Source organism: Dromaius novaehollandiae, chromosome 14 (assembly GCF_036370855.1).
Source record: "Dromaius novaehollandiae isolate bDroNov1 chromosome 14, bDroNov1.hap1, whole genome shotgun sequence".
Classification (NCBI taxonomy): domain Eukaryota; kingdom Metazoa; phylum Chordata; class Aves; order Casuariiformes; family Dromaiidae; genus Dromaius; species Dromaius novaehollandiae.
In genome coordinates this window covers 8686089-8911763 of record NC_088111.1, presented here as the reverse complement: position 1 = coordinate 8911763, position 225675 = coordinate 8686089, and the positions used below count along the sequence as shown (strand labels likewise).

The window sequence follows — 225675 nt, the reverse complement described above, 5'->3', positions numbered from 1 at the left end:
GTCATTCTCCAGAATAATTTCTAAACAGGACCTCATTTAACATGAGCATACTGGAACTCTACAGGCTTCACTGCTATTGGAAAAACACGTATGCACTGCTGAGCATACTAAATTAGAGAATAATATGCTAGACTTGCAGGTTATTAGTTTCCCATTTTTAATTTACTTTTAATGTTCTCAAGCAAAAAATAAATGTGAGTCAAGCTCCTTAAGTGTTAAGGTTATAGTAAGTAGCCTCTAAATAGAAAACTAAAATTACAAGATAAAGCATGTCTGGGATAATATAATCTAATTTTTAATTTCAGTATGTCTTGCTCAGCATTTTATTAAACACTTTTCCATCACTGATTGTCCTTTTAAGACAATTACAGAGAAGAGAAGTAAAAATGTAACCCTGAAAAGTACAGCCTTGCATTAGGTTGCCAAAGTTGGCTTGTTTGAAAGCAATGTGTAAATGCAAGCAAATGTGTAGCTTGAGCCAGTGTAACCTAATTGTATTCCTAAGCTAACAAAATACTCTCAATGAGCATATATAACATAATACAGCTGCATGCCATCAGGTCACTTTTAGTGCCAAACTAAGCTGTGCGTTTACATAATTTTAAAGCCAGCTACTCATGTGATTTGTTCTTCATATTGTTGTGCTCATATATCACACTAGTTACAATATTCTGCTATTACCAGTACCCTGCAATAGCAGATGGTGATCTTCTTTTAATGATTATCAATGGGGTTTTGTGCAGTGAGAACAGAGCATCTGGCCTCAACCAGGCCTGTGTAACTAGTCTGTCGGGTCTGCCCTCCTCCCCGGCCTTGCTGGAAAGCAGCTGGGACAGCATCCCTCCCCGGCGCTGCTCCGCATGCATCCGTGCCCTGCTCAGCTCCGGTGTGCTCAGGGCACGCTGGACTGACTGCCCAAAAAATGAGGATATACACAGTGGTGGGGTGAAAAAGCTGTTATTGATAACTGTTAAAATTTACAGCGCTGATCGGTAGCTGGAAGATGAATAGGACCTCGTAAGTTTTCTTCACAATCCATAAATGTTGTAAATGTGTTTAATTTAAGCTTAACCTCTGCAGGGATTTATGAGGCTGCCCACAAGTGAGCCTGTCGGAGGGAGCATTAAGCAATGGCTCAATCTAGTCTCTGCGTTACGTTCCCGAATGAAACCTGCACCCTCAGATTGCAGCCAGCAAGTGTTGTCAAAACTACCGGTATCCTGGAGTCACGGGCTGCACTCCAGCACGTTCACGTACATCCGTACGCACACACGCTTTTCCCCCGTCCCCAAGTTAAGCTTCAATTTAACTTACTAAGTAAGTAATCTTGGACGGGGGGGGGTTGGCAGACAGAGTGTGTGCTCTGCATGTTTTTAATTAAATATTAGCAATCTTCCCCCTGAAGATTATCTCAGCACTGACATTGCAACATCACTTCTATTTCGGTTACTCCTTTTTTGGCTGCTAGGCTTGGGGTTGCGCGCTTCTTCCATTCTGCCTGCGATGCCGCAGGAGACTGCCAGTCTGCACGAAGTATATATTAACGTTTTCAGTCTTGGTTTTGTAACCCCTGCTCGTGGCAAATGACACAAATGAGGATTACGTACGTAAGAGTCAGTGAAAGTGGCAGACTTAGCAGGCTGCCAAGGCATACAATTAGGCCAGAACCTGTTTATACCAATTTCCATGTAACCCATAAAAAGTTAAGGTGTTTTATTTAAATTTTCCACAAATGTTGGCTTGAGGAAAAGCTTAAACCTGGACACTTTCAGTAAGCAAATGTTTTTGGGGAAAAAAAGCAAGCATGAGTGCTTTGAGGAGTACTTCTTTGAAATCTTTGCTGCATATTTCTACCATTTCCCCTGGGGAAATTAAGCGTTATAGGGTTTAATTCAGCAGAAGAGCCGACCCAAAGGAAACAGATGTGAGAGAAAATCAGGAAGCTGCTTCGCGTTATCAGCAGGGCACGTGAAAACCGATTTTCTCTGGTTTTCCATCGCAGCCTCTCCCCCTCCTGGTGCCCTCCGGCCCCGTGGCCTCTCCGTGTCTCACACCTCACCTAACGGGGCCAGCTCGAGGCTTTCTCCTCAACGGGTTTCCATTTTTCTCACAGAAAAAGCAAATATCTGTGGGACCGTCGTCCCCCCCCCGCGGCAGGCGCCGGCTGCCACCGAGGCGGAGGGGGGAGGCGCCGTGGCGCCCCCTGCAGCAGCGCGGCGGCGCAGGGCGCTGCGGGCGGGGGAGGCAGCGCTTCCCGCCTCGCGTCGCCTCGGCAGGGCGGCTGCGCGCTCGCCCGCGGGAGGCCGGGCGGCGGCGGCGCGCTGGCGGCGGCGGCGGCAGCGCCCTGCACCGGCCGCGGAGGCGGGTCGCGGCGGCAGCCCGGTAGGTGCCTCGGCGGGGAGCGGGCCGGGGCCGCGCTGCGCGTCGCCGCCCGGGGGGAGGCGGTAGCCGGTGCCCTCCGCCGGGGCCGGTGGCTGCTGCGCGGTGGAGGCGCGGCGGTGCGCGCCCGAGGGGCCTCACCCGCCGCCTCCGCGGCCCCGGGCCTGGCGCTGCCGGCGGCCCCTCAGCGGGCGAGGGCGCAGAGGCGGCGGGGGGAGCGCCGGAGCTCTGGGGAAGCCGAGTGACGTGCTGCCAGCGGGGCAGAAGCGGCGTCCCTGGTGCTGCGAGCTGCAGGCTGCCTGCAGAGGTGCTTTAATACACAGCGACAAGCTGTAAAAAATCCTCTAGTACTGTTGATATTTGGATTATTTTTCCAGTGTCTTAATGCAAATAAAACAGTACCGAGTTGGCAGTTTGAAGCAGTGAGCGAATGATTACACAAAAGCCAGTTGCAGTTAATTGCTCAGTGCATTTAAAGCCAACTGAAGTATGAAGGCTATTAATGGTAATAGAAGGCTGCTGTACAGTTAACTGGAACGTCACTTTTCCGTGCTTTTGTATCTGAGTGTTTTGGCTAATGCTAACGCAGTATTCATGTAATGTTATATCCTGCTTGGCAGAACAGATTTAAATCAGTGAGGTCGTTTCTGCGCTTTGCCGCGTGCAGTTGTGATAACCGGTTGTTCGGAGCTGCAGCGTGTTTCCTCGCACAGGATTTTGGGCCTCAGGCAGTTCGTGCTCTGAGCTGCCCCAGGTGAACTGTCCCACTCGGCTCCTGCGTCCGCATCGCTGTTCTCGCTGCTCTCTGGCTAACGCGGTGCCTTATCCCAGCCGCGCTGGCGGACGGGCTGGATGTGATTTGTACCACGGTGTTTGCGGCAGTGATGCAGCAACACACAGGAAGGTGCTGGAAATAATTAGGGGTTCAAGTTAAAAGATCTTTAGTTGGTAAGACCGGATTCGTAAGAGGTAGCTAGTGAGTTCAGATATTGCACTCTCTTCTTTTTTCTTTTTTTCTTTTTTTTAACCTCATGCGTTATCAGACCTACTAACTTGACTCACGATACCTGTTTCCTCACCGGTGTGTGGTGAAGCTGTTTGCTTCGCGTGGCTCGGTTGGGTGTTTTGGAAGAGCAGCAGTCCTGTAACATGCTGTAGAGCGTTAACATAGTGGTGGGGTTGTTCTGGAATACGTTACATGGCTTTGTGTTTGTAGCTTGTAAAGACGATAATGACAGCAACGCTTTGTAAGGGGAGCCTGTGTAGTTACTGGAGTGAAGTTTTACATCTGTGTTTTAAAAGGATGTTAGTCAAAAAATCCAGTTTTACGTCTGTGTTTTAAAAGGATGTTAGTCAAAAAATCCAGTTTCTCTCTTAAAACAAAGTGTTTGTTACTTCTGCAAGCATACTAGATGGCTTCAGCCAATGTGGCATTAAACCGAAAGGAATTCAGTATTTTAGCTGAGAGAAGGATTCATCCTTGCTTTGTAACTGACCCTACAAGAGAAGCTTGAACTTCTTTCCCAGGCTGGCGCCTGCTCTAGGCTTTAGCAGTGCAGAGGACAGTGTCTGAGCCCAAACAGCCGCTGCAATAGCTGGGGATGCTCCTGTCGTTCCTCTTCTGCTGGCTGGAGCAGTCCCGTCTCGTAGCTTAGGTGTTGATGCTGGGGCTGCCGTGGGGTCTTGCTGCAGGGTCCTGTCAGACCAGCAGCACTTCTGTAACAGCAGGCACCCTGTAAAAATGAGTCATGCTTTACCAGTGCTGTGGTGTGAATTTTTCCCTCTGTTTATCTGTGTTTCCGTTTGCAGTGTGTGTGACAACACTGTTTTTTCCTCACAGCTAGCCTCCCCGCGTTGGCAGTGTGGCTTTTGGACAGAATGGCAGGAGAAAGAGAAACGCTTCAGGCAGGCATCTCAAAAGCTGAAAAACTGATAGACGCTCAAGCAGATTTAACAACCGTGTTTTAAATTCTCTTCATTTTGAATCACATAGTACTAGGTTGATAAAAATGGAATAAATCTTCAAGATTGATTGGAGTAAGTAGTTAAAATTACAGGTTGTGTATGATAATCCAGGTTTGCAGGCTAGATTCAGTGGCAGTGTGATTCTCTTTGCTACTTAGCCCTAGGAAAACTTCTCTAATGGATATTAAAGTGATCAAAACAGCAGCACAGAGTAGCAGAGATTCCTAGATAGCCTGGCTTTATGCCATAATGTGAAAGCACAGAATATAAACCTTGGGATGAAGCTCGGGCTTTTTCTAGGACTTTTGGTCAAAACTTCTAAGGTTTAGAGCAGTGCTTGTGTACTTAAGTTCGGTTACTGTCCTCACATAATACGCTCCTTAAAATAGAGTTCACTTCTTAGTAAATACATTTGCAAGGACCACAAGTCCTTTTAAAGAAATATTGTTCCAAGAACAACTGAGAGGGTTTTATAAACACAGTTAACTTTAATTACTGACCGATTTGTGTGAAATAGTGACTGATTTGTGTGATGATGTACACTGCAAATCACTGATATCATGAATGTTTGCAATCATTGCTGCATAAAACCGTTTCTGTTGCTGCTTCTCCTCAGAGCTTCAGATCCTGGTCGATCTGCTGATGTGTGTTTAACTATAGCTGTAGAAATGAGTGCAGGGTAGGGCAGCTGTGGGTAGTGATACTGACCCAGTGTGGCAGTATGTCCTGGAGTTACAGTTAGTCCAGTAACTCGGAGCTTTTTACAGCTGCTGTTTGTGTGTGCCAACCCGGTAGAGGTTAACGTTGCTCTTGAATGCCAGTTAGACTCTCGTGAGGTCCTCGCAGTAAAATGACAGCGGCAACTGAGGATACGGTTCCCCTTCCAGTGATACGTTACTGCCTCTTCCCAGAAGTTGCTGCTCTCCGTGGTCTTGGCTAGAAGAGCTGGTTATGTGAATGCTCCTGAGCTGCTTCAGTGCAGAGTCAGCTGAGTTAGTTCATACCTCCTTCAGCAGTGGTTTAGTGTAGCCCAGCTGGCTCTGCTGTGTTTCTAAGCCGTGGGGGTGGTACCTCCATCAGAGAAGCAGTAACCAACACCAGAGTGTTGCTGATGAGCGCTGCCGTACATTACTGCACTGTTTCTGCAGTGACCATCTGTCAGCAGCTGTAAGTCCTGACGTAGAATTGCATTTAACTGATGCTATTTTGTGGAGAAGGATGGTTGGATATACAGAGAGCTTAAGAATAGCTTGCAGTGAAACAAAGCTGAAAACCTTGTGTCACAGTTATCTTTTTAGGCTAGCTGTATGAAAATCTCTGATTTAGCTGGTTGGGTGAGGTTACCTTAGAATTAATCAATTTACTGGACTCTTAGAAATGTCTGTTTAAAGTTGTAGGATATTGTACACCAAGTATCAGGGCCAAATTTTGAAAATGCTAACTAATCCTTTATTTTGTGGATGCATGTATTTTCAAAGCATCGAGGTAGACATCCACCTCCTCCACAGGGCTTTGATCATTCCTATGTCTCATTTTTCCAGTTTGTAAAACGGATGATACTTCTCTGGGATGTTAGAAAGAAGGTTGGTGCTTATATAACGTTGAGAACAAATTAAGTGCAATATGCTACAAGCTCAAATTGGTTTGATTTTCAGTACTACAGGACCAAAAGGATTTTGAGCTACATATCATGTGAAACAAGTCAAGATATGCAGCTTTGTGTAATTTCTGTCTTCTAATCAAAAGCAAAACAGCTGTACCTGCCTCCAATATACTCATAGCATTCAGCTAAAGAGCCAGCAAAATGCAGTATGGAAGGCTTGTCAGCAAAATTTTGTTTGAACTCAGCCAAGCCTGTGTGAAGATTTGGATGATTATTTTGCGTTGCTCTAGTCCCTCCCTGGTTTTCATGCAGCAGAGCAGTATGAATAATTAAAGCTAAAATGAGGAGAAAATTCTGGCAGCATTGAAGGGGTAATAAAAATACAACAGGAAAATGTGGAGTGACCTGGAAACTCCAAGCAGGGTACAGTCATTAAAGAATTAATTATGTGCTGTTGTACTCTCAACAGAAGAAACAACAACAGTGTATTGCAAAATGATAGTTCCACTTCAGTCCGCTTATTCTCTTTAGAGGTGGTCTAAGCTGTTTTGATGCAATTGAGTATTAAAGTTGCTGCAGAAGGTCATGAAATTTGGCAAAGGCAGGTATTATCCATGGGAGACTTCAGGAAATAACTCTAAAACCTAGAGTTATTAAAGTTAATGAGAACAAAGTGTTTCAGAAAATATGAGAAACTTCCGTGTGTAAAACCCTCCCTGTCAGCAATTAGAAAAACACGTAAATAGAGGCAGATTATTTGCGCGGGTTTCTTTGCTTCTTCCTTTGACACAGCTGGTATCAGATGAATCATGAGCCTGCTCTAGTCTGGCTGTTCCTGTCTTCCTCGGTAGCTAGAAACCAATGTAGAAGTGAACACGACAGTGAAAGTGAGCTCAGCAGGAAAAGAGCTAGGAGCTCTAAGGAAAAAGCTAACTTTAAGAAGGGTAAGTGTATCAGGAGGACAGGCTTGTCGTGTGGATAGGGAGCCTGAGGTGCAGAAGCAGCGGGAGGTGAAGGCACCACGCTGGTGAGCAGCACGGGCCCCAGCAGGTAACATCAGTTCCCCCACGCGGGCACGCGTTCCTGGCTTTCGGCTAGGCAGGGTGGGGAGCGCCAAAATGAGCCCCTGCACGGAGGGTGCAACGTTATTACTCCAGGGACAGTAACTGGGGGAGCGAGGCAGGGGCCTGCGGCACAGGGACCGGGAAAAGTGCCGAAATTAAAACCTGTCTGTGTCTGTACAGCTGGTCACGTGTGAAAGGATGAGCTGGTGCCCATCGTTTTTAGCTTGGGATTGTAGGAGTTTATTTCTGTTTGAGTTCTGCTGAGCCGTCGCGAACTGTTTCTTGGGAGGAGACTGCTGAGCACATTGCCATTATGAGCTCCCTGTGGGTGGGACTTGAGCTCTGCGAAAAATGCTTCCATGACTCACCTGGCTTTTTATATAATACGTGTCTGCTGCATCCATCAGGCTGTGTAATCAGGCTGCGCTCTGTCTGCCGTTTCCCTGGAAGTGGTATTGCTAATTTTGATGGGAGCCTTTGCAGAGCTGCTGTTCTGCTATCCATGGGGAACTCCCAGTAATATTTACTCTATCAGTAATTATATGTCAGAAGGCCTCAGTGAAGTATTTACCCGGAGTTTCACTTCCCGAGTTCAGACGTAGTTGCACAGATTTTAATAGAAACCCATGATCTGTCTGGATCAGGCTGCTGCATTTTTGCTTTCTGCCTAGGTCACTTTGGAGCTAGGACCCAGGAGAAACCAACCTATTTTGTTCTCTTAAGATTCAGGAAGCTACTAAAAAGTTGAAATTACCAATGGCAAAATCAAGCTTTCTAATCTCTTTTTTACTAAGTGCAGAAACAGAACCGTTAAGCAGAGTGGAATATTTTTTTACTTAAGCTATATGCGATGGAAATAAACCAGTTGTAATTTTAGCTAGTGTCTGACCCATGTGAAGTGGATGATGAAACGTTAGACCACGAGGATTTACTGCAAGCTGATTCTCAGCCCCAGCAATGATTGCTTGTGCTCTCCCTGCAGGATTTTATAGCTTCAAAATTCAGTATATTTCATGCTGTCTTCTGTCCCCCGACTAGTGATCTGTATTGCTGAAATCGTGCAACACATAAGAAAAAATTACCATGATTTGGCTATAGTCTTTCTGGGAGGAAATGTTCTTCTATCGTCGTAGGGAGCTGCAGAAGTTTTGGAATTGTCGTAGGGAGCTGCAGAAGTTTTGGAATTGTCGTAGGGAGCTGCAGAAGTTTTGGAAGCCAAGGGAAGATAATCACGTCACAACGGCAAACTTAAATCAATGGGAAGACATTTTAAGCCTTAAAAATGCGCTTTATTTTTTACCACATGCTGTTTGCTTTTGATTCTGTGAGCACCTGGTACTTTTCAAGTAGTTTAAAATATAACATGATCTGTTCTTGTAGGCTTCCCCAAATCAATTACTCTTTTTCCTTATCCTTCTTTCTCCACATAGTCATTTGGGAGCCCTCATTTTGGCTAAGATTGTTGCAAATGGAGAAAAAAAAATATAAAATATATTTATCCCCTTTCTTCTGTCTTTGCTCTTCATGTTTCGTGTTTTTACGCCACTTTTAAATTTTATTCCCCCTCCCCCAAACGGGGGTCTCCTCCTCTCCTGATACTGCTTATCTTGTTGTCTCCTGTCTTGCCAGCTTGTGTATTCAGGAGGTTGTCCTGCCTGTTTGCAGGCCCTTGTGCTTATCTTGACATCTGTCTGGCAAATCTTTGTTACTTTGATGCCTCATAGGTGCCACCACACCTGCCTTTCTTTGCCCCTTAGAAGTCACATTGATCACATACTTGCATAGCGTGTCTGGTGATGCCACCACAGTGTTGTAAAATACTCGACTACTACTCTTGGTTACCCTGTCTTAGTAGGCTTATACAGTCTTCAGGTTCAAGACAAGCTAATAGTTATATCCTGGTCAGTACATTTATAATCTGAGTGTCCCAGGCCTCTGTTTCGGCAACGTGATTGTCACTAGCCCACCTAGCCTGTGATTTTGCGCATACCTTAATAACCCAGGTGCTGAGGTACTTTCTGAGATAACTGAAGTGGTAAAGCTGAAGCAAAAAGTGGAGCTGTTTCACCCTGGGGTGAGCGTGCTGGGGTAGGTAGTTCCTACTTTTGTGAACAGGTAAGAGATAGTACTGTTGTTTTATCTTGGAGGGTTTGGCTTGCTGGGTTTTGTATTGCTTCGATCTTGGAAATGACTTGCCTCCCCATTTTGCTGCCAAAGCCTGCAGGTAAAAGGCCAGGAACGAGACAGTACAGTGTGTGTGTGAATCCACTTACGGTATCTCGAGCTCCGAAAAAGGTGACCCAGTGAGGGAGCACTGGGGAACGGACTGCATTAGAGCGATATGTTATTTATGACTGAAGTGCCTTTTAATGTCCAAGCACTGTGGTAAAAGGTGCAAACAAGCTAAGGGAAAGGATATCTTCCTACCAAGAGCTGAGAACAAGAATGGGAGAAATAGAGTGATCAGCCTTTCAGTTCTGGGCTGGGAAGGCACCTCATGTGATGGACTCAAGACAGTATGAGCGGTTTTGCTTTCATTACAGGGCTAATGTCTGAGATGAATGAACCACTGTCCTTTCAATGCTTAGCTTAAACTGTGACAGGACAGGGAGTTATGGGATGCTTTCTACAGATGTCTTTGGCTTTGGAGTGAGAGCTGTATTCTTCTGGAACTGAGTAATGATGCAGGTGATGGAAAATCCTTAAGAAGAGTTGTCCTGGAAAATAGAAAACCTAACCATGTAGTCCTCTCGTGAGGCAAAACTCCCTGGAGGTACTAAGACCAGTGTCACAAAACTTGCATTTCAGACCAGGAAGAAAAAACATGTGGGGGAGGAGAGAGGAGTGCTAATAAGTGTCAGCCATAGGCAGCAGGTGGTGTTTGCTGTCCCTCGGATTTTATAGTATTATTCTGTTCTGGGTTATCTTCTTTTCTGTGTCCTGTAGCAATTGTAAAGTTGGGTGCCCTCTGGAAACCCAGATCCTGCACTGAGGCATTCAAAACCACATGTACTCAGACATCCATTTTATGCAGCCATGTGCAAATGCTTGAATTTTTTTTCTTTTTTTTTTTTTTGGTGCTGGTGTGCTATAAACATTAGTTTCATGCATGCTTTTGTTATTTTAATAACAGCCCATTCTTTTTATTCTCTCTCCCACCCAGCTTCTTCTCTCCATTTGCATGCGCATTGGAATAGTGGCTGCTTTAATCATTGCAAGAGTTAAACCAACCTCCCACAAACATGGCAGATGAGGACCTTATTTTTCGTATGGAAGGGATTGATAATGCTAGATCAACTAAAGTGAACTCTGGAAGTTATCCTGATGCTGATAGTGATGATGAAGATAATTATTACATCTGTCCGATAACTGATGATCCCGTTTCTAACAAGTCTGCCAGTATCAAAGTTGACAATTACTATAGCAACTTAGCAAAAACTGACCAGTACAGTTCAAGCTCTTCGCCTAGCAACTCATTCCACTTTAAGGTAAGCATTGACTCCAGCCTTAAATAAGGTTCTGATTTTACTTAGTTGGCATGAGAGATAAGGATAAAGATTTTCTAACTGCTTCATTTCTTGTGACTAATACGTTTATTGAGAACATCCAGCTGTTATTTTTCTAGACCCGCAGTTAATTCCATTAAGCCAATAGTTCGACCCTGACACTGAATTACTTAGGGTCACTTTTAGTTCAGCAGAATTCAGGATGATAAGTAATGCATTGATTGGGAATTTTTAGAGATGGTACTTGCTGTAAGCTAATTTGGTGCCCAGCAGAAAATATTTTCCCATAGATTGTGCCAGGCAAAGTAACAGTCCAGTTTTCTTTTTTTATTTGAACACAGCTAATGTTATTTTTGTAAAATAACCTAAAAACCCATCGTTAAGAGATTGGATATGCTTCCTAAGGAGCTTTTAACATACTGACTGTAGCGCTTGGGCATGAAGTGTCACACTAGCAGAAGCTTCTGACAGGGTATTCAAGCTGCCCAGCATTTTTAAAATGAAGGGCAATCACAGCATCGCAGAGAGATCAGAGGAGTGCGGTTGGTGCTTCCTTGGCAGTATGTTCTGTCCCACTCTGCTCCCTTTGCACAGATCGGGCCAGGCAAAGGGAAGAGAACCCACAGGAGCTGGTGCCTCAAGAACACAAGTGACCTCCTCTCTGTAGGTTAGATATTCCAAATGCGCACCGTTCATGCTAATGTGGCATGTCTCTTGGATTTTGTCTACACTAGGATTTGATGTGTTTTATTAACATACCTTTAATAGATGCTCTAAAATCTTAGTTATGCCTAATACATGCTTTATTCCTGGAGATTTACCTTAGGGTTTTTTTAGTCAGTTAACATATAAATATAATAACACATTCCAAGTAAAACCATCTTGTCTGTAATAAGATTTTTACATAGGATAGTTAATAAAAATATTAAAAGATACATATTCCTAAGGAAGGTGAGGAGTATAAGTTTAGTATAGGTATGAGGACAGATTTTAATGTATGCTATGCTAAGCGAGTCAAGACCTAATAGAGAGCTTAGTATGTGCTAAAATGTATACACCAAATTAAAGACTGAACATCTGCCTGTAGGTTTGCAGGATATATGGGAGTTTGAGTCATGTGGCCTGAGATAAATCTGACAAGGACTTAAGAAACTGTGGTTATTTCCTCCTTCCTTAGCTATCTTGCTGCTTTGGGTGGAAGTTTGAAGTCCTGCAGGGGTAGTAGAATATAATCTGTGCCTATGCTTTCGCCATCACGATCTCTAGTCTGGCATCTTAGCTCATATCACAGGCAAAATGTATTGGGTTTGGATGTGGAGCAGAGAGGTCTCCATCTGTATTTCAAGCTGCAGAAATAGTGACTTCCAACACTGGGTGAAGCAGACAGCTGGGACTGGTAACAGCTTAAACCACCACAACCTGGTCAAATGAGAGTCTGCTTATCAGACCTCAAAGCTAATGGCAGTCTAGGCCACTGATAGTGACATGCAAAGACAGAAGAATTGGTATTGACTCTCTGCCTTTAAACAGATCTCAGCAATGTTTGATTAGCTAATTAATAGGCAAGACCCTTTTAACTAATATTTGCCAATATAAAAAATTGCCAACTTACCTGAATAGGTTTGTTCACAGATATTCTAAGAATGAACTTAAATTAGCAATATAAATTGAAAAATGGCTTTTAAGTGGGGAAGACACTTTTTTATTATTAACGAAGAGAAAGAAAGCTTTTTCAGTCATTTGTCTTATCGTGTATTTTCCTACTTTTGTGTTTCTCATGTATCCTTCAGAATGACACACAGGATTGCTCTAAGCATGGCTCTGTGGTTGACCATAGTCGGGTAGGTTAAAACAAAATATGAACGTCGTATATGATAGAGATTTAAAGATTCCCCCCCCCCCCCCTTTTTTTGATTTTCCCTTTTATGGTGGTTTTGTTCATTATTTCCCTGTCTGGGAGAACTGCTTGCCTCAGCCCATATAAGTCATCAAATCAGAATTTTAAAAGATGACTGTTAAAAGAAATGAAATACTACCTATTTTTTGTTGTCTGCCTTGAAATGTCATTTCGTTTTAGAGCACATATCTGTAGTTATTTCTTCACATTATTTGCTACTGTGGGCAAGAACAGAAGGGATGCAGGACATCTCCTTGGTTATATGGCATCCGTATGCCTACAGCAGGAGAAACAGCATTAGTGCAATTTTCGTGAAGTCCAACTTTCTGTTGTTCTGAGAATCAGAGTACAGCTTTTGTACAAAGCACCTCACAGGATCGAGCACAAGGAACTAATTCATTTAAATCGTTAGCTCTCATGGACCCCGATCACCTTTTGGAGGGGGACCATACTCAAGGGTGACTTGACATAGATAACTGACCTAATTCCTGCAAACTGCCATTGTGCTTGTTTCTGTCCCTCCATATTCCTTTCATGTATATTCAAGTACGGAGGTTCCCATGTTCATATGAAATGTGAATGTGATCAGGGGCAACTTCATCTTGATACGAAACATGCACCGAACTTTTCTCATTATGTGTTTTTATACTTGTTTTATTTATTTATTGTTTCTTTTCGTTTCATGGTTTTATTGTCAGAAACATTTAAGTTGTTTGCCAGGTGTACTGATTCACTGTTGAAATTCAAAGAAATATGACAGATATAAAAGATCATCATCTTCCAAAGCTTCCTTGATATCATGACTAACAATTTATACTGTACTTTTTTTTTTTTAGTTTTGACTGAGATTTAAATTCTAAAAAAAAATGTAATATTTTAAAAGCTACTGTTTCTGTGTCCTGTCACAGAGGCAGTAACAAAGTCTCAGAGAGATCAGTATTTTCCTTCAGGGCAGCAGTGCTGGGTGCCTCAGGGTGCAAAGTGGTCTTTTCTCCTGTTCACCTTGCAGAAGGCATTTGGCACATCATAGGATCGTATTTCAAATTCCTTTGGAGCAGCACAATGTAAAAAGAGGGGCATTGAAATGTTAAAAGAAGAGCATCTGTGTTGGCTTGTAGAGACAGGCTATTCAAATTCCAGCAAACTCATTTTTGTTTTTGCTGTTAACTTGATGAAGATTGAAATAGCTACACGTCTGGAATTGTTACAGTAATTCATTTTCAGAGCATGGTGATTTCTTCTTTCTTATCTTATGCTGAATGCAATTTGGGGGCATGGGGTATTGCAAAATTTTTTCCTCCTTCATATTGCTCTATCACTAATTGTTTTTTCTCCGCACTTACAACACCAGCATATGCTAGGTTAGTTACAACAACCTAAAAATCAAAATGGTAAAAGCTAATTATTTTAAAATGTCATCTAGGCATGACTGATTACTATGTGCAGCATGTATTAGAGATATTTGCAAATTATAGCTTTTTTTTGCAAATTGTGCTTACCTCCTATGTATGTGCTAGATCAGATTCTGTTCTCAGTAACTTTATGGTGGTGCATATTAGATCAAACCTAATGCTTTGTATTTCTGAATTGTGTTTCATTATACTTGAAACTACCAAATGTCAGAGTGGTATTCTGTGCCAGATACAGAAAGGAGGAAAGAACATTTTGGAGGAAGATCGCCCGGTCCTGCTCCTCGCTTGGTCCCTGCTCTGAACAGTATTTTGGGGACTTGCATAGTTGCACATCTTTGTAACCTAGGGATTCAGGTGTACTCTAGAAAATGCCGTTTCTGTGGATTGCTGCTGATTGTAAATAACCTTTTGTACTTTCTTCAGGAAGCCTGGAAACATGCTATTCAGAAAGCTAAACACATGCCCGATCCCTGGGCAGAGTTTCATCTCGAGGACATTGAGACAGAATACGCCACTCGTTACAGGTCTGTAAGTCTTACTTTTAATGCTGACGTTAAAGGGGTTCTGCTGGCTTATGTTGAAGGGCTGTGTTCATGTGGTACAAATTACCTGTCTGAAGAACTGTCCAACATGCCCAAAAATGAGTGTGCCTTAACTGAATTTCCCAGGAATACACAAATGCTGCACATGGTCAAAAAATAAACATTCCAGCCAACCAGTGTCCCATTCTTCCCATCTCTCCCACTTAAGTAGTATGTAAAAGTTTTATCATCCAGAGACACAGACAGGAAATAAGTCTGAAAAGTATTTTCTGGTTGATTTATTAATTCTCTAAACTTAATCTAATAAGGAAATGAATCCCAATAAATAGGCAATGTTTACAGTTTAAAGGTTTAAAAAAAGAAAAAGAAAAGCAACATAGCACTCTGTGCTTTTCCCAAAATAGCAATTTTATTGTTGCCTGTGCATGCAGTGTTGCTGCGTGTGGCTGGAATTTAAGTCCTTAAAAAGCCCAGAATAGCTCAGCACAGTGTACGTGCTGAAACTGAGTCTGACCCTTAAAGTATTCTCAGTGCTTTGAGCACTGGCTTTGCCAGAAAGGTTACCCTAGTGACACAGGTTTGTTGGTGGAAGGAGTAGGAGTTAGGGGCTAGTTAGTTACCCCTTAGCATCAGTATTTGGGGAGACCTCCCTTCCCCTCGCATGGCACCATCGCACAGCATTCTTCCTTCCCACAGACTGCGTCTGCCCTGGTCAGCTGCACAATCCTGCAATAGTTTGCATATTTTGAAGTATAAGAAAGCGATAATACTGCTTTAGGACTACTCAAATACGTCATTGAGAGATGGATCTGATTCCCCCCCCACACACACACCTCTTTTTTTGCCTGCTGCAAACTGGGGAAATGAAAAATATCTAAGGGGGTATCCATGATATTTGCAAGGATGAAGTACCCAGAGCAAGCTGGGCGGATCAGGCTGGAAACAGTCATGTATTGCTGGCTCAGCCACTGCGCTTCTCACTTTGGTGGTGAGTTAAGGGAGTGGGAAGAAACCGCAGCCGTACTCTTCGTGTTACCGTAGGGACATGCAGAGACTTGTTCTTCTCTTGATGCAATGTGGGCAGTTCTTGGCCCCCTTGCTTCTCACAGCCGCAGCCGGTGTTGCATTCTGCTCACATCCCAGCCTGTGGCAGCTCCCAAGCCAGACCTAGGATTATATGAGATAAAGAAGTATAGGCATTGGGGATGGGAGGATTTGGGTTCCCTCTGCGTTTTTTGTAAGAGGCACAAATCCCAATTTTGCAGATACAACGCAGTTACTGGGGACTGGGTTGAAGATGAAGTCCTCATCAAGATGGCTGCACAAGTAAGATCACGTTGTCTTTCATGTGTATTAGCAGTCAAATCTATTAGATTCTTCCTGTTACTGAATAGTTCCTGCAAGATGCCTTCATCTTTTAAGAGCTTTGAAGTGTCAGCATCTTTTTTTTTCCCTACCTCTTGTCTTATCTTTCTCTGCTCATCCATTACGTTCTGGTGTCCCAGCAGCGTTTTCTCCCCAGAATAAAGTAGAACATGGAGTCAGCCCTCCCCCATCAGTGACATAAGGTACTCTTTCCTTTCCCAGAGCAGCCCTCCCATTTCAGCCCTTCCGTCTGCTGCTGGCAGTGCTCTGAGCCTCCTCTCCCTGCCTGGCAGTGGGCCTACTCTGTTCTCTCTGATAACAATTTCTGCTCCTAGGATGAAAACAGACTGCATTTTCTGCATGTGAGAGTGGAAACTATTGCCACTTCCCAGTTGCATCTTGGGGTTGGTGGTGTGTTGGAATCATCTTGTTCTGTGCTACCGTGTATCTGACGTCTAGGGAGGTGTTGCTCTGTATGGCACATCTTGTGTGGAAGCCTAAATGAGGGCTTGAGGTCTGTGAAGCCAGCTCTTCTAGGCAGTCTCAAAAGACCTGACTGCAAACTGGAGACAGATTTTAAATGGCATCTTTTACAGATGTATCACATCTGCTCCGTGGGATATTGAGGAAGAAGGTTTGTTCCAAATGTCTTTTTGCCAAATTCCGATGTTACGCTGCCTGTGGGCTGTCGCTTTCCTTTGAGGAGACAGATACTGTACAAACGCTTGTTTGAAAAGTGCTTTCTCCAAGCTAGAAAGGGGGAGGGCATGATCGTGTCTCTTACTGGTTAGAAATTAACTTCATGGAAGTGACAATGCTGTTTTTTTTTTCTTTCCCTAGCCCTTTGGCCGTGGAGCGATGCGGGAATGTTTTAGAACGTAAGTATATGCTGGCTGTTGGCCTCCATGCAGGATTTTGTTCTGCGTGATGAGTGCAATTTCTCTTAAATGTGAGAACTGTGTAAAGTACAGGTCCCCATTTAGCGCTCTGCTGTGCATTTCTACAAGGCATAGCTGAGGGCTTTATTCCTTTTTGTGTAACTCCAGCCACAACACTGGGAACAAGGTTCAGAAGGCAGAACATTGTGCCTCCTCTTAGAGGGAACACAAGTAGGTGTGATGAGAGAGGGAGGTGAGTTCTGCACTCAGCCACATTCAGGAAAGAAAGCTGTTCTCCTAGAGTTTATTTTGAGTCACATGTACCACAGTAACCATATTCTAAGTAAAGTGGAGCTTGAAGATTAACAACTATTCTTTCCAGAAGGGTAAAGTATAGAGGAAGGGAAAGGAGGAACTTTCCTTTGCACAGAGTGTTAGTGAGTATGATTGTGGGCATTAGCATCTAGCTATAGATGAGTTCCTGCTAGAAGACTGCCCCACCCTTTGCAGGCTCTGGAAATGAATGCTTCCTGGAAAAAGTACGTGTGCGTGTTTAAGGCACTCCCACTTCTTTCCAGCTGCAGGATCTAGAGGAATTACATGTCACATCTGGTTTCATTTGTGGGAAGAGAAACTCCTGAATGACAGAAACATGGTGTTTTGAGCTTCTAGAAAAAAAGGGGCAAAGTAACCCCTCATTCTTCCAGTTCTGCAGTTTCAATATCACTTCATGCTGATGGCTCTGTTCTTGCAAAGCCAGGTACAGCAGTGAGCGAAGCCTGGGAAGTAATAAGCCCCATTTTGGGGACATTGCTTTCAGTTCTTGTTTCTGAGTGACCGAATTCCTCCTTACAGAATATCTTGAGTAGTGACACAAACAGAAATTTCTTTGCAGCTTTACCTTAACCTCCTGTTTGTGAGAAAGTGCAGCTTGTGCGTAAGCTTCCCTCCTCCTTGATTTTTCCATAGCTCACAGTGGTGCACTGCTACCTCTCATCTAGAGCCCTCTGTATTTTTACAGCTCTGCAAGTCTCTGTCATTACAGTGACAGCATTGGCTGCACTTCACTTGATGAGCCATGGAGAGTGTTGGCTTTAGAAATGCATATGAGCTGGCTTATTTTGTGCAGAAAATTTTGTTTCTTCAGAGAATTGGACAGGTCTCAAATTTCAGCAAAAAACAAACAAACAAAACAAAAATGCAACACTTTCTTCCTCTCCTCTGTGTCGTATGTAAATGGATGCAACTCCTCTAGGAAAGAAGACTGATTGCTTTGAAATTTGTGGTAAAAATGTGGGTTTTTTCCCCATTTGATTTGAACATTGGCATCTTCTGCAGCTGCTGGGTGCTTGCTTAATTCATTTGTTGGCACCCAGCAGATCCTCTGTAGCTAAATCTTTTTCTTCACTCTTGAGGCATCTGTGGTTTAAAAATTTGCCCATCAACAAAAGGTAAAAAATAAAAATTAAAAATCAAAAACTACATCAAAGAAATAATTCTAGGCTGCAGTTTTCCTTCTGGGAACATTGGGGATACTGAGTAGCCACCCGTGTGTGTTGAGAAAGCAGCAGTTTGCTCTCATCGTAGGAGAAGGCTACGACTGTCTCCTCTCAGTTTGTGTTTGAAAGGCCGCTCGCTCCCTGTGGTTTTCTGCCAACAATAATTGTTGACTTTAGAATAAGGGGCTGAGACAGCACCAGCCTTTCGTGCTCTGGGTTGGAGGGGCAGGGAGTGAGGAAAGGAGAAGGTCAGAGTGCAGATAGGAAGTCACACAGGCATTTTGGCAAGCCCCAGCCATTCGTATGGGACGTTCCTCCTGCCCCTCCCCACCCACCCCAGCTGTGCTTTGTTTCTCAGCTGGAATATCTGTCTGCATAAATGGCATAGGATCAGCTCCTCACTGGGGATAATGCTGATCTCATGGCCTGGCTCTTTCCATGGAGGCAAAGAAATGGGGAAGATTGAATTTAAATGCTCAGTTTTCCTTTCATCAACAATTTTATTTGTCTTTCAGGAAAAAGCTGTCCAACTTCTTACACACGCAGAACTGGAAAGGTGCCTATAACTATGTTGCCAAGCAATACATAGAGAGTGTAGGCAGGGAGGTGTATTTTGAGGATGTCCGACTTCAGATGGAAGCAAAACTGTGGGGAGAAGAGTACAACCGGCACAAGCCACCAAAACAGGTACTTTCAAATGTCTTGCTAAGCAAAAAATCAGTCTTGCTCTTCTAATAGATAAGCTTTCAGATGAATTTAGAGGGGATTAGCTGTTCAAATTCCATTAAAGTTAATTGCTCAGATAAATTCTGCCCTACTGTGTTTTCAATTAAACGGCAGTTGATTTTTAATGAAGTAAATGCAGAAATTGCTTTTCTCATCCAAAGTCACGGGCTGCGTGTTTGTGAATGTTTGACTGTTCTCAGCTGTTGACTCGAGACCAGAACAAAACAGTGTTTGCTCTTTCAGACATTTGCCCAGCTGCTTTTCAGATAACCAGTAGTGTCACAGAATTTATTGCCAGCAGCAGTCTGAGCAATCACTTAACTCTTAGTGCTCCTGGAAAGTTAGATGCCCAAGTCTTGTAAAGGTATCTAGGCTGGCACTGATTTCAAGGAGAGCTGAGAACCTGCATGACTTTATAAAGCTGTCCTATGCTGTCTGAATGCAGATTTCTGAAGAGTGGCCAAGAACTTTGCAAAAAATGAAGATGGTATGGCTTTGTTTCTTTTAGATGTCTCAGTGGAAATACTAGTGCACTGTTTAAAGTACAAAGCATTCAGGAAGATATATGAAAACTCGCAGGCTCAGGGTAGCAAGAGAAGTTCCTGCTCTCTGTGCAGGAGGTATGCATAAGCAGACAGGACTGAGGAAGAAATGGTTCCACTGCTTTTCTAACTGCATTTTTGGGGCCCATGCTAAGCGTTCTGTATAATCTAGTGAATGTGGCTAGCATAGCTCTGCACTTCTTCATGATTATGAGTTGGATAACTGTTGGTCAAAGCAGATCATTGTGTCCTGGACAAAAGCACCTCCAGCAGCAATCAGCTTGTCAAAGGATAAGAATTAAAATGCAGGGATGAAGGACTGCAGCTGTCACTCATTCTCACCAAATAGCTGTTCCTCTTCATTTACCGTGTCCACAATATGTATTAATGTAGCCATCAGAGCTCTTTAATCTGCTGCTTGTACTGACTGCCTGATATAATTGTGGCTTCAAATGAGTGGAAGAGCAGGCAGGTAGGAAAGGTAACGCATTTGCACTGTGGGGACTAGGGTTCTGCTTTTGGCTCTGCCACAGACTGTGTCTCGTGTGACAAGATGCTTGGGTCAAAAAGTATGTCCTGATGTGGGGGCCTTAAAAACTTAATAGCCAAAACTAGTGAATGTTTTTGAATATGTGGACTATGTGCATTGTCTTACTTCTGAGGGTAACCCTCAGGTGTAGTAGTTAATAACTACCTGCCTCACAGCAACAAGGTGAGGTATAGGGTGAAATGCGCACAGAGGAATGTAGAGAAGTTTTATATGCCATGGGAAAGACGTAAACAAAGTGAGGGTTGTGATTCTCTTTAGGATTATGTCCAGGGCAGAGGGAGGAGATGAGGCAGGATGCAAAATACCTGAATGGTAGAAGATCTTCACTCCTCTGAAGAGCTGTTTCTACAAGTTGTACAGTAATTACTGCATGTTCTGCTCTCTGGGTATAGGCTATTTGCCTATATGCCTTATATGCCTCTTAAAGTACCCACAAAAATGAAATAGAAAACCAGCATTTACGAAGAATTTTGCAGACGCATGTGTCACAGAAGTGAGTTTCTGTGACTGCTTTTGAAGTTACTCTCTTGAATTTATGGAATTCCCCCAATAACCTGGGAAGCAGATGATTTCTCCCATCCCTTTGTTAAACAGATCTCTGCAATTGTTCAACTCCTTTTGTTAGCAAAGTTTTCACAGCTGGAGATTTCACACATGCTTCGATGTGCAGTATTTTGTTAGTCACTGTTTACCTTCTTTCCTTTCCCAGGTAGATATAGTACAGATCTGCATTATCGAAATGAAGAACAGACCTGGAAAGCCTCTGTTTCATCTGGAACATTACATAGAGGGCAAATACATCAAATACAACTCAAATTCTGGATTTGTGCGAGATGACAACATTCGTCTTACTCCGCAAGTGAGGCTTTGTTTGATGTTTTCCATAGTGTCTGCTGCAGGGAATTTCTTGGCTGTGCCCAGAGGTCTTGTGTTGCTGCCAAGAAAGGAAACTGCAGGCTTTCCAGTACAACACCAGATTAATTTCTCTTTTTGTAGTATGTGCCCTCCTTATTTGAGGCCTGCTCTTTCAAGCACTACTTTATTGCATTTTAGTGTCTGTTGATTTTAGTTAAGTTGAATGTGCTTAATGCTCTTTAGAAACCGTTAGCCCTTTCACACTAGTTATAATTGCAGACATCAAAACTTTTCAACATCACTTCAAATTAAAGGGAGGGAGAGAGTTCTTACGTATTAAGTACTAAGTAGTCTTCTCTTACCTCAGTGTAATATGGAAGAGGAGGGGAGCAGATCTGCACCTTGTGTAAATAGGTGTGTACCTCATTTGCATCTAAGGATCTAGTTCTTCAGATAGAGTGTTTGAATAGGTGAATCTGAGACTGATTATAGAAATAACACTGCAGACTTCAAGTGACTGGGAATTCTTGAATCTCACAGAAGAACTTTTAAAATACTGGACAAAAATGCGAAGCAGTCAGCATACCAAAGGAACTGGTTTTGCTGGGGGTTTTTTGTTTGTTTTAATTTTTTTTCTATTTTTAAAGTATTTGTCATGCTGCTTAATATAAGCAGAAGATTCATGTTCTGGGCTGTCTTTTGTAGGCTGAATCAGTGCTATGCTTTCACAGGTTGGGAACAAAATGTTCTGTGAGATTTGCTGCAGTTACAATGTTTGTCTATCACCACCAGTCACCTCCCCCAGGCCTGGCAGTGCTTTTCTGGAGGCCTTCCCAGAAGATTCCTAATGTCTCAGCTTTATGCCAAAGAAGTGTTCTTTTTTTTCTTTTAAATATACCCGACGTTCTTGAAATGCGGCATTTAAAGAATACAAACGAACTTTTCAGTATCCCATGCATGAATGTAAAGCCAGATCAGCCGCGCAGGGAGACCTCCCCGAGGGCATACTAAGGGAAGGAGAATTCTGGGGGATGCTCACATTTTCCTTTTGCAAAATCTGGCAGAGCTTTACCCATCCGCGGGAGGAGACAGCGTGCCAGAGCTACTGAGCTTGGAGACCCGCAGGCACAGCCGGGACATTCATGCAGAAGTGATTCTGCGCTGGCTCCTGAGCCTGCTGCTGTTCTCCCTCCAGTTATGCTCTGCCCAGAAGCTCCCCACTTGTTAAGGTGAAGGCTGCAGAGGAAAAAGAATCCCCAGCAGAGGAAGGAGGAATGAATGAAGTAATCTCCTCTGCACAGCATGTCCCTATTGCTGCTCTTCCGCCAACCTCTCCCAGTCCCGCTCTGAGTTGGGGGCAGGCTGGAGGAGCAGTGCCATAGAGGCAAGATATTCCTTTCCATTTGGGAGATCTGTGTTCAAAGTTTCCTTCCCCATTTGGAGCTGGGGAGCAATTACTCCTCCATCAGCAAATACTTAGCATTGAATTTAGTCACTTCAGGGGACACTAGACCTTCTGATGCAGTGTACAGGGCAATATTCAGTGAAACAATTTGTCAGGAACTCTGCACTTCTGTTATGCCCTGAAGGTTAAAATTAAGGGTCAGGTCCTACCTGTTTGACTCACGTGAGCCAATCAACCAGAATTTATTCCAAAGCATGATTTCTGTGTGATTCTGGCTGTACATCATCTAGTCTAGGGCTAAAAATCTACTACGTCCTTTTGGCCTCTCATTGCTTTCATCATGCTGTTTGTACTGGTTCTGTTTCACCAGTAGAGTTATCCAATTTCTCTGCCCGTTTATAAGTGGTGAGTAAGTGTCACTGTTTTCAGGACATAGAGTTTTCTTAGACATCTATGGTTCCTTGCAGGCCTTTAGTCACTTCACCTTTGAGCGCTCAGGACACCAACTGATTGTTGTTGACATCCAGGGAGTCGGAGATTTATATACAGACCCTCAGATCCATACGGAGAGTGGTGTGGACTTTGGAGATGGCAACCTAGGTAAAATCAATTATTCTGCTTCACATTCTAATGGATGCTCATTTTCTCATTCCAGCTGTCTGTTAAGTAGCAGTTACATGGCAGCTCTCCTGCGCTGGCATATTTAAAATGGGAGATGGCCTTGGCTCTTGTCTGTGGGCCTCCTCTTAGACCAGCCAAGTAATGAAATTAGGTAGCTTCCTACAGTGTGAGAGCAGTAATCTTGGCCTTTAAATTCCTTGGCAAGTCACAGGAATGGATCCAGCTGAGTGTAGAGAGATAAGCCTTGCATGCTTTTAAAGCTCCAAGTGTCCATACATGAAGTCGTTCATAAGGGACTGCAAGTTTTGTAAGTGGGATGGAAGTCAGGCATGTGTTTCTCAATGCTGAAGCCAGTTTCATGAATTATTATATGCTGTGCACACAGTTTTTGAGATTTTTGCAGACTTTGAGGAAATGAGAGTGTGAAGAGCAGGTCCTAAAACAGCTGTGTTGAGCTGTGCGCACTAGGAAGCACTTTCTGTTCTTTCATTCTCTTTGGCTTCTTAGAATTATAATGGTTAATCTTGTCTTTAAATTCACAAAGCATTTTAAAATACCTCAATTTCTTTTAAGAAAATGTGTTGGGACTTTTAGCTTCTCATAAGTAAACCATCATATAAACTTTGAGTAAAACCTTTCTTCATTGTTGTTTTCGTTTGTTTGTTTTTTCCCCAATGCCATAGGTGTTCGAGGTATGGCCTTGTTCTTTCATTCTCATTCCTGCAACAAGATTTGCAAAAGTATGGGACTTGCACCATTTGATCTTTCCTCCAAAGAGAGAGATGCCTTGGATTATAATAACAAATTGCTTGTAAGTGCTTGATTGAAAAAGTATAATTAAGCAATAAAGTTGGTTTACTCTAACTTTAAAAGCTCTGTAAATAAACTCAAATATGGTATTTACATGGCAGATAAAACCACCTTAATAACAAATGTTGCCGTTTAGAATAAAGCAATCTAAAACTGAATTATCCATTCTTGGCTCTGAATTCATGATGTTGCTTTAATGAATGCGAACCTTGTAGCATGTATGTATATTTAGGATCAAGTAGATCTTTGAATGCTGAAATCATTAGTTTGAAGGTCACAAAATAAGTAATTTGGGGAGGAAAAAGAATCAAACTGCTTATCTTCAACTGATCTCCACTTCAACTGATATTGGTGGGACTATGACTGCAGAATTCAGTGTAGTCTTTGAAAGAAACTTAGTCCCTCTAAACAGAAATCCCACTGACTGTATTAATGCCAAGATTTCATATTTTTTGCAGGTGTATGCTTTTTTTAAAAGCAAATAAATACGCATACATGCATGTACTTATATCCCCCCTCCCTTTGTAGAAGACCCCTCATAAACATACATGTTGGCCTATGCGCCATATTTAGAGTAAAGAGAAGGGAAGCATTATTGATGTGACTTTCTTTTAATTTGCCAAGAAATCTGCTCAGACAATTGTGCGTGGCACAGAGGAAAAATGTGGAAGCAGCCGGGTGAGAACAATCTCTGGTAGTCGGCCTCCTCTGCTTTTCCGCCTGTCTGAAAACTCTGGAGATGAAAGCATGAGCGATGTGGCATTTGACTCTTTACCCTGCTCACCTTCCTCAGCAACGCCTCACAGCCAGAAGATGGACATGCTTAGTGAGTGAACCTCATATGTAACTTCCTAATTCCTGAGCATTTGGCAATGACTCGTTTTATTTTTTTCAGTTTTAAACACCCAGCATGTTGAATTGAGTCCCGAATACTTGTCTTCCAAAGGATACTTGCCATTCATGTTTAAGCAGTAATAAAACTCATCTCTTTGAGATACTGCTGTGAAAAACTATGGTAAAAATAAGATTATGATATGTAGAGCTTTCTTCTCAAGCATGTTATTCTTAGAATACGAAGCAAATATTTTTCTTCCTAGATTGGCCTGTGTTCAATGAAGTAGATAACTTGGTTCACAAAGACTACGATCAGCTTGATAATCAAAGGGTGAGTGTCTTTCTGACAAAATGAGATCGCAGTTTCTTAATGAATGTAAAGGACTGCCAGTAGGCTTTGTTCAGTGAAGGTACATAAGGCTCTTTGTCTGCTTTCAGTGCTATAGGTCACATTACCTGCATGCATCTGTTGTTTTTCCTTTATTAGAAACATTTTGTTTTAAAACAGTCCTTTTTTTTTTCTCCTTATTTTTCCTTCAGAAATGTATTTGCATCTGGTGTATTTTAACAGATAACACAGTGTGTATCTGTTTACCTGCTTGCATGTTTTCTCTTTGGAGCTTGTGTCAACTTTTGTGGTGTGAAAGCTAAACAGAATCCCCATTGATTAGGGCTCTCTGAATACTGGTACTGTGGGCTGTCAGGGAACCTCCCCTGAGGAGACTACCAGAAGTATTCTAAGGACATTTTCCTACCCAAGGACCCTAGTTCCAGGGGCTACCAGTTATTGTTTTATCTTTTAACTGGCTACTGCTGAAGACTGAAAACTATATTAAGTGGACTCTTGGTCTGATCTTGTATGTGAGTCTTTGAATTCTAAGTATTTAAGAGGGAGCATGAGCTTGGACTGGGCCTTCTGGGTCATTAAGTCCCGTTCTGTCACAGGTTGCACAACTTAAAATCCTTTTCATCTTGTAAACGTATATATCTCATTGAAGCTAGCAGAAGATTTGTCCTGGGGGAAATACCCAGCTGAGATCTTTAGGAAGGACAGTGCTGATACTGTGTTGCGTTGTTCTTCGACAGGATTTTGAAAATGGTGGAGACAGCGGATATCCCAGTGAAAAGAGAAGCGAGCTAGAAGATCTGGATCATAGAGAGAGGGTAAGAACTTAATTCGGGGTTAGCAGTAGGTTGGACCTCTTGTTCATACTTGAAACAAATCCATAGAAAAATCTCATTTTTTATCCCTCTTGATCTAGACTGTGAATGGAGGAAATAGTTGGAAAGAAATTCCCACATGCTGCAAAATTACTTACTCATTTTGAAAATGTTAATGACACTTTTACAGGAAAAATACTATTTGTAATGGGGAATTTAATTTCAAATGTTAAATTTGATTGCATGCTGTTGGGTTTTTTGAAATGTTTTGTATTGCATTTGAGAACCATGCGTTATAACCAGCTTTTGTCGTACAGAATCCATGAATATGACTTACTTTCAGACTCTTTTACCGTCCCTACCTTCTGTGACTTTATATAACTTGAGATATCACAGAGCTCAATGTTATAGTCAGTTAATAATATGCAACTTTGGAATTCCTGTGGGTCAATTGGTTACTCCTTTAACATGCAAACTTTTAAGAAATGCTTCTTGACCTGAAGACCGTAACTGCATATTTGATTAGTAGATAGGAAAGAGAATACTACTTCCAAGGATGCTACTCCTTTTGTATTGAGAAATCACCTTTGAGGGGGGCAGTGTGTTTGTTGTAGAATATCTAGTTTACAGGATTAAAGCCTGGCTGTGCAATATTTTTTACCACGTCAGCACATGTTTTTAATATCAAAACATCACTGAGAGAAGAGAATCCAGTGGAAACTATTTTCATTATTGTTGCTATTAATTTTGCTGGATAGGAATAGTCCAGAGGGGTGACTGGCACGCATCAGTTGCTGTAAATTAAGTCATGCAAATCTTTACATTAACATAGGGCCATTCAAACAACAACCGAAGACACGAATCTGATGAAGACAGTTTGGGAAGCTCTGCAAGGGTAAATAAAGCAGCAATGTTCATAGACAATGAGTTTACCACTCTGCTCGTACTTTGTTCCACTCCTCTGCCATCTAACTTCACATCACAACATCAGATGTCAGTTTCCTTTCCTCTTCAACTGCAGAATAATATTTCTATTAATAATAACTTACCCCTTTATGTTCTTTTCTTTTTTGTTTTATCTTTATTTTTCAATTAAACAAACGTTATTATAAATAAATTGTCACCTCCATAAATGATCCCTAGTGTATATTAACAATTCTGCATGGGTTTCTCACTGCTTTATATTTGCAGGGAGAGGGGGTCTGCTTAGCTAGATGATAATTTCCTTATTGTGCTTTATTTATGGAATTGGGTCCTATACATGGTTGGATGACTTCTTTTTAAAACTTGCAGTGTTTGAAATGCATGATGATAGCTGTTTGCACTATGTATATTACTTGGGCTGGGGAAAAACAGACCTGCTTGTATGTGTTTAAAAAATACAGCTTCTGTGGTGATTAATTTCTGTGGCTAAAAACAATGCTCTTCTACAAGAAAAGAAAAAAAAAGTTTTGACAACAATGAGTAATTTCATTAAATGTGCTTCTCAGAATTTCCTTATAGTGATTACGTATTGACATTTCTGGAAATTGAAAGAGCTTTAACAGACTGAAGAGCCATACTGTGTTTCCTTTGTGTACCTCCAATGGCTTTCATTCTGATAGTGGTATTTTCAGCTAGTGTTTCCCATCTACCCATGATTTTTAAAAGTAGTTTATTATCATCTATATTGGACAGCTTGAGAAACACCAATATATGTATCTGTCCATCATCTTCTGAATTGTTACTGAGATGCTTTTCATTTTTCTAGAATTGCTGAATGTAAGCAGCATTAAAATTTTTATTTATTTATTTTTTAATTTGAAACACTGACCAGAAAAGTGTGGGTTTAATTTTATGTTTCTAGGTGGCCTCAGTGCTTGCAGTGTGACTCTTCAGGTGCTTACTTTCATATGTGCCAATCTTTTGGTTCAGGACTTAAAGGTGATGTTGGATACTTGATGTAGGGCATAGAAATGGAGAGCTTTACTCTTTTTTTTTTTTTTTTTTTTAAGTGAAGAATAGTAACCATTTATTCTGCTACGGATATGACTTTTGAAAGCAATATCTTAATTTACCATATTTACTAATAAGTAGTAGTAGTGATAGATTTTTTGATTTCTGAATGGCACTCTGTATAAATAGTTTGAGAACTTTTAATTTCAGATACAAATGGTAGTATATTCCCTATTTTAGGTCAGTGTGGAAAAATGGAATCTCTACAACTCTTCCAGAGTCCACATCCACAGACCCTCCTGTGTTGCTCAAGAAATTCAGAGGCTTAATGCATTAGAACTTGAAAAGAAAATTGGGAAGTCAATCCTTGGGAAGGTAGGATGAGTTTAATAATTCTGTTCTTTCTAGCTGGAAAGAAACATCTTGTATTGGTTACTTATATAGTGGTGTCTGTCTGCACTAGTTACTTGCACAGGCAAAAAGAAATATTATGCCTATAGCTTCGTGTCACTTGGTCATATTTTATAGAGGAAGTCTGAGCTCACTAACCCATGACTTCCCTGTGCTTTTGGACTTGCAACATCTGAGCTCTTTTGGGAAGGACTCTGCCGTTGATTAATCTGCCTTCCCAGAGGCATCAGGCAAAGAAGATAAAGTGCAGTAGATGCGATGTGCCTGACGCATATACTTTGCGTGTAGGCCTGGCTTTGCTCCTGATGAATGGTGGCATGGACCAGCTCTTTTTACCTCAAACTGCCCCCGACAATTCAAATGTGAATTAAGTTTCGGCTTATGCATGGGCTGGAGTCCACACTCAAAACACTGTGTAGGCCTTCCCAAACATCCTGAGAGCCTCAGATGATTTCCCTTGCTGTTTGAAAAGAAACTTGCCTTCCTTTGTGAGGAGGGGATCAAAATTCCAGTGCAAGTTTGGAATGAAACCCTGCTCCCCTTGAGGGTTCAGTGGTACCAGGATTTCACCTTGAATAAGAAAGAGACCTTCTTTGCTTTCTACGTTTCAGGTTAATTCCCTTCCTGTGTGAGCCCTTGCCCTACAGAAGGGTCTGTGAGCTAGAGTCACTGCGGTTTGTCTTCCTGGCTGGTGCCTTAGGAGACTGCAGACTGTGGTGCCACCTAGCCACGGTGCCTTTAGCTGCAGCTCTCTCCTGAAAGTCTCCACGGCCCCAGCAGATACGCCGGGACAGGCACACGCCTCCTAAGACCTGGTGCTCTGGTGTGGCAGCCTGCTGGGCACAGTTCAGGCCACACTGGTGTTGGGCAGCTCCTGTCTTGCTGAATTAGGTCTTTCTCGAGTAACCAAGTTTATAAAGCTGAACGTGCCTAAGCTTACAGAACTGGAGAGCCAGATGTTTATAAGCGTAAGCACTGTTTTTTGCCTGTTGGGTCTGTTAAGGCACAAGTCAGGCTCCAGGTCCCTGTGTTGTCAAGCTCGCCCTCTGCTCAGACTCAGTTTGCTCTGATGTGCATCTGTTGCCTTGCTTTGCCCTGTATAGTTCTCTGCAAAGCAGTGAGTTAGCTTTATGCCAGTAGTCACCTCAAAGAGCTATTTTTGTGTCTAAGAAAAATGTGGGCACACAGCTTTTGAGGAATTGGAGCTACACTTCATATGGGTGTATCTTTCCTGTACGATTGTGTTCTAGGTTCATTTGGCCATGGTTCGCTACCACGAAGCTGGGCGTTTCTGTGAGAAAGACAAGGAGTGGGATCAAGAGTCAGCTCTGTTTCACCTGGAGCACGCTGCAGACTGTGGGGAGCTGGAAGCCATCGCTGGGCTAGGACTCATGTGCTGCCAGCTGCCCCATCACATTCTTTCTGAGGTCACTCTAGAGGTAAATAGAAAGATCATAGAAAATCCAAAATCCAGAATTGTATTCCCTGAGAAGAAATAGCATAAGTATTGCAGGAAATAAGACAAAACGATAACCGTAGTTACGTGTTCTTCTGTAGCCACAGTATTAAACATTCCTCTTTGGGGAAAATAGGTGGCTTTGTAATTAAGGACTTGGACTAAGCACCAAAGAAGCTGCCTGTTCCTGGTTTTGCCAGAAAATCATTGCATAGCTTTAGGAAGTTTTTTAAAGTGATCTTTACTGTTTAGCCCCTCGGCTTCTTGTGGCTGGGCCTGCTTCTCAGATGTATTAAACACTTGCAACAGTTACTGATATGGAGAAACTGTGTTTACTGATAGAGGAAGGAAGGGATGGTTTTACTTAGAAACGACCATTTTAAAGGATTTATTTGTTTTACTAGGACACAAAGGAGAATAGAAGAAAAGGATTTGATTACTTACTGAGAGCAGCAGAAGCTGGAGATCGGCCTTCCATGATTCTAGTAGCAAGGGCATATGATACAGGTGTAAATCTTGGTTCAGACAGGTACTGTGCATGACTGGGTAACCTAACTTGGTGGTACTCCCACACAGAAAATAATACTCACTGCATGCTTTTCATTCATGTAAAGATCTGTTAATAATGCTGAGAAATGTTTTAGAGCTGTTTCAAATGTAGCCAGGTGTGAATGAGAGCAGAGTTTAGGTCATGATATATCAACACAGTTCTGCTGCTGAATATCTGCATGTGTATCTTATCCATCTGCATGTTTGAGTTTAGCCCTGATACCGAGACCGAGGTTGCACTGTGGTATACAGGTTTTTAGCTCTGAGGTGGATGATAAAACTTCCCTTGACTTCAATGGGAGTTACATCCTTTAAAATCCTGGGATGAGTGGAAAAAATGAACCCAAGAGGTTCTGTCTGAGATGTAGTATCCTAAAAATAATTGCAACGTATTCACAACTGCTATGCCTCCTCCTAAGTGATTTTTTGAAAGTACAGTTTTAAAAAAAAGTGAGGTTTTTTTTCCTAAATAAGTTGTGAAAGAACCTAAAGAACAGGACAAATAGATGAAGTTGTGAACTGATTATAGGCAAGACACAGTCAGATGGATGATGTATTTGTCACAGTTGTAGTCTTTCACTGCTTCTCCTAATAAAAATAGGAATGGAAATTTCACAGAAGCATGGTCTTAAAGTCAAGGATGTTACTTTTAACTAAGCATGATTTTAAGTTTTAAGACTCTGTGACTTAATTTCTGACTGACAAATAGATTGTAATTTGCTGGAAGGCTATGCAGTAAATTAGCTTGATTATTTTTACCATTTTAGGTGAGTTTTTAAAACAGGACAAATACTAATTTCTTAAAGTAACAAATATAACAGGTGATGATAGCGATTTTTCTTCTTTTGTATTGTGGCATGGCTTTGTTATTTACTTTTATTTTTTAGGTTTTGCCCATAAGAGTAAAGCCCTTGGCAATGGTGAAATTTAAAAATAACATTAGACTTCTACTTGCAATACATTGAGCATTCTCGAGATGAAAGTAGTTATTTTCAAAATATTAATGAAACAAGACTCTCTGCAACCTCAGATTGTGTCTGAATAAGTTATCTTCTCAAACAAATGCCAGACCAAAACCGTACAGTAACTAACAATGAAAGCTCAGGCTCTGGAGCTCAGCAGGACAGTTCAGTCTGACACGTTCTCATCTGTGATCGCTGTATAAAGTGATGCCAGCCTCATTTGGTGTAATGACCTGAGGCTACGGTGCAATTAGTGAGCCTCCATGAGAACACAAGGTTTTTTGGAGAGCTCCAGGGCTCTGAGGAGCTGGTGCAGAATTGAATCCTGAAGCTCCAATGCAAAGTATATTTGTTTCCCAAAGTAACTGTCTTCAAAAATTATTTTTAACTGCAGAGTGCAGGACTGGAAGGAGGCACTGCACTGGTACAATGCTGCACTGAACATGACTGACTATGATGAGGGAGGCGAATATGATGGCACTCAGGATGAGCCCCGGTATCTGCTCCTGGCCAGGGAAGCAGAGATGTTAATGACAGGAGGATTTCACTTGGACAAGGATCCACAGAAATCGGGTGAGTCCTTATTTTTGTTCCTGCAATCAGTAATCCTGCTTTTCGTCTCTTCTCCCCAACCTGTACCCCAAAAATACATTTCCTGGTTCAGCTGTTATAAAATATGTAGAGAGGGGTCAGTGTCCTGAGTTTGTAGACGAAGCTGCAGTGACCCCAGGTGATACATAATGCTGAAGACAGCGAAGAGGTTTTGCTGATGCCAGAGATAGTGGGTGGTGCCAGCTCCAATCCTGTGACGTGCTGAGTCCCTAGCAAGCAACCTTCACCCCCTGTGAGGCCACGGAACTGCAGGTTGCTGCTTGTATTTTGAGTTACAGCTGTAACTCTCAGGCCCTACACAACACTGTCTTAGCCATTATGTAATCTGCATGTCAGGAGCTAAAGTCTTACAGTCTTCTTGGGGGCTGTTACTGGCCAGTCATATTTATGATCCTTGTAAATATATTAAAGAGCCACACTATTGTCAGTCATATAACTTTGAGTTGGAGAGCAAAAGCCAGGTTCCCAGCTGAGGTAGCTCTGCTGATACTAGTAAAATACACAGTTCCACCCATTGATCCAGCCCTGTAATTTGACCTCAGTTTCTCTTTTCATGCTTTAATTGCTTCGGGTTAAAGAGATGGGTTTTTCTTTGCCAATGTGACTCTGATACTATTTCCTCCTGTAGGTGAGCTGTACACAGAAGCCGCAGAAGCAGCAACAGAAGCCATGAAAGGCAGACTGGCAAATCAGTACTACCAAAAAGCTGAAGAGGCTTGGGCAATGATGGAAGAATGACATTGCAGTTGTGCAGTTGCACTTGTATAAAAAATTTTTGTAGGCTTACTATGTTTGCCGCTAAAAAGATGTATTTTTATGTGCTGTTACCAGTTTGTTTTTCATATTTTAGTTTTCTAACTTTGAGGGAAGAAATCCAAATATAGGTAGTATGTAGGGAGCCATAGTGTACTTTTACCTATGTATTAAAATTGTAATACCAGCACAGTTGAGCTTTTATATTTTTTAACAGTTATGATTTGTTTGAGAAATATGAAGCTAATGTCTTTTTACATGGCACATGTCCAGCTTTTTACATAGCAAATGATCAGTGTGTTTACATTTCTCTTCTCCTCCCTAAATCCACATCATGTCTTCATTTTTGGTGTATCTCAAGTTTAGTTGTTATCCTTTGCATGTAAAACATGTATTTTCAATTTAAGCATGTAAAGCATGCAGCTACTCTTAATAAGTGGTCCCATTCTATCAAACTGGTGTCATTTGGCTCTGTTGATATTCTTCTCAAATCAATTCCAGCTTCTAATTTGGCACCCTGAATATTCAGGGTGGGATATGTGTTTTATTCATTACCAGCAGTGCATATCTTACGATCAGAACGTCACTAATGTTCCTGATGAGGTGAGGCATCTAGCTACCTCTCTCATTTCAGCATTTTGTACTATATAATAACCTAGCTGTATAAAATCATACTGATCTCATATTTGTCCCATGATGTACAGTAACAAGATCTGTAACATATTGGTAGTATGTAGTTATTTTTACAGTGACATCTCAATTTGCAGTGAAGCTGGATCCTCTCACTTAAATGAAAATTCCCTTTCACCATTTCTAGAGGAACATTTGAAAAGTCTAGAGAATGTTTATTCACGTATTTCTGTGTATAGAAAATAATTTATCTAGTCTAAATAACTTCATGTGTCTGATCTGCTGTCTCATGGTTCATGAAGTAACTTTGCATGATACTGTTTGATAGATTTGAGCTGATCAGTGAAGAACATACATAATAGTTTTATAAATTTCCAGATTATACCAGATAATTTATTAAATACTACCCTATGGTAGAAAGCTTATTTTCTGTGATATTAGACATTCATGTTCTGGAGTTTTGCACCTATATTTTAGCATCTTCTCTTACAGTTTACAGCTAAATTTCCTAAAAGACCTCTCCTCTTCACAAGAGACAGAGAATTGTTGTAAATGTCAGTTAAAGAAAAATATACTTTTGCTGGTTACAGGGAAAAAGCATTATTATCCCCAAACACTTGAATTTCCGTATCCTGTTTACATGCTCCTAAGCCAGTAATGGGAGGATAAATACACCATGGTGGTTGAATTATCATTGCACAGAGGTAAGTTTCTTCCAAATCCAGTATTATATTCCAAAGCCCCAGTGCCATCTATACAGTTGTTATAGAAGCTGGTCCTATTTCTTGGTCTTGGTTAACAGTAGTTTTCATTTCCTAATGAAGACAGAGTGTTTCTGCCTTCTTGGCCGTACAGTCCCTGAGGATGCAGATTGGCATGAGTAAAGGGGCAACCACTGTGGAGTGCTGAATGATTCAAAATGCTCGCCAGCCTCACTCTAGCAAAGCTGTTAGGTAATAAGCTAGGTACTAAAACGCTCAAATACTTTGGACCTAATATGCTGAAATTGAACCAGAATTTGCATGACCACAATTTAGGTGAATGCTTTAAGTGCCTATGCACAGTTCTGCTTTAGGTGCCTACAGCCCCTTTTGGATGTGGCCTTTTGCTCTTTCAATTCATACTCCTAAAATAACAGCTCTCGATGAAGGGTAAACGCACTCTTCATCTCCGAAGTCAACTCAGCAATCGCAGTGTTTTGTGCAGAACTGATACAGTGTAGGCACCGTAACATATACATGCAAAGGATTTATTTTCCCTGTATGGTGTTAATGCCAAGTCTTTGAGATTTTTCTGTGAGAAAGAAGCACGTGTAACAACCTCACCAGCCTTGTAGGGAGGAGAGGAGATTGAATGTGTCCATCCAAAATGTAAGTAAAGGACTTAAGAGTATAATTACTGAAACTCTTTGACATAGTTTAATTTGCTAATTTCTGTAGTTGCTAGAGTTGCTGACAGTTCTCTGTAGACCTGGTGTGTAAATGGGCTTACAGCTCTGAAAATATAATGATTCATACTTTTTTGTAAATGTTACTTTTTTAATGATGGAGACTGCCTTCTGTCATAAGGTGGTATCATATTATTTAGCTATACAATAAGTAGGAGTTTGAATGATTTAAAAATGAAACTGGTTTACAGAAATATGCATAACTTTATGATGCTCTTTTGAAGAGAGTATGTGTTTGTCAGACTTTTGGAATGATATTGCTATATGCTGTATTTTTAATGTATTCACAATGAACAAATAAAAATTATATTTTTAAAAAATGTGAAAATAAATCCGAGGCTCAGCCCTGCAGACCTCACCCAGGTGCAGCGTTCCTGGAGGCCAGTGGGAGCACTGCTTGGGTAAGGACAGCAAGGTGGAAGCTTGGCAGTGTGTCAGACATGCGAGCACTGATGGCTTGCACCACTTAGTCATGTCAGTCACTTCATCTGGTTTCATTCTGGCTGGCCAATAAAGCTTTTCTTTTTGACACTTTTTTCAATAGCGTTTTGGTCATTGCCTTTGGGGGTTTCTTTTTCGTCTGGCTTTTTCTATTTGACAAAGTTGAATCCTGCTATTGCAAGCTCCCAGAAATCCTCTGTGGTGGTGGTGTTATTCATCCCTGATCTCACGTACTTTCAACAGTCAGAACTAAATAACTGGGAGGAAATAGCTAGATGTGTACCGAGAAAATGTTTTCCTCAAGAAAACTAATGGTTGGTGTGATCTTTTATTTGCATTCAGTTGCAGCTGCAGTGCCTGTGACTGATACGGGATACAACCTAAGGACTGAAGTGCTCACTTGCAGGGCTGTTAGAGGCATCTTTATGCCTCCAATCTTTGCCTTGCCCTCAGGAAAACAAATAGCAAATATTTGACTTGGATGATTAGAGGTGGGAGAGTTCTTGTAATAGGTACAATATCTAATGATACACTGTCATTTTCAGTATGTTTATTCCTCCTTCTGTACAAGAACAAACTGTTCTGACACTAGCCCTTTTAAACTATTATAACTGGAGCCCTTACTGTTGCTTTTTTATTGCTTTAAGACAGATATAATTTATTTTATCTGTATAGTTTAAACAGTATGAAATCGTTCTATAGCGAAGACACTTTGCAATAATGGAACCTCCTAACACAAAAGCCCCAGTGGGGTCTCTTAAGCCAAATTCACTCCAGTGTCACTAAGATGAAAAGCAGTGATGTTTGGCCCTGCAAGGCTTTCCTTTAGCTATAGCTGGTGTCACCGAGAGTTGGAGCCTTTGGCAAGAGGACCAAAGGAAGCAGGGGATACCATCCTTAGACATCACGGGCATGGTGGACACACACGTATAATTGAAGAGTGTAAAGGAGAGTATCACCCCTTTCTTAATTATGGCTCTGTGGGTCTGATAGGTATCTTGCTCTTTTTTTTCCCTCTCCCACAGGTGTAATTCCACTTCTGTGAGTAGAGTAACTCCTGACAGACACAGGTATTGTGTAGGTGAGCCAAATCAGAACTTCTCATGTGAATTTTAGAAGGGAGGGTTGCACTCGGATCTCTGATTGGACTCTAAGCCCACGCTTCTGGGAGTGCGTCAGCCTGTTTTCTGGTTGAAGTTCAGGTGTGTCTCATGTGCCTCCCACTGCCGGGGACCTGAGCAGCTCGTGGGACGGGCTCACGGGGGTTCCCACCCGTCAGACTTCCCCTGCTCCTTGGTCTGAACGTGACCAGAGTATAGGTGACTCTTCTCTGCTTCACTCCTGTATCAGGAAAGCAGTATAAGTATGCAAGTAGCTTGCATTATATTTGAATTTTCCCATAAGATCACTTTTTTTAATTTGGAAAAAGGCCCTTAATGATCATCTTGCCTCACACAGGCTAAATGAGCAAGCTGGTGACCTGGCTGCCAGCCTGGAGGTGGGATCTGTGCCCTTACCGCCTTGGAGCATCGCAAATGGCTGATGTGAATATTCTTGGGCACGTGGATTTCCTCCATGGTTCAAGAGGACTGAGGGTGTGAAAATGCAGCAAGGAGGATCCCATTCACGCTGTGTGTGTGCTGTTGTTCCTGAACAAAGTTTCTCACCAGCCCACAAACCTGCAGCCTCTCTGAGCAGAGGCGTCTCCGGCTGCCCGGGGAGGAGAGCAGGCGCCGCACGGGCCGGGGACGGCCCAGCGGCTCGAGGGGTCGGGTGGACGTATCAGGGAGACAAGCGGGCTGAGGCTCTCGGGAGCACTCCAGCGGGTTTACTCTCTGTATCCCATTTAAATGGATTGCCATAATTACAGAATTAAATCAGGCTGCAGTAAGACTTTGTGGCCCTGCTCCAGAAAGGCTGGAATTCTTTCCCAGACGCGGTCCTTCACCTCTAATAAAGGGGCAAGAATAACATTATTTTCCAAGAAATCTCACCAGACCTTCAGGCAGAATGCATACAGAGGCTCCCAAAGGCACTGTCACGCGATACTGGGCCAACTTGGATGTGTTCCTACCCCTTTTCTGCAGAGGAGCGTGTTGGTGTAACACTACAGGCTCTGCCGTTCTCATCCCTGTGTTGCAGCGTAGCAGGTGAAAAGAAAAATCATAGAAGTCTGAGTTTCCACTTTTCAAACGAAGAAAGCTTGGGCTTTGCAGCAGAGAAGAAATTGTGTACAATTTTTAGATGCAGTGTGCAGGCGGAGCCTTGCCCCCGGCAGGCCCGCTGCCACGAGTAGCAGAGGCTGCGTGGCTCGGGCGCGCTGCGCCGCGGCCTCTCGGGGCCCTGCGCCGCGGCATCCACGTGGCAGCGCAGCGCTGCCCGGGAAGGCTGCGCCGGGGAGCGGCGAGGGGCCCCGCCACGCGGCGTGGCCAGGTCCGGTGCTGCGCCGGCCCGCAGAGCCTCCCGCCCCGCCCGCGGCCGGGCCGCAGCTGCGTGCTGCTGCCGCTCGCTGCCTGCGCTTCTGTGACAGCCACGGCTTCGGTACAGGAATGCAAAAAAAAGGTCTCCTGCTTTTAACGTGTAACTGATGTAAACATAACGTGTCAATAGATGCGAATGGTTGCTAGGACCAGCCCGTGGAAATACGGGGGCTGCGCGAAGAAAAAAGCCAAAAAAGAAAGGATGCATCTGTAGTAAATTCCCTGCAGAAGAAGCTGTTTGCACGGCGGTAGCGTGGCCGAGCGGTCTAAGGCGCTGGATTAAGGCTCCAGTCTCTTCGGGGGCGTGGGTTCGAATCCCACCGCTGCCAGTAGCTTTTTTTTTTTTCTGCTCGGCTCCGCCGCGGCCGCAGCGGCCCCTGGCGGCCCCGCCGCCCGCCAGAGCATTGTGGGTAGGAGGAGGACCGCGGCCCCCACGTGCCGGCGCAGCGACACCAACATGGCCGCCGCCTAGAGCGCCGCCCGCCGCGCAGCGCACCGCCACCGGGAGCCGGCGGCTCTGCTGCCCGCGCCGGCCCTCCGCCAGGTAGGCGGCCGCGGCGGCCCTCTTGCTGCCTCCCGGCGCGCCGCGGGGGGCCCTGGCGGGGACGCGCGGCCTGGGCCGAGGTGGGCTTTGCCTCCCGGGAACGAGCCTCTCCGGGGGCTCTACCCGCGCCGCACGTTCCGGGGCGGGGGGAGCCGCGGCCGCCCCGGCCCTTCCCCGCGCGGGGTCGGGGCGGGAGGCTCCCGCGTGGGCGAGGAGGGCAGCGCTGGCGGCTCCCGGCCCGGCGGGCCGCGGCGCCGGGAAGGAGGCGGCCGTGCTGCAGCGGCGCGGTGCCGCGGTGCGCTGCCCGCGGCCGTGGGGCGAGGCTCCCCGCGGGCGGGCGGGCGGGCGGGCGGCAGGGCGCGGTGGCAGCGCAGCGGGTAACTGGGTCAAAGCCGGGGCTGTCGGGAGCGTCTGGAGGGCGCGGCGGCGCCCCGGCACCTTCCATCGTGCCGGGCCGCGGCGGGTGGCTGCTAGGCCGCGCCGGGACCCCCGCGGCGAGCGCAGGTGCCGCAGGAAGCCGGTGGCCCCGCGGTGGCCCCTCTGCTGCCTCCCCGGCGCTGCCGTGAGGCGCTGGCGGGGCGGCAGCTCCCGCGCCGCATCCTTCGCCGTGTTGCATAAGAGCAGGTCAGGTGTCTGTGCGGCCGCTTCGGGGGATCCGTTAATACCACCAGACCTGGGTGTTAATGCAGTGCTGGCGCGTTCCTTGCCCGTCTGGCGAAGGTCTGCTCATGGCGCGCAGAGCTGCGGTCTTTTCGTTCACGGTTGTCTGAAAGTTTCCCATGATGAAAAGGGTAGACCTAGTGCCCAAGTACCCTTCCAGGCTCAGACTTGGAGGCGGCGTTCAGTTGCTTCATCATTGGCTTTTTTACAGCGCTTTGGATACAACAATATTTCTCTTCGTTGGTTCTAGATCGCTGACGTTATGGGCAGCTAATGAGCGCTTTCATTCTGCCCTAGAGTTCATCATCTCCCATAAAAAGTGACATCTACCACTTGCCTTCCTCCAAGATGTTCCTAAGTTTAATGATGTGTATTAATAATTTGTATTAATATTGATTTACACCTGGAAACTCCCTTTAAAAAGAAAAAAAAATCTGCATAAAAGGATAATTTTAAGCAAATACTCAGGTGACCATGCCTGATGCCTGGTAGTGTTTAATTCCCCGCTGTTGTTCTTCTGGTGTTCATTTCTACGTTCCTCATATGTAAGAGGAAAAGGCTCTGCGTAGGCTGTGGACGTGGATTGTGTCTGCATGCCTTCAATGGCAGCTTCAGTCTGATTCAGTGTAGCATCCTCCAAATGGCAGGGGTATTATAAACTGTTCAGGGACACATGGCTTCCTATTTATATACCTGTCATTCGGATGTTCTAATAAAAGGGTCAGTAGTTATTTTTTATCCTTAAATGAATAAGAAAAATTGTAGTCTTTGTAATCAGACGTTTTATTTAACCATTGACAGCTGGATTCAGGAGGAGATTTCATGTAAAATTACATAAGCAGCCTTAGATGAGGGACCAGAAACCAGGTCCTTCAGGTTAGTTTTCTCTCTTTCTCTCCCTCCCCAGACCTGGGAATCCTAATTTCTCTTCCAGAAAGTGGAATAACTTCCTCAGGAGAGGCAGACCAGAATCATGCACGCTTGGCGCTCAGAAAAGGCAGGGAAAAGGGGTTTTCAGTGCCCCTGCGAGGCCGGGGGTTGAACCCAAGCCTCCCACCCTTGGAGCGTTACGGCGCGTCTCGGGCACCCTCCCAGCTTGGCCCCCGCTCTGGGCGGGAACGGCGGTGGTTGCGTTTTTTGCAGAGCCCCGTGCTGTGCACAAGGCTGGCTTTAAGTGAACCTGCTGCATCAGGCCGCCCGGGAGACGTGAGTGAGGGGGGAGCAAAACTGGAACTGACAAATCTCATTTCTTTAAAATAACGTGTTCATGCTTGAATTTCTGGGAAGAGCTGAGTGTCCGGTAGCGGGAGACTCGTAGTCACTCGCTCTGGTGTCGCGTGCTCCCAGTTGTGCTAAAACAGCCCCAGCCCTGTAGTTAGCTGAAGACACAGGCTTTTCTCTGTGAAGATTTTGCGTTTCTATGACATGATTCCAAATGTGAACATCAGATATTAACTGGTAAAATTTCAGACATGGCTGAGTGGTGGAAGAGTCGGGGATACGCTGGTGCACGAGGAGGTGGGAAGTTCCAGCTCTGTACTGGGAGGAGCGCTTTTTTGATACTGAAGAACCTGCACGTGAAAAATACGGAGTCGTATTTCTAGCCAGGATGGCACAGACAGTGTAAATAAGCCAGAGCTGGTGTCTGCGTGGAGATTTGCTCCTGTAGCAATGTTAACAACACTTGTATCCAGAATGCCTGTCCAGCTTCTCTGAAAGGTTTCTTGGACAACTGTGTGCCTGTTAATGTGATGTTTTGAGAAGCCTGAGTGTCTGTTGAAGTATGTTGAGCTGGTTAAATTGGGCAATGGACTGTGTATTTGAAAAAAATACTGATAGAAGCTTCTCTTGCTTCTCTCTTCATCTCTGTATTGCCAGCTGATCTTGGGCCCTGCCTTTTTCTCTTTTCCTTCCTCCGTAGGAGGTCCAGCAAAGACATGAGCTGGCACCGGGGAGCAGAAGACAGCGAGGAGGAGTTCCTGAAATAGATCTTATTCTTTGCCCGATCTTCGGTGTTAAAAACTTTCCTCGGTCAGTTTGTGAGAGGCCTTATTTTTTATGCTTATCGTGACCAGCAGTGGCTGGTTAGCAGTGTTTTAAATGGTCTGGACTAATTAACGTTGTTGCAGTCTCATCCCAAATAATTTGTAAATCCTTCTTCACTTGATTTCAGCAGGAAAAACTATTGTTGCTTTAGCTGAGGGAGCATCTTTTATCTAAAGGTCTGAATCGGGCATGATACTGCCTCCTGCACCGCGGTTGAACAGTTGATTCTTTGTTACAGAGCACCTAGTCCTCAGTTAATAGCGGAGTCTATTTTCTTTAGTCGGTGTAGAATAAACACTTTGCTAGTCTTTACGGTTGAAGCTTGCAAGATTGCCAAAAGGAAGAAGTTTTGCAGAGAGCAAACTGAGGCGACCGGGCTGCTCTGCCAGGGCGCTGCCCGAGGGTGGCCGGGAGTCCGGCCCGGGGCGTTGCTTCTCGGCGCTGTTGAGGGGCACCAGGGCTTGGCCAGAGCTGCGGAGACATCTCTGGGCTGAGGCTGCGGCCCACGTTGCCACAGCCCTAACGGGGCAGCCGGTAAACCTTCATGTTGATAAGAGGTTGGATCCTCCTCCAATATGTAGTTCTTTCTCAGCCTTTCCTCGCTTAAATGGAAGCAGAAGTACTTTGTTGTCTTGCAGGATAAGGATTTAGATGAAATTGTTTGCAGATTATTTTGTTTCTGCCTCCGCTTTCAGCAGGCCAGGAGTTTTTATTTTAGCTCTTGTTTTGCTTTGCTTCTGCGGGTGCTTGGATTACTTCCATGCACCTGGGTGCAGCATGGAGGTCAGAGTTACGCAGTAAGATCTGCTGTTGTGTTGACTGCGAAGGCCTCCAAGAGCGGCCGAGAAGCGCGTTCTGGAGCTCTCATTTAGAAATACAGTCCGAAGAGCGGTAGGTCCATTCTCAGCCAGCAGACAAGACTGCAACGCATCATGTGGGTGAAATCAAGGACAGCGCGTTCACAGATGGAAATATTGACTGGTCCCAAAGAACGGGCTTTTTCCTTCTCTCGGCTCTTTAGCTGGAAGCTCTTTCCGTTGTCTGCTTTCAAGGAAATTTTTCTGAGAAGTGAAACCCGTGAACTGTGTGGGACTGTCCGTGGTGACAGTGAGGGGTGCTGTGGCTTTTTCAGAGCTCGCGCTGCCCAGCCAGTGCACTGTAGATAAGCTGTCTGGAAAACCAGCTGCTACCAATATGTAATAATTATGCAGTATATAAAATATATTCTTTATGCAAGTACAAAAGGACTGTCTTTCCCTCTGCAGAGCACTGATTTAGTGCTCTCTTTCTTATACAGCTGCTGACTTTGACAAAAAATTACAAGGACATAATTATCTTTGAGATACCTACTTGTCTTTTAATTTTGGTTGCAGCTGGCCGAGAGGTTGTGGGGTATTGGGAATCTGATCATGCAAACCCATACATTCCTTCAAAAAGCAGACTAAACAAATTAGCACCAGAAGGAACCAAGTTAACTTGAGCAAATACTACATGTGGTACACAACACAGATGTAGTGAGTCATAAGATATTTTTGTTGTCCTTCAGGTTGTGCCAAGGAAGAAGCCAAGGAAAAGCTTTTTCTATCCTAGCATGGCAAATGAAGAAGATGATCCAATTATACAAGAGGTAGGAGTGCATTGTGGCAGCAGAGATAGTACATGAGTTTTTTTTTCATTATCCTAGTTTTCCTGTGTGTTTACATTGCTGAAACCGTCATTGAGACCAGTGGTTGCCTGATGACCAGTGCCTTGTTGTACACAAAGGAAGTATGTTGTGTGGACCAAGCCTATAGCTCATGGTATCTTATCTTGCTGGAAAAATAGCATCCGTGTTGGCAGACTCAGCAGGGGGACGTGCTCAGGTTTTGCACCCTTTGTAATCTGTCCACATCGGAAGAGGAACACGAGTGGGGAACTTGCTCTTACCACTGTGCCCTTCCAGTGGCTCCACTGCTCATCTCTTACAGCTGAGAAAAATTAGAATGACTTTGATGAATTAATATCTGTTAAATTTAAGTTACGAATTTTATGTAATATGAAGTTGCTGAATATCTTTTTCGTTGATCCATTAAATTAAATGAAGATAAAATGTTTTTGTGCCTTCTGAAACAAGCAGTTGTGATCTCATTCTGGGCGTCTTTAAAGGACTGTTATGTCCCAGAAAGTAGCCACAGGGTCTTACTCACTTCATGTATGAATTCACACGCAAGAGGCAGAAGGAGGGGCAAGCTCACAAGAAGGAGAAAAGCCATGAGGAGTGGGAATTGACAGGAGTGTTTCCAAAGGTAGCTAAAATGGCAGCTCGCATCTGTGATACTCATGAAACATCTGTGGATTTCAGGTGCCAGTGGCAAAATACTAACACTAAGTCAGATTTTGAATGTGTTTGTCTTGTCTAATCAAGAAAAATTTTATGACAAAATACTCGGTAATGAATTTACCTTTCAGTCACACTGCCAAAGACTCCTTGTTCTGCCTAAAATTTTGATGACTTCAGTCCCTCAGACAGACTGTTTCCTGTTTCATTGTTGTTTTTGCTGGATTTCCTTAGAGAGAAAAAACTCAGCTAGAGCCACTGTCTCCTGCCTCATTATAGTAAAAAAAAAAAAAAAAAAAAATGCTGAATTTCATGTCAAAATCAGCAGAGGGGAACCCTTTGTCAAGGGAGTCGTGAACCCGCACCTTATTATTAGAGTTTGTAATGAAGTGCTAAAATTGACACTGTTGAGCCCTAGAGATTTTGCTTTTATCTGAGGCTCCATCGGTCATGGCTGTTTATCTGATGAAAGTTGTTTGCTTTGCTTTTCAGATTGACGTGTTCCTGGCCAGAAGTTTGCTGGAGAAGCTGTACCTGTTTCAGGTATTCAAGTTAACCTTTTGAAGTGATGTATATATAAAATTTTTATTTTTATTTTAATAAATTCAGAGAGCAGTAACTTTTCTTGTGGCTTCAGCCTGCCAGGGTCTTGGGTACAGGCAAGCCTCTTTGGGTTGCAATCAGTTGAAACATTTAGTATTAAATTGTTGCCAAAAGAGAGGAGTGGCCATTTAGGGCACAGAGTTGTAATTAAATAACTCCCTTTTCCCTTTAAACACCCTAGAGCAGTGCTTTTGGTAGGTCATGTCTTTTTGTCATGGTTTGGGTAAATCTGCAGTCTCTTGGCCATCTTCTCTCATCACTGATTTCTGCCACCTTTACTAAAAAAAACCATTCTTCTAGGACCAGCCCTATTCAAGGCCAGGCAGTCAGTAGGCACAAGGATACCAATGAAGGGAGATTAAAGAGAGAAACACATAGATTTATTCATATTGCGATCTTTTCCAGTGCTGAAGGGAGTACTGAAAAGACCTCTGGATTTTTAGGTGAACGTCACACAAATGTGCCCGTGTGCCCAGCTGTTCAGTCCTGCAGGACTGCTCCGAGGAGCAGGGTTCAGAGTTCAGACCAGTGCACTTCATCAGAGGAGCCCCCTTATGTTGTGGGGGTAAAACTAAGGAGTGATTAGAGGTAGAAGCACGTTAGGAAGCCAGAGGTCTAGTTTCCATTCTGCCACTGAATCTCTCTAACAATCTTATGCTCGTGTCTCACTTTCCCCGTTGATGAAATGGGAAGTCTTTTGAGACGTTTGGATGAAATGTTCGTTATAAAGCAGTGGTGCTCGCCGGCGGGCCCGCTGCCTCCGGTACCGCGCGCGTCGGCAGAGCCTGGCTGGAGGCAGCCAGGCGCGCTGGGGCGGGCCGTGCCGCCTTGCCCGGGGGACCTGCGGTCGCTCTGTGTCAGGGACGCGCGCTGCCTAGTGATGGGGGGCCGTGGGTCTTCTGGGAGAAATGGCAGCTCCCAGCAGGCTGCTGCTGCCATAGCTGGAAGATTTCATTTTGCCCCCACCCTGTCCCCTCAGCATTCCCAAACTGTCCAGAAAAGAGCACCCTGGGACTAAAACTGGGTCTAGCGTCCTGGCTGGCTACATGTGGAACATGTCCTGTGGGCTAACGCTGCTGACGTAAACCTACGCATATTTTACTTTTGGGTAGTAAATCCCCAGAGGATTAATACTGAGGGATGGGATTTTTTAATGGCTTCCGAAACAACATGGTGCCCTGTCTGCTGGACTGATGTGTGGTACTTTTCCCTGTTTTATAGGTTATTGTGGCTTATTTTGGGCCGGAAGTGGGGAGGAGGTTGTAGTGACAAGAGCAGAGGACTACAGGGAAAGCAGCGGACTTTCTAGGCCATATTCCCAAATCCATTAACGGCTCACAAGATCTGTCAAGTCATTTATTTTCTTGATACTTTTATCCATCTGGAAAGTGGGCCTACATGTGAGGGGACAGGGAAGGTTGAGTTAATTTCTGTGAAGTGCTTGGTCTTTAAATTAAAAGGTTTTATGAAATTTATTTGTTTTCCAGTATCCAATTCGTCCAGCTTCCATGACGTACGATGATGTGACACATTTATCAGCAAAAATAAAGCCAAAGCAGCAAAAGGTTGGTTGTCATTTAAGTCCAGTCTGTAAAAGTTGGTTTGTGCTGTGCAGAATGTACTTCGGAAAAACACTTTGTGCTATTTAGCTGTTACAACTGTGTAACTGCTTATGGGAGATCATCTCTGTGCTTGGAGGAATGAGGGAGTCTTTCCTTGTGTTTGTAAAGTAGAACTGACAAGAAAGTTTCCTCCAGAGAGGAGCCTGATTTATAAAGAAAGGTATTAGAGCCATGATGGAAAAGCCACTCTCTTGATGTGGTATAAAATCACTCGGAGAACCGTAGTTACCGATGCTAATTCAGTCTGCAGATGCTTGTGCTGATAATCTTGATATACGAGGCCTTTATAATAGGGGCTGAGGGGGCTGAGCTTTGGAGGTATGCTCTTTCAGTGGCAGTGTACGTCATGATTCTTCTCCTTTGCCTGGCTGTGGATTAAACAGTCCTTTTAAAATCAGTAGGGAATAGGTAGTGGAAGTATAACCAAAACCAGAATTATTGTACTTGCTTCCAAAGGTATTCCAAAACCATGGGTATGATTTAAAAATGCCTTATCATGTAAAAGTCCTAGAAATCTATGTTTGTGATGCCAGGATTTTGCTGTGGGAGGTTGGTAAGGAGAGCACATGTGTGAACTTGGGAATTAGGATGCATATTGTGTTAGGGAAATCTTCTATTAAAATTAGGAAGCATTCACATTCTAAACCCTGTGCAAACCTGGCATCTGCCATCTCAGACAGGGACTTGTAATCTCTAGTTCAGTTTCCAAGTAATATAATGGAAAAAAAGTAAGGTGATAGCTGTGATATATGAATTTTTTAAGTGCTTTGGTACACCCTGAGGAAAAATAATTATATTGTTACAGTATATGAAGAGAAAGACTATGCAAGAAAACAGATTTTTGAATGTCTGAACTTAAAAATTGTGTCAGGGAGAAAAAAAGTTCTGCTTGCAACTAAAAGTTAGGGGCTTGGTTCTGTGCTAGGATCAGTACAAATCAGGAATAACTACTGAAGTCAATGGGAAGTTCTGTAGTCTTGCACTTACTGGAACTGAGCCCTTTGCCTCTGAGCAGAAGATAGTTACTTTATACCATGGGGTACCCAAATTTGGAGGAAACTTGCCTTAAGCTTGAGAGGTTCAGAATGGACCCTCAATGTTGGGGAAGCTTGAAGAGTATTACTTATGCATTTGACCTCTTGAAGAGTAAACTGGACTGATAATTTAGTGGAAGATACCCTAACAAAGTGAAGGGCTTTTTTCAGGGCTGCTTAAAGGAATCTTGTTTCTCTGCTCCCGCTCATTTACACAGGAGATTATTTATCCCTATCCTGTTGTTAAAATGCCCTCCTCCTACAAAAACCCCCAGACATGCTTGACTTTATGCATGACATTTGACCTGTGGATTTGAATGATGCTGCTTATTTATTTAAATTTACTGTAAACCTGTGGAAATGTTAACAAGTGTGGGATTGAAGTTTAACTGATACATGTTTGGGGTTCTACCATTATAATTATCTGTATTTTTTTCTTATTATTTAGGTTGAACTTGAAATGGCCATTGATACTTTGAATCCTAACTACTGTCGCAGCAAAGGAGAACAGATTGCTCTCAATGTAGATGGCACCTGTACAGATGAAACAAGTACTTATTCCTCGTAGGTGTCCTCTTAGCCTTCGTTTTCTTTTTGTGGTAGACACTGATGTATGTATACATATGTATGTACATGTATGTATGTCCACAAGGGCTTCAGGGTAGGATGAGAACAAGTGGATATACAATCTCGGGGGAGCTTTGAACCCCAAGGTACATAGCAAGGCTTTTGAAAAGTAACCTATGGTTTTTGCTGTGTTTCGTAAGTTATGTATTGCAGACAGAAAGATGAGCGTATATTTGCTGCATGCAGTATTGATAGTCCATTTTGGAAATCAGTGATTTTGGGCCTTTAACATCTGTATGCCATATTGTCTATAGAATACAATCTCACAGACATTATTTGTTTTCAGGAAACTGATGGACAAGCAAACTTTCTGCTCATCACAAGCTGCAAGTAATGTTTCCCGCTATGCAGCTGCTGTTTATAAAAAAGGTGATTTTCTTTTGCTTACCCTTCACATGAGTGAAATATATCCATCTGGCTTAAAATAAGACCAGTTTGTTTTTTTTGTTTTTAGCACCTAGGTTCATATTTAATTGACTGATGCTTCTTTAAATAAAGGAAAAGTTTTTCTTATCAATATCCCAGAGTCATTGAGAAGGTCTGTCAGGGTTGTAAATAATATAGCAAAGCACTGTTGGTTTGTAGATGCCTCCAGGACCCTAACACTGCATGGCAGCCTGAAATAATATATATTAGGAGCATAAATTTATTATTGTTATTTACATTATATTATTATCTCCATCTTTTGTGGCTGTTTTATTTTCCTGTCAGTGCTTCTGCGCATCTTGTGTTTCCTAACACCATCGCAGAGTTTTGGTCTGAGGATCATTTGAGATGAAAATAGGTAGATTATCTTCAGTGATGGCTGTTTTACTAGGAGCCTCCTGAAGGATAGGTCAAGTCTGAGCCAAAGTGGCTCTCTTCAAGATCTGGCTTCAAAACAAAAGGATAGTGATGGGGGTAGGTCTTGATCTTTCATACTGCTTTAAAATGCTGAGTACTGGATGAATTTTTCATTTCAATCCCTTTTTATATTTTAATATATTAAATATTTATGTTCAGTTGAAGCTTTGCCATTACAGAGATAATGAGATATTGAAAAATGCCATCCTTGCGCACTGGAAAATAATAGTTTTGACCAACATCAATTCCCTTTTTCAGGTGAACTTCACCTGACTCCACTACATGGAATTCTTCAGCTGAGGCCAAGTTTCACTTACTTGGACAAAGCCGATGCGAAGCACCGAGAAAGAGAAGCTGCTAATGAAGGTAAATTCTCCATGAATTGTGTTTGCTTTGGGGAGACAGGATGCAAGTTTTCTCTATGATTTTACTGGTAAGAGCCATTGTCTTCTGAAGATATTTAGTATAATAACATACTGATTATATGGCCATTTTCAGACAGATTGTTCCCTGATCTTATTTTCAGTGTAGCTGCATAAACACTTGTATAGGTACAGCTTGGAGGATCAGCAGAGGGCCAGGAGGCAGTGGGTAGTGCTAAAGGGCAGCAGTGGTGACTGTCACCACTGCCACTGAGAGCTGCACAGCCAACTACTCCCTTGGTTGCTCGTGGGAGCAGTATCCCCTATCATAGGAGGGTGTGGTGCTGTCGTACACTGCATATCTTGGCAGGGCTGGCGTTGAACCTGTGGGTATGTAACTCCTAGTTCTGCCTTCCTGAATAGGCCTCCGAACAGTTACAGGTTGGCTTTGACACTTTCACTGTCATGGTGTTTCTATCCTGTTGTGTTTTTCGGCAGGTGGTGATTCATCCCAGGATGAAGCCGAAGATGACATTAAGCAAATCACTGTATGTCCAGTGTTCCTTGTTACAAGAGTTCAGGCAACAGTTCACAAGAAAGCATGACAATTCATGCTCAAATGAAAGGGCAGAAAACCTCAGCTGGTCCTGACGATCCTGGGTTAGGGAGGGGAAGCAAGATGGATGTGCAGTTGTTGCACCAGTACAAAGATGGCACTAATAGCAAGGGATGATTCATTTGAGCTGTGCCCCATTGCTGCCATGGGCATTTTCATGCATTCTGTTGTTTATGTGACAGATAATGCGGGTGTGTTTTGCTTTAAGGGTTTTGGGGCTGCATTTAATGATGCCCAAATCTTGCAGGTACGATTCTCCCGCCCTGAGACTGAACAAGCTCGTCAGCGACGTGTTCAGTCCTATGAATTTCTGCAGAAGAGACAAGCAGAAGAGCACTGGGTCCATCTACATTATTATGGCTTGAAGGTAGCTATGTGCTGGCTGCAGAGGAAGTCTGCTGCGCCCAAAGGCTCAGCTAAGTCTAGAACTGTTTTTAAATCTGGGCCTGTGGGAATCAGGGAATTGTCAAATGAAAATGAGGAAAAGTAGTTCTGTAGGTTTGAACTGACCGTGCAGTGCTCTGTACCTCCTCCACTGTAAAATGTTTTGAGGTCTCCACACTGAAAAAGGTTTAAAACTGAGAGCTGGGCAGACATAAAGGGGAACCTCAGTCCAAGAATCACTCAGGTCTTGACTTACGGGGTTCACTTTGTAAAATAGTCGGGGAAACCAGTCAGCCGAGTGCCAGAAATCCTGTTTGTTTGACACGGCGTGTGTGTTTGGCAGGAGATTTTGAAATCATATCAATTGAAAAGTTCCTATATTACAAGAACATCATGCAGGACAACAAAAGTAGAGCATGAGTTAGCAAGATAGAACACTTGAATGATGGAGTAATGACAGGGTGGTCGTGGTTCTGTGTGAGGAATCCAGCTCTCTGGCATTTGGTATCTTTTTTGTATGTGGCAGTGACTCTTGTTTTTCTCCACATCTCCAGGATAGCCGTTCTGAACACGAGCGCCAGTATTTATTCAGTCAAGGTCATGGCCTCGCGGAGAACACAGAATTAATTAAATCTCCCAGGTAGAAGTTTTATGATTTCTTATAGAAATTGCAGTAATTTGTTGGGATTGTTTTCAGGGTGGTAAGCAGGGTTAAAAGTCTGATCTGTGAAGGTGATAATGCTATCTATGATAAAAAAAATATTTAAGTAAAAGTAAACACACTAGCCTTCTTCAGCTTACGCAAGTTGCTTCCTGTGTTTCCCTGTGCTCCGAGATTAAAACTAGTTGTTTTCACTTGGGAGTGTAGCCTCTGATACATTATCACAACCATGCATTACTGGGACTGTAAATACTGTAGAGGAAAAGTAAAACAAAAGCTGCTGCTGTTTAAAAGAAACAAAGACGCTGAAGCCAACAACTTCCATTGTTAGTGACTATTATGAAACTTTCTTTTGTGATTTGTAAGAGACACCTGAAACTACTTGCAGCTTGTTCATTTTTGTTTCTTGGTGACTGCAGCTACGTGGGAGATGTGGAAATCTTCCCACGATGCAGTCTGTATAGTGCTTCGGTTTAATCCAATATAACCAGGGCCCAAGTAATAGGAAAGTGTCTCTCTCTCTGTCTCTCTCTCTCTGTTTAATGGCATGTGTGTGTTATTCTTAACATTTTACATCCCAGTGGAACAGCACTAGCTGTTCTGAGAAGTCTTTTGGATCTAATTCTGTCTTCATGGTAAAGACACTGGTGACTGCATGGGTGGAAAAGACTGTTGCTGCCTGCCTATACAGGATGTTGCATGTTCCCACTTATTGCTGTGTCAGAGCACCTGCATTTAATGTATTTGCTCTTGCAGTTCCTCTGTTTGGACACCTCTTGTGTGCAGAAGAGCTGGGATGTCTAATTCCCGTTTGTTTCATACCTTCTCTTTGAACAGATCAATGTCAATAGCTTTTGCTAGCATTGAATTTACAGAGGAAGGTGGGAGAGAGAAGGAGATGGCTCTCTTTTCAGGATAATGTTTGTTTTGTAGATTCCTACAGATAGGATTGCTCTAAGCAGGAAATAACTGTACTTCAACCTGGAAAATCCCAAGACAAGCATTTTAAGGATGTGTTTTCTTTTCCTTTAGTGAATATTTAATGATGCTGATGCCTCCAAGTGTAGAGGAAGAGAAGTAAGTGTTCGTACAGAATGTTCAAAGCTGATACTGGCTGGATGCTGTTTTCCACGAGCTGCAGCTCTGTTTGTTTATTTGCAGTGACAAACCCATGGCTCCAAGCAATGTGCTTTCTATGGCCCAGCTGAGAACTTTACCGCTTGCTGATCAGATTAAGATCCTGATGAAGAATGGTTTGTAGCTTTTGTAATCTGTTGGCTCGCTTTCCTTTGTGACCTCTAATTGCCTCAAATAAGGTACCTTTCCTGGTAGTGTCAGTTCTGTCACCCCACCAGACAGAGTCAGCCTGGTTCTTTGGTTCTGTGAAGCACTCAAACCCTGAGCACTTTCTTGTGAAGACCTACCCTGTTTTTTGCAAAGAGAAGAGAAGTAACAGCAGAGCTGACACAGCTGCTCTGTGTGTTTGTAATCAACTTGCTATTAGAATAATTTCTAATCTGATGATAGCTTTCAGGATACACCTATTTAGTCAGATATTTCCTGAAATACAAAGTGTGAGCATGAATTATAACTTGAAGGTTAGTGCAACAAGCTGCACTTTAGCATTTTTTTCCAGGGAAGTTTTCAGTAATATACACTTCTTGAGTGTCACCTCAGATGGTTTTATTCTGTCCCTCTGGAGTTTGCTGACTATCTGAAGAGAACAGATCCTGAAGACTTTGCCTCAGGAGCTTGCTGTCTTGTCACTTGGCACTGTTTGTTTCCAAAAATTGCCAAAGGCATAGCTTTTTTTTTATTAATGCATTAATTTGGGACTAGTTAAGCTAATTCACTTTGATGCAACACTAGCTGACGTTTTTGGAACAGATGCTGACTGCGATGTGGGGGGGGGAAGTTACTAAGAGCTTAATTGTTTTTTTTTTCTAAGATACAATATGACTGCGAACTTCAACATAAGCATAAATCACAGCATCTTAGATTTATAAATCTGCGTCTGTATGGTGTGCACTGAAGGCACTTTTAAGCTGCTGTGTATTTTGCCTTTCAGTGAAGGTCATGCCTTTTGCCAATCTGATGAGTTTGCTGGGCTCCGGGAGCGACTCTACGGCCGTTCTCCGCTGCATACAGCAGGTGGCAATGCTGGTCCAGGGAAACTGGGTGGTGAAGAGGTAGGCTCGTCTTTGTTGCTGGGACACGGTTTCCTGCCGTAAGGAGAGAATCAGAACAATGGATTTTATGTACTCCTTTTCGTTGTGTCCTAAAGTAGCGGTGCTCTTAACTCACAGGAATTTAAAATCTTGATTTAAGCTTCAGTGCTTTTTAGTGCAGTTGGGTATTCAGAATTTAAAGGGCTGAGGTTAAATGTTAAATAGCTCAGTACCTACCTCGTCTAAAATCATGGCTGATGCCTGACATAATCTTTATTTGCATTTTAATTCTGTCAGATTTTTGGTGTTGTCTTCACTCATGTTCTTCTGGGAGAGGACAGTCCTGAGTCCTTCCAGAGATTAGTATCAAACAAACACCCAAAATGAAACCAGTCTCAGCTGTAATTCTTCTTGGGTAAATTCAGTCAAAGAAAGATCTTTGTGCAGTCAACTTGCTGTTCATCAGTGGATGCTGCCGTTGTCAGCTGAAAGCTGCTCTCTGGAAGGCTTTATCTGCTTGGTAAATCAAGCATGGGGTGCTGCGTGCAGTGCGTGAAATGGATTCTGTATCACCCTCCTGGTTGTTCGGATAAAGCATCCCGCTGGGAATTCAAATCTAGAGAGCAGTATGATTTTCACCTGGGGGGAGTACTGCATGCGGGGAATTTTAGTCCCCAGACTGTACTAAGATGAATGGCACCGGCTACCGGTCCAAGTCTGTTAGCAGGGTGTGTTTTAGCTGTTGTGATACAGGCACGAGTTAGCAGTGTGAATCACTTTTCAGCAACCCTTGCTCTCCCCCAGCCATTCTAGAAGGAAACTGTGAGCCAGTTATTACTGTAAATTAGCACTCGGATTATTTTTATGTTGTAGCCGATTCTTTCCTACTTCTGTGAGGAGGCTGTGGGTGTCTCTGATAGAGGTAGCCTGTCTGGGATGACTGGGCACAGAGCAGCACCTGCACCCATCAGAGCTTTAAATGGGGTGGAGACCTACTTCTCCAGTCTGCATAGAAACAGGATTATGAGTTGCCTTGAGACTTTGGAGACTCTGCTGACAGACCCCATCCCGCTGGCCTTGCAAACAGGCATAGAGATAGGGTGCTGCTGCTCCCAAGGCTGTCTGGTTCGAGCAATGAATTTTATAACATTGCTCTCTTAAGTCTGTGATTGCTTGGAAGGAAAGAAAAGAAACTAATTTCCACAGATCAGAGTTTTGGCTAAATGCTGCCTTCAAGGCTGCGTACCAGGTTAACCCAAGCATTTCTTAGGATCTTTGTGGTCTTGTTTACGCTGATCCAAGGGAACATAGGCTTTGCTAGAACAAAGCAGAGCTTGTACCTGTGTTGTAGGCATCTGCTAGTCACAAGATTAGGCTTTGCTGGTATAAGCACTTTTTGTACTGGTGTAGTTGCAGTGGTGTAATTACACCTATATTAATTCCTTTAATGTAGGCCAAGCTTTGGATAAAGGTGTAATTTAACTGCAGAATAGGGAGGACATGTTTGTTATGTTAATCTCCACTAATGACATTTAGGTGCAGTACCTAATAACTAATCCGGATTCCTCTTTAATTAACAGTGATGTCCTCTACCCAAAAGATACTTCTAGCCCGCATAGTGGAGTTCCTGCAGAAGTTCTTTGTAGAGGGAGAGACTTTGTTGTAAGTACAAAAGAATTTGTTATTTCTTAAAAACAACAACAACAACAACAATGAGATGAAGCTTGCCTGAGAGGCCATGGCATTGCAAAACTCTGCTACTCTGCTGCAATGGGATGTTTCCTCCGAGGAAATTATTTGTACTTCAATCCTGACGGTGTTGTTAAAAGTGTGTCATGGGGATGTCAGTGTGGATTGGCATTGTGGCTGGCTGGTAGGTTCAGATCATCTGTCATTAACAGTGTGCTGTTCATCCATTTCTAATGCACGCTGTAGAGGCACTGTCTGTCCCACAGCCCTACAGTGCAGGCCTCTCAGAGAAGCCAGGATGGGATAATAAAGTGCTTGTTCCTCCAGATACAGTTCCTGGGGCTCAGGACCATGAGGTCTCAGGAGAGCGGCGTGGGTAAGCCTTGTGCTCCCTGTGCATGCACAGTTGGTCTTTGAAAAGGACTTTACTCAGCAGAGCAGCTAATCGGTGAAAGGACTTTGTTCCTAAGCACCTTTTGTGAGCAGTAGCTGCACATGGAAGTTGAAATGAATACGAGTCTCATAAACACACGTGTAACCACAGCAAAAAGGAACAGCCTCTGCACTATGTTTATTTTTGCGAACTGTAGAAAGAATTAAGTTCCTAAGTGGTTCCTAAGTTCATACTGTTTATGGCTTCCGCTCTGTCAAAGAGACGCTGACAAGTGCGTTGCTATCATTTTTCCAGTTAGACCTGCCTGTTCCCTTTGTTTGCAAAGTTTGTTTATGAGATTTTGCTCTGAATAGGCACATGCTGCGCAAGAGACCTTAAGAATATTACAGTGCTGGTGTAAGATAAAACTGATGGTGATTGAACCTGACTTTTTGTTGCGTCTTGATGTCTGCCCAAGACACTGCCATATGGAGACCTGGATTCAGGTGTGACCCAGTGACATGAGTCCTTAGGACACAGCAGATTAGGTGACATGTCATGCGTAAAGTTCTAGGGACCAGAAGGTATTATGCTCAGTTAAGTAAGCCGTGATGTTTAGATTAAGATGTAAAGATAAATTATTCTCATTTGAAAAACAGCAAATATGCCTTGTATGAGAAATGGATCTGGGCTGCTCTTAAAGGCAGGTAACTTGTTGATTAGCTCTGCAATAGGGAAAAAGTTAAAATGTTAGAAAGCATCAATATTTCTGGCTTTCAGACAAAATGAAATGTTATAGTCATAAGACTCAAATAGTATGTAATGCTGTAATGCATCTGTGGAGAAAACATGTTTTCTAGCTTAGAAAATGAACTGTATTTCCCTATATATACATTTGTGTAACGTAATAAATTTTAGAAATATTTATGGCCAATAGCGACTTTAGTGTCCAGCTGTTCCCTACTTGTACCTTGGGGAGGAGTAAAAACAATTTGCATCTTTTCTGGGAGTTTCTGGTTTTTATACAGATGCTCACATAATAAATTTGGAGGACATGGGTACTCTTGGCTCTAGTCGAGGTTAAAGTGCTTTATGAGAAACTGCTGCCTCAGAGCTGGGTGTATTGTGCAGGGAGAGATGATAGATACATTTCCTTTGGACATCAGCTCCTTGTACTTTAAAAGAGAAATGTCCTGTGCCCTAAAGTGAGCGTAGTGGTTTTATGTGTTTGTGGGCAGAGAAAGCTTCATCAGGGAGAAGGATGCATGGACAACATGGCAGGACAGGGAAAAATTGTCAGGAGTGAGATTTTAAATTCTTCACAACATTATTAATACACACAGACTAAAGAGGTTGTAGTCTATTTAAATGGAGACAGGAAGAAATCAAAGGACGTGTTCAGATAGCCTCTGTTCTGCCCAAGTCTTCCTGTATCCTGTTGGCCAACTCTAGGCATCTGCCTCTCAGTATGTTATTTAGTCCTTACTGCAGAGCACTGAGCTTTTCCAGTGACAGTGGCAGGTGTGTGGGTGACAGGCCAGCTTGGCATAGCTGTGATGTGCATTGAAGGAGGGAACGGATGCTTTCTAGGGGGCTGCAGGCTGTAGAAAGGCAGCAGTCACCAGCCTCTATGGGCCCCTACCTTAACAGAAGTGGATGGAGAGTTTCTCTTGGTTGGTGATTAGGTGCACTGTTAGAAGTTGAGGCTCAGGTATGACTGTCTGACTTTTGAAGTCCAAGCATAGTTGCGCTGTATTGGGGGGGGGGGTTGATTTTTGTTGTTGTTGTTTGGTGGGGGTTCTTTTTGGAAACAGAGTTTGAGTTCAAGACACTCTTCATAGCTTCTGTAGTCACATGTTCACCAAGGCAAACTGTGGACTCTTGAAGTTTTTGACGTTGTGGTCATAGCCATTTGAGGAAGGAAGAGGCCAGAAAGCGTTTTCCTGCTACCTGGCTGAGTATCACCTGTCTACGTTCTTGGAAGGAGTGGGGTTTCCATTCTTGTGGTTGCATTGCTGAACAGCCTTATTGCTTTGAGTTCAGTAATGCAACTGCTAAGTATAGTTAGTAGGGTTTTTCTCCTATGTTCCCTTCCTAGATGTGGAAGTTCACGCAGGATCGCTGGGTTGTGCGAAAGGAAGTGGCGACAGTTACAAAAGTGAGTGACTCTTTTTTTTTTTTTTTTTTTTCTTCCTAAACCAGAGGCTGGTGATGAGCATTGGGCATTGTTTGCACGCTTCTAGTGGGTGCTACTGCAAGCCTTTTCTCTCTAGCTTGCAGTGTCTGCGTTACTGCTGACTTGCAGTGTTGCTGACCTGGCATGCCTTCACTTTGGAAGACGTATAGATACATACTCATTATACAAACATTTGGAGCAGCTCCCACAGTTACCACAATTCTACGTGACTGTCCTTATAGCTGAGCCACTGGAATACCTCTTGTCCCCTCATCTATTTCAGTGGAAAGCTGGGCATGGTTTGAATTCAGCTAGCTGATCTTGCACCAAAGCAGATGAGTGTCCATGCAGTCCACACTAGCTACTCTGCCTGGGCGTGATACGAGACAGCAGCTCTTCTGGCTGCATTTCCCAGAGTTGCCAACACTGAATAACAGGAGCTGAATCCATAACAAAACCTGAGCCACCTATCTCCTGATGGAGACAGGGATGGTTCATTGCCTAAAGGCAACTCAGGTACTTACGTACGCTGCTAAAACTGCAAATGGATGAGAAACATAATGCAAAGATGGCAAAAAATCATTTCCTTAAAATGCAGTGAAATGATAGAACATGAGTCAGTTTATGCACAAACCAACTGTTTTTGGACCGCAAGGTCCAGTACTGCTTACAGGCTGTGCATATGTGGTACAGCACGTCTGACCCACAGCTCTGAAATAAGGAAGATTAAAATTGTAGAATACGCTGCTCCTTCTGTAGAATATGCTACGAAAGACTCTTCACAATAGTCTTTTCATCTCAGCTGGGAAACTCCCATTTCTTTTATAAAACAAGCCATGAGTTATTTGACTGTCAAATGATTAATCACCGCTGGTCTCTGAAGTGCTGTGCCTTTAGCATTATGTCAAAGTGTTGGTGCTGCAGAGAAGGATGAATACCTCTCTCTGACTTACCTGGCTGTCTATTCTTGGAGTGTCCCACATATGCCAAATCAGTGCAGCTCTTGCCTCGTGGAACGGAGCCCATTGTTACATGGCTGCAGATGTCCTATTTAAGTTGACTTCCATGATCACATATGCTTTTTCTTTTTCTTTCAGCTTTGCCCAGAAGATGTGAAAGACTTCCTAGAGCACATGTCTGTGGCAAGAATAAACAAAGGTTGGGAGTTCATGCTCCCTTATGATGAAGACTTTGTAAAGAAGCATCCAGATATAGTTCAGAGGCAGCATATGCTGTGGATGGGCATTCAGGCCAAGTAAATGATTTGTTTTATTTTGGGGAATAAGTTAAAAACAGAGGACTATGGAGTACTAAGTTTCTATAGACACCGACAGATAATTTGGTCTCTATTGCCTGAGTGGTTTTCCCTTCACAGTCACCAGGCAGTGGTGCGATGGGGGATGTCACTGCGCCATTGAAGCCATTCCTATTCCTTGGTTCCCTGAAGAACAGCTTTCTGAAAACGGAGTATTCTGGCTAATGGCTAATGCTAGCACAGCTGCACGCAGGCATAACAACAGCTAAAACTGTCCTGGTGTATTTTATTTTTGTATTTCAGATTAGAAAAGGTCTATAATCTCTTAAAGGAGCACTTGACACCAAAGAAGCAAGAGGCACAATCAGGTAAATGGAAGTGTACTTGAATCATCTTGAGGCACATGCATTTCTCCATACTTCTAGCCGATGTTTTGAGTTCCTCTTTCTGGTTTTGAATAAGTTGGGGACCGGTTTTGTTTCGTTTAGTATTTTTCCTTTCTTGTGATTTCCTTTGGATTATTTGAGGCAGACCCTGGTCTTCATTAACATCGCTGTTGTTGAGGTGACACAGAGTTGCCATAGGATCCCTGTAACAGAACAGGGAGGATTCCTTGGCACTGGGGACTCACTATTTTACTGTGTAAGATCAGGTGGATCTGTTACCCACTTCTTCCAGTAAGGCACCTTTTATGGAGTAAGGGTGTAAGCAGTTCCTGAAGAGAGGACAGGGCCAGTGCACAAGTAATTCTCACCTCTCAGTTTGCAAGCTAATGTGCGCGAGGTTGAGTCAGTCCCTGCTCAGCCCCAAATGAAGGTGGGTGGTTTTTATTTTCCCTGATTTGCACTATGCTCTTGTGATGTGGTTGAGGGCTGAGTAATTAATGAAGAATGTGTTTGGCAGGGGGGCGAAAGGAGGCATGAGGCTGTCTCTTTTTGACATGCTTCCCCACCATGCATGCCAGGGAGAAAACTAGAGTAGCTGCTCCATAATCCTAAAACGTTGTGAAAACTTGAGATTCCAGAGAGTTTTAACTAGGTATTTGGCTCATTGCCAGGCACTGGAGCCAACGAAGAGTATAAACAGAACTGACAAACGAGCATATGAATCCATTTCAATACCCTGCGTCTGATCTGCTTGGAAGGATTAGGTGTGGGGTTATTCGGAGAGGATTAGTGGGCTGAACAGCAGCGCGGAAAGCAGCATGTGTGCTGTGCATGCCTTTTCCTTAAACATAGCACTCCTTCTCTTGGGACTGAGACTGGATTCTTCTGCTGCCGGCATGCCCCTTCCTTTCACTCTTGGATTGCTGGGTGTTGAGAGGACCCTGGGGCAGAAGTGGCAGGACTGAGTAGGAAAGGACTCCCTCCTGTCCCTTCTTCCTGCACTGGGTTATAATATAGAGAAAGGAGTCTCGGACTCTTTCATGCTGTGCACCGCATGCTAAAATAGTGTTCAGATTCGCTGCTAACTCCTTCACTCTCCTCACTTTAACCACAGGGCATCCTTGTGCTGGCTCTGGCAGTAGCTGCAGCACGCTCTATCAGCCTCCAAGTGCTTTAAAAAAAAATTGCCTAGCAAAGGGGCATTTGGGCCACAAGTAGTGATGTATAAGCAGCCTGTTTCCTGGTTTGCGCTAGGGTCCCTAGTAATTGAAGTGCACTTGAAAATGCACTTTCTCTTGGCTTCAGGTTCCTCAACTGCAATGCCTTTCCCCAAGCATCTGGCTTACAGATCAGATCTAAGCCTTAGATTTCATTAGCAGATGATGTTCGCTGGCTTCTTTCACTATGATCCGTTCAAGAAACATTCTGCAGAACTGGCGTCCTGGTTTTGCTGAGATTACATGGTAGCTTTTGTTTCTTGCTAGCTCCTCCATTGCTGGTTTCTGGGGAGCAGAGAGTCAATATGGCTAAAGCAAAAGTCAAGCAGAACTATGGGCAGCTGGAGAAGGAGTTCCAGAAGCAAAAGGCAGAGATGAAATCAAATGACACCTCAGCCAAGATGGATGTTTCCAGTGTCCGCATTAAAGAGGAGCCTGTGAGCGATGAGGAGCCCATGGACACCTCAGCCTACGAGGGCATGAACAACGGCATTGTCAATGGCCTCCACGCGGAGGAGGCCTCCACGGACTCTTTGAACGGCCACTTGCCTGGAGGCTGCATCGATCGGGTAGCCCAAGAACTGAAGGCATTTGTGTCGTCAACATTTAAGAAACAATTTGTACTCACCCTGAGTGAGCTTAAACGGTTATTTAACCTTCACTTAGCCAGTCTGCCTCCAGGACATACGTTGTTCAGTGGTATTTCGGACAAAATGCTACAGGACATGGTGTTGGACACTGGCTGCAAACAAATTTTGGTGCCTGTAAGTATGTTTTTCCCACAGTATGTTTTGGGGAGAGGAGATGAGGGGACGTTAAATGTCTGCTGTGAAATGTGGTGGGCAGGAAGAGCAGATGTGCTCTGAGTAACCCTCTGATATGGGTTACGTGGAAGCTCTTGGAGGTTTGTCGGCTGCCCGGCCTCCGAGAGGCCCCCGCTCTGCTTGCCTTGCTCTGAGGTGCGCTGCGTAGCGTCGTTGCCTTTGGGGCCGTTTCCTAGTCCAGCGTGTTGGGCCGCAGTGGCTCACTGCAGCGACGTGCCTGTCCCTGTAACGCGAGCCAGGGCGGTCGCAGAGGTCCTCCCAGGCGCTGTCCTCCGGCTGCGCGAGCCCCTTTGCCGGGGGAGGCCGGGGGGAGCGGTGGCGTGTGCTGCCTGGGGCAGCAGGACACCCTGGCAGGGCCCCCTGCAAACCCGCAAGCTGTCTGCGGCCGCTTCCTTGGGCCAGTCCTTTCCTCGTAGAGCGTTGGGGTGTCTTCGTTTCTTTGTCTTTATGGAAATTACCTGTGTGTGACTGTGAGTCGGGGAGGTTGGTGTGACAGCAGCTTGCTTAGGAAAGGAAAAGGAATTTGACATCATGGTAAAGAGCCTAAAAGGAAAATGATTTTACAAGCCATCTGGCAGCACTCAGCGGGTTGCAACCAGAGAGGGAATCTGGGAGTCAGCTGCCTTTGGGGAGAGAGGAAGGGAGACGCGTGAACGGCTTGAAAGAGCGGGCACGGCGGCACGAGGAAGGAGGCAGAGGGAGCCTGCGGCGCGGGCTGGGGGAGAGGGGCTGTCGGGAGGCAGGAAAAACACGTGCAGCCCTGTGCGAGGTGGGTGTCGGGGCGCCCGCGACTGGCGTAACCGACTCGAGATGCCTCTAGGGACACTGCCGACTTCACTGCTTTCTGCTTTTCTCTCCTGACAGCTCCCAGGTCCCAGGGTAATGTTTGTGCGGAGCTGTCGCTTACTGCTGGGTTGACCCTTTTGTACAGAGTGTAATATGCTGAGGTTACTGCTGCTGTGTAACTTGGGACCGGGACTTGTTTGCTTTGAAAATGGTTCTATTCACCCTTCATTTAAATGCTGTGGGGAGTGAAAGAGGGATAGCTTCCTTTCTTAAAAAAACCACCAGAATAAAACCTTCCTGCAGACCGGTGGTTGGGAGCTGCCTCCCTTCTGGAAAACCCTGTCACAGAAGAGACGGCGCGGTTTAAAGGTGGTCGTGGGAACTTCTCTTGCTGGAGATCTGCTGCAGGTTTTAATCCTGCTGACGCAGAATTTACTGCACAACTTGATCTTATACAGGAGCCTGTAAAGCCTGTGCTATCGGCAGCAGCAATGTAAATCGTTACCCCCAGCTTCCAGCCCGCGTTCTCTGGAGACGGCCGAGGTGCCCGTGCTGGTTTTGTGCTTTGCGTGGGCTCATACTGTTCCCATGGACAACTTTGTCAGCACCCAGCGAGGCCGCCTGAGCTCAGTGAAAGCCTGGAAGGTTGTTTAGCTTGGGATTTCGTAGTTGCTCATTAGTTTTCTGTAATTGAAACTGCTTTGGTGATAAAAATCAATGATCTGAGATAATTAAAATGATGTTCTGTGGGGGTGAAGGCACTCTTGGCTTGCACGCTGCCCTATTATAGAAGACGTGTTGCTGAAAATGGCAATTGGAACCTTACTGGGGAAAGAAGGACTTACTTTAAAGCTGATCTACTGCACCCAGGGTACAAGTCAAGTAGTCTTTGCAGGGAGCCAGAAGAGACGCCCCTCCAGCCGCAAACGGGGCTGCAAGGGCTCTTTGGCGAGGTGCCTGGCTCGCCTGGGCCTTGTAGCGTCCTCCAGGAAGGAGCAGCACGCCACCGGGGCGGAGAGGTGGCCCTCGGCGTAGCGGGCTGCTATTGCCATTGGAGAGGGCAGGAGAGAGGCATCCTTGGCAAACGCTTACGCTGCGTAGTCGTGCTCAGAGCTCGCACTTGGCTGAGCCGCTGCTCTGGTCCCACGGGGAAACGTTTGAGCAGGAAGCTCGTTCCCGAATATTTGCACCGGTTTGTTGTGTCCTGGTGGGGGTGCGTGGGGGTGGCTGGCTCCGGCTGGCTCCCTTCCCGTGGTCCATGGAGTGGGGAGGTTCTGCCCAGGTTTCGAGGATCTTCCTAGGAGTCAGGAAGTGATGGAGCCCTTTGTTGCTCCCTGCCCGGTTCGGGCAGCGGGAGAGGAGCGCTGCCCTGCGCTTGCCATGAGCCTTTTGGTCTAGCGCAGAGGCCAGGGCTCTTGGGGAGGAGCGCTCAGCAGCTTATCGCCAAGATTATTTCCCTTGATTAGTTATTCTGGCAGATTCAGCCCCATTCATTCATTCATTCTGGGCTAACTAAAACACGAGGCTGCCAGGCAGTGACTATTTTTAGGGTATGCTCAGTGCTTTAGTGAGACACAGCCTGAAGACAGTGGCTCCTCCCTGGGCACTTCTGTTTGAACTTGGTGGCCTTGGGGACCCAGGGCAGCGGCTCATCCCCAGGACACCTTGCGCTGCCTCTGCGGCGGTGAGCAGCAAGGGGCACAGGGCAAACATGTCAGCACTTAACATTTTAAAGAAGGATTTGAAGGCAGTGGAAAGCTGTTCCAAGCTGACACTGTGTCCGTATGAGAAAATAAATGTTAGCTATTGAGATCCTAATAAACCTGAACCCTGGCTCTTTGCAGCTCCCTTGTTACATTACAGCCACGTGGGCCAGTGTGGAGGTCCCACCAGGTAGCTCCCAGTGGACAGAGCTCTTCCCCGTTGCAATAAGCTTGCAGGCAAAGCGTGGAAGTGAAGGCTGAGCGTTCATTCACAGGCGTTTGGCTCGGCCTGAGAGAGGCTGGGAAGAAAGGTCTGGCTTGTACCAGCAGCCAGGGCTGAGGAATCCTGGAGCAGTCAGAACTGGCTTGTTAGCTTTTCACAGATGATTGATTTAGGTCGTCTGGGCAGTTAGCAAGGAATAAATTGTTAGTGACAGACAGGAAGAGACATGTCAAGAGTGAAGGCATATTCCAGCATTGCTCATTAGTGGCTGCTCTGAGGGGAAATGCTGAGGCAAATGGAGGGTATTTTATTTTTTCGGGCATGTGTAGCACTGGGGGAGGTGGTTGTATTTCTTCCCAGTTGCAGGGGTCAGAAGAACCAAATGGTGTATCTCTACCTTGGCATGTGGGAAGAAAAACACTTCATTTTTGGAGTCTGAAATGAGCAGGTGTCTAGTTCACTGTCCATCAGTGTTCAGTCTCCTGGGGCCCTATAGCCTGCCCAAAACAGATGACCAGTGCAGCAGAAGTACAGTGCTCCTCCATCATCCTGACTTGGGGCTAGCAAAGCAGATACATACAGCATAGAGACCGAATATCTAAAACCTAAAAACCTCCAGAAGGGCCCTGAAATGCACTTTGTGCTCTCAGTTGAATACTGCTTTGGGCAGCTGGTGGTCTTGGAGCAAATGCTGCTGACAGGAGAAATCTAGACCTGTTGTCATGGAAATACTGGTTAAGATCCAAACCTGGGATTGTTCTTCTGGCACTCGGTGGTTGTCCCCACGCCCCCAAGGACGACCTGTCCCCATGCCGAATCCGCAGGACCCCGGGGTGCCCAGCAGTTCCCTTTCACAGCGTTGAAGCGGTCGGTGGTCGGCCTGGCGCGTGGCACGGGGCACGTGGCGTTGGCGTGGATTTACCCCAGGGTGACCAGCAGCGAAGAGCAAACGCGGCTTGGGCACGCCGAGGCCAGATCAGGGTGCCGGAGCCCTCGTCCCATTCCCGAGGCCACCGTTACCTGTTCAGTAGTTCAGGTCTGTGTGCTCCAGGATCACCTCGCAGGACAAAATTGATGGGGATCATGCTTCCGTTGAAGTCATCCGGGCGTTTGAGGAGATGTCTCCCCACGGCAGCCGGGGACGGGCGCAGGGGCTGCCGGAACAAAACTGCCCCTCTGGATGTGGAAGGGAGCTTATGTTGTTTCAGCACTTCTCATTACACGGTCACGATGTTTTTGATTCAGTAATAGGTGTCCAGGGATACTGTATCACGGAATCATTAAGCAGAACTCATTAAATAGATTGTTATTTTTAACAGCCTCTTGTTCTCAGTTTCCTCCACAGACTGCTGCTTCACCAGACGAGCTGAAGGTTTATGCACTTTGGGAAGCTGGTGACACTTATGATCAGGTAAAGATAAAAATAAACATCAGTCCCAAATATATGGATATTGAGCATTTGACATTGTATACATTTGTGTTTCTGGAAGGGATATAGCAGGTAGTTTTTCCCCTTTCCCTACTGAAGTCCCCAGTTTTCAACACCAACCTATTCCCAGCTGAGAGCAAGTGCTGCGTTTGCAGGGTGATGACTACTGTGTCAAGACAGGGCGCTGTGGAGGCAGGAACAGCAATGTATGGGGGTAACTAAGTCAAGGGAGTGCAAGTAATTTTGAACCTGTGAAGAGAATAGATTCCCTGGTGTAGGCCTTAGACTGGGATCCTGCCCAGGTTTTTTCTTTCTGATGATAACACAGCATTAACCACTGATTAAATGATGATGGTACCTGATGTGCCTGTTTTTCTTTATATTTAGAATAGGAAATAATTACAGCACCTGTTAGCATCTCACGAGTTTTTAATTGATATCAGAGTAAGTGGAGTGAAGGGAGCCTAACAAAACGTGGATAGACAATGTAATTTCTGCGTCCATGATTTAAGTGAATTTTTATAGGAAAAACTAATGCATTCTGATGCATCATTCTAGAGAGAAGAGATATCCAGCCTCCTGGCTGGAATGGACCATGTGGAACCTCATGGAAGCATTTGAGAGAAATATCTTGGAGCCCCTTCTGCCAGCATATGCTAGTGCCTCTGGAGGTGTCCCGGGTCACCAGACGGGTGCAGATCTAGCCATGTAGAGATCCCTGTAGAGCCCTCGGGGAAAAAGGCAATAGAGAGCTGACTTAATGGGACAGTTTCAGGATTACCAAGGATTACTTTGATGCAGTTCAGTGAACGCACTGTACAGACTAGGGCACGTGCAGTTTTGATACACAATGAAGAACAATTATTTTTATCTTTTTATGTATTTATGATACTTTTTCTTTTAAAGCATCGCCAAGTTTTGCTTGAAATCTTTTCAAAAAATTATCGAGTGCGCAGGAATGTCATCCAGAATCAGCTGAGTCAAGAATGTGGTGAAGATCTAAACAAGCAGGAGGTAGATAGAGTGTTAAAGGTAAGTTCCTATTCACTCGTGGTTTTAATCCAATTGATGCATGAATTTTTAATGCTGCGGTTTGACCAAAGGATTGTATACTTTTACCTTGAACCGACAAATGATAATCATGCTAGAGCAATTCTGTTGGAATGTGGACAGAGCCTGTTTTTCAGCCCATTTTCTTTAAAATACACTTGTCTCATTCTACCTTTTTTCCCCTCCAAAGAATAGTGATTTTGACTCTGATGTTATTTTCTGTAATTGCAAAAAATCTTTATTTCTTAACTTGGACCAGCAGTGAACAGGGTGGTAAATGGCATACTTTAATTTTAAATAGTGTGGAGTTAAACATTAAGGAGGTAGGAGTGTTCTGCACAGTATTTAAGTTTACCATCTGACTGCTGGTGGTTAATGAGGAGCAGAAGTTCCACATGTTCAGGTGGAAATGTGTTTTATTTTGTAGCAAGTTTTACAGCAGTGTGGGTAGCAAAACCCTAACCAAAGCAAGCAGATAAAGTACTAGTTAACACATTTCATGGTGATTGTATGTTTGAATCCTTTATCTCTATTTTTGAAGATAACCATTTACTTTCTAAAGGAGCATAAGGTATAAAGTAAGGACTATGGCAGGCTGTTGAGTGACAAGCTTTAAAGCAGTGCAGGATAGTTAAGTAGAAATCTGCCAACTAATACAGTACTTAAATCATTTTTGCTGGGCTTTTGCTCACCATCACCTACATCATTAAAACAAGTGATTAAGTACTTGTTTTATGGTGGGATCTGTAAGCTGAATAATAGCATATTTGGAAAATTACAGATCTGTTGCTGTGATAAGAAGCAGACTGGTCTTGCTTGAAAGAATCTGGTCTTTCTAGTACTAAAATAAGCTCAGACATTTTCTGCCTGTTGGACAGGATTTCTTTCATATGGCTTGCTTGTGCCAGGAGATTTGTAAAGTGACTAGATAAGCTCAAATATCAGCTCTGCTAGAATATCAGCACAGTGTACTTGTGTTAGTTTTCATGTAGATGTAGCTATTTAACAGATAATCTATTTCTGGAAAAAAATACATGCATTTAAAAAAACAGGTACTGTTTTTACAAATGTAAGTCATTGTGCAACCAGGCTTTGGGTTTTATCAGGCTTCTTTGCCTTGAATACTTGTGTCACAGAAATATGTGAAAGAAATCTTTGTTTCTGAAATAGATGTAAAAAATACGATTTAACAAAATAGAAAAATTCTTTGGCTTCTTTTAAACATGAGAGGTTGGATACCTGCTGGAATGAAATTGGAGTTGTTGATGCCTATTTCCTTATCTATATATTCTCCTTTTTTATACATAGAGGAACAGATTGATGGCGTTTGTATTTCTGCATCACAGATTGAGACTGCAACCCCTCTTTCTAGCCTGCACGCTTAATGCCTGTAAGGACAAATATTTGCAGAGCATTTGGCTTCTGTGATGTGAGAGTCCTAAGTCTTCAGAGAAGAAAAATGCTTTTTTTTTTTTTCTTTTAAGTTTGACAGCATCAGTTCTGTAGCAGCACTTTAGCTGGTGTTGAATTACCCAAATGGAGAGCAGGAACAAAAGCAAAAGCAGCTCTTAGCTTAGAATCCAAGAGAATGGGTGCTCATTTAGTAGAAATACGGAGACAAACCACCAGAAAACCCACTTACTGAGCTCTGCCATGGTCCTTAGCAGCTGTAAGCTTAGCAACCATGTGGTCAAAATACCAAAGTACGGCTCTGAGTTTTGACAGTTCGTTATAGCAGACTGCTGCTTAAAGGGCTTCAGTTTTGGTGACTGGCTTTGTGCTCTGCCCCTCGCCCTCTTCTTCCCCCGTCTCTTCCCTTGAGCTTCAGCTGTGCTTACTCCTCGCTCCCCCTTGTCCTCATCTCTCCCCTCAACTTTTCCCACGTCTTTTTCGGCATGTGCTCCCCCCATCCTCTGCCAAAAAAACCCTATGAGTTCCTGCTGCCATCACGTTGTTTATCATGCTTGTGGCCTCTTAACCTTCCTACTCGGTATCAGTTGTCTTAATTGAAGCTTGTTTGCTCTTTGGGGGACAGATACGCACTGCTTTGGATTTGTGCTCTCTTAGGCACTGGAAGGACCTTTCTTCTTAATCACATATATTGTAACAAGACCAAATGGTGGTTCCCAAAACAGACAGATCTCCTCTTACAGTGTCTGGGCCTGGAAGTGCTTCCAGTTTGGTTATGGGATGCTGGCCCGTGGTTTAACTGGTCTGGCTAACCCATATGAACAGTTTGACTAAGGTACAACATAGTGCAGGACTGGGACTGTCCAGTATGTATATATACACTCTGTGTGTGTGTGTGTGTATACACACACACACACACACACACACACACACACAAGGCTCTGGCCTGTCTCTCAAGTGTGTATAAAATTTTTTATATACATATATATATATATATTTACACACACACACACACACACACACACACACACACACACACATGCGAGAGAGAGGGAGAGAGGCCAGATCCTTTGTGTAAGTGGGCATGTGTGTGCTCCACTGTATTTCTTTTATTTTTGATGGTAACAGCGTCTGTGTCTGCAGTTGGAAGCAGCGTGTTGACCTCTCCCTTTCCTCCCCAGGACTGCTGCGTAAGCTACGGCGGCATGTGGTATCTTAAAGGGACAGTGCAGTCTTGACAGCAGTGGTGGGACTTGCTTTACTTCCGATTATCTCCAGGACAAAAGAGGAACTCTGCGGTGGGCGGCGTAGACAGAGTAATGCCTTGGCTTCGGGGAGCGTGGGGCAGGATCTGACCTGCTTTGGGTCCCGCGGGCGTTGCAGAAAGACAAGTCATTGCCATCACAACATACTCACGCGTGTTTGCATGGCCGCCTCAGCGCAGAGAGCGACTAGGACGACAACATGGGACCCTCTCTGCAGTTTGATTAGTCTGGGATTCCTCATGTATTTTGCTTCTCCTTCTGTTTCGTTATAATGAAATAAAACCATATACTGACACAGACATGATGGAAAATCATGGTCTAATATTTTATTTTGTAAGTAATGCCAATAAATTAAAATTGTTTACAAACCTCCCAGTTCTTGTTAAATATTTAGACGCTCATACTTTAGTCTGAGCATTACAATAGCCCTTGCACCCAACTTTATAAAGAGAAAATAGTGATGTTCATGAAAAATGTCAAGCCAGGGTATGGGAGGGTGGGGGAAACAAATAGTGCTGTCTTTAAACTTTGTACTACATAGCAAGTGTTCTCACCTGTTGTTTGTGAAATGAGTTATTTGGAAAAGTAATTATGTTTGAAACAGATGTGGAACAACTACTGGATTCCTTTTACTGGTGCAGGTTTTGTTTGAGACATATTTTACATTACTGTATGCAGGTACAGCAAGGTAAGTAACTGAACACACTGCCTGGAAGGTATCCAGCTGTAGTTATCATGTTTGGCAACAATGTAAAAACCTATATTTTGTGTAACTTTTTTAAATAAAATTTTATCTTGAAGGTCAACTGTGACATCTTCCTCTAGCCCCCTTGTATTTGTGAAGAAAGGGAAGCTGCCCTAGCTCCTGCAATAACTTGGAGGCTTGTAAAGGAAGGAGAGCTCAGGAAAGTTTTAGTAGAGGTATATAATAAGCCACCTCTTAAATTGCTTTGAATTAGTTTAAACTATTCTGCTTGCATCATATTCTTTAGGGTTGCCTAGAGCTGGTTATCAAGATAAGGGCCTGGTGCACAAAGTACAGTAACTGATCTTTTTCTGTTCTGAGAAGTCTATCATTTAAGTTCAGGTATAACATGATAAGGAGTCATCCATTGTAAGAACTGTAGAACATGGTTATTCCACAGTTCATGGTTTTTGTTTAGTATAATTTTCAACCATATGAGAGAAGCTAAAGGTGATTCTACTAATTTCATCTACTTATTTTCAGAAAAAGCTAAATGGAGTTGTTGACTGAAATAAGGGAATTAAGGTAGTTAAAGCCGGCTAAGATTGACAAAGAATATTGATTGTTACTGTACTTAACAGCAGTTCATATTTCTGTGAAAGATGTGCTCAGTGTTTAAACAGCTAAACCTCTAACTTAGTAACTAATGCTCTACTGCAGTTTATTCACTGTGTCAGTGTAACTGGGAGGGGTTCGGTTCAGGCAGCTTTTGCTGCCTTTGTCATGGCTTGTTCTCTGCGCCCGCAGCTGGGGCTTGCCCAGCACCGCTGTGGTGCCACTGCAAGACCTACAGCTGCGCACCTACAGCTTCTCCCTGGCAAAGCCACAGTCAGAGAAGTTTTAAGAGAGGAACTCAGCCTTGGGCTTTTCTATTGCATGAGATGTACAGTTAAGTGTTAAAGTACGCTGAAGTACAGCCAGAGCTTAGCAACAGCACAGGTGGCTGAGGGGAAGTTACATTACAAGAGAATCAGGTGGTTCTAGGGAAATCTGAGAACATCTTGAATAGTTTTAAAGGGTGAAAGCTGTGTACATAAAAATGCAATAAGTTAGCCAACAGTAATAAGCCATTGAAGATCAAACAGTTAATCAGCAATTTGTAATTGCATTCACCTATCTTCTGGTACAACACGCTTTGATTTCCATCCCCCTAAATTTAGTAGTAAATAGTTGGTAACTAACACTATTGCAGCTTTCATTTAGGGTTACTGCTCTCTAGTATCTGAATTGGGGCAGAGCTCCAGCTGCAGGTGATGAGGATCCAGTGACTATATACTTAACCTGGTGGCAGAGGAACAACTTTTTAAAAACACACCCAAGAACTGTACTGACAAACACCACAACAAGGAGAAAGTAGTTAGTTCCCTCTGGCTTTCTATCCCAGGCATGCCTGTCCTTTCCCATTTAGTGTAACTTCTTAAATACAAGTTTAATGGGAACTCCATCTGAGCTATCTGGGAGAGATGGCAACACTAGATAATGAAGGTGCCATCTGCACCAAGTCTACTGTTTCCTGATCTGCATAGACATTGCATAATTAGTAGCTTATACATGTAGCATGACTGGATTATTTATTTGCTTAGAAAAAAACATTCACAAAATTCAGATTCCCATTTTTAAATAGTTTTTAGAATGCAATACATGTTTTGGTAAATTCTCACACTATGAAGTCTTAATACTGCAACTGAAGGACAACTATACAAAAGCTTAACAGTGTACATAAGGCAGACAAAACTGTAATAGCAGCAGTTGAACTAAAGCTGAGAAGTTGTCAACACTGTGTCAGCCGTCTGGTACATTGCAGCAACTCAAGCAGACAGGCATTAAGAAGTTGCTTTCCATGAACAGCTGACAAAATTAAGTTATGAGACCCATTATAAAAAGGATGACACCTTTCAGGCTGCCTTTCCCCCCCTCCCCCCCTTAATCTCTTAGCCTTTATTTTCTATATTTTGAAGCCATTTTAAAGAAGCTACTTCTCCATATTATTTGCTTTTTAGAATTTGAATTCCTACAAAATATTATTAGGGAGTAGAGGAGAGGAAGAATGAGAGCTGGTCCCCTGTTTTCAGTAGGATATGTGCTGGCAGAGTTGTGTCAACCCCCCCTTCCCCCAACAACATGGAATAGGTCTACAGAAGCTCAAGCTGGAAGCAGCAGACAAAACTGTATTATAAGGTTTTACCTGGCCTGTCACCTTTAAGCACTTGGAGTTTGTGGCATGTAAGCTAAAAAGCTATTCCACTATGTCAATGCTACTGCTAAAGTTAAATAGCTAATTTCCAACTTTCTATCTTACCAAATACACAAAAACACAAGTGTACTTTGCAGGTATATCACCAAAAAAGAACAATAAATCCCAGGTAACATACTTAATCAATTCACAGTATCTTGCCTTAAGACAAAGTGCCCTAAATAATAAACCATACCTAAAGAGTCGCACAAACTTCACATCCAATTCTTTTTTTAGTAGGAAGACATTTATAATAACCTGTGGGAGAGCTTAGTGCATGTGAAAATGTGGTTAGATTCAACTACGCACAGTACAAGGTGCTGTGCCAGCTCTCGACCTCCCTGCCAAAGCAAGCTCAGCTAGACTTAGTCTGCTAACTTCATACTCAAGAACCAAGGAGAGGCTGCCCATAGTGTTCTGGGGTTCCATTTTTGTTTATTTTCTACACCGACATACTTACAGGGCATCACCTGTGACCAAAAGCTTTAGTCTAGTTTCTTGTGAGGAACAATACAGATTTCTTAGATCTGTTATTTTTGACATGGACTGAGTAAGATGGATTATCAGTTACTGCTGTGGCCAGAGATTAAGTCTAGTGTGAAAATGAAGCTGTGACATTTGTTTACTTTACAATCTTTAGCTTGTGGATTGTGCTAGACATTAAATCTATTGCTACATAGGTACAGAGAGACTAGCCCATAACTAACGAGCTTGTTAACTACATATTTACAAAGCTAATCCAAAACATTCACTTTGAGTGTTCAAAACAAAACATCAATATAAGAGGCCTTCTGACATTTGTGAAGTTTTTTCCCCACTTTTTGATAACATTATCTACAGAGAATAGGTCATCAGCATGTACAGGGTTATGGCTGAGAAGAGACAGACTTGTACTTAGCTCTGTGTTCATCAATTTCTTCCTTTGTTTTTTTGATACAGCTAAAAATTTCCTTGAAGAGTGCTTTATATTCAGGAAGAGCGTTTGTGGGAGAGTCACTTAGTTCCACATTCGTAAATTCTTGATTGCTAGCCAAAAGATCATACTGGGTATTCCCCACATTAAGGTCTTTGGAATACTGCTTCAGTGTTTGTACAGCCTTGTGTTTCACAGAGTCTTCATCCATCTGACACTTCTTCAAAAGTTCCTCATACTTCACCTTTAGAGCATTATACTGGGCATCAACTTCATTAAGTACAGAGATTCCTCGCTGCTTCACAGCTTCAGCCCTCCTGATGCACGTTTCTTCGTGGCCCCTTAGGATGTCCCCCCCTGCAGCACTGCTTAGGAAGGTTTCACTGCTGCTTCTTTTCAGGGCCTTCTTGTCAAGCTCTGAGACAGTCAGGAGTCCATCATCTGTGGGGCTCTGACCAAGCTCCCTTTCTAAGGATTCTTTGAAAGAAATAAAAAAGGATTCTGGCACTAATTTCTCCGCATTATGGAACGTGTTTTCAGACTGAAGTATTTGTCGCATTTCAGCGACTTCCACTTCCAGCTCCTCTGCACGAGCCCGATATAAGTCTGTATCAACCAGCCTCTGTTCAAGGTCACAGTTTTCTTTTACCATGAGACTGTATTCTTCTTCCATTGTCACCCTCTTCTCTTTTTCTAGATTAAGTTGGGCTTGCAAAACTGTCACTGCCTTTTTTAAGTTCTCATTTTCTTCTTCTAGGGGGCTTAGCTGATTATCCATTGAGGTAATCTTTTCTGCAAACACATGATCATAAACAAAATACCTGTAGAAACAAACAAGAGTTATTGGATGTAGGAAATATAGCTTGCCACACCTCCTACGTAAGGTTTTCCTGTCCTAGGTAACTAAGGACAGATTTAAACTGCTAGCTAATATACCTCTAAGTATACGTAGTGGTCTTTTTAATAAACTATCAGTCTAGTCAATAATCGGAACAGAGTTTGTAAGTGCTTTTTATGCCATCAAATCAGGCCTCCCAGCTCAGGCAGAACAACAGCTTTTTCACAGTTTTAAGTTATTGATAAGCTTAATAGGTCTACTTATTCAGTAATTGAGTTTAAGATAGAATGTAGTCTGTTTATTCACAAGTGCATAAATTATTACCTCTGTGTATCACACAGTATACTTTCTGACACTAAACTTTTTCCCCAGCTTTCCACTCTTACTTTTGTCCCTACTGATAGTGGAAACAAGCTTCAAAATTGACAAGCCACATCCTGTAGGCTGGTATTCCCACAAACCCTTGGCAGCTTGAAGGAATCCATTTACCTTTCAGATTATGAAAGGATAACTCCTTTCTGGAGATACAGATTATTTATTCTCCAGTCCTACCTTCATGTAGTGCTGGAAGTCCAGGCACAAAAGCCTGTTCTTCCTGGAGATGCTTCACTTAAGAAGTCATCTTTTAGGTCTAACACTATGTTGAGTTTCACCCCAAGTGACCATCCTGATGGTCACACAAAAGCAGTTTAGGTAGCAGAACTGCTCTAAATAAAAATCAAAAGGAGGCCAGAATTCCAGGCACTATTTTACCAGCTTAAGTTCAGGAAAGTTATTATTGCAGGAATCTCACCTTCCTCAAAAAAAAAAAAAAAGAAGAAAAAAAAATCCACAGTATCCAAGGAAGAGGCAAGTTACAGAAAAGATCTTGCACTTAAGATGTTTATTTTCCAATTATCTATTTTTGTACTTTTATCTGATGCAATACAAGAAAAAAGGGGGTTTCAGATCCCTGTAAGCTTTCTGGACTACAGTTTGATATAGTTGCAGACTTTGGGAGGGAACATATTTCAAAACAAGGAGCGGAACTGCAGGTTCCATTTCCACACAGACTGATACTGTCTATATCAATAACACCACCACACAGTGCAGGATTGTGCAGATATTTTGCTAGTCATGGACATTATGATGTTTTTCTGCTAGCTTGTTTTACATCTGTGCTTGCACAACCTGTTTTTAAACTCCGCTTAAGATAGGTTTATCCTTTTCTTTACTATGCAAGGTAAGACAGTCTTACTGGCGAAGGTCATACAGCTCCTTCAAACATGAGAAGCTATGCATTGATCTTGGCTGGTCAGATCTCTCATGGCTCATCCGGCTTCGTCCAGACTTTTTCAGTTCTTCTACTTGTCTTTGCAGGTCATCTATGTGTGTTTGCAGACTTTCAATAGTCTCTGTCAAGCTATAAGTGAAGGACGGTACTGTTAAAACACTTTGTGCTTAGTCAGGAGGATGAGATAAGTTGCTATCCACTTACACTGCAGTTGCTTCTCAGAAGGCTGCTCTTTGGCCACAAAACATTTAAATAATACCATCCTTTCAATTTAACAGTGTAGTAGAACAACAGTGGACAGACAGCTACCCAGTAACTACACTCCAATTGTTCATTTTCATACTCTTTAAGAGGGGGCGGGGGGCAGGAAAGGAAGTGTTACTAACAGTTTGTTACCTTAGTATCTTTTGTTGTGATGCTCTGCTCTCTGCAACTAGTTTTTGATTCGTGTCCTCCAGTTCTCTTGCTGTAACATCCAGCTGTTCATATACCTTTGCATGCTGATCATTCATCTGACGCAAGAGCTCCACTTGCTTTGTGAGGTACTGCAAGACAGTATTGCTGTTACTAGGTTTGTGCTTAAAGTATAAAGTAAGACTACCATTTTGCATTTTCACTCACATTTGTAGAGAAACTGCTAGGCTTCAAAAGTGTCTAGATTGCAGCAGTTGCTTTGGTAAGTGTACAGGTGAAAAAGTACCACCAGTAACTCAGCTGTCTTGCCTTTCTCATGGAGGTCAGCACGGGCTAATCAACAAAACGCTTATCCAGATGAGTTGGGTTTGGTTGTGCAAACTATGTTTATTTATAGTTGCTGCAGCTAAGTTATTGCTGGTACCTGAGCTTTCTAGATTGGTTATTGGTTATGTCCGTGCTGCAATCACTGCTAATAGCACCATGAATCCAGACTTAAACACAGCCTGAAATTATCCAATGAGTGTCTTCTGGAAGTGTCAGTGGGGTCCGTCAGATATTTTATAACAATGTTGGCCCAAAAATGTTCATAGCATAGAAAATGTAATATTGGGTGGCACCTTCCATACTTTATTTCCAGATGGCATAAGTTTTTCCACGCTCTGAAGTAGCACTAAGTTCAGCAGAACAAAACTCAGGTTGTAGTCACACTTAAGACAGAGTATGTGGGCTACTATGTGTCAGGAAGTAGAACCAAGTTACTGAATGCAATCTTTAATTACCCACAGGGAGCTATTCCAGTTTCTGGAATCCCAAACAAAGGTCTACTTGCCTTTTCCCCCCCCCCCCTTTTTTTTTTTTTTTTTTAAATAAAAAACTCTGTATGAAGTGTTCTCCTTTTAATCCTCTTTAGTTTCACAAGAGAAAAGGCCTGTTAAGTTTCTTGGATAATTTCAGAAAGACTGAAATTCCCAGTGTAGGAGCAGTAAACAACCACCTAAGACTCTGAATACCAGAAGTATTTTAGACTGTCTCACACAGGATACAGCTGAGCAGGTTTAAAAAAACCCCACAACCCTTGAAATCTCAAATATTTTATGCTAATGTATAATTAAATTCTTGCACTATATTCTGTGCTATTACATGCTACTTACTGAAAAGTAAACTTCAAATATGAATATCCAACAGACTTACAGGTAGAGAACTATTTTTCTTTACATAGGCCTGTTACATACCCAAAGCTGCTAATGTTCTACTTAACCTTTTACCTCATTAAAAGATTGATGGGTTTACGTTTTAGGCAATTTAAGAACAGATTATAAATTAATCTAGGACTAGTCACTGCTACATACAGCCTTCTAGATCAACAGGATAGCAGTTGGCTAGATCCTTTTGCAGCCTGTAAGCACCTGACAGCTGATTTACGCAAGAATAGTACATGGATTAGCAGCAGAAGCTCAATGTGACCCATTTCAGTTTAACTTTCCCTATTGATCATTCTCAGAAGGAGCTGGAAATCCTTATATTTTCTCCAGCAATACAAAAGTGCCTAAACACACAAGCCAAGGTTTTGGTGCTGGATTTAGGTGTCACAACTTATTACAATGAGCTTTTGCAGAAGTTTTAGATGAACACAGGATGGAGGATGTGAAGCAACATTTTCTTCACTTTGTGTCTCAGATATCTGCAGTGATGGTTTTAAACTAGCTTGGTATTATCAGGCTATGAAAACCAAGTATAGATGTGCAAAAAATATTTTAGAATTTCCCATTTGTTCTACCTTCCCTACAGCTGAGCACCTAACATGAAGGAGCAATTGAGACTTCTTGCATTCCACCACATTATAGAAGGAGAATGTCAGCGTTTCTTTAAGTCTGAATGTTGAGACCGGAGATTCAGACAAGGATAAAGTTGCCCTTTCAATCTATTCCAGCATTTATTACATCTACAATGATTACTTACTGGCACACGTGTCAGCACAGAGGTCAGATATAACGATTCAAGGCTGTAAAACGCTTAATACTTTAGCATTTAATATATTAGCTGTAATCTTAAGCATCCCAAAGCCCCTGACCCTTCATTTTCAGTGCAGACAAGATAGTACCATATTTCAGAATGAGTTCTTAGCCAGTCCTAGACTTTGCTGCCCACAAGATGCAAATTAACAGGAAAAACCCAAAGACTTGCACTGATTTATTGCACTGGAAGAAGCTACTAAAAAACCTAATAGAGTAGTTATAGGAACAGCTGGAAGATCATCTTTTAGGCTGCAGAGACAAGTACTTTAGAACATCATGTGTAGAGACTGCATAGGATACTTGCACATTGTATCCTGTGCAGCAAGCGAGCCTGGGTGTCCACAGAAGACAAATACATGTATGCAAATAACGGACTGAACTGCTTTTATCAGATGCTTTGCGTACCCTCACCTTACTCCCCCATTTTAGGGAATCCCTGTAGCAATTTCCTGTCCCGGTGAGCTTATACGTTCAGTTCTTCCATCTTACAGTTCTCTGTGCATCTAAAGTGGTTCTTTCGATTTCCCCTTTGCTACCAGAACTCCTGATGCAAAAAAACTTTTCGGGAGAAATTTGTTTTGAGATGCTAATACACTTTTAAACTACACTGGGAAAACAGGTCAGACTAAGACAGGTGGTGGAAGCGAGGAGACAGCATGTTATTACAGCAGATATGAATACATTCTGTCTGCAGGTTCTCTGACACAAGAGTCAGCCAAATAAAGGTGCAGGTGCTACTTGGCTGCCAGAAGTACCAACAACAAGAAATAACCTCCCTCCCTGCCAAAAACAAAAACAAGCCAAAAAAACAGAGAAACCACTATTCTCTCACTTCTCCTCCCCTTGGAGAAAGCTAAAAGGACAATTCAATGCACGCACCCACCCACATTTATTTCATGTTTGGGGAAAAGAGGGGAAAAGGAAGAGAAGAAATAGGCATCAGATGAAGTCTTCAGAAAGGAGGTATTGTGCAAATCTTGATTCGGTTTTGATTGGCTAAGCAAATCAAGATAGTGAGAAAGTCAGTCGCTGTCTGAGGTTGCCTGGATGTACACATACTTGACCCTGTAGCACATCGACTGTAGATTACTGCTGGAAGGACACTTCCGACCTCTTCCTTGTGCTGAGGCTCTCTTATGTAAAGAATGAACACTAACCACAAGAAAAGTTTAAACTGATGAACTGGCTTAAGCTAAACAGAAAACTACATCCTGAATAGCACTAGACTATTTCTACAGATTATTCCTAAATTGCATTCATTTATTCTCCATATTTCACAATAGAGTTAAATTATCGCTACTGATTAGGTAGGTACGTTCAGTCAGCCAACTTAGTTATCTATTGCAAAGTTAAACTGTGTTATTTAAAAAAGGTGTGTTTAACTATATTAAACATTTCCTTAAACAACAACGGTCCATACAGGAGTTAACACTTCAAGTTGCTATACAAATACTGCTCTACTTAAGGGTTTATGTTCTTTAGATCTTAAGGATCAATCTTTCCATAAAAGAAAAGTTATGCCCACAAGTTATTTTAAATCTCTGAATAAATACTTTTTTTTTTAATGCTGTAGCATTAACTTACATCTAGGCCATTCTAACCATTGCAGCACAGAATGAACAGGATAATAGAAATAATGCCTTAGCGCATAAAGCGGAAAGAGACTGACTATGGGGTATAAAACAGCTATCTTAAAAAAACATAAAAACCCCACACATTACCCAGAGATTGTGTACTACACCTAATAAAAATGCCGTGTTTGTGTTAACACGACTTTTTAAGGACCCATATATATAAGTTTCAAGCTTGGAGGGTTTTTTTGCTTGTTTTTTAAGGTTACCTGCAGTTGTTGCAAGTGTTTTTAAGTCCAAGTTGCAGCTGTACAAAGGCCACACACAGTCCATAAGTCTAAGTATACTTGCACCAATGGACTCTTAAATTTTATAAGAATTTAAGGTATACCAGTCACAACCTGTTCCCTTTGATTCCTACCAGAACCTGATTGAAATGCACCATACATTTTCAATATGTTGTCAGCTAAAGAGGTACTGAATATTTAATAATTTAGAGACCATGCACTGCTTTCTAAAAGCTGAAGAAATTTCTTCATTATATTGACTAATGCTAGGCTGTAGGAAGACAAACAATATTAAAAAAGTGCCAAGGGCTTTTTTTTTTTTTTTTTTTAACCAAGAAACAAAACTGAGTGTTTTTGAAAGGGTGGTTATGATTTTCCCCTGGCAAATACAGAAGAATATATCCACTACATGCTGTACTGAGATACTGATTAAAAAATTCCAGCAAAAACAAATACTTGAAAGGGAATTGAAGTAAATTTCATTGTCACAGCCCAATTCTTTACTGGAAGTATATATGTTCAGATTTTACTTAGATCTCTCTCCTGCACTTATTAAGCAGTTAGATTTTAAAGTAGTAACCATTAAATTATATGAAAATTTTAAATTCATTTAAATCACTTACTCATCACATTTTCATACAGTTTCATATAACTTTACCTAGCACATACAGAAAAGTACAAATTCCTGAAGTTTTTTTGTACAGATACCAGTCGTTCGTCATCAAACAAGTCAAATTCAACAAGAACTTTAATGACAAAGCTTCCGTTAATGACACACAGTTCTAACTATGATTAAGCCTATACAGGTTCTCAGATTTTCAAACTATCAAAGGCGGCTAAAGATGGTTCATTGTTTTTCTTGAAAACATCCATCGGATGTGCAAAAACTCAGATCTCAACTTCTGTGCTATTCTGTTGCAAGTCTGGATGCTTTAACACTTAGATCCTTCACATATTTACCTCTATCTCCTGCAGTTGCTCTTGATTCGTTGCATACATTTGCTGTAAAGATTCCTCTAGCTCAGTGTTACGATCCAGTAGCGTCTTCCCAAGCTCAGCAGCAAGGTGGAGGTCTAAACAAAGAAGTCATGTTTGCATGTAAGTTGTAAACTGCAAAATATAATCTAACTTCTAAAGCATTTCAAATACTTGAGGTGTTTGTTACTGCTTTTGTAACTGCTCCAAGCTACTTCCAGTACCTAAAAAGCAAGGTAGCTTATACTTAAGTAGAACATTCATATACCACCTACAATGCGAGTCTAAGAGTCCTGAAATCTGGAGGATAGTCCTCTTATTTCTTGACACTTCCTTAGTTTCTCCTTTGGTCCTTCAGCCACAGGGCAGACACATCCAGCCATCTGCATCTCTACCCAAGGTGTGTCAGCTATGCATCATCACCACGTTTACAGCAGTCACATCTTAGAAGAACAAGCATAAAAAGCCCTCTAAGTGCTCATTAAGTTAGACCCAAGACAAGTGACTGTACTCTTGCCATTTACACTGTTGTTCTTCCCCATTAGTCCTTCATCACCAAGGAGTTCAGGCTCTACAGGATCTAAGAGCAAGATGAAAGTTTCAGATACTTTTTATGGTAAAACAGTAAAATCAAAAGACAAAACTGAAAGAAACTTCTTCTGCCTGTCAATCTCAAATCTAGAAGACAATGATTGTTTTATGTCTTCCAAAACATCACTTTAAATATCATTTATTCTCAGGCACTTTATCTCGGTTTCAGTTCAATCATCTTTAATCGACTCGAAGGTGCAGCAACTGCAGTTGTTTCAAAGCAATAACGCATCTGAACACTCAGCTCCCTTCTAGAGGGAAGCTGGATACTTGTTCCATAGCATGAGTAGTACTAGATATTCCATATAATTACGTCTAAAGACAGGTGCAATTTAAAAGGTAATATAACATGACAAAGTCGTCAGTCTAAGTGTTATTGCTAAAGTAGTAACTACTCTAGGCAGGGTACTACAAGTTTAGAACCCAGCAAACTTCTAAAATCTCTAATTTTTTACCTCCTTCCCATCACCTGGACCACGACCAGGTTGTCTCCTATATGCCTAGTTGCAATACAGCCTTGTTAGTTTTCAGATCTATAGAACTAGCTTCATTAATAGGAAACAGCCAAAATGACAAGTCAAGGAGAACTTAGGTTCTTTTCATAAAGACTTAAACTAATGCACAAGAGACATTTATTGCATCACAGGCAATTGCAGCTAGACTAGAGAACACATTTCCTTTTTTGCTTGGTTAAGATGCCCTTGTTTTATCATGTTATTCTACCTCCTTCCTGCCCTCTCCCAATCATCTTATCAGCTAGCCACTGTCGCAGGCAGAATGCTGTCCCAAGATTGTTTTGTGTCAAACTTCACTTTGACAGTCTGTCCAAAGTGGTATATCTAGATCTAGATATACAAGCCAAAGACTGAATTCAGACTTCCAAAGACAGGTGAATAAAAGCATTTGTCTATTAAGTTGTAGATGTGCAGTTCTGGCAATACAACAGCTATGATATTCTTTACACTTTTTTTTTTTTTAATACAGATAAAGTACAGCATTTCCTACCTTGAAATTAGATTCTTAGAATAAGTGTCAATAAAATTATTTAAAAACAGATTGCATGGGAGTTCTCCATCGTTTCAAAAGGCATATGACTAAGAGCCACATGGCATACTGATCTATACTTGGGAATTTATCCTCACGTAGGTTTTCATTGTAACACCACTTATTAAGCAGCACAGCCTATTCTAGAGCTTTTTCTTGGTGCTTAAAGTATTTAGATAAGAAAACCTTAAGACCTCCTGCTTAATTTTTTTTCATTTTTGCCTCTGGATAAACATATATGTATGACCTCTGTTAAAATGACTCCCAAGCAGTCAAAACCCAAACCACTTGTTCTGTCACATTACAAAATACTATAGTCTTCAGATCCAGTGAATCTGTCATCATATATTACAAAATACAGTCTTGATTCACAAGTTCTTGTGCTACACAGACCTTTACTAGGAGTAATATTAAAAGCCAGTCAACAATTAACATTGGCATCATTCAGGGCAAAGACTAAACAATTCATGCTTTTATTTTAATAAAGTAGAGTAAGAGCTTTAGGGAGGATTTTAGGAATACATTAAAGATGTAATGCATAATGCAATTACCTGCTGCCATTTCCCTCTCCAAAGTGAGTTTGTTTTGATGGTCAAATACATTTAGGGGTAGATTGTTTCATTCCTAAATGCCCCCATGTCTACTAAATCAAGTTGTGCATAACACACAGCACTTTGAATACAATGTGAATAATCGAATTCATGTCATCCTACTTACACACTCATTCTGTTCATCAGAATGGCAGAAGCACAAGTGAATTATTATGGGAGAAGCACGCTGTTTTGTAATTAAGGCAATTTGTTTCTGAGGGGCAAAAGACAAGCTGAAAAGCTCAGGAGCATGCAGTAAAACTCCAACTTCTATCCCTAGAGGAAGCAAGAACTGAAACAACCTGCCCTGTTCTAAAATTAAGAATTTGCTTTACATTCATTTTTCTACATTGTTAAGTACCTATACACCCCAGTGAAGTCAGTGAAAACTGAAAGTCTCTGGGAGTGGGGAGGGTTTTTAAACTCTTAGGCTATTAATGCATGAATTAGTGATTTGCTTCATCTCATTTTAAATAGACACACAACAATTCTGCAGTTTAAGTTTAGCCTTTGAGTTCACATACAATGAAATTTGGCCACTGAAACCATAGCACAACCAGGCACTGATAAGAGTGCAGAAGATGCATTTTTTCTTTTGGAACTGCAAATTTTAAAAGTAAGGTATAAGATATATGATATGTTCTCCAGATACAGAAGGAAAAAATGTTAATTTACACATATCTAGGAGTTACCATGCAATATTAGAAACACATTGCCCTCTCTGTTGTAAACTTAGGTAAACTAATAGCTATGTGTTGAAGTCGCACCACAGACACTCGGGTGTCTTTGCTCTTCACCATGAAGATACAGTTTGCATTATTAAAAGTCTCTGTGCTCCATGTAGGTGCAAATTTTAAGAGCTTGATTTTAGTAAATCAGTCCTACTCATTGTGTTTAACTGTTCCATGTGAAATCTCTAAACCAAAACAAGATTTGGATAGCTCCATGGTGTTAGCAGCCATCATTTATCAACACTCCTCCACAACCTCTACTGACAGTGTTACTATACTTGGGAGAGAAAGATTAAAATGGTACTGAGATTCTTCTCTTCCACTTTTTCATGACTCGCCTAACAAAAGGATTCAGAGAATTTTCAGTGTAAAATAAGCCTATTCTTTTCAATAGCAGGAGGCATTAGCAGTGTAAGATGCCTAAGTCAGTCTGGTTGAAGTGCACTTAACTGTAAAAACAAACCCTTAATTTTTTTTAATGAGCTGCTATTTCCTACTTTGTGTTCAGACAACCCCGTTTTGTTGATATTAAATTGAAAAACAGCAAGATGTAAAAAGAGCAGCTGTAAAAGAGCTCTTTTTCAGAGGTCAGCATACCAAAACAGGATCTTGCGGAAGGAGGGATGGCTCTTCCCATCCTTAGAGCTCCAGGAGCATCCCGTTTTCATGAACGACATGCCAGAACAGCCTACCTCCATCGCCAAGGGAAAAGCCTTCAGCATATACAAAGACCACCAAAAGTTTGGCCAAAACCCTACCCTAATTTTAAATGTCAAAGACTGACAAGCACTACAGGCTTGTTTTGAGGCTTAAAAAAAAACAAAACAAAACAAAACAAAAAAACCCCACACATCATTAACATGGTAGATTTCCTTAAAAGCATACTCTTCAGTTTTTAAACATGCACCGATTACGTTGTGAAAAGTTTAGAGACAAGCAATCTTGATAGTCTGTTTATATATATATATATATATATATCAGTATTGCTTAGTTTTAGCATGATGAAGAGCATCTTTCAAACTGCAGGAGCGTCGTGTACAGAACACTTACGGCATCATCTTTGCGTTTTAACTTGCCCTTCAGTTTATTTTACTCCTCTCCCTTTCGGCAAGGCTCTTAGTCACTTCCGCTCACGCTCGTAAAGAGATAATCCTCAGAAAAAGATTGCATGTTGATAGAGAATTAATTAACTAACCCTCAAAAGGGACTAACCTCTAGAATGGAGTATTGCCTCTTACAAGCTCAAATGATGATTATTTCACTCACTTTTAATAAAGCTAAGTTAAAGGAGCATAAGGCAACAAGCCACTATGCACTGCATTGAGTAGAAGCCCTACGAGCAGACTTCACAATAAATACTGGCATAGGAAACACCGCTACATCATGTCTTCCAGTTTTCAGCTCTTCCCTTCAGCAACAAGCTATTGTTGTAGGATCTTATTTAAACCAATTGGTTGATAAACTATAGCCAGGAAAACATCGCTTCTGACCAAAGCTATCTAAATATAGCTTCCAAACAGCCGTTTCGTAGTCAAAACATACAATTATAGTCCTATTCCTGTCCCAGGAAGTTTCTGCTGCTGCTCGACCTCAGCGTGGAAACTGCTCAGCTGGAGGGAGCGTTAAACTGCACCTTTCTTGGCGGTTTGCAGCGCAGCAGCACGATGAACCCCCGGGATCAGCCCGGGCTTCGCCGCCAGAGCCGCAGCGGGTCGCAGGGAGGCCGCTTGGGGACCCCGAGCGGGCCGTTTTAAACGAACTCGGGGTTATAAAGTAAAAACGATGACAATTAGAAGAGGTCGGACTAGGCAAACGCCGGCTCTGAACACGGCCCGGCCCGGCCGCACCTCCGCTCCCCGCCGGCTCCGCGGACGGCAGCGCTCCCGCTCACCTGCGGGGCCCTCGGACCGGGCGCTTACACCAGCACCCCGGCGCGTCATGGCGCGTCTCTTAATTCCCTTAATTTTTTTTCCCCTTAAGAACAGGATTTTTTGTTAAGAGACCTGCGACTGCCCGAGGGCAGCGCCGGGTGGGGGGGGGGGGGGGGGGCACGGCGCAGCCCCTCCGCGCAGGGACCCCGCGGCGGCGGCAAGGTGCGCGGGGAGACAGCGAGGAGGGCGGCGGCGCCCCCGCCCCGCCGCGCCGCGCCGGCCCCGTCGAACAAAGACGGCCGCCGGCTTCGCCCCCGCCAGGGAGCCGGGGGACCCCGCGCTCCCGCCGGCCGCGAGGCGGCTCGAGCCCCGCTGCCGCCCCTCGCCGCCGCCCTCAGCCCCTCACGCCCTTCCCGCCGCCGCGCCCACCCCGTCCATTCCATTCCATCCCCTCCGCTGCCCCGGCCGCCGCCCCGCTCACCTTGCTGCAGGTCCTGCTGGTCGTACCACGGCTCATCCTCGCGGATCTCGAACTCCTCCACCAGGCTGTCGGCCAGCATCGCGCCCCTGCCCCTTCCCTGCCGGCGCCGCGGAGCGCGGGGCGAGGCGGGGCGGCGGCGCTAACGAGCCCCTCGCGCCGAGCGACAGCGGGGCAGGGCGAGCCGGCAGCCGCGCCGCTCCTTAAAAGCCGCCTCCGGCCATTGCCGAGCGCTTCCGGACTTTGCCGAACCTCTCCCCCTCCTGGCCGCGCGGCGCGAAGCCGCCGGCAGCAACGTGGCAGCCACGGCCGCCCGCCCACCGCCTCCCCGCGATTCAAACAGCACGGCCGGACCTCCCCCGCGGGCAGCCAATGGGGAGCCGCTCGCCGGGCGGATCGAAAGGAGCGTGGGCCAATCCCCAGGCGAGCGCGGACCGGGCCGCCAATGAGAATGAAGAGGAGGTGGGATTAAGCTAATGGCGCCCCGCCCCGGGAGCTCGCTACGCAGCCTCCCGTCGGAGGAGGTCGGTTAGTGCCCGTGGAAGGGGCGGCGGCGCGGAGGGGCTAACGGCGGGGGGGCCGCGCCGTGCCGTGGCGCTCCCCGGCGGAGCGGGGCTGGCGCGGCCGGGGAGGTGCCAGGCGGGGCCGCGCGGAGGGGAGGCGCCGGGTCGCCCCGTGCGGGGCTCGCCGAGGGAAGCGCCTGTGCGGGGGGGACCCGGCGCCCGCGACGACTCCCCTCAGCCGCGTCGCGGGGGCGGCCTGGCGGCGGCGGCTCCCGTCCCGCCGGAGCGCGGCCCTCTCCGCCCCCTCGCCCGCGCCTCCTTCCCTTACAAGGCGGCGGGAGCCGCGCCGGGGGGAGCCGCCCTGAGGGAGGCACCCGCGGGTTCCCCGCTCCTCACAGAGACGCGCCCGCGGGGCCGCCCGGCGGCTTCCCGAGCGCGGGGTGGCGCCGCGTCTACAGGCTCCCGCGGGAGCCCGCCCGCCTCCCGCCGTTCCCGCGCCGGTTCCTGTCGGCGGCTGCGCGGGGCGGGGCGCGGGGCAGCCTGTGCTGCCGGCGCGGCGTGTCCGTTTCTGCGAGAAATGCCCGAAATCGGCCTGCCCGCCTTGAGTCACGGAATGCCGGCGCTTTGCTCCTTAATGCGTTCGGGATAAAGGCCGGCTGCTGGGCGGGAGGGGACGCTCGTGGGTGACTTCATTGTTGTCCAATTGAAGCGCACGTCTTCGGGGAAGGGCAGCGGGTGCCTGAGCCCGTCACGGAGCCCAGTCCGTGCACAGGGCAGCAGCAGATGGACCGCGCAGTGTAAACACTCGGGTCAGATCCTGTGCGTTACTGGCAGTCACGGCACCCGAGGCCTGTCTGTCCTTCGTAAGAAGGAGTTTGTGAAAGAAATACTACTTCCAAATTTTCTGAAGCTGAGGGGACCTCTTTTTTTTTAATCTGTGTATAGGAAGGAATCGAGTCAGATGTGATTTGAAGAATGAAGAATTTGCAGTACTAGTTTGCAGGTAAAGCTAGCACGAAGCACGTTTCTTGGCGCTCCTGGCATTTGGGGGAGAGGAGGGGCCCGTAATTCCCCCTTCGGAAACCCATGCTATCTTACAGGAGGAAATACATGCAAAATGTTTACCTTGGAAAAGTGCCCTCGGTACATAAATCTGCTACTTAAATACTGTATTAAGTGTGGTTGCGAAGGCTTGAATACACACTTCATTTTAAAATGTGACACTTGTCAATAACATGCTTCTATAATGATTTTCACAATCTATAATGTTATACTTCTAAAAATAAACATTTAAAATGGGAATCATTTCAATAATCCTATTCTTCATTTTAGGTTTCTCAGTAATAGTTTATGAAACAGAGCTTGTTGTGAAAATGCAGAATTTCATCACCTGGAAATAGAAGTGTTGCTATAGCCATAGCTCTGTGAAAAATAACTTTGAAAACATACATCACCGTTATCCTCAAGTATCTACAAATTCAGTCACACTCTTGCAAAAAAAAAGTTGGCTTAAAAAAAAAAAATTGTGCAAGTTGTTTGTCAGCTTGACTTTTTTTTTCTCCTTAACTGTAAACAGAAGTTATTTCCTCTTTGCCTATTGTTTCCTATTTGAGCATCTTAACTATAGGTACCAAAATACACACCCATTTTACTGCTCTTCAAGTAGTTCATTCTCTGTGTTGGGAGGAATGGAAAAACTGCTGTTCCCTATTCTGCCTTGGCCAGAAAATTCTCCAGTCCCCACTTTGTTTGTTGCCAGGCCTTTGGCCCTCACCTGGTGATTCAGGATTCACCGTCTTCCTCACCGCAGCTGGTCTCCAGGCACTTTGCGAACCACAGGCAGCAGCAGGAAGGTTGGAGACAGCCTTGCTTTTCATTTCCTGTTTCCCTCATGATCATTTTATGAGGAATTCAAGGAGTTGCTGATAGATTTGTTTATCAAGCTGAACAAGCAAATATTCCAACTGTTTTGATGAATATTTGAAAAATAGCTTTTAGGAGAAAATTGTTAATATAATACACAAGAGTGAGGTGTGGACCATTGACAGGACACGGGCTGCAAAGTTCGGAGTTAGCGTCCTTAATTAAGGTTGCAATTTGAACCTGAAGTAACATCCAAATTAATGGCAGACAGCTTCTTTTGAACAGATCTACAGATGAATAAACGCTCGGTTAAAAACAGTATCTAGGAGAAGTATTCTTGTATTGGGATTCAAGACTCAAATCTGGTAACATAAAAGTACTCATTTCTCTACTTTAAAAGGTAGAGATTCCCCAGAGCTAGCTATTTTCATTGGATGGTTTGCACCAAACATACTTCAGTTAAATGCGAGATACGTGGAAAAAGCCAGCATCTTAAAAAAATGTTGGCTGACGATCTGTTTGATATGTTAAAGAACTATATATCCTTGGGCTGAATCTGTTGTTTGGATATACTCCAAATTCTGTGTTACTCTGTATGAGTTACTTTCTGGATTTACATGAGTTCTAGTATGAAAATGTTTATTAAAATGTTTTCGATTGGTTTAAGGTATCATTAGTTTATTAGTTGAAAATACTGCTTCCGTGACTTGGGCTCTTTTTTGTTAACTAGTAACATTAAAAAATAGGAAGACAAAGCTTTGAATTCTTTAAATAACTTTAAAATAAATACTCGTCTAAGTGCGTGCTTCATTGTACATTCATAACAATGGAATACACAGGGATATGAATTGCGTCACTTCATTCCTACACAGTTCTTCGTAATTTTACAACTATGCAGCTAGCAAGAAGCATCTAAAATGTATGCAGTTGCTTTGAACTCTACACCAAGATTTGTGCTTGCAGTAGCAGATTTTTGTACTGGGTCTGTGCACCAGGTGCATTATGTACTTCTGAATTTTTGTCTACTTGTTCTTTTGGTTTCTTAATATTCTACACCTATTCAGTTTTGTGCTCAGTGTCTCATAACTCAGTAAAATGTGTTGCTCATTTAAAAAAGAAAAAAAAAAAGAAAATGAGGATGGAGAAGAATAAGAACCCAGTTCTGCTTCTCTGAAACAAGCAAAACTCCCATGTCATTTTACTTTGGAAAATTATTCTACCAACTATTTTAATTCTTTTTTTTATAACTAGAGGAAGAAGAGACTTAGACAATTTGGAAGATGAAGTTTGTTTGGGGAATTCATCGTAATGCACTGGCATATTCCATGACTACATTAGGTGCTGGAATGATGAACAGTATCTTTAACTTCTACTACGTTAAACTTTTCCTAAACCAATATAAAATTTCAGAAGTAGCATTTCATCAAGCGCAGGTATTGTACAGCAGAATATTTTGATTTCCATGTTGTGCTATGTGTCTGTATTACCATAACAAAGTTATTTTTTATTTATAAATTCACTTTGAATGCATTGCAAATAGTTATACAAATAATCCATGTTAAATTTACTTAATCCATAAGCAATTGAAGGCACTTTTGAAGTGCATTGTGTACAATCTTTAGATTAAAAAATCTCTGGACTTCTATAGGCTGAAAGATCTTTACCTTTCATAGCTTGAAGTAATGTACTAAACCGATCCTGCACCTCAGCTTCATGGATATGTTTGACTTTAGTGCTTTTCTGTGGACTATTTAAGTAGTTAAATACTGCCTTTATTCTGCAAGTCATTATCCATGTGAGCAACTCTTGAGCACCTAAATAACCTCCTGAATGTAATGGCCCAACTCATGCTTTGAATTACTTGCTGTAAGAGTTTGTGAGATGAAAGCCCAGATACATAAGCTTTTGAAGAAGTGAGGTCTTAGAGACAGGGTTTTATTTCAGCTAGAGTTGGGCACCTTCCTGCTTATTCAAATTTGTTTTTCAAAACTCCTCATATACTGTCAACATCTAGATACCTTTAAAAATTTGTTTCTGAGTCTGTTTTGACCTGGCAAGCTTTCATCTCTTTTTATTCTTTGAATAGAGATTTATTTTAAATAAATACAATGTATGTTACTTGTGTGTTTGCACAGCCTCTGCAGAAAACTGACACTAACGATAAATTTTGTTGTTTTTTGTGCTTGTTTGTCACAGGTGGTATTTATGATATGGAATGCCATTAATGATCCTCTTTTTGGGTATATTCAAGATAACTCCAAATTCGCATGCTGCTCAAGGCGTCAGTTTTCAATTTTATATGGAGCTCCCTTGTATGCATTAGCCTTTTTGCTTCCTTGGTTTCCGTGGAAACATTATGAGGAAGGTGACTGGCTAAGTGGTGTTCACCTTATTGTTGCTTTATGTGCTTTTGACGGTTTGCTTACGTTTGTGCTTCTAGCGCAATGTGCGCTCTTCGCAGAAATTTCCACAAGACATGAAAGTAGGCTTCAGCTTATTAAGTATAACCAAGTAGCAACGTTAATCGGATCAACAAGCATTCTCTTCTGTGGTCTAATATCAGATAACATGGAGAATTTTGCCTCTTTTCAGGCTTTTACTGTTTTGGTTGCAGCATTAGCAACAGCTTGTATGTGTTACACGGGCAAATACAGTACAAGTCAGTATGAACAGAGAGAAATTCCTATGGAAAGTGCTAATCTAGAAAATGGTGATGGAGCTCTCTCCTGGTCCTCTGTAATTTCTCTAACCAAACAGATTATGGCAGAGAAAAACTTTTTATTTTTTGTAACTATGAACTTCTTCCAAGTCTTTCACCTAGCCTTTTGCAACAATTTTATGATGATCTTTGCGGATAATCTCATTCCTAAGGATGTCCTTTCCTCCTCAATAAGAAGTATCATGTATGGAGCAGGCTTTATTTGTCCTCAGGTAAGCAGTAATGCTTTTTTTTGTTTCAAAAGATGAAAAGATGGTGTCTTATTAATTCTCAAGGTATCTGTTTATACCATTTCACTGAACAAATGCTGTACTTGCAATAAGCTATTGGCCGTACTGAGAAATAAAGCTAGCTCACCAGAGCTCTAAAAGAGCAAAGTGTCTACGTGTACAGGCGAAACAAATACAAGAGTAGGGTGGTGAGAGAGGACAAGCAAACAAGCCGGTCAAGTGTGCAAGAATTTGAAATGGGAGTGTGCAAAGAGGGACTGTTTTGTGTGTTACAGGGTTTATAATAGCTCGGTACAAAGGAATGGGAAACGGGGTCAGGATAAAAAGTTCCTAAAAGCAAAATCTGTAGAATTCTGCCTTCCCCTCTCTTTATTTTTCTCTTTTGTCTTCTATGATGAAAAAATAATGTATTCTTCCAGAAATTTCCCAGAGAAACTGCACAAAACCCTGGAAAGTTATTAGGTATTAAAAGCAGTCTTGAAATACGATATCTCAGTCATGGGAGCTGAAGAAATCTGTAAATAGCTGCTTTTGGAGAATGATACATTAAGATTTATTTTGCTGTCTGCTTTTGTGATCAGCTACATTTAGAGGGAATGGAGAAAGATGAAATTGCAAGAGCCCAGTCAGAGAGGGGGGAGGAGCAGTGAACTGGAAAAGAGAGAAGACCCAGACTAGTAATCTGTGAGAGCAAGAAAAGCACCAAAAACGTGTCCCACAAAACAGAAGTGTACTTATTTGCAGTAAGCAAGAAAATTCTCATTCTAATTCCCTTCTAACTTCTTACACTGGATCTTTAAAAGCTTCTGCTGCTTTTACTACTTGTTGGATTTCTCGAAAACTGAGTACCCTGCCTCTCATCACAGGTACAGATGGTGCTACGAATTTCTGAAAATCAGCCTGTATGCTCTTTAAGTTGTAATGTTTTTTAATAACTAAAACTTAGAAGGAGATATGTGAAAGTGCAACTAGAATACACAACTGAGAATTTCAGTAACAATTTTGGCTTTTGCTTGTATAATACAGAAGAAATGACTTTTCTCTCCTAAAAATACTAAGCATACCTTCTTTCTTCCATAGTTCTTCAATATCTATCCTTTCAACTTCTACCCTTACCACAGCTTTAATAGGCTTTTTTTATAACTCAAGTAAATAGTTAGGTGATGAACTTCTTTGGAAGTGCATCAGAAACTACAGAAATTACAGAATTAGGACAGCTTCAATAATTTTACCCTCGATGGGTATTAGTCACTACTGTTGATAAAATCAGTGTGACAGTGTAAAACGAACAATCTTCCAGAAAACGCATTTCTCTCTGCTCCCCAGAGACTCTTTGTCTAGAAGGTCGCTGAACCGTAGAGAGTTTGCTGTGACCTTATTTTTTTCTCAGGTTTTGTCCCTCTGAGCTCAAGATATAATAAGAGAATTATCTGGTGGCAATGTCCTGAACTTCACTTACTGGAAAAGAACCCAACCCATGTAAAATAAAGCCCCTTATGAATGTGCTTCAGTGGCCTGTACTAAACTAGAATACGGCTTCTCTCATGGGTTCCTTCTTGCAGTGGATGCAAGAATAAGACCTGCCTACCAGGGAGACTGTTGCTGAAACAAATGCAAACATACTTAAATGTAAAGCATCATTAAGATAGTATTTTTCTTAGAAATACGTAGTCTTAGAAATATGCACACTGTCAGGAATTTTCTAAATCATAAGTATTCCTGACACAGGGTTATTTCTCAATTATAGAGAGACAAGGTCATGGGTTTTACAATGACGTGCATTATAGAATGCCTTACCATTTCTAATATAAGCGTGTTTCTGCAAAATGCCTGAAAATAGCCTGGGAGTATGTTTAGTTTCCTTCAATCAGATTGCCTTACTATAGCAACTTTTCAGATTTGTTTTACCTGGTCTTTATACTACCTGCTAATTGGTTTAAGTAGAAAACTTGAGCTGTTTCAAAATAGTATTTGGCACAGTCATTTCTATCTGACAGTAATGTCCTGGTCTTATTCTTTGTGTTAGTGTTTAAATATTGGAACAAATGTACAAGGGGAATTTCTTCTTGTTCTTAAATATTACTTGACTGTTAAGCTGTTCATTTTGGTAACATAGGAGGAAGGAGAAAATGTCCATCTCTGCAGGGCTTGAGAATCTCTCTTAGGTGATGGTGATGAGGACCACGTACATGTAGATAGTGATAAAGGCTTATATTAGTAATGAGAAAAGCATCATGCATTACAAAATGTCCCCTTTAAAATGGAAAGTGAGAAAGGATATAGAAGAGTTTGCACTTTGTTAATAATATAACCAGCACTTATTAACAGTTTTGTGAATTTGCCCATCACTAGCTTCTAGCATGGATTATTGCTTGCCAAGATTGGCAGAATTAAAATGCAGCTACATATGTTGTCCACTGGCATCTGCCTTTTTCTACTTAACTGTAAAGTCAATAACTTGCTTAGATCAACTGTCTTGGTGAGCTTGCTTTATCAACTTAAAGGTCATGCTGAATATCTATAAATGTCAGTGAAAACAGATATAATATTAAAGAAAATTTGATTCTCCAAAAATACTTTTGATCAGCAATTAAACTTCAAATGACAAGATGCTTGGTTTACAGTTAATACACTGCAAAGTTAATTATTTAAGGAATATCAGACATAAAGATCATGGGCATTAAATAATAGTTAGGAAATATGGGAAATATTTTCCTCACAATATAGTAGTGCTCAGCTGATTAATTCTGAGTAAAAGTAGACCATTCTTACCTTGTAGAGGTAGCACAGGATGATCCAATAAGCAGTTCTCTTTGTTCGGTTTGTATTTTTTATTTGGATGGTACTTTAAGTTTATAGTATCTTGTGTTTGGTCCGTGCTTTAAAGCTCTCCTAATGCTGAAATACTGTGATCTATCTTTTCCTCACATATATGTATATATTATCTTTTCAGTGCCTTGTTCTTCTCAGTCATGCTTCATTGAAGAAGTTTGGTTATTACAGAATCATCTTGTTTTCCTTTTACTTAGAAGGAATAGCTGCTGCTGTAATGTTTTTTCTAGGGCCAGAACACTATTATCTTTTGGCATTTTATCTCACAACAAACATGTAAGTAAATATATTTCCTTATTCATAGATAATGCTTAAATAACAGAATGCACACTTTCTTTTAATAGCTGGAAGATTTTGCCATTCTGTTTATGGTTTCCTTTCTGTTCTGCTTTACCTGTCAGAAAAGTTGTAACTCCAGTTACAACTTTTTCAGTTTTCATTTTACTCTACTTCAGCTTTTAATTTCTGCTTAAAAAAATAAAATAAAATAACGGTGAAATAAATACAGTAATTAAGGTTTGCAGCCACATGCCTCCAGCCACGTATCTACTTTAACGTGGGACAAATTCAGATTCTAGTGAAGCAGAATCTCATTCCATCCACATAGACCTAGACAGTCTCAGTAGAGGAACTCTTCGGAGACTGTTTCCTGTGAAAGCTCAGATCTCATTTAGTATTGCATGAACACTTGCATACTGCACTGCAAAACAGATGCTGGTAAGTCAGGTATCCATTAGCAAACAATACTAAGTCACAGTTTTCACTGGTACCGGTGAAGTATGATGCCCAGAGGTAATAGTTGCCTAGATGTACATTTTGACATATGGAAACCTTATTTAAAAACGAAAAACTGTTTGTATCAGATCATTGTTAGAGCAGTTCATTTTCTCTCTTCATTTCCTATTTCACTGCTTTCTTTCTACATGTTCTTTTCTACCTTCCTTTTTTTTCTTTTTGTTTCCTTTTCCTTCTTATTTTCAGTATTTCAGTCATGGGCTACTGTAACACTGAATTGTGTGACCAATAAATTGAATTTCATTACCTACATATTTTAAATGATGAAGATATATATGGATTTCCCCAGGAAAATCTTCCAAGGAACCTAAAGACTGTATGTTTAAAGTGCTAAATGTTCAAAGCCTTTTGTAAGTAGAACTTAATCACATCAAAATTTAACAAGATATACAAATCCTGTGAAATCCTAATAGTTGAATTTATGGTTTCATTTAGTAGTTAAGAGTTAGCTCTGTGTGTATGTCTGCTTAAATGCATATATAATGTAAATACGTAAGTAGAAATGTATATAAAATTTTTACTAGTCTAATCTTTCTACTTTGAAATTTGTCTTTGATACAGTCTTTCCAGTCCTTTTTGTGTCCTTTTCAGATTTCAAGAAGAAATATTCACTTGTTCTTTCTTCTAAAGTTTCATGTAATTTTAAAAACTTAGTACTCATAATCTCCAACAAGTATTTGTAACCTTTTACACCAGCGTCAAACTAAGTAATTTTGGAATTCCAGGGGAAAAAAGGAAAAAAAATAGGTTTCCATATAGATTTCCAATTCTCAGTTACCACAACAGAGCTAATAATGCTTTCAGAACTGGTATTTAACCAGATATATCACCATATTTTAGTGAATGTTTCAGCTTTGTTTGCAGAGATGTCAACGTGGTGGATGTATGTGTTAGAATGTCAGGTTACGCATCAGTTAACATTTTTTATTAAAAAAGTGTATAAAGGAGTTATGAAAATCTTAAATGTTTTGTCTTTCTTTAGGGTAATTGTACAAGCCTCATTTAGTTTGTTCAATCTGCCCTTGGCAGATATTGTTGATGCAGATTTAATAAAACACAAACGGAGGTAGGTTCAGTCTTAACTGTTTTTCTTTAAATACTCTAAAATTGCCATGTTGCTCTTTTAGTAAGTTAGATTATGTCAAAGTAAAGGCAGCAAATGTGAGACATCTTGGGCCCTCAACACACAAGTACTTTTTGGAAGAGCAAGTCAGCATAAGTAAAGATAAGAACTTGCGTACAATTCCCTGCAGTTGCTTCAGCAGAGTAATTTAAGCAGTTCATTAGGTCATTTCTAGTTTAAATTATACTACAGCAACACAAGCCCAGTCCTACAATCTTTTTGTGTTTACTCTTGTTACCTTCAATAAATTTATTCTGTAAGCCTATACATCTAATATTACTTATGGAATTTTCTGGATAAGGCCTTTCTAACATGGAAAAGGCATTTTGAAAGTTTTACCTCTGCTACTTACAGTACAAGCTTCAAAGTCTAAGTTGTTGCTGTTATCTCTTTGAAATAAAAATCAATAAAACCTGATGTGACATGACATATTACAACTCATACATCTTTTGGATTTTTATGAAAGTGCAAAAAACTTCCTGTCACTTCCATCAATATTTATATTAGTGCACACTCAGTCTTGGTCACTGTGTTAAAGGACTTAAACGTGAAAACTTCTGCTTTCATGGAGGAAAAAAAATTGCCTCCTTTTCATGCCTAATGCATGCAAAGTCTTAAATTGTCATTATTTTTCCCTGTTCTGTTCAGTCTGTCTTAGCTTCAATAGTTACTCACTGCGTAGAAAGTTAAACTTTGTGACCAGCAAGAGTCTTTTTGGAATTGGGGCTAAGCTCTATGTACCCCAGAAGTTTATCATGGTAGCATTCACATATGAACAGAATTTAAAGAATCACTATTATAATTGATTATGTATGCTAGTAAGTTAGTGTTGTGCATTTGGGTTCTTTTTCTTTTCCCCCTTAAATATTTTAGATCACCGCTTTCCTCCATGGTTTTTGGTACCAATGCTTTGTTTACCAAGCCTGCACAGTCTTTGGCTCCAATGCTTGTGGTTACAATACTAAATCAATTTGGATATGAGAACCTCAGCAATGAAATTGCTCAGCCTGATCCAAGGTGAGTTTAAAAGGGATACTTTAAATCATAGAAATTAAAGTGAAATAATCCTGTAATTCTAAAAAGCAAAGTAATATGCAGTTAGCTTGCATCAACAGTGCTTCAAAAAAATTTCCCCTTGTTCTCTTATCTGTATAGAAATGTCTTCTAGAATTTTTTAAAGAATAAATAATTTATTAAAACAAAATCTATGAGGATATCTACCTAGTTCTGAGGAAAAAAAGGATACATTTCAGTAGTTTACCATCTGCTGTTCTACTGTGGGGGGGAAAAAAAAAGTTTGTGATCTTCTGCCACTTCTTATGAAGACGATTGTCCTAGCTCCTATGTTTTGTTCACCTCATAAGCTTACCTCCTACAAATATATAATTCTAACAGGACTTCATGTAAGATATATTTTGTTTGAGAGAAAACAGTATAATCACTGGAGGGAGGGAATTTGCTTCAAGTATGAATATCATTTTGGCTTCAGTATTGTTTACCATTATAACGATTTCATTGCAGTCCCAGGGGAACTTTACGCACAGTGTAAAACGGCTGTTGCCACCTAGCATATTGGCTTTTATAAAAACAGTCGAATATGGAGTTAGTACACCAAAAAGATCATAGGCTATTTATTTAAGACCAGCAGGAGGAAGTGAAAACGTAAGGATTAACTGAAGTCAGAAGTAAAAGGCAAGAATCAGTCTGAGTAGGGCTTGATTTAGAGAATAACATGGATATTCTGAGAATTAGAGTTTTCCTAAATTTCGAGGAGAAATACATAAAAGACAATTTTTTATAAACCTTCTTGGAGATAGCTCTTGAGGGAGAAAAGACTTGTTGTGTCCCCACTGTGGCCAGGAGAAGGTTTCATATATGAGGAATTTTCTAAAAAATAATGTACAAAGAGGGACACAACATAGAAGGACAAGAGCTATTCTTCAGAAAAGCATCCTGACGTAAGCGAGGAAGGCTTAAGATTGAGGCTATGCGTGAGAACAGTTAACTTGATTTTAATGCGTTCTGTGGATAGCCAGCCAGCCAGTGAGAATATTTGAAGAGCATGTGAACCTCATTATACTGTCAAATAAGATGAGCGATTTTTGCAAAAGAGTGATAGGTTGAACTGGATGCTGGATATAAGAGGACTGAATATATTTATCTTGATGATTCAGAAAAATTTAGATCTGAAGTAAGGAAACTGCAGTTCCAATCCCTTTCAACCAGAGAAATGATCCCTTTGTGGATGGAATTTAAATCACAGTAGTTCAAGGTTTGTTTCCCAGTAGGACTATAGCAACGATACATTTCTTGTATGTAGAGTTGAAATGCTTTGAGTTCTCAGTCTCTAAAACCTATGTTTTTACTTGAGTCGTGCTGAAATTTGATTTATTCCACTAGGGCAAGGAACAGCACTAAAGGTACAAAACTGAGATCAGTTAATCAAAGAGCACCTGAAATATAGCCTATCTCTTGCCCATTCCTTCAAAAAGAATTTTTTAAATATGAAGCATTCTGCCTGTGTTTTCTGTATATGTTTGTGTGCATGTACACGTCAGCCTTCAACACCAAACTGGACTGTTCAAGGCTGTCCTTAGTCATTGACATTTGTTCCAACTTGTTCATAAATCCAGCAGAGCCTCTCTGGAGAAGAAATATGAAAAATGCAGTATTAAAAATGTAATTTTCTGGACTGGTCAATGTATGCTTACTTACCCAGTGCTTACTTACCAAATGGACTACAACGTATATGTCCATAAAGATCAGACTACCCAAGATTGTTTCTAGGGAGTCAGTTTGCCCATGGTAGTGCACTTTGACCATTGACTGAGCTAAAATTACTAATACATATTCAAACCCTATCACTTGATCTCAGATTTCAGCCATAGGCAAACTGCTGAAGTACACTTGCCTCAGGACAGAGCCATTCTTTGGGGATAAAATAAAAACTGGATGCAGGAGATCACTTAAAATACACTTTTCAAAAAGAAAGACTGTACACATATGAATAATACATAATGAAGTGTTATGACCCATGCCAGTACAATCTCAGCTGTCTCCTTCTCTCTCTAAAGCTGACAATATCTATTAAGTGCTCTAGAAAGCATTTACTTTTATTAGGTGTAGTGGTAGTGAATTGCAGAGATAGCATAAAGAAGCCTTTATTTTGCGTTACCAACATGTTTGGGCCATGAATAAATATGTCTTCGAGTTTTCACCAGTGCTGTTTATTGGGAGAAGAAGACAGATGCAGTCCAAAGCCAAAAACTATTTGCTGAATTCTCAGCTACTCATTTTTCCTTGAACTTAGAGTTGAGCTATAGCAACAAAGCTCCTGTACTTAATTACAGTGGAAATACTGATATGTTAGTTATCAATAGATGAGCAGTTGCTTCCTATATACAGCTGCGTTAGTTTCTTACAGCATTTATTTCACTTACAATGCAAAAGAATCGTAATGAGATGTATCTTAGTATTTGTATTTTGTTTGGGGTTTTTTTGTATGTTATATGGTGTGAATGGAGAAAACTATTAGCAGACCATCAGTGGTCTCCTTTAGTAACAGTTCAGATGCATCCCTTGTCTTTCTCTACAGCATCATAAGTTTGAACATTGGCTTTTGTGTTCTCAAGAGCTTTGCAAGCTTTTACTGTAGTAAAACACTTTCTAGCAATGAGTTTACAGTTGTCAAATTATGAAAATAAGCTTTTCCGCTTGTTCACACTGATTTTTGTGTAACACTGTCATTTCATTTCCTCATTCCTTTGCTGAGATGTTGCTTACCAAAGGCTACAAGGAATGCCTGAGCACACAAACTTTTTGAATGAATTTAACTTGCATATAAAAAAGGTCCTAGCTCATTTAGAGGGGGAGTTTTTTCCCCATACTTTTTCCCTTGTACGTTTGATAGCATTTTGTTGATACCATTCTCCCTTCAAAAGTGGGCTTCATAAATATTGAGACTTTGGTACTCTTCTAGTACACTGTATCAAAAAAGCTGTTGATCAAAAAACACCTGCTGAGATAAATCATATGCCCTCTGATTCTTACATCGCCAGAAAAAAGTCCATACGATGACACTGCCTCACCTATACCTTCTCCTCATTCCAGCTAATGACATTTTGGTTCTTCAGCTACGTGATATTAAGACTCCTTGACATTCTCCATGATCAGGGCATTGCGTTACTGTTTCATTACAGTGCAAAACTAGAAGTTGCCAGTTTCTAAGCTTTGCTTGTCTTTCGATGCAAGATTGTGTGAACAATAGGCGCACACATACTCTCTGCCTCAGTAATGAGTTCATGTTCCTGAACAGCTTATGAGGGCAACTGGCATGTTCTGACTCAATTCTTATTCCAAGATCATTTGATCATTGATCTGATTTGAAGATCATTTGAGACAATAGTTCATCGTCACTTTGGTGGCTTCTGGTAGGTTGTGTTCTGCAGGGCAGGCAAGCTGATAAGCCAGCAAAGAGGTTTCATGCAGAGTATAAAGATCTAGAAGAGAAGAAACTTTGGTCACTTTTTTGTGTTTCATTAGTGAGGTATCATAACAATTCCAGGCAGATGGTTAAAATTCATCAGAAATGAGAAAATGCTTATTGCTGAACAATGATCCTGGTACTGTATTAGACCAGGCATTCCAGAGACCTCTTGACTGTCCTTACCTTCCTCTGTATTGAAGCCTTTGAACTGACCATTAGCATCAACAGCATCTTACTTATCAGTACCAGTATTTACTTCTGCCTCAATATTAGTATCTTCTTAGCCATCAGTGATGTCGTCTTCATTAGGACCAATCCAGGTATCTCTCATTTTGCCTCTGGTATCATAACTCTGAAGTGGGACTTTTCTGCTATCGACAGTGTATCTCTCTTCCAGAGGTTTTCTGGGTTTTTGATATAACCTTTATCACACAGGAAGTTGGCCCATATATATGCTATACATGATGCTGTATACATTACGCATTACATTCTTAGAGAATGTAGTAACTGCACATCAGTTAAGCATTTTGTAGTAGAAGGTAGCTTAAGAAGGTTTTCTTTTTTCTTTTTTCTTTTTCTTTTTCTTTTTGCTGTGATATCCTTAAAATATGAGCAATAGCTTGCAGGATAGAGTGGTCTTGGTCTGTTTTTTTATTTTGGTCCATCATCCCAGGTAAAACCTTACCTATCCCATATGCTCGATTTCACACCCCCCCCCCCCCCCCCCCCGCCAAAGGAGAAGATACATAGTTTAAAATCTCCCTCTTCTGGAGAGCCGCTGCAACTACAGTTACCTGCTCAAAAAATGGGCTTTTTAAATTCATTCTTCAGAATGAAGTTAGGTCACAATAACTCTTCCTTTCTTACTAGAGGCCCTCTGAACTGTTGGTGCATTCATGCTGAATAACTGGACTACATCACATTCTATTCAGACTACTATTAGGGCATTATGTCTAAAATGCAACAAGTAAGTTTAATGAAGATTGTATTTTTTATTCTTGCATATGCAAAGAAATGACTGTATACGTGGAAGTTTCAGAAGTTACTGGTTCATCTCATTGTTATGATGAAGTCTGAGCTTTGCTCTTGATTTATCCTAATCCCTTAATGATATGTTTTCCCATTCATTGTACTGTATACTTTAGCTATTTTTCCTAAATAGTATCATCAATAGGTAATATTTCCTTAAACCGCTATTGTTCCGCTAAAATCAAATCAGGATTGCACCAGTGTAACTCAGTGATTTGGCAGATGTTTGGGGTTTTTTTTTCCTCCTTGATGGCTATGTATAAATATGCAAGAATTTTAGTATTGAAAACTGCAGTCAGAACAGGCAAAGTGCAAGCCCCAGCATCCTGCTAACTGTGCCTTTGTCTTGCTCTCATCTTTAGACAAGTAAGTAGTTTATCAATGGCCTCCCTGCTGACCCTGCTCCTAGCGTTAACCAGTGGCAGTTGTGATGGTGGTGTGCATGACGTGGGCCCTTGTTTACTTGGAGATGGACTGAAAGTGCAATTGAATGCAGACCAGTAAACACCCTCCAAGTGACAAATTACTGTCACTGCCAGTAAACATGGGCTATGGACCAGTGCCCTGCTAGTGAACAGTTCCAGTCTTAAATTCAATTGCCCGAGCTATTAAGTCATTCAGTTGTAAACCGGTGGGGTTTTGTTTTCTTACTTCGCATTAGCAAGTACCTGATGTACGATGAATGCTCGTTGTGTGAGGGTGTATATGTACTAAGGAATAAATCTGATTTATGTTGGAGGTTCTGAGAAATTTTATGTTAAATGCAGTGAGAGGTGGATTAAGTCTTTTATGATTCAGAGTAACCCTTAGATTTTATTCAAAAGCCTGCTCAAGTTAATGAGTTATTTGCACTGACTTCAGTTTTTTTGGATCATGTCCATAGCTGTTCTGCGAGTCTCCCATCTCATTCTTGAATGCCAAGAAAAGATAGAAAATAACTTAAACTGTCTCTTGGAGAGAAAGTTCATTTAGAGGCTGTTTCTCAGCTTGAGTTCACTTTCTTGATATTTAAGTAACTACAATCCAATAATTAACAGAATGCCAGTAGATAATGATTCCAGCTACTAGCTGAATGACTAAATGTATGCTTTGAGCTGTCAGAAACCAGACTGTTCATAAAAGAGGATTTATTTTACTCATATATTCTCCTCCTTGATTCATAGTTGTTGATGCGCTCTTTTATCTGTTATTCCTTAGAGAAGATTTAGACCAGAAAATACCATGCATCCATAAGAATAAAACAGAATCTCAGTGTTAATTTCACATGTATTATATTTATGGTTGAAATATTCTTGTAATCATTTATTTTAAAACAATAAATGAAATTAGTCTTAATATTTTTAAAAGCCCATTACACCGTAACTGAATTTCATGCATTAATCATGACTTTTACATAGCACTTAGCAACTACAACAACTTACTATGTGGACAACTCATTAGCAAATGTTCAATAGCAATAGTATAGTTAAATAAAAATAGTTTCATATTATAATGTTTGCCTCTGTTTTCTGCTTTTCTTTCTCTTTCAAATTTTTCAGTCTTACTAAACATTTTTAGATGTCCTGCTCTATAAGTGGGTTATGTTGCTTTATATTCATTTCTATATTACGTAATACAGATGTATACTAAAGCAGAGAACAGGATTTCTTAGCTTGCCTATGGTATCTTAAAATTAACCCTTTGTGTGTTACTTATTTCCTACTAACTATTATGAAAGGAACAAGTAGCGTAAGATATGTATCCGTATGTAGAATCAGAAAATATAATTGAAGCATGTTTGATGTCTGAGATACTTAGTTAAAATTGATTATACACAGTAATGTAATTGAATGATTTTTTAAAAATTTTGCCATGAATTGACTGTAAAAGTCAATTCTTTATCTTCTTCATCTTGAAAGGTGTTTTCATCTTCTCCACCAGTTTGTTTTTAGGTCTTCATGATGCCATGTTCTATTTGATCTGTCTGGTTCCACTTTGCATTGCGGTCATACAGATTCTGACGTGGACTCGTTTTTCAATCCAGAATAGTCATTTGACAACTGCATACTAAATATTTAATAGTTGGTCTGTAAATGTTCCGCTGAACTGTACACAAGAGATGTAGTATGTTTTAAATGTGAAAAAGCAAAATTGCATTGAATGGACTATTAGACCAAAACATAGTTTGAGCCATTTCAATAAAGTTGGATTCTTCAGAGTGTGTAGAATATCACAGAGATTCCCATTCAGCCTTAATATTCTGAGGCTGTGCAGAGTTTTTTCTAGTTGAGTTGTCATTTGAATGTGACAGGTGTGTATAAGACAGGGGAGATGTGCTTTTTTTCCCTAAATGACTAAATAAATTTCTGGTACATACTGGTCACTGTTAAATCTTTGAAGAAAGGATATGGCAGATGGTAAAGGAATCCCAGCCCAGCACCTGGAACTCAATGGAACTGCATTTTCATAAGCTTACTGAAAGGTGGTGGATTAATTCTGCTGTACCTGATAAAATGGCACATCTCTGAAGTTTGCCAGGAAAAGCCTGGATGGACATCCCTCAGGGAAGGCAGGGAGACAGAAAAATTTAGTTGGTATTTAGCTGGCCACATCTTATGACAAATCTGTCAGCTAGTGGAGGAAGAGCCAAGAATAATTAATTGCCTTGTAAAAGTCAGTGTAAGACTAAATAGGAAAAAGATTAAAATGCTATTCAATAAAGTGTTGCTGATTACGGAAAAAGCTCCATACTTCTTCTTTTGAAGGTACTATATTGCAGTACATTATACAAAATGTCACTGTGGTAAGAAAAGTATTAGTATGCAGATGTAGTCATGTTCAGTTAGTGGGACAAATCTAAGCACACACATATTGGATGGAACTGCCCGCTTAGTAGTGTTGGATTGATGGACTCATTTGATGTGATGACAGATGACATTAATTTCTGATTTATCCTTACCAAAATCTTTTCAGTCTTAATCTTTTACATAGATCCTGTGATTTTTATAAAAAAAAGTTCTGTTTGACATCATTTAGAAACATTTATTTCACACGTGCTGTAATGATAAGATGCATTAGTATGTTTACACTACTCTTGTTTAATAGATTATCTTTTTTCCTCTAATGTATCCAGTGTTAGATAATCTGTCTTGAGCAACAGTGGTTTTCAAATTGTGTAATGATAGATACGTTAAGTATCTACCATCGCAGTTTTTTCTTTGTTTTGCCTGGTGAAACATAATTTTAGAACCACCTCTCTTACTGAGTGCCAGTTACTCGAAAGTACAAGAAGATGCATTGTATGTATCTAGACTTTTGGTGTTGACCCAGCTCATTTCTGAGGCTCTGCCTTTATCATGATAGGTAACTTGGAAGAGGAAGGAATGTAAGAATTTGCTGTGCATTTTGGTGGACACTGGCATAATTGAGTTAAGAGGTTTGAGATTTGACATATCAGTCTTGGAAAAAATAGCTATTCTTTTGTGCCTCATTTTTTCCATTTGCAGAGTAGAGGCAACTTTGTTTCCCTGCTTTTTCTAACGTGTAAAATGCTTTCAAATGTGAGTGAAAAAGTGGGATATCATTGTTAAATATTATTTAAAATCCAAATGAATCTTATGATATGAAGATTTATGTTAAAATGTAAGAAGCCAGAAATGTGATGAAGTTTTAAGTTGCATTTATCTGTTTTTATCTCTGATTTGCCAGAGATACCATTATTGATTTGCACTGTAGATGCTAATAGCATTATGCACACGTACAAGTGTCATATGTATTTGCATATCCAAAGAATATTTATAAAAATACTAGAACAGACACAGACTGCATGTTTACGTTCTGTATTTTAAAAGATGCACTGCGTTGTCTATATGAATTTTCTGCCTGGTGGCGGTAATCTATTTTTAAAAACCAACAGCATGATTTGATTGTTAGCGAGGAACCCCCGACATTCTTACTGTTTTGTGGATGTGCTTACTGAAAGAGAAAAATCTGAAGAAATTTACGTTAACATAGTCTTTGATCCATTATATGAAACTATTTTCTCCCTGACCATTCCTTTCAAGGTGGTCATAAATAATTTACTATATATATATTTTTATGTAGTTTCTCTGTCAGTATTTCCTAATTTTCATGTGTTTGTCCTTTTTCTTACAGAATATGTATTTTCTGCTAGGAAAAAATGTTATTGCTTCATAAATACAGTGTTTCTTAGATGACTGTGTTTATTAATTTGTGCTAATATAAAGTTATTAGAATACAGTGTTCAACTGGGAAAGTACCATGCTATACAACAGGAAAGCTAATAAGCAGCTTTAACAGTCAAAAACATACCAAGAGCTCTTTGAAACGGTCAGAATCAATGTCTCTGGAAAATGTTTGGTAAAGCTACCATTTTATTTGCTCAAAAAAGGAGTAAGGGGTGACATGACTGAAGACATAGCTTGAATAGCCTCTTTAAACCGCTGCCTCTTCAGAATTAAGATAGGAAAAGTAAATAGTCAAAAATTTTTAAGTGAGACTGCCTTAAAAATGGGGGATTAACTGTGTAGAGTAACTTCATTGAGAAAACAAATCCTAGAAATACAATACAAATAATTTAACAGGTAAAATAGGAAGTAAATCTGCAAATTACTAGAATATGCTAATCTCCCTTTTTCTGTCCTATTTCTCTTGCTATAAGGACAGGAAAAAAGCACCTTTCATCACATCAAGGGTCATACCAAAAGAGAGCTGGCAAACTGGTTGAATTCAGGCAGTAGTCTTAATAGAAGAATTAGCAATAGAAGACTGACAATACGCTATGATTGACATTGCTTATTCTCCATTTCTCAGCCATCCACTAAACTTTGTTATCCTTTGCTAAACCTACATGATTGTTTTTGGCCATGAATCGAGTAAAGGATGATCAAATGCAAAAGTACAGTGTCTTGCAGCAGCTGGTTTGTCTGCCTTCACTCCCCATTAGGTAGTAGTATCTGAGCTTGAAGTCTTCCTGCTGGAAAAATGCCACAATTTAATCTTGGTAATTTAACAGTGTCTGAAATAGCCTCATAATTGATAAAGAGGATTTAAATGTGTATAATATAAAATAGGAAATGTTATGATAACTTCATGGAATGAGAAGCTTGATGCTTGAGTTCATAGAGTTTCTGTGCAAATTCTCAGAATTTAGATCTTAATACACAATGAATTTTATTTATTGAAAATCAATAGTTAAAGGTGTCTATTGGATTTAAAAGGATAATACCTAATAAACACTAAAGAATGCTAGTCTAATTATATAGTAGTAATATAATGTGGTTAATGATAGAGTGAAAACATTGAATAAATGACAACAAAAGTATGTAATTTTAAGTAGGAAAGAATTAGATTTATGTTTTGTGGAGGTTACAGTCCTGTCCCTGTTCTCTTCTTGTACAAAATGACCTTCCCAGTCTCCTGCTGTGCTGATTTTTTGGAACTGCTCAGTAATTCATGAATAATGCTATGTTGACATGGTTAGTAGGATGTTTACATTTGAGTATAGTTGTATAGCTTAATGGGGGCTGTCAGGAAAGACAAGCAGGAAGGGAAAGGAACAGTTAAGATAAGCCACATCTCCACAAATACTTATGAGCTCTTTCTTACAGTATTATGCCAGCTCAGGAAAAAGCTCAGTAATACATGCAATCAAAAAAAAAAATTCAGCAGATTTTATAAAGGAACCTAGAACATAGACTAGGGCAGTTGCTGGGAGTTGTCTTAGGGAGCTGGATGAACCCACAGGCACCAGGAGGCATGTGTGAAGAAAGTGGGCTTCCTAGATTACCTTAGGGAGAGGGGATGTTAGATAAGGTTGGTTGTTTATCTTAAAGCCCTCTTTCTGGTAATTATTTTCTTACTACTACTTAAATAACAGAAGCAAAGGTTGTTTTATTGCTCTGCTTGATTGGGAAAATTGCAGATAAACATCCTAGAATACATGAGGCCGTGGAGCTAGCCCTGTAACTGTGAGTTCCACCCCAGAAGACAAGGTTCCCTGTGATCACCACAAAGTGAACGCAATCTTGTTAAAAACACTCCTTTACAAGTAAGTATTCGAATCTTGATATGTTTTGGACCTTTTGGATCCTTGGCATTAAATAAATTATAGAAATCTTTCCAACATGAAGAAGTATCTAAAAAATTGAGGAGAAACAAGCAAAAATTTTTTTCTGCAAATCCTCCCCTAACCGAGTTAATTGCTTTGAATGAGGTATGCATACATTTATACAAAGAACAGTTTCCTGAGATTGTCCAGCAGTCGATACAGGTTATAATTCCATCAGCATATGTGCTGTACATCATGACAGTACATCAAAATTATTACCTAAATGTGCATGAATAGTACATTTTTTTATAGCCTGTCAAGAGAAAAATATGCTTAGTATTCAGCTATCACAGTAGAATATTAATGACCAATCTAATGCGGGGTATGAACTTTGAAACATCTCATTAAAACTTAACCAGGTTGTATACTAACAATACAGAGATGAAAACTAGCATATTTCTTAATTTATTCAGCATGAAATTCATTATATATATTTTTCCTGTGATAAAATTATGATATATTTCCATGTGAACAACATGCAGCTAACTTGAAGCAATTTTATTTAGTGGTTTACACATTGCAAGTAGATGTCTGTTTAAAAAGCAACAAATTTAACTTTGTCATTTTGGATTTTGATTATAAAGCTGTTTTATTCCTGGGGGGGAAATAAGCTAATCTGTCTTTACAAACAAGAACATACATAGAAAGGAGAGTCCTGATCCCAAACCAAATAAGAAGTAGTAGACTGAAAAAGCATCTTGCTCATCTAGCTATTGGAGAAAAATGAATCTTTGTCTGGAAAACTGTCCAAAGCTCTCACATCAAAAACTTTCCTCAAGGAGGCTGAACATCAGTGAAAATAAACCGAACAGAAAAATCCTCTGGCGATATTTTGTTGTTGCTCTGGTTTTCTTGATTTCCCAGGCTAAGCAAGGTTGGATTTTATTAGTGCTTGATCAGAGGATCTTCCACACAGAAGGCAGGATCCTGTGGTGGTTTGACTTCGTGTCACCCTTACCAGGAAATTAAGGGGCTAGACTCCAGCCTTTCAAATCTGATCAAAAGGAAAGATGCCAATTGCTTGTGTTCATTAAGAAAAAAATCTCTGAGAGACTAGAGGTGATAGCCCTGATGCTGTACTCAGCTGGAATTTGATTAACGAGATGGGCTTTGTCTAGATTTTCTTTCAGCTGGATGTGGTATTCCTCACTTTCTGTGCTACTACCATGAATAACCTATGTTTATTAGAACATAATTGGGCACAGTGGTGTAACACCTAACTGAAACCCACAAAAACTAAGGCTTTTGTCCTAGTAAAGGCATAAGCTACTGTATTAAATGCCAAAAGCCTTTTATCCAGCTTGACCTGTCCCAGATTAAGATGTTTTGATAAGCATTGTCTGTTCCAGGCTGTCCTTTTTCTGGGGGTATTAGCTGCCTTCAGAACACATTTTCATCTGCCGGTCTCTGCCGTGCCCCCACGCTCCCGTGCACAGAAACGGCACGCAGGAGCCTGACTCTCGAGTGCGTGTTTTCCTCCCTACACACTGGCTTCTTTCCTCTGCAGCACACCCCACCGCCTTGGGAGGAAATTCGGGAACGCAGTCGACCTCAGATCTGCCTGCTCTGAACGGTGACTGTGCTCCTGCCGTGGAACCAGGGCTGTGAGTTTGAAGAGACCTTTTTAGGTCAAAACATTGCAAGAATTCCACACTAGCGGCAGCAGTTTACTTTGAGGTATTGCAAAATAGTTATTTACAAGAAAAAATGCAATGTTTGAGGACTTGAAGCCAAATTTTATATTAAAGAGGTGTAGGCTTTCCTCTGTGTGCACACACAAGTCCCTTTGAAGTGCGAACTCTGTAGTGACCACTTTATCTTCAGATGGTTCTGTTTGGGGGTTTGCACACGTCGCCTCAGTGCCCGTTGACCTTAATGTCAAGAATTTCTCAAACTGAAGAACTAATCCCAAAATTGTACATGGTAATGGGTGGCAGAAAGCCCAGGGAGTTGCCCGGCTGGAGGTGAGCCCGGTTTCCGCCTTCCGCGACGCCTCGCAGCCAGCAGCGGCCACGGCCGCCGCTCACCGCCGGCGTCACAGGGCAGCTCGTCCTCCCTCAGAAACACCCCCCCCCCCCCCGTTAAAACGGGAGCGGGTAGCATCGGGGAACCCCGCCGCTTGCTCTTTTCTGCCCTAACGAGGCGGCGCATCCGGGCCCGGCCGCTCCGAGCCCCGCCGGGCCCCAGCGGCGGCCGCGGGCGCCGTGTGGCGGCGGCGCGGCCGGGCCGAGCGAGGCCTCGCGCGCTCCCGCCCTCCGCGCCACGAGGCCGCCGCGCTCTGCGCACGCGCGGGTGGGGGGGGCGGCACGCGCCCGCCAGCCACCGCCCGGGCGGCGGGGCGGGGCGGGGCGGCGCCGAGCACGTGCGCGGCGGGGGGCGGCCGGCGCCCGCCTCCGCTGAGGGGAGGAGCGCGCGCGGGCCGCTCCTGCCGGCGATGCCCGGAGGGGAGGGACGAGCCGCCGCCGCCGCCATTGTGCCCCGCTCCGGTTTGAACGCGGCGGCCCCTGCCGCGCCGCGGCCCCGCCCGCGCTGTGATTGGCGAGGGAGAGGGAGGGAGCCGGCGCGTGCCAGGCCCCGGCGTGTCGCAGCCGAGCCGTCCGGGCGGCCCCCGCTGCCGCGGCGCCGCGCGTTCCGCCCTGCGCCCGTGCGCGGGCCCCGGAGCGGAGCGGAGCCGAGCGCGGCGCGTTGCGTGCTGCCGGCGCCGCCGCCGCCGCCGCCATGGCGAGGGGAGGCGGCGGCCGCGGGAGGGGGTGACCGCGCGCCCCTGGCCCCCCCATGAGACGGTGGCTGGGCTGGCTGGGCTGCTACACCCTGCTGCTGTGGGCGCTGCGGAGGAGGATGTGGTCTGGCCCCGCCAGGTACCTGCGGAGCCCTTTATCCAGGTCCCTCTACGCCAACATGATGGGCAGCCCCAGCCCGCCGGCCCCGGGCGCCAGGGAGAACCACCAGGTACCGCCGGGGCAGCCGGGGGGCTGGGCCGCGGCGGGGCGGGCTCCGGCGGCGGCGGCGGGGCGGGCAGCGCCAGACAAAGGGAGGGACCCGCTGCGCCCGCCCCGCCGCCGAGCCGCGGGGGCGGTGGCGGCCCTCGGCGCGGGGCCGTGGCGCGGCGCGGCGGGGCGGGCCCGCGGCCGCGGGAGCAGCGCTCCGAGCCGGGCGGCGGAACCGGCCCGGCCGCGGCGGCGTCGCGGGAGCAGCCGCCCCGCCGCGGGGGCGCAGGTGGCGCGGGCGGGCGGGGGCCCGGGGCCGGGGGGGCGCAGCCGGGGCGCAGCGCGGGCGGGGGCCCGGCGCGGCCGCGGGCAGGGAGTGCGGGCGGCGCGGGCACGTGCGCGGCGCGGGCTGCGGGGCTCTGCGCGGCGCTTCCGCGGCGCGGGCGCGTCGGGACGGGGTCAGGTGCGGGCTGCGCTGCACCGCGGTGCTGCTGGAAACCTGGCCGGAGTTAGAGGGACTAACAGAGCTGCTGGCGCTGAAGGGAGGCGGGGGCTTGTCCTCGGTGAAATGCGCCCAGCCCAGCCAGCGGAGCAGACACAGCGTGAGTACTTGAGAAATGCTGCACAAAGGGAAGAGCATCGTTATCCACCGTGACTCTTCGAGCTGATACGTTGCCGTTTTAGCTCTGTTAGTGCTCGGGGCAGGTGCCGACACCCTCACTCAGCAGCAGGATTCCAGGTATCGCTGCTGCTTGGGTCGTTCAGCGCATGAAGGGGGTGATGGAAGCGGAACTGAGCTTTGCAGCAAGAACTTTCTTCCTGTGAACAAAGAAAACGCGCAATTCTTTTCTGTTGTCGTTAAAACTACTAGAAAGACAAAGCGATAAGAAAACGTGCCACGGAGATGATGATTTCATTCCCAGGTAGATGGTCTGCGATGGACAGTCTCCATCTCTAATGCAGAGGATTCTGATTTTAAGCTTCAAGGATTGATTGTTTAGTTCTTAAAGGTCTGCGGTCACTGAGTTTTTGGGGTTACTCTCGTGAGTAAGGGCTGCATGTTGAGCCCAGGTTCTTTCATTCTCTGAAGTTTTACTGACTTTAGTTTTACGTAAGTCAGCTGAAAAGGTATTTTCTTCCTTTTGTTAATACTAGGCAAGAGTTATGAATAATAATTTTAATTCTGTCTTCACAGTTTCCAGATTTCTTTGATGTGCTGTAGTATTTCTACTATTTTGCTTTCCACATTGACGCAGATTGATATTGTGAGACTAGTGGCCTGAAAAGGGCTCCTTGCGTATTGGAGAAGGAGAAAACTAAAAGGAGTTTCTGTTTTGAGGAAATAGTTACAGAATGAAGCTTTTTTCCCCTCCTTTTGTTATTTGAACTGTAGATTGTTTTTATCCTGGGCTTTTTTTCCTTAGTTTGCTGTCATTTCTAATATTCACTAGCATTATATAGGCAGTTATAAATGTTTTAACTGATAACCTTATGCAGGGCAAGCTTAACTATGAAGAAGGAGGAGGGCTAGGAACAATGCCTAATTTCTGGAAATATACTTTTCTTCTCAAAGTTGTCACCATCATCATTCTGCCAATGGTTATATCAGTATATATCAATATTTGGAAATCTTGAAGATAAAAAGCTGTAGGACTGGTTAGATCCTGGAACTACAGATGATAAAATTTGGTTATAAAACTAAGGTTTATGAATAAGCTCAGGGACAGCACATATGTAGTCGTGTTACTTATGGATCAAAGCCCGTGATTCCCAAACTTTTGATACTTCATACAGCTTCTTCTGGATTGAAAATGGCAACGCAAGGTAGATCAGAGCCGCTCCAAGCCTGTCCAGGGCAGCTAGGCAGCAGCCTCGCGGATGGCTGCTGGCCCTGACCCGTATCCGAGCCCGCTCCTCAGCGACCTGGCGGTGTTCGCTTCTGCCAGACTCTTGAAACTGGTTTCTAGACATGGACGGACAAAATACGGTCTTTTTCACGACTTGCTGCGGATTCCTTCTGGGGGTCTCTGCTCTGTGCTGATTCACTCACTTGACGCTGCACCGCAGCGAGAGACGACCTGAGCCGGTACACGGGCAGTCGTGGGGATCCTTGTGCCGTACTGCATCGCGTGATACAGACTTGCTCAATGTCTAGTTTTTAGAGGAGCGGATCGTCTACTCGTGCTACCTATAGATGCTGTTGAAAGCACCGCCGAGAGCCTGATTCCGCAGGAAGTACCTGATGTGCAAGTTTTCAAAGTAGACCTATGTAGGCATATAACTGCTTCCTCTGCTGAAGGGTTTTGAAATACCTTGTTACTTCGGGTCTGTTTGATGGAGCCCCTGTTTATGACTCTGGCACAATGATCTTGTTTCAGCTGTCTGCTCCCCTCTGCTTGCTGGCGCTGTTGCTGCAAAGCAGCAGGGTACTGGAGTAAGAATCCTGTACTGTTGTTATTGGTATTACTGTAGTGACCGGGAGTCCCATTGCGCTGCACGCTGTAAGCAAGCGTTAGGTGACTTCCTCTCCCCATGAGTAACAACAAGCGCGAAGGGACCAGGATGTGAGCATGTTTTGCATAGTACAGCTATACGCACAATTTTAGTGGATTTTTTTTTCTTTTTTAATATTGGGCAGTTATCCCAGCTGACCTCTTGCTCTCCTTCTACATGCATTTTTATAAGATTCTGTTTAAATCCTCCACTTCTCTTTAAAATACCTGTAGCTCTCTATCTGTGCTGTAAATGCATGCAGCCAGATTAGACGACATTCTTGCAAGATCTGAGGGGCAGGCAGCAGAAGAGGGTTTTGGCTATAGGCAGTAACTCTGTTCAGAGAGAGATTTGAATCTGCGGTAGAGTATTAGAAGACAAACACAATGGCATTAGAGATCCTATAAGGAGAGCTGTCAGTAACTCTGCATAAGAGTGGGAGACATTGAAAAAGAATAGTGACATTCTTAATTAGAATTACAATTAAATGGTTGTTGTAACATGTACCTGTTGAGTACAGGGGGCAGGGGGCTAACTTCGGCATTACAGACTAGCAACGAGCAGCCTTTTGAACTTTCAGCGCTGTCATGCTAACATCTCAGTGTTTCTATAGGTCTGTCTTGGTTTGTGCAATTTCTTGAATTTAAAATGATGTCAGCACAGTAGGTGTTAAAGGAGGAGTCTGGCTATGGCTTACACACAAAGAACAGAACATTAGGATGTAGTTTGGTTTATTACTTTTCCAGCTATATTTGATAGGAAAAAGGAGCACCCTTTTTCTTCAGAAGCAGCTGAGTAATAACTTGCGTATCAGAGCTAGTTTGTGGTTTGCACTGGAGTAGTAGTTATCAGGTAACACAAGGTAAAAGAAGCCACTAACCCATTTTAACTTGTCTACCAATATAAAAGTGTAGTGCTGCCTTCCAGCTGATACTGGTGGCTTCTTGGATGATGTGGGAGCACATCCCACAGGGATGATGTGCTTGTTCGTGCAGCTTCCTCACATCATCTCTACGAAACGGAGATAGTTGTTTTAAAAGACTTGTGAACCTGCTTGTTGGTGCTAGTATGTGAGGAAGCGCTGTCCATCCATGATGCGAGACAGACAAGCCGCTGCTTAAAGTGCTGCTTGGATTCCTTATCTCCTGTCCTGGAAAACACCTGCGAATGCACTTCCTGGCTCCTTTTCAGAGGATGCCTAGTGAAAAGTTGAGAGCGAGTTGGAAGACGGAAAACAACGTTACCTGCTTCATACTGTCTTACCAGAGTGGTGCTGTTCCATAGTGGACCTGTGTTTGCTTTCTAGGAAAGCTGCTCTGTAAAATTCTTCAAAGTACAGGGTAATGGTAAAGTCAAAAATTAAAAGTATTATTTCTTAGTAATCCGCCTTTGTTTGATTACAGCCCAAGTCTAATTTAAATTGATCTTGAAGTTTGTTTAAAAATCTTTAGGAAAAAATGAATTTTGATATTTATAGAACAGCTTGATAATAGCCTTCTGCGGGTTTAATTTTTTTAACTACTTCTGTTTTTATATTGCTGAACTTCTAATGTTCTTTTATCTCTTTCTCCAGTGGTATGTCTGCAACACGGAACAGTTGTCCGAATCCCTTCAGCCTATTTTTGTCCAGAGTTACCTTGACCAAGGAACACAGATCTTCTTAAACAACAGCATTGAGAAATCAGGCTGGCTCTTTATCCAGCTCTATCACTCTTTTGTGTCCTCAATTTTTAGCCTCTTTATGTCTAGGACATCTATCAATGGGTAAGTGAAAAGTCAATCTTAGGTAAACTAAATACATCTTGAATTTAGATTTTTTTCCAAGTGCTCAGCCCTCCTCCTTGATTTTTCAGCTTTTCTTAGATTTTTTTACAGGTTTCCCTTTCCTAGTTCAACGGATTTAAAATGCTTTATTGTGCCCTTCCCCACAACCCTTTTAATTAAAGAACACTATCTCCAGTGTGTGTGGGGAAGGGGGGCAGAGGGGGTAAGAGCAGTTAACAAGAGCTGGTCAGAGGACTCTAATTGTATTTTATAACCATTACTTGTATTAACTCCTTTCCAGATGTTCCCTGGAATAAGATAGTATTCTGTTTGTTAGATAGGTATCCCTCCCCCCTGTTTCCTTTTTTCCTTTACTTCTTACTTTACCTACTGCCATATCCTTAAGAGTTAATGTTGTGTTTGGTTCTACTTGGAGGAGGCAGTATCCAGTCAGTTCTGTATTGCCTCTAAAGCTCTTTCCGTTAGTGTGTAGATACCCCTTGCAAAACCAGGCAGATTTCTAAACAGGGCAGAAGTTGCTGAGTGTTGTATTTCGGAAAACTTATGTAGCACAGAATTCTACCCTTTCCTTCACTCTTTAAAAAGTAATTCCATCTCAATTTGTGCGTAAGCTATACTTGGACAGGTAGCTTCTGATGTGGCATGTTTGACTGGTGAAACATGAGGAATATGAGAATAGAGAATTTCGTTTAACATTATTCTTAGTCTTATTGCATCCGTCTCTTCTGATTGGCTGCAGAGGAGTTTAGCTGTATGCTCTAGTATTTCTCAAAAAAAGTCAAAAGAGCCTTTTTTCCTCCCTTCACCTCATTCAGGCATATGTTTAACTTCTCATCACTTTTGACCCTATGAAGAATACCTTTTTTTTCCTTTTCTTTTCTTTTACATTTACTTGATTTTTCTGCCCTCCCTTTCTCCCTGCACCCACACACAGTCTGATTTGAGGACAGTAGCTGGCTGCTAAGGCTAGAAAAATAACCTTTCTCCTTATTTTTCTAACCAGATGTCTTTATGAGCTTCCCTGTGGTGTTCTTAGTTACTTGTAGCTTTATATAAAAGTCTCTTTGGTCTCCTCTTCTTCCTTTTCCCCCCCACCCCTTCCCCTTTTTTCCCCTCAAAGGCTCTCCAGTGCTTTGAATAACACCTCATAGTGCTGTTAGGGATAATAGCCATGAGCCAATTACACAGTGTGGACTGACACAAGTGTGCTGCAAGGGGGCTCTGCTTAAACTGGCTGTACTTTATTTATTTTTCTATATTTAATAATTTAATATCCTGCTATAGCTTTTTCTGTATGACTTTGTGTAGTGATTTTTTTTTTGTACAGTCCATCTTTCTCGGGCCACCTCTTTTTCCCTTTTTCATTCTTTGATTCTTGTATCTTTGTTTACTTTTTTTCCTTGATCGTAAAAGATTTCTGTTTTGTCTTTCTTAAAATTAACCTTCTGTCTAACAGTAGTTTAAAGGAATAGTACTTACCTACCTTCAATTTATCACTGACCAGTTCTTTTTTTGTCTGTCTGTTCTAACTCTTTCATCTTTTGAATTTCTGCTATGACAGCTGAAATCTGTCACTGTGTAGTCTTCCAACAATTATGGGCAGGTATGGTTTTGACTTGATCCATAAGGAATCCAACTGTCACCTCTACCCAATTCCTTAATGAATTGCCTATTTTCTATTCCATAGCTCTTCATGTTGAATACAGAATCTGCAGATATCAGCAAAAGCCATTGTAACATATAATTACAAAATCCTTTCTCTTCTGCCACTCCAACGGTGTTACCCCCCATTGGTTCTTTAAATCTCTTCCATGGCTTCCCTTCCAGTTGCGCATCATAGTCTTCACTCTTTGTGCTTACTTCTGTCTTTGCAGCCATTTTGTTATTTTCTCTGTGTTTTTGTTGTTGTGTTTTTTTTTCTAAGGTAGGTGGGAGAGATTTAAATCTGCAATTGCAAAAATAGGCTCAGCCTCTCTCTCTCTCTCTCTCTCTCTCTCTCTCTCTTTTTAATATGATCATTTTCTTGAGCTGCACCCCACGAGCTCTTCCCTTCCTAATCAAATTCTTCCTGAAGTTTGAACCAGTATAACTGCATATAGCTATGTTTGATCTCTGACAAGTGCAAGGCAAGTTGAACTGGATTTAAAATTTATCTAAGTGGGGACTTTGTCTGTTATGTGACTGGTTGCTGCCAAAGCACACTCTAAATCATTTCATTGTCCTTTTTGTTAAAGTTTATTTAAAAAAAAAAATTGGACATTTCTCATCTTTACATTTCAGGCTGCTGGGAAGGGGCTCAATGTTTGTGTTTTCCCCAGAACAATTTCAAAGACTGCTTAAAATAAATCCAGAATGGAAATCCCACAGACTTCTTGATTTAGGGGCTGGGGATGGAGAGGTCACTAAAGTCATGAGTCCTCACTTTGAAGAAATCTATGCCACTGAATTGTCTGAAACTATGATATGGCAGCTTCAGAAAAAGAAATACAGGTATTGTACTGAATAGTTCTTGCATCCTTTATATCAGATGTTACAGCAAAATAATCTATTTGTAATATTTTATAAATGTTCAGTATTTTCAGTCATTATGTTGATGCCTTTATTGTTTGATGATTATGGAAAGGGCTGACCTCTACAAAAACACGAAAACAAACACATCTGATGTTACCTGATACCAATGCTTATGTTGTGCTGATGTTCCCTGTAACTAGTTAAGACAAAATAGAGAACAACTGTTTTGAAGTATTCCTTCACAGCTTGCATAAATTGCTTCAATCAAGAGATTCAGGAAGACAAAATTTAGATACTGATGAATGAACAGTCCAAAATTGCAAGAGGAAGACACAGGCACTGTAGGGAAAGCAAACTGATTCCTGGTAATAGGGATACCTGGGTAATCTGTGTTTATCTAATCTCTAGATAAGGAATGCATATAGACTACTGTGTAAAGAACCTTTTATTCTTGTTATGCTTAGCTCCTGCTGTTAAGCTTAAACAATATTTAGTAACAAAAACCTCAGCTGTTCATGTACTGGTCACAACGCCTGGAAGTTCTTGCAGGCAGCAGATCCAGTCTTGTTGAGTAATGGTTAGTATTTGGGACACCATTGCCTAGACTTCAGCCCAAACAGCAAAAGAACTGTGGATTTCTTTTCTTCATCTGTCGTTGAGTGGAAATCTAACAGCAACTGGTTTTGCACACAGATAAATCAAGGTGGTTAAAAACACAGCAAGCAATAAACTGTGTTATTTCAGCTCTGCTGTTCCTTGAAAAATGTATTTAGTTTTATTCTAGGACATCATTTTTTCATAATACCCAAGATCTTGGTTTTTGCCTTCCTTACTACTTGATGATTGTAAGGAACATCCAAACTGACCAGGTTTATGTGGCTGAATATATAGCCATACCCACTGTTGGTTAGTTTTTTTTCCAAAAAATGGAAAGACCATATCTGCCTATTCTCCTTGCCTAGTGCAGCTGACCTTACCTGCACTATCAACACATCCATAGGGAATTTTCACCCTTGGTCGTTCTCTCTGAACTCAGCTTGTGTTTAACACTCCATATCTCTCTTTCTCTCTCTCTCTCTTTCTCTCTCCAGAGTGCTTGGTATAAATGAATGGCAGAACACAGGATTTCAGTATGATGTTATCAGCTGTTTGAATTTGCTCGATCGCTGTGATCAACCACTGACTGTGTTAAAGGATATTAGAAGTGTACTGGAGCCAACTAGAGGCAGAGTCATTCTAGCATTAGTTCTGCCATTTCACCCATATGTGGAAAATGGTAAGTACATGGGTTAATAGACCTTTAGATGATGAAAGGTTGTATATTACAGTATCCTGAATTAAATGTTCAATTAATTCATATTTTTGATTAAAAAAAAAAACACAACAGCTTGTAGGCTGTGTGTTCGGAAGAAAGAAGTCATAGGTAAATAGGCCACAGGTGGTAAGCTGTTTTTCTTAATTCCCCAACGTATGTTGTTGAAACCAATAAAAAAGCTCAAATATTGATGTCACATATCATGTTCTACAGGTTGCCACATTTGAGCTGTGGAGCAACATGGGAAAACCGATCTCTGATTAGGGTCCTCTGCTGCTGTCATATAGGTAACCCCAGTTGTCTCTGGTGACCACTGAGCAAAAAAAGTATGAACTGTGTGTCATACTGAATAGAGCACTGTTTCAAGTGCTGCAGATGAACTGCACCTAAAAATTCATAGGGAGATAATGTTCATTATCTAACATGAGCTTTTGAAGGAAAATATACACCTCTGCTAATACAAAATATCAACTATTATTTATATCCTGAGTAACTAGAAAAAAATGTTTTATGTGCCAAAATTCTCTTATTTCCCATAGTTGCATTTTAAAGAAATACCTGGAGATTTTCAAATTCATCTCTTTGCTCATGACTAACTTTGAGAGACTAGCAACTTTTTTTGTTAGGTGCCTAAGACTTTGGGGGTTCAGGTTGAGTCACCCAAAAAGTGGAGTGACTTCCAGAGAGCTGATGTTGATGAGTTGATGTTGAACACTGCAATCTCTTACTCTCCTTGAGCCTTAAGACTTGTAAATGGAAAGGCATGTATGTCCAAAAAATACAGAACCAATAAGCTTAACATTCTGGAAATGATAAATTCATGAAAATATATCTGTTTTGTACTCTTTCGAATGACAGTAACTTTTCTGCGTGAGGAGAGAAAAAAATTTGTTTTGCAATTGCTATTGTGTCCAGAATCTACTTTTCTGCATATTGTTGGGTAACCATGTGGTAGATCCTGGCTGAACAGGAGGTGGATAAATTAAGGAAGAAACCACTCTAAGTCCATTTATGTCCTTCATCATTAATCTCCTGCTGTCTACAGGGTGTGGAATAGTATATTAAATTTATTTATCCCAAGGGATTGGAAACCTGTTCTCTGAGTGAACTTCATGTCATTCCTACTTCATGAAAGTAGGTATCTGTTGTAGGACATTTTGTAAACCAAAGTCATACTTTTGTTTGTGCTGGCGACTTGTAGCAGATCAATCATTTTGTTTAGACAGCTCTATTTCCTTTGCTTTTTCTAAGTCTCAAATAGCACAGTGATGGTTTTTGTGGTTCTTCTGTGGCCTGCAAGGTAGGACAGAAGAACTTAAACCTTTGTCAGTTGAGATTGTTCCAGGTAGCAGATATTTACTGAAACTTTAAACATATTCAGTATGTCTGTATACCTCTATCATGGATATGGGCCTATATAAACTTCTCTAGACAACACAAGTTAACATACACAAAAGATACTGCCATTCCACTAGAGGTTCCCCTCTTGAGCTCTCTTCAAGTGTAGCCTAAAGAAACAGACACTGATCTGCCAGGCTGTCTTCCTGATTTACAAACAATTTCAGAATTGAAATTTTTTCCTTCAGTTGTTCTGCAAGGTGATGCAATAAAAAGTGTTTGATGTGTATGTGTACTTTATATATAAGAAAAAGAATACTTGGAACATTTAGAGGAGAATATTTCATAGCTCAGAATATTCCTTGTATCATCCAATTAAAAATGGCCCAGACCCACCTAGAAAAGCTTTTGAATTGTAAGGGGGGGAAGGAATGGAGAAATGGAGAAGTGGCAAGGCAGGTAAGATGTTTGAGTATATGGATCAGTTTCTAGAGCTAGAGACTAAAAATATGTTTAAATTAAAACAACTTGAGAGATTTCCTTTATTACGCATAATGTAATAGGAGGGTAATTGTGGAAATTATGTGAATGGCATAAAATTCACTCGGAAAACAAAGCAAGGTGGAGAAGGAGGTAATATTTATTTCTGTACTTACTATTTCTGGAATTACAGTGACACCTAGAGGCTGAAGTAGCTTAATCATAAATTCTTTCTGAGGCTACTTCATTTTTTATTTTCAATATATAGAACAGCTAATGCACTTACTGTATATGTCTAAAGTTGACAAGTAAGCAGACGAATCATACAATATTTTAATTTTTATTCATGTGATTAGTCTAATTTTCTATTTTTAGTAGGTATCTCATAATGTGATATAAAAATGCTTAGACATGATATTAATAGTAAGATAATAACATTATTCAATAGTATATGACTGGAATGGCTTAAGTTTATCTAAAATAAAAATGCTAGAGATACCATACTTCAGAAGAAATAAACACAAGCAGCCTGGGATTGTGGTGTTTTCCTTGATGAGCACATTAATGTCTGGGTGAGTGATTGACCAGGGAAAAGGAAGATGAAGGTGCATTTCTTCCTGAAATATTTGGTACTCAGTTGAGCTGGAAACATGATATTGTGCTGGATGGACCTCTGGCTTTGTCGGGTTGTCAGTTCTCACGTCACTGACATAATACCATGTCAGATGTTAAACATCTTGCTTTATTTAAATGAAGATAGAAGATGTAACTGTTCCTTGGCTGGGAGAATGTCAGAGATCAACACATCTCTTCTAAAAGTGCTGGTTTTGTAGATTAGCTAAGTGCAATTCAGTAACTTTTCAGTATATTTCTGTGTTTATGCTTATATCTATTTTGAACAGGCCCACGAAGCAAACCTTGGTGCTCCAGGTACTCCTGGCTTTGCGTGGTAGAACTGGAAGGAGGTTATCTGTCTAACAAGTGAATTTTAATATTGCAGGAGCAACCTTCTCACTTTGACCAGCACTTTCTCTTTCTAAATAGGCTAGGATGAAGCTGCCATCCCAAATGAGCTTTGCTATAATAGTACATGCATTTGTAGCGTCTGTTTTCTGCTTGCCTGTCTATAGAATACGTTTTTTTTGCTCTGTTTGTGCTGCCGTAAGCCTCATAACTGTTGATCTGAGTATCTGTTACATCAATAACTGTCACATTAACATAATTGAGAACAGAATTGCACCTAGGAAATGAGTTTATTTTGTGTTGCTCTCAATTGTCATACATCTTTCACAAATGCTCAATTTATGTAAAAGAAATGCACGTAAACTCATATAAAAAGAAAAGGCACATACAATTAAACTGAAAAACTTTTCTGAAGCATGTCTCTTATGAAAGATGAAGTCCTTTTCCACAGTTTTTATTCTTGCAGAGAGGGAAAGAGAAGTACTGTATGACATAATGTAATGTTCAGTGCACTTGGTTTTGATCCCTTTAGAAAACACTCTTGATGAGTACTATTCAGTAAGGTTTTTTTCCTCTCTTCTTAAAGCAAAGTCTGTGAAGAAGGTTAACTATTTTATCTGCCTCTTCAGTTACATCAGAAATAGTGAGCAAATCTGAACTATAGCACATACTCATCTGTTCTGATAAACAGTGTCATCTTCCAAATGATCCTGTGGAAAAAAGTAGAAGTATTTAGTTACTGGTGCCAACATTTTTCATTAAAAGGAAAAAGGCAGAACTTGCTTTTGGGGGCAAACTTCCTCCCTTTACTGTTTTAGTAGACTCCTGCCCTCCCCAGTTATCCAGCTCAATAGTTGTCCATGTGGCATCTGCAGGATTCTAAACTTTCTTTTCCTTTTCCTCATGGCTTCCTCAAATCTCTAGGGAGCACAGTAAAACATACTTCACTATGTTCATGACAGTCAAACCAAGGACCAGGTCATGTCAGCAGGGATTTGAAGCCTTTAAAGAGATTCTTACAGAGGAGTAATTTGGGTCGGTATAAGAATAAATAAAGCAAAAATGTATGGGGGAGAAGCATTTGACTTAGTGTTGCATTTGCATGTTTCTTTTCTTTCTTTTTTTTTTTTTTCTCATTGCATCTCTGAAATGGTGTGGTCAGTGCTCAGGATAGGAAAGAATTTGTACTGCTTCTCAAATGAAGCAATTTTTGAAGCCATTTTCTTTGCATACAAATACTTGTGGCTTTTAAGTTGTCTTCTCTAATTTACATGGCACATGCAAAATCACTGTCATGTAGTCATGTCTTATTGGCATAAATTTGGAACGATGAAATAGGTTGTGTGGCTTTATCCAGTGATGCTGAATGCTTAGTTTAGGCTATGTAGGTTGAACGGGGAAGCAAATACTTGTAAGAATGCTGTAGAGCTTTTGAAACAGTTTTGTTATCATTGTCATGTAACTACCATGGGGTAAGGGAGTGAGAGAAACTAAAATAGTAATATACTTCCAAGAGTGAACTCTAATAGCTTTATGCCTTTTAACCAAATGGTCCAGAACAGCTTACTGAAAGCTCTTCTTGGCAAATTATGAATGCATGGAAGATTCAGTTTGTTTCTGTGTGTGTGTACACATATGCCTGTGTGTATAAACATATATATATGATTATAAATACATAGAGAAATATAAAGCATCATAACTTCCTTTGACACAATTCTATCCCTGCTTTGTATTTTTTGTCTCCCCTCCCTCAAAAAGGATGCCTAGCTTGAGGCCTGGTATTTTAGGCCGTTCATTAGATGAAATTTAGTGTCCATCTGGAAGAAAGGGAATCTTTATTTCCAGGCAACATACAGATCCCAGTTCTAGCCCTGCTGGGATTTAAAATATTGGATGTCCAAGAAAATGAAAGCTGTCTTGATTCAGGACTGAATCTGGTCTGAGCTATCAGTCAAATGCATATCGTCTCCAACATGTTAAATAGATGAGCAGGAGTCTGGTCCCAGTTGTTGAGCTCTGCGAAAGTGCCTGAGGGCTTGGAGAATTGCAGCACCTCCTAGTAAGCAGGAGGGGAGAGGAAGTGACCGTCAGGTGTTCATAGTGTGCCATTCTGTGACTGCATGCAAGTGGCTCCTGCATTCAGATGTTATAATCTGTGCATGTGCACTTGGGGGTGTGTGAAAATGCTTGGGTGCTTCTCTCTGCTGGGAAGGCACATATCTTCCCAGAGAGGAACTCCTGTAAGCTATCTTGAGCTGCTCTTGATTTAGAATGCTTTATAATGTCATTGACTATTGTGCAGAATAGTTCTTTAGACCTTTATCAAATTTAAAAAAGAGGAATCTAGTTCCAGAGGAGATACAAATGGCATACTCTTCAAAACTGTCAGTTCTTCTTTCTTCATATATTTCAGTATCAGTAGACACGCACAGAGTTCTGCCATACCTTTTTCGTGTTACTTACAGGCTGTTGGCAGTGTTCAGCATACCTCTGCTTCTGAAGTTCTTGGGCAATTGCTTGAAAAATTTTTCGTCCGCTACTGATTTTCTGCAAATTATTTAAAATATTTTTAGATCAGTGCTACATTTGAAGTTGGGGGAAGCACCTTTTCTGCCTTTCGTAATTAAGATTTTTTTTCCCTGTATATGTCTTTGGAAATATTAGTATATAACACTTAAAGAATATAGTGTGGCAGTCAGACATGCTTTAAATTACATTATAGTTCATCTCTTATTATATATACCTTCTTTAATAGATACTTAGATTGTCTGGCTTTTTCTCTTTATTCAAAGAAGCATTGCAGTAGAAGTTATAAATAGACTTGCTTTAAATAGGACTTGTTTAAACACTTCATTCAGGCAAAAAATAATAATTTTATTGCAAAACCTCCTATTTTCAATGGAAGTTAAAACAAAATTTAATTAAAAATATAACCTGCAGGAACCCATATGTTAGAGATGGCCTTTAAGTAGATTTGACTTTACCCTGTATCCAGTTAGTTAAAAGGAATTAAAACTTTAAATGTAAAATCAATTAATAGTTTTGTACAAATCCTAAGGCCTTAACAGCTGTAAATATCCATTCTAAATGAATCATTGGTTATTCACAAAAATTAGCATCCCCTACTTTTTTCTTTCTTTAAAAAAAAATGTTTGAATTACAGGTAAAGGAAACAAAGTGATAACATACACAGTTTTCTGTTCTCTGGTCCTCTTTGCTGCTTTTCTTTAGCAGTTTCGGTTTTAACTGGAGGGAGGGGAAAGGAAAAAAAAATTAGAACATAAGATGAGATGCCAGCTGCTAAAGTAGTAGCATAGTTAAAAGCCAGGTACCGTTAGGGCAGAAAGGTTTGTAGATAAAAGTTCTATCTTTCATTAGGCAGCAGAAACCACTGGAAAAATCAGAGACTATTTCAAGCATGTAACGTCGTCTTTCATCTTCTAGGAGTAAATGGTGCAGGTATTTTTGCTTTGAATACAGTGGGCCCTCCCTGAAGCACTACCCAAATGTCAAAATAAACCAATTGTGTAATTGATACCTGTTTTTTTTTCTGAAGAAAGGCTTGATTAAGTTTTCCCGCCATACTACTTTGTCTAATTAAAAGAAAACAAACACCAAAGAAAATCCTCACACCATTCTGCCATGTCCTTAAACCATCATTGCTACAGCAAAGAACCATTTACCACGTTATACCACTTATGACTGAAGAGTCTCTTTATTAAGTTTCATTATTAAAGATCCCAGTTGCCGTTTTGGATGTTTGTTTTTAACTCAATACTATTTTTTCCCCTAGGAAAAAAAAAATATCTAATGTAACTTTTAACCAGGTACCTTCTAATATGTGTGCTTTCTATAGGAAAGACTTTTTCCAAGTATCTGGTTGAACAGAATTTCTTTATATAAGAAAAGTCAGTTTGCAATAAGTTTACTGCACCTTGCAAATATTTTGACATTAAATTTTTTTACTGCTAATGGAACCTAATCCAGAGGACTGATGACTTAGGACTGTAACTTCTAGTTTTGCTTTTAAGTATGCCTTGGTAGTCTCAGTCTCCAACCTGCTGAATAATACTCTCAAGATAACTTTAATTTTACAATATCTTTTCTTTTATAGACTTCACTTAAATAAGAAAATGTGGTTGATACTAAGAGTAGTTGTGTGCGCTATGCACTAGACTTTGCAAATGTGTACCGTGTGTGATCTTCAAATCACCACCTCTTTAAAACTTAATTGTAAAAGCTATGATATCTGGAACTGTCTCTTTTTATTCTCCTTATCAAAATGTTAAAACTCCTTAAAAGAGGGAGAGGAGAGAGAATGAAATCAGAAAAATGAGTTTAAACCTACCTTGTCAAGTATAAGGACTGTGAATACCACAATGCTGTATAGAAACAGTAAGGATGAGGTGATGGTCATGACAGTGAGTTTTGCAGTACTGTGCTTCTGTGCCCCTTTATTGAAAATAAGTGTTAGAATAATACACAGTTCTTCTGACACACGTAATTTTCTTAAAACTTTACGTTCCAGCCCCCTTTAAGGAATTAAAAATCTTCATACCCATCTATATTTTCTAGTTCATTTTCATTCTAAATTCCTTAGTGAGATCACTTCTCTCTTGTTTCGCTGGACACTTGCAAGGGCAATGGAGACTTGTTATTTTTGATTATGGAGACCTTTCTTGAGGGGTAGGCAGAGAATAAAATCCTGTTTTCTGCTCTAATGAAGGACTATCTGAACAAAGCTTATAGGCTTTTGTTTAGGAATGCGGTTAGATAGGGGAGGAAATGAATGCAGGGAAAATAATAGTCCAGCTACATTTTTTTCTTAAGTACGTAATACTGAAATGAAGTTAGTGAAGTCTTATTACTCTTGTAACTGGATGGCAAATGAGATGGAGGTACAGAACTGAAACTTTTTGCTCAAGACGGCAAGTGAATCTGCTGCCCTGAGCCCCTGTGCTCTGCTGGACATATTTCCTCTAAGTGTCTGTTTCTCTACTTCTCACTTTCCTGTTGATACTTCCTTTCTGGTGTCCCTTACAGTCCTCGGACAGGAGGATGTGGAGTATGGTTAGCTAACACAGAGTGCAAAACTTCTCTGTAGAAAAATTCTGAAGTCGTTTGTGTCATATGATAGAACGGTCTAATTAGCAAACCAGGTTAAGATGCTTTTTTTTTATAGAATCCTTCTGTAGTTTTTCAATTAATGTTTTAATAAAAACATGCTATTCCTAACACTTTTGTTGATATTCCAATCTTAAATGTCATTCTTGAAAGAGAAAGTAAAAAGAGTATTTAGGAAAGAAAATGTATTTCTTGAAGATGCTTCGTTAAGAAGGAACAATCAACTGACCTGTTTTCACTAGCACGGTTCCACCCCCTGTTTGCTTAGAACGGGCTGAGCTTGAATCTGGAAATGCAATTCCACAGAAGTAAACAGCACTGTCGTTTACAGTCAGATCGCTGATCTCAAGTGCAATATTGTTTTCTGATGATACGTGTACTTTGAACTTCTGAACATTTGTGCATTCTGGGATACACAAATCTTCATGTTTGTTAGTGAAAAAGCGAAACCATAGAATTTGCGGCTTGAACTGGGAACATCCAAGAGCAGAGAAAGTGCAGTTTAGGATCACAGTGTGTGTGGATTCCCCAGCTTCCTTAAACCCAGGTTGTGTTACAGTGACTTGGCAGGTATCAGCATCACCTGTTGAGAATAAACAGTTTTTCATGTGTGGGAGAGTTAAAAAGGAAGAAGAAAATAAGCTACTTGGGGTTCATGCTGAAAAAGGCAGGAGGAACAAACTTGTTTCAAGCTTGGAATTTCTCAAATTATTTTTAGCAGCCTTTCCTCTCAAATTGTTGCTACAGCTTGCCTATTTATCCATTTAACAGTTTTATATATGTGGCAATATGCTTAGCTGTCCACTTCAGAAAAATAATACAGAAGATTCATATATCTAAAATAATGTAGCTGACTCCTTTGACCTTGGAGAAGAGCGAAAGAATAGTTTGTGTAGTTCCCTGCCTCAGATCCTTTAGTCTTTGGGGAGCAGGGGGGGTTTGTTAGTCTTCAGACTTGTTGGTTTGTCACACTATTATTTACCATCAGAACAAGCAAAACTTGCTCTTTACTTGCTGTTTGTCACATCTTACATTGAAAATGCCATAAAAATTAGTAGTTCAAAAGACCGTATAAGAAGCACTTGCAGTTGTTTCGTGAGCCGCCCTGGCTGAGGACTCTAAGCACTTCACGATTCCCCTTCTACACCCAGCTGCTCTGAGAAACGATTTTCTTACAGCTTCCTTCCTTAGGTCGTTCTGTGATTAAACAGGATTCTGATTTCCTTACATGCACACGTTTTCCTGTTTTGATACTTAGCATCAAGAGCAGTAGAGGGTTGCTCTTTTCAACCTTGCTGTGTCTTTAGTTTCCGAGAGGTCTGCTGCGTTAGGCCTCGTGCTCTGCAGAGAAGTTCTCCAATCTCCAACTGACCTATCATCTTAAGATGCTTTTACTTGAATGTTAATTATGAAGGGTTTCTCTTCCACTGTTTCTGATCTGGAAGTGAAGTGAAACAGCCTGATGGCAGGCGGTGTTTATGACATACACTGAGACATTTATAATTTAGCAATTTCATAACATTGGCATTCATAATAATTCCTAGACATGCTTCCACTTCATCATACTTATTGACGCTGGGTTTCTAAGGATAACAATATTGCTTGTTAGTTCTGACATTTAAAAATGTGTGTAGAGAAAGCAGAAAGGTTAATCAGGGAAGAGAATCCTAATAAAGGAACTGAAACGTTATGTAAGTTGCAAGCTTCTGGCTTAATATGATGGTTCTGGGAGACTTTTTTACAACGTTTTTATTGAAATCCATAATTTTAGTGTTTTTTTTAGCATATCCTGTTGAAGTAAATTGCTAAGTTACTGAAACAACAGAATCAAAATTATGCAATGAAAATGAAGGTAGCAGTTTAACAGCATCTTTTTGTACTTTCTAGAAAATAACAAATTGTCAGAAAGGTAAGTGGAAGTCTATCCTACTCTACTGCTGCTAGACAGTTTGTAAGCCTGTCCATGGACAAATAGCATTGTTCCTTCATTGCTTTTCTCACTGAAAGTTTTGTAGGTCAAATCCAAGCAGATTTAGTGTATGTGACTTCTGTAGGAATAAAATGAAATTCTGTGTGTGGGCCAGAGCAGCACCGGGGCCGTTCCATAGCTGCTACTTCAATCCCAAGCCTGTAGCAGTGCGTGTTGTCAGTGTACTCACACCCTCTGTGATGAGAAGCAGTAGCTTGTACACCTGAAGACTAGTCCATCCCCTTCTCCTTGCCCCCCTTACTCTAGGGCTCTGCATGGCCTTACAGAGCGAACTTCATGGCTCCAGTTCATGTAGATACCATCTCATACATCTGCTGGACTTCCCCAACCCTCCTCCCAAACAAGCGCAGCTACACTGAGACCGTTCTGCTGCTGGAGCGTTCTGTGTGGGAGAGTGCAGTAGGATTTGACCCCAAAATTGTAGATTACAGGAGCATTTCAGACTTTTGGAAGAAAAAGCATTCACTGACAGTCATTTGATTTGGAAGTTGTATGAAGACAGCAGAACTTATTAAAGAAAAACTTTTTACTGTTCTTACTTTATAGCTACGTGGCAAATTGTAACCACCACATTTTAAATCCTGTTTAACTTGTATGCAGGGATAATACAGGAAGCTTAAAAAAAAGTCTTACCAACAGAGTGTAGAATGCAGTTGAATGCCAGCATTAGCACTTGTTTGAATTTGTTGAACGATGCCATTTTTTGTATCTATCTGGAAATGATTCTGCTCAAAGGAAGAGGAACTCAAGAGGTTTTTGGAGTTGCAGAATGCTCTGAATCACAAGATTTAGAACTTCCTGTTTAAGAGGGTGTTTACTGTTGTATTTTGCAAACTTGTTAAAGGTACAGACCAAACCCAAAAACATTTCTCTTATTTGTGGATGACATTGCATTGACAGTGAGTGAAGGGTTGTTTTTAACTTTGAACTTCTGAAAATTGTAGCTCTGCTCCTTCAGATTATTTCATTGGACATAAATGACAATGTTTTCTAATGTAATACGAGCATTCAGCTTTGAAGGGACCTAAGCTGTCTTTACCGTACCAGCTAGTAAGTGCCCCTCGAAGGAACAAAGATTCTGCAGCTGTCCCTCGTCTAACTAATGGGATGGTCTGCCGGTGAAAGCATCACAACAAATCATGATTTTTCAGCTTGCTACTCTGTTCATTATAATTACCTGAAGCAGTCTCTGGCAAGACAGTAAGCATAAAGAAAGAAAGAATTTTATAATGTTGGCAAGGATCTTGATTAAATAGTCTCTCTGTCCATGTCTGCTAAACGCCAGCCTCACTATTGGAAGTTACTTTTCAGCCAGTCTTGGAGCTGCTAGTGAAAAATATAACAAAATATAACCTTGAGAAGGAGCCTCTTCTGAACTCTAGAAAAACCCTTGAACTGGTCTTAACAACATCTCTACAAATGACCTGTCAAACTCAAAGTTGGAGTGGAATGGAGTATGATCTGCGTAGCATGCTTTCTGTAAGAAAATGTAATACCCAGTAAAGCTTTCTTTATAATTTAAACACAACTGTTTTGTTTTTCTCAGTAGGTGGCAAGTGGGAAAAGCCCTCAGAAGTTTTGGAAATCAAAGGGCACACTTGGGAAGAACAGGTGAATAGCCTGCCAGAAGTTTTCAGTAAAGCTGGTTTTGCCATAGAGGCTTTCACCAGACTGCCATACCTATGTGAAGGTGATATGTATAATGACTACTATGTACTAGATGATGCTGTCTTCGTCCTCAAGCCAGTGTAAGCATATATGAAGTAAATCTCCAGAATCAAACCCAAGAAGCAGCCTCTGAAAGAGGTGTTTGATTTATGGTTACTTAAAGGGAGGGAATTTTGGGATTGCCATGCTGAATAAATATCATGTAAGAATTTTAAAGGCCAAAATACTAATGTATTTCTTTGTAGTATGATTAGAAAAAAAGTTTGTTTGTTTTTTAAACAGACTCTTTGGTCGAGAATTTCTTTTTTTTACCAGCTCTTAACCCAACAATGCATTCTGCAATCCAACAGTAATGGAGGATATTTTTATACTTACCTGCAAAAGGAATCAGATCCAAACAAAGCAATAGTCCTAATAATGAGGAAATCAATACAATGTGAATTGTTGTTAAAGAAATCAAGAGAAATCTGGCAATAAAGTTGTCCGTTCAGTTCAAACCTTGTGGAATATAAACTGTTGAAATGGCTATTCTTCCATGCTAAGTTACTTTCTCTCTTACTGTCATTCTTCACATGTTTTTAATCATGCTAATAAACTTTTTTTGAGATGACTTTTTGCATTAACTTTTGTGTTCATTTTTGTAATCATAGCCACGCTTGTCTGTAGCAACTGCTCTTTGTGTTGAGAAAAGCTCTCAGCTGCAGCACAACCTTGAGTTTATTTAAACAGCATTTAAGTATTGTTTAAAGGGATCCACAAAAAATATGCCACTTTCGGTTGGATTTCCTTCATGTTCCTCTCAAAGCCTCATAAATCCTCATTGCTTTTGCATACATTTTCCAGCTAAAGGAGCTAGGGTGGAACTTGCCAAAACTGCTTTTGATGCTGATGGGTTTGATAACAAACTTTCCAAGCTGAGCAAGTTGTTCCCCAAAGTTTTCCAGCTTAAATAACTCAGAGGCAGTTTCTCATGCTTTTGAAAGTCAAGCTGCCTCTGAGGATCCTGATAAAGGGACCTGATTGTCCCAAGTAGGTTTAAATAGCTTGGGACAACTCCTTCCCCTGCCCTTTTTCCTGCACTAACTAAGCGCTATTTATTTTAACATCACTTATTTTTAAAACCCTGTTTAAAAATGGCTAATTTCTGGTACTGGGGATATAACCTTCCATTAAAACAACTAGCAGTATCACCAATACAGAATTGGCAGCTGCATGTCTCACGTTGCCTGGGATTTAAGTGATGTGAGAGAGCAGGAAACCTTAGCTTGGATATCAGCTGGTAAGTAAAGAAAGAACAGACTTACCTTTTGCTTTTGAAGTTTACAAGTTTTTTTAATGATTGATGATCTTATGCCAAGTAGGATATTTCAGCTGGTCTTTTTATGTTTACCTTGGACTTCCTTTGGCCTGATGTTTCGTGATTTCTCTTGCAAATTTAATAACCTTTTATTCTCAGCTGTCCTTGTGAAATAGTAGTATGTATTATGAGATGAGTGATTTGACTGGTGGGGTTTTTTTCCAACAGTAATTCAGGCTTAGTATTACTCTCATTTCAGCATCTGCTGTTTAATTTTGGCACAATCAGATTTACCATTGGAAAAAATGAGGTATGTATCTTTTGGAGTGCACCCATCAATTTTTGGTTTGCTACCTTCATTTGTACCTGCCTAGTAATGGGAAAACATGGTTCTTAATGTGTAATGGATTTAGCTTCATGTAGCAAATATGTATTGACAAAGTTCTTCAAAGGTATTTAAAGATATAACTCCCACAGTTTCAAATCGCACAAGAGACTATGCATTTCACGTCTTTCATATCTTTCAAATCCTGTCATTTGGTTTGTAATAGCTTTGAGAGCTTTTGGGTCAGAAGGTGCACTGTCAATAATTCTTACAATTTTGTGTTTTGTTGCCTGTGTTTAAGCAAGTGTTCTTACACTTGAGGTGAGGAATTGAAACACTTAACAAAACGTGAGCAATAACAGAGCAAAGCTGTGAACAGAATAAAGCTAAATTTAAGGGACTGTGTTTGTACGAAATACCCCTGGGCCTAATCCTGCAGAAGAGCATGTTTGTCTTCAGGAGGCCCTCGGCAGTGCCCCTGTTTCTGCAGGACACGCAGCGTGGGGAGTCCTGCCGGGTGGCCCTTCCTCCCGTGGTGGCTTTCATGGGAAACCCTCCAGGCCCGTTATCAAACATAGGCTTCTCTAGTCATGTTATCTTTCGGTTATTAGGATGATGCACAGTTTAGTGAAAGTAAGTTAAAGGGACCACATATCTTACAGGAATAGCTATTAATCAAAACATTGGCATTATGGTTTTAATATTCTATGCTATTTTTGTCTTTCTTTCCTTTATATAATATGACAATTATGTGCACAGTCTCGCAGCAGAAAGTACAAATGTTTACAGCATAGTAGCTTTGTCCTGTAATGTAATAGTCCAGGTAAAAAATGTGCCCAGCTGCTGATTTCCTTGCTGTATTTTAAGTGAAACTAGAAGTATTTTGTGTGTCTGGCTCCTGTCCTCAAAACATCTGCTTAGGCCTGTTGGATGTGCAAAGTGGCCCCGAGGGACGGTACCTGCACTGGCATTTCTAGGAGCAGAGCCCTTGCGAAGGAAGAGGAGCAGCATGGCCAGTGGTGACAGAAAAGGGGCTTCTTTCCCTTTCAAGTCTTTGGGCATGTATTTGTGTGCAGTTATGTCTGCTTAGACAGCCCCGGGGAAGAAACTCTCGAGTCCAACAGTTGATTAAATAACCTGGGATAATTTAAGATACCATCCAAGGGGCCAAGTGCTTGCTTTGGGTCTGCCGTCCCTGTCCTGCTGGGGGTGGCAGCGCGTAAGTCACGTCTCGGTGATCTCGCTAACACGCGGTGTTTTGCCCTGGAGAGTAACTAAACTCTCTGTTCTGTCGAGGTGGCACTGGATATGTTGCATCGCGGGAGAGAGATGCTGTGCAAGGGCCTGGTTTAGTCGGAAACTTTCAACGCAAAGTTGGAAGAGCTTCGTCTCCCCGAAACCGCAGCCCCCTTTGGCAGGGTGACCCCAGGTACAGTTAGTTCCTCTTCTGCTCTAGGAAGCCGGGGGGCCGCGTGCCAGGGCTCGGCGCGGGGGGCCCGGAGAGCAGGGCTGGCCCTGCTGGTGCCCCCGCGCAGCTCGCTGAGCTCCCTCATCCCGACAGGGGCCCTGTCTTCTGCTGCCCTGGGAGCCCCTGGCCGCTGCCCCCGGCAGAGGAAGCTCGCCCTGCTGCTGGCCGGAGGCTGGGGGCCGGAGGCTGGGGGCCGGAGGCTGGGGGCCGGAGGCTGGGTGCCGGCGGGCAGCCCGCGAGGCGGTGCTGGTCCCAGCGCCTGCCCCCTGCGCCGGGGTCCCTGGCAGAGCCGCCCCGCTCGCAGAGCACCGGGAAGCAGGCGCGCGCCGAGGCAGGTAAGGTGCCGTGGGGCCCTGGCTGTCCCCGCGGATGCCCCGAGGGCCGGCACCTCTTCTCTTCCCCCCCTTTTCCAGCCCGAGCCCCCCGAGGGCTCCCCCACTGCGGAGAGCCTGGCCGCGAGGGGAGGACGGGCAGCAGCAGCGCGTGGGGTTATCAGCAAACTCCTGGTTATGAGGTTAGCTTTCTGCTTATCAGGCTTCAGATAAGGCGCTGGCTGGCTCGAAGAAGCGAGTGATACGGAGTCTAGGATTTCTGTACAGGGGAAAAGTGTGTGTTTGGGGAGCAAGCGGAGAGGGCAGCCCGGGAGCTCCCCATGGCCAAACTACCCTGCGAAGGAGGGCTCGGAGGTCTGACCGCAGCGCTTGCAGCCGTGGGGCTGGGCAGGCTCCTGGGGGACTGCTCGGTGGGATCTGCAGAGCCCCAGGGCCCCTGGGCATTGCCGAAAAGCTCCTGTGAGCTTTTGCAAATAGGCTAGTTTCACTAGCAAAGGGAAGTACTTCATCCTGCAAATTGTCTTACCCAGCAGGGCTATTTCGCAGCAGATTTCTTCTGCACCTGCTGATTGCCTGTTGCTGTTGGTCAGGACAAAACACCAGTTTCCTTAGCATTTAATCTCCTTATGTGTCAATTTAGTATGCTTTAATTAAAATACATTCCCTGATCAAAGTGAATGAGTTGGAATAAACAAATCCGGATTGACTTTGGTGGTATGATTTAAGCTGTGCAGAGTAATCAGACCTTACCGCAAAATTAATAGGGCAAAGGCAGAAACAAACACAAAAAAGTTCATTGTCTAAGAAACCAGATACGTCTGAATGGGGGACATGTACTGTGGCGCTCCCAAAAGAACAGCTGAAAAGGGTTTCAGTGCGTGCAAGAACAGGGCAGAGGCAGTAACTTCTTAAAGGCTAATGCTTAAATTTTTCATCATGTACCAGTTTGAGTCACTCCCATTGTAGAGAGAAAAATAAAAGAAAAGAGAATGGATCCGAGTTCAGCAACCAAAAGAAATTAAATGTGGCTGCAGATAAGCCCTTCAAATGAAGGAAAGGGAGAGAAAGCCTAACACAGGGCTCAGAGCAAGGTTTGCTGACAAGGCCTGCTGTGTCATTTGTTACGGACTAATCTCAATGCGAAAAGCTGCAGTCTGTAGAGCAGGGCATCCTCAAACATCTCAGATAAATGTGCTGTTTTACCTGGGGCGATGGTGACCCTCGTTGCTGGGCCGAGTGCCAAGCTGAGGGTCCTGAGGCAGAAAATCACCTCTCTGGTAAATGGATGCAGTATGCGTTGCAGTAGCTCTGGATGTCCCACCGCTGCCCTTCGGCTGTTTGTCCCTCGGTGATCTTTGTGCTGCAGAGCACAGGGCAGCAAAAGCTACTAAAGTGCGTAGGAGCTAGGTCCCAGCTGACGGGGAAAAATTGATGGTGTTCTTCTCAAAGTACCAAGACCGGCCCTCGGGTCGGCGTAAATGAAGCGGCATGGTTTTGAGCACCATTTCCCACGTGCTCCTTTCTCTCGGCACAAGGATGTTTCTTCCCTTCTCTGCAGACGGCAGCACCAGGGCCAGGAGTGCCCCTTCGCGCCCCTTCCTGGGGCCCTGTGCGCTGCAGCGGGGCGAGCAAGGCGGCCGGGCCCCCCCCCCGGGGGCTGCGCTTCGGGGGGCTCCCTGCGGACGGGAGGCTCCCGACCCATTCTGCACGTGCAGGCAACGTAACGTGCGAGAAAAGGCTTAGGGTTTGTTTGGTGTTTCTCTGCTATTTCCTTTTTCACCCCCTCTGCCTGTTTCTTGTTTATTTTATCTGTGTTTAATTTTTTTTTTAACTAAATTGCTTTTAAATCATGTTTAGTTGGACGATGGCTTAGCAAATGAACGGTGCTACTAGAAGGAAAGTTAAAAGAGCTACTTGGTGAAAGGGAAAGAAGCCTGGCGGCACATGCACACTTAGTGGGCTTCTATTTGCCTAAAATATATCTCTATCTTGGAAAAACGATCTAAATGAAAAAGTTGGGAGCAAGCATCCTTAGATCATTCTGATCTTAGTCTGTACTCGGCAGCTTAGTCTGTCTCTGATTTATAGCTATGCAAGTTTTGGGTGGATATTGCCTTTTGACTTTGTTCTTTTTCTTTTCCTTTTCGATCCAAATATCTTCTGATTCTAATAAACTCTAGAAGAAATGTCCGGTGTTTTGAAGATATGGTTCTTATTGATATTAATGAATCATGCTGAGATTACACACGGTCAGAACTCTGAAGGTAAGATCAGAAATCTTGTATGAGGGATACAATTTGTGTGGACTGAAAAAGCTATGTGTAGTAAAATAGATACGGATAGATACTAGATAGTAAGTGACTAGGGCCGTGTTCTCTGCTCCCATGCCTTCATGGAGCTATGCCAGCAAAGAATTTGGCAAACATTGTTTATTGTTTAATAGCCTTTTATTTTCACTGTTTTTTTCTGTAAAGACATTTAATCCAAACAGTATTAAATTAAATCTGTGTACGTATTGCTTTGGTCACTGAATACTATATATATTTTTGTATAACACTTTTTGATGGTAAAACGTTAAATCAGTTTCATTAACAGGGTTATCTTTTACAGGTTTGCCTCCATTATTACACAAAGCTGTGGTTAGTATTTCTATTTGTTCTCTTTAATATCATTTTATAATATAATCTAAAACTACCTGGGTTATTACCTATACTTATCATTTTTGTTCATTAGGAGGAAGTAATAACTGGAAAATATCTGAATGGTAATGTACAAAATCGTTCCTACTTATGTTTCTAAAAGGAATTAAAACTCAGTATCTCACAATAACTCTTTCTGTTCATTTTTTCATGCGTAGCTCTCCTTGATATACTTCATTTTCAGAGGTAACGTATTACTCTTTCCATCTTAATTTTCAGTATTATCTTGCACTTCAGATCTGACCTGTTCCATTTCCACAGTGCTGGAACATTATGGATAGAATGAAATTGGCACATGTGATTACTCTGATTTCGATCTACTGTGGGAAGCATGTCCTCTTTAATAGGAATAAACTGTTTTTTGTGATAATGCAAAAAATACACACAGAATGAAGCTAAGAATAAATACAAGCTACAGTTTTCACAAGCTTTGATAATTAACTTTGTTCATATGTTTTAGAAAGGCTTCTTAAGGAAATGAGGGGTAGTTCCAGCTTTCTGACCATCTTTGGCTTTCAGTCCTGCTCCATCCCCCATCCGTCCCTTCTCCTCCAGCTCCTAATAACTCTTCTGAATTATTTGCTGATTTTGTCTAAATTTGAAAGAGGAGTACAAGCCTCAGAGGCAGTTCCATTCCTACATATTTTGAGAAAATCAATGGCTGGGTAAAGAAGAAACACTGCTGAGGGAAAGGCAGCAGAAATTAGTCACTGCACACTCTCCGTGCAGGTCATGAAAGGCATGATGGGGTGCTAGGAAGCACATATATAGCGCTGGACTAGCCACAGCACAGCTCGTCTCACAGCTGGAGGTGGTACTAATGGTGACACGTTGGAAAACTGAGATTATTGTGATGTGGAGTTTGAACTAGAAAACCACAGTTAATCAGTTCTGTTCCTCATTGACCCACTTATTTTCATTGCATTAAATCAATTGGCAATTAATCTGGTTAGGACAAAAAGCTGAATACTTGTGTCATTATGGTGTTAGTAACAGTGCTTCTTGTATTCTTATTTTGTCTTATAGTGTACTATTTTACATGTTGTATTATTTTACTGGCATTTTTGCTCCTGTTTTCCATTGCAGTTCTAATGTCTGGACAGCAGATATGCTTACAAAAGTCATGGCATATTTTCATGCCCAAGAAGTTACGTTTAATCTTAGCAGCTTACAGGTTCGTACCATTTAAAATACATCAGAATTCTTATTAAAAAAGAGAATGAAAAAGACGACCTATCTCTATAGCCAAAAGTAGATGGTCAGTAATAGAGATAACTAATAGGCCTTTATAACATAGCAGCTAATTATGAAATAGGAACGGTCCCTTTTTTTTCTAAGCTTGCAGCAGTATACAAAGACTAAATAATAAGAAAAGAGACCCTTTTGCTTCTCCTCTGATGGAAAGGAAAAACTAGTTTTCAGGCTCCGTGTGTGTGTCTGAATTGAGTGTATACACATGCCATTTTCCATAAAATGGCAAGTTTCTCCCAAACGATGACCATGGCTGTAGTTTGCATTGCTTCTGATGGAGTGGGAGGCTTTAGGGTATCCTAGAAAATGCTTCCGCCTTTTATGGCTCCTCTGAACTGGTTTTGTAAACGTCTGTGTGGGAGTGACGTAGGAAATGGTCGATGTTCATTATCCACTGTCACTATGACGGCCATGAACCAAATCCCACAACTCCGTTGGTTTAAGTGGAGCTGTAGCCTGCTGATGAAACCCTGAATCCCTCCCACCTCCCCGGCTGCACACATACTGACGGAGGAAAACGTCAAATGTCCAATTTGGGTTTCAGCACTCCCCAGAAGCCCATGGTCATGCACTTCCAAAGTGTTTGAATCCAATTCCCCAGGGCCATTTATTGTCTCAGCTCTTCTAAACCTACGCGAGACTAACACCATCTCTGCCCATTGGCTCTTGATGTCTTTAAAGTTCACTTATACAGATCAGTTTTATTAACACTTTATGACTGTAGTCAGTCATGGACTCCCCAGACAGCCAGGGTTTTGCAGAACCTAACTGTGTTAATATTTGTTGGTTGCAATGCAGACTAAGCAAAGACAGCCACGATTCAGTGCAACTCAAATTCCAGACCAAGTCTGAAATAGTTCTGTTGGGAATTCGTGGGGATTTTACTACGGTCTGGTGCTAATGAGCCTCACAGTGCCTACTCTTGCTTTCTGTTCCAGGGTTATAATTCCCCTCAGAGTCTCAAAACAGGCACTAGATTGTTAACGGGCAATGCAGTTTGATGTGAGAGAGCCTATTTTCAGCTTATGACTTGGTACAGACTTTTTGTCCCATCTAATTTCATGTTTCTTTCCTTTTTCTAGGTAATAATAATATGGACACTGTACATGATTTTTAGAGCATTTTTTAAAGTTTGTTTTCACAGCTCTACTGTGAAGCAGAAAAGCATTATTCTTGCTTTTATGCAGGGAGAAACTGAGGAATTTCTGTTAAATGGGACCTGCTCATGAAGCCAGGAATAGGATTTCAAAATTTTTATCTTTCAGCATTAAATTGAGATTATTTTTGTTTACTATTTGTGTTGAGTATAGTTGTTCTAGTCATTGACAACATAGGCAGCACAGGAAGCTTAGCACTTTGCTCCTTAAACGGAGATACTCAGGGAGTAAAAGATGCCTCCCTGTAGAATGCCGTGAGTTCTACGTATATTATATTTGTTTTTCTATACTTCAGATGTCCATAAAAAGTTACCTGAAGAACCTTTTGTACCAGCCCAGGCAACTACTGTCCGAATTTCAACAGCTTGATCAGCGGCAGTTTCAAACTGCAATGAAATATCTCTTCAACAGCAGAAAGGACCGCCTGGTAAGTCACTTTGCATTGTGCAAAACAGCTGCTCTCAGAGGTTTGGATAACCGGGAGCGGGCCAGGCTGAGGGGCTCGCAGGGCACGTTGCGCGCTGGTACGTTGCTGGCATGGATTCGATTCCAGCATCCCCTCCCTTTAGGTTGGGCTTATTTCATCTAACTTGTTTCATCTAACTCTAGACTTGTCTAAAAGTTTGGTGCCTACTCTTGGCCAGTCATCTGGATTTCCTTTGTAATTGTTGTAATAGTTTGTAATTGTTGTAATTGTTGGGGAGAGACATGTCTCCAGAGAGCGGTTTGCCTGTCCTACACGGACGCCTAAGGCAGGTAGGACCAGCTGTTCCGTGGGCGTACCTGCTTCTCCTCAACGGCTGGAGAGGGAACCAAGCTGACTAAAGAAGGTGAAATTAAATATCTTTTTGATTAGGGGTGGGAACATGCAAGCAAATCATTAGGCAATTTGGAGGAGAGGCAGCGTAACAGCATTTGCTTGCCCCAGTGGTAGGTTCTGGGTGATCTGTCTTAAATGTGTGGGGTCCCTGCAACGTCGGGGTGCTGCACGGAGGGGCTCGCCCTTGCAGGGCCGGGATCGCAGCCTGCTGTGAGTGCCCTGTCTGAGTTGGGAGCTCCCCCTTCCCACGTGGTATTCCCAAGTCCTTCCAGGATGGATTATACCAGAGTAACAAGTCACCAGGCCTGGAGCTACCAGCCCTGAGCGTGCTGTCGTGGGCACGTCGACCTGTGAGGTGGAGAACAGCCCAGTAATCCATCCGCAGCCAGGGTGGCTTTATGCCTTTGGTTTGTGCCTTTGCTGTTGCCCAGCCTTCTAGAGGGGATGTTTGCAGGAATGGCTGCAAAAAATACTGCATGGGAAAAAGTCTCTTCCAGAGATGTCTATGTATTAAATTATATATGAAATAATACCCATTCTATTCCACAGCCCTTTCATTTTTCCAAGGATCTAAATCTTTCATGAGAGCGCACAGTATAACTTCAGCCATTTTGATACCTTTTCTGCTTTTCATTTTGATTTTGTTAAAAGATTCAAGCTGGCCTCTGGCCAACAGCAGAAAGGGATTATCTTAAGTAATGCAAGCAGACGATATTTTGCAGCTCCTCTTCTTCAGAATAGTACCATATTGTTTGTACAGTGCTTTTTGTCAGGCTTCAAAATGAACAATATATTGAATTAATCAGAGAGACATTCTTTTAACTGTTGCTTGCAGGAAATGGGACATATTATTCTTGATTTGGACAAGATCAGAGAGAAGGTTTTTCAAAGCCCAGGAGTGAACAGGACCTTGTTCCTTATAACACTGGAAAAATGTTTCCTGGCTTTGAGTGCTATGGAGTGTGTGGACATCCTGAGCCAGGTGCTGCGTGTGTCAGCAGTGCGCTACCTCCAACCTGGTGTCGTCGGGAGCCTCCCAAAAGACCTGCAGGAGGATGCGTTCAGAAACTTGTAAGCCATTTATTTTCCAGTCAACACAGTAATTTGTAGCATTTACTGCTTATATATGCTTGTAAAAGGCATTTACTATATGCTCTCTGTACCTATTTTGCAGATGTAATTTTCTGTTTATATATTGCTGTTTCTAAAATATTTGTCCATGTGTATCATTTTAAGAGAAAGTTTACTCATTAGTGGATTCATATGCCATTGTATCACTTAGGTCAACAGTATTCAAGGACCTGTACGACAAAACTTCGGCAAATACACAGAAAGCTCTGTATGGCTGGATGAAGCAGATTCTACAAAAATCCTATAACGCCAGTGGTATGTTATATACAGACAAGGTCTTTCCTCCTTGCTTACGCGTAGTAACAGAAAAGCAGTCAGCAAAAGGTCTGTCCGTTGTATTGAATAATTTCCCCGTTTAAGAGAGGGCTGTTTTATAAGCAGTTGTCTTGAATACTACCTTACTTTGCTCCAAACTACAGTAAACATAATATGTTTATTGTCCACAACAAATGGTTTTCTTATGATGCTTGTTCTTCACCACCGCTCTTCTGCACAGAGCTATGCACAAGTTCTCTCTATCCAAGTCCTTTTTCTAAGACTTTAACAGGGCGCAGTTGTCAGGCACTCTGCACAGGTGTGTTGTTCATTTCTGAACTCCTATTCAGGCTAGAAAAATAGATCTACTTTGGAAGACCTGAGCCAATATACTGCTCAAAAAATAGAACAAAAAATGCAGGAAGTGTGAAAGTTCTATTGTACACGGCGACGACTCACTCAGAAAAGCGACAAGATGATAAAAAAGTGAATTAATGTTACCTCCTCCAATATTATGTATTTTTTCGTGTTCGCCTTGTTAACGTGCGTCCCGGGCAGCTGTGCCACAGCTGGGACACTGTCGGGCAGGCTCCACGAGGGGGCTGTAACGCAGCAGCGGCACGGACACGTCACAGCGGCGAGGGGCTTTCAGCGAGCATCCCGGCAGCACTGCTGTCGGAGCGTCTTAGGCTTTTAGATGTTTTTCTTCCTCCTCTTCTCCTGGAAATGAAAGGCAAAGTGCCCACTCGCTTCTGCGGAGCAAAATGTGGCTCCTGGGACCGCTGCCATTTCGAAACACCAGTCTGTAAAGTCTTAGGGGCGAAGTTCACAACACCGCTATTAATGCCCGTTCATAGATGGAGACGCAAAGATGCAGGACTTGCCTGATACACGGCAGTGCTGGGAAGAATTCACGTTATCAGACATCCTGCTTTGTGCCTGAAACCCTCAATTTGTAAAAGAGCACCCAGCTAAGGAGGGGCTGAAAGCCACCATGCCTCTTTTGTGTCCTGGTTGCTGCTTCGGCGGCAGGGCAGGGCAGATACGATAAATCCATCCTGGTATCCGTGGTGCTTCTGAGGCTGCCTTCGGAGCGCTGCTGCTGGCTCCGGTGTCGGGGAGCTGGTCGCCGTGCCCGGGGTGCAGAGGGCTGTCCCGTCGGTGCGGGGCCGCGCGGGTCGGCGAGAGAAGACATGTCATTTTGGGGTCTGGGAGTCACAGCTTTCAAGAAACGTCTTTGTCGCTTGGCCAGTTCTCACGTGTTTCGTATTAAAAATGCCAGCGTATTCGGAGGTGAAGCGGGCTGGTGGCCTTTGCGACAACAGGAGGCTGTAAATGTTGAATTTTATACCTCATTTGTAAAGAACAAAGCAGCTCTGGGGAAGCACAGTTACTAGGGTTGATAACTGCAAGTCTACTCTTCTCCTAAATGCCACAGTCAACATCTTTAAATTGTAATAGTTTTTGTTTTTCTCTTCTATTGCCTCCTTCCACTCTCTTATTCCTCCTGGTAACGTGAGGTAACGTCACTTAAGAGGACAGGGGCCTGACAGACATTTCTGCTGGGAGTGCTGTGTCGTCTCAGCTCAGGCACTTAGGGCTGTGTTTTCCAAAACCAGTTACTGAATAGGCTTCTTCAGTTTCTGATATTTGTAGGCTGCTTTTTTCAGAGGCTGAAAACTCTGCAAAATGCATTACTGATATTATTTTAATAGAGTTGTGAGTGATCAGTGCTGTTGAATTGTTCAGAGGTATCATCGTGTTGAGCATCCAAGTTATGATGCTCTGGAGAAAACAAAGTCTTTGTGGCTCAGATTACCTGCCTAGTCCATGAAATATTTTTTTCTCAGGGGTGTTTGGATCTTGATTTTATGTAAAGTACGTCAGAATCCTTGTGAGAGTGTTGCTAAATGAATGACATTTTTAATTGTTAGGCAGTATTTTATATTTTTGCCAACCTTTTTCCATATAGCTATATGACTGATTTTTAATTTTCTCCATTATTAGTACTGCATATTCCTGAAATAAGTGATATCACCAATAATAGTACCTAAGATATATAAAGTGTTATGAAGTAGTATGGCTTCCTGGTGTTATTAAATAATATATGTGATGAGGAAAACTGAATTAAAAAATACTCCTCCATATTGAATACAATTGGTTTAATTTCTCCCATCCCATACTTTTTTTTAATTAAACAATATAAAAGTTTAATCATTTTCATATGAGAAAATTTTAGACATTTGAAAGACTAGTTAATTTTCATTAAAAAAGTTTAGACTTATAAAAAATGTGGTGCTAAAAACTGGCTAATGGAGTTAACCTACTCTGTGTGTTCAGGGTTTTTCTGATTTTCAGATTTTTTTTGATTATTTGTGAATAATAATGTACTGGGTACAATATGTTTGAAAAATAATGATGTTCTTAACATTGTCGTGAGTATTTATTTGTACAAAACAGAGTTCAATGAGTCAACTTCTTGGGTCAGTGCAGAAAACTTATGGATTTTGGGAAGATACATGGTCCATCTCCCTTTAGAAGAAATTCTGAAAATTAGTCTCAAGGAAGTAAGTAGCAAAATGTGGTTGGATATATCATTGTCAAGTGATGTGAGATTCAAACAGTATGAACGCAAGTGCAAATTTAAACATGAAAGAGAAAAGTAGGTGTTTTTAATTACTTAAATATAAAGTGTATCCAAATCAATTGTTAACCAAATATTCTTCTCTTTTTATAATTCAAAAGTGATATGCAATTATTTATCTGTATCAGACTTCTGTGACATGTACTGTAAGAAGGACAGGGACCCATGATAGAAGACCCTCAAATTATTTGAAAGTTTGACAGGGAGTCACTTACTCAACTTTGCCCTCAAAAATTCTGTATTATGCACATTTATCGTGTTCTTTTCACTATAACATGGAGTCAAATAATTTGTAGTGTGAAACATATATTTTAATGGATGTAATAGTTCCATAATCCTGACACGTGATTTTGTTTGTGCTAAATAGATAAGACTGTTCATTAGCTATGACAACGCAACGAAGCAGTTGGATACGGTGTATGATATCGCACCAGACCTCGCACAAGCTTTCCTAGAAAGAATAAACTCGTCGGGATTTGATATGAGAAACTCTTCCACTATCTACAGGCAAGACTCCTCTCTTTTTCTGGCTGTGTATGGAGAGAACAAACAAGTCTGGTGAAAAGAGAGGGCGTAAGTGATAAATAGCTGACGAGACTGTTGATGGGGCATAGTTTTTTCCTTCCAGCAGAAAAATCTAGATGGCAATCCACCCCTGGTTAGAAGCAATGAAGAATTGTTGCTACTTTATGGATTCTTGGAGGTCCACCTCATTAGCTGATGCCCAGTCTCCTGCTCCCCGGCAGAGCTGTCTGTAGTGTTAGCGAGGGGATTGCTTCTCTGGGGAAGGAGGAGAGGCTGGTTGGGCGCAGCAGCAGAAGGCGCTTCCCGACCCTCGCAGCCGTCTGACTGCGCTTGCAGCCCGAGCCTCGCTGCCGGCTACGAGAAACGGGCACAAGGGGCAAGGGAGGCGCAGTGGGTGCAGTAAGACAGATTGGGATGGCAGGACAGAAGCCACCTTGACTGTCTGAATCGCTGAAGGTGGAGCTGTTTTGTGGAAATCGTGTCACTGTTAGGATTTAAGGAGAAAACCTTATCTCGCGCTGACCGGGGCTGCAAGTGGTGTTCGACTGACGTCTGTGTCACCAGGAAGGTCAAGAAGCGAAGCAGTAAAAAGCCGCTCCTGCTGCCCCCTTCATGCATAGTCCTGCCGGGTGGAGACGAGCCACAGCGGAGCGCTTGTGGCTGCTCCGTGTGTAAACAGGAAACTGCGTTTTCAGCGCTGTCAAATCAGCACTGAACTTGCTTTAACAACAATAAAAAAATAAAATAAACTGCTCTTATTCATAAATATGCAGTAGGTGCGAGCCATCTGCAAGAAAGTGCTGTGGTCTACATTTACATTTACACTGTCATATAAATGTATGTATTTAGTCCCAAGACACCACTATCTGAAGTTATTTCTAGTCTCCTTGGGGAATACCTTGGAGTTTTAAACTGATGGAGAACATGCTTTATGGCTTCAGAGCTCCTGTCATTACTGCGGTGTAACTCACTGACTTCCTTAAGCATTGCTGATTTTTGGTGATGTGAGTGAGAGAAGAATTATGCCCACACTCTAAATTTCAATGTCAGAAATCTTAAAAATGATTTTACCGCTCATGAGAGGTGCCAGATTCTTACAAATGAGAGAAATGTCATGCTCCATAATCCTTAATATATTCCATTTTTACAACGCACTTATTTTATATTACTCATTTTAAGCATACTGATGATTTAAATGCACTTTTACTTTTATGAAGTAATATTATTCATTGCTGCTAATCCCAAAGGAGATGAAGAGCTCTTGGTGGCTATGCGATAATGCATCAGATGGTAATTATTTGTTATAAAATTGCAGTTACGGATATTTCTTTGATTTGTGTGTGTGTTTGATGAAGTCCCATGAATTCTGATGGGCTGCTGAAGCAGTGTTTCCTTAGAGCAGTAAGCAGGCTGTTGCTGAGGGACTAGAGGAACTAAAGGCTGAGCCTGCCTGCACTGCAGGTGTTTAACGAGTTTATGACAGTGCTGCAGCGTTGTCTGCTGCTGGTCTCGTTCACATCTGGGCGCCACAGTCGGGACTCTGCTGGCACCACTGAGGCCGAGAGCCCTGGTGGGTTTTCTCCTAACCGGGCTGGAATGGTTGTGTTGTATAATCCAGATACACCCACCCAGCGGCCGGTCGTGTAACTGGCTGTGCCTTGGGTAAGCAGCCGTGTTTGATGCGAGATACGGCAGGCTTTGGTTAAACCTGAACGCTGACGAGAAGCTGTGCAATGCTCAGCCGCTGCTCCGGCACACAAGTGAATTCAAGCAGCATTTAAAGCAGAGTTTAAATCATCCAGTGAATGCAGATAAGAATTCAGCAAGCCACTTCTCGAGACTTCTTAATAGGCCTTTGTGCTTTCCAGAGTGGAGACTGTGCTCCCAGTCCTGCCAAGGGCAGGAGAGTCCGGCAGCCGCGAAGAGCCTGCCGTGGGCAGATGGAATCGGGAAGACTTAAATGCTGACAGCAAAAGCATTTTGGGTAGAGTTTAATTGAATGTAGAGTACAGGGCATTACTCTCATAACCGAATCTCAGGCCATGTGGAGCTTTAAAGATTGCAGCTTAAGGCATTAGTCACAAACAGAAATGACCCAGAGGTTTTGAGCAGAAATAGGGTATGTCATACTGTAGTTCACTTTCCTGAGAGTGACATCAGTCATTTCAGAAGATAGCTAATGTATTTCTTCTGTGTAGGCTGGGTTTATTGGTTTGCTTTTACGATGACATGGAACAGATGGATGCCACTGTGGCCCGGGCTTTACTTCATCAAATGATTAAATGCAACCAACTGAGAGGTTTCCAGGCTGAAGTTCAGAAGGTGGGTACAATGCTCATTCCTCTTGCCTGACCTAGTCCTGAACACAGAGAAGGAGGGACTTCCTTCTCGGATTCAGAAAGAAAAGAGTGAAAAATTCCTGGGATCTAAGAAATAAATGGAAATAGTTCTTGAGTATATAATCCCAACAATAAAAGCCCATTTTTGGCTTTTACAGCTACTTGTTCTTTTTATTGTTCTGTTTCCTCACATTCCATACTCTTTTGACAACTGTGGTTCTTCTTTCAAATTTTTATGAAGTGTGTGGTTGCTGTATGCTTGCCAACGCCTATTCCAAAAACTCCAGTTGAAGTTTGGGGTGATAATGGAGATTGGTTCTTGGCAGATTTTTATTTCCTGTCTACCTTTTTTTATTCACTTCAGCTTAAGGCTCAGCTCCTGAATATTGCCATGCAAAACCAGACATTGAATGATACGCTCGGATCTCTGTCGGATGCCGTGGTCGGACTGACTTCAAGTCAGCTGGAATCTTTGTCACCTGAAGCGGTGCATAACGCTATTTCAACATTAAACCAAGTCTCCGGATGGGCAAAAAGCCAAGTTATGATTTTAGCCAGTAAATACCTCTCTTATGAAAAGGTATGTCTGATATAACTTTCCTATGTTTGATTTTTAAAAGTGAGATGACTTTTTCTCAATGATAACTATAGATTTTGAAAAGTTTGTGCCAGTATGGGACTTTCTTAATATTGTTAGTGAAATAAAAATTCTGTTCAAATCAAATAAAAGCATCCAAGACTGTAATCCCAACATAATTCTCTAGCAACAGAGAGAATGACAATTTGCAGTTGGCAGTTGTATTTATTATTTTGTCTGTATCACTGCCCTTTGCAGCAGAATTTGCATGCTCAGAGATCCCAGACTATATATTCAAATATACTGCAGTGGAAGGAATCAGGCTCCTCTCTGAAGTTGCAAAGAAGGAGCCTCTGGGAAAATTGTCCCATTTGTTCCCTGGACAGTCTTGTCAGAATTAAAAGAAATTTGAGAGAAGTGCATCCCTAGGCAAGAAATATATTAGATGTTCCACATTAATAGTTTTGATTTATTTTTTAACTTTTGCTTTTAAATACATCTGCTATTCACAGATCAGAAAACTTTCTGTCTGTCTGCCCTGTTCTCTCTCTAGGTTTTATCATTTTATAATGTTAGTCAAATGGGTGCATTGGTAGCTGGAATTAGCACCCAGTCATTCTACAGCATGGACCCAAAGGAGCTTTCTCAGGTTATTCGAGGCACAACATCCCAGTACTCATCTGACTTATCACCTGCACAACACCAAGGGATCCTCAGGAAGGTAATTATAAACTCCAGTGTGTAGCAAGTTCTGTCTGTTTGCGCAGGAGCACAATGACGCAGAGCATGATCTAAAGTATTGTCATTGAGACGTGGGGTTTAGCTCAGTGGTTAATAGTCCTTGCATTTTTTCTGAACACCAAATACGCTTTGAAGGCTTTCTCTTGCTTAGTTCCTCAGCATTTTTAATACAGACATGTTTTTCCTTTATTGTCTTAAGAGAAATGTTACACCGAATTGAAAGAAGGACAAGTCCTCTAAATCTAAACATCAATTCTAAAATGTCAGGTATTTGCCTCTTCCTCTTTTTAGATAGCTGCATCTAGAGATTTTTCTTCATCAATCACAGATATACAAGGGGCTTTCTTTAAAGAAATATCTCTTTCTGATTTATGGAAGGAGACTGGATATAATTCTTCAATGATGAAAGAGAAAGAACTAAGAAGAAGCCAGGTAAAAATTATTATTGAATTATATGAATTTCCCTTTCCACTGCATTGTAGTATGATGGAGGAGTAGGAAAAGTGGTGTAATATATATGTGTTAAAGGAACATAGGTAAAAGGAAGGAACTAGCCCAAATACACCTTGACATAAGCAACCAGAGGTCACTGAGCCCAAGCAGCATTCTGAGACACTGTTACTTAAAGGGAAGTATTAATATGCTGAGTTTAAAAATCTTCAAGATTTTGCCACATAAATTTTCTCTCTCATATACTGTGGACTAGACGTTTGCGTGTACAACCAGTCCTTTGGCTCTGTCCAGGGAGATGAGAGGCTGGGCCAGACAACCTCCAGAGGTCCTTACAAACCTAAATTATTGTGTGGTTGTGTCCCCTGAACGTTTTTAGCTCTATCCCATAGTGCAAGTCAGTGATGTCTTGTCCTGCAAAAAATAGGTTCATCACCCAATGCCAAAGATTGTGGTTAGCAAAACTGGACCACAGAAATGCTTTTAGAGTACGTAAGAGAGAGAAATGTACCAAAATCCTGTAGCAGTTTTTGTGTCTTTCAATGGTATTGCCAAAGATTTGCTTTATATATAGTATTTTTCATTTCAGGCTTTGTATCTGTACAAATTATTGTCTAAGAAAAACTCTCCTGCTGACCTCTTAAGGTATGGATGATAGTCTCTCTTGAAATGGGGTTTAAGTCTAGTTTTGTAATCAGATTGACTTTGAGGTAAACACTATGTGATTTTATAGTGTTCTATGTTTATACAGCATTCATTCCTTAGTACTCCCGGTCAATTCACCTTCCTGATTAAAAGGGTCTCCAAAACCAAAATCAGGATCAAAACATTGCAGGGGTTGTGATACTTTAAGGCTCAGTCACCATTTTTTGATTTAGTTACAGTTTTACTTTCAAAGCCTTTAGATTACAAGAGAGAGAAGATAAAGGTGGTCATAGAAATTATGTCTTGGGACATGGCTGTGGAGAGTGAAGACTAGATCCTGCTCATGTATTCAAGAGGTTGTGCTTTGCTTTCTCTATCAGCACAGGACAGCTCATAAAAGGAGTAACTTGTCAGCTGATTGAAAGTATGGGCACAGACTTTTTTTTAAACCATTTTAAATTCTTTGAAAAGAATCTTCATCTGCTTTCTCCATATCAGGTAAAACAAAAAAAAGACTTTGTGTGCATAAATGTGTTACTCATATCGAGACTGTAGCTAAATTAGAATTTGGTTAATTCTTTTTTCATTTTTTTCCAAACTTTATATATGCAAATCTGTCTGTTAACATATTTCATTCAAATCTTGTATGTTTGAGTTTGTTTGTTAACACATTTCGGTTTTGTAATTTCATTTGTTGCTTAGGAATTGCGAGAAATTTCTACAGGCCTTCTAACTTTTTGTTAATTCATAAATAATATGTTTGGAAATATATGTAAGTTTTGGAAACATACATAAGTGTCCTCATGAAACCAAATATAGGATGTTTCATCTCTGATGCCTACAGAGTGAAAATTCCAAACTGTTTTGTAAAAGAAGTCAAAGAAAACTGCTCTCTGAAGATAATAAGCACGGTCATATCTATGTTAATTTATAAGCTATAATAAACAAACCACATCCCTCTTCTTCCTCAAAATTCACAAATGCTTAAGATCTTTTTTTCGTTGTTTTTAGGTTAATTGCTTGGCTTGGAAATTTTGGAAAGTCTCCAATGCAGCTATGCCTCCCTTCTTCTTATTGGTGCTTCCGTAAGTTATATTGTATTACATCTTAAGTTATGGCATTCATTTTGAGTAATTCTTGGGAGCATTTTTTAAATAACTCCTGCAGTCCTAGCAAAACTGATGGTTGAAACAAATGGTAATTTGTAAAAAGTGGTCACTGACTGCAGAAAAAATCCATGTCAACTGAGAGTTGGTAACACCAGATATCTCTTAGTATAGCCCATTTTTGGTTGCTATTTTGTGAGCTTACTTGTTTGGGTTTTTTTGAGAGTGGACATGTAAGATAAAGCCATCGGGTTACTGTCCAAGTATACTGCTCTGTATGGTTAAAAACATTTCAGTGTGTTTAAAAATGTTTTTTGTAAGTAATCAAAACTTTGCATTGTATAAGTGGCCAAGCAATATTTAGTTACAGCTTTTTCCCTCAGAAAATAAATAGTAATTTTACCCTGATAGGAGATCCTGAATTGTACAGCTACTCTCTTGTTAATTCCCCCCTTTTCTTATTTCTTTCTTCCTCCCAGCTGAAAGAGGGGAAAAAAAGGAAAGAGAATTTTTTTTTCCTGGAATCTTTTTAATTGAAAAAAGAAAAATTCTGATCAAAAGTGTGAAAAGAAAATAATTCTGTTTGAGAATGCACTACTGTATTTAAAAACACTGAATTAATAATAATAGAAAGACTTTGATACAAGAGACTCTGCAAACTGCAGCACCAAGTAATTTGGCAAACAATTGCACGTTGCTTGTTCAGGGCCATCAGAAGTCCCTGGGGCCGTCGCCTTCCCGAGTCGGAGGGGAAAGAAACACGGGCAGGGCTGGGCTTGCACGGCTTCGGAGCACGGCTTCATTCGCAAAGGCTGTCTGCCACTCCGGATGGAAAACAGCATCATTTGGTTTAGTTCGGCAGCTCTTTCTGCACTTTCGTAGAAAGGAAATCTACTCCAAAATTACTTGTTGTTCTTAACCCACCACCACATCTTGATTCATCAGCGAAGGGGGAAATGCTGCTCTCTATTTTAAAGTTTTGATGCTGCATTTACTCTGTGTCTCTCTCTGTGCGGTGCCAGCGAGAGGCAGTAAACGTTCTCATATATCCTCACCTCAACACAGTGGCCACACGAGGCAAAACTTCCTAGGCAGCCTGGGTGCCTGGAGGTAGCACACATTCTTCCTCTGTGGCATTCAAAACTGGGTGATGAGTTTGTTCCTCTGCCCCAACGTAGGGGACACTGAGCAGGGACAGGCAGTGTTGGATTAGTGGCTCTGCAGTCTCAGCGAGGAGTCCCTGTTCAGCTCCCGAGTGCCGGGCTTGCGTTGCCTTCTGCTCCTGCTGAGCAGCTCACAGGCGTTTTCAGAGCCTGGATCCTTTTCTCTTCTTCCCCACCTCCTTTTTGAGCCTAGTATGGGATGAGCAGTAAATGGTCAATAGGGAGACTGCCGAAGCAAGGGCTTTTCCCAGCTTTTATGTTTGGGTGTTCACTCTGCTCATTCCCAACAGAAAAGAGAAAGGGGAAAAATTTCGGAACTGGAGACACACTTGTTCCACATGGTGCTAGAGCAGCTCAAATAGAGCACTTTCATCCCCGTACAGCTATTTATAACCCTTAGCCATTGTTGGAAGTCAGGTTGATGTGAAGACCTGGAAGAAGATGTGAACTAAAGTAAGGCGGGGGTTACTTGCAACTTTCTGGCCTGCCCAGTTTATGGTTATTCAAGTTTAGACTTGTATCTGAATTTTTCCATCACCACAGACTGTATGGGTGTGTTTACAGGTGTACGAAGGTCAGGTTTACATTCCGAGACCGTTTCAATTCTTTCTGCAGGGTTGAGTATCTGGAGTATGTCTCAGGCTCTTTGTGTGTCCCTTTCATTGCAAGTCTCGGGAAGACTGAGCTGGACCTGGCGAATCCAAGCCTTCACAAGAAGAGCGCTGTCCTGCAAAAAGTACAGGAGTGTTTGGTAGGCATGATTAGCTGGGGTCAGTGGTGGGAGGGAGAGCTGCACAAAAGTAATCTGTAATTAGCCACTGACAAGTCCAAACTAAGTGAAAGTGGTTGTATTAGTTTTTTCTCCCTGTATTCCCATGTGGTGCCTCACAATGCTGTAACGCTTTCTTGCAGTCTCCTCTCTGCATGCATCCCACTCGTGCTCTCCGGCAGACAGACAGCGAGCTCTCAGACACAAGCTCTCCTGCTCTGTCTTTGTACAGTACCTCAGTGCAGTGAACCCCAAGCTGGCGACCTGGTGACAGCCCGAAAGGCAATAACGTGGCATGCCGATTTCTTCATTATCATAAGCAAGAGCAGCTTAGACTGTAGCCTGGCTTGGAGAAACTGTTAAAGTCTTATGTTCAAGGCCGAGCAAGACATTTGTGATTTTCTGGATTGTACACGTCCGAGGCCAGTGATAGCCAGTTTAGCAACCTACCAATTTATTCCTGACAGAAATGAGATGTCTGTAGGCCTCAGACATCCCTGTAATCCCTGAGCTACCCAGAACTGCTTTTGAAACAGCTCTGTGGGAAGGGTTTCTAGCTCAACAAAAATAATTTCTTTATTCTCATGTAGATCAAAATAAGGCCTACCTGCTGCAGTTGACCTGTTTTTGAGCAGTGGGAGTTGGACTAGGCGATCTCCAGAGGTCCCTTCCAGACCCAGCTGTTCTGTGACTGTGGCACTTGCACATATTACCACGCTGCATTTCATACAGCAGTGTCAGTCACTACCAACATATGTTCATGTCTTACCCATCTGTGTTCTTACGGTTTTTCATATACTATTTTGTTTGTATTGTTCCCTGTCTAAAGAAACACATTTTTGAAGCTTCCTTAATTTTTTTCGATTCCATGAATAGTATGAGCGTTCTCATGGGAAATGATTGCTAACCACAGGGAACTGCTCAGGACAGCGCAGAGCTGACCCATTTGCACCTAGAGCGGTTCCCCTTGCCCCAGCCTCTGCTGGTCCTGTACAGCTGTGCGCGGCCCAGGTAGCTCCGCAGGTGAGGTGGTTGTATCAGGAGTATTTTGTGACTACTGCTGTCTGGGAGCTGCAGCAGTCCTCAGCAGTTTGGGGGAAACAGTTCTTTGCTGTGGCTGTGAATATTCATGCGGTGATATGTACTAACCAGCCCTATAATCCCTCGTGTTTTGGCAGGCACTAGGAAAGCCTGCAGAGCTGAGCCTTGTGAGAGCAGGAGCTTGTGATCCCTTTGCCACAAGGGGCCCCGTGAGCACCCTCCTGCCAGGCAGAGCGGCACCACCTCTGCACTTGCTGGGTGATCACCTGGATACGGCTATGTGGCAGGGGATTTTGTTTTAATTAATTGTTATGTGTGATTCAATATTAAAGAGGAATACACTGAAAGCTGTTGCAAGCTCATATTAAATATTGCCAATTGTATGGGTAACAGCAAAAAGTATAAAGTAGTCTCAACAGAAACTGCAGGTTAAGCTGCCAGCATGAACTGTTGTGTCTTTGTTCCTTAAAGGGCTGTAGAGCTTAAATGTATTGTGATGCAGTTGAGTGATACAGGGCAAGAGCCAGGATTAGCTCTGCCAGCAAGGTAAATGCTCTTTGTTTCAGAATGGCTCCATTGCTGATGAATATGATGTTGACCTACTTGGAAATCTAATCTGCCACTTACCTCCGGCCTCTATACGTGGTAGAATGTCCCCGAAGGCAATGGCAATAGCCCTGCATCAATTCAAACTCTGCCGACAGCTCAGCCGTGAGCAGAAGATTGAAATTAAATACAAACTCCTCGAGTTATATGGGTAAGGTATTAGATATACCACCTTGCTTTTGCTGATGCTTAAGCCATGCAAATACCAAGCATTTGCTTTGTCCAAATAGCACTGCAGTGAAAAACAACACAAAGCAACTTCTATCACTGGCCAAGCGTGGGGTCTCGGTCCGCTGGAATGACGTTTCTGTTCTTGTGTGTAACAGGATAACTGCGGAACAGAATATAACCCCAGGGACACCCTGAGTGACTTACGTCCCAGAGAAAAAGGGAGAAATTCTGATGGCTGAGAAGGGACAGGCAAACTGAATCTCCGGGGTGGCAAGAGAAAGGGGGTTACTGGCAAAGTATGGTGCAGGAAGGCAAGGAATTGGAAGAGGGAAGTGGGATACACAGTGCCCAGATGTGATAAGAGAAATTAAGAGGAATGCAAGCATCCTGGCAGTGGGAGTGAGCCAGAGGAGGAGGCAGAGGGATATCAAGTTGAACCAACAGAAGCAATGAAGTGGACAGCCTGTTAGAGGTCATTAATGACTCAGACTAGGAGGCTGATTTCAACCACACTGCTGCATCAGTCGTGCAAAAAACAGCGTGATCTTCTATCTGGCAGGAATATACCATTTCCCTCCTGCCTCCTCTCTTAGAAGTATCTTACATTTGAAAACAGAGACTGGACACACAGCTCCTACCCCTAACCAACCCTTCAGTAGAGTGTGCCCGCAGTCTTTCCCTTCCTGCCCCAAAGTCTGTCACCTGATCCTCCTAATCACTTTTGTTACTCCTTCAGCTTCCTCCTAGTTGTCATCATTTTTCTGGTAATGGAGTGCTAGAAGTGAATACATCAAAGAAAGTACTGAAAATTGGCATTATTTATTTATCAAATATAAGATATTCCAAATATCTTATATTTGATAAATAAATTGTAGTAAAAGTATTGATGGTTTTACTGAGAGCTATCTTTTAGCTTCTAAACTGTGTTTTTTACTAGAGCCCAACCCTGCGTTTGATCTTGATACGGATTCAGATTAACATATCATGACACATTGTACTAAATAATACTTTATTTTATTAAGAAAATATTTGTCTAGTTAAAAAGCCTGATAATGGGGCAACAAACCAAAAAAATTCTCTTTGAGAACATAGATTAGTAACAGACCTGTTAGACTATCATCTTCTTTAGAGTCTTTCAGGCAGAAAATTATCAATCCAGGTGTTTTCTTAAGGCATCTGGGTTGGCTGTCATTTGTCAGATTAGTATCAAACAGCCCGAACATGCATAGTGCTAAGCTACAGATATTTCAAAACACCCAGGACCACTCAGAACTGAACTTGAACTTCATTTTTAAGACCTGAAATTTCTACAAATAATTGAGCATGTTATTTCAGAAGATACGGTACCTACCACAGAATAGTTTTCCAATACAGAAATGGCATAGATTTAATTAGATGTGATTCTCCAAGGCATTACAGCTATCTTCCATTACTCTTAACATTGCACATGAAGGAAATAGCACTGACAATAAAAATACATAGCTAATAAGGCATGTATTTAAATCTTCTGCTCCATCACTTGTTTTGTGTTTCTGTCTCTTAGTTTTAAAAAGACAGTGCTAGCAGCTGACCATTGCCACGCCGAGTTGCTTATCTGAGCTGTTCAGTGAAATCGGTCTTTTCAGAAAAGCTGAGCACCCTCAGCCCCTGTTGACATCAGGGAAAGCTACAGTTGCCCAACACTGGTGAAAAACAGCCTCTGTAAACCTGCAAATAGTTAAATATGGGAAGTTGTTCAAATTTATAAGCAAGTACTGGCAAGTATTGTTTGGTTGAAGTATTAGCAAGATTGGTCCTTAGGACAAGATACTTGGAAAAGGGATGGTTTCAGTTTTGTTTATGAGGTTCCTACTTCTCTTTTGATGCCATTTAATACTGTGCAGTATAAATCTGAGAAAATAGTAAATGAAGTTTTCTAAAAAAAAAAAAAAAGAAAAGGGACGATTTCTCCTTGCTTGAACACTGTAGTGCTAAGAATGCTATGAATATTGAAGGGGAGAGAGAGAGAGGAAAGCTCCACTGCTAGAATATTTGAAGACTTTCTCTGAGTGTACTGAGAACTCCACTAATGCCCTATATATCAAAGAGATATGGGAAAATGCCATATGATGTTAATAGACATGAATCATCACGTTTGCATAGGAGGATCCATCTTTCCTGTATGATACAGTGTAAATAAAACTGTGACATTTTAGTATCATTTTAATTGCAGGCATTCTTCATTAAAGTAATTTCTCAAAATATTTCCTCAGCTCCCCAAAGACCTGGACAGCTGAAACAACATTAGATGTTGGACCATTCATAGCTCTGTTGTCAAAAGGAGAATTAAATGTCCTTGCCGTAAAGGTATCTTTTTATTTCAGTTTTTATATTTGTGAAAGATATGTTAAAAGTTGAATTTGTGAATGTCATGATTCAGTCTAAATTATGCAACCTGAATGCTAAACTAGGAAAATAGTTCTCCTGGCAAGGAACCATGTGTAAATGTTTTCATTCCACTCTTACATTCTTGACTTCATCGACATTTCTGAGATTTCATCTTGAATGTGATAGTAGTATAAACAATTAAGTGCACGTATACAACGATATTGGGCATTGTCATTGTAGAAGAAAATAGTGCATTTGTAGTGAGGTGCACACATACACGGCCTCCAGCAGTTTTAGAACTTCGTGCGGTGCAGTGTTCCCTGCTCCGTTCCCCTCCTTTCCAGCCATGAAAGTTTTGTTTCTTACCCTATTGCTGATAGTGGGATCATACTGAGAGAGACAGTATCAAATTAGCATTTACTCATGTGGCCCTTTGCCCATGGGCCAGTGTAAAAACACTGTAATAATGCCACATAATAATAACTGATGGTCTCTGCATTGCACTCCATAATTTCTTTGCCCTCTTTAGTTCTTATGATTTATACCTTTTATGTATAGGAGTAATCTATACTGAAATGAGGTATTTATTTTTCAGCAGAATGATGCGAACATAGACACTAAGTTTTCCCCGGGAGATAATGCTTACGTTTGACAATAGAGAATAAGATTTCAATTGAAAAGGTGGTGTCTAGCAAGGTGGAGGAGAGAGGTGAAAACCTCAGAAAATCCTAAAAAAAGATGAACAGGTGAAAATGAATTCTCATAATTTAATTGGATCCTCCCCCTAAATTCTGATATTTGCCTGGCAAATTTAAAACAAACAAAATAAAGTACTTTTCATAGTGCACATTAATTACACTGTGGCACTCATTGCTGCAGCATAGTCTGGGTGCAGTCTCCAATTCAGGCAGCATTGAGATGTTGCCAGAAGCTGTGAGGGCTTACAAGAGAGAGAATCACTCTGAATTTGCTTTCTGCGATATATTTTTTCCTTAAGCACCTTTGAGGACCAGCCGATTTACTCTCCTTCCCTTCAGAAACATCTGCACAAGTAGGAAGGAAGCTGAGCTGTTGCTAACCCGTACTTTGCTGAGGCCTGCACAAGTCTTTCTCTGTAGATCGTATCCTAACTGCTTTTGTTTTAAAAGGGGGAAAGATGTCTTATTCATTTTTTTTCTTTTGCAGTTCCCAGATATCATTTTACAAATAGCAAAGACAGTTGGGCCAATTTCTTCAGCTGAAGAGCTTCTATCAACTGTATTTGAATTTGTCTCCAACACCACGGCCAACAACAGATCATCTATCACCAGACCTGGTGAGTGTTTCACCTGGTTCCCGCGCAGCATCAAAATGCCGGATTTACAGTGGTGCCATCTGGGGTTGTGATGGTGCAGTTTGACCAGACTTTTTGTTTTCTTTGTCATCAAGTGCATTCTGAGAAGCAGGACAATAAAAAGTAAAGCCTCAAATAACTTAAAGAGGTTCAATCTTTTAGTAAAACAGTGAGAGTCTTTGCCATGCTGCCTGTAGTTGTCTGATGCATTGACCAGTTGATGAAGCATTTAACTCCATTACAAGATTGCATGGTTAAGCATCTCCTGGAACGTTTGCGAGCGTACAAAGGGAAAAGATAAACGATTTGGATTAGTTTTTTTTCTTTATTTTTACTTTTTTTGGCTTCCTTTATAATCTAAGTGAAATTCCTTGAATAAAAAAGCCATGAGAGTAACAAGTTGTTGTGCCAAAAGATTACACACAGTTAATCCTTTGCCAGACATGAGTTTATGCTGACTCAGCTGTTCTTCAATCTGACATTGGTGGCACTGTGTTTTGTCTGTCCGAGTGGACAAATTTTTTCATAGTCTAAATGTATTTTAGTTAGCAACCAAACATCAATCTATTCAACTCTCTTGTGACAAATGGACCTTGTTTTCCTTATGCAAGGTACATACTTAGACTGTATTCTATTATTACAATAGCTATATGCTTTCTGTTATTCGAAGTTCACCCAGGGAAAAACTTTAAATTGTGCTATCCTGTGGCATGGAAAACCGATGTGCTGGGGGAAAGGCTTTTGAAAGGACTAAGGAGAATTTATAATCCAACACTTTCGAGAGGCTTGGCACTGTCTGCTTTTAAAGCTTTAAAAATCTCCCCATTGGTTCTCTGTTTAAGAGAATATAAGCCCAAGCTCCCACCAGGCCCTGAGTCTGCATGGAATTTCATCCGCCTGTATAACAGCAACTCTGAATGATCACTGTGGTGTCCCTGGCAATGAATTTGCCCCTTACAGTGTTATATTCATGTACCTACAGAGGGAGACAGAGAATGTTTTACACAGCTCTGTTTTTGCATCACCTGAACAGAACCATGGCCTCTTTTGATCAGAGGAGTCACTGCACAAATATCGTGTTCTAAAATAGCCGAATCAGGCCCACAGCATAGCGGAGTGTTAGTCCAGCTGTATGGATGAAAATCACTCTTCCTTGAACAAGTAAACTATCCGATCATAAAATATATTTCTGTAGACATGGGCCACTGGATTTGAAAATTCAGCATCAGGTGTCTCAGCCTGCCTGTGTCCTTTATAATGCATTTTTACGTCTCAGGATCACAACAACATGAATCCTGAAAGCTCCTCTAATCAGGCCAGCCCATGGCCAGTGCCTCATCTGCACTGCAGGACCAGTGTCAGCCTGCCAGTGAAGTTAATGATCTTTGTCCAAGGCTATGGAAGGTCTCCGTTCCTCGCTTCTGGGGCTAGCTCAGCTGGGGAGGAATTTGGAAGATGAGAACTGGAGGGATTTTTTGTGCTAGTCTAAAAAGAAATAATTCCACAGTCCGAAAGTGTATTAATGAAGTTCTGTAACCAAACATAATTTTATTAAGTTCACAGGACTCACGTGGTGATTTTAGTAAGGAATGAACTTTTATGACTGATTTCTGAATCACTGGAAAATTGGTGTATTATGAAAATAGCTCTAGAATAACAGTGATGCTCTTCATGCTACCAACCTGATATTTTACATTTGCCACTGTCCAGTGGTGAGCTAACAGTAATAACAGTAACAATTACCAGTGACAGAGTTTTTATATCTGTACCTACCTCAAAGGAAAAACAAAAATTGTGGAAAATATGAGGCAAAACTCAGGAACAGGGTATCCAGGATGCTACAATAAAACAGTGGCAGTGCTGGAAATAAAATTCGAGTTGCTTGCATCACAGCACCAAGAAGTTGCATTATATATATATCACATTCTGTATCAAACTAAATATGATTATATAGCAAAAGGAAGAATGAGGCAGCATCAGCTACAGGAAGCAAAGCCAGGATTCTAATTAGTATTTCCCTCTGTAATCTGGCCACTGTATCTGGTGTGTTACAAATAATAAAATCAATGTTTTTTCCAAGAACAAAAAATACTAGGTTTTCATGTCTTGGGGAAGGGAACTGCTTTGTGCATGGATGGGTAGGTAGTATTTACATGAAAAAAGCTGACCTTTTGCAGCAGGGGAAAGTGAAACAAAGCAGCTTCACAAGAGAGCAGTTTGAAGGGAGAGCAGAACATCAGCTGGTACAGTAGAAGCTGAACAACATTTTCATTTGCTCAACAGATTTAGTCTTTTCAGTGTTCTACCCACTACTGCAGCTTTCTCTGATGCAAACAAATCCCTCCTCTGCCTCCCTTCAAAGTACAAATCTACTTTGTACATCCTCACTTTGATTTACTTAGCTGGGAAGCTTAGCTCAGACTCAGCATCTGTGAAATTCTTGCTTTTTACTGGTGGTGATCATATCTGAGGACATGCAGAGATTATTCGGTTTAGATAATTATTTAATAAGGATTTCCAAAATTAGTGACAGGAGAGAGAGCAGTAAGCTCAGGATTCTAATTTCTGCTTTCCATATTCAATATTAGACGTGGTCGATGCCAGCAACGACCAAGATTCATTAAAACGCACAATGGAAACTGTCTCATTTAAGCGTGCATAGGGCCAGAATCTGTCAGTAAATCAGATTTTTAAATGCAGTTCGCCTGTCCTAACAGTTCTGTTGTAAGTGAATAGCCCTTTCTAGTTCCTGACATTTTAACAACAAGCTTGACATAAAGAACAAGCACTGCCTTTCTCTGACACATTCAGTTTCTGTCTTCACCTTGTTTAAATGTCAGGCAAGTCTTATAAGACATACATCTCTGTCAGTGTGTTTCAGAGTAAAAGGACCTGTCCTGTCTGTTACTTAACTCTTGAGTTGGATTCACATATGTGGTGCTTGAACATGGAGAAGTTTATTCAGCTGCAGCATTTTTTTGTGAGCAGCAATATAGCTGTATAGAGAGCTATATTTGCATTTCATTCTTACTGAAACAAGATTCCTGATACATGGTGTTTTTACATCAGGATCAGCACTTACCAGGATTTTGGTTCCTTTAGGGAATTAGACAGTTGAAAGATCTTGGTTACTCTTAGTATTTACATACATCCAGATTTTAATGTTACTGTAGCATCATATATTTCAAAAATATGTCTACTCCTATTTTATTTTCCAGCATGAATGGCATTTGGAGGACAATATACAACCAATTTCTTGCAAATTAGGCAAATCCTATTTTTATATCCAGGACATTCATGAGGCAAATATTTAAAGGAACTATTTTATTGCAAGATGATAAACTTAACAATATCACATTGGCTGTAGCTAATCCATAGTCTGTCAGCCTCTGAAATCCTTGTATTGCTTTGATTTCTTTTTTTCAGTCTCCCTGAAGAGAACTCTTGCTATTTGACTTTCTCTTCCAGATTGCTTAGGAACCAGAGCCCCTTCTTTGGATGAAATTATTAAATTAGCAGAAGCAAATGCCTTTTGGTCAGTTCAGGAACTGAAATGCATGGATGCAGAAACATTTGACAAAAATGTGGAACTTCTTGGGACTGTGTCAAGTTTTAACAGCTCCCAGCTTATTGTCTTGAAGGAAAAAGCCAAGCAGGTAACTATCCTATCTGTGAAGGAAAATTAAATCCATAATTTGATTTGCTATTATTGAACTATGTGGTTCTAAAGCAACTGCTGCAAGAATATCTATTGTTTATTGGAAAAATAATGGGAGTTGGTATAAGAAGATTCTTGCCCTTGCTTTAGCGTCAACAGGCAAGTAGTTCTGACCTCCTGGCAGCTGAACAACTTAAGTGCTTTTATTTTTCAACGCCTTTTCAGTTGCTTGCTTCTCACTCTTCTTTCAGAAGAGAAAAATCAGCAAGCCATGCTATACACTATTGGTTGGCCTGCTGAGAATTAAGTTCACAGTGTTAAACTGTCTGCATGTTAAATGTAGCTTGCAGTGATATACAACCAGACTGACTGAAAGAGACTTTTCCTTAGCTGAGTAAGGCTGGTGTTCCCACCTGCTTGTCGCAGGCAGTGCGCCAGGGACAAACCCATTGGTGGGAAATTTTAGGAAGGAAAAAACACCCATGTTTTTAGTCTGTGTCTTCACTAGGTGGCTATTGGCAAGTGTTAAGAAAACAGAGCAGAGGGAAGACATCCTTTGTTTGAGGAAGAGGGTTGGAGGCTCTTTGCCCGTTAGCATCCGTCGCCGGCTCCGTGCAGCACTGCTGGCAGCCCCCTCTTTTCTAGGGCGTGCAGCGCAGTGCGCGGGCTCTGGGGCTGGGGGCAGAGCATCAGCAGGGGGTCCAGCTCCGAGCACTGCTGCTGTGGCCAGGTGTGGGCTCCTGCAGACACGCGAGGGAGAATCAGCCCTCGCCCCACACCTGCAGTTATCAGTGGGGCACCCCTCCTTGGGGGTGACCTCCTCCTGCTCCCTCCCGGCTGCCTGCGCAGCCCAGGAACAGCTCTTGTGCCCCGTTCTGTCCCAAACATCCTCCTGTTGTAGCAAGGGAAAGCCGTGGGGTGCAATCCGACAAGTTGGTTTGGCTGCAGAAGAGCCAGAGGTGAAGAGGTGACCGACCCCAACCTGTCTGCAGCTGCCTGTCACCAGCCTCTGCTAGAGGTTGTCTCCTGTCTGCCTTCATCTCTGCATGGATAGCTACTCCCTAATCCCCTTCTGTCAAAACGAGCCAACATTTTAAAAAAAATCCCTTTTAGGCTCCATCAGAGCATTCTGACAGAACCAGGTTAGGAAGCATCTACAAGCACAGTTTAGTTGTAGGCAGTACAAGCGCAGAGGGCTGTGATCTCTGGAGGGAAGCAGGAGCGGGACAAGGTGGGACAGGGCAGCATCTTCTTAAACCAGCAGCTGCAGCCAGAACAGTGGAGCTGACCATGACCTTCAGGTTGGTGAGGCCAGAAGTGCAGTGTTTAGCAGTGAAGCTCAGCTTCTAAAACTCCTAAAATGCCGGTGCTTGAGGAGAAGTGGCACTAACTGGATTTCCAAAAGCAGATGCTGACTCTGGCCTTTGGTCTGTGCTGCCTTGTTGCAGTAGGACAGCAGCCTGCTGCGTCAGATGAGTTCTTCTGAAGACAGCCTCCTCCTGTCAACATGGAGACGTGTGCCTAGGGAAAGGAAAATGTATAGCCCTAGAAGAAAATAAAAATACCGCTCATCTGAGTTAGTGGAAATCAAAATATTTTACAGCAGTGCAGCATATAACGGTATGCTTGCAGAGTGATACCTGTTCTAGAGAAATTGCCAACAATGTTAATATGCTCATACCCCAGCTATATTCAGTTAAAAGATACACAGATCTGTAGTGCACTAAATGCAAGCATATTTTGCCTGTGTGAATGTTTGTAAGAAAGATTGCTGCTAGCCGAAGACTTCCTGTATAGTAATCTGTAAAATGCAGCGTGGTGTTAACACTGAAGGTGAAGCATGAGAAATCAGATAGTACAGGGAAAGCAACCACAGTTCTTTGAAACCGTGTGCATAAGATGCTCTATATTATTAACTAAAGGGCATCTTTGATTAAAGGTTTGATTAAGCCAGCTTTATTTCTCCTAAATTGATTGATACTGCATATTCCTCATGGGTCCAAACTAATTCAAAAAGTCCAGTTACCAAGTTGTGTCTTAATGAAAATAAGTTTAGGTCACTTGTGCGAGGAAGGTCTCCAAGCTCAGTGATAGTAATAGATGTGGAGATCTGTAGTCTCTAGGTGAACGAGGACAACGGAGTGTTTCAGTTTTTGTGTGTTGTGTTATTTATACTGTTATGTCTGAGATTTCATCTCCGTTGTCAGATAATACTATTTATGAAGCAGTTCAAATACTTTATGACCTAGATCAGGAAACAGACGTACAATTTTTTAACTGTGTTTCATGTACCTCTTAAGCTAGAGAATTAAGAGCTTTGAAATTGGGTAACGCTTTATACTAGATCTTTTCTTTGGAAAAGATTGAAATTTCCCAGTCTTAACCCCTTTTCGTGTTTCCTTATGACATTGTAAAACCAACATAAAGGATCATGTGGAAACTAGCTGACATAATGCAAAGTTGCTCAAGTACATGAGACCATTAAAGAGAACATACTTTTTTTTTTTTTTTTTAACTTATATCTATCTTGTTCTGGTTATTTCTTTTAGCCAAAATCCAAACTCTTTTCTCTGTGTCAATTAGCCACATCCTCTCAGATACTGACCACTGACTACCAGCTTCTATAAATTCCAGCAAAATATAATTAACAATTCTGGGCTCTGCAAATTCAGCTCTTGATGGTCTTTCATTATTCCTTATTCAAGCAGGTCTTTCCCTGAAATGAGAATTTTCTTAGGCACTGGTCTGGGACAGCTTTTGAATCAGTGTAACTGTATCACAGATAAAGTTAAAAGCAGTGGAATACATCAGTTTAAATACATTGGTACTGGTATAAAAGAGCCCTCACTTCTTTGTTTTTACAGGGCTTCACAAAGTTAACTGTATCTTTACAAACACATTAAAATGAATTTTAAAAATACTGTATGTACACACACTTGAAGTCAGAACTTTAGAAATGGTCTATTTGCCTGGATTACCTGATTCTCTACTTTGACTTCTGCTTTCCTTGTCACTGTCTGAGTCAGAATGGCTGGTCACGAAGGCAATTTAAAGTCACTCCACTGCAGTGACTGCAGTTGATGTCGAAGCCTGCATAGTTCATTTGCTGCTTTTGCTGTGGCGGTAATAGTGTGGATCTCAGCACAGACTCACTTTTTGTTGTTTTTAGTGGTATTTGCTTCTACAACAACACTTCCAGCAGTACCTGTGCTGACTTAACAACAAGTTCAAGCTGTACAAATTGCAGTGTTTTTAGATGAACTCATCATTGCTAGTGTAGAACCTCAAATAGCTTCACAATACCGAAGCTCTGCCTATTGCATGCAAAGAAGCATCCTTTGGGGTTTATCCTTGGGTACTGGGGTTTCTAAAAACAGAAGTTTTGAGAATGGTGCATGTACAGGAAGATTCACAATGATCTAACAGACACTGTATTAATGAATTTATTCTAAAGGTTTGGGGATCGCTGCCAGACTGGAAGAGTTACCATATTGTTTCTCTGGGGCGCATTGCTCTGGCACTCACTGAAAATGAAATAGAAGAGCTGGATTTACATTCTGTTGACACCATTTCTGTGCTTAGTCAACAAACAGAGTGGACTCTTACCCAAGTAAGTATTTTACTGAATTTACTACTGGTGAAAGCCTCTCGAATCATGCCCCTTGGGACTGAAGTCCTGCAATTGCCTGGGAAACAGATACAGGAATCCACACTATTCTGCGCTGGTTTTCTTCAGCCATGATCCCAGTAAAAGTGGGCAGGTAGGTCAGCACTGGTGTCTGCTTGGCTACTGGCTTCCCTGGTGAGATGGCCAAGAGAACATCAATGAGTATTAATTGTGGTGGTGATGAGCGTATTCGTGAGCACTTGCCCACTAAGAAATAGAATGAGATCAGCAGCTCCTCTCATACTGGCCCCTCAACAGAAACCACTGCTAGAAGTTATTAGCTCTTCCTAACTAAAACTAATCACCCAAGAGGTAGTGTGCACCCTAACCCCCGACATCTATTGCCCCAGAAGCCTAAATTATTAGCAAAATGTGCCATGCAGATAGTATGCTCCTCTCATCTCCCTTTGCTTGAATAACTTCTAGTTATGTCAGTGGGGCTTTCATATTAAATGAAGAGAAGATTAAAAGCTTTTATTTATATATGCAACTGGCAGCACATTTCTGACTTTGTGACCATACCATCACAACTACTCAGTTGTACAGACGCTTGCATGGTGGCAGCCAGCTTTGGCAGAATGTCATGGCTTGTTCTGATGGACACTATCAGAAGGAAACAGGCAGTACTTGGGAGGATTGTACACAGTACTGGCTGGCTTTTGAGATTTCCTGCTGTTAATAAGAGTAGCTGCTTAAACAGGATTCTTCTGCCCTACCTTGGGGAGTCTAAAAGTTAGGCGGCTAGTTTAAGCTAGTCATTGAGGCTCCCCCATAGAAAGAGGCACAGCACACTAGATAGACACTAATCTTGGCATAAATGAGGATTTCACAGAAGATGCTTGTTTCTTTCACTGACTTTAGAGGATGCCTTGGTGATAGGCAGAAGCGAGACCCGCAGTTTAGGATGAATGCCATCCTAAGTGACTTAGGATTGCAAAGGTATTTTGGCACCTACATCCTATTCATATCTGTATCTTAATCCTGAACACAGGTCACCACCTATATATGACACTTCGATAGGACAAGATGACCTAAAAATTTCACGTAGATCACCCAGAGGAATTACATTTTCTCATGGCTGTTGAATTCAATAGGGCAGTTCTGCTCGGTGCTTCGTTGCCCCTGTCTGCTGGTGAAGCGTTCACTTGTGATGCCCCGTGAGAGGTGCAGGATGCTTCAGCTCGCTCGCGCTTGGGAAGTGGCTGCACTACTGTCCTGTGTCAGTGTCACACAGAGGTGGTGACAGTGCTCCTGCTGGAGGCAATGGCAAAGCTCCAGCTGATGACACCAGGGGAGGCTCAGGATTATATATGGTCTGCTTGTCACACTCCATAGCTTCTGGTAGCGTTGGAGCTTCTGGTGATAAAACCTTCACTTATATGTACTCTGTTATTGTATCATATTTTATTGCTTTTGCAGGCAAGATCTATATTACAAGGTTTTCTAGAAGACTCTGGCCATACGATCAGTACACTAAAAAGCTTCGATTTAGTTGGATTAGGAGCTATTCTCTGTGCTCTGAATTCCACAGAAATCATGTCTGTAAGGAGTGTTGAATTCAGGTACCACATCTGATAATTAATGAATTATTTATCAGGATCTCTATTGATAGAATTCATTGTGCAATTTGTTTCCCTTCAGGATTTCCAGAGCCTAAAGGACTCTTTTAACAGTTTAAATGCTTTTAGAAAACACTTTAGATGCTTTAAGAATAGCTGCTATGGAAGGCAAATAGTCGTTGTTTAAAATAGATTCTGTTGCAGCTTTCCTTTGCTATTTATATCTCAAGTATTGCACTGAGAAACCTGGGCTTTTGCTCAAAGCATTCAACATTTGTATGCAATTTGTGTGCATGTATTTTAACTTGAAAATAGGTTTACAATCTTGTCACAGCAGACTAAGTACATTCCAGGCATGTTTAACACTGGGTGCAATTGCAGCAGGCAGTGGTAACCTTGTTGCCTTTTGCAGTGCTGCTGTTGCAAGAATTGGCTCCTTGTTCTGTAGCACCTCTGTCCTAAAGCAGTTTAAGAAGATGGCAGAATCAGTGTTCGGGATTGCTACCAGCTGGAACAGCTCTATCCTACAGGAGATTGGTACTATAGCAGGTAATCTTCATAAGGTCCTCTGAACCAGCCAGGTCTGACTTTGGGAGAGGCAACCCAAAGTGATTTGGCGTTGAAAAGAGTTAACTGAACCAAGGAGGGCAAAAGCAACCAAGATTTCAGACCCACTGTTTTTATTAGACTATTCTAGTCTTTCAATCTCATGAGTCTGTGATTTTACTTAAAATGAGGTAGCTTTTTATTTTGTTTTGCAAAAAACAGTACTGAAAAGTTCAAGTGTATTAGATTTGCAGCATTAAATAGTGTTTTTCATAAAATAGAGGTATAATTCACTAAACTGAGAATTGTGCTTACTCTGTGAACTCCCTATTTGTGAACTGTATTGCCACAAGGGTGGCTAGGTCAGGCCGGAGCAATGCTGTAGCCTCCAACAGTGGAAAAAATGGGCTATCTGGGAAAGAGTGGAAGCGCCAGGTTAGCCCGCAGTGCTGCTTCTCCGGCGTACTCTCACAGCCTCAGACAGTTCCTGAGCCAGAGGTCACACAGGATTTGTTGTTCATGGATTTTTTGCCTGTAATTCTGTTTAATTGCACATCGAATCCATATAAATTTTAGCATCCCCAATGCCTGCAGCAATGATTCAACACTGTAAATATGTAATGGATGAAGTACCTCCCAGTATATGTTTTGAAAGCCTTCCAATGATTTCACTAAACACTCCGTAAATCTCGTATTGGAAGAGACTGGGAACAGGCATTCCCCAATAATGCTGCCGTATGACTTTACAGATTTTTATCATATCTCACCTCAATTGTCTCTTCTCTGTGCCAAAGAGCTGTAGCTTATCTAGTGGTCCCTTAGGTGGAAGACATTCCATACCAATAGTTAACTTCAAGTGGGTTGTAATGTTTGAATGTAATGAAAGAAAACAAAACAAAATGCAAAAAGAACCAGTGCTTCTTTTCAAAACATACTGGAGAAAAGCAATTATTAGATATTTTCTGTAAGTACTTAAAAATTCCTATTAGCCTAAAAATACACCTAATAAAAATAATAATAACTGAGTTCTGTTCCTATTGTGTTTTTCTAGGTGGTTTGGATGAGGATGAATTAAAAGCTTTTGATAAAAACTTGATGCCATATTTCCAGCCAGTAGCAATTAAACATATACCTGCTGAAACTTTCCAAGTAAGAGCATGGTTACTGAAGAAGTAGCCAAATTTCTGTCATTTTTGCTCTCATATAAATAAACTACGGCACTGATGTATGCTTTGGTTTTGGGTTTCAGCAAGAATTTTTCTATTGTGTATTAAGTGAGAGGCAGTCAAGGATTTGAAACATTAACTTTCAACTGTCTCATCTGTATTTGTGATGTTAACGAGCATTATTTATTCTTCAGAATGCGTTTCAAGGAAAAAGGACTCTGAATTAGTTTAGAAATGCAATTCAAAGATCCAGGGTCAGAAAGCATGGAAAGGGAGTCTCATTCTTCTGACACCATATTCAGCTCTGAGTTTTCTTCTCTGTTTATTAACATTTTCATGGATGCTATCAGAGCTGCAGATTTTTCTGTTGATTATGTAAGAGGTTTTTGTTACCCTAAAATCTGGCAACATTCTCCTGAGTTAGCTCTGAAAAACAGATTGTACGAACAGACACAGATCTGAGAGGAATTACATTAATTACACCAGTTCTGATTGTGGACCAGAAACTAGAACATGGATTTTGAGATCATTGCCCCAGACTTTATTTGACTTGGTGACAAGATTAATATTCTGTCTAGGCTGGCCTCTCTCCGACGCTCGGGCAAGCAGCGGTCGTATGGGCAGATGAGCTAAACAGATAGTTAGCTGTGTCAGCTTCCATAAAAGAGAAAAACTCCTTGCACACTTACTGTTCTGCACAGTACCACTGACAGTTTAGATAAGCCTGAAACATCCCTATGTCAAACTATTTATCAAAGCTGAAGGTCTATGGTATCTTGTAGAATTCCTTTCAAATAGCATAAATTCTTGTTAATAAGAATTGTAATGATATTACAAAATGCACTTAAAAATAACAGGGCACCTTCCCAGAAGAGTTTTCTGTACTTGAAGGACTGAAAGCAGATTTTGTTTTTACGCAGGTTTTGTATACATTTGTTTTAGGACTGTGCACATTATTCAGACTATGATTTATGAAAAAATGCATTGTGTTATGGGCCCTATTTTAGTTAAAAAGTGGCTCACTTCAAAATTCTGGACTGTCTGGCAGGCATTTATATGAGGTGCAAGAAAGCACACCATTTGCTAGACAAGCAAAAATTGGGAAGGGTTTGCTCCATCATCTCATGTACTTGGAAAAGGAGTACAGTCTTTATAAAGTAGCACCTGGATGCAGAATTGTTGCAGCAAGGAAGGCTTGTTATACAGGGGAGTTAAAATTCCTGTGACAGCAGAATGTTAACTGTAAAAAAGCAGTCTAGCATGCCCCAATGATGCAGATTTTACAAATTGGTTAATTGCTATGTGATATCAGATAATTATTGTAAGATTATGATTACCATGTTCCATTTTAAACACAAGATTTAATATGACCGAACTTGGAAGATTTTTCAACCTAAAACAGAAAATTGAATAATGAGATTAGAGCTTGTCTTTTCATCTCACTGTGCTACCCATAACTCTAATCAGAGGTCAAACATAGGTTCAAGTGCGGTAGCTTGGGAGCAGATGTAAAGGGAAATAAATGAAAGCACAGGAAGATGCACAGTGCCATCAGCCTTTGAGTAAATCAGAAAACAAGTGGTTGGAAAATTAAATTCCAGTAATATATTGAAGCATTGTCAAATACGGTGTTAGCATATAAAGGTGCTCAAGCTGTCCGAGCCAAGCAGCAAAGAGGCGGGTGAAAGATAGATGAGTGTTCAGCGAGGTAAATGGATGCAGAGGTTTGTTGAGCTCTCTTGAGCTCTTGTATAGCGATGCAGAGCTGAAGGCCGCTGCTGCTCATCCCAAATGCAAGGCAGCGCTGACTTCCGATTCTGCGCTACATGATGGACAGCCGACCCCATTTGTTCTGGCTTTTGTTCCTCGCAGGCATTGTCCCCAGAACAAATAGCAAACCTGGGCCCTGAAAATGCCGCCATGGTTACTAAATCACAGCGTGAGCACCTGAACGCCTCGCAGCTCCAGAGTCTTCAGCTGGCACTGGACGGCGCCAGGACAAGCACCCAGGAGCCACACAGCCGCGCGAGCACCACCCAGGTGGCACAAACCCCGGCTCCAAGCGGTGAGTAGAGTCGCTCCGTCCCCCCGTTTGGAGAGGGAGGACACTCACATCGACGGGCTGAGCAGTCTCTCAGCATCCGCCGGAATCAGACCCTTATTTTGAAGGTAGGTTACAGTGAATATTCTAATCAACATGTTTTAATTCAAGCGCCTCAAATCATGCGTCTGACTAAGAGGAACAGCAAGGATTTTGTTGGATTTACCCACAGCAAGAGATAATGGAGGAAGATTGTCAGCTGGCAATAGCAGCTATATGCTGCTAGTATAACATCACACTGCGCTAAACACTAGCTTGTGTGAAATGTAGTCAAAAACATTTCTCCTTCCTTTCTTCCTTCCCATATTTTTCTGCCTGAATAGTGTAAAGCAGGGCTGCCCATCTCTGGACCTTCGGATCACAGCCTTTATCTGCAGTAGATGCTAGTTTGCAGAGTTGCAAGCGGGAAAGGAGGTAGCGCTGAGGTGGATTAGCATCTTTATCCAGATCAGTTTTAGGGCCATTTCAGCAGTTTTTCCTGCTGTTCCCATCCTGTTTGGAATGACAGCCCGTTAATAGCTAGGCTTCAGTGGTTTAACATATTACTTCTCCATATTGTAAGTTATATTAGCAAGTTATACTGGCAAGTACGTTAATGGATATTTTACAATTAGTGATAGCTTACACATTGTCAAGCCAGTGTTGAGGAATTAGCCGTGTCAGACAGCAAATATTGTTTCTTCCACTGCCACCTTCCTCCCTCCAGCCTTCCAATGAGAGAAGCTGTCGAAGAAATGAGAGGGATGTTGAGAGGCTACAATAGGAGTAAGGGGGACTGAACTGCTATGTTGCACTTGCTGGAATTAGGACAGACCTTCCCAGAAGCAGCTGAAAAATACTCTCAGACCAGGTCCCTTGCCCCCATCTCCCTCTGTGGATATGCCAAAGGGAGGAGCTCTCTTTGTAAAGATCACCTGAGTTCCTGAGCTTCTCATTTGTTATTTCTATCTCATGGTGTAGTGAGTACTTTCCCTTTGAATTGCTTCTCTTTGGAGCTGGAGGTGTTGAGTTGGAAGTGACTGTCCTGGACAGTGTAATCTTCTGAGCAGCTGGATGTAGTTAGAAGGATCCAAATGCTGGAATTTGCTACACCCCTATCTGGGATGCCTTTGCCTCTCCATTGGGTGGGGGAAGGTGGCTTAAGACAGCATTAGAGTGAACTGTATCATGGCAATAAGCATAATGCTTTCTGCTTTTCAGGTGCTCCCCATCTGAATGGCTTCAGCATCTGGTTGTGTACTGTGTTTATGCTTCCCCTGCCCTTCTGAATCCATAATTGTAAAGTTTATGGTAAGTTACATTTTCAATAAGTGGTATCTTTATAAGAGAAACACAGCTCATCTGTGACAGTGATTGTCTAGCAGTAACAAGATAGCAGGAAGGACTGCAAGAAACACCCCCCTCCTTGCTGTGAGTACAGAGATAATTTCTGAGTAACGTTTCTGTATAACAAAGGTGCCTTATACCTCTCTCAAACATAGACTACCTTAGAATCTAATCAAGGGGAAAGCATTTTATCTTATCTTTACTGTAAGGGCAACCTTAACAAAATGTGTATTTAAAGTTCTATGTAACACCAGTCAGCTACAGTGTTGTTATTAGAGGCATGCTGTGGGTATTAACCTGTATTTTGCCTGTTCCAGTATATTGATAAGATTTTATTCCACAATTGCTTTGATAATCTTCAATTAAATGAACGTTGTCATTAACTTTCAGTGTATTTTACCATCTTGGCACGATCGAATTTAACCAGAGCACTGGTGGACTTAAGTTACAAACACCACCAGTTAAGCAAACTAACTGCTCTAGTATTCTACTTACTGTTAAAGACTGCAACCCAAGGTATGGCAAAAGATGTGATGTTTTTCTTTGCTTGCTTTTCAGCACCCTGGAGCTCACAGAGGTGGTGATAGAGCCAAAGAGTTGCAGCTCAGCACAATTAGTAGAATCAAGAGGCTCTGAGTTACCTGGGTGCGAAGTGGTTAATTTCTTAAAAGCAACACCTTCATCTGGCATCATGACGTGAAGTATACCCTCTCTCTACCTTTGCTGTTAACACACAACACAGCATTCCTCCAAATATTTCAGAACAAACAAAACTGGAATTGGCCTATGTGTCTCATGAGAAAACCACTAAAAGATATACTTATGTGTTAGAGAGGTGCCCGAATGACTTAGAGGACAGCTAGCAGGTGATTGTTGTTCAGGAGCTGATGTATCGTATCCAGTTCTTTTTTTTATGTTGGTTAATTTGGTTACACTATTGTATCCATCTGTTGGGGGCTTTTTTCTTATACTTTGAGTATACATTCCTCAGGGCAGGGGCCAGCTTTCTTTGTGTCTTGATAGAGACTGTACTAAAAGTTACTGCTGTTGCAATAAAATATTTTCATCTCTGGGTTGCTGGTCTAAATCCTGCTCAGATAAGAAGTGATCCTATGTTCTTATCATTTAAGTGCCCGTGTGAAATGTAGTTCCCAATGGCTGTATGTATACAACACAGAGCTGTCAACACCGAGGGCACTGGCAATACTGTTAGCATTGCATGCGGCAAAATGCACCATGGAAACCCGCCTAGCTTCATCATGAGGCAGTCCCTCCTTCACTTCAGGCAGGCTTGAAGCATACAGCTGGGAACAGTATGAGCAAACCGTTCACTGGGACTACACACATTACTAGGGCTATCCATACAGCATTTTCCACAAGCTCAAAATCAGTAATTAATTACTTATAATATTTGCATATGTTCTATCAACATACGGCTTATTTGTCCAGTGTTTTTCATGTCAGGCTCCAGTATTTTAAACAATGGAAAAAATAGATACATTCAAAATCCTTTGCATCTGAACATACATTTTGCTGTTGGTCAACATGGTTTTACACCAAGAATTCATGGTACAGTTTTCCGTTTTGCCATTGCAAGTCTTTTTCTTTCCTGGATTAAAAGACATGCATAGACTTAAAAGTTTAGCTGTTCCTTTTACGGCTGTACTGTAATAAATGTCTTTCAAACTTGTATTCATATTCCTTTATGACAAACATCAGATCTAGCTTCTCAGCACTGAAAGCAGAATTGAAATTTTGCTACAGATAGGAAGGGATAGGAGTGGAGCTGGGATGGAGAGCTGGAGGGAAAAGCCTGGAGAAGCAGGCTTGGTGCTGCTGCTGCTGCTGCTGGGGAAGGGTGAATATTAGCTGTTACTGCTGTTGGGAATAACAGCTCCCACCACAGTCCCATATATTCTGTAATTCCTCTTGCAGCAGGAGCCAGCCTGATTTCCAGGGCTCTATTACTGGCAAAGTGGGCAATGAGAGCAGGGCCACTTTGCACCTGGTCCTGTTCCCTTTTCCCCTTGAGCAGTCTGCCGCTCTAGCCACTGCCTTTGCCTACAACTAGCCCTGGCAAATGCGACATGATGTTACATGTAGTATTACATGTTCCAGTTCTGCATTTTATCAGCAAAGAGCTACTACTATTGCTGCAAATTGCCTTGCACCTTCTCTAGCGCAGAAAGGAAGATACCAGCTTTTTCCCATCGAGTTCCCTTTTCTGCATGTAAACAGTAAATTGTGGCATGTATTTAAATATACAAAAAAATCTTTTTTTATCAGTCCCAGCAAATACATGCAAATACCCACTAACCTCGAAACTAAAACTTGAAATATTTCAATAGTTCGAGTATATTATAATCATCTGTTTTCTTACATTAAAAACTCCTGCCTCATTTGGATGTGAAAGTACTAAAAGGTTGTTTGATTTCCAGAAATTACCTGACTTGAATTCTGCATGCACTTCAGTCAAGTTGCAGGAGAACATTTTCATAGTCAAGAAAACAGTCAGCCTTTCCAGTTCAGCTGTTAAACTCGGATACGTGACTTAGCTATACCGAGCACTTCAGATATCTGTGTGAGTTGAAAATGCTCTTCTTCTGTCAATGTACCTGGGAGTAAATCAATGTGCAATTATGTGAGTCAGAGTTTAGCTTTTAATTGGAGCAGGAGTGAGATCTTTGTTTCATACCATCTGTGCCATAATTTCTTTCAAGTGTAAGTGCTTTTAAATTGTTGAACTCCTTGATTATTTATTTATTTTATTAGATTAGTAATTATGTTAATGCCTTTGGTATTGCATTTACACTTGGTCATAGACATTTCTATTTCTTACAAGGGTAATGAAGGAAAGGTAGATGTGGAGCACCCATTTAATGTTGTACTTACTGGATGGTAAGCATATACGTAGGGTGAGATTACAAGTCCTATTTAGTTTGTAAGATGGTATGAGCATCTTGGTGAGTATTGTGGAAATGCAATTTTGCTTTTGCCAATGCACTTCTTTTAGAGGTCACTGCAGGAAATGCCTGTTCTACAAAAACTGGAGTTCAAGAGATTCCTGCTTCAAAACTCTTGAAACTGAGTTTCTGTGTTCAGAATAGATAGGGAGGGAAGAAAGGGATGGAGAGCACTAGTAATATGCGTGGTACGTAATCTGCTCTCTGTTCACAGTTTGGCATACTTCCATTGCTAAGAAGAAACTGAAACATGAATAGTATACTTCACTTTTTGCTCCTGTGATGCAAAACACAGAATAACTAGATGCAGGCATCCGTGCCATATGGTACTGCTAGTCAGAAGGATCTCTAACCTGTACATATGTGTATTATATATATAATGCACATGATTACTTTCACTGGAATGTGTTCATGGGCAAGATATCTCACAGTCCCTCTCTTTTCACACCATCAGGATTTTGAGGAAGAATATGCTACAGAGAAAAGTTGTATAAAGATCTCTCTGATCCTTAAAGAATTGCTTCTGTTTGTTCTAGATATGGGTAAGGTTTGCTAAACCAAGCTTAGTTTTCCTATATCCTTTTAGTTCTATCAGTTATATTTTAAGAAGGGCAAAACAATCAGACTCTAATACAGAAATCTGCTGTTGAATATGTGTCATGACAGTCTCATTTTCTTACCTGCACATTGTGAGAACTGCGGCTCTGCTCTCCGCTTGTGACCGCTCTGATGGCTGCTGGGCAGTGCGGGACACGCGGCGGGGTGTACCTCCGGCTGCTGGTACGGATGTAACCCTGGGGCAGGCCACGCTCTTCTGGGGTGCTGTGAATCAAGTGACAGATGGCAGTGTCCGACAGCACGTAAGCGGGGGTATTTAATTTAATTCATTTGACAGGATGTAGAAGGATTCTTAAGAGGTTAACAGACAGAAATACTTTGTTCTCTTACTGTAGTGTCTGCCAATTTTATATTCAGAATTATGTGTGAAAAAGAAAAAAAGGGCTACTACCTCTGGATCAGTGATGGAGAAAATATCCCTAGCACCTGGTGCTGAGGAAATCTTTAAATCCCTGAAGATGATAAAGCAACTCCCCATGCACCGTGGCAGAAGAGCGTCCCTGTAGAGCTGGCACCATGGCTGTTGTCAGTTTTCATACAGTATGCGGTACGTTTGGCTCCTGGTGATCTCAATCTGTCACATCAGAGCTAACCAAGTCTTATCTGTGGAAGGATCTAAAGACACAGCTTTTAAAAAAATCTTTAATGACATCCTCCTTTAATTTTAAAGTTAAGAATCCCTTTTCTGCCTCTCTATAAGCTGGTCAAATACTCCAGAGGCAATTATGTACAAATTTAGCTTATCGCTTGACTGCCGCACCTATCTTTTAGGATCATCGCCACCTGATTTGTCTTCCCATAACGCAGTCAGCTAGGTTGCAGTCCTATCACGTTAGACCAGGGCTTTATTAAGAATTTAATTCTGCCTGCCCACACCAAATTATGGCATGTCAGTTGAGAAGTTGTAGTTTGTTAAACTGTGGTAGCTCATTCCCTTGTGATAGGTCATCATTATCTTTAGAGAGAAGTAGAAATCAAATTTCAAATAATCTCTTTCTTTTTTAAGAAAATCTGATATTCTAGGCTAATATGCAACTTCAAGCGATCTGATCTCTCTATCTCAGTGAAAATGTTTTTGATAAATGGTGGCTTTTTTTCAGCAAGATCTGTAGATACATGGGCCTACCATCTCAGGGGGACTAAGAGATTTATTTCACTCCCTTGTACTTCTGACTGGTAAAACACTCACTCCCATGCCATATTCTGTGGCACGACCTTGTGGACTGCTCATTTCTCCATTCTGTTTAGGTCAGAGCTGTCTTCCCTTTCCAGTAAGGCATGAAGGAAACCGGATAGAAAAGACAAGTCTGCAAAGAATAAACACAAACTCCTAACATAAGCTACGTTTCTCTTATCAGCAGCCCAATTCATACTTGGAACGTTTGAAATCTTTCCTCAGAAATATTAAGCTCGGTTTTGTGGATTGCTAGACAGCCTGCTTTAAAACATGCACGAAATTACCAAACTCTTCAGCGAACAAACTAAATCTGTGTGCCATCCAAGGGCTCAGAGCTTCGTATTTTGGTCAAGTGTCCAGTCCATTGTGAAATTATTTTTCAGTATCTGTCTACTCAGTCCCTAAACAGAGAAATTATGAGACTCTCCCAGACACCACAGCTGACCTCAGCTGGTATCAGAGTAGTAGCAGTTTTGTAGCGTATGATATCTTTGTCAAATTAACATCTGGTTCTTTAATGGTACCCAGAAGTATATGGGCTGGAATTGTGTTATATTTTGTCTTTGACAGCTATGCTAAGAGTAGCAAGCATCCAGCGTCCATCTGTCTCTTCCTGTTCAGCATCAGTGTGCTTTTCCAATCTGGATTAGTAAGAGGATTTTCTTGCCCTCATGATGCAGGAACACAAGGCATGTTCAGAGCTTACAATCAAAGTATCTGTACATTGCAGTATTAAATGGAGGAATTGTGATTGCGGGATTTCTTGCTTTGGAGGCAACAGCGTAACATTTATCTTTTAATGTTTTAACTGGTATTAATTAGCTCTACAAATATATAATGGTATCTCACCATATCTGAAAGCTTCCTTTTTAGGGAGGAGAAAAGAAGAGAGGGCAGGGGTGAATTGCTAGAGGAGAAATCTAAAATTAGTGGAAAATTCCAATCTGTCACAAATACAGCAGGGTAATTTTTTCTGGTACTCTTTTCCCCAAGAACTTTTAACCATGGTATAGAACTGTATTGATTTATCAAATGCTAGGCATTGCTCTAGTTAAAATCATGTTGGTTCGATGCACAAGCAAAAGCAGTCCCAGGTTATCCTTAACTGCGGCCTGATGTGTTTCAATATTTAATCAGATGTCAGGAAATAACTTGGATTACAAACAAGCTCTGACTGCAGGAACTGAGAAAAGGGTTGACAGAGAAGGGATATCAGCCTCTTGCCTTTAATACATCTATTAGACTAGCTTCCAGTTACGCACATCTGTCAGTTTTGTTATTAGGTACTTCTATTTCAGTACTCATCCTTTTAGGATTGTTTACAGCTAACACTCTAACTGTACATATCTCAGTCAAATTTGTGTCAAGCAGCCAGTCTAGCCAGTTCAGCCTGTGCTCTGAGACATAAGCTGTACTTTCTAAACTTTATTATTACACTGTGTACAGTGATGGAAGTGCCACAGCATTGCAATCACAGTGCTTGTATTTCTTTAGTTGCACTTTTCCCATGGTTGCAAGCTGTATCATGGGCCTGACAAGGTCTGTCAAATGCTGGTAGTCTTCAGTACAAATTCTCCAGGTACCAGATCTGGGTACCTAACGTGTCCTGCATCCTCAAGTAGGCAATTTGCTGGTAACTACCTGAAACATTATTTGATGATGTCTAAAGTTAGTCAATATCTGTTTAGAATAATTGATCAACTAGAGTCCAAATCTATTTCACTTTTCAAACATAATATAAAGCCTCTTAAGGCCCTATAAGAAGAGTAAGATAAGACATATTATGGGACTTGTCAAGGAGCTGTATTGCTGGACTTGTAAATGAAGTGATTAAAGAGGATAGGTTTTGATACCTAATATCTGAAAATAAGTAAATGTCTTCCTATCGCACCATGGGTACTTGTTGAAAAAAGATAAACTCAATAGAAAATGCTAATTAATTCTCTTCAGTTTCAGGGACTATATAAGCCCTTCAAAGATTTCAGTGTTTATGCTATATTTTAAATAAGAAAATGAAAGACTGCAGTTAGGATCTTTTCATAAATTTTCAAGTAATATATACAATTCACCTGCAGGAAAATTTCTATGGACCAATGTGGTAAGCCTTTGGTAAGAGACACATCAGCTTTCTGTAATAATAATTAAGTCTTTATGCAGTTTTCTCAGAGTGGATGTACTAATGTAAAACAAGATTTTTTTTTAAGAAATAACTTAGTCTTTCTGAGATGCTAAAAAAAAAAAAAAACCAAAGCAAAGCACTACTGTCGTGATTCCTATTTTTCAACAGTTATTGGAAATCACCTTTATAGGGGGAAATTCCTAGATTTCTTTGTTATTGTCCTTTCATTTTTTTTAAGAGAGAACACTGGAGAGTTACTAGAGGTATACAGCTTAAAAATAGATGCCTCTTTGAACTGGTTACAGGACAGCTATCATGGTGATAATGCCTGCTTCAGATTTAGGGATTCATGACTTCAGAGATAAAGCATGCTACCTTGCAAAACCTTGTTGTTGCAAGTAACAATCACTGTTTTTTTCTTGAGAGATACATACATGTTTTTTTATACTCTCTTGGGCTATTGAGCAATAATCAAACCAATAGCTTATCTTCACAAAACATGAAAATACCTGTTAAATATCAACTGCCCAAATGTCTGATGCCAACACTACGTGGCAAATTCTGAGAAAATAAATGACTAGATAGCATGGCCAGAGTGCTAGGGAACATACTTCCAAGCACCTTACTGTATTGCAAAAGCATTCATTTGGGATACTTAGCAGCTTTGCTTTGTTCTGCCAACATGTCTTAACACTGTGAAGACAGGAAATGCTGCTGGAGCGTAACCAGCACAGGAACTAGCCCTGGATGCACAGGTCTGTCCTCTGCTTACTCTAACTTAAAGAAAAATCTGAAATCTAGGCGCTATGTAGGCTCTGGTGAGTTCTGATATGCACCGACCCTTGAAGACATATGCAGGGATTTTAGGAAGGATTTTGTGTCTTAATGTTTAATTTTACTGTTGCTTGCTTCGCACCCCCCTTCCAGTCTTCGTCTTTTCTAGAAAGTGAATTTAAATCCTGAAGTTTAATTCTGAACTGCTCCAGACAAGGACTGCAGCTACACCTTACGATCAGTCACAGCACGGATGCAAAACCGTCACAAGTCCCTACCAGTAAATCAAGGGCAAGTCCAAAACTACCTGCAACAACTCTTGAGAAAACAATTTTCCTTAGTCATAGTGCTGACCGGGTAGCAGCTTGCCTGCCCCTAAATCACCGCCCGGGCGCTGCCGTGCCCAAGGCCCGGCCCCAGCGCAGGGCCTGGGGGTTGCGGGGCGCGGCAGGGGCAGGGTCACCCCCCCCTCCCGGACCCCCCCTGCCCGCGGGGGCCCCCGAGGCCGGCTGGGCCCTGCCAGGCCTCTCGGGCAGGGCAGCGCCCGCGAGGGGTTCCCGAAGGGCTGCGGCGGCCCCCAAGGCCGGCGGGTGCCCCCCGGCGCCCCTCGCAGCCGCCGGGGGTCGGAGGGCGGGCGGCGGGGACGCGCTCGGCCCCCGGCGCGGCGCTAACGGCCGCGGGAGCGCGAGCAGCCGGGCCGCGCCCCTGAGAAAGCCCGCGCGCGGGCGCGGGGGCGGAGCCGGCCCCCTCCCGTTTCCCAGGGTGCACCGGGCGCGGTGGCTGTCTGGCCACGTCCCCGGGCCACGTCGCTCGGTGCCCGCTGAGCTTTCGCCATCTTCGCTCCCCGGCTCCGGGCTGCGCTGCCGCCTCTGCCGCCGCCATGAACATCTTCCGCCTCACCGGGGACTTGTCCCACCTGGCGGCCATCATCATCCTGCTGCTCAAGATCTGGAAGAGCCGCTCCTGCGCCGGTGCGTGCGGAGGGCCGCGGGCGGGAGAGGGGCCGCCTCGGCGGGGCCGGCGGCGGCCGCGGGGGGCTGGGCGCGGCGGCCGCCCCCGCTGAGGCGGGGGGCGCCGGGCTCGCCTCGGCCGCCTGTTGGGGACCGTTTCTTCCCTGAGGGGAGGTCGGGTGGGGGCGGGGGGTGCCGCCTCCCTCCTCGCCCGGGAGGCGGCTGTGGTGAGCGGCCGCGGGGGGAGGGTTAGACCTGCCTGAGGCGCCCCTGCAGCCCCCCGGGCGGGAGGGCGGGCTGCCGCGCAGGCCTGGCCCGGGCGGGTGGGAGAGGGGCCATCACTCCCCTGGCGCGGGGGAGAGGGGCTCCGCGGCCGTCCGAACCCACCCAGTGTCGGCCCCCCCCGCACCGGGGTGTGGGGGGCGGGTGGGCAGCAGGGGGAGGCAGGGGGAGCCGCTTCCTCCGCGCTGGGGGGGCTTGTGGGAGCCGCGTTTCTGCGAGGGACTTAGCGCTTGTGATTATTTGTACTTTAATCCCCACGAATCGCCGCTTTCGCCGTCCCCCGGGCGGGCAGCTCCTTCCTTATGTAACTGCCCGGCCGCAAGCGAATGAATGGGGAGGCCGTTCTGGAGGAGGGGAGGGCGGGGGGAGCGCGTCTCCCGCAGGGCCCGCAGCCTCCCCTGCCCGCTCCCGGCGGCGGCAGCTGCTGCCGGGGAGGGAACCGGGCTTATTTTGTCGCCTTTTTTTTTTTTGACAGTGCACAGTATTCTGTGTGCTTGTTTACTTAGCAGCTTTAGACCCTGATGTGTGAAAGCTAATTTTGGTGCAACGTTTAGAGTAGCTGACTTGCAGTTTGCAGATCCTGAAGTTTCTCTCGCTCCCTTCCTTTTCCTCCACACGCTGGTATGCGTTCACGGCAAACAAATGCGCTCGCTGCTTCTGCTCTTTTGCTAGCTGTTCTCCCTGCGGTAGGAACTAAACTGTGCTTCGTGCCGTTTTTAAGGGTTCTGGAGAGTTTAACTAGCCGTACGAGCAACTGCAGCAGAAAGCTGGAAGAGATTGCCCGTTTCCAGGCTGGAGTGAATAGGCTTCAGTCGAGATCCCTGGCCTGGTCTGACGTGGCAGCGGGAAGGTGTGGCGGGGAGGGAGCTGGGTCCCGGCCGCCCTCCAGGCCCGGCGCGGCGAAGCCCTGCTCCTGCGACCCGCTCCTCCGCTGCAGGTCCTCTGTCAGGGCCGCTGGGAAATGCTGCTGCTTCCTCCCGTGTTTTGTATGTGCTCGCTTTAATTTCAAGCGATCTAATTTGCTTTTTCACTTCTAGTGTACAGTATGGTGGTTGGAGGGAATCACTTTGGAAGCAAGCAGTTCTTGTAACAGCAATATAGTTGATTATTTCAGAAAACTAAAAAAAAAAGTCGTAATTTAAAATGGGCATTTTGGTGCTCTGTATTATACGGATCAGGCCACCAACCCTGGAAATCCTGTATTTTTTTATGGACTGGCGTTTGACTGGGAGTTTGACTCTTCATGAGCATCTCCTTCATTAGTAAGAGTGATTATTTCTGAAACCACAGTTTGCCATGTGTTGGCATGAAATACTGCTGAAATACCAAGTTTACAAAGTTGAACAGATGTATCTGTAAAGTCTTCGATTAAGAGTGTAAGCAAGGATTTAGTTTAAACTGCACCCTGAAAAGACTAAGAACGGGGAGGTGAGATTTCAGCTGCAGGTAAGAGAAGGTGCAGATTCTGTACGTTTTCCTATCAAGTCACCTTTTGCAGATCACTTGATAATGCAAAAGAAATATCATAGTAAACAATCAGCTTTTTTGAGAACCATGCTTACTGCATGTGCTTTTTCTTAACTTTATAAAAGATTTCAAGCAAATGACTCCACAGTTCAAATACAGTGACAGTTAAGAACTATTGTTTCTGAGGTTATGAAGCCCAAGAAGCTCCTTCTCAATTATCTTTCCTGGCTCAAGCTCTGGTGGATCAGGAATTCTGTGTAGATCTGTCGGGGGGGGAGCTTGTTGCAGAACTCCTTCATGGAGTTCTGTCCTCCTCCACCTTACTTGGGAAATGCCATCAAGATTGCAAACAACAAAAGAGTTAATGATCTGAGAAATAAACGTTTCTTCCTGTCTGGAGAAAGAAAATGAGAAATTCTTGTGCAAGGTTAAAATTTGTAGTGGGGTTTTAGTCAGGAGATTCCCGAGTGACCTTTGTACATGAGGTTATTTACATAGTTTAGTGCAACATAACAACGTAACCCAGTCCCATCTTTCCACTTAAAAAGTGATCTGATATTGTTTTCCCTAAGTCATATAAGACTGAGACTCTGTTATTTGAAGTGTCTTCTAGTTCTGCCTGATTGTTTAGGAGTGAATCCAGATCCCCTTTCCTTTTAATGTCCGAGTCCTAACAAGCTTGGCTAGAATGAGAGCAGCACCTCAAAGGAGCATGGGATTTTATTTTTGGGCTCCTTCCTGTTCCTTGTAGCGGTTTGTTGTTATCGTTTCTACTACTAAAAGCTCGATATATTCACACAAAATATGCCTGTCGAGACTTTTACAACAATAAACCCTAAATAGTTACTAGCTAATGTGCAGCAGCTGCTAAATGCCTCTAATAAGAGGGGTTTATGTAATTCTTTAGCATTACATGGTTATTAGAGCAGTTTATAACATGTATAAACATACACTCGCACCTCATGGTTATTGTGGACTAAGGATACATATGAGCGAACCAGCAGCTGGTTTAACTGTGCACTTCCAAAGCAGTGGAAGCTTAGAAAATAAATAAAAGCCTCTGAATGATTGCTGAGCTGTAGTCTGTGATCCATGAAGAGCTGGCAAGCCACATGGTGTCGACTCCTCTCTTGTAGCTGCATCTGTGAGTGTCTGAGGCCTTTGTTCCAAGAGGAGCTAGGAGGCCTGTAAAAGCAGCTGGAAATGAGGGAGACAGCCTGTATATCTCTGCTGCAACCTACTGTTTCCAGAAAAGATGCCCCCGTCCCCCTTTCCTTTCCTAAGAATTGACTTTCGATATTGAGAAAAAGAGGTGAGGATGGGAGAATCTGCATTTTGAAGCAGTTTGTGTTTTCAGTGTTTGACAAACTTATGCTGCAAATTTTTTTTCCTAATTTAGTCAATATGTTAAAAAGAGAGAGCAAGAGCAAAGTGAATCAAGTCATGATGTTCTATTTGGAGCTGGCAAGGGGACAGTTTTTTGCATGACTGGGTTATTTGAGTTTCCAAATTAAGAATGTGGGGAAATGGTTGCCACTCCAAATAGCAGCTCAGAAATAATTGTTGGGAATTGTGGAGAATGCTGCAGGTAACTCCATTATTGACTTGTATGTTAAAGGAGGACATTCATATGGCTTGAAAAATGCTGTGCTTTCAAACATTGTCATGTTCTGGCTGTATTTTCTAATACATTCTAAGTGAAATTTGATTGTTTGCACAGCACATTACTGTCTGAAAATTGATTTGCTTTTCTCAGTGTCATTTGTCAAGTGTTAAAGGTGACCTGCAGTTGCAAGGCTATATGCCGGTAGTCGGTATAGTAGCTGGTATCTGCTGACTACTCTAAAACACTAGGTTAGATGGTCAGTGTGTAACGCTTTTGATAGGTGTGGCTGTCTCTCATTCTTATATTTATGTATCTACTATGGACCAGACCAGATGTTATTCTGAAGACTTCAGACAGTACTTTGGAATAGGCTGTAACCAATTTGTCTGTACTTTCTCCAGAAATGCTGTTTTTAGGCACATTTGGAGTTTCTTTTCTTTTTTTACATTTGCGTTTAAAGGGTTTTTTTTTTTTAATGTTAGTAATTTTATGTTAGTAGAATCAGAGAAGCTGTGATTCCGTGACCGACTTGGACTTCATGCTGAACAAATTAGTTTTTCATTAAATATTTCTAAAAAACCCATGAAGTTTTGATGGCAATATATGGACTTATTAAGGAAAGCTTTAGTTTGCAGACTGTATGGTTGTGATATGCAGTTCATGGTTAGATAGGTAGTACACAGGCTCCATAGCCAGGCTGCCTGAGTGCCTCTGCTGCTGCCATAGTGCTTTACCTAAATCACAATAGCAAAATGAAGTAGACCAGAACATATTGCAGTTTCAGCTCTGCTGTCCTCACTGTCTGTGAAATTCAGCTGAGCTTTTGAATTGTAGCATTTCATGCTATCGCTTTTGGCCAATCTAGACAGCAGAAGTTGGAAAAGGAGTTTTTCATGTGTGAGGATGAAAGAAAAATGGCAGGTTTGACTCCTGGAAACTTAAGTCCAGAGCTATGGAAGAAGAAATAAAAATGTGTTTGCTTAGCTCAAGAACTAAGCAATGTTTGCAGGAATAAAAGGAGAAGGAAGAGGAGAATAGGTCCAGTGTAGTCTCACTTCATCGAAGTTGCCAACCACGAGCCACGGACAGCACCATGGCAGGTATATTGATATCGTTCTTGAAGTTCCAAAAGGAATCAAAATAATTCAGCAAAGCACATACCTCTTTCTCCCCCTGATTTTTGCCAGTGGTACAGATCTTTTTTCCAGTTTCTCTCCATAGGTTTTTGGTCCAGACCTTCAACTCTGTCCACTCTGTCCTGGTTAACCTGAAAATGAGTTTGGACTTGACTTTAAGATGTGTTTTCAGGAACACTTGACTATTCTAAAGATTCAAAATTCAGTGAAAGCCTTAATTAAAATTACAAGATTAAAATTTCCCTTGAGAGGGAAAGGAGACTGGCAGTTGCTTTGAGGGATTGTCAAATGATTACATTTGTATTTACATGACAATACATCCAAATATATAGCAGTGATTAATAATTAATGTATTTCATTTGCTTTTTTTTGCTGTTTGCAGTTATTTACTAAAAGGAAATAGCATGCTAAATAATTCAACTTAACAGTGCACTGTAGTCCTGATGCCGTGTGGTAACGTGGCCAGGTGGATTTCTGTGTCTTGCAGGTCCTGACCTCAGGACAACATTGCTTGCTGAGATGTTTTACTGGCCTGAGAGCCAGGGGCTCTGTCTTGAGTTGTAGTGCCAGTGAGTGCACCTGGGCTGCAACTGAGAGTGCTGCTTCAGCTGTCTTTGCAATGTTGTTCTATTTCAGGAAGTGTTAAATATTCTTTTTCTAAACTTTGGAAAGTTTCTTAAATGCTTGCAGCTTTTCTTTTATAGTTTTGCAGTCTTCACAACTGTAGGTTTGTTCGCTGTACTACACTTGCTTATTGGCAGTTGGCTTGTTCTGTAGGTAGTACATGAAGCTCATCTAGTAAACGTTCCACATGTGAAAGTTGTAGACAAAAACCTTTTTAATTGTTACAGTTAAGCTCTTCTTAAGTTTCAGCCATTCCTGTACTTTACATATAAATATCAAGCCCACTTATTTGGGACAGCAAATTCAGTGTTTCCTAAGCCTAAATGAAAAAGGAGTTCAACAACCATAGTAGTTAGCTTTTCTTCTAATTGTTTTATGGCACTTTGAGAAAAGCCTTTCTCAGAAGTATCTCAGTATAAAAGGGGCAAGGATTTTCAAGCTCGCATCATAACGCTTTCCCATGGAATGCTTTTACTTTCCCTCTCTTTCTTGCTTTTGAACAATGTTTGCATGCTTAGCTAAATGGATTGAACTGTTTTCACCCTGGATGACTGAGAACAAGAATAATTGGGATAACAAGACAGAGGCATAGGCTAGGTGGTTTTGTCCCCCTCCTGTAGCACACCAACATGTCAGTCGTGGAAGGATGCTTCATCTGACTTTTCAGAAGTTTTAAGTGACTTAAATCCCTATTGCGCAAAGCTTCTGGGCAGTGTTTAACATTTGATACAGTTGTTAGTAGTATCTCTGACTTCAGAAACTCTACTCTAATGGCTGAAGTTAAGTACAAACACACTTTTGATGTCAGGGCTTTGGCCTAAAATCAGAAGTTACTTTGAAGATGAAATGTAGGTGTCTGTCAGTTTAGCTGTCTCCTCTACTTGTAGTGGGTTTTTTTATTAGTATACTACATCTCTTTTTGACTATTTAATGGAACTTATTTTTTCCACCATATCGGCAGTTAAATCTCAGAATTGAATTGCCATATGTATTAAGATCATTTAAATCCTTTCAAATCTCTGTTACTGGTGCAAGCATCTGGTTGTCACTGGGATTCGTAATGTCTGTTGCCCTTGTACCTTTCTAGCTACTCAGCATCTAGAGAATGCTTTGAGGCATGTGACGGCACTCTCAGAATGGAAAGCTAAACAGCCTTGCTGCATAGTGCCCAATGATAATGCAGAACAGTGCAATCTCCAAAAATATCATCTGCAAGCTAACTGCTGTGACTGAATAACTTTTAAATCTTGTGTAGTGCTAGCATCTTTTTCAATTCAATGATGTATAAGTAACTTACATTCACAGTACTGAACTGTACAAACTTACATTGCTATTTGAATAGCTTAATTCTGAGAAGCCTGGATTTTTGTCCTAATTGTGCAGTGCAGTCAACTCGTTTAGAAATAAGCTCTCATCCTCAGCATCAAGTGTTTTTAAAAAACATCATTGCTTTATGTATAATTAATTATTTCCTTTATTGCTTTAGGTATTTCTGGGAAAAGCCAGCTTCTGTTTGCACTGGTCTTCACTACCCGTTACCTGGACCTCTTCACTTCATTCATTTCATTGTATAACACATCTATGAAGGTAGAGTATCCTGAAGAATTAGAAAAGCTAGTAATGTTGCATGCAGAGTTCATAATTTCATTAATCAAAGCCTCTTTAAAAGACCCACTGTGTAGTTAGTGCAGAAGAAGTTTTAGAAGGGCTTTGGATAAAGAACATGGAAAATGGACTTGCCACCCTACGCTTTTGGCACTCTGTGCATTTTTTAAAGGTTGTTTGTATGGGGACTGTGACACTTAGAACATATGCCATTCTGGTTATTGAACAGCCTGTAGAACAATGTTCTTTCAATAAATTAGACTTCTCATTTGAGGCATTAGAACTTAAGAAAATCTCTTTTTATACGCTGTAAGATAAACCAATATTCAGAATGAGTAACCAGAACTAGTGAAAAGTTTGCAGGAGTACACCTTAGGACTGTAGTTTCCACTAAATTATACCCCCTTCACTTACCTGTTGAATGTTAGTAAGGCCAAATTTGTTAGTTTTATTTATCTCTGTTTATATCTGATATTAAGTACAACAAGAAAATAAAGTGGCAGACTGGGAGAATACAGGATGTTTGGCATTTGCATCGCCAGAGCAGCCACCTCGAATCTAGTTCCTTTATTCTTGGATTTTCTTGAGGCTCTTCAGCTTTAGTTCAGAGGATAATGCAACCTCACCAAGAACAAAAACTAGCCAGTCAGTAAGTCAAAAAGTATTGAAGAATTAGGAAGAAAAATATTTTAGGTCTTAGACTCAGACTGTTGCTTCTAACAAGTTAAATATGTGTATGATTCTATTTTAATAGTAACATGAGTCTAGATGAAAAGTTGTGGATTAAATAAAATGTTCTTGAAACACAAGCTTTTTCTGCTGTGGGATTTCTGCAAATACTGAAAGCTAGTTTTAGGTGCACTAAGGGAGCGGCTATTTCTTTGCAATATATTTACATTATTTGGGGTCATGATGATGTGTTTTGTTCTGGAGGGCAAACTTCCCTTATACCCAGAAGAGAAATGCATGTGGGAAATCACACATGTGATAGGCGTGTTCATACTGAACTGAGTCTTTCCTGTAATGAGAGTAGTCCTCTGTTCACATCTAATATTAATATGAAAAATAGAAGCCTCTAACAGTTTCAAAGGTTCCTGCTTAAAGACACTGTGTTAGTTGTTACTGGCATTTCTGTCCAGTATTGTAGTACAAAACTGCTTAAAAAGTGTTGTTAATACAGTTTCTTCTTCTATCTGCATATATTTAGGATATATTGCATATATTACACAGATGTAGTACAGAACATAAGCTGTGATACAAATAAGCTTACCCAGAGCATAACTAGTGGAACTTTCTCATCTGAGAAAAATGCTGTAATCAATGGCAGAGAAGTTGTTGATTTCTGTAAAGTCAGCATTTCTTCTGGTATTTTTAGAGAAATATTAATTAAACTACAGATGCCAGCTTGCTGTATCTGTCTGGCAGTGATCATCAGACATTGAGGAGAGTACTAGCTGCTTCTGGTGCTCCAAAAATATATACAGAAATAGGCAAACTGGCACTATATGCCTTTCTTATTGATCTGTAGACTTTAATTTTTGTTGTTTGTAGCATTCTGCATCTTGCAGTTGCTTTTTGATAGCATCTGTATCTGAGTACTGGCTGCATTTCTGCCAGTGCACTCTACAGTCATTATTCTGCTATTCTTTCATTTTAAAATTACTATCTTTAAACAGAAACCTTTCCGAGTGTCCCAAAACATACTACAGTTCCTGTGAAGAAACCTTTAATAAAGAGTTGGGGATTCCTTCACATTTCCTTAGTGTCTTTTATGACTGTACCCATTACGATGGAGTCTTTGGATTCTGAGCTCCCTGACGTATTTTCTGTAGTGTTTTATATCTGTGAGCAAATGCTTTTAGTGATTAATAGCATCTGCAAACAGTGTGTGGGGGGGGGGGGGGGAGGGGGTTGCTTGTTTTCACTGTTTCTTTTTAACAGTGAAGAACCCACATTTAATCTAATAAATAATTTGGAATGTTTCATCTTTATGACGAAACTGAGACAGAAGCTAAATTATTTGTCTAATCCACTGTATCATGTTGTCTTCAAGACAATGTTAGCTCTGTCTTGATGATGGCAGGTTCACCTTTAGAAAGTCATTTATTCTTTCTGGTTCAGTTTTCTCTTTTGTAGAATAAAGCTATTTATCTACTTTACAGGGAAGAGCTATGAAGTCTACAGTGCCATAGCAATTAAAAATAGTAAGGTTAGACATTGACTGAAACTGAACTCTGGTTCAGTGCTTCTAGCCTTATGTTAACTTACTAGCTTTTATGGCTTGTTGGTTGATGGAGAACATTGGCCACTCTCTTCAGATTTTAAAGCCTTTTAAAGATCTAAATCAAGTCGACTGATTTGTGATATGTTAAATGGTTGAGCCTGGGTGGGGCTTGTTGGATAGGTTCTAATTGCTATGTGAGCTACACCATCCCCAAGCTTTTTAATGCAGAAGACCCTTATTACTACTATATGTATGCAGGTGTACATTCTTTAATTTGAATGTTTTGGGCAGATGCTTCACCTGCAGTAGCAGAAGTGATCTTCTCCAGTCAGTCCCCTGTCTATTCAAGAAAGGGTCCCGTTTTGACAGTTGCTTTCAACCAGAGACAAGGTGATGTTTTATTTTAAAGCAACAAAACCAGTAGAGCCAAGAGTCATTAGTTTTGAATCTCTCTGAGAAAAGCTAAATACCACCACATAGTGTGAAACTGCAAAAGCATGTAAACAAACAATGAATGCAAACTACCAAAATGGGTGAAGCTTATTCCTCTTAGTGCCTGGGAGAATATATCTTCTTTCGGTGAATTTGATCTAATCCTGCACCTCGTGGTGTTTTGCTTGTTTTTTGCTCCTCACTCTTTAGCTTATCTACATTGCTTGCTCATACGCCACTGTATATCTGATCTACATGAAATTTAAGGCAACTTACGATGGAAACCATGATACATTCAGAGTGGAGTTTCTGGTAGTTCCTGTTGGTGGACTCTCGTTTCTTGTCAATCATGACTTCTCTCCTCTGGAGGTGAGTTGATTGGCGGGGGGAGGGTGCTTTTTTCTTTTTTTTTGTCTAAACTATTTAGAACATGAAGATAAATATTGCTAGGCTAAGTGAGAAAAGTTTCTAAAGAGGCCTACATGTAGTAGATTTGTGCTAATCCTGTTTTCTATTATGCATTTCATGGTGTAGACTTCTGAAAATTTAAGACACCTAAAGAGACTTATTGTCAACATTGCTTATTTTGTCAAGCAGAAGAGTATCTCTTCCCAGTACATCTTGATTGTTATATTAATTCAGTAGTATCCTTCCTTTTGTTACCTTTGATAAAGAAATGTGTTACAACAGTGGTAGTTTGTGAGTAGTTGATGCCACCTGGTGAAAACAAAAGGAATTATAATCCTTTTTACATTTTGTATTGTATCACAATAGACTGGAGTATTTGAAGGAATTATATTGTATTTGTAATGCAGCTATGTGTTTTCCTATCAGAAAAATGATATGAAAAATGTAATTACAGAGAGTTCAAAGAGGTAAATTTTCAACAAAATAGAGAATAACTTTATTGCATTTATTTTAAGTGGACTGAGGTGCATTTTTCTATTCATTGGAGTTGAGTGGTTTTATTAAAGCGTACAGGAATTTTAGTTGCAAAGCTTTGAGGCATTGCTTTAAATTTTGTTCTCTGTTAACTCATGCTTTAAACCAATTGATTTTAAAAAGTTGGAAGAATGTGGAAGAAAAAGGGCTTCATCTTCCATGCAGCTTTTCACAGCACCAAATCTCTGAACTGTATTTCATGGTATTGTGAACTGATTTAAGGAATGTGCAGTAAGTTTCCTTATCAGTAGATCGACATCTGCAAGCTTGCTAAGCAGCTGATTTTGAGAGTCTCTCGTCTGCCAAGAGTTCCTGGCATCCCAGGTTTGATTATGAATTTTTCACTTAGATTTTCCTGTACCAGGGAAAGTTTGTCAAAATTCATAAATTGTTAGAGAGTGTAAAGTCAAGCCAAATCAAATATCTTCCTTGCTTCTGTTATCAGTAAGAGAGTTGAATTTCTTTCTTTTTTTTTTCTTTTTTTTTCCCCTCAGATCTTGTGGACCTTCTCCATCTATCTTGAATCAGTTGCTATTCTCCCTCAACTTTTTATGATCAGCAAAACTGGGGAAGCAGAGACCATCACTACTCACTATCTTTTCTTCTTGGGTCTGTACCGTGCCTTGTACTTAGTCAACTGGATTTGGCGCTACTATTTTGAGGGATTTTTTGACCTCATAGCTGTTGTTGCTGGTGTGGTCCAGACCATTCTTTACTGTGACTTCTTCTATTTGTATGTTACAAAAGGTAAGTGCTGCGATAACTTGCAGCTTCAGATTGTGGATTATAGCCATTAGCAGATTCATAGGGATCTGCTATATAGATATTACTAGCTGTTAATTCTCTGCGAGGGTTATCACTGTAATCTCCATGATAGATTTAACAAGTACATTTTCTGCTAGTTTCAGGCCTTCTTAGTATTGTTTTGAGTATGGATGGAATTGTGTTTAAATGTTCTGATGAACTTCATTGACATCATTAAAATAAGTATGGCTTAATACATGTTGCAGCTCTTTGACAAGCATGTTCTGCATGTTTTCTGTGACAGTGTTCCGTTTTGTGCTGATTCAGCACTTAAAGAAATCTTTCCTGCAGTGTTTTAACTATTGTAAGAGTCCAAAGGATTGTGGATGTTCCTGTATAGGCGAAATGTAGAAGCAGTCATTTCTGCTGGGTCCATTAGTGTTTCTGCCCTTCTTTGTGGTTTTATGATGGAGACTGGAATGCAGAGATGTGTGGCTGTGTTATTTTAGTCATAGCTCTAAGAAACCACAGCCACAGGCTGGTGTGTCCTATGAGGATCAACAGTTAGGATGCCAGGGTGCCACAAGAGGGCAGGATTAGAACGGTTTGTTATTTCATCATAGTTTTATTTGCCTAAATTGAATAGAGGCAAGCTTGGAAGGACCAACTGTAGTGCATGCCTTGTAACAAAGTTATAAAATTTTCATAAGTTTTGGTCCCTTTGAATTTTTACCAGTTGTATACTTCTCCTAGATAACATCTGTGTTGCTAATGGTTTTCTCTCCTACTTTTCCTCACAGTACTCAAGGGAAAGAAGCTCAGTTTGCCAGCATAAGTGCCAAAAAAACCCATCACCAGCATCTGTCCTTTTGGATGCTTGGACAGAACAATCCTTATCACAAGCAAAGGTGAAGATGCTTGAGACAGAAAGTCGGAAACACAGCTCTCTATAGTGCAGGTAGTCATCACCGGCTCTGTAAGAACAGAGGAAAAACAACCAGCAGATTTCTGTTTGATGCATCTTGCCTTTATCTTTTTTATTACTATGTATAAAGATTTTTTACATAAAGAAACTTATACTGTATTAATAAATTCAGTGTATAGTTTCAATTGGAATAGTTCCAAAAGTGAGATTTTTGTGAGATTGTTAATGACCAGGAACAAGTGCAAACCTTTTTTTTTTGTTTGTTTAATTTTCAAAAATTTCTTTGAAATGACTTTTTTTTTCCAGTGCACAAATGTGTGCATTCTTGATGGATGGTAGTCATCTATTCTTTCCCTTTTGATTCAATTTTCATTCCACTATATTTATTTTTTTCCAAAAGGTGAATATATGTCAACTTAAATCTGAAACCACCAATGTTTGATGTGATGTGCTGGTGCTCAGTCTTTGTGCCCTCTGCTGACGTGGAGTTCCTTATTTAAAATGTGTGTCGGTGCCAGAAGGGGAACAGTCACACTTTGTTAGGTGTTTCCCTTCTAAAACAGGATGATGGCAAGAGGACAGTAAGGAAATCACTCTTGTGGCCACAAGGATGTGCCCTTTCCTGTGTTGCCATGATATTTGGGAAGGTAATCCCAATGATAAAAGCACTTGGCAGTGCAGGTCGTGAAGGATAAGAGTTATGGCTATATTGTTTAGTGGCAAATGTTTGTAACTGTGTTCTTCGTTCAGGAAAAGAAGGTTAAATATCTTGGATGTACAGCCGTACTGTATCACTGCAGCTGTAGAAATGGGAGACTCGTAAGTTGTTGATTACAGTAATCTGTAGGTGATCACTTTAATGTCTACACTTTCTCTTTAATTAAATGCTTTATAAGCAACATCCATGTTCAGCTTCAAGTGGTTTTTGATGTCACTTTTGGATAATTAATTTTTTTTATAAACTTTTCAAAATCAGCAGCACCAGTTACCATTCTTTGTCCTTTAAATGATTCCCTTTTTTTTTTTTTTTTTTTTTTTACTGAGCTGTTGCATGATTTATCCTGTGTTACCATCCTCAATAAACATTTTATGAAACGGTGAAAATGGTGTTTTTATTTCTGCATTAAGGTTCTCTGTTAGCCTGAGGCTGGATGAAAAGTCCTAGCAAGGGCCAGTCGTTTAATTCCATTATTCACTGTACCAAAGCATGAGCTGTTAAAGGGAAGCGGGGCATTGTTACTGAACGGAGTAACAGTGCCTCAGCCCCAGTTCTTTTGCAGGCGCTTCAGCTTGGGCAGCACGACTCGAACGAAGGTGTTCAAGCCGATGTGCTGAATCGGGCATTAGAGGTCAGGGTTTGATTCTTGATGCATTTGTTTCATCTTAAAGACATCATGTATCTTAGTGCTAGTTCGTGGTGGTGGTGGTGGTGATCTCCCCACAGGGGATAGTGTTTCCTATTTCCACAGCGTATGCTAATGTAACATGCTACTGAATACCTAAGATACTACACCTGTCCCATTGCTGCTCAGATTTGTGTGAAACCAACAGGCTCCTGCCTCCCTGCCCCTTGGGCCATGGGCGATTTGTACTGTTTGTGTGAGAAGGGTTTCCAGGAGCTGTGCAGCAATTACTCGTTACTGAACCGCCAGTTTAGGGCCTCTCCTTCCTCTCGGGCCTGGTCTCGCCCAAGCGGCGGGCAGCGCCTGCGCCGTGGGCAGGGGCGGTGCCGCGCATGCGCCTGGGCGGCGGGCAGGGCGGCACTCCCGGTCAGGCGGCGGGTGCGTGTGGCGCGGGAGGTTTCGCGCATGCGCCCGGGAGCAGAGCGTCGCGGCCGTGTGCGTCATGGCGTCGCGCTCCCGTGACATAGCCGCCTGCCCCGCGGTGGGCGGCCTCGTCCGCGGCGGGGGCGGGGCCGCGCGGAGGTGGGGCCGCGCGGAGGTCACGCCGCGCCGCTCGGCGGGCGAGGGCGGCCCGCCGGGGGCTGCCGGCGCAGGCCAGCGAGCGGCGGCCGCGCCGTGCGTGGCGGCAGGGCGGAGGCGGCGCGCAGGATGCCGGGGCTGGTGGCGTTCGGGCGGCGCTGGGCCATCGGCAGCGACGACTTCGTGCTCCCGGGCGCCTTCGAGCTCTTCGTCAGGGTGCTGTGGTAAGGCGGGCGTCGCGCGAGTGCGGCCGTTACTGCTGGGCTTCGCCGGCTGGGGCGGCGGGCTCGCGCCCTCGGGGACGGGTCTCCGCCAGCCTGCCCTGTTCGTCTGGCGGATTATGTCAGCGCCAGAGAAAAGCCCCGATTTTTCCAGGTGATCTTACGATCGTTTCCTGCGGTTCCTGTAATAGCAAACGTCACATAATTACGGCGTGAGGTCTTTTGTACACGCTGCACCACGATGAGTCGTTGCTCTTTAATCACGGAGAAGTGCTAACGCGTTTCAGTATTCCTACAAGTAATAAAGTGACACCTCCCTTTGAATCGGGCTCGGTTCTTCGGGATCCATGGAAATAAGTAGCACCATAAAGGGAACGTGCTTAGTCCGACTTTGTTGTCATTATTGCTGTGTACTCTTACGATCGTTGAATTCTGACATTCATTACTTAACCAATTCCCTATTAATCTCTGTAGAATACTTCCATTAAGATAAAGACTTTTTATTAAATGATCACTTTGCAGTGTGCTTTTTTTTCCAGCTGTAACTTTTGTTACCCTGTTTTCTTGTAGGTGGATTGGAATTCTTGTTCTTTACACAGTTCATAAGGGGCAGTTCGACTGTGCTGGAGGAGGCTTATTGCACAGCTACTTGCTTGTCCTCCTCATTCTCCTGGCTGCCATAATATGTGCATTATCAGCTATTGTATGCATCAGTATGCGAGGTACATAATTAAAGAGTACATAATATTCTGTATTTATATAGCAGAATTATATAGGATTTTTTAACCTGCAGTTGACATTTAAAAAGCAAAAACATTGCAAAAATTCAAGTGCTTTGGCAGTATTAAAGCTTAAGAAACTGTCACTGTTAATTTGCTTTAATAGTATTATCTCTGTTGGTCAGGAGTCAAAAATAATAAACAGAGATGATAGTTCAGTATGGCTAACAAAGATATAGTTATCGCCATCAGAGCATCTTGAAAATTTCTGCCTCTATTTCCACCATTTAATAATGACCTGGAACAAAACAGTTTTCTTAATGTCTCTGATAGGCTTTTAGGGGAATTTATCCAAATCTCTCTCTTAGATGAAATTTCTTGCAAACTTTGCCTTGCATAGGCGGATTTAGCCATATCTTACAAAAGCTCATCAGCAGTAATGGATTACTTTGGAAAAGAATGTATAGGAAAACAATCCATATAAATGTCTTGAAGCAGAAGACTTAACAGAAGTAAGGAGCCCTAATGTAACTTCTAGTCCTTTGCAGAATCACTTCATTTTGAGACAAAGAAATGATCGGGAAGTTTTTTTGTTATTACTGTATTTTTTTCCTGGTGAGCAACCTCTTTACCAAAGTACTGCTAGGAATATTAATCTGGAATGTTTACATGGTTTTTGGAGTAATAGATTTCTAATATCCTCACAATTTCTAATATATTGATTCTCATCACACACTGTAAATAGGAGAGTATATAAATTAATTAAATGGAAAGAAGCATAAAGAGTGCATGAAGAGAAACTATGACAGAGCAGAGATGTGAAAGATAATCCTGGGCTTGAATCAAATGAATGGTTTTCCTACAGTTTCCAGAACGAAAGGAAGAGCAGCCAAGTTATGCAGTTTTTAATATCAGATTTGTGGAGGTGAGAGATGTAACTGTAAATAGCAAGAAAGAAGGATCTTTGCTCAGTTTAAACGTAGTTAAAGGTCATGTAACTAAGAAATGGAAGAATTCTGAGACTGAATTTCCAAGAAAACTAGTGGTGAGGTGTCTTTGGACTGTGGTTATAACGTGTTTTTTTGCTAGCAGTGGTTCTTGCACCACCCCTTGCACTGTACTGACATGGGTGTTATGATGCCACTGGTGAACTTAGACGGAGAACTCATCCACTGCGTTGTGGTGCAGGGAAGGGAAAGTTTTTGTTTGGTTGGCTTGTTTTCACAGGAACCACAGTTCATTTGATCGTGTCCACGCAAGCAGCCATGCTGCTGCAGCACGGGGTACGGCATGGGAACAGGAATAAGCAGCTATTGGGTCAGGGGCTTTTTAAACAGCTTTGTCACTGGATGTGAACCACACTTTTACGTTTGGAGAATAGTTTCCGAAGTTATTGGTTTTGTTCCGCAGCATTTTAAACCTTTATAAATTATGCTGCCTGCGCATGAGTACACACGCACCCCACCGGCTTCATTATTGTGTGATAAGCAGAGTGGTTTAAGGAGTTAAGCTAGCCATAAAAATATACCCTTTTTATTGCCTAAGAGTGCTAAAAGGAAGAGGTCATTTGTAAATTAACAATACAGAAAATACAGCAGATACTCTAATAAATGCTGTGTTTCTGGAAATAGTCCTGCTTTTTTTTTTCTCCTAAATAAAAAGTGCAAGTACCTGCAAAAAATGCGAATGCATTTAGTGACTCAGGTGAATAGAACTTCATTGCACGTAGGCCTGCAAAGCAACATCTCTAAAATTGCAATATTCAGCTGACTGAACTATTATTTGCTTCACAATCTGTTCTGTAGTATGTATTATCTTTTACAATGCTCTTTTATTGGGTGACAAGTTTTGTCTGTAATTCTTGTTAGCTAACTATTAACTCCTGTAAAGCCACTTAGAAATGGCTGGGATGTTATTCGGCTCAATTTTGATGACTTTGGCAATGAACAAAACCAGCAATATTCCTGGTGTTTCAAATCTATGTCATTTTTTTTCTTTTAACCACTTAGATGCAGTTTTTTCATCTCCACAAAATCCTTTCTCTATAATACTTCTGTTTTTCAAAAAGTTGAAACATATCTGACTTTAAAATGATCACATAGAGCAGGAGAGCAGATAATTCCCTGAGCTGAAATAAAGATATAGTCATTGTCTACCTTCCCAGGAAATAAGCCATGTTAGGGATTAAACTCTGAGTTCCAGAGAATTAGTCTTACAAGGTTCTGCTTTGCTGTCCTTACCAAGAGGAAATTTCATTGCTTGTTTGTATATATTGTTAATAGGTGGTCAGGCGTACTGAATAGAAAAAAAATATTATGCTAAAAACAGGGGGGGTTTTTAGATATAGCTCAATTGGACTTGAATAAAAAAAGTCCAATGAGGTTTAATGTTTTTTAAATATAAGAATATATCACTTAATAGATAGGACTATCCTGAAATCCTAGAATAAAATGATGGAAATGAAAAGAAAAATGCTTTTGGTTTTGTTTATAGTAAATAGATAGACATTGGCAGCAAAAGTCATAGGGAAATGTAGGTGAGGCAACACTCCAGTTCGCAGCTTTGGCTTATGGTGGACACAGCACTACTACCTCAAGTTCACTGCAAAACTGTCTCTTGCTGGAAAGTGATACTGAGAATTAGTGGAGCAGATTGTAAGAATCATGGCTCTAAACCATTGTTGCTTTCTTTTTTCAGCTTCAGTGATAACTTTCCATTAAAGTTTGAAAGAATTTATAATTTTGATTAAATTTCATATTTTCTATAAAGCTCAAAAAGCTCATGTACCTTTGTAGGATTTTATGTACTTAGGATGCCTTTGTAAACAGCTCTTGTTTTAAATTATTCCTGTAATTTCAGGAACAATTTCTAATCCAGGCCCAAGAAAATCTCTTCCCAAACTACTTTATACGCGCCTACTTCTCTATTTGCCTGAATTCATGTGGGCTGTTGTAGGAGCTGTATGGGTGTCAGACAGCAGCGTACACTGTGAGAAGACTGTGATGAATGTCGTATTTGGGACAGTTGTTGCAAGGTAATAGTGGTACACATGTTTTTTCTGTATTCATTTAAGACTTTTTTTGAAAGTTAAAGGCTTTGATATTTCTTTTAAATTATTTTGACTTCTCATAAAAGGGTTTCACAGTGAATGAAGGAAAAACTTCTAAATCTCTACAACTAGAATAAATTGATATCCTTTCCTAAACAGGTTTGAGCTTCCTGCCTTGCAGAGTACACACCTAATAGGGTGAAAGATAAGAAGATGAAGAACAGAAGGGATAAGAAGGATAGATGAGAATGTAGAAAATGGGATGAATGTGGAGAGGCAAGTGACTAGATCACTGGCAAGTCTGGGTTGCTATTTTTAAGGCACGAGGCTATGATTTTGAGTTTGGGTGCTCTCTATGGAATGAGCTGACGGTCTTGTTCTTATGTCTAGTGGATTGAAAGCCCAGTAAAAAAGCATTCACCCTTTTGACGGTAACAGATGGTGTTCTTACAGAATTTCTTACCTAAGTTTGTCTTCTGTCTGTTGAGATCTGTAGTTGCATTGTCTTGAGTATTTCAGAAGTAGCTGATTTTATGGCCTTTTCCTCCCACTTCCTTCTGTTCTGCAGCTGGATTATCATCATCTTCACCATCATTGGAGTTATAATCGTCTTTGATCCACTTGGAGGAAAAAAGACAGTTTACCTCACTGATGGTGTAAATCGGAACCTGGAAAGCAGTCAGTCAGGGCAATTGCTCTATAATGTGAAGAACACTGCTACCAGAGTCTGGGAAAAAAGGATCAGGTTACTGTGTTGTTGTATTGTGCAAGATGATGACCATCGAGTGGCTTTTACAAGTATTGCAGAGCTTTTCCGCGCCTACTTTTCAGTAAGATGGAAAGGTTTTATTTTATGTTCTTTTCTGCTTTTGCCTAACACCAAACTTCCAAATATTGCAACACACTCGCGTGAACATTTCTTCAGCAAGAGTTCACTGCTACCCTGTGCTTTAAAGTTGGGTTTTGAATAGGCCGATTTCAAAATTAAAGGTGGTTCTCTTATAACATATACCACACTGATTTTTTCCTCCCTTTTGAAAAAGGTTTCTCTCCTTTCACAAGCATGACGGGCTATTAGAAAACGGCATTTCTTGTTAGGTGAGCGTCAGGAGAATGAGGTTAAGTTTCTTTTCCTCAATATGTGAAGATACAGAAGTTTTTCTTACTCACTGAGTAAAGAGTCACACCAGTATCAAAGAATCTGGCTACTTTCTGGCTTTTGAGAGAAGGAAAAGAAAGGGGGGGGCAGTAAAATGTTTCCCAGTTCTGAACAGGTACCGGACTAGTCTGTGAACATGTGGGAAGCTGCTTTTTGGAAACAGTAGAAAACCTGTACCTAATCGAAGGCTGTATCGTGTTGGTTTAGCTCAAATTTATGTCAGCTACTGCTTGGGCAACCAAAGTTCCGTGTTGACACTGAGATCTGTTCATGATTTCAAAACTAATAGTTCTTGTTTATTAAGCGGTGTTTGTGCATGCTAATTTACAGCTCCTGCCTACTCAGTGCTTTGCAGGATAAAGGGAGTCAATCTTATGGGGAGATGGTTGCCCCAGATAGTTGAGTAAAAGCCCTTTAGCCCTGTCCTGTGTGAAATTGTTTTTAGTTGTTCTCTGTATTTAAGGAATAATAATAGCTGTATAACATACAGGGCTTAAGAGCTTTTTACCTGGTGGCACAGAACATGATAAGTAGTGTCTGGATCATTATTTCCTATAGGACTGGGCAGGTCCCTCAAAGGGTTTTTTTTAAATGATGAAATTCATGTGTAGAATTGTCATCAGTCTTGTTCGAATAAAACATTCCATATGTACAGAAGGGTGGTTTAGATAGTGATGTGACTTGTTTCTCTAATACACTTTGTCTTCTGAGTAACATGTATTTATATAAACTGAAAAAATCTTTCTAGAATTCCTTGTGCATTTTCTTATGAGATAATCTTGCCATGTTGAGTTGTGGGTTTTTTTAAGCACTCTCTCATTTCTTTTTATAGGACACCGACCTGGTGCCAAGTGATATAGCAGCTGGTTTGACTCTGCTCCATCAAGAGCAAGACAAAATGGAAAGTTGCCGAAAAGAACCTGAAGAAGTCCTGTGTCATTCTCCAACATCTCCTGGGGTAAGATAGGATTGTTGCAGCCTCTGGTGCATCTCCTGTAGGAGAGGGTGTTGGATCTAATTGAAATGTAGTTCTTTGTACAAATGCTTTCTTGACAAAATTAAACACTATTATAAAAATTCACAATTTAAATTATGAATAAGTAAAGTAAAAACATGTTGACGAGTATGTGGACAAAACATATGTCTCCTTTTGCATAAGTACGGCTTAAAAGTGAATGATTAGAAATTGATAATGAATCCAAATTGACACAAGTTTTGAAGAGGTTAAGAGCAGGATTTTTCAAAGGTGCCTAATTCATGTTCTGACAATACTTATCTTCAAAAGAGATTTTAGCTCTCTAGCTCTTTGAAAATTCACAATTTAAATTATGAATAAGTAAAGTAAAAACATGTTGACGAGTATGTGGACAAAACATATGTCTCCTTTTGCATAAGTACAGCTTAAAAGTGAATGATTAGAAATTGATAATGAATCCAAATTGACACAAGTTTTGAAGAGGTTAAGAGCAGGATTTTTCAAAGGTGCCTAATTCATGTTCTGACAATACTTATCTTCAAAAGAGATTTTAGCTCTCTAGCTCTTTGAAAATTCCAGCTCTCAGCATGTATTCACTTATACCAGTAGTGCTTCCACTCCATGAGAGGTATGAATGGAGAATTAAGTACAAATAGGAACAATTTAGGTCTTTAGATCACTGTTGAAGAGAGAGGAGAGAAAGGGAACACAGAGAAAATTATATTTGGTCCTATTAGCAAAGAACTGAAAAGCTAGTCTTTTAGTATTCTGGTCTGTTTAAGTTTTTAATGTTTGCTGCAAATATCTGGACAAGATAAGCAAAAATAGCAGCTTTTAACTGCTTGCAGATGCAGGTCACAGTTTGCTAATTGATCTTTGCTAGTGTCCCGTGTTAGAATGTCTTTTGTAAATTATTTTATCTTCTTTTGTTCTGTGTTTCACAGAAGTATATAATTTACTTCAACCAGAGTATCTAGTAAACGTGCATGTCTATGGAATTCCTTTTGCATCCAGCCAATAAGAGGTTACGCTAAAAAAGCTCTTGACAGAGAGATCTGCTACAGACTCTTTAGCCGTTCCTTTGACATCCCTAAGTAACATTTTTCAGTATTGAGCTTATTGGTGCATAAGTATCAGAAAAAATAATGTAACGAGAGCTTTTCAGGATTCTTGAGTTCCGTTGCTATGTAAATAAACACAGTAATTTTTTTCCTGGAATACAACAGGCTATTTTTAGTACATCTTTAACCTTGAGGTTTTCCTCTTGGGTAGTGTCTATTTCAACAAGCCTTAATTTTCAGCAGTCTGCGTTCAGGTTTTTTTCTGGGGCGGCCTTACGTATCTTTCTTCCTCTGTGTCCTTCCTCTTCTTTCCTTATGTCCTCTCAGACTGACGATTTGGATATCGAACTGGAGAATGCCGCTCACTACATGCGGTTTGCTGCAGCTGCCTATGGCTGGCCCTACTACATATACACCAACCCGTTTACTGCACTCTGTAAGCTCAATGGTGATTGGTAGGTTGGATCAAGATCTTGAAAATGCATAGCTTCCTTTTACTTAACAAGTGTTAGTACAAGTAAAGTAGTTTCAATAGCCGTATTTTTGTTTCATTAAATTATGTCACTCATTGCGAGTACATGAGTTTCACCAGTAGAGTTGTCTTCCACAAATTAAGTAGAAACAAAATTTCAATGCCTCTCCCCACCCTCAGAGACAGATTAGCTTTTGTCTTTTAAGAAAAGTTTGCAAATGAGATAAAGAAGGTGCTCGACCTTCATTCAGTCTGAACCAATAAGATTCATTCAGCAAAATGCCGAGAAGAATTGGAATTAAACCAAACACGCTTTTAAAATGAGGCTTTGGGGGAAAACTGTTGACAGTTCTCTATCTTAAAGGAATTGCGAAAAGTTTAGTGTTGCTCCAGCCTCCATGTGCTTCCCTTTCCTCATTCAGCTCCCCCAACCTTTAGAGTCAACATTCACTGAAAAAGAAATCTTTACAGTCAATATTGAAATATACATAATTCTGCCTAAGATTACCATATATTTAAGTGACCACCCAAGTCTGTGACTGTAATCATGATTGTTTCTAAATTAGTAACATGAAATTACTTAACCTACTCACATATTAATGACTTGGAAAAACTGAAATTTCACATAATACAATGGATAAAACATTAGATAAGCCTACCATACAGAACTTGTTTTAAATTTCCTTTTTGCTTGTTTGTATTTTCTATCATTGGCCTGTAGTCTTAATAATTTTTTCCTTATTGCCTTGTTTGCTCTGCTGATAGTCCTGTAGCAATGGTGTATTTGCCAGTCCTTGAACTGAAAATGTATGGCGTGTTCCTCAGACAAAATCAGGTTTGTGGGCAGAGGTGACATCTTGTATCAGACTACTAGTGTGATTCCAAAAAATCAGATGAGCTTTTGACTCCTGGCAGAAATCCTTCTGCAAATGTAACTGAGTTTGATTCCTGAAAGGAAACCTAAAAAATTTGAACATGAAAGTTTTTCTCTTCTGTGTTTGTTAGTTGCGGAAATAGACCAACAGATTCTGATATAACTGGCAGTGATCGTCATAACTTTCACTTTGGATCCATCCTAAAAATAACAGGACTGCAGTACAGAGACTTCATTCATATCTGTTTTCATAACAAGGTAAACAATGTGGACAGGCATTCAGCAAAAACCCTTAGTGATTAATTCAGTGAAAGCAAGGGGTGAAGTTTCTAGTTTGCATCCACTGTTTATAAGTGGAAGATGCAAAAGAAAAAAAAAAGAAAACAGCCCCTGAAACATACATTCTTTGGTTCTGATTTTTTTTCAATCTAAAGAAACAGTCACAAAGCCATTGACAAAGATCTGTCTCAGTATTGCAATGAGAGCACTTAACAACAAGTGAGAAAATAAGTCAGATTCTTTCCATAATACAATAAATAGAGCTCAGTTAGAGCTTTCAGAAGGTGAGAACAAATGTTTGCTTTTACAAAAACCTGGTATCTTTACTGAATACTTCTTTCCCTCCAGATCTATGAGATTCCATTTTTTGTTGCTTTGGATCACAAAAAGGAAGCTATCGTGGTTGCAGTGAGAGGAACCTTGTCTTTCGAGGTATCATCCATCTGATGTATAACTGGCTCTGTAGAAATGGGTAAACTCCCAGTATCCAGAGGAAGTTGTGTTATATTGAAAAACAACTGACTCATGGGTGTGAGTCCTCCAGGCTGAAGCTGTATGCCTCTGTGTCCTCGGATGGATAGTATTGCCTGTGCCACTGGAAGAGACTGGTGACGGGAGGGCAGTGATTGCTTCCTGTTGTGCTGTGAGGGGAGGTGCCTTTATAGTGTGTGTTTGCAGCTGGGCAAGAGCTGCTGAAATCAGAATTGGATGCTGTATATGGTTGCTTGAGTGGTGGTTTATGGTGGGTCCTATTTTGTTGCTTAAAACTTGGAAATATGATGATGATGTCCATATGACCATGTTAAGAGGTATAGTGGGACCCATGAGCTATGAAGGCCTGCGGAGAGGTCTGATAAAATCTGTCTTGTTTACAGGACATTCTCACTGATCTGTCAGCAGATTGTGAAGACTTGACACTGGAGGATGTTCTAGAAAATGGCTTTGTACATAAGGTGTGTGCAGTCCAGAGCGTTCAGAGTTCATCTTTGCAGTAAGAAAACTGATTTAACATCCAGGGTCTTCAGTTAAACAGGAAGAGTATTTCTGCAAGATGGGTTGCACAGAATCTTTCAGTTGGCTTGATCGTTACATCAAATACTGCCTGTGACACTGCAAAGTAGAAGCTGTAGTCCTGCTGTCTGACTCCATGTCCTTATTAAATATTCCAAAGGCTTTTTAGCAGTTACATATGATACCACTTGGTTATACCTAGACCTCAGTCAGGAGCATGTTAAAAGAGAAGATCATTTCTGCAAAAAGAAAAAAGTTGTTGTATGGTAGCATTGTATTTAAAGTATACATGCATCACATTTCAGATGAGAGATTACCCTTGTTTTCTAACTTAAAATGCTGTCTTCTAGGGGATAACTCAAGCTGCAAATTACATCTATCGAAAGCTAATAAATGATGGAATTTTAAACCAGGCTTTCACAATTGCTCCAGTAAGCTACCTTCAAAATTATTTCTTTTGCCAGAAAAATTATGCAAAGGTTTTTTGGTGTCTGTGTTTCAGTCTTTTCTTTCTGTCTTCAGGAGTATAAACTTGTGATAGTTGGTCACAGTTTAGGTGGTGGAACAGCTTCCATACTGGCCGTCATGCTCAGGAACTCTTTCCCAACCTTAAAATGTTATGCCTTTTCTCCTCCAGGAGGACTTTTAAGGTAAATATGATATGTCTGTTGTTTGGTTCCATCTCTAGGATGCAAAAATCTTGAAGAGAGTTGACAAATACATCAGATGATAACTCTGCAGTAATTGTAGAGATTAGTTTGGCAGTTGTTTTGATGTGAGCCTGTTCAGTTATTTCCTTTTTTACACAAAAAAATAATATTATGCCTTATCTATATTGACAGTAGAGTTTGGCTTTTTAGCTGGCTTGAATATTTTCAGACTTTGTTTGTAAGTTCTCCATTAAAATTGGATTTGCTCCATCTTGAGTTACAGTCAAGTTCTGCAGGAAGTATTAAATAATGGAATATTTTTTGTGAGTTCAGCTAGATAATACAGAGTTTCAAATAAATGTTTCAGAAATAAAATGCTCATCTGACTAGTCTACCTTGGTCTGTTTGACATCTGCACGTATGAGAAACCATTATAATCAGCATTGAAATTGCTCTGTCCTCTGTAGCAAATTGCTCTGAAAGCCCACTAAAGAACTGAAACAAATTTTTATGATTGTTATTGTTGTATAAAAATATAACTTAAGATGTGCATATATTTTTAGTGCGTCTAAAATGTGTCTTTTTTTTTTAAGCAAATCGCTTGCAGATTACACTAAGCACTTCATTGTTTCAGTCATTGTTGGAAAGGACCTCGTTGCAAGGTGAGATGGAAATATTTTTAAATTGTTCTTTCAGAGATAAGTTAAATAGATTGCAAAGATGGGAGGCTTTTCTTTACTTTGTTCTATATGTGTTTAAACAGGTTAAGTATGCCCAATATGGAAGATTTAAAGAGGAGAATAGTGAGAATCGTGGCAAACTGTAACAGACCCAAGGTAACTAAATGCAGTGAATTATTAACAGTGGTGGTATTGTCCGCTGGGTTAAGCCCAGGTTTAATGAAGTGACAATTGGCATGTGTATTTTTGCTTTTAATTAAGAGACTTACAGTTGTGTTTTGGAAAACAAGTGTTTTTAATTCAGTGACATTGGTATTAGTCTCTTATCCTATAAAGCTGTCTGTCTTGCTGGTAATGAAGATTCAACAAGACTGGAAAATACTAGTGCACAACATCTAAGAACTGAAATGATCTGTTTGCTAATTTTGTGTTAAAGGAAACTATTCAAAAAAATAAAAAAACCAAACAGTTGAAATGGTGAAAAATAAATAATATTGCTTATTTTCATTAATAATCATTTAGTATCAGTAAGTAAACTAATTAGTGGTTTTATTTAAATTTAACCTTTAGTATTCATTTGAAAAGCAAATGTTTCTCAGTTTTGGTGTTGCATTGCTTACCTCTTCTTTTCACTGTTAGCGCTTCTCTGGAAAGTGCTAGAACTGCGTTGTCAGACAAGATGTTACTGGAGTTACAGGGGAGTGGTATGAAGATTTAAAACTGCTGTCTCTGAATACCTGGAGCCCAATCTGCTGTACCAAGATTTCCATGTAGTCCCAGGATCAGCAGCCCTACAGAGGGCACTGGTGACATTGTAAATACAGAATTAGATGATTGGCAGTAGTTACAGATGCAGGAAAACTTTAATCTGGACAGCAGAACCCACCCAACATAATTTATCAGATAAAGATGGTGACGTTTTCCTTAGCCTTACTGGTGGCTTGGGTTAGTTATTGGTAAGATGTATGTTACTGTGGGGAAAGGTGAAATGGGGAGCGTGTGCATATGGTCATTTTTAATCTTTAATTGTAGCTTCAGATGGTGTGAGTGCAGGCACACAACTAGAATAAATTACTTGAGTTGAAGTGATGCCAAGCTTTAATTTGCCTGTTTTTCTTTCTGAATTCAGTACCAGATTCTGTTGCGTGGGTGTTGGTACGAAGTATTTGGAGGCGATCCAGATAATTTCCCAACTGAGCTGGATGGTAGAAACCAAGATGACCTAACCCAGCCTCTTCTGGCAGAGGAGAGTTTAATGGTTCATCGGTCACCTTCATACACTGCCCTTGAGGATGAATCACGCTTAAATTCACCACCTCAGTATCCTCAGCTGTATCTTCCTGGAAAGATTATCCATATTGTGGAAGAATCCAGCTCTAGAAGGTATGTGGGAATAATGACTAATATAGTCCTGTTTTCCTAAAATCTACTTCAAGTTGCTTCTCACTTTCAAAAGTACATGTTTGTTTCCAGTTCTTGCTTGTCAGCTGTAGCTCTTACACCCATATTTTGGTTCTTGCACATTAGGCAGCTTTTCTCTGACTTTGACTTTGCTCTCTGGCCTCCCTACTTCTTTATGCTTCATTTCAGGTCCTTGAAAACTGCTTCTGTGTATGTGTGTATTCATTGTTGTGCCATATGCGGCATGTGTCAATGTGATGCCATTAAACAGTGGATCCCTAAGTTCAGCTTTAGCATGCTGCAGTTCCTGTATATGATCTTGCAGTCTTATATCCCAGTAGTGGTGGGGTGATAATGAAATACCTATTTACGGGGTAGGGTAGTCATAAGCACCCTGGCAGTGATAAAGATGGCAAAATACTGCCCATAACACTTGCTCAGCCCGAGGGAGAGGTCCAGCTATCCCAGTAGCCAGCTTGACTATGCAGACGCAAGTCTCTTAGCCTTTGCTTGTCTCATTTTTCTTGCTTCCACTAAATAGAAGCAAAGACACCAGAAAAGCTGAAACTACGGGAAGGGGGTGGATGGGGTTTTTTTGTTGTGTTATTTCCGTTGTGTTTTTTTAAGATTAAAATGGTCTGAAACTCCCTGCAGGCTAGACAGGTACTTCCCTATGCTAACCTTCCTCATTTCTTTCTGAAATAAGAATAAAAACATGTGTAATTTACAGAAAACCAGATGTAAGTGACATGTGCTTATTTCAACTACAAAGAGGGAAGACAAGAGAGAAGAAATCCTTTTTTTTTTTTTTTTTTTTTTCTTTTTTTTTTTTTCCTTCCCCTCTCTTGGAGCAGATTGATAATTACTTTAAGCTTCACTTCATCCTTAATATTGAGATATTTTAATAGTTTTAAAAATTGGGTACTTCTAATACTTGAGACCAACCAGGTTTTTCTTGATGGATGCACTTACATACTATCAGCTTAGTCTTGCTCTTCAGTAACTTGTGAGCACAGCAGTTAATCGTGTGTGTGTGTGTGTGTGTGTGTGTGTGTGTGTGTGTGTGTGTGTGTGTGTGTGTGTGTGTGTGTGTGTGTGTGTGTGTGTGTGTGTGAGCACAGCAGTTAATCGTGTGTGTGTGTGTGTGTGTGTGTGTGTGTGTGTGTGTGTGTGTGTGTGTGTGTGTTTCTTACGTACACTGTAACACAGGACCCCCCCCCCAATCATGTACTATATGTTCTGTAAAGTAAAATCCCAACTAACTGCATAGTTTCTGCAGCATTAAACTAATGTTGTTTCTGTGAAAAGGTTTTAATGTGTCCTCTAAAACTAGTCAGACACCCCCAGGTTGTATAGCCGCACAGGAAAGCCATTCCAAGCGTGACTTGGCACATCCATTGAGCCATTCTGAAAATTTTGTTTGGTTGGTTTGTTTTTGTTTTTGTTTTAGGTTGTGCTCTTCAGATATTAAATATACTGCAAGCTGGTCAAAAGAAACAGTCTTCAGCAGCATTTTAATAAGTCCCAAGATGATAACAGACCACATGCCAGATGTTGTGCTCAAAGCGCTGAACAGTTTGGCTCAGGAACATGGAGCATGTATTTCTTGTCAAACACGAGACTTTAACACCAACACATGATGGAAGAAAGAAGAGCAGCAGTGTGCGTTTGGGGGGGGGAATGCTTTTTTTTTTTTTTTTCCTCCCCCCCCCCAGCCATTATTATTTTAATGCAGGTTTCAAGTATTCAGGACAATGCCACTCCTGTGTGTAAGTGGATTTCAATTTTTTTTTTCCTATTGCCTAAAACAAATGGGGAATCTCCTTGAGCAATGGTATGATGGTTTAAGTGGCTAGTCTGCATTTATGTTGAAAGCAGTGTGCTGTGCTCCGCTGCATGCCCGCCCCCTCCCCCAATAGACCAGCAGGGCACAGTCTCGCCTCCTCATGTGCGCTCTGAGGAGTTGCTGGCCAATGTGACTAAAGCAATGGTGAGAGGAGAGCTTGGCCCTTGGTTAGGCAGTGCATGGTAAGACTTTTTTTTTAAAAATAAGTCCAGTTCCAGTTCTGCTGCTAAGTCATTTAACTTCATTGTGGCGTAGTAGCCTATTGTGTACCTTTGCAAAGCCTAGCCCGCTTTGCATGAAAGGTGCTGAAGTAAAAACAAAAGTGCAGTGTGGGAGCTAGCTGCACCCTCGCACAGTCTTCTACCAGCAGAAGGTGGTAAGTGAGTGAACACGTGATCAGGCCTGGCAGGGGGGAGCACAACAGCAGGCCCACACTGCTTTTTTTCAGGCAGTTCTTATTGCACTATTTTTTGTACAGCTCTTGGTAGCATCCCTAGGGCAACTGCTGGTGGTGGGGCTTGTGTTTAAATGCTTCTTGGATCTACATGTGCAATAGTCTTTATCTACCTGGCATTTGTATTTGTTGACCCACCTGACTACTATTATTAATTTTAAATTAAACCAACTGTTAACTACTTATGATAGTTAATGAGATAAATTTTTCATGCCCTGTGTTCATTGTTCTTAGTCATTGGTTCTAGCTGTAACTAATGAAAGCACCAATTTGTAATTCTGCCAAAAAACTTAAAAAAGGCAGTTGCTTATCAGGTCTACCATAGAAATGAGTTTGTTTCTAGCATATGACTTCTGAACAAAAACATTTTTAAATCTCAAACTCCTTTCATATTAAAAAAAAAACTAAAAAATAAGAAATAATATGATGTGGTTGAGAATAATTAACTGTAGATGTTTATGCTATGATACAAAGTGGAGACAAAATAAAGTGCACTCTTAACAACTTGTCTTACTCTGGGTGTGAAACAGAAGTTGATAGCTTATAGCTGTTCAAGTGGCTGGATGCCATGCAGTAAGGTATGGCACCAGAAATATTTAAGGTTGGCACATGCTTCCTCCTGGAGCAGGTTGGTGGTGTTGCTACTTTAATTTCACCCAGCACCTCCAACAGAGGAGGACGAGCCCCTGGGGAGAGAGGGAGGGCAGAGGACTTTGCATGCAGTTAGATACTGAGAGCACAAATACTATTGCTATAAATTTAAAATATTTAAACTACCTCAGAATTAAGTACAAACTACTGCACCATGGCACACTCACTTCACAAACCTTTAAGCCACATAATATTTTCCTTTAAAACAGTTATCACAGCATTGTTTGCACATAGAGAAAAACAATGGTCTGTGGTCTGCGCTCATTTTTTCTCCTGGTTGTCAGAATCTTTGAAGTGTTATGGCAGCAGCAGCTAGTAACAACTCAAATGATAACACAAACACAGGCCTACAACAAAATGCTGCCAGACACTGCATTTAATTCTGGTTCTTAACATCAAGGCATCATTGAAAGAGCCTGCGGTTAGCACACACATCCCTGGAGAGACAACTCTGCCAAGCAGCTGCTGGCACGAGGCAAATGCTTACTCATAGTGGTACAAAAGTGAGACTAGAACACTCGCTCAGAAACTCAAACATTACCACACATTGATTCAAGGATTTATTAAGTCTTACATGCAAAACATACTGCTAATCGCATTAGCAAAAGATCAATGTAAAAACTTCACAATTTTGCAACTTTAAGTTTTGCTTTAGTGGTTGAAAGGGTGTAGTTCAACATTGTATTCCTGCCAGTGTTTAGGATGTACAGGACATTATTAGCACTAATTTACAGAACCTCACAGACCCAAGTTACCATTACTCAATCTATGATGCACATGTAGGTGACATAAAGAACACTTGCCTGCATTAGTAATGTTACAGTGTGGGATATCTGGCAAATAGTGATATTTGAGAAGGTTCATAGTTTATAGAGGTCTAAAATATAAAAAATTACTAAACTTGTAAAGCTGCTTCACATGATTTTTACACCTAGTTAGTAGACTAAAAGCTCCTCAGAAAGCATATAACTTACTGGGTCAGAAGTAACACGAAAATAAGGATATGCCTGAACATTCTAATCTACAAAAAAGCAAAACGCTATCATGAGAAAGGCTTTAAAATACAAGTTATATTGCTCAGTAAGAAGAAATTCTACAAGAAAAGCATCTACTATGCAACAGTTGTGGGAATGACTGGTTCAAAATTGTAACTAAATGAATGCCCTACTTGAAATTCAAAGGAATTTACCTATGAACATCAACCTCTCTTCCACTACTGCAGGTCTGGGAAAGCATTCACTGATTTTTAACCTGTAATAAAAGTCAATTCAGTTTGAACTACTCTGACAGTGTAGTGTAAATTGATCTGTGCAGTGTCAAAATACTGTCTGGCACTATCATCTGATCCAGCCCACTGTTTCACTTACACAATACAATGCTGTCAAAAGGAGTAGATACACTTCAGTAAGAATAGTTATTTATTTATTTATTTTTTAAATCACAGCAACAATAACTAGATTGCAACCAAGCCCTTACCAATGATAAAGCATTTTACACTGTGACTTGAGGTTGTCAGTCATTGTCAGTGATTTCGGTTTGATATACAATGCTAGGCAATGACTGCAGGTTGAGAAAACATTTAATAAAACACATTAGACCGCAGTGTTTTGCTAATTATACTGTACTGTTACTTACTGTGAAAAACTAGAAAGTGTTTTTGCATTTCCTAACACAAATTAGAGTCATCTTCAAGAAGAATCTTTAAAAAACGGTTTAGTGCTTAGTGTTCATAGCACAACAAAGCAACTTAGTTCAGCAGATAGTTTGGCAACACTTAATTAATTGAGCAAGAATAGGATTTTAAAAATAAGGCTTTACATAGGTTCATCTTTTTAGGATTTTGCTTTTAGTAGAATGAAAAGTAACTTTCATACTTTAAACAAATGAAACCATGAAATTGTTGATTGGTTCAAAAAAATTTATGGAAGAGAACTAATTTATAACAGAAAAACTTGGCATTGGATGTGAATGCTCCATTGTTCTGAGCAAAGCACACAGGGTTCCGGGGGGGGGAGGGGGAGGGCAGCTTTTACAGCAGCAGACATTTTCTCTTCCTCTTCTTTACAGGAGGGGGGCAAAGAACTGCTCGAATGGCTTCATCAAACACTGTCTTGAGGCCTCGCTGTGTAAGTGCTGAGCATTCTAGGTATTTCACTGCACCTGCAGAAAGCAAAGAAGCCAGCAGTTACATAGCAGTTTTCTGCAATTACAGAGAGCAACACTTTTAGCTAACTCCACAGCAAAAAGCAGCCATCTGTTTTCATTCAGCTACAACATCTTCCGCAAATAGAATTTAGATCAAGTCAACAGTAAGCCGGTCTGTCATACCGATCTCTTTTGCCATGGCAAGGCCCTGTGGGTAGGTGATGGGAGTCAGCTTCTTCTCCTTCAGTTTTTCAATAGTGTCTTTATCATCTCGGAGGTCGAGTTTGGTACCCACTAAAATGATGGGGGTGTTGGGGCAATGGTGCCGCACCTCGGGATACCACTGCGGAAGAGAACACACTCAGTACGCGTGGGCAGGTTTCCATGGAGGCTCCTGAACGTTACTAATTAGAGGCTCACAGCAGGAACACGTGTCAGGCAAAGCAGTAGAGGGAAGAATGTAGGCTCCATTAAGGCTGTATTAAATAAGAGCATCCAATTGCAAAACATTGGTGTTTTCTTTTTTCTATTAAGCCACAAGTATTTCCACATACTTTAAAAGTTTACCTTATGAAAGGCTATGCTTATTTCAACACTCTGAAAAACCCTCATCTGTGCTTTGCCCACCCGTGGAGGTCACCTCTGAGATGCGAGGATGCAGTCATCTGCTGGAAGTCTCCACAGTGCCCTATGGATCAGCTGTCCATGGACAGGAAAGAGCCCAACAGTAGCAGCACAGGTACTTGAATGCTGGCTGACTCGAGAAATAGATGGTATCAGCATGATTTTTATATGTAATGTAAAGAAAGGTATTGGAAAAAATGCATTAAAAGGAGATTTCCTGATTGTGACCATAACAGTTTACAGCCAACAAGACTTTAATTGTGTTTGTCCTATTATTGCATCAAGGAGTGATTCGTACTTTAGGTGCTGCAGGTGCCCTGAACTTCCACAACTTTCTGGACTTAAAGTCAGGCAAATGGATTTCTACCTTCTCAAGCCACAATTCCCACTGTCTGCCAGAAATCACCTAACGTTTTCCTGAAGCTGCTGTAAAATAAGCACTACGCTGAGCCCTTACAAATAAAAGGATGATACTTACCTTAGCACGGACATTTTCAAAGGAAGCAGGACTCACAAGGGAGAAGCAGATTAAGAACACATCCTACAAAACAAGTGTTAGAAGTCAGCCCAGCAGAGCTACCGTTACAACAACACTGTCACCATAAAAACACCAGTCTCACCAGCACCTGTATCACACAAAGCCACATCATACTTGCGAGAGGCAAGGCTGACGATACAATCCATTAGAGCTAGTCTTCCCAGTGGGAAATCCATTCCCAAGCAGCTACAAGCAAAGGCTGTGTATGTGTGTGGGGGGGTGGTGGAGCAGATTGCAATCATGTTCATAATCAGCTACCGCAGTGGCCAACAACTAAATACTCCTATAGTTGTGTTGGCAGCTTCCTTCCCCTCAATGTCATTTTTCATCTGTCTCACGGACATTCAGGAAAAAAAATCCTCCAAAAACAAACAAAAAACCCACTGCATGTTCTTGAGAAAGACTGCAAGCAATGAAGAGTCGTTAGACAGGCTTCTAAACCAGGTTTGGATGTTCTTTGCAGACCTAAGTCTTAAAACAGGTAACATGAGCAAAGGATGTTACAAAGTGTCACTGTTATAGCAGCTTCTGAAGTAAGATTATACTATTCCTACAGTAATCTTAAATTGCAAAGGAGAAGTATACAATACAGAATAAAAGACAAAAATTATATAAAATATTCTTCCTTTTCAGTAACACATCTTATATCCTGTAAGCCAATTTCCGCTATTGTTACTTTTAATGTTGGAATCAGATGAATCTCGTACAACTGTTACTGCTACTGAATGTCTGTATAAAAAGACTTTGGAATTTCTCTATAACCAAATTAAGACTGAGACCAGTATTAAGAACTCCAAGCGTCACACTAGGTCCCTCCGTCCCTAAGTTACGGGACAGTACAAAGAAAATCACAGAACAGCTGGGGCTGGCAGGGACCTCCAGAGATCATCTGGTCCAAGCCCTGCTCAAGCAGGGTCACCTAGAGCAGGCTGCCCGGGACCGCGGCCAGCCACGTTGGAGCATCTCCAAGGATGGAGCCTCCACAGCCTCCCCGGGGCAACCTGTTCCGGTGTTCAGCCACCAGCACAGCAAAGACGTTTATCCTTATGTTCAGATGAAATTTCCTATGTCAAAAAGCAGATGTTTTTAGGGATCTTGTACCTCTTGCCTTTCCATTGAAAGAGAAAGGAAGATTATTACAAATAAGAGATCAGGCGAGAACACCTTACAGTAAATGTGTTTACATGAACTGCTGTAAAACATGCATTTCAAAAAACACTACACTTCGTATTGTGAATGATTCCAGGCTACAGCGTCGCATAACCACAAGATGAATTTTATAATCTGATCAGCTGAGGACTGTAAGCTTGCCGTATTATCCAAAACTCCATAAATGTCCCTCAGACGACCCCAGCTTTCCCCAACCTACCTCTTTATCTGTACTTATTCCAGTAACAAGTGTGTTAAAGAATCAGGCATTTCAGAGAGTTAGTTGATTGTGCTGCATTTCAAGGCATTTGGTTAGGTCAGCATCTGACATCTGCACTGCTAAGCACTTGCAACCCAGTTGTTCATGCATCACCCCAACAAGTCTCCGTAGCAGCATCCCAGAAGAAGAAAGATAAACAGTACCAAATACTGTGATACTATGGCCACTACTTCTCTTTTCCAATTCTGCAAGTTCATGGTGATAGAAATTCTGCATATTACGCAGATTCTCTCCTTTGCTAACTCCAGGGATCAAAGATTCGGTGTGACGATGAGCAATTATTTGAAGATTTCAGGTGTCTTGCACACTATCAATCTTAGTCAGTAAATAAGAGGAAAAGCTATTTTTTAAATGCAAGAAAAGCTTTAGTTTTAAAGCAACTCATTTAAAGAGATATGGTAACAGACTTCTCAAATATAACAATTACATAGTTCCAAGAAAAGTCATTGTTTAAAAAAATAGGGGCCAATTTATCACTATCATAAGCAAGACAAGATAACAGAACTTGGAACTGAAATTTATTGAAAGTTTTACATACGGCAATAGGTTGATCTGTCAGACTGGAAGATATATTCTTACCATTGGTTCCTCCAACCTAATAACAGTATGAGATAAAGTTACTCCTAAGATGAACTTAAGGGAAAACGTTCTCTCAATCAGCAATTTGTGCTCACAAATATTCACAATATGGCTTTTCTTCTGAAGAGAGACGCCGCCCTGATGTTCAGGGCAACCAGCTACCTGCATCCAGAAGAGACCACAGACATCCCCATCCTATAAAGCTAAAACATGTCTGTTTGCATCGTCAAAGATGACTCGCAAGAGCGAACCCCACGTGAAGAGCATCCTTTGTCTCCTGAAGCAACAAGGTTATCCACCTTTCTGTTCCAACTTCTTCCCTGCCCCCACATTTTTTGAAATACTGGACAACTTCAAATATATTTGAGAGAAGGTATGAAACTTTAAACTTAATTAAAAAATAAATAGATAAGGAAAAAGATACAAACTGATGCCCCTGCTACAGCAAAGTCTTCACTATGAAGATACCGGCTTTTGAACTGCTGGCCAGCCGATCAAAATACACAAGCGACCAAGTAATCAGCAACAGCAGCTTGCGTCTTGCCCAGCTGGTAGCTCAGGGGCAGGTACAGGGAAACAGCAGGACTCCAGAACATGCAAGGGGCAAGTTTCAAGTAGCACAGAGAAAGCAGGGGGAGGCTGAATGCTCCTGGAAGTCGGGCTCCCTTAGTTCCACTGTTCTCTTTTTTTTTTTTTTTTTTTTGGGGGGGGGGGGGGGGGGCAAGGAGGACTGCCTTTTATCAAGTAATGATGAATTTCACAAATTTAGGATCTGAAGACTGTCATGGGAAGTTCAGACTTACCACCTAGCTTTCATTTTCAACTTCTGCTGTAAAAAAACAGAATCTGAATGACTGATAAGAGTCTGAAATACTTTTAGTTGCATATGCTTGCACAGAAAAGATTTTCCAAAAAGTACATTTAGCTAGAGATGGCATTATTTCCAGTCTGTTAGAAAGCTGCATTATTTTATCAAACTAAAGACATATATGGATCCCTCTAGCACAGGAGAGGAACTACATTCTCCCTTACAGCTCCACTTTTTCCTCACTCTTGAGTGATCTTTCAATGTACCTTTTACCCTGTGACACTTATTTGAAGAACATTTTTATGATGTTAAGCAAACCTAAATTCTTCCTAAGTACCCTCTAAATATTAATTACATAAAAGCTACAGGTGGCTATTGTTTCTCTTTTTAAGAAAGGCAGATTATTTCTGGCATTTTTACTAGTCCTGTCTACAACTGGCAAGGTTGTATACGTCTTGGGTCTCATAACTGAGGGGAAAGCCTAACCATAAAAGTTAATAAGCACTTAACTAACTAGAATTGAGTGAATTGAGACCAGTTTACAAAAAAAAAAAAAGCACGCATTAGATGGGATTCACATTATTCAAAAGAGCAGTTACACTCTAGGATAACTAGAGCCATTCTGCATTTTGCATTATTAGCATGAAATATATATATTTGGCAGTTTACAACAATAGTAATCAGTATCACAAAAGCTGCAGGTTATCACCTTCCTTTGTTTAAAGGACAATTCTGCCAGATAAGAGAACCTAGCTCTAAAGAATACTCAACAGAAAGTATCTTTAGAAAACTAGTCTCTATAAACATTAAGTAAGTTATAGTGGACGTTGCAGCAGAAAGAAAAGAGCAAATTACTTCAGCATCTTCCTTCCTACCGGAGGAAAGATGCAGTATGCAGTCAGGACTTAACCAGCTGCAAGCATGGAAGCCAGAAGTACATTTGTATTCGTGTTATAACGCAAACTACAAGTTGTAAGACAGCCATGGGCTTAAGTACATTTGAAAGCTACGACACAGCCTCTGTCAACACCAATATTTTTCTTTAAACTGCCTCTTTAACATTTATTACATCTTAAAACCAGAGACTAAACGGAATCAAGTGCTTAGCAGTGACAGCGTCAGGTTGCAGCCAAACATCATGCCTAAAAACAAAAACAAATCCTGTCTTTGGCAGACATTCTAACCTTAAAACCAATGGATTTGCTGATGAGACTATTCACCAAGTTTGTTTATTTTTAGTCAAGTAGTCTAGTTAATTCTGAGGCTGCAACCACAAAAGCCAACATGTGTCATTGTACACAAACACACAAGGATGCAAATTTTAACATTCATACGTTTCAGCTGCAGTACAGGGGATAGAGGAGAGCACTTTGCAAAGGTCACTGTTACTATTACATACAACTCTACATGCAGGAGTGTTAGTTTTATCAGTGACAACTCATATGTGCACATTTTCAAGTTTCACACTGTGGTTCTTACTGTTTGCGGATAGGATAGCGGACGTAGTCTGTCATAGTCCTCTTGTCCAGCTGTGTCCCACAAACCCAGATTGACTGGTTTTCCATCAACCATTACATTAGCAGAGTAGTTATCAAAGCTAAAAAATAAAAAATAAAGTTAGCTGCATTTGCGTGCAGTAAAGTAGGAAGCACAAGACTTTCTACAGAGTCCTAATTGGGAAGACCACAAAGGAAAAGGTTCTTTACTCCATCCTCCTGCTCCCCAGAAAACATACAATTCTTCTGTACATATTGAGTCTAGTATTGAGTAATAGAAGGAAAAAATATGCAAGACAGACTTGGTCCAGCCTGAGCAGAAGTCATCTTTTTAATTGCTCTTTTAACAGAAATGTTGTTAATCTCAGTAAGTATAGGAAAATGGGAGATTCATTTAACAAGTGCTTTCCAGTCTTACTGGGGCATTCATCAGCAAGTTAACCTGTCTCAGCATTTGGTAAGGTTTAGAATAGAAGATTCATGAGCAACAAGCAAGGAGTCTAAAAGACAACAGACAATAAACATCAATAACTTAATAAGCCTGGTAATCAAAAAAACCCACCCCCAAAACCCCTCTTATGATACATTACAGTTGCTAGCAAGGGGTCAGTAAAGGCATGATTTTTATTTCATCACTACTGTGAGTGCAAAAGCTCTAATGGTCCGTTAAACTAAGTTGAGAGAAGTCATCTTTGCACTCTATAAGGCAAAAAACCCAGAATTCTAAGACAAAAGAAAGAAAAAAGGAATAATTAACACCAGGCCTTGGAAGAATAACTAAAGTCATCTGAAAATCTCATTAAAACGTATTTTGTTAACCGAAAACTCATCAGTACTTACTGAGAGCAAGTTAGGTAAGTATTTTATAGGGACATCCCCAAAAGACAGGGAAGCTGCTTGTGCACAAAGTTTTGTTGGGTTTTTTTCTCTCTTTTCTTTTTTTTTTTAAGACAATTAGGGCCTCAAAAGGGAAATGCGTTAATACTGGCATCAACAAACCCTTAAATGCTCAGATGTAAGCAAATGGGAAGTACCAAAATAAACAAGTCCCCCACAGCCATGGCTGAAGAGCTGTGGCTGGCTCAGCACAGGATTGGCAGTAACAGAAAAAGTGGAAGGAAGAATTAAAAAAAAAAATCTTATTTCTCTAGTTACATAAATGCACCATCTCTGACTGAATGCAATGATTTACAGGGTGTTCAGCCTTGGGACCGCTTATTATAAGTGATATTTAAGACAGAAATAACATGCTATTTTAGAAGACAATGGCAACTGATAGACTCAGCTAGGACTTGCAGGCAGAGCAGAGGCAAAACTAATCTAGCATGAACAAATAACACTGGTATGACTACGCTAAACAGTAAAAGCCCAAAGTGTTTCTCATTAAATACACCTAGATACTCCATTAAGCCTTTAAGACAAAACTGAGGAGTGCTTGCAGCCAATTCAAACAATACGAATGAGGAATGTGGAATGGCAGTAAGCGTGTAGAAGCTGACATAAATGAGTTTGTATGGTTTATAAGTACTTACACAGTGGGTATATATTCTCCAGGGAATGCATTGGTTGTGTAACTGATGAGTAGGCATGTTTTACCTACAGCACTGTAAAGAGAGGAAGTTAACATGTAAAAAGCATTCACCTTGAATAATTAGAAATAATATCCCTTTTAAGGAGGAAGGCCTATTACATTCAGAATGTCACTAGTCAATACTGTGCAAGAAAAGAGCTAATAACTGTATTCTTAAGATCACTGGAAGTGAAAACATACCTAATGTAAACATCCCTTAATCATGCAAAAGTGGTAAATTACCAGATTTTGATAGTTTTTACTTAAAAATAGGATAAGACTAAGATCTGGTAGTCATGTGACTATTGAATATTCAATTAGTCAAGGCTGCTATTGCTGCAATTCCCCCCCCAAAAAACAAAAAAAAAAATCTAGACACCCTTTACAAAATTCCAACATCATTATTTTCTAGAAAACATTATACTTTTACAACAATGAAGTTTGAAAAAGTCTGAAAAGGATGATTTCCCAACACATGATCTCTTTCAAGTATTTGAAAGAAATACAAACAGTAATCTACTAATAATGTAAAATTACACTCTGTGCATTCTTCAGCAATTCAGACATTTCAAACCAACTTACAGATAAGCTATATTCTCATACTGAAGAAAGGATTTGGAGCTCTGAGCTTTTCCCCACAGATCCAACTCTAAACAGCCCCAGATAACCGGGGGTAGGACAAGGTTCAGGTCCAGTTTTCTTTCCAAACTCCAGCAGCCAGCTCTCTCCTCTTCCTCCCCTCCCATCTTATCTAGAGTTAAACATTAAATTAAAGAAATAATTGACCCTCTGTTATAGTTTTAATTAAAGGGCAGGAATGCTTGAGATTGTACTGTATTTCTTTTTTAAGACAGACTCTACAAAGAGCATTTCTGACACTGCAGACTGGTTCCCAGGCTGGTTTCTCATTTGAGGAGCATAATCCTCTAACAGCGTAAGAGATTCCAGAAAACGACTTCAACCAGTTCCTCAAAGAAGATAATCCCCTGACTACGTTTTATTTTTCCCTGATTACTCTTCTCAAGCAGCCAAACTCCTATGTATAGAAAACTGTTTTCTTGCAGATGTTTTATTATTACAACTATTTTTTCAAAACGAGTCAGAAGTAGCTTGCAACCTTAGTGCACTTCGGCATATACACTTGCCATTAGTATTAGGTTTGACTCATGAACCTTCTGAACTTGCTTTTGCACAAGCTGAAGTAAATTCATGAAAGTTTTATCCTAGAACTACAGTTAATGTATGAAAAAACCACACAAGAACTGAATTCTAATGCTAAAAGTATCTTTTTATCCTTTAGCTTTTGCAAAAGAAAAATCTTACAGAAGTGAGCTTTAGTCAAGGCTAGCTCTCCAGCTGCAAGTGTTTTGCAGCATTCATACCTAAATTTTAGTAAGTACCTTTCACTTAAATCATCACATTTCTTCTCTTGCTTTGGAAACGTGGACTGCCACTTTATCTACCGAAGATCATCTTCAATAAGTTATTTAAAATCATTTAACACCCACCACTAACCAGCAAGCAAGCCTTATCCAGTGACTCACACTTTAAGGCAGGTTGAGAACATTCTGAGCTTTGTCACAAGCAGAAATTACTGCACGTTGCAACTCAACCTGTAACAAGTCTCTCCATTAAACTAGAAGCAGTTCAACACTATATTAGCCCGAGGAGTTATCTGATAGCAACAGTTGATAACACTACCTTGAATGCTTGAGCTATGAAATAAGAGATGCTTCAGTGTGCAAAATAGTCCATCCAGGATTTCATCCCACATCCTCACTTTTAAATCCCAATTTTGTGTTTTTGATTTGACACTAGCATAACATCCCATCTGCTGCAACTCTCTCCTACCATACGGTCTTCCTCACTGTTTTTTACACCTGCTTCTAAAGAAACAAGATCCCAGTCTCTTACAGTCTGAGATTTTTTCTTTCGCAGTATACTCTTTTGTGCCAAGTTACAACAAAAGAGTTACAACATTTAATTCTGTACTTGATAAGTACAGCCTCTAAACATTTTCCTGTAGTAACAGGCTTGGGATATACTTGTACGCAGAAGCAGAATAGGAATTTATCATTCAGTGACCTCTGTGGGGAAACTGGGGGAGCAGTATGACGACACAGCTAAGCTGATTTTGTTGCTGTCAGAAGGAGAGGTCCCATCTTATCTGTTGGGCTAGCACCCATGTGACTCCGTAACAAGCCAGAACAAGGAGTTAAAACTATTTGCTCCCCTCCTCCTCCAATAAAGCTAACTTGTCAGTTCAGCTTCCTGGGCCATCTCATCAGTTAGATCAATTTTAATGTGTTGTTAAATCACAGCCGTAACACCACAAGGCAGCCTACGCTAGTCTACCCTATAAAGGCCTGATGTAAAAGCGGTCCAAGTACCAAGAGGAACAAAGGCCGGATTCTTCGGGAGCCCTCCGGAGGCTCCGAGGCCAAGCGTTTGCAGGCCTCCACAACCTGGTTGGTCGGATCCTTCACCTGTAATGAACTTAACTGGAAAATAACAAGCATCTAACAAATCTGTGCTGAACTAACATTTTCAGCAGTGGATCAAGAACAACTTTACACTTGTGCTCCCTTGCTCACCTTGCACTGAAACTAGTGAGTCTGCTCTGGTTAATCAAAACAGTCCAGGAAGGAGGGGGCGAAAGATTTCATCCCAGGCATCCGAGCGCCTGCAGTGTGGTGCTGCAGCACCAACCAGGCAGAGTCACTAAAACCAGAAAAAAAACACGCCCAACAACCCTGCTTCAGACTTGTTCCATTCTAGGTTTCCTGCTTTCCTTGCCTCTTGGCTCGCTGCCCTATGAATCAGATCCGTGTGGTCACCAGTCTTAAAAACGAACACTAACGCCTACCTTCACAAAGTAGATCCTCCTAGTACTTTATTAACTTTTTCTTTTTATGGCATCTAGCTTCTGTACTAAAGCAACTCCCTGAGGATTTGGATTGTTTGGCAAAGTATAAATCCTTGTATATAAAGGCTGGAGACTGAGAAACTAAAATATCACCAACTCAGAATTAGTCATAACAAAATTTCTAGCAACTACTTAATCATAGCTCTGTCCTCCCACTATTACATCAAATGAAACTAGCAACATTTGACTGTAATTAAAATACGGCCCACAGAAATCTGCAGTGTTCTAACTACTTAACAATAAGTGAAAGTCTTATAAAAGACAGCAGTGAGTCCCTGGCTGTTTCCTGGTACCATCCAGAAATCAATCGAGTTATAAAATCACGAATGTATTAATTCCTGAAACAAAACATGTCGTCTCTTTCCTGGCCTTATTTACACTAATAAGTTTTAGGAAGTTTCCCACTGTGTTAGAGCTGCTGGAGGCAGTGTTAAGGGACATGCAGCGAAAATGCTGTCAGAGGATCTGCCCCAGTATTTCCACCATCATAAAGGCTCTGGAGCTGCACAGATGGTTGACAGGCTCCTGCTACTCCACAGCTGAAAACCGCTTGTGAGAACTGAACTCCAATTTGCAGCCATGGTAATGGAGACCAGCTGAAGTACTTGCTTTTTTAATTCCTTACATGTTGATATCTGCAAACAGGTGGCAGCCTTCGCAGAAAGCTTTATGTCATTTCTTTCTTTCTCTGATCCACCTGAATCGCCTCCCCAGCAAACATGGTGTATAGCCCAGGTCTTCATTTAGACTTTAAACAGTGGATGAGACATCTTTAGTACACTCATCAGATCTGAAATTAAGTGTTCTTGCTATGGTGGTTTTGGTTACATACTACCCTTCCAGATAAGCTATTTTACTCCCTGTGACACTCCTCTCCCAAATACACCATTCATTCAGTATCTACAATACTAAGTTTTCTAGCTTGAAAAGCATAGTAAGAGTTGTTTCCAAATTTCAATCACTGCACTCTCTACAGATTGCATTGGAGAGATCAAGCGTTCGGCATCTTACACAAATACTGTGCTACGCTCAACAAACAGCCACTTATTCTCCCCCTCTTCTTGAGGGGCTATCAAATCAAATACAGCATGGCTTTAGCAGACACGGCCACAAATTAAGTGGAATTCCAAACAGGGACCATTTCTGCGGCACCTAGTTATCATTTCTGCAACATGCAAGACTTCCCCCAACATTACAGGGGCTCCCTTGAGATCCCATACCACTAAACAGCTGCTTTTTAAAGCTAGCAGCTTTTGCTTTCCTTCTAAAAATAACTTCCACCAATGTTTTTTCACGAGTCTCAACCATCAGCAATTCTTGTGGAGTTATTCAAGTGGAGGGCTGTTCACATGTTCTGCACAATCTTACTTCTCTGCATCAAGAAGTCAAAGCAACAGTTGCCAACTATTTCTCCCCAAATGATCCTCACAGTGAAGAGGCAAAGTGAGGCAAAATGTGATAGCACAACTAGCATATATGCCATGCTTTTCTAACCAAACTAGATGTCTAAACTGATACTGGTCAAAGCCCTAAAAGCAAACACGAGATACTTACCAGAAACAGCCTATTTAAAACTTCAAAAAAAAAAAATAGTCACACAGGTACTTCTATAGTCTTGTTTATTTTGTTCCTAGTAGGTACTGTTTTACAAAGATCTAAGTTATATATTACGTAAGCAATCTTTAATTTGTATTGTTTTACAGAAACACTAAAGCTTTAGCCTTATCTAAGACAAACATTACACATTTTCTAGAATACCTGTAAAGCTTGAACTTTTGAAGCAGCAGCACAGGTAAACAAATGATTAAAAAGCTCAATGGAGGACCATAAAAAGCTAACAAAAATAAGCAATGATATCTCAGTAAGCTCTTGAAAAAGATTTGTTTCTAACTGAGAAAGAAGGAAAACAAGTTAGAATGACTGCACTTGATTCACACATGTACAGAACTGAGGTAGAATTACACCATTTTTATTCCCAAGACAAAGAACAGTAAGTTTGGAAGTAGGATGATATTTACAAAGCAAATGATGAGAAAAATTATTTTCTTGAAGGAATTACTGTACATTATACAGTTTATGTATCCTGAGTTCTCAAATCTAATAGAGGAAGACAAACTTTTTCCCCACACAAGCATGATGCATTGCATTTATTTACAGCATTCAGTCACAGACAATATCATTCATCTGAATAAACAGAAAAATGGTGTAACTGAAAAATAAATTAGTTAATTAAAAAAAAAATCAGTGTAAACCAAGAGAACAATCCACAGCTAATATATCTAGTATCAGTGAATTACGATACTACAAGAAGCCGTAATTTGTCAGAATATCACTTTCATGTCCTCATTGCTCAGCATCTTACACAGTAAGAAAAGCCAAAATGAATTTGTTAGGCTGAGTAAATTTATCTTTCAGTTGTAGTGAGCTGTCTTTTTAGGGATTCGACATCTTAAAGTAACTTACAGATGTGGCAACTTAAAGATTAAGCCACCATGTGAAATTACACAAGCAGCAGCAAGACCATTTAGCTACACTTGCACTTCTCTGTCATCTATACAAGTTTGCTGTGATACCAATTATGTTCAGACTACACTGGGATTTTTGTTTCTACTAAGGAAAAAAAAAGAATCTCAGACTGCATAAGACAAGTCTTGTTTCCCAGCTGGCCTATGATGCTCCCCTGAGCTCTGACATCCAGCAAGAAGAATGCCTCTGAGCTGGTGGGAATAGCTTGATAGGAAATATTCAAAAGTAGCAAACGCACAAACTCTTTCTCCACCACAATTTCAGCATTCTTTACATTAAAATCCAGCAGCTAAACTCACACTTAATCTGATTGTAAAAAGCATGCTCAAGCTGTTTCAGTTATAAGTAATACCATATTCAGAACGCTGTAAGTGTAACACGTCTTTACAGACAAGCTAATTATCTGTACTACAATTGCTTTTTCTGTCTCCTTCAGACAGGCACCTTACAGGCCTGGATGCACGCGTGCAAAACACCAGTCTCTGCCCACAAGCATTTATGATCTGCTTAGAGCTTAGCTCATTTCACTCAGTCGTATTAGAAGAATCAGATGTCAAAAGCCAAGCTACAAACAGCAATAAGAAAAAGTTTGTCCAGGGTCACTGCCAGGAAAGGCCTTCCAAACCAGGACTGGATTTCCCATTTCACTGAGAGCAGGGCGAAACAACTCCCAGCACGCCAGCACTGCCCGGGTGCGCCTAACGGCGCCCGAGCCGCCGGGAAGGGGCAGCAGCCCCACGCGGAGCCGGGGGAGGCGGCGCCCCCTTCCCCAGCGCCGAGGCGAGGCGCGCGGCCACCTCTCTCAGCGCGGACGCGGCCCGGCCCGCACCCGCTCCCCGCGCCTTCCCCCGGGCTCGGGTGCGGAGCCAGCGCCGCCGGCACCCCGCGCCTGCTGCGCCCCCGCGGAAGCCTCCCGCCGCCTCGGCCTCGCCCCCTCCCCGGCGGCCACCATTAGCCGCCCGCCTCCTCCAGGAAGCCGCCGCCCGCCCCCTCGGCGCGGACGCCCACACGGCCCCGGGCAGCCCCCGCGCCCTCGGGGGCGGCCGGGCCGCGCCCCGCCCCAGCCCCGCAGCGGGGCCGCCGCCACGAGCGGGGCGCGGGGCGCGGGGCCCGGGCCGCCCCCTTCCCCCCCTCCCCCCCCCGCCGGGCCCCTCGCGCGCCGGTGCCGCGCGGCGCCTCGCACTCACCCGTCGCCCACCACCACACACTTGATGGCCTGCATCGGGGCTGCGCCGCCGCGGGGGCTGCTCGGGGCGAGGCGGGGCGAGGCGGGGCGGGCAGCGCCGCGCGAGAAGGGAGCCGGCGGCGGTCTCCGCACCGGGTCGCGGCCGCCTCCGCCCTGTGCCTGGCAGCGGCGACGAGACAGCGGCCACCACCCAAGGCGGGGAGAGGGAGGACTGCAGGGAAACAGGAAGCGCCCGCGCAACTCACATCCGGCCGGGCCGCGCTCGGCCCCGCCCCCGGGCCCGCTCGGCGAGGCCCCGCCCGCGCGCCGAGACTCTTCGTGCCTCTCCGGCAAGGCGCCGGCGCGGCTTCGGAGCGCTTCGGCGCCGCTCGGGTGTCTCCGCCAGGCCGCGCCGCGGAGTCTTCGGGACCGCTCGGCAGCGCTCGGCTCCGCGCGGGCGGGGCCGTCAGGCTTGTGCTACTGACCCAGTGCGGGAGTGGCGGGCAGCTGGAGCCGCCTGGCCCCGCTCCCGCGGGAGCGCGGAGGCCCCCGGGATCATCCTTTGTGGTGTTTTTAATCAGAAGTGTGGTGGCATGCGCTGGCTCTGCTGAGCCCAGCCATCAGGCGTTGCGATGCGGCGGCCGGGGCTGGCGGAGGCGCACAGGCCGCAGGAGAGCAGCCATGTCGCGGCGGCCACCGCCTGCCACCCGCTCCAGCCCGCCGGGGCACATCGGATGGCGCTGGCGCCGTCAGGTCGGGGCAAAGGCCTCGAAACAAGAGCTGGCTTCTGACACCGCTTTGGGATCCTGCCGCTCGGTCCTGACACAGCCTAGCGCCGCCCCTGTGTCAGGATGCCGCGCGCCCCCGTGGCGCTTAGCACCTCACGAAGCCTGTTAACGCGTGGTTGCGTTTGGCCGTGCAGACCGCGTGAGGAGCGCTAGGTCTTACCCCGACACAGGGAGCACAGATAGAGATTGGTTGTGCAGGTGTAACTCAGTGAGGTTCCCGGTGTGCCGCCATGGGCTGCTCCCCGTGTGCCATCCTCCTCCTCCCATGCTACAACCTTTGTGAGCTCTGCCTGCAGTTTTTAGACCAGACTGGCACACGGAGTCTGCACAGGACGGGCTGTACAGGCTCACAGAGAGACGTGCCCGCCGCCTCGGCCCGCCGCGGCCTGCCCCGAGCGCCGCCCGGGAGCTCGCTGCATCCCCAGGTCGCTTAGGTGGTCCCCTGGCCACAACCTGTCACTCCACACAACGCGACACAACACCGAGAGATGTGATGTGCGATGATACGTGTATTTCTGCTTAGTTATTGTTAATGTTTTTGAACTCCAAAGGTGTTAAGAAAAATAAAGATTAGCATCACAATATTTTCTGTGATTTTGCCCATGTTTTATAAACCAATTTTGCAGGGTCAAAGGAGGAGGCATGTAAATTGTAAATATATCCACCCAGGAATAATATTAGTGCTAACACTTACTCATTTCTGGGATGCTTTAGAACTTACTGCTTTAGAGATATCTCTTCCACAAGAAAACAGATATTTTTAGGAGCTACTGAGCTTACTCTCTCTTTTTTTCTTTTGCTGAGCAAAGAAACTTCTCATATATTTCAGTTCGGTCAGGAAAACATCACAAAGATCACTATTACCTGAAAAGCCATCGCAACATGTTTCTTTGCAACACTTGCATGTCCATAACCCCTCATGCAGATGGATGTTGAAGTGTCTGTTGTCATTTAAGCTAAATATCCTTAAAACCAACACTCAGCTGCTAGCGATGACCTGGCAACTGTTCCCTACCCAGCAGCCGGGAGCTGTGGAAGAGGTGTGGGCAGTATCGCAGCGCTCTTGCTGTTCTTGGCTGCTGCAACACTTTTGGAGCTCCTGAGATGCTGCATAGAAACAGAGCACACATGGAGCTCATCTAATTTATTTCATGGGCCCGGGGAGACACAGAACATAGATTCAAGGGACATACAGAACTACTTTCAATTTTCCCACCACCTACCTATTCCTCTGCTGGTTCCTACATTATCCAATGTCATTGGATGATGGTTTTTTTAGTGTGAAAAAGAGATACAACAAAATGTACAATATTAAAACATGCAGTCTTCTTCAGTGGTTTGTACATCATAAATAATAATACCTACATCATAAATAATAATACCTACAACACATTTTTGTTACATTTGACTTTGTT

General features: G+C 41.8%; 10 protein-coding genes, 1 long non-coding RNA gene and 1 other non-coding gene across 24 annotated transcripts; 9 read left to right on the top strand and 3 right to left on the bottom strand.

Moving 5' to 3' along the window:
* The first annotated feature begins 2190 nt into the window (after positions 1-2190).
* Positions 2191-34910, top strand: EEF2K (eukaryotic elongation factor 2 kinase). Of its 3 annotated transcripts, none has more exons than XM_064520267.1 (19): positions 2191-2382; positions 10175-10499; positions 12308-12358; positions 14250-14350; positions 15634-15694; positions 16574-16611; positions 18626-18797; positions 20638-20787; positions 22656-22788; positions 23493-23620; positions 24244-24445; positions 24717-24784; positions 25540-25617; positions 26447-26509; positions 27790-27924; positions 29211-29399; positions 29821-29945; positions 31322-31500; positions 32168-34910. In XM_064520267.1, the coding sequence occupies exons 2-19, from the start codon at positions 10254-10256 to the stop codon at positions 32275-32277; spliced, it is 2229 nt and encodes a 742-aa protein (XP_064376337.1). In that variant the 5' UTR covers positions 2191-2382; positions 10175-10253; the 3' UTR covers positions 32278-34910. The 3 variants fall into 3 exon arrangements, with proteins under 3 accessions (XP_064376337.1, XP_064376339.1, XP_064376338.1); XM_064520268.1 differs by lacking the exon at positions 2191-2382 and adding an exon at positions 5427-5511; XM_064520269.1 differs by lacking the exon at positions 12308-12358.
* Positions 34911-37537: 2627 nt separating this feature from the next.
* On the top strand, positions 37538-37619 carry TRNAL-AAG (transfer RNA leucine (anticodon AAG)). Its single transcript has one exon. It is a non-coding gene; the product is annotated as a tRNA-Leu (tRNA).
* Positions 37620-37694: 75 nt separating this feature from the next.
* Positions 37695-68369, top strand: POLR3E (RNA polymerase III subunit E). 2 transcript variants are annotated; one of them, XM_026116123.2, is made up of 22 exons: positions 37695-37834; positions 40416-40525; positions 42087-42167; positions 43350-43400; positions 44948-45025; positions 46565-46680; positions 47030-47112; positions 47845-47952; positions 48447-48496; positions 48812-48931; positions 49503-49588; positions 50642-50686; positions 50771-50862; positions 51678-51798; positions 53358-53439; positions 55938-55997; positions 57113-57270; positions 57574-57638; positions 59141-59637; positions 63743-63820; positions 64745-64870; positions 67480-68369. In XM_026116123.2, the coding sequence occupies exons 3-22, from the start codon at positions 42132-42134 to the stop codon at positions 67534-67536; spliced, it is 2109 nt and encodes a 702-aa protein (XP_025971908.1). In that variant the 5' UTR covers positions 37695-37834; positions 40416-40525; positions 42087-42131; the 3' UTR covers positions 67537-68369. The 2 variants fall into 2 exon arrangements, with proteins under 2 accessions (XP_025971908.1, XP_025971907.1); XM_026116122.2 differs by lacking the exon at positions 40416-40525.
* Positions 67865-84454, bottom strand: CDR2 (cerebellar degeneration related protein 2). Of its 2 annotated transcripts, XM_064520265.1 has the most exons (5): positions 84139-84454; positions 78816-78928; positions 73962-74110; positions 73530-73694; positions 67865-72275 (listed from the first exon to the last, which is right to left on the bottom strand). In XM_064520265.1, exons 1-5 carry the CDS (start codon positions 84215-84217, stop codon positions 71408-71410), a joined length of 1374 nt encoding a protein of 457 aa, XP_064376335.1. In that variant the 5' UTR covers positions 84218-84454; the 3' UTR covers positions 67865-71407. The 2 variants fall into 2 exon arrangements, with proteins under 2 accessions (XP_064376335.1, XP_064376336.1); XM_064520266.1 differs by lacking the exon at positions 84139-84454 and having other exon boundaries at positions 73962-74126.
* A 140-nt stretch (positions 84455-84594) lies between these two features.
* LOC112992885 (transmembrane protein 180-like) lies at positions 84595-107581 on the top strand. 5 transcript variants are annotated; one of them, XR_010391604.1, is made up of 9 exons: positions 84595-84659; positions 85584-85641; positions 87753-87934; positions 88698-89432; positions 92404-92558; positions 94060-94143; positions 95074-95217; positions 105639-105764; positions 107332-107581. XR_010391604.1 is itself a non-coding variant. In XM_064520263.1 (8 exons), the coding sequence occupies exons 3-8, from the start codon at positions 87782-87784 to the stop codon at positions 105640-105642; spliced, it is 1275 nt and encodes a 424-aa protein (XP_064376333.1). In that variant the 5' UTR covers positions 84595-84659; positions 85584-85641; positions 87753-87781; the 3' UTR covers positions 105643-106655. The 5 variants fall into 5 exon arrangements, 4 of the variants coding, with proteins under 4 accessions (XP_064376333.1, XP_064376334.1, XP_064376332.1 ...); XM_064520263.1 differs by lacking the exon at positions 107332-107581 and having other exon boundaries at positions 105639-106655; XM_064520264.1 differs by lacking the exons at positions 105639-105764; positions 107332-107581 and adding an exon at positions 103058-103908.
* Positions 107582-108216: 635 nt separating this feature from the next.
* METTL9 (methyltransferase 9, His-X-His N1(pi)-histidine) lies at positions 108217-129028 on the top strand. 2 transcript variants are annotated; one of them, XM_064520258.1, is made up of 5 exons: positions 108217-108773; positions 112818-113008; positions 115310-115519; positions 116632-116816; positions 117069-117946. In XM_064520258.1, the coding sequence occupies exons 1-5, from the start codon at positions 108600-108602 to the stop codon at positions 117080-117082; spliced, it is 774 nt and encodes a 257-aa protein (XP_064376328.1). In that variant the 5' UTR covers positions 108217-108599; the 3' UTR covers positions 117083-117946. The 2 variants fall into 2 exon arrangements, with proteins under 2 accessions (XP_064376328.1, XP_064376327.1); XM_064520257.1 differs by lacking the exon at positions 117069-117946 and adding an exon at positions 128297-129028 and having other exon boundaries at positions 108218-108773.
* Positions 119908-127516, bottom strand: IGSF6 (immunoglobulin superfamily member 6). 2 transcript variants are annotated; one of them, XM_064520259.1, is made up of 6 exons: positions 127384-127516; positions 124990-125343; positions 123985-124088; positions 122826-122882; positions 122082-122183; positions 119908-120346 (listed from the first exon to the last, which is right to left on the bottom strand). In XM_064520259.1, the coding sequence occupies exons 1-6, from the start codon at positions 127448-127450 to the stop codon at positions 120308-120310; spliced, it is 723 nt and encodes a 240-aa protein (XP_064376329.1). In that variant the 5' UTR covers positions 127451-127516; the 3' UTR covers positions 119908-120307. The 2 variants fall into 2 exon arrangements, with proteins under 2 accessions (XP_064376329.1, XP_025971939.1); XM_026116154.2 differs by having other exon boundaries at positions 122100-122183.
* A 1536-nt stretch (positions 129029-130564) lies between the features above and the next one.
* On the top strand, positions 130565-168299 carry OTOA (otoancorin). The gene is made up of 28 exons (XM_026116256.2): positions 130565-131469; positions 134021-134104; positions 134451-134479; positions 134574-134604; positions 134698-134725; positions 135626-135713; positions 137243-137374; positions 138603-138838; positions 139050-139153; positions 141614-141720; positions 142165-142304; positions 144521-144644; positions 145026-145241; positions 145792-145959; positions 146271-146411; positions 147019-147074; positions 147455-147572; positions 148086-148159; positions 149959-150094; positions 151720-151910; positions 154183-154276; positions 155483-155612; positions 159099-159286; positions 162743-162898; positions 164375-164517; positions 164927-165063; positions 166112-166209; positions 168099-168299. Exons 2-28 carry the CDS (start codon positions 134026-134028, stop codon positions 168297-168299), a joined length of 3345 nt encoding a protein of 1114 aa, XP_025972041.2. The 5' UTR covers positions 130565-131469; positions 134021-134025.
* A 31-nt stretch (positions 168300-168330) lies between these two features.
* LOC135329930 (uncharacterized) lies at positions 168331-170726 on the top strand. The gene is made up of 2 exons (XR_010391603.1): positions 168331-169617; positions 170212-170726. It is a non-coding gene; the product is annotated as an uncharacterized LOC135329930 (long non-coding RNA).
* A 7305-nt stretch (positions 170727-178031) lies between these two features.
* On the top strand, positions 178032-191345 carry KDELR2 (KDEL endoplasmic reticulum protein retention receptor 2). The gene is made up of 5 exons (XM_064520255.1): positions 178032-178275; positions 184856-184956; positions 187841-187999; positions 189067-189319; positions 190117-191345. Exons 1-5 carry the CDS (start codon positions 178185-178187, stop codon positions 190149-190151), a joined length of 639 nt encoding a protein of 212 aa, XP_064376325.1. The 5' UTR covers positions 178032-178184; the 3' UTR covers positions 190152-191345.
* A 797-nt stretch (positions 191346-192142) lies between these two features.
* Positions 192143-207519, top strand: DAGLB (diacylglycerol lipase beta). The gene is made up of 15 exons (XM_026116083.2): positions 192143-192387; positions 192955-193106; positions 195963-196137; positions 196721-196982; positions 198144-198269; positions 199676-199803; positions 200826-200952; positions 201322-201405; positions 201849-201926; positions 202335-202415; positions 202507-202634; positions 203228-203296; positions 203398-203470; positions 204444-204697; positions 206166-207519. The coding sequence occupies exons 1-15, from the start codon at positions 192293-192295 to the stop codon at positions 206353-206355; spliced, it is 2022 nt and encodes a 673-aa protein (XP_025971868.1). The 5' UTR covers positions 192143-192292; the 3' UTR covers positions 206356-207519.
* Positions 207520-208213: 694 nt separating this feature from the next.
* Positions 208214-223768, bottom strand: RAC1 (Rac family small GTPase 1). 3 transcript variants are annotated; one of them, XM_064520254.1, is made up of 7 exons: positions 223495-223768; positions 216818-216889; positions 215269-215386; positions 212941-212997; positions 210914-210976; positions 209995-210154; positions 208214-209826 (listed from the first exon to the last, which is right to left on the bottom strand). In XM_064520254.1, exons 1-7 carry the CDS (start codon positions 223527-223529, stop codon positions 209696-209698), a joined length of 636 nt encoding a protein of 211 aa, XP_064376324.1. In that variant the 5' UTR covers positions 223530-223768; the 3' UTR covers positions 208214-209695. The 3 variants fall into 3 exon arrangements, with proteins under 3 accessions (XP_064376324.1, XP_064376323.1, XP_025971870.1); XM_064520253.1 differs by lacking the exon at positions 212941-212997 and having other exon boundaries at positions 223495-223658; XM_026116085.2 differs by lacking the exons at positions 212941-212997; positions 223495-223768 and adding an exon at positions 217438-217616.
* Between the last annotated feature and the right edge of the window lie 1907 nt (positions 223769-225675).

What these genes read in the sequence shown, in the direction of transcription:
- RAC1 (XM_026116085.2), bottom strand. Translation starts at nt 217,601, where the DNA reads ATGGGAGGGGAGGAAGAGGAGAGAGCTGGCTGCTGGAGTTTGGAAAGA. An exon ending in TATGAGAATATAGCTTATCT is followed by an intron (nt 216,890 to 217,437) that starts GTAAGTTGGTTT and finishes CTCTCTTTACAG; the next exon opens with TGCTGTAGGTAAAACATGCC. An exon ending in TGCCATGGCAAAAGAGATCG is followed by an intron (nt 209,827 to 209,994) that starts GTATGACAGACC and finishes TGCTTTCTGCAG; the next exon opens with GTGCAGTGAAATACCTAGAA.
- METTL9 (XM_064520257.1), top strand. Translation starts at nt 108,600, where the DNA reads ATGAGACGGTGGCTGGGCTGGCTGGGCTGCTACACCCTGCTGCTGTGG. An exon ending in TCTAGGACATCTATCAATGG is followed by an intron (nt 113,009 to 115,309) that starts GTAAGTGAAAAG and finishes TTTACATTTCAG; the next exon opens with GCTGCTGGGAAGGGGCTCAA. An exon ending in CTTCAGAAAAAGAAATACAG is followed by an intron (nt 115,520 to 116,631) that starts GTATTGTACTGA and finishes TTCTCTCTCCAG; the next exon opens with AGTGCTTGGTATAAATGAAT.
- DAGLB (XM_026116083.2), top strand. Translation starts at nt 192,293, where the DNA reads ATGCCGGGGCTGGTGGCGTTCGGGCGGCGCTGGGCCATCGGCAGCGAC. An exon ending in CTCTTCGTCAGGGTGCTGTG is followed by an intron (nt 192,388 to 192,954) that starts GTAAGGCGGGCG and finishes GTTTTCTTGTAG; the next exon opens with GTGGATTGGAATTCTTGTTC. An exon ending in AAAATGGCTTTGTACATAAG is followed by an intron (nt 201,927 to 202,334) that starts GTGTGTGCAGTC and finishes GCTGTCTTCTAG; the next exon opens with GGGATAACTCAAGCTGCAAA.
- EEF2K (XM_064520267.1), top strand. Translation starts at nt 10,254, where the DNA reads ATGGCAGATGAGGACCTTATTTTTCGTATGGAAGGGATTGATAATGCT. An exon ending in GAATACGCCACTCGTTACAG is followed by an intron (nt 14,351 to 15,633) that starts GTCTGTAAGTCT and finishes CCAATTTTGCAG; the next exon opens with ATACAACGCAGTTACTGGGG. An exon ending in ATCAGCTTGATAATCAAAGG is followed by an intron (nt 24,785 to 25,539) that starts GTGAGTGTCTTT and finishes GTTCTTCGACAG; the next exon opens with GATTTTGAAAATGGTGGAGA.
- IGSF6 (XM_064520259.1), bottom strand. Translation starts at nt 127,450, where the DNA reads ATGGCATCGTTCAACAAATTCAAACAAGTGCTAATGCTGGCATTCAAC. An exon ending in CTGCATTCTACACTCTGTTG is followed by an intron (nt 125,344 to 127,383) that starts GTAAGACTTTTT and finishes TATTCTCAACAG; the next exon opens with GTGATGCTGATACCTGCCAA. An exon ending in AACCGTGCTAGTGAAAACAG is followed by an intron (nt 124,089 to 124,989) that starts GTCAGTTGATTG and finishes TTTTCAATAAAG; the next exon opens with GGGCACAGAAGCACAGTACT.
- LOC112992885 (XM_064520260.1), top strand. Translation starts at nt 87,782, where the DNA reads ATGAAGTTTGTTTGGGGAATTCATCGTAATGCACTGGCATATTCCATG. An exon ending in CAGGCTTTATTTGTCCTCAG is followed by an intron (nt 89,433 to 92,403) that starts GTAAGCAGTAAT and finishes TTATCTTTTCAG; the next exon opens with TGCCTTGTTCTTCTCAGTCA. An exon ending in ATTGCTCAGCCTGATCCAAG is followed by an intron (nt 95,218 to 101,635) that starts GTGAGTTTAAAA and finishes CTTCTCCACCAG; the next exon opens with TTTGTTTTTAGGTCTTCATG.
- KDELR2 (XM_064520255.1), top strand. Translation starts at nt 178,185, where the DNA reads ATGAACATCTTCCGCCTCACCGGGGACTTGTCCCACCTGGCGGCCATC. An exon ending in TGTATAACACATCTATGAAG is followed by an intron (nt 184,957 to 187,840) that starts GTAGAGTATCCT and finishes CTCACTCTTTAG; the next exon opens with CTTATCTACATTGCTTGCTC. An exon ending in ATGACTTCTCTCCTCTGGAG is followed by an intron (nt 188,000 to 189,066) that starts GTGAGTTGATTG and finishes TTTTCCCCTCAG; the next exon opens with ATCTTGTGGACCTTCTCCAT.
- OTOA (XM_026116256.2), top strand. Translation starts at nt 134,026, where the DNA reads ATGTCCGGTGTTTTGAAGATATGGTTCTTATTGATATTAATGAATCAT. An exon ending in ACAGCAGAAAGGACCGCCTG is followed by an intron (nt 137,375 to 138,602) that starts GTAAGTCACTTT and finishes TGTTGCTTGCAG; the next exon opens with GAAATGGGACATATTATTCT. An exon ending in AAACTCCTCGAGTTATATGG is followed by an intron (nt 151,911 to 154,182) that starts GTAAGGTATTAG and finishes ATATTTCCTCAG; the next exon opens with CTCCCCAAAGACCTGGACAG.
- POLR3E (XM_026116122.2), top strand. Translation starts at nt 42,132, where the DNA reads ATGGCAAATGAAGAAGATGATCCAATTATACAAGAG. An exon ending in GAAACAAGTACTTATTCCTC is followed by an intron (nt 46,681 to 47,029) that starts GTAGGTGTCCTC and finishes ATTTGTTTTCAG; the next exon opens with GAAACTGATGGACAAGCAAA. An exon ending in GAAGCAAGAGGCACAATCAG is followed by an intron (nt 57,639 to 59,140) that starts GTAAATGGAAGT and finishes GTTTCTTGCTAG; the next exon opens with CTCCTCCATTGCTGGTTTCT.
- CDR2 (XM_064520265.1), bottom strand. Translation starts at nt 84,217, where the DNA reads ATGCTGGCCGACAGCCTGGTGGAGGAGTTCGAGATCCGCGAGGATGAG. An exon ending in CCAGCAGGACCTGCAGCAAG is followed by an intron (nt 78,929 to 84,138) that starts GTGAGCGGGGCG and finishes TTCTTTGTTTAG; the next exon opens with ACCTCCACCTTGCTGCTGAG. An exon ending in AGCAACTGCAGGAGATAGAG is followed by an intron (nt 74,111 to 78,815) that starts GTAAATATGTGA and finishes ACTGTCTTGCAG; the next exon opens with TACCTCACAAAGCAAGTGGA.